This window comes from Lepisosteus oculatus, chromosome 27 (assembly GCF_040954835.1).
Source record: "Lepisosteus oculatus isolate fLepOcu1 chromosome 27, fLepOcu1.hap2, whole genome shotgun sequence".
Lineage (NCBI taxonomy): Eukaryota > Metazoa > Chordata > Actinopteri > Semionotiformes > Lepisosteidae > Lepisosteus > Lepisosteus oculatus.
In genome coordinates, this window is record NC_090722.1 from 9,371,380 (window position 1) to 9,577,880 (window position 206,501).

The 206,501-nt window shown below is 47.1% G+C and overlaps 12 protein-coding genes across 36 annotated transcripts; 5 read left to right on the forward strand and 7 right to left on the reverse strand.

Annotated features, from left to right (window-relative positions):
* The first annotated feature begins 3,540 nt into the window (after window positions 1-3,540).
* On the forward strand, window positions 3,541-10,173 carry LOC102686449 (sodium channel subunit beta-1-like). Its single transcript, XM_015336547.2, has 6 exons — window positions 3,541-3,974; window positions 5,069-5,235; window positions 6,271-6,508; window positions 7,516-7,657; window positions 8,077-8,155; window positions 8,766-10,173. Exons 1-5 carry the CDS (start codon window positions 3,926-3,928, stop codon window positions 8,123-8,125), a joined length of 645 nt encoding a protein of 214 aa, XP_015192033.2. The 5' UTR covers window positions 3,541-3,925; the 3' UTR covers window positions 8,126-8,155; window positions 8,766-10,173.
* Window positions 10,174-10,432: 259 nt separating this feature from the next.
* Window positions 10,433-14,912, reverse strand: LOC102686244 (apoptosis-associated speck-like protein containing a CARD). The gene is made up of 3 exons (XM_006641638.3): window positions 14,557-14,912; window positions 12,097-12,198; window positions 10,433-11,661 (listed from the first exon to the last, which is right to left on the reverse strand). The coding sequence occupies exons 1-3, from the start codon at window positions 14,822-14,824 to the stop codon at window positions 11,399-11,401; spliced, it is 633 nt and encodes a 210-aa protein (XP_006641701.2). The 5' UTR covers window positions 14,825-14,912; the 3' UTR covers window positions 10,433-11,398.
* A 746-nt stretch (window positions 14,913-15,658) lies between these two features.
* LOC107075437 (apoptosis-associated speck-like protein containing a CARD) lies at window positions 15,659-21,979 on the reverse strand. Its single transcript, XM_069185529.1, has 4 exons — window positions 21,618-21,979; window positions 18,321-18,588; window positions 16,659-16,727; window positions 15,659-16,176 (listed from the first exon to the last, which is right to left on the reverse strand). The coding sequence occupies exons 1-4, from the start codon at window positions 21,876-21,878 to the stop codon at window positions 15,914-15,916; spliced, it is 861 nt and encodes a 286-aa protein (XP_069041630.1). The 5' UTR covers window positions 21,879-21,979; the 3' UTR covers window positions 15,659-15,913.
* A 1,297-nt stretch (window positions 21,980-23,276) lies between these two features.
* On the reverse strand, window positions 23,277-29,705 carry etsrp (ETS1-related protein). The gene is made up of 8 exons (XM_015368782.2): window positions 29,587-29,705; window positions 28,872-28,963; window positions 27,593-27,706; window positions 27,278-27,352; window positions 26,285-26,494; window positions 25,679-25,924; window positions 24,697-24,815; window positions 23,277-24,210 (listed from the first exon to the last, which is right to left on the reverse strand). The coding sequence occupies exons 2-8, from the start codon at window positions 28,951-28,953 to the stop codon at window positions 23,956-23,958; spliced, it is 1,101 nt and encodes a 366-aa protein (XP_015224268.2). The 5' UTR covers window positions 28,954-28,963; window positions 29,587-29,705; the 3' UTR covers window positions 23,277-23,955.
* An 8,980-nt stretch (window positions 29,706-38,685) lies between these two features.
* On the forward strand, window positions 38,686-74,006 carry fli1rs (Fli-1 proto-oncogene, ETS transcription factor-related sequence). Of its 6 annotated transcripts, none has more exons than XM_015336586.2 (10): window positions 38,686-38,847; window positions 58,721-58,917; window positions 59,498-59,664; window positions 63,906-64,109; window positions 65,945-66,016; window positions 67,098-67,160; window positions 67,458-67,520; window positions 68,500-68,547; window positions 69,155-69,238; window positions 71,137-74,006. In XM_015336586.2, exons 1-10 carry the CDS (start codon window positions 38,830-38,832, stop codon window positions 71,664-71,666), a joined length of 1,446 nt encoding a protein of 481 aa, XP_015192072.2. In that variant the 5' UTR covers window positions 38,686-38,829; the 3' UTR covers window positions 71,667-74,006. The 6 variants fall into 6 exon arrangements, with proteins under 6 accessions (XP_015192072.2, XP_015192070.2, XP_015192074.2 ...); XM_015336584.2 differs by lacking the exon at window positions 38,686-38,847 and adding an exon at window positions 38,959-39,283 and having other exon boundaries at window positions 59,501-59,664; XM_015336583.2 differs by lacking the exon at window positions 38,686-38,847 and adding an exon at window positions 38,960-39,283.
* A 726-nt stretch (window positions 74,007-74,732) lies between these two features.
* LOC107080077 (uncharacterized) lies at window positions 74,733-84,236 on the reverse strand. Of its 2 annotated transcripts, XM_015368727.2 has the most exons (7): window positions 83,649-84,236; window positions 82,788-82,853; window positions 82,409-82,586; window positions 81,954-82,011; window positions 81,515-81,868; window positions 77,737-78,009; window positions 74,733-76,958 (listed from the first exon to the last, which is right to left on the reverse strand). In XM_015368727.2, exons 4-7 carry the CDS (start codon window positions 81,994-81,996, stop codon window positions 76,852-76,854), a joined length of 777 nt encoding a protein of 258 aa, XP_015224213.2. In that variant the 5' UTR covers window positions 81,997-82,011; window positions 82,409-82,586; window positions 82,788-82,853; window positions 83,649-84,236; the 3' UTR covers window positions 74,733-76,851. The 2 variants fall into 2 exon arrangements, with proteins under 2 accessions (XP_015224213.2, XP_015224212.2); XM_015368726.2 differs by lacking the exon at window positions 82,788-82,853.
* Window positions 84,237-85,391: 1,155 nt separating this feature from the next.
* LOC107075433 (BTB/POZ domain-containing protein 17-like) lies at window positions 85,392-93,231 on the reverse strand. Of its 2 annotated transcripts, none has more exons than XM_015336509.2 (3): window positions 93,146-93,231; window positions 87,985-88,069; window positions 85,392-87,198 (listed from the first exon to the last, which is right to left on the reverse strand). In XM_015336509.2, exons 2-3 carry the CDS (start codon window positions 88,033-88,035, stop codon window positions 85,927-85,929), a joined length of 1,323 nt encoding a protein of 440 aa, XP_015191995.2. In that variant the 5' UTR covers window positions 88,036-88,069; window positions 93,146-93,231; the 3' UTR covers window positions 85,392-85,926. The 2 variants fall into 2 exon arrangements, with proteins under 2 accessions (XP_015191995.2, XP_015191994.2); XM_015336508.2 differs by lacking the exon at window positions 93,146-93,231 and adding an exon at window positions 90,541-90,626.
* On the reverse strand, window positions 89,779-96,810 carry LOC102685421 (interferon-inducible GTPase 5-like). 5 transcript variants are annotated; one of them, XR_001476968.2, is made up of 3 exons: window positions 96,048-96,810; window positions 91,112-93,248; window positions 89,779-90,598 (listed from the first exon to the last, which is right to left on the reverse strand). XR_001476968.2 is itself a non-coding variant. In XM_015336511.2 (3 exons), exon 2 carries the CDS (start codon window positions 93,239-93,241, stop codon window positions 92,117-92,119), a length of 1,125 nt encoding a protein of 374 aa, XP_015191997.2. In that variant the 5' UTR covers window positions 93,242-93,248; window positions 96,048-96,810; the 3' UTR covers window positions 89,779-91,218; window positions 92,105-92,116. The 5 variants fall into 5 exon arrangements, 4 of the variants coding, with proteins under 4 accessions (XP_015191997.2, XP_015191998.2, XP_015191996.2 ...); XM_015336511.2 differs by having other exon boundaries at window positions 89,779-91,218; window positions 92,105-93,248; XM_015336512.2 differs by having other exon boundaries at window positions 89,779-93,248; window positions 96,060-96,810.
* Window positions 96,386-159,592, forward strand: arhgap33 (Rho GTPase activating protein 33). 12 transcript variants are annotated; one of them, XM_069185098.1, is made up of 25 exons: window positions 98,478-98,698; window positions 119,533-119,601; window positions 123,008-123,042; window positions 127,680-127,771; window positions 128,951-129,035; window positions 130,306-130,392; window positions 130,991-131,128; window positions 131,854-131,946; window positions 132,793-132,915; window positions 133,946-134,023; window positions 134,218-134,299; window positions 135,140-135,205; window positions 139,405-139,554; window positions 140,035-140,137; window positions 140,255-140,399; window positions 141,407-141,489; window positions 142,158-142,265; window positions 143,095-143,240; window positions 148,406-148,607; window positions 149,192-149,328; window positions 150,384-150,458; window positions 151,644-152,254; window positions 152,907-153,087; window positions 153,635-153,987; window positions 154,316-159,592. In XM_069185098.1, the coding sequence occupies exons 1-25, from the start codon at window positions 98,680-98,682 to the stop codon at window positions 156,524-156,526; spliced, it is 5,472 nt and encodes a 1,823-aa protein (XP_069041199.1). In that variant the 5' UTR covers window positions 98,478-98,679; the 3' UTR covers window positions 156,527-159,592. The 12 variants fall into 12 exon arrangements, with proteins under 12 accessions (XP_069041211.1, XP_069041199.1, XP_069041204.1 ...); XM_069185100.1 differs by lacking the exon at window positions 98,478-98,698 and adding an exon at window positions 100,801-100,998; XM_069185101.1 differs by lacking the exon at window positions 98,478-98,698 and adding an exon at window positions 106,070-107,360.
* Window positions 159,593-162,111: 2,519 nt separating this feature from the next.
* Window positions 162,112-171,102, reverse strand: upk1a (uroplakin 1a). 3 transcript variants are annotated; one of them, XM_006641534.3, is made up of 8 exons: window positions 171,038-171,102; window positions 169,117-169,213; window positions 168,097-168,297; window positions 167,368-167,442; window positions 166,932-167,039; window positions 165,897-166,076; window positions 164,968-165,051; window positions 162,112-163,719 (listed from the first exon to the last, which is right to left on the reverse strand). In XM_006641534.3, exons 2-8 carry the CDS (start codon window positions 169,180-169,182, stop codon window positions 163,675-163,677), a joined length of 759 nt encoding a protein of 252 aa, XP_006641597.1. In that variant the 5' UTR covers window positions 169,183-169,213; window positions 171,038-171,102; the 3' UTR covers window positions 162,112-163,674. The 3 variants fall into 3 exon arrangements, with proteins under 3 accessions (XP_006641597.1, XP_015224196.1, XP_015224198.1); XM_015368710.2 differs by having other exon boundaries at window positions 170,981-171,059; XM_015368712.2 differs by lacking the exon at window positions 171,038-171,102 and adding an exon at window positions 169,456-169,574.
* Window positions 171,103-176,840: 5,738 nt separating this feature from the next.
* Window positions 176,841-181,027, forward strand: LOC102685021 (immunity-related GTPase family M protein 3). The gene is made up of 3 exons (XM_006641632.3): window positions 176,841-177,016; window positions 178,209-178,937; window positions 179,788-181,027. The coding sequence occupies exons 2-3, from the start codon at window positions 178,216-178,218 to the stop codon at window positions 180,569-180,571; spliced, it is 1,506 nt and encodes a 501-aa protein (XP_006641695.3). The 5' UTR covers window positions 176,841-177,016; window positions 178,209-178,215; the 3' UTR covers window positions 180,572-181,027.
* A 2,211-nt stretch (window positions 181,028-183,238) lies between these two features.
* On the forward strand, window positions 183,239-196,359 carry ppox (protoporphyrinogen oxidase). The gene is made up of 13 exons (XM_069185029.1): window positions 183,239-183,335; window positions 186,096-186,205; window positions 186,977-187,111; window positions 187,765-187,880; window positions 188,607-188,739; window positions 189,251-189,395; window positions 190,136-190,332; window positions 190,705-190,765; window positions 191,203-191,321; window positions 191,410-191,523; window positions 193,581-193,730; window positions 194,554-194,596; window positions 195,345-196,359. Exons 2-13 carry the CDS (start codon window positions 186,119-186,121, stop codon window positions 195,470-195,472), a joined length of 1,428 nt encoding a protein of 475 aa, XP_069041130.1. The 5' UTR covers window positions 183,239-183,335; window positions 186,096-186,118; the 3' UTR covers window positions 195,473-196,359.
* The last annotated feature ends 10,142 nt before the right edge of the window (window positions 196,360-206,501 follow it).

Sequence of the window (206,501 nt, forward strand, 5' to 3'; positions counted from 1 at the left end):
TACTATCTGCATGGAGTCTGCATGTTCTCCTATGTTAGCATAAGTTTCTTCCAGGTCCTCTGGTTTCCTCCCACAGTCCAAAGACATACTGCTGGTTAATGGGCTTCTGGGAAAGTTGGCTCTGGTTATGGGTTAATGAGTGTGCGAGTCTGTGTGTGTCCTGCAATGGCCTGACCTCTCGTCCAGGGTGTATCCTGCTTTGCGCCAATTGCTTCCCTGCAACCCTGAGTTGGATAAAGCAGTTAGGGAATGGATGGATGAGTGGAAGTTCTTCGTACTGGATGAACTACAGCACTGTATAGTAAGAGAAAGCTGCTTTGTAGAACGGACTTCATCTTTGAATTTCAAAGCTATAACTTTGAATTCAAACTTCGTTATAACAGGGGAAACATTTTAGGTAATCTGAAGAGTTAAATAAAAGATCGAATTGAGAGATGGCGCTTTGGTCCATCTTGTTAGAATGTAACGCTGGCGTGTGCAGGCACCCCTTTTCTGTGAATCGAGACAGTGCTGCAAACTGTGAGCTCCTCTTAGCCTGTCCTCTGCCCCACATGGAAAAAACAAAAAAACGCTTGGAAAGGCTCTGCTAGTTTCTGAGGATTTCCGGACACAGTGATCTCCCAGCTTACACAATTCTTGGTGTGTGAATGGCTCAAGTTAGATGGGAAGCAGCATCCTACGTTCCGAAAAGACCTGCCTTTAAAATAGATCAGCAGTGCTGTGACCTCCTTAGCCCCTATTCCTCAAAAAGAGCATTTGACCTTCTCCTCCACAGACTGGCGCAACAGCTGTAGCAGAATTCGCAGCGAGCTGCTGTCTGGTGCCAGTGTTGAACAGCATCAAAGAGCTCTATATGTGGGTCAAAAATCAGGAATTACGCCAGTGCGATCATTACCCATCTTCCCCCAACAGTGGCCTGACAGCACTTTAATACTCAGTCAGTGATGATGGAAGATCAGAATGATATGAATACCGAGTTATGGCTGAATTTAAAATCAAGTTTTATGGAATTTCATTAGCTGGTATATTCTATGAACAACATTACTGCATCTTGCCTATAGGGTTTGCAGACGCAAGTGGCTTGCGTTTCAGGAATGTTCAAGAGTAAAATCCATGGTAGATGAGTTTCATTATCCAGCGACTGGCAAGGTTATGACAGCGTTGTGATACGTCTCACTTTGTCTTTGATACAGGCCACATGATACAGGCCATAGGATGATCCTACCTGGAGGTCTGTGAAGGAGGTGCTGTCCTGATCAATAGATCAAGATTCCTCCAGAGGCCTGTTAATGCCAATGGTGATATTTCCTGGGAAATGATTCCTACAGCTGACTTATCCTATTTAATGTTACTTACTAACAGGTATGGACAGGTATCTTGTAGACGGTGTTGCTTCATTCATTGTTCAAAAATTATATTGGGGAACAGTATCAATAAATACATAAATAAATAATACAGTGCATTAGGTTGCTTAAATCTTTACTTTTCTCTTTTTTTCTTGCAAATCCTTCTACTCCTGCTGTCTCTTTAAAATTTCCATAAGGACATCTTAGAATAGAAAGCAGTCTGTCACCATGTGCTGTCACTAAAGTTAATGACAATAACTGTTCAGCGGCCCAGTTAATTACACCATGGGGACGGAGATTATTGTAATTAAGTATGAAGACTCTCTCTCCCATTTTCCTGTGTGCCGGTTCTCAAGTGGCATCCATAAGAAGAGCAAAAAACACTAGTGTGATCTATGAATTTCCAAAGACTTTTTCTGTCCCTAATGAATTTCTGTTCCTGCTTAGGAGTTCACGGGGACAAAATTAAAAAAAAACATCCGACCTGCTCGGTCTCACTGAATGTGTCGTCTCCACACTGCTCCCATAATAAGAAGAAAGCAACTGTGCATTCATAAAAATCAGTGTGTGTACTTGCAAGTACCCCGATCTTACTCGCCCAGTGACACATTTATCCTTCCTCACACTGGGCTGCTCTTACATGGTACCTAAAACAACATCTTCATCAGTATCTGTGGTGTACCTTTTTATTTAAACTTATCATACACATCAGGAAAAAGGGACACATGGACCACCATTCCCACCCCTTCCCTCACCACCCAAGTTCACAAGAGTTCATGAGAAGGGACCGATTTGGCCCAACGTGTCCTTTTAAATATATAATACAGTAGCTAATTGACCCCAGCATGTTTCTTGAAAGAAGTCAGGTTATCAGCTTCAACAGCATGGCTGAAAAGACACATTCCACACTCCCACCACTCTTTGTGTAAAGTCCCGTCCTGCTTGGAGGATGTCATCCACCTGTTTCTTGAAAGAAGTCAGGGATCGGCCTCCCCAGCATGGCTGGGCAGCTTGTTCCAGATCAGCACAGTCCCTAAGGGCAAAAGTCAAAGGACCTTTTAAATACAACACAAGCAGTAGAAGCAGCTTCTAACAAGGATTGAGTGGCTCGGCAGACGCACTCCAAACCTCTGCTGCCCTCTTCAGGCACCGTGGATCCATGCAGTAAAGAGTTCCAAATATATTATCAAGGCAGACAAGGAGTCAGCGATCCCAAGGGATATGTCTGTAGTGTATTACGTGTCAAGGGATGCAGTTAATGAAAACAGAGATTACTGTGAAGAAGACTATTGGGATCTCTGTGCAGGATATATCCGAATGTTATTGCATGTCTAGCAGTGTAGGTAATAGTAAGCAGGTACCTGTAATACTCTTGTTATATTCAGACTTTCACCGTGTGCACTCACATGGATGGAAGAGATTACACAGGATACAGTTCCTGAGGCAGAAAACATTTTGCGTGCTTAAAACTGGTGTCGGAACAAAAGATATTGCAAAGGAGGGGATGCGAATACAAAGAGGGAATTGCGCACTCCACGATTCAGAGATAATTAAAAAAAATGTTTGTTCTTAATAATTGCACACTACCTGACAATTGCTATAACAATTGCTCGTTCCAGTTGATTTGAGGTAGGGAAGTTAAGGATTACATCACGGTTGGTCGTGTGGAGCGACGCCTGTGACTTTGCAATACTATACAAAGGGCTTGTTCGTCGATCACGCAGCGGCAAACCACAGGTATTGCTGGGGCAAAGAAAATGAACACGTCTAATACTGTCGGACAGGTCTGATGAAAGGAGGAATTCTGGCGTGTGTTTGACCTGCGTCCCAGCCAGCTGCGTCATCATTCCACCCTTTCCTTCGGTACAAATTGAAAAGACGAGAGACCTCAGAGAGGTACCTGGAACTCCTTTGAAGAGGTTAGACGTCCTCCCTGTGGCAGTGCTCGGTATTACAAGGTAGGTGCGCCCAAAATAATTCACATGAGTTTCAGGCGCTAACCGGATAAATGAATATTAACTAGATCGGTTTCCAGTACACCACAAACCAGAAACGTCTCAGGGGATTAAGGTTTAGAAACCAAGTTTGCCGAGGTTTATTTTTAACACACGGTTTCGGATTTTAGCACTCCATCAACATTTGGGGTTATTTTACATTACTGCTGTACGGATTTAAATATTGACGCGTTCTGGGCTGCCTGAAATAAAAAAAAACACTGTAGCATAATACTTCTGGGACAGAGGACGTGCTTGAGTGAAGCATTCATCAGCAAGCGTTCCAAGGAGCCCTCTTGACATGTAGGATATTAAGTTGGGCTAAAAATACTACTCCCTGACTCGCAGGCAGGAATATCAGATTAAAACGGGTGTACGACTTGAATTGCTTCTGCTAGGCTTCGACCGACAGAACGGGTCAGGTTTAACGGTCCTCCAGTTCCGCGTTTTCCCGATCAGTTGAAGTCAAGACCTCACCGTCGGCGGCCTCTTGTCCAAATTTAGAGACCGGAAAAACGTGCTAAGAAAAAAAAAGGACGTTTTGTACAAACTCAGCGACTAGCCCCAGCGAGAAAGTCACCGGAGATGTTACGGGGCCCTCGCCTTTCTGTTTTGATGTGTCTCGCACTGTACGGTGAGCGACAACCTACTCTCGTCCGTCCGTCGCTTGCTTGTGTCTTTCTGACGTTCTGGACCAGTACAAATTATTAATATTACACTACGCTTGACGCAGTACTTTTACCAAAAAAGTTTTTTTTTTAATTTCACCTCGGATTCTGGACTCGGTGCTCGACTCAAGCACGTTTGGACTTCCCGCCTGCGGAGCGTGTTGCGGTTTCCCCTCGTTGTCTTTCTGTTCCTTCTTGTACCTTTGTTCGCTCTCTCTCTCTCTCTTTCCACTTTTCCCACTCCTCCCTTCTCCTGCTGTCTCCGTTCGGCCTTGGCTACCCTCTCCTTTCGCTTTCTTCCTCTCCTTCCCTTCGTCTCTTCGTCTTCCTCATCTCCCTCTCCCTCGGTCCTCGCCCTCGCTCACATTCCCATTCAGATTGAAGTGATAGTCTTCCTCATTGGCACAGCCGGTGAATTACAGTTGCCAAAGCAGAAACGATTCATTCAGCGTTTACAGACATTTACCGTACAAACACGTTATCATGTTTACAGACATCACATAAAAGATAAAATAATTTTGAGAGACTGGCTCACTGTTCCTCAGACTGTGACAGAAGATCACATACTGGGCACTGGGCTGCAGCTCTGTTGAGTTTCCTTCTGCTTCCCTCGGTAGGATTGGAATGCCAGGATTAGATTTGTTATTTTAGGGAAGAAAGTTTGTCAAATCCCAGAGAATTGCTCACTGTGCTGAGAATAGTCTGTCTCTACCTCTTCTTGCAGGTAGTATGAGCACAGCCTGTCCTCTCTGGGCAGCCAGGTCTGCCTGTGTCCAGTGTTTATAGTCAGGCTGTGGTCACTGAGCCTGTCCTCTCTGGATAGCCCGGCCTGCCTGTGTCCAGTTTCTATGGCCAGGCTGTGGTCACTGAGCCTGTCCTCTCTGGGACACACCGGCCTGCCTGTGTCCAGTTTCTAGGGCCAGGCTGTGGTCACTGTGGTCACTGAGCCAGTACTTTGTCGGAATCTGTTTCTCTTCGCCGTCTCTGATCCGGGCGAGGTACAGTACGCAGCTCTCTGACCTGGGTAAGACTCGGCTTTCTCTCCTTCCCTCCTCCTCAGTGAGTCAGGGCTGGTGTGGCTGTGTGGAGGTAGATTCGAGGACCGAGGCAGTGACTGGCCACGGCTTCAAACTGGGCTGCATCTCCTGCAAGAGGCGAGGAGAGGTGGCGGCGTCTGCGTATGTGGAGTGGTACTTCCAGGCGAAAGGAGAGTCCGACTTTGTCCAGGTGAGCAGCACCTACCCTAAGCAGGAGGGTTTTTAGCACAAATCCAAGACTTAGTCCCATCAAAGTCGGTTTGTTGCCCCCCTAGCGGGTAGAAGCTGAAATTAAGAAACCCTCAAATTAAGATAAAATAAGATATGATAAGATCACTTTATTGGCCACATACAATTTCTTGTATCAGGAATTTGTCTTTTCGCATACCCCAGCTTGCTCTCCATGAGACACAGACAGGGAGAGAAGCTTGGGGTCAGAGCACAGGGTCAGCCATTGTACAGCGCCCCTGGAGCAGTTGGGGTGAAGGGCCTTCCTCAGGGGCCCAACGGAGTAGGATTCCATTACCGGCTGTGGGATTTGAACTGGCAACCTTCCAGCCACAGGCTCAGATCCTGAGCCACAGAGCCAGCGCTCCCCCCCTCACAAATTAGCAAGCATTGCTCATAAAATGGTATTCTTTCCCCACTGAACTTTTTTCTAACTTGTCTTCCAAACATTTCCACTATATACTGTCACCACATGATCGCATTAATTAGTATGGCTGCTGATTCATTCTGCAGAACTTTACTGCAAAAACTGCATTGTGGAGAGAACAGATGTGGTGCAAATAAAAATGTTTACAGCAGTGGTTGACAGTCCTGGTTCTGGAGGGCCCGTGTGTCTGTATGTCTGTTCAGGATTCCCCGTCTGTATGGAGATTCACCCCTGCTGTTTTCAAGAAATGCCCTGGGATTTTTAATAAGTCAGGACCTGGGTTTTGTCTCTTCCACTGATACCTCTCCCAGTAGCAACCTCAGCTTTCCCAGGAGTACTGGCTCACACCTTTTGAGCTCCAGTGGGCTGCCAGCTGTGAGTTACAGGGTGATACACTGTAGTTGCTGGCTATAATAAATGTTACAGTGGTATTTTGTGTGTGGCATATTCTCCTCCACCTTGCATAAACTGTTTCCCGGCGGGAATCGCGTCCTTCCGTTCGGAAGCATCCTCACCTGCAGCGATGCAGCTGGTGCCCCTGTGTCTCTCTGCTTCCTGGCTCCCGCCCAGATCTACGAGTACAGAGACCAGACCCCGGCCATCCTGCACGAGCAGTTCCTGGAGCGGCTCGCCTGGAACGGCAGCAAGAGGACGGACGACCTCCAGGACGGGTCCCTGTACATCCTCAACGTCACCCTGAACGACACGGGCACCTACCGCTGCCACTTCTACCGCACCCTCTTCCTGCACATCCAGGAGCACCACACCAACGCCACCAAGCTGGTCCAGCTCTCTGTGGTGGAGGAAGGTCTGGACGCCGTTCCTGGGCTCGGCCGTCACCTCCGTGTCCTGCCTTGTGCCCGTTGCTAGCTGGGATAGGCTCCGGCTCACCTGCAGCCCTGTAGTGGATAAAGAGCTTAGAAAATGGATGGATGGTTGTTGACTATACAGTGCTGGCCTTGCTGGTTTCATCCATCCACCCAGTTTCTATCCTCTTCTTCCAGCTGCTTACAGGGGAAGCAGCTGCCGATCCTGGCAAGCAATGGGCCCCAAGGTGGGTACACCCTGGACGAGACATCAGGCCATCGCGGGGCGGACAGACACAAACACAGAGACACACGCCCACACCAGGGCCAATTTTCCCAGAAGCCAATTAATCTCCCAGCATTTCTTTGGACCATAGGGAGAAACCTTTGTGAACACGGTGAGGACATGCAAACTCCACACATATGCACCTCAGCTCCAAGGGCTGCAAGATAGCAGAGATAAATACTTTGCCACCATGCCTTCCCTGATATTTTCAGTATATTTTAAAGTGCTGTGAAACCCTCACAGGTTTCGCATAAATACCATGGTAAAGTGTGCACTTCCTATGGTCAATTCAGGAACGTAAGAATACTTTCGAATGATAGAAAGCCTGTCAGCCCAGCGAGTCCATGTGGTAGTTAGCTAGGTAGTAGTAGTTAGGGTGTCGGCTTCAACAGCTTGTTCCACACTCCCACAGCTGTTTGTGTAAAGAAGGGCCTCCTGTTCTCCGTTTTAAATCCACTCCCACGTAGTTTCCATTTGTGCTTCAGTGTTATTCTGGAGAAACCCACTAGGTTGACTTTGTTAGGGCCTCCGAGGATTTCAGATGTTTGTATCGGGTGCCCTCTGTTCACGACCATGGGTCTCGAACAAGCCAGTTCCCTCTTCCTGTCTACACGGACGCTGAAGTGTGCACCCCAACACTCTCTAATGCAGGAGCAACGTGAGGGTAGGGAATGAGCCGCTTGGACTCTGAAACCTGCGGCGAATGTTTCTCTCCCTGCCCAGCTAACCGGGAGCTGACGTCGATCATCTCTGAGGTCTTCATGTACCTGTGCATCGTGGGTTTCCAGGTCGGCATTGTCCTGGTGCTGGTTCTCTGCTATAAGAAGACCGCCGCGGCCGCAAGAGAGAGCGAGAGAGAGAAGGAGTGAGTTCTCTGCACCCCACATCCGACACATACGGAGGTCGCCTTCACAATCGCCCCCTTGACAAGCTAGACAGAGTGAGTCCTGCGCCCAGTCCTTTGGAATGAAGGAACGCTTCTTCATTTCTTGTGGGGAGGCTCACTGTGTGAAGACACACTCTTTCGAAACCGTTTGAGACCATGTCTCTGCTCTTTATCACTCTAATTCTTTGCAATATCAAAAACGTCATTTCCACTCACACAAAGAGGCTTCTTTTGAGCTTCGCTGGTTTACTTCTTGTGCACACAGGGTGGAAAGGTGGGGTTTTGTTGGATTGCACCTTCAGCATTTTAGTCTCTGTAAAAGACCTTTGAGCCTTTGAACACGCAGACCTTTGAACCTTCAAAAATGAAGGAATCAGCATTTTAGTCTCTCTTTGCAGACCCTTGGACAGCAAAGACAACTGTGCTGGGATCCAGGTGGATGAATAGGCCAGAAAGAACTGACTATTGAAGATCGAGGTAAGAGCTCTCATTTAGCGACAGTCAGGACCATCTGCCATGTCTGCTCCCTAATTCCCAATCCAATAGCTCACAGACAACCAGTGTAAAGAATGGCCAGACTTTGTCTCTGCAATATTGTTATCATAGGGCATCCTATCATTCCTGGGGACCCACACCACCTACTGGTTTTCATTGCAGCTAAGCCCGTTATTAAAATGCATCCTTATTTGAAAACAACATGTTGCTGGGATGTCACTTTGCAAGCTTTTTTCCTACTCAAAGGTTGGTTGGTTCTTACGAAACATGGCAGTTAAAAGGCAGCCTCCTACATAAATGTCTATGGACTGAAAGCAATGTGGTGAAATGAAAGCTATTAATAGGTTAATTGATTTGACTGAGTGCTCAGGTGAACAAATGCAAGCAGATGTGGGGGTCCCCAGGAAACGAATTGGGACCCTCTGGGCTTGTACACTTCAGTAGGTTAGTAGCTACCTATTGGCACAATGCACTAGGATTATTAATCATTATTATGGAATCAGTTCTCCTGTCTCTGCCCAGAACCCTGCAGAATATAAGGTTTTTGTCCCACAATATGGCTGATATTATTTTATTTGCTTTTTTATCACAGGCACAAGAAGCTACCATAAGCCATCCTTGTTGTTTTTTTTTAATCTGCATGAAATACAGTATGTGATTATCGTCCTGGAAAACTGTGGTTGGTGGGATAGTTTCTGTTTTTAAGGTAGACTTTGCATTGATCCAACCTCAGCAAGAGGTCGGTGCTGCACAGATGTTTCATAAAGAATAACACACACAAGCTTACCGTTATTACCGTTTTATTATAGTCACTTATGGCTCCAAGTGAGCATGCTATGCTTCCCCTGAAAAACAAAACAAATTTGTAAATGCCATTTTTATAGGGCTTTATGGTGACATAGTGGTCAGCATTCCTGCTTCACAGCCCTGGGGCCTGGGTTGACATTCCAGACCCGGTCTGCTGTCTGTGTGGAGTCTGCATGTTCTCACCGGTTTCACATGGGTTTTCTCCAGCTGCTCTGGTTTCCTTCCACAGTCCAAAGACATGCTGGTGGGTTAATAGGTTTCTCGGAATGTTGGCCCTGGCCTGTGTGTGCCCTGTGATGGACTGGTGTCCTGTCCAGGGTGTACCCAGCCTTGTGTCCATTGCTTGCTGGGATGGGCTCTGGCTTCTGCAACCCTGAATTGGATGAAGCATTGGATGACCTTGTCCTGTCAAGTGGGTTTTCCTGCAGACTAAGTCATAAGGTCTTTTTTTTCTCCCTTGTCATGAGTTAGATAGGAGAGTGAGTGAAAAGAAGCATTTTGTACCAACATCGTAAACAGTATTATCCGTCTAGATCAATCACATTCAGACCTGTTTCTGCTGGGTCTTCACAGGTCCATTCCACCCTGGATTCTTAATGACTTGATCTGAAGCAGTCATTCAAGTAATTGGTCTGTAGCTCTTCACTCATCGAGGATTATAAGTGACCTATAAAACCTAGTGAACTTCTGCTTTCAGAAGCAGGAGAGAATCTAGAACCAAAATGTTCCATACTTACATCCTCATGACATAAAGCTAGAAATAAAGACTCTTTTAAACACGTCATTAGTTCCCACTGTCTTTGTTTTCCTCCAGAGAATTCTTTCTAATTAGATGCTGCAGCACTTGACCATGTAGGCCCTTATAATCAATCTTGTGTGCGCCCTCTTTAGACTGGGAAGGCCTGATCTCGTTTTGCTATCATTACCTAAATTAAATTCTGAAACCTCAGGTGGTTGATAGAATAAGGTTGCCTGTTTTAAATTACCCAGTTAATGTTTAGCAGTGCTTTTACCTTGGGTGTCGATTATATAGTTCTGCTAGAAAAGCCTTTCACACATGAAATTAAATGCATGTTTGGGTTGCAGGCTTATGCTGGTGTTTAATCACTTCAACGGTTTAAATTTGGCACCTTTTTGCTGATGTGATCCATCTCTTTGTACAATCTGAGAACTAATAAACCACCTTCATAACAGTTTCTTTTTCTCACTGACTTTTTCCCATAATCTCTGATTATTCTGTTGCTTTTGTACTGAAACTGGGCTCATGTGGAGGGGTATGTAGTTCTTTATCGCACGGTACAGTAGTAATATTTGCAAATGTACGCTGCAAGCGCATTTTATGAGCCGATTTAATAGATACTGATTAATTAAAGTTCGATTTTTTTTTCTGGAGGGGGCAATGAGAGTGTCATGTTGAACAACAGCACCAAAAATTGAAGAAGCGCAGAAGAGTGGAGCTTTTCGCATTTATTGCATGAAAATATCCCCCATTTCATTTGCAAAAAAAATGTAAAACATCACGTTAAAAAAATTCCAATTCTTTGGATTTCACAGTGAGTCTCACAAGGTCCGCCACTCTTTTGAATTCCAGACTTACAAAAAAGCGTGATCCTTGCTTGTCAGTTCTGGGAGTGAAATATCAGATATACTCACAATACTGGCCCATGTACACTGTACATTTCCTGACCAAAACAAAACCTAATGTCCTCATATGTCTAAACAAACGCAGACGATCACAAAGCTGATTGTACTTAAGACCTGACATACTCTGGAATGATTAGGAATGCACAACACAGGGTACTGTAATATAACTGGCCTACAGGGGATGGGTCTCCCAGTCCTAGTGCTCAGGACATTGTGACTCTAGTTCTGGTTGCAGCTGAAATATTTATTCCTCAAGCTTGTTTGTCATGTTGATGTGGGCTGAACTCTGATCAGTCTGTTCTCAGCTTTCTGAAACTGCCCTCTTTAGAGCTCTTAATAGGTTACTAATCAATCTTGTGCAGACGCACGTGGGCAATGTCTTGATGAAAACCACGCTGGATCTGCATGGGGCCCAATCGGTCACGTTCCTCCACTAAGGAGACTAAGGCCCTCTCAGATTCGGCACAAGGATACCAAACACCTAGCTAACATTTGAAAAAACGCGGCTCGGGTCAGCTTGAAAGCAAACCAGATACTACAGATCAGCACAATGCCCAGCACTGTTGTGCCAGGGGAGGCCACACCTGGCTCTTAAGGGGCAGAATTCTGCAGCATTCAGTAATATTGTATTAGTGAGGTGTAACGGAAAGCCATTCTCTTAATGAAGACATTGATTCTGAACCTGAGAATAGGATATACTCTGACCCTAAAGGGCGGGGTGTGGTCAGCCCTGGTCTGCGACTGGGAAGGGGGAGTTGGTGTCTAAGACTGGATTCACTGTCCCATGAGGTCAGCGATCAGAAAGGGCTGCTGCTCAAGCAGTATCTGGTAGAGTATGCGCTTGCCTCTGGCCCCAGCAGACAGTATGGGCCCTTGAAACAGCCTCCTCATTTTCTCCTGGTGGGTGGGGGCTGCCAGGATGCTGCTGTACATCTCCGGGTTGAGGATTCCCCTCACCAGCAGTTCATCCAGGAGGGGCTCCACCTGCGTCACCCTCTGTATGAAGTCATTCCGATGTTTCTCCACGAAATTCACTTCTGTCCCAAAAGAGATGGGGGGAGAAGAGAATATCAGGTGTGTTTGGTCAGGCCGGCACAGAAAAGGGTTGTAGGCCCATATTATTCCTTTCCGAATGTTCCTTTTGGATTTATTGCACCCGAATGCTTGGGATATGGTGAACATTTCGGGGGAAAAAAACTGAGAAATTTGGAAATAGCGATCTCGTGATTGAGCATTGGTTAGGAACGTCAGTACAATTCGCTCCAATATAATATTTCTTAATAAAAAAGTTACAATTTTAAGACTCTGGGTGGAGAAGACGATTTCTTATGCAAATAAAGTAGTATCCTGCTGGCTCATCATAACTGAGAAAGAGTATCATTTAGCTACAGAATCCCTGTCCACATAGCCTGGGGGGGGGTTGAGATTTTAGGTAGGAATAAGTCTAGGGGTGGCTGGTTCTCTGTTCTCACCATCCATATTGATGGGGATGGCTGGTGCACTTGATGGTGCAGCTGGTTCTTGGCAGGTGCCTCCTCCTGTAGCGGATCCACTGGGGCTGATGTCTCCCACCACTACAATCACAGAAAGCACAGTGAGGCATTCATGCTTACTGTCCAGCACCTGCCTCTAGTTATAACACAGCTGGAATACACGGCTCATGTCTCACTAGAACGGCATAGTCTCGGGTCCACGTGACCTCTGGAGCAGTCCTGCTGCATCTCACTGCAAACGGAGTTCTGACAGGAGCGGGACCTGCTCGCATTCACGGATTGCCAGTAAGCCCTGCGGTAACATGATACAAATCTGGTTGCTCTGCACGTCAACATCGCTCTTACCCGCAGGCTTGGATTCGATATTTTAAAGAGATTTTCCTTGCTTTATGGGATGCAGTTTAAAGAATCATCTTGTAAATAAAAACAGGAAGACTACTTTTATGTTTTGAAAAAAAACTTTCGATTCACCAAACATGGTTACACTCACCTTTAAACACGTTTCTCCAATGTAACCATCTGACGTTTTACTGGAGGCAGATAAACGTAAGGTGATTTGGATCCGTTCAGTTTATTTGTAAGCAGGTTATTAAGTTACAAACAGACAGGTTCTAGACGGCCATTTTAAGATATTCAATATACTGTAGCATGTTAGGTCCGCATACAGGCTGAGTTACGTACTGTATTGACCTGTCGGCTGGCGATGCGGCTTAGTTCGTGGTCATTAGTTGTTGCTGCTATCTGGAGAGCAAGGCTTTGTGCTAAACGTGCTCACTTTGGGCGACCAGTAAGTAATGTCTCTTTCGGGAGCCGCGAAATGCACAAAAAATAAGAAAAAGGAAGAGGAATGTGGAAAATGTGGAGAAGCGATCATTATCTAAAGCGTTATGTGATCGCTGAAAATAACTTTACAGCGTCTTTGGATTTTGCTGAAGTTATAAAAGTGTTCGTCAGGGGAAAATCAAGAAGAAATCTGTTTAATAATCGTTGTCGTATAATTTAATATATGTTATTCAATGTAATTTCCCACTAACACACTATTTCCCACAAATAAATTCAGTTCCTCAAACTGTAATGTTCGGATACAGACGGAGGGCTGAAGTAAACAGCTCGAAAGCTGTTGTAGCATGACAATCATCTTACAATAATATTATAATAATATTCCACCATCCGTGTTTAATATCTGAAAAGTTAGAATTAAACGAAGGAATTTTATTTAGAACATAGATGCGCGCTTGTTGGCCAGGCTCGTCTCCAACACATTAACGAAGCCCCGCTTTGTCCCTCGCAGGCGATTACAGAATCGAGAATGTTAGATTGTGGGAGAAAAGAAAAACGTTCCTACACTGTAATTCCATCCAACCCTTTGCTTTCTGGACTCTTGTGAGGTTGGAATGCTTACTTGAAAAGAAACAGGACGCTAGAGTACAGTTCCAGCCTGTGAGGACAGAGTGCAATCGCGTCTCGGAGAGGCACATCGTCGAGGCCATCGCTGTGACGTCACGAAGCAGGGCAGCCCCGAGTCAGAACTATGAGGTTCCGCGTCACGGAGACACGAGTAGATATATATAAACGGCTATTAGGTCAATTGTTGTGAAAGACAGGGTAGAAATTCTGAATGAATGAAGAAGAAGAAGTTGCTACTCTATTGTAAAATGTAAAATCCATTCACGTTTCACATTCTGCCCTGTAGTTCCTTTTTTAAAAACAAATGGACAGAAGATTAAACAACAAGCCGGAACAGACCGGAACCGAAATGTACATAACACTTTTGCGTTGTTTTTCGAACCCGGAAAAGTGAAATGCACTTTAGAGGATCCATTTGCGACGGAGGGAATGTGCTTTCCTTAACCCATTCGGTGCAGAACAGCATTTTTTTGTTGTTGTTGTTTTCAACTGAAACGGAACCGGCAAGCACGCTTCCGAGGGTGCAAACTTCATGACTTTGATGTGCTGTATATACCGTAGTACGGATTCGCTGGATAAACACGGCGCGAAAGAAATAACTCACCGGCAAGACCTTTAGATCTGCATCCAGGGCTAAATCGCTTCCAAATAATTGCTCACTAAATGTCTCCCTGTCGTCCCTTTGAGTTCTCGGTTACGCGTGCTGTGCGCGGTACTTTGCCGCTGTCGATATGCAAACCTTCAGATGTGATAGTTTCTCTTCCTGTTTAGTGACACCATGCCCTGGACACCGAGCTTTTTCATTTACCAACCTCACAAATTATCGACCTTAAGCCTGGTGCACTTCAGATCCTTGTGTGTGTGTGTTTCGGGTTTTGCAAATTATTTTTTTAGGCCATAAAGAACTCGACGACGAACTAAATCGAAAGTAAGCACGTTTCCTACTCGATAACACGTTGAAGAGAAGAAACAAATTGTATAACCTTTCCCGGGGTTTCTTTTCCCCCGCGGGGTCGCAGCCCGCCTACTTACGCGATTTAGTTTTGTCGCTGAGTGTGGTGGCCAGGTGGTTCTCGCAGATGTCCCTCAGAACTTCTACCGTGACCCGGACAGCCCCGTCCACTCTGAACGTGCTGACCAGCCTGTTAGCAAGATCCAAGGCGTCGGCATCCTGGATCTGCCCTTTCCGGATTTTTGGCTCCCCTGGGCGATCGCACAGTTTGGTCCGAAATTTCTTCAGCCCCTTGTCATCCAGTTCCTCCAAGGTGTCGATGATGTGGTCCTTCAGGGATTTGGCCATCCTTCCTGAAGCTCCGTGCGCGGGCGAGTGTGTTCTGTGCAGAAACAGAACTGCCTGCTCCACCCTTCTCCTTCCTCTCTCGCAGGTCTGCGTTTCTGACTTGAAGGGGCCTGGCTTTGTGAAAATAAAATGTATCTAATACTCCACTGCAATGAAACACCATCCGAGGTGAAGATAAACGGAAAACACCGCAGTTTTATTCAAAAGTTGTTGGTTTCTCGGGCGCTACAGTCTGGCTACATTTAGTTACATTTTACCACACTTTTATAGGAAAACCTTTTATTAATCCTGCTCTTCTGCTGAAGACAGTTCATGAAATCACAACCAATTGAAAGCGACGTGCACCTAATTTTTTTTAGGAAGGAGCACGCATGTTTAACGGTTTTAAGAGTTTGTCCATGAACGAAATAACAGTGAAACCGCCTGTAAGTAACTACTGTCGTGATTCGGTGTTGGTAGACAGATTCACCCAGCAGGGTGTAGCTGATGTGCAGTCACTTTTACAGCGGAATACCCCCGTCTTTATTAATGGATGCATGAGGCCTAGCGTTTCTTACAAATCTCAAATTCTGAGCATGTTCTCAAGTTTAGGAAAAAAAAATACTGTATGTGATGAAACTGAAAGCAAAGGGAACTCTCATTCGATTCAGGGTTTTAAGCCCTGTTTAAACTAACCCACTGAGAAAGCAGTGTTTTGTTTTGTTTTGTTTTGTTTTGATCTGGACGTATCACACACTGGTGTCCTTCAGGATGGGATTCACCAGCTCGTGAGGACCGATAAAGACATTGACATTATCATTATTATTATTATTTGTTTTTAATAAAAAGCCATTTTTCGAAGTACGCGTACACACACACATTAGTCTGAGCAGGGTCATTACCGTCTGTGTAGAAGACTACAGATCATTTCCCTTGGGTTTGAACTGCTTTCATAATGCCCTGGCAGCTACTGTATGTGCCAACGCCCATTCTGTTTCAGCAGTTCAATCATTCATCAGGTTTCTGATTTATACTTTCAGACCGGGACAATCGAACGAGACGATAGCAGTGGCCCCGAGTCCGCGGGTGATCCAGGCCGACGATTCGGCATTACTGTCCCATCAGGTCCTCCATTAGAATGGGCTGCTCCTGCTCCAAAATCCTACAGAGCTCATCTTGCCCCCTTTTACCGCAGGTCACCATGGGGCCGGTGAGGAGCGCCCTCATGCGGCTGACGGGGGTGCGTTCTTCCAGGATTAAGCTGTACTCTTCCTGACTGACGTATTTCTTGGTCAGGAGGGCGTCCAGGATCGGCTCCACCATGGTGACCCGCTGGATGAGGGCGGACCGGTGTCTGTCCACAAAATGGACTCCTGTTGACGCAAAAAAGAAACGTGTTTTTTTTTTAAAAAAAACAACAACAAATACTTCATGACGGCCGTATTTTAGCTCGCGTGTCTTGGTGCCTAAATATGTGGTTAAAAATAATTTCAAAATAGGCCTTAGGTCAGCTGCGAACTTAGGAAGGAATAGCGACCTCTGCAATATCAGAAAAAGATATTCGATAGTTTTACTGGGCCTCCCAGTGGAAGTAACACCTAGTAAACTTGTAGTAGTAGTAGTAGTAGTAATAATAATAATAATAATAATAATAATAATAATAATAATAATAATAATAATAAAACTATGAATACAAAATATCGTGTTTGTGGAGAGGTATTTGTATGTTTAGTTCACTCGTTGTTTTTAGGTTTTTTAGCAGTCTTAGCTTTTAACACCGCTGTCTCCGTGTGTCCTGGGGTGATAGGGTATGAATCTCGCACCCCTCTCCGCCTTCCTGGGGTTCAGATCTCACCGTTCTTCACGTAGCGGTCTTCTGCCGCTGCCCCTGCGGGTGGCCTCCCGGTAGACGCCCCTCCCATCACTGAAAAATGGCGAGGACACGGCGGTGAGACGGAGCTATCTAGCTAGCGGGCCAGACCAGTGTCCTGTCCGTCCTGCTGCGGGTGTGTAACAGGCTCAATTCACGCAATTTCTAACCGCGGGTCGCGTCCCGGCGAGCACTGTGGAGCAAGGCTTGATACAGCCCGGGCAGGACGCTAGCGAATCGCAGGACGTACAGATGCAGACGCACACCCACACCAGGGCCAGTTTTCCCGGAAGTCAGTTAGCCCCGCAGAAAGCACATTTGATCTTAGCCAAAGGGCCAAGAAGCGGTCTAACCTTCAACCAAGTCTTGGACTGAGGGAGAAAACCTCCGCCATCATCCAAATTCCGCGCAGGTAGGACACCAGGAAGCAGCAAAGCTAACCCCTGCGTCACCGTGCCCCACCGACTCGTTATTTTGATTAATATATTCTATAATATTATAATATTATTCTAAGTTGCCCTGCGATGGACTGGCGTCTCGCCCAGGGTGTACCTTGCCTTGCGCTCGTTGCTTGCCGGGTATAGACTCCGGCTTCCCGCGACACCGTATGGTTTAAAGCGGTTTGGCAAATGACACGTGACACCGCATGACGTTATGTACAGCCGCCAAAGCCCACCGCGGTGAACTTTTTTAAAAAAAGTTCATTATCCAACAGCAGTGGGGCGAGAAGGATGAAAAACAGAGCGAAAATAAAACACGTCCTGCTCAGACATGAAAGACAGTCAGCCATCCAGCGGTTTTCAGGAATGTTTAGCGACAGAACAAGTGGAACATGTCGCCGAGACTGTCAGATATCAGATCCGCCCTGACAGCCAAGCAAAACACAATTTATTCCCTCTCGCTCAGGTGAAAAAAAAAAGTGTTAATGACAAACTACAGTAGTTCTTCAAATTAGTGGAATGTATTTTACCATAACGATAGCATAGTAGTTGGGAAATAACAGAATAGTGACTGGGTGACTCGTGTCTTTGTTATGTACCGGTGACCGCACTACATAAACACAACACTAAATTGAAGATGTGGGATATGATTGTGTTACCAGTTAACTTCGGGAAACGACGACATTTTTTCCCGCCAGTTCCTTCTCAAAATCCCAAAGTAAATCCATTGTAAATTTGCCCTTAGTAACGCATGACGCACACGGGTAGATTAAAATATGTCAAAACAACAAGGGCAAAAACGCCATTGTTAGCACTTAATGTATATGATATAATCTATTATCTAACGGGGGTTATCATTTCATTGTTTCCGCTTTTTATCGCATCCAGCAACTTGAAAAAACTCAACTCTTCCATTCTCACCGGGAAATCTATATTACGAAAGCAAGAAAAGTAAATCTTGAACTTAATGAACCCTAACCCTTGTTTAAAGTTAAGAAAAACTTCAATACGGCGTATCTGTTTTCCTATTCGTAGTTAAATTTCCGTTACAAATCTTATAGTTGTAATGTATTTAGGCTGTTGAGCTGGCGACCAGACTTGACTTACTACCCTACAGTTATTAATTACTTTATATTTAATCATATGAAATATATATGATACAGGAACGTATGGCTTTAAGACGTCTCCCGTGGGTCTCTAGACTCACATTCCTTCGTGCTGTCCTGCAGATCTTCGGCCGCCTGGTTCTCGTCAATGGCGCGCAGGAGATCGATCGTGATTTTCACCGCCATCTTCTCCGTGTACGTGCTGATCAGTTTCTCAGCCAGATCAATCTGGTCGCCGTTTTCAATCGCTCCTCGGCGTATTCTGCGGTCCTGGCCGTCGCACAGTTTAGCCTTAAATCTCTTCAGTTCGAAATCCCCGATGTCTTCCAGGGCGGCTATGATGTGGTCTTTGATGGTTTTGGGCATTTTGTGTCAATCGTTGGGCGCAAATGTACGGACAATTCTCGTTGGCAGTCTTCACTTACAGCAGAGGCGTTAATGTGGAGCGGTTTCAAACTACAGATGTCTCTCTCTCTCTCCTCTCGCTCTGATTATTTCTTTCGTTTTCGGTCTCTCGTGGGGCGTGAGGTTCTCTCAAAAAAAAACACACACATGCAAATTAATAGGCTGTTACTAATCAACTCAAACCGTCAGTGGCAAGGTCCTTGCGGATACAGTCCGCAGCTTCACTCCGTGTGGACGGATTGTGTTATGAAAACACATCGAGCTGAGCCGTCTGCTTGTGTTCATCTTCCGTCCTTTTTAAAAGCAGAACGCTCGTCTGAACACGGTTTAGCCTTTCAGAAAATAAGTGAGGGCATTGAGAATCGGGTTTACATGACTGCGCCAAGGCCTGGGGGAGAGAGAGAGACTTGGATATGATGAGCAAGGCAAAGAGCCCGGGTTCAGCTACGAGCTAAGGCGAGGCAATTCAATTCGATTCAATTTATTTCTATATAGCGCCTTTCACAACAAAGTTGCCCCAAGGCGCTTAACAAGGCAAGTGACCACGCATGTTGTGAAGCAGACAGCTAAAGTACCACAGTTCAGTTCGCTCTGAGTGTAAAGTATTTTCTTTTGTGATGCGATGTTGCGTTCCTAGACTGAATCATCCTGTCTTATTTTATTAGTAAAGACGCTTCAATCTTTCGGGTTCGTGCAGGTGGACAAGATATAGGCGCTCCTGTAGCTTTTCTTTGACCATGTGCATATGATTGCACCTCACCGACATTCCTCTTCCATTTTCTTCTCTGACGGAGCTTGGAATGCGGTAGGCTTGACAGTTCCGTTCAGGAAGGACGGAGACAAGCTGAAATGGGTGTAGGGAAGAAAACAACACCACTTTATTTCGCAGTAGTACTTGGCAGTTTCCCGAATAAACAGGCTCAGCCTACATCCGCATCAGATTGGCGCCGTGATTTGGAGCCTTAAGTATCTTTGAGCCTGATTCAGTGGAAGCAGAGAGCAGAAAGGAGTTTTTCTCTGATTGAGTCTCTCGATGATACTTGTTTTTTTCTTATCCGCCCTTGCACCGAATCACGGGTAACAGAAACGGTGAAATCGAGAAGAAGTTCGTGTTAAAGTAGGTGTTTCCCCCCCGGCAGACATGCCGTTGCTTGGACTCGCAGTACTATAAAAATGTTATACGGTGTGCTAGTGCAACCTCACTAGGAATAACAACACCCAGAGCGAAGCGCATTCAAAAGGTTTATTGAGCCAGGACACTGACAGGGCACAATTTTCGCGCTGATGACAAACATATCGGGTTGATTCATTCACAGTACATGTCGAGGAGGGAGGATGCAAGGGACAGAGGGGGATTATGTATCGTATTTATAACTTTTATAGGAAAAATGACAGTCAAAGGGAAATGACGTCAGGAATGATTACAGATTACAGACAGGCTGTTCTCATCTCTCCTTGAAATGCAAAACAAATATTGCTTATAGCTGATTTTCATTGCACGTATTCGGGGAGGGATTTCCCCTTGAGTTGTCCGTTTCCACCCTGATACACATCCCTCCTTTGACGGGTTTTTTTTTTCTCCCGTTTCTTCTATACCGTTGGGGATATTGCTGTAGAGAACAGTGAAGCGATATTGAATGTTGACCTTGAGTGACTTTATTATAAACTTTATTCAAACCGCTTCGAGCTGTGTTCTCACGCCGACATGAGAAAAATCAGCTGTCCGTCATACACCATGTCCATGCTCCGTGTTTTCTTTTTAGGAAAATGAATGCCCAAGTGTTTTCTTCCGGAAGTCGCGGAGTGTGCGAAGTTGGTTAGCGAAGACGGATCCGGAGCAGCTCCACCTGAAAATGCAAGAAATCGAAGTGAGAAACAACTCTCACGCTACCGTCGATTTTGAAAGTTAGCCTCATCTTTCACCCAATAAGCCTTTGGCATTGCGTATTAATGACCCGCCGAATAATGAACATGCCAGTTGACAGGGACCTATACGAGTTAAACAAACATAGTTAAGCAAATTCGATGTCAGACATTTGATTCTGAAAGGAGAGCAATAGGCAAATACAAGCTAATTGTAGTAAATCACAGCGCCTAGGGTTCGTTTGAAAAGGTAATGTCGCTGGGACTACGACTGTTTTCCAGATCATTTTGTTCAAATAATTTGGTCCTCCTCGGATCAGGATTGACAGCCACTTCAGTAGAGGGTTAATTATTCTCCCAATATATTAAAGACGAGCGAGTGCACTCGTCGAGGCTGTGAGGTTCTCAATAAACCGGCCGGACGGTACAAGCCACAGAAGAGGGGTTCTCCACCCTATTATACAGTATTTAGCCTGCACAGACTGTGAAGAGGAAGCGTTGTTAAAAAAAATGAGATAACTATTTACATTTTCGGTGCATGTGTCGTCTAAAGCAAGTGGGTGAGGACGTCAAGATCAGAGCTGGAACACAGTTTGGAAAACGGAATCCTGCTTTGAAAGTTTTACTTTAAAACAAATCGTTTAATTCGCGTTATTTCCGCTTTCTAGTCCCTGTCTTGGTCGTGTAATTTTATTCGGTGAAATTACTGAATGCCCCCCCCCAAAAAAGTGATATGAAGATCTCCAGATGAGCCAAAACCACCAACTACACCAATACCATTGCGAAAACTCGCATTAATCGTTTTTATCCGGCTAAACCGCCGTATTAACTGTTGCAATTTACTGCCATTTCCTCTTCACGAAAACAGCAAAGGCGACGTCAGGATAAACGTGATCGATTTGAGACGGGACCCCGAAGCATCGAAGGCACAATCACCGCAGCTCTCTCTTCTGCCCTTGAATGTCATCATTTTGCCAATCGAATTATTATTATTTTTTAATTATTTTGGAAAGCGGAGAGAACGAAAGTGAAACAGCAACAAAACAGAAGTCAAGTTCAGGAAACCAAGGCGCCAAATTCACACGGGAAATTCACATTCCCCAGATTCATACCTTTACCTCACCTCCTTAAAATTTTGCTTTCAGTTCGTCTGCTTCTTGGTTGAGGTTAATTGCGCGCAACACCTCGATCGCTACTTCTGCAGCCCCGCGCTCCGTGAAGTAGCTGACCAGCAAGTTCACCAGGTCGATAGCGTCTGCCTTCTGGACGCGACCTCGGGGAACCTTCGGCTCCCCTTCACGGTCACACAGCTTGTTTTTAAATTTCTTCAGGTCCTTCTCCTCCAGGTCTTCCAGCGTTTCCAGAATGTGGTCTTTAACGGATTTGGCCATTTTCTGGTTCTTTAAAAAAAAATGTGCAAGCTTCGCAGATTTCCGCGCGCTGTCAGTTGTGAATTGTTTTAAAAAGAAAAAAAACAGGTTCTGCGCCTGCGCCTATTTAAAACCGAAACTTTACACCACGAGTCACAGTAGAAAAAAGCATAACTTATAACACCTTCCAGTGTGTGGGACAGGGACAATCTAGACGCTTCATAGTTAAGTGAGATTTGAAAATACTTCATACGCTAACGTAGAGTCTATTGCAAATTAAGTTAGAGAAATACATTCATAGAGGGGAGGTTCTTAATTAATATTCGTTCATTACACACAAAGCATGTAATGCTTGATGGTTTTAACATTACAATCTTCTACACGAGTCGAAAGGACACAGACAGCCGAAGAGGAGCCTGTGCTCTTAATTCGGTGACTTTCATTTCCCTGTTTACAAACACATCGCATTCTGGGTTTTATTTCCGAAGTTCACTTTTCCCAAGCCAGGACACACTCTGCAAGTTTCGCTTCTCCCTTTTTGAAACGCCGGAGGAAGTCTGAGGTCTACTGCATGTCCGCCAACACGTGAGCCGGGGCTCAGCTCGGATATTCTCTGCACGTGTCACCCCTGACGGGTGTTGTGTGGGTTTCATTGCAATCAATCTTTCATTCACCCGCCATTATCTTTCCTCTTATTTGTTCTGTTTAACTGTTGCAATTTTACTTTGCATGTTTTTTTTCCCAGTTGTCACTTAGCCCATTTCATTTGGAACAAATACTAATGAGACTACTTGAGTACCGCTGGAGAAGAATTATCACGAATATCCTGCAACCATTTTCCTAACCACTAGAGAGCAAGAGCCCTTGAAAGACAGACCTGTTGAGCTCAATAAAACTGAACCTGCACAGGACTGTCCAGCTCCTCTGATGAAGAATTTCCCACAACAGTGGGGCCAGCAGAGGGCGCTCACCCTGCGGTCTGTGTGGGTCCTAATACCCCAGGATAGTGACGGGGACACTGTACTGTAGAAAGGAGCCGTCCTTCGGATAAGATTTAAAACCGAGGTTCTGACTCTCTGTGGGATTAAAAATCCCCTGGCCTTTACCAGTCATGGCCTCCTAATAATGCCCCTCTCTGAACTGGCTTCATCACTCTGCTCTCCTCCCCACTGAGAGCTGGTGTGTGGGGAGCGGACTGGCGCATCATCCAGGTGGGGGGACACACTGGTGGGGGTGGAGGGGATCCCCATTACCTGTAAAGTGCTTTGAGTGGAGTGTCCAGAAAGGCGCTACGTACGTGTAATTATTATTATTATTATTATTAATAATAATAATAATAATAATAATAATAATAATAATAACTGTGACCGACCCCATCCATTCCCTCACACTCATTTCACATGAAAACCACAGCCGGGATATATATAAAAAAACTCAATTTATTTACAACCATACTTCATGTACAAAGTCCTTCCGCTTTGTTACAGAGTGTTTCAGCCCTGTAAATGAGAGAGAGAGAAAAAAAACCCGGACCTGTCCATTGTGCATTCCAGCTTCACGATCAACCATCCCAGCGCACGATCGCTGTACTCGAAATCCCCGGATCACGTGCTCCAGAACGTTTATTATACTCAAGACCTTTTCAGGGGGCTACAGTAAGATCATTGCACACCAGGACGTGCCGGAACTCGTTGTGCTGCTGGGTACAGATGATCAGACAATCGCTTATGACCGCCCTGAGCTCCGACATGTCTTTCCTCCTCTCGCGACACCATCAGTTCTTTGCTGCCTGTCCCGGGTGCGTCATGTGTAGTCTGGATCAGAGGATTCCCAATTCCAGAGCCCGACTCGTCCCCAAACGACACAGACCCTTCGGGTGACAGTCTCAGCGCGAAAAGGAGCATGCCTCGTTGAAAGACCGAGTCAAAGCGTTTCCAAAAGCCCGATGCCAGATTCCGAGAAGGAGGAGACGGACCGTGGGTGAATGTCCGCACTGCGGTGCCGTCCCGGAGGTAGCTTCAGAACCGGCGCGGGCGAATGGTGGAGGTTCGGGGACGCGAGGGCGTTAAAAACAAACAAACAAAAAAAAAACCCTTCATCAGTTTCCAAAGGGAGGCAGCTCTTCGTACATCGGCAGGGCCGGAGCCGCCTTGGGCGCCACGTTGAGGCTGGCGTGCAGCTCCTCCGCCGTCCTGCCCAGCATGCCCTGCACGTCGCAGACGAAGCGGTACACGTAGCGCTTGCCGCCGGTCTTGTGGATGATGTTCTTGTGGTAGTAGTACCGCAGGCCCCGGCTCAGCTTCTCGTAGTTCATCTTGGGCTTGTTCTTGCACCGACCCCAGCGTCTGGCAACCTGGCACGGAGGAGGGACGGAGTACGTTAGCTATGGCGAGCATGGCGTCGCACAACAACAATAATAATCATAATAATAATAATAATAATAATAATACTTCCAGTGAGGTAAAGCAAGCTCTTGCTAACGCCTGTGATGAGGCCAGGGGTATGCAACAACATGGCGACTCTACAATACTTTCACAATGTTCACGATTTGGTGCTTAATTTGGAACTTTGTTAAGTTTTTGCTATACCGTCTATTAATTTGTTACCGAGATTTAATAACAGGTCTGAGAAACTGGGTCTGCAGTTCCCCTCTAAAACGGTCATGATATATCAAGCATGCTGTCTGTGTGGAGTTTGCGTGTTCACATTGTGTTTCCGTTTAGGTTCTCCAGTTTCCCCCCATAGTGCGAAGACACGCTGGTAGGTGAATTGGCTTCTGTGTGTGTGTGTCTCTGGCTGCCCTGAGATGCAAACAGGCGTGTTCACCCAGCTGTCTCACCTCTGTAGGGTCGGAGAGCTTGAACTCCCAGCCGTCTCCTGTCCAGCTGATGAAACTCTGACACGACTCGTCCAGGAGAAGTTCCAGCAGGAACTGCCAGAGCTGCATGGGCCCGGAGCCTGCGATGTGACAAGCAGCTTTCATGAGACCGCATGTTAGCTTCCAGAGTTACATGTAAAGGCTTAGAAAAGTACAATATTGTGAGATAGAAAAAAAAATTATCTTTGCTGTTGAAAGGCAAGTTCCAGCAGTGTCTCCCATAATTGTCTGTGGAAGATGGGATGTGAGAGTGGTTTATTTTTAATAATATATGGCTTTAAATAATATGCAAATATATCCTCACACTAAAGCTTTTGGTATGTAATTTAGATCAGCGTGTAGGGGCTTGGAAACAACAATGTTACACCATATCCTGCAAGTGAGACTCTTGTGTACAAATTGAGGGCTTTGCTATTGCATCTATTGCATACTGCACTCTGACTGTCAGTGGTGAGGGTTTTCAACAGGCCCCTGAACTACATTAACACATGCATCTGAATTGACATTATTGCTTAATGTTGCTGCTTGACTCTTTTTTTACAAAAAGCGCAGCTCTAGAAAAGCTCCCTGATTTCAAGGTACTTGGATATTGTTTCAAGCAACCAGGTTTCTCCAACTGCTTAAGAACTGGTCACGTTATGGAAAGGTCAAAGTGACCAGAACAGGGTTCAATTCAAAATGTAATTAATATAGAATGTACCCGTCCAAATCTGCTAATAATGAATCACTAATAACTTGATTCATTGGGACTCATTTTATTAAGCCCTTAAAGTGAAAGATTAACTGAAGAAAGAATATAAAAAGTGCATTTCTTAGCATGATTACTCTGATCACTAAACTCTTAGAAAAAGAGTTTAATTAAGTCTCACACCTGACAGGTGGACTAGGGAGATTTCTCATCTAGTACAGCTGGGCTGTCCGCTAGTTTCGGAGCGACGCTCACCGGTATAAGCTACGATTCCCGCTGCCTGGCGAGTTTCGGTCCCAGCCCTCTGAGAGGCTTGTCTTGGCGTTCTGTGTTTGGCCACACGGTGGCAGCAGCGCTCCGCGGGGAGGGCGGGGGGCGAGGCGTACTCCCTGGGGGGCCGGCCGCTGCTGGGAGGGATAAAATCGCTCCAATGCCGAGGGGGTTCCTGGGGTTCGGATTTGAAAACCAGGCCGCCGTGCGCGTAGCTTGGATCCGGACAACCTGCGGATGTCGAGAGAGGGGACCGTTCGTGAAACGCTGCAAAAGCTAGATCTGGATTTTATTTTTTGTTTCCTGAAGAGTGTTTTTGGGGAGAAAAAAAATGCTTAGTGGGTACAGGCATTTCCGGGCCGTAAGCTGCGGGGGTGCGGGTCTGATTCCCGAAAACGACGGCGCCTTCAGGCTTTGTGAGCAAAGTGTCTTAATTTAACACGGAAGACAGGCTTTTGAAAAAACAACAACAACAACGCTATTTAAGATGTCAAATCTCTCGCCGTTGCAAGAGAACTGCAAATGAAGTTGCTCAACAACAGCACGTTCTCACGGCACTCCTGTGGATGAGCGAACGGCGGATTCTCTTACCGAGGTGCTCCAAGCTGACAGCGCTGCCCCCTGCCGGCTGGGGCTCTTGCGTCAGAGGCAGATAGTGATTCTGGCCGTCGACGGCGGAAGCGCTGTTCTCGTCCCTCGGAGCCAGGTGCCCTACCGGGAGCAGAGTCTGATAGCTCTGTCCCGAGTGACTGGGCTCCTGGTACACCCCCTGGGCAGGGTCTACTGCAGTCCCGCTGCCTCCTGAAATGGAAACGGTCAGGTTGGTCGCCATGGCGGTAAGAAGGTGAGTCTACACAAGTGGCCTTCATCTTGGTGTTGCTTTGTCTATCCCTAACCCCCCCCCCCACACACACACACACACACTATCAAAGCACTGTTTGAAAAGGTGTTGAATACAGTCTGATGCAGGAAGTATTACTGTGACTGCATATAGTTCTAATTGACAGTAGTTGTACTGTGCCATGGACTTCTCCCCTGTATTTCTCCCCTGCACTGGCTTGGCCTTTCCTGGGTGTGTGTCCTACAGTATGCTACCGTGCTGTTTCCCCATGAATTCACTATGATGGGCCGCTGCACAATCACAATTTGGGCTTTCACAATCAGCCCCGAGTTCACTACACAGAACCCCTACTGGACTGCGCTCTGGATACCTAGAGAGCCATCACTGTCTGTCTTCTTCCATATTCCCCACTATGGCCACCAATAGGCGGAGGACGTTGCTCTCTTTCCTCTTTAAGCCATCCCTCCATTATCGCACCCCTTCTTGCAAACCGTGGGCACAAGGCAGGGTGCCCCCTGGACTGGGTACCAGTCACACACACAGTCGCACCTGGGGACAATTTCCCCAGAAGCCAGTTGTCGTACAGGCACACTGCTGTAAAACCAGTATGTCCTTGGGAGTGTGGGAGGAAACCCATATGACCACAGGGAGAACATGCAAACTCCACACAGACAGCAATCCCAGAGCTGCGAGGCAGTGGTGCTGACCAACCACTGAAGTGGGTTTTTGTGTTCCTAACTCACCATTTGTGTGCGCTGTCCAGTACTGCTGGTCGGAGTAGCAGTCCAGATCGAACAGTCCGGAGTCGCTGTAGCCCGCTGAAGAAAAAGAGAGGTTCCATCTGATTTTTGCACACACGCAAAACAATTGGGAATCTGACGTTTCAGAGGAAGATTAACTGCGGCCTGCAAAATGCTGAATGAGAAATTACTGCATAGGTTTTGAATGATTACAGCGGTTGCTCTAAGGACTTGAACCCATTCGCCGTTCGTATTAAAATCGGGGTACACGTACCGAGAAACCCACAGTATGCTTTGGGCACGGACGGGTTAAGTTACCTTTGGAGCTGTAGAGCCCGAACTCCTTCGGCAGGTCGTCGTACACCTCGGGAAAGCTCTGGTGTCCCGTCACGGTGCTGTCCACCATGAAAGACAGATCGTCTCCGCTGGCATCTGGGAACACGCATACACGTTTGTTAGAGCCGGCCCTGCGCCCGCAAATCGCCCGCGTCCCCCTCTGCCAAAATCAGGACACTTTTTCTTTTGCACACCACACGAGTTATCTTCCTGACCCCACGTCTAACCTCCAGAAATTCAGTTCGCTTGCTCTCGATCTGATTTGAAAATGTATTTTTCACATCCCTGCGTAGCGTCACTACAATAAATATTTCAAGCTATGATCGAGGTAATAAAGATAGCGTGCTGTTGTCTCTAGGAAGTGTTCCGTGGAGAATATAGGTGTACCCATTATCCTAATGTTATCCTAATTAATCGAAGGAGATCAGCAGGGCTACTGCAATTGTATTATTGTATTTTTACAATAATAATACAATTACAAAGCAGCTCGGCCCGTTACTGCAAAACATCTGACTCTCCGCACTGACAGCGGAGAGGGCAGGATTTGAAGTTCCCAGGATAGGAAGTCCTATTATCGCCGGACCCTGTGAGGAAACGGCCGGTCCAGGAATAAATGGCATAGGACAGGGACAGGAGGAGAAATGACCGTCCGCCTGCGCGTGTCGGAAATCTGCAGGACAGGATTAGGAAGGGGGGGCTCATCTTCGGCCGAGATCCCCTTTTAGCTAAAACGTCAAACAAAAGACCACCATTTCCGGACGCAGCCCATCCAAACTAAATGACCCGATCTCTCAAGGTCTCCACTGCCCGGAAGCGCGATTAGCGGTGCCTGTTTCAGGAAAGTCAACTTTTGGGAAATTTTGCGCGTTACCCAAACAAGCCCCTGAAAACTGACTGCTGCCCAGCCGCAGAGGCTAATGGGTAATACGGGGGACGGGCAATTTGTGACATTAACTAGGATGTCACAAATTCTAGGAAAGACACTAGAACTAGAAATAACTTTTTTTTTAATGAAACAGTTTTGACTCTCCCGTTTATTGACGCCAACTTAAAGTGACTGGACCTGTGTCCAATTATTTTTGTTTAAGGTGAACGTTTGTATAATTATTCTGAATAAGTTAGTCAACAGCCACAGATACAAAGGAAGCAGAAAAAAATGCTCGAATTGTAAATAATGGAAACGGGAGCTGTAGCAGCAGAAGTGCAAATTAGGTGTTTGCTGTGGTCACAGAAAAATAATCGATTCGATAGATTGTCACACCATAAGATCCGCAGTCGAACCCGGATGGGACTTCTTGCGATCTGAAGTCTTCGTAGTAATATCCAGCCTGATACATCTCCATCGCGGCGAGTCTGCAAATGAGGGAGACGCGCACATAAGCTGGAGCCGAAAGTAATTAAAGATCTTTCACAACCCGACAGTTTTTTTTTTATCTTCGAAAAGACAGGTATCCCTCACAGCTTTAAAAAAAAAAGTCGCGCCCTTTTTCCCTTTAGTTAATGAAGCCGTTCAGTCCAACCAGGAGCAAACGTGGGTTATTCAAAGTGTCAAGATAACATTTGAGTGTGCTGAATGAAGGCATATCTCCCGGAATAACTTATAGACAACTCGGTTAATAAACCTTTAATCAAAGAGGAAAGGCAACATGCTCTAGTCTCCTTGTGCAAGTTATCAACAGAAATCGCAATGCAATAACGTTTTTTTGATCGTCAGTCTTTTCGTGTGACAACACAATATTTACTTGTCGATTACGTCTACACTTATAGAATGTAAGGCTCGTTTTGTAGTTGAATTTCATAATATGCGCCTCTATTATAGGCACAACTGCCTATTTTATGCCGAAAGGCCTCCAAAGTAACTTATGTTCTGGACAAACTAACTCTTCATAATCCAGTCACAGTCATAGACTGGTTTGTATACCTTTGAAGCAGTTTAATAGCAGCAGCGCGAAGATTTGCCAGAAAATGATTCTTACCTTTTAGCCTTGTTTGGGGAAAAGAAATCCGTTAGTTTCCAAATTCCAGCGCCGCGTTGGGTCAGAGGTTTGTAAACTCCTGTGGTGGTCAGCTAGCTGCCTGTCCGGCTCTGGACAGTTATAAGCGCAGCCGCTGGGGAAGGGCGGGGCTGCAGGTCGGCTGCTTCGTGACTCGCGTCTCAGACCCTCTTAGTGACGTCAGCCAGGAGTCACGAACACCGATTTGATACAGAGGAGCTTGTCCAAGCAGATTTATGATTTATCTATATCTGTAATTCCACTCCGTTAAAAAAAAAAGGAGAAAACCTCTGGAACTTCACTCGCAAACTTCAAGTTGCGAAAAAAAAGATTGAAAATGTATTTCCTGTTTCCTCAACAACCTATAAGGAATTCACAGACTGTTCTAATGACCCACGGCAATAGATTATTTTTAATCCGGCTGTAATTTAAAGTCTCGGTACTTTTCAGATATAATAACCGAATTGGAGAATTTTAGGTGTTTTCCAGCCTACCGGCAGTCAAGTTCTAACTTCTGCAAACATTTTTGGGTTGTATCTGTGTGAGATGGGTGTAATGATGTTTTTTGTAATGGAAAAGATTACAACACCGTTTTTAAAACGTTTTAAAAAGAAATCCAAAATCTTTCAGTTGAGCTTTGCACAGTGCATTTAAGGAACCCCGTTTTGTGCTTGAAAAGAGGGAGCCTTTTTTCCGCTATTGAACAGCAACGGGACTTTTGTGTGAAGGAAATGCAGTAAATTTTCTCAAAGACATTTGGATATTTCCTTGAGGGGAAGCCGATTCGGTGCCAAGTCTCTCTTGTCCGAGCCGTTTAAATCACAGGGGGCACGCGGCGCGTTATTGATTAGCGCCGTTTTCCAGTTCTTATCTGATCTGATCGAAGTGGCCCGGTCTCTCACATTAATGGGTTTTCACGTTTTCGCGAAAAGCGAGCCTGCCGTCATGTCGGGGAGGAATGATAAAAAAAATGCACAAAAACGACGGGGAGAACCTTGTTTTATTTGCTAAATTGAATTGATAAACAAAAACACTCTTACAGAAATAGAAATCAGAAGCGGCACGTGTCTGGAAATAAAGAGACTATAAATTAAGCAGGACAAACGGATACCCCTAATTTAATCCTATTTAGAAATAACCACTAGCCAGTGGTATTTGATTTGCATTGCATGCATTTATAATAGTATTACTTAGTGGTGGAAAACATATGTCATGTAATTTGAACAGACGGCCTGTTCTCAGTAAACCACGTAGCTGGCACTGGAAAAGCGTATGAAACTGTCTTTCCACGACTCCATATATATATATATTAATACCTCCCATTCAAGGCTAGAGGAAGCCAGCGGCAGAAAGCCAACTTCGTGGCTTCAAAGCAAGGGAAGTTCGGATGAGTGTTTGTCCCACTGCGGTGTGTCCATGAAGCCCGAGTCGACATCTGGCGGGAGGCGCAGGGCGCACAGGCGGCAGGTTCCCTACTAATCGAGCGAAGGCGCTGCTAAGCGAGGCGCGGGCCAGGGAGATAACAAAGCAAATAGACTGTTTCACCTAAATTAAATTCTTATTTTTATTCATCACTACACAGGCACGCACGCACGCACGCATACGCAAACAGCCGATCAGCTGGGTTCACGGCTTGACCACTAATAAGGACATTAACGCCTCGTGACCTTATCTTTCGCGGCTTTTTGGGGTTTTTGTGGCTTCGAAGCGCATTGTGGGAGAAGCGTATCTGTAGCAGCTCGACTTCTCCTGAGGACGGCACGACCGTCCTGTGTCGTATCGTCACCTACGCAACTGTAGGTTTTTGTGCTCGGGGGACAGGACACCATGCACTCATGGTCTGGGCTCTTCGCTGGCATACTTTGTCCACAACCGCAAAAGCCGAGATTTTCGTCAGCTCTAATTTTATAATTCCACCAGTGTTACGCAGAGTTGAAGAGTAATTACTGCTACCGATACTAATCACCAATCCAATAGTATTATTATTATTATTATTATTATTATTATTATTATTATTATTATTATTATTATTTATTAATAATAATTTATATCCTATATAATGCTTTGCGTTTCTCGTTGTAGTACTTTCGATAGGAAGTCAATTTCTCCTGCTCGCGTTTTCCAACCCGTCCCTTCGCGTTCGTGATCTTCTGTAAAGGAAGGTCAAGCCAGTCCTGTTCGTACAAATAGCGCTCAGTCAGCACTCGGGGAACTCGAGCAGTTTGCGAGATTTTTTTTTCACCCCTGCGTGGTCCCCAAACAGACTGATATAAAGACGCCAGAATTAAACGCTTTTATTATTAGAATCAACAAGCAGTATATACGTCGCTTAAAGGCAGACAGTTCAGCCACGTAATCTATAATTCACTGTTGATGAATGTGCGCAGTATCGTATATACTGAAAGTTTAAAATTAGTGCTGTTTATTATGCATTAATGTCTCTTTGAGAGGTGTACAGTACTAATTGAATGGACATTTCGTACAGATATACACCAATGTGAATAATAAATTATTATTATGTTTTATGATACATTTCATTTAATATAAAGTGGTTACACAATATCCTATAATTGCCTATAGAAACTGCGAATTGTTTCAAATTAGTTAAAATCCAGACGGAAATCAATAATACGTGCACTCGGAACTGCGGGTTTACTGCCAAAACTTTTCGGATTTAATTCCTGGGGCATCCGGTAAATAGTTATTAGTAAAATAATGTTATACGGTAGATCTAACGTGAAAGTTGTTTGCCAAAACACAGATTAAACAGTACCAGACTTTTTTTGTGCCTTTTGAAAAACATTGAGTTTATTTTGGGCCTTTTTTAAAAGAAACTGGCGTCGATGTTGTTTTTTTCAAATCGTGCTTTCAGATTGAACAACAAAGACTCCCGAAACGTACGCCGTGTGGAACTCGCCTTAATTAGACCGCACTGTTTGTGTTTTCGTGGGTTTGTCTGCGCAACGAGAGCGGCCCAAGAGGGTCATTCTCAGACAATGGGCTGTTAAAAAGTCCGAAATCACAGCGTGAGTGGCGAGCGCAGATAAGGGCGATGGCAAGCCCTTTTATAAACAAACAGCTTGTTTCTCCTCCGCGGAAAATCACATCTGGCAAAGCCGAGCGGCCGGCTCGAGTCGTGATTGAGACCCGACAGACACTTCGAGAGTCAAGTTACAGCCCAGTGATTTATTCCTCAGGCTTCCTAGTCCTCGTCTTCGTGACCTCGGCGTCTTCTGCCTCTCCAGGCCGGCCGGACTTTCAGTCACATTCTGTATCTGCGCCCCCGATTGATCGGTTGTGATTAAAGAGCTGTGTTAATTTGTTGGTTTTCTCCAACTCGATGAACTCTACTAAAACCACACGCCTCCGCCTCGTCATCACTGTTACTTATCATTATTAATAATGTCTTCGTTCCACCCCTGTTTGGCGCTTGGAGTCAGATCTTCGACTTTAACGTGTGGTACGGTTTCACAAGTGCACCTGAGTTCCAGAGTCCCAAGTCTTTTTACACCTCGTTAAGAAAGTGAAACTGCTTAAATTCAAACTTCCGACTTAAAACAGATAACGAAGGAACTGCGGCTTACGAATTGGGCCAACAGAGGCTTCGGTCTTTACAGTAGAGCGTCCTTGATCTTAAATTACTGGAGTGGTCTACACAGGGAGCACGTTTATTTTTCGAGTCTGGACACAGTCTGTCCAGGGTCTTGTTCTGCCCTAGCTACTCTCCAGCTCACCAGAGCCACGATTGTCGCTGTGCTGCTCGGGCACAGGAGTCCACAGCAGAAGAATGCGCGTTTAAATCACGCGTGGGATGTTTCTGTTCTAAACGTATCTCGAGGTCTGCTACAGTAAAACAAGTATAAAAGGGTTTCCAGATCATCACTGTAAATACGAATGTGTTCCCATTTAACTATGGACGCAAGAAAATTGAATATCTCCCTGCTCAATACGAAGGTCACTTTGAATCTAAATTTACAACTAGGCCGTTATCTGCCTCTTCATTCCTCTGCTTCGATTCTTGCGTTTAAAACCGAAGCTTCGAAGATGCAATTCAATTAAGAAATTCCCCGGCTCTGAGTTGTACAACGGTGAAAATCGTTTGAAACACAGACAATACATTTTATTTTATTGTGGCTCTCTGATGCTCATCCAGACGAGATGAGACTTCACGGAATTTTAAAGGTTAATTTAAAGGGAGTGACTATAACCTTTTTTTTTCAATCGAACATTCTTCCTTTGATGGGATAAATATTGGTGCCGAAAGACCAGGCATTCGACTCCGCATGCGCCTGCGGATCAATGTGTTAGCCCTGCTAGCCATCACACGCATCAATACCTATCAATGTTATTCGCTGGCATCCTGTCGAAGACGATTTTAAACAAACTTTCATCTTCTCATATCAGTAAGTGCGAGAAATACCACAAGTTCAGCTTCGTCCCTTCATAGGGCTAAATTTAACTCTCCAACCTGACTGACGACCGTCCGGTAGACAAGCGTATTACGTGATCTTTGTAAACTGGTACTCAAATCAACGATCACAAAGCTGTATTTCATAGGGTAAGCCTGGTCAATTGCTGGACTAAACACGAAAATGCGCTATCCCTGCTTCGAAACGCGTTAAGTGAAGGAAATAAACCACGGCGGAATAAATAGGAATGAAAACTCAAGAATAAACGAACACGCAATCTTTGTATTGGTGGGATAAAACCAGATGTTCTTCTTGCTCTGAAAGCCTAGGAAAGTGAAGCACGTTGAGGTTTAAATATTTCTGTTGTTTAAAAAGGCCGCTAACGTTTTTTTTTGCTAGATGGTGTATATGGCCGATTCATCGCCCCTCTGTAGTGTGCCGAGGTCAAGCAGGGCGGCAGATAATATAACACAACATGCAGGAAGTTTTGAAAGAGTCTCAAAGTGTTTTCAGGCAGGGTGCAGTATGTAATTCTATTTGTACAACTGAAGTGTCTAATAAGGTAGCGAGCAATATGGAGCTAATGCTCATACAAAACAGAAATCATGTTCATGTCTTTCTACTTTGAACAATGTCGGTTAATAAGTCACATATTTCGTTGCAAAGCCTGCAATTGTAAAAGAAAACTCAGACCAATACATGGAGAATGAGTATGAGATTGCTTGATAAATGTGACTCCTTACGGTTGCGGTTTATAAAAAAAAAAAACGTTTATCTGATTCGAGTAGGTCAGTAAAGTGTTCTGAATGCAGAAGACCTGGCAAGTCGAATTTCTAATCGAATAATTGCAGATTTTTTTTTTTACACAAAATGACAGCGCTGTAGCTATTTTCTTCGAATCTCAAATTGTTTGTCTCTCTGTGACCCACTTTCCCCTTTAACATAAATCTTATGTGATGTTGTCTTTGCTTTCTGTATCATTTCATACAATTCATGTCAAGCTAGGGAGCGCACAGTAATACACATCCTCAAGCATTGAAATTCATTTTTGCATTAGTTTAGGATTATCCAACAACAACTTTGTTGCCTGCTACTACAATGAAATCTGTAATTTCTTGAGGTTTTAAAGCTGACAACCAAGCTTTTTTCACCCGTTATTACAGATGATGTCAAGTTCGGAAACTTTTAGTGAAGTCGCTTCCAGTTAAAGAGAATAACAAGTCCGAGTTGGTCAAATCGTCCATACCGGATGACAGTACTAAGAAACTACACAACAGGTGAGACCCCCTTTCCTCACGAACAGACAGAAGAGCACAAAGAATCGGACAGAGAAAAAGAAACGCCAACTGACGGGCAAACCTCGAGCAAATTTGAAAGCGATCTGTTTCTGTGAAGCGTCTTTCTCCCCACGATGACTTTGAAATTGCACCTCCAGGGGGCAGCGTAACTGAAGGAGCTCGGTACAAGTTCGGTACCTGTAACGGACTGCGTGAACGGAGACCAGTTTAACTCGGGTCGGGCTGTTCCGTGTGCGTCCCTGCTAAAAACGCAACCGACGGTCAGAGGAGTCTCGGAGGTTGAAATCATATTTAACGGGAAGAAAGTCGAGAATCTCGATAGGGTCCAGTCGATTCGCCTGTGAGAAATATTTCCGGGGAGTCACGCTGACAATGGATTAATCACCCTTGCGCTAGAGGCTGTGCAATCGTTCTGCTCACACCCCTTTCCACGGCCACTGATGCTTAATAATATAACTGGTCATATGCAGATTAACAGTGTCAACACGGAGAAGACAGTAAAAACACAGAAATGCGCGATAAATTGTATTTTCTTTTAAATAATAGGAGCAGCACAGATGTAATGGATATGTTGTGGCTGCCTGCAACAAAGGCTAAATTGAGCGTGTAACGATGACGCGCTTTGTTCATTAAGCTTTGCACAAAGTTTTGTTGCCTTCCGTATTGCAATATATATTTTTGTTGCAGCAGAATTGCGTTGTATACGACCTCATGAGCTCACAGACCCTTGTGAAAGCGACAGCTTGAGACATTTGTCTGCTCATTGAATTACGACCAAGAAGTATTCCGGTGTGGCGTACCGGTCACACGGCACTGGAAGCGTTTTCTTAAGGCAGGATTACACTGCGTATGCCAACTCTTTATCGTTGAACTCCTCTATTTCCAGGCGTTCCCAAAGCGCGCTGTGCTCGGGGGCGGTGTTGTGATGCCACGGAGGTCAGTGCTCTCCTGCTCTCGGGTGGTGTTTTGGATTCCTGGAGGATGGGAGCACTGCTGTCTCCGGGGTGCTCCGGCTTTCTCTCACCTTCCTAGGAGAAGCACGGCTTGACTGGTAACAATACTACACACACCCCTCCCTACACACAGGCGTTTGACCCTGATACTGTATTAATAACACCAATAACAATAATACTTGCTTACACTATATAGCTCTTTTCTGGACACTCCACTCAAAGCTCTTTACAGGTCATGGGGATCCCCTCCACCACCACCAGTGTGTACCCCCACCTGGATGATGCGCCAGTCCGCTCCCCACACACCAGCTCTCGGAGTGATGAAGCAGTTCAGAGACGGGGGTTATTAGGAGGCCATAACTGGTAAAGGCCTAGGGGGGAGGGGGGATTTAACCAGGACACTTGGGTAACAGCCCTACTCATGTCGAGAAATGCCCTGGGATACAGACAGTCAGGACCCCGGTTTTATGTCTTATGCAAAGGACCGGGCCTTTTTTACAGTGTCTCTATGACTATACTGGGGGCTTAGGACCCACACAGGCCGCAGGTTGAGAGCCCCCTACTGGTCCCTCTAACACCTCTCCCAGTCGCAGAGTGATACAGCTGCTGTTCTGGAATGCAGGTCGCGCGTGGCGCAAAGTGCAGAAGAGCGCACTAGTGACAAGAGTCCCCAAGAGTAAATGACCGACGCCGGTGTACAGTAGGCGCCGGGACAGCACTGCCTCCTTCACTTCCGTCGGTTAGAGCTCTGTAAAGCGAAGGACTTTATTGGAATTAAGGTTTTAGCTTCGCGTGAAAGGCCGACAGACTCAGAAAATGTCGACAACGGGACAATTCGCGCAGAAACGCGGACAGCGCAGTTTCAATCCAAGCCGACCGCGAATAACAAAGCTTCAGTGACGCGGGTTCAGCTTTCCGCGATGTAGAGTTTCAGGATCGCATCGAGTTGTTCTTTCCTGCGACTTCTCTCAGTTTTTTGGGGGGGTTTTAGTACAGATAAAAACAGGATTGTAAAGATGTAAAATGAAACCAACATTCTTTTTTGAACAGCGGTTTAAAACCGAACTGGGCCTTCGGCTTGAACCTTTGGAAAAACCCCGCTGTATATCCATCACTTTTGGGTCAATTCTTCACGCTTACACAGTCGTCAACAGGTACGAGTTGGACGTTAAATCATTAAACCAATCAAAATTGGTACCATTAAACAGACAGGGTTGTTCACTTAGTCAAGTCTAGAACTCATTTGGAACAAATATCAAAAGATCTTTCGCCCCCTCGACGACCAGAGTTAAGTTAATCGAACGAATTGCCTTTCTTCAATAACGTATTCGTCCATAATCCGAAAAATGTTGATCTGGGGCGATGTACAGGTCGAGCCGGGCTGAGGCTCCCAATGGATAAAGTAGATATCCGCGTGTATAATTTTCTCCCGTGTTTTTTGTTTAGATTTGAGCATCTTTACTGTGATTTGCTGTCATTTTGGTTTTTCACTCCCCTTAACGCAAGGTCCTGTTTTTTTTTTGAAAGGACGTTGGTATTCGATGGCAATATTGATCTTTCCCGCCTCCGTGGCGGAACAACAATGTGTTTTCTCTGCTCCTGGCCGTCAACGCAACAACCGCAAAGGGTGTTTCTGCTTCTTGGCCTCGCGCGTGTGCTGGACTGGTCAAAAGTGTTTTTTTTTCTGACAACAAAGAAAGGACCACCGTATACCACGAAGGGCATTAGGTGCAGCTCCTGTCCACGGATATAAACCTGCCTCCTCTTTGGCGCTGGGTGGATAGTTGCCGTTTAGCCATTGAGCGCGTGGAAGTCAATTGCATGGACTGATAATGGTCGATTGGTCGATTGCACCTGTGACGGAGAGTTTTAACGCCCTGGCCTTGTCTGCCCTCTTGAAGAATGCGTTGACTTTTGTTGCCAGTGAAGGGCAGAGAGGAACCTGCAAGATGCGCTTACAGTAGCCCCACTTTCTGGGACCTGACATTAAACAAAAAAAAATTAAAGTTTGCTGAACCAGAATACAAAGTCGACTTCTTCATCAAAGATGTCGAGATTCGTCAGCCTTTAAAAGTTGCCATCGCTCGAAGCATCAGGGATATTCGTTTATTAAGACATCTGTACCAGATATTAATCAATTCACCGTTTTATTTCAGATTTCAGCAAAAGGACCTACCAAAAGTCACGATAGATGTCAAGTTCAATGCTTGGTTTATTTTATTTTTTTTAATCTGTGGATTTTCGTTTACGCAACGCAACGGGCAGGTTTAACTTTTGCTCAGAGGAGAAGAAAAAAAAAGGCATCAACGCCTGCTAGTTTCAGAAATTAAAAATGGCTTATTTTCACCAATAGGAAACTAGCTTTGATGGTTTTGTGTGACTTCACTTCCCAATTTTAGAAAAAAAAAATTGTACTCATCCGGTATGGTCTCAGCGAATTTGTTGCAATGGTTTGTACCTAACCTTAAAGGGCGCTCGCTTGAAGCCGATGCAACTCAAGCAAAAAGTATTTATTTTTATCAAGCAAAACCCAATTCATGAAATCTAAACACCAGGGCATTTCCAATGGACTGCACAATTAAGGTAGGCGGATATCTCCTCTTCTCTACCTGTTTGCGTTGAGAGTTTCTTAAAATGAATAGAAAACCACCCACTGACTGGCTCGGTTCACACAGATCTTGCAGCGACGAGGCGGCAATGCGAGGTCCCCACTCTTTCCTTCTCGTACAAAATTTCCTCTTCCTTCCCGTTAGTGGTTGTATGTCGGCTCTTTAATAACACAAGAAACCGCCGCTTTAGAGTCAGATAAAAACCCGATGGTCTCCAGACGTGTCGAGGGAAGGAGCCCTGCCTCGTGTGTGTTTTCTCCCGGCGCGCTCGAATCTGCGCGAGGATGGTGAAACCTCGGAGGGTGCGAGGGCGCGCTCCGGGCAGGTGGCTGGGGCGGCAGGCGACGTCGGGACCGGCCTCGCGAGGAGCTTTCCCCCACGTTTTCAGCGGATCGGGGGTCTTCCAGACGGTGGGGGTCCGGCGCGGACTAGGTTTGATCTGAACTTGAATTGTCCCAAACCCCCCCGCCGCCCCCCCCTGTCCCCGAGCGAGAGAGAAAAGTAATAAAACGGTTAGTTCGGACGGCTTAATTTTGATTGATTTTTTTATTTATTTTTACTCATTATTTTGGGCGCCGGCCTCGCTGGCGTGGGCTTTGGTATTTCTGCTGTGACATACTTTTCAGACGAAAAACAAAACATCTCAAGAGACGCCAAAAAGCTGGCAATACGTTTAAGGTTGAATAATACTTTTGGTCATTACTAAACCAAATATCGAATGAATTTCAACTGCCTTATCTCTTTGTTTAAAAGACGACACCCACTAACTTACCCAGATCCTGCTAAATTCATTCGTTTTACTACCTCAAAAGAAATGCAGCTGACAAATAGCGCAACACTCCTGATTCGGCTTTTCTTGCAATGTGCAAAAGAAATGTGCACAGTCTTTTTCCGCAACGACGGATTTGAAATTTAATTTTGGACTGTCCTTTTTTGCGGCGCACAAAGCGGCCGTTGAATAAACTCGGGAGTTGAATAAAAGCGCATCGCTAGAACAGCGATAAACCGTGTACTTGCAGAGTAATTATAGGTCGCTGTGTGGTCGGGTGCAGGCTTTTAAACGAATAATTGTTGAATGCAGTATTTCTAAGAAGCGTCAGACCGACAGACGTGTTCATGGAAAACAAATGCGATTTGCCTAACACCAGCAAAACGAAATCAATAACATCTCTACATTTAAAGTATATATTTTCAGATTTTCTAGGACCTATTAAATACGTAACAGAGGAACGAATGTGCAATAATTCAGATGCAGTACGTACATTTTGTTGGGTTCCTTATTATTTACGCCATTTATTGGTTTTCGTTTGCGTGAAGGTGCATTAGTGAATTGTTCCATCATACGACAAATTGGTCACAATTGCTACGTATAGGTCTGTAGCTTTAAATCTCGTTAACTGATTATGCCCATCTTGAATTCACGTCGATATTTTTAACGTGGTGCTGCCCGTTCAGCCGTGATACCCATATCGCTGTGATTCACTTCTAATATCTTTAACCGTATGCAGACTCCAATGTGTTAAACACAATCTGGCGTTTAACCAGTATTCATTAACACAAGTTAAAATCAAGGATTATCTCTGCTTAGATACATTGTTTTTAACACATTAGGTTAGTGCTACCGTCCTAAACGATATTACGTTGCAAACAGTAGAAGATAAATATATAATGCTATAACTTGAGAGACAGAATCATTCTCTTTACAGTCGCACAATATAAATTCTTCATTACAAAGGTCACCCTGTAAGTCTTTTTGTTTCCTTAAATATAATTCTATTCAATTCTGCTACTGGAATGTTTTCTAACTGTTGTACGTTCGATTTGTTGTCATGAAAATCCATTGTCCTGCCACGGTATTTATTTTTTGCCACACTGTGTTTTACGACCGCTTCGTTTTTAACGAGTCATTTACCCTGCAAAATCTAACCAAATGCATTTCTCAGAAAGAGCAGCTCTCCTAGAGACCATAACAGGTCTGCAACTTTTACAGAAGGAACAACCAACAACTTGAAACAACTTGAGCCGGCCTGTATTTTGAATGTAGCTCGCCTGACACGGCCAGAGTCATTGCTTTTATTTAAAACCGCCACAGAACAAAAGACGTCAAACTGCTCGCGAACACAGTCTGACTTGTGTAATGTGGGTGAGGTTCTGTGAAGTTCTACAATTGCCCTTAAACGAAACGCAGTTTTTGTCCTACAGAAAGAGCGGGCTTGCTTGTCGCAATACATTTGTTTTTTGGTTTATACCGTTGCTGCCCATTTGATATCGCTATGATTCACCACTAAGATCTTAAACCGTCAGATTTTACTTGTACTTCTGTACTAAGCTTTTGCACCAGGCGAACATGCAACCACACCCTCCCCCCACCACAAGACGGACAGAGAGACGGAGTACTCGCACAAAAAAACTAAGGCCTGAACGAGGTGGGGGACGAGGGAGGAGGGGGGTGTTGGAATTTTATCGGGAGAGCAATGATCAGCACATTTTCTTTTTGTTTCTTTTCCAAGGATGGAAGAGTTATTTAAAGAATAATTGATAGTAACTGGGAGCAAATGCTCTCGTCAGGTGTCTTTATCAAGAGCTCTGCAGGCTTCCTGTCAAAGCCTCAGACTTCCTGACCGAACTTCCGCAACCTCGCGACACCAAAAGCAAACAGCCCCCCCCGAGGCGAAAAAAAAAGAGAGAGAGAGATAGAATCGTTTCCAAACGAAATGTTCAACATAACCGTGTTTTTTTTAAAGCTTGTTGCTTAATTTCTATTTAATTATGTTCCAAAAGTGAGATGCCCGAAAGACTCGAAGAATCCCGCTTTCTATCAAACGCCTTCAGACTCCGAAACCCCCCGTCATTTTTTTAACGGCAGAAAAGAGAGAGCAACGAGCTTCGAGCGCTATTGCTGCAAATAAAATGTTGTGAAAACCGCAAATTTTGCAGCGAGGCGCAGCTGACAGTACCTCTCCTCTCTGCACTTGCAGAATCAGCTCAGCTTTAACCAGAACTTCTGCTTTTTTTTCCTTTCTTTTTTTTTTCAACAACCAACAACTTTGCAGAGGCACACACAAAAAAACTTAACGAGATTTTGCACTCCGATAAGTAGGGCAAGTGCAAAGACACATAGGCCTACTCAAGCAATACTAATGAAAAACATTAAGTATTGATAAATGTTTTTTTTTACTGTTTATCCCTTAATCTATGCGTACAAATCAGTCTAAAAATATACACATGCAACTTATTTTTTCTCAAGCCTGTGTTTCCACAGCCCTTAAGAAGAATGATGCAAATAAGCTACTAAAACAATATGTTGTTTTATGCAGCCAGTGGATGATATTAATGTTTATTCAGCTCAGTTGAATACTTACATGTTGTACAGTATTACTACAGATTATTGCATTGCAAAAACATATTTTTGTATATATATCGTTATCCCTTAAACATGAAATGCATTGATAAGCATGGGATAATAACTCTTCAATATCTTTTGGTATCGTTTGTTTTGTGAAGTAGTATTTTGGGTCCTGATCTTACATCCAGAATGTAGTGGCTTCAAGCCTGCAATGTCCAGATTGCTTCAGTCTGCCCCACTTGAATCCCAATCTTTTTGAGCTGTGCAATGTCCGGAGAGCAGACTTGGTTAATACACTGGAATAGTCCAGCAGGGTCTAAGTGCTGGCTGGCATTGTGTATGTGTGCTGTGGATTGTCATATTGCAGATGCTAGTGTGCATATTAATACTTCTGAGCAACTCTCCAGAGTCTACAGAGTGAGTTATGAGTGGTTTAGCAGAGAAGCATCTTATTCTGATCAGGAACATCCACTTCAAATGTAGCGCCTACATTTGGAAATGCTTTCCTTCCACTAAATGCAGAAAACAGATTCAAACAAATGTGCCCATCAATTCGCTCCATACAGAATATCACTGGATGGTTATGGATTCAGGATTTTGATTTGAGTTTATGCTGGGATCTGTATGCCAGGAATATAGGTGTGTGAGCTGAGAGGAGTAGGTGGTAATCTTTCTCATCTTGTACCTTCTCTCTTAATAATCCACAAACCTCCATAACGACGCCAATTGGCAACTGGGCTTGCTGTCCTCAGCTTATGAAGTTTCTTGCAATGAAAATGCACTGAAGGTGCTCTTTAGTTCTATTCTCTGTGCAAAACGAAGTGTCTCTTCATTTGAGAGTCCATCGTAATTAGCCGCAGCATTTCATAAACCCAGCATTTTCTTTCGAGCATTTCAGCATTGGATTTCGATCTAGGTTTTAATCACTTCGTTTGGATTATCTAATTAAACAGGATTGCAAATAATGCCTTGCATTGTATTTGATTCCATCATAATGACCTGTAATGTACTGTATCAGGTGTTTAGATTTAGCCTGGCACTTGGTCCACAAGGAATGGCTTCTATTGATTAAAGGTTGGAAGGATTGAATCTTTTGTTATTGCTTCTATTTCTAGTGTAAAAAAGGATGTTATGTGAGTATGTAAAATCCTAAAAGGTATTAGGGGGAAAAGTCACCTGTTTGTATTTTATTGAAAGAAGAGCACAGGGACATGAGCAGACAGGAGAGCTTTTTTAGGTTTGAAAATGGATCTTAAGGTTCCTTACATCAAGGGGCAGTGGTGTCTGAAATGATCGGCCAAAGCTGTCAAAAACTATCCCTGAGGATCGTTCAAGACAGGATTGGATGTGTGCTTTGGATCAATACATGACTAACAACCTGACAAACCAGAATGGCCAAACAGCTTTCCCTCATCTCCTCAACACATTCCTTGTGTACTTCTGTTGTTCAGCATGTGGTTGTTAACACTCCAGAAGCACACTGTCTTGTGCATTGTCTCATTCAGTTTTGGTAAAACAGGAGAAAGCTAGTATTGAAGGTTCCTAAACTCCATAGTCCATACAGTAGAAGGAACAGGGCACCTATTTCTTGATTTTTCTTGAAAAATGAAAAGCTAGTGCAGAAATAAGCAACCCTGGTCCTCTTGTGCCATTTTCCTGCAGATATTAGAAAGCCCTGATTAAAACCTGAAAATGCCGCTCCACTGGTTTGACTTGCAAGTTCTGACGTGGGCAGGGAGTCCTGCAGGCCTGGAGCAACAGAACTGAAAGCCCGGTGTGCCTGGGTTCTGATCCTCGCACTAGGAACTGAAAGAAGGCCAGAGACCAGAGAGCACAAAGAGAAAGAGCACAGAGTGGGTGTGTAGGGTGTTGTTAGTTCACCCATGTAGTCAGGAGCCAAGCCATTGACCTCAATGGTGAAAAGCAGTACTTGGGATCTTATCCTACAATAAAATCCACAGGGCGGCTCAGCACTTAACATTGCTGTCCCGCAGGGCTGGGGCAATGCCGGACCTGGGGTACTATCTGTGTGGAGTTGGCATGTTCTCCTCAGGCTTGCATGGGTTTCCTCAGGGTGCTTTCCTCCCACAGTCCAAAGACATGCTGGTGGTTAATTGGATTCTGGGAATTGTCCCTGGTGTGTGTGTGTATGTGTGTGATGGACTTGCGCCCCCTCTAGGATGTACCCTGCTTTGCACCCGTTGCTTGCTGGGACAGGCTCCAGCTCTCCCATGTCCCAGTATTGGATGAATGGATGAAATTCACACGGAGCCAATGCAAGGAATCTGGGTGATGTGCAATAAGGCGTCTTAGGTTTGGTTAAAGTCATGATTATATATGGATACTTTGCTAGCACTGCATTGCAATAATCAAGCCTGAAACAAAGACAAGTATGCATGATCAATTTCTAGCGTTAGCCTGGGAGGGTTGTGTATGAACACCCCCAGTGATATGAGGAAAATAAGATAGAGTTACACACTCTGATCCCTGACTTTTTGAGATATTATTCCATCATGACCGCTTTGTAACCAACGTCTATATTTATTCTATTACCTATTTCCCATTTTGGTTGTGGGGTTTCCAGCACACCCCCACTGTGTGACCATATCAGATCGCGAATAACTTCTTTAACCATCACAATCCTTTGCCCGCATAGCTCAAGTGCTAAAGAAAGCTGGGATATGCAAAAGGGTGGTGAAAGCGACAATTAAAAAAAAATCAGGAACCTAAATCTTCAGTATGACTACATTGCCCTAGAGACAGGAACTCCTCCTCGCACAACAAACCTCAGAATTTTATAACCTGCTCTCTCACTAGCAGTGTTTCAGTTCCAAAGGATAGTGCTTCAAATGGTTTGACCTAGAGTAAGATAAACCCAGTAGATATCCATTTTAACAATTCATGCATGCCGGTATGTGGTGTTTCTTATCTAGTGTATTCATGCCTTGCTTGACATGTAATCATAATGGACAGCACACACATCGCTCTCCTGGAAAATCTGTTACACAGCCTTAAATCTGGTATAAGAGTTTTGATGTGGTTGAGTTATTAAACTATTACCTGCATTAATCCTTGAAAGAAATGACCTATTCAGTTCAGATGGGTGAATAATTTGTTCAATAGCTGAAATAAGGGCTGATGCTATACAAAAACTTAATCAGGACATAAGGATAAGGTCTAGCAAGTGAAGTTAATTGTACTTGTGCAGTGTACTCTACGCCGTTTGATCACAGAATTGAATTACCATCTATCATTTCATCAAACACGAATTGCAGTGGGAATGCAATGAACAATATTCTAATTCACTAACACTGGTCCTGGTCCCAGTAATCTTTATATGCAGTTTTTCAATTCGGTTTCATTTAAATACTCACAATTTCTTGTTTAAATTCCTGGCGTTTTGGAATGTCTGCCCAGTGCTTCCAGTAAGAGTTAGGATGAATTGCAGCCCATGTGCTGAAGGGATGCAAGTGTATCTGGAGTCCTAATTTCTTGTTTTTGTAAGATGTGCTAGAAAAAAAAAACTGATTGGAAAGTGAAAAGGGCTATCGAACATTTGTGACCAGAATGAAACATCCCCAGCTCTTCTACATCAACCCTGGCTGTTCTTCCGTGAAATAAAAGGAAAGCGAGCAGGTTTGCAGGACAGGTCAGTTGAAGCTGATGCAAATGCGAGTGTCACGTCCACCAGCAACTGTGTTCTGTCCCGCAAATGACCTCTCGCTAATCAGGCCACAGAGAGGGGTAATTCCAGTCAGCGCCAGCGTGCTGATCAATGATCCGACCACACTAATGACCTCGTCCTTCTTGACTGAGGTATCCTTGTCTTGACTGAACCCCTGGCCTTCGTCCTTTGACTCCGACTTCAGCCCAGCGCCTTGGATAAGTAGCCATCGAATTCCTTTCCGTTCTCCTCCTTTTCTCCAACCCTCGGAAACTCTCAGAACAACGAGCAGGGTCCTTCCTCTCTCTCTCTCTCTCTCGCGGACACGTCATTCATAACAGTAAGCCCCTGGGTGACCCGTGTGGTCTGGCCCTTGATCCCTCTCAGGCCTGAGCCCTGGAGCAGCTCCTCCAGCTGTGATGAACTCCTGCTGCATCATTTCAACAGGCTCCCCGAATGAACCAGTCCAGCAGGGCGTCAGGTGCCGAGCTGCTCTTTAGAAAGAGCTGATTCTGTGCTACAGTGTACTTTCTCCACTGATGGAGAAATTATCACAGGGGCCTGACACACACTGCTTAGCCATGCTGTGGGAAATAAACTCCTGTGTGCCCTCCAGGAACTCTGTGAAGATCATCCGCTGCTCGTAACTAAACGTCTAAGATGGGTTGAACAGTCTCCACTTTCTTCTGTTCTACGGATTTTTCATGTTTTACATTCAATAGGGCGGTTTGCTTTTGCAAAAAAACCCTAAGTTGTATGTAACGTCATGAATGGAAGAGCTCTGGTTTGTGTTGTGCTTTTATTCATCTAGTACAAATTCCGCTTCACTGGTTTCTTTGGTGCCACTCCTGGGTAAATTCCATGACTTGCAAAGCTGGCTTTAGCTCCTGAGATTGTGCGCGTGCCGTTGATTGAGGGCTTTCATAGAACAAATCAGCTGGGATAATTGAAATGTTTTTGAATGACCGCGGGGAGTGGGGAGATAATGTCTTTAATTGCGGCATGAAAGAGGCAGGATTGTTATTTCTATTATTGGGACATTAGGATGTTAGACCTGTTACAAACCAGAGGGGACCGTTCTGCTCCTCTATCCTATTTGATGATGGAGCCTAACTGGTAATTAATAATCATTAATAATTGGCAGCGAATTGAGCCGAGTATTTAATTTGGCCGGTTTCTGAAAGATACAAGGGTATCAGCTTCAATAACATGGCTGGGTCATGTTCATTTCTTGATCATACTGCCACAGTGTCCACTTTTGCCCTCTGCTTCATTCTGATTGTCACTGGACTTGATGGACTTGAGTCCCCTCAGTGTCTGTTGCCCTCAGCCAACGGGATGCACAAGGAGTCCAACAGTGATGAAGGAGATGGGTTGTGCAATATGAGGAAGAAAATAATTTAAGTCACTATATAAGTCACATTACACGCCCAACAGAAGCATGCAGAACAAAACTGGGATTACAGAAGAGAGTGAGGCAGAAATGCTCAGAACAGACAGGAGAATAAGTTTCTATTGAGAGTCACACAATGTTAGACTCACAAAATATTAATGGTCTTTATATTTTGGTGGTTTTAATCATCTCCTTGCATTTACCAACTGCTTCATCCAATGCAGAGCAACAGGCACAAGGCAGGGTACACCCTGGATGGGACTCCAGTCCATCACAGGGCAGACAGATACACAGACACACCCACTCACATCAGGGCCAGTTTTTCCAGAAGTCAGTTCACCTACTATTAGGTCTTTGGACTGCTAGAGCAAATGAAGAAGACAACTGCTCCCAGGAACATGCTTGGTGGAGACCTGCACCTAGTGGCCAAGCCCACCCCACCTTCCAGGCAGAATGGGCATGCTTCTTCCCTTTTCCCTCCTAAGCAGAAAGGACACACCTCCTAAGCACAATGGCCACGCCTATCCCCCTTCCCTCCCAAGCAGAATGGCCCAACCTTCCCCTGATCCCCCAAACAGAAAGGACACGCCACCCCAGCAGAATGGCCACATATCTCTCATATCTGTTATGTCTGTGCCAGGGCCCATGGAAAGACAGCACCGGCTCTGTACACGTGGAATGAGTTCTAGGAAATGTAGAGAATTCCTTTCGAGAAGCTGGCTATTGCAATGCAGTCAATGCTCATTAAAGCCTAACTCCTTAAAGCTAAACTTTGACCCCAAAATTCAACAATTAATTTAATTTTCAGCGTATGAAATGTTCAATTATAGCCTCTGAAGGAATGGCAGAACAAATTTCACCTGGTGCCCTGTGCACTGAATTTAAAAAGTCCAAGCATGTGATGTGGTGTTTGTGAACTTTCTGTATAGTACAGTATGTAGGACAGTGCAGTCTGCATCGATAGAGGCTGCAGGTTTTTTTAAATTGCTAACCAGATTCCACACAGAATACTTGTGCGAAAGAACTGCGTGCCTTGGCTTGAGTTGTGTTGGAACAGAATAGTTAGCCGCCCACAAATTGTAGCATTCCTTTTATCACAAAATATTGCAAATATGATGGTTTTTTTTCGCCAGGACGCAACAGCTCGCTGAGATATCCGCATTGATGGCAGATGGTTGAATTATTTTCGTATGGTGTTCTGCAAAACAAAGCTTCTGCATAGTGCCTCGTAACTTTTTTTCTGACTGTGCAGTGTAGTTTGCCCTCTGATCTGGGATCCATCGCCTGATTTACTCTAGATCCAGCCAGGTTCTGAATCGCTGTGCTTGATGTGAGATCCTTTTGCATCATTTGAATTGTCTTGCTCTTAGTGCAATGCTGATACTGAAGTACTCTTACATCTTCTTTCCTAAACTGAACACATAAACATGAACTGATTGTATCTTATTACTTGTATTTTTGCCAAGAATACTCAGCAAAAACACCACTATGTTCAATCCAGGCTCAATGCACTGAAGTGAATTTACGGTCCCCTATAACTGTATAAGCAAATCTTCTGGTTTCTGGTAATTAATTTGTAAACACACTGTAACTGTCAAGTATCAAAGATCCCTATAGAGACTGTTTTAGTTTGTCTTGGCAGTGGAAGAGTAGACGCACATGAACTCTTCAAGAGTCCAAAACCGTTCTGAAAGATCTTATCAAACAAAGAGTTCTATGAAAAGAGTTTATTTATTACAGACAGAAGATACACCAGGAGCAGGGGTTTTGCTACAGCACATTGGCATTAAAACGTTTCCTTTTTCAATTCTTCACTGTTGTAGATCTTATGCGTTTGCCCACAGGACCTTCCAAAAGCAGGAGGCAGCAAGTGATGGTGTTGAAGAAGTAGACATGCTTGCTGTCCAGTAATGTGATTGCACGTACTGTGGCAATGGTTCCCAATCCTGGTCTAGGTTTTTGTTGCAGCCAAGCCCATCTGAGATGTTAAACACATCTGAGCTTCCATCGCTGTATTTTGTAGGGGAAATCAAATCCCAATCTTGTGTCCCATCCCAGCTATTTCAATAAAGCGACTTTTTAGATCAATTAAGGCTTCAATTATCTATTTAAGGTGGGATGGGATGAGAACCAGGATTGGACAGCGCTTAGCCAAATATAGCAGAGAGGTTTTGAGGACATCCATTCATGTTTGAACAAGCACAACACAAACTGCTGCTCTCAGCCTCCTCCTAGTCCCTAACTCTAGAGCTTTTTTTTTCAAAAAGCAACCTGAGGATGTGACGTCCAATACTTAGAAACATCTCCCCTTGCTTAACTGACTTATGTTTTCTATGAAGGGACAGGTGAAGGCTCCATACACCACTTTAGGTATTAAATGTGCATGTGTGGTCAAGACTTAGATGTGTTTTGTCAAGACTTAGACTTTAGGACAACAAGGTTAAAACACAGTGCAAATTTAAAGTTAAGATGTCCTACAGTCAAAACATTTTGAAATTTAAACCTTCCATTGGTTTCTACACAAATTTAACCCTAAGTGTTTTGAGCCCAAGGTGTTTGGTGCAACTGGAGCTGGAAACGTGTTCTAATACCAATAAAACACCCGGCATGTTTGTGATCAGACCATGGACTGGGGGAGGGTACCTGCTGAGCCATTTAATCTCCTCGGAGGTACAACTGCTACCAACCTCCAAATTCCAAATGGCTGACCTTGCACTGATAACAGCCCATCCGATGGTCTGACTGATAGCTACACAGCTGAACAAAAAGTCCTAAATACATGCAAAACCATTCTGATCGTTGCTCTTGTTTTTTAAGTCGTGTGCACAAATAAAAGCACAGAAAAAACAAACTGCCTACACACAGAGATGGGTGTTCTGATATTGCTGTGGAGAGCCTTTATCAAGGACAGAATGGAATCAAAATAGTGTCCTGCAAGTACTGAAACTCTTCAGATCAGGAAGTGATTGTGGTGTCAGCGGTCAGGTTAGTGTGTTTGCAAGCTTGTTTGTGAAGGTAGTGGAGGGTCATATGTAAATTATTTTAAAGACATTTGTTTTGTCTGGTTTATGCATCTTCTTTCTAAAAGCTTTATCTGTATAGTACTTGGAGAGTGATGGACATAGTGTATCAAGTCCAGGCCATGCTACTGTTGATTCTGGGTTATTTGCATGGTTATGCTGGCCTTAATGAGATCCTTTGCTTTGTATTGAATCACTTTCCAAAGGTTTATCCAAGACCAAGTTGCACCAAAATGAACCATAACAAGTGCACAGAAGGGCAAAGCAGAAAGTCATCCATTCTATTATCATATTGCACAGTGGTTTTTATCTGATTTCCAAAATGTCTAAGTTAGATTTACCAGGATAGGACTTTATCATTATTAATCACTTTAACAAGCTGATGCTTTTATCCAAAGTGACTGAAATTTGTAACCCTGGGGCATTATCCAAAAGTTCAACTGGGTGAAGTATCTCTCTCCAGGAAACAACGGTAAAGCCCTGTCCAAGATTTGAGCTCACATTACTGCAATGTTGAGACCAACGCCCTAACCTTTACTCCATAATTTCTTTTTATCATAGTCCAACACGTTCATCGCAATTAGTACAAAACACACAAGGAAGAAATATGGCCAAAGTGCAAGATCACCGTATATCGAAGGTGCCTTATTTTGCTTTTAAAGTCTGTCACTTGCCCTCTCATTTCTGAAGCATGAATCAGCCCTTGGCTGGGCAGGATTTCTGCAGTGTCTTGCCCTGACCTTCCTGTGTTGTATGTGGTTGGAAGTCACTCTCTGCTGTTTCACTTCTTGGTTGAGAGTGGTGCACAGCAATTATTGCTGAGCGGGACAGGGTTTCTAAAGCGCTGGAAGAAGTGTCCAGATGAGCACGCGTGTGCGGGCACATACAAGTGCATACACAGAGGCTCCGCTCATGATTCGATCTAAATCGTGCTAAAACGTAGGCAGGAAATGTCTTCCTCCAGAGTGGCACTGATCTTCTTTGGGTCTACATGCACAACAAGTCTTGATCACCCCCCCCAGTCCCCTTAAACAGTTTCGCTTTGCTTTTGCAAAATGTAGGGAAATGAGCACTCGTTAGCTGCAGATACAGCTCACTAGTCCTGTCTATTCAGAAAGAGAAGTGCAGTGATTCTTATTGATGGGGCCTGGAGGTCCTGCATTAAGCAATTGCAGTGATCCAGTGGTTATGGAAATGGGCTTTATGCTGGACTGCCTGGTTCCAGAACTCTCTCTGTCACAAATGAGAGTTTATAATGAAAGTTCAGGAGGAATAACAGCAGTCAAGCTCAATCACCCTCTGCTGTCTAATTTGAAATTGAACCTTATGTCATTTTCTCACTTAAACACTATAAACATCCCCTCCTTCCCCTCACATACATATTTTGCCTCCCTCCTCCACCCCACTGGCGAGGAGGTTAACTCTCAGCCAAATGAGTTGAGCCAAATTACTGTGGCTCATTAGATCTTCCAATATGCCAAATTCTTGGCTGTTGTGCACGGCTGTGAATATGCTTTTGGCAAGTAACTGTAGCTTGTGCTTTTCCACAATAGATTTTGATGCATTGTCCACCATGATTATATGCGATACTTTAAATAAAAGCATCTGGAAACAGTTATTCTTATTTCCTAACTCTTAATAATTGAATCACTAACTGCTTTCAACTGGCATAGCAGACCACTAGTTTCAGTGAGTAAGCTTATGGACTTCCAATTATCTGCTGGGCTGTGGCTCTCCAGGACCAGATGAAATGATCACTTCTCTGTGGACCTAAAATATTCCGATCCAAGAACCAGGCAGGCAGCCCCAAAAATCCCACACCTGCTCCTTGTGACGGCCACCTCCACTATGTCCTAGCCAGGGAAAGGATGGATGAACAGTGAACGATGAGAAGAAACAGACAGTCGATGCTTTGGCACATCAGTTGCATTCGGAACCAGATGAGCTATAAAAATGAAGTTTGGTTTGACATCAGCCTGCATGTTGAACTGTAAGGAATAAGCCTTTCCCTAAGAAAAGAAACCACATGAAACAGCACAGCATGGTTCTCGGCCAGAGAGAAAAGTGTGAAATATGACTGTGTTCCATGATACCAGTGTACCCCTCAAACCCTAACATTCGACCCCTACTGGATATAGATAAACTCAGAAACTAACGCTGCCGGCTCATATATCAGGAAATGTTAGAATGCCCCTCTCTACAGATTATTATATCAAAACAGTTATGAGCGAGTTGGGCCCCATATAAACTTTACAAAAAGAGTATTGTGAAAACTGTGGTGCCCAGTGAAGTATTGCACAAGTAAATGCCGTGCAACCGAGTATGTTTCTTGCTGGGCTTAATCTTCCTTAGTTAGTAGTTTATTCAGTTGCAACCTTTCTAGAAAAGTGACTTCTAATTGCACCAATTTATACAGGAACAATTCAGGTGAAGTACTTTGTTAAGGATACAATAGCGCCGTCTCGCCTGGTTTGTGAGCCCACAACAATCCAGGAATAGGAGCCTAACTAGTCTTCCACATTGTTGCCCTTACCCTAATCTACCCAGAGTGTGGTGTTACTGTCCTTATTCATCCAACTGAAGGATTGGCTGGGTGTGTGGAGACATATTGATCTCTTTATTTCCCCGTATGTTTCAGAGTGAAAGCTGGGTATTCTAAAGACGTAGTTTTGCAAATTATTGTGAGCTTGTTTGGATGAGATTCATGTGGTTAACTTGATTAAATCTCTGGAGGAAAGGAGTCACACCCCACACAGGCTCTTTCTCACACTTTACAAGTTTCTACCATGAAGTAGCATGAAGAGTGTAAAACAAAATTTCCTGAGATTTCAGAGGCTGCTGATTTCTCTGTGTGATTGAAGCAAAGCTGGGTGTTTCATTCAAGGCACTCCCTCTCCTGAACGCCGGAAACGTCAATCGGAAGAAAGCGTGCTCCTTGGAACTGTTCTATACTTAAGGAATTGTTTGGGGAAAACTATAGGATCACCCACAGCAGAAGGATAAAATTCAATGCCTCTCACCCTGTAAAAAACAGCACTTTTTTATTTTGTCATTACAGTAGATATGAATATAAAATATGCAGACTGTGCAAAACTGTTACATTTCTGGTATGACTGTGTTAGGGGAATAACATCAATTCCCATAAACCATAAGTTTACTATGGTTAAAAATCTTGTCGGAGGAGATAACAGAAAATGTCCTGCTGTCCTCTGTGGTGTTTGCTAACCTGCCACAGATCAGAAACACAAACATCCAGTGCCACTGCTCTTAGGTGGCAGATGATGGCCATAGACGTTTGTTTTACACGGCACAAAAGAAACATGGCCGATATCAAAAAGGGTGTCTTCTCCTCTTTTGCCAGGTAGTCATGTAGGCAAAGCAACTTTCACCTGAGTCACACATAAACTCTTCATAATTCAAAATCTACGTTAGAACAATTATTCTAGTGGATATCACTAAACAGAACACCAGGTTTAAATAAAAAATGGGAAAGAATTCCCCCAACACGCTTATCTAGATGTTTGATCAATGTGAAAGCTTTAAATGCTTGGACTGAGCATATAACTAAGCAACTGGTGCAAACACAGAAAAAAAGTACTATAAAAATGCATACAGCTCAGTCGGGCATGATCCAAAAAAAGGCTCACTGTGAAGAGCTTTTTATTTCAGTCATAGTCCAGCTGCACAATAGACACTGAAATGATTTGTCAATGAGGGCGTGCATACGTGCATTTTCAGTGTCTAACATGCAGTCGTACTATCACTGACTTGAAAAACTCTCCATAATGAACTTGTTTTTGGATCATGTTCCAGTGAGCTGTGTGCATTTATGCTGACTTTCATTTCTCTCCATTGGTATGTGCGCCAGCTGCCTAGTTATATTCTCAATCCAGGTATTCTGCGTTTGGCTTATTTTAAGATTTAATATTCATCAAACATTTGATGTTCAGGGATTTTTTTCCTATTTTTCATTTAAAGCTGGTTTTCTATGTAGCACTTTCCAATAGAAACATTGACTTCTCATTTTAATTGACATAGCTTCTATGAGAGTAATTTAGGGGGTTCAATATGGTCAGGGGCAGTGCATTTCTGCTTTGCAGTGCTGAGACCCTGGGTTCAATTCCTTGGGTGCTGTCTGGGTGGAGTTTGCATGTTCTCCCCACCTTCATGTGGGTTTCCTCCAGGTGCTCCAGCTTCTTCCCACTGTCCAAAGCCATGGTGGTAGGTGAATTGTCTTCTGGGAAGGTTTGCTCTGATGTGACTGTGTGTGCGCCTGTGCCTGTCCGCCCTGTGATGGACTGGACTCCCACCCAGGGTGTGTCCTGCCTTGCGCCCCTTGCTTGTTGGGGTGGACTCTGGCTCCCCCACAACCCTGTACTGGATAAAGTGGTTCGAAAATGAAGGGATGGGGATATGGTCAGTGTATTATAAATAACCAATACGGTAGAAATTACACGAACGACACTCTGCTATTGATAAGGTTTGAACAGGAGAGAGGTGAAGATGCTATAAAGGGGATTCTTGCATTTTATCAGTAGGAAGCGATCTAACCGCCTGTCAGTCAGATTAAAAGAGGTGTTGGGTGTTTTTTTTTGTACCTACCAGGCTTGAGCATCAGGATGGAGTCAGATGTAAGGGGAAAACCAGTGACTTCAAAAATAGACGTTGAACTGCAAAAAACATAAGTTTGTGCAACTGGAGAGACATCTCACTGGACGGTGACAGTATTCAAGAAGTATGGCCTTTCCGGTTTAAAGCCATAATCTTTGTTCAGATAACGAAAATATCAAGCTATGGGCTTGTGTCAGCCTGTGAATCAAAAGCGGTTTTCTCTTCAGTCCAACCAATTGACGTGGTCAGGGGTTTCAGTCCAGACTTCACTGGAAGGAGGAATCTTTTGGCTCTCCTTTAGACTGAATTCAGAAAAAAAATGCAACACTCGCCAATTGCATTGCAGTCGCAGATTCCTAAAACCATTGCAGGTTCAGGTTTGAAGTTCAGAAGCTGATCAAGGTTTTAGATTTTATTTAGGCTGACCCTCAGTCCAGGAGTCGCTTAAGAAAGTGGTTCTGATTGCAACGAAAAGGGAAATTTTGAGCTTTTTTTCCCATTTTGTGGTGAAGGCTGACTAAGCGGTGTATCCTGATCACAGTGGAGTAAAAAAAAAGTCTAAATCATTATGCACATTTTCGATGGATGTGACTGTGACCACAGCTACATTTAACATAAACATCGCTTGCCCACACAATCCAACGCCCTTTATTAAATTCTGCTCAATTCGTAAACTAATTAAAGCATTTGACAGAAGTCCAATTATAGAACCCCATGATGTATGAAAAACACAAATTGCATTTACACTTTATGCAATAGTTTTCTATCCACATGATCTCCTTATGGTTGCTATCCTTGCTGAGGGAACAAAGCCCAGATGTTCGTATGAAAAGGAAGAAACTCACATCATGTGCAATACAAATTATACATCACGTTGCACTGTGACCACATGTGGAGTTAGATTTGTACATGCTTTTTACAAAACACTTCATGCTTTTATTTCTAAGCAAATTCATTTGGTGTTGGGCCTACCTCCAGAAGGAGGATTAGTAACTGGACCTCTTGGGCACTGTAAAGGCTGGTTGTGAAGGGAATAAAATCTAGATCAGAGGTTCATTTATGAGTTTAAATCCAGAATGTTTCTCCGACTGTTGCACATAGCCAGACCTGATGAATATGCACCCCACACAACATCATGCAGGTAGTGAAGAACTGAAGTCATTATGAGAAAGATAAAGACATTCTTGACTTCTAACAGGCTGATAGCCATGAGGACAGAATGACATACCTAAGCTGTTTCTGCAGAGCAAGATCTCAAGGTTGGCTTAACTGAGTGTTGAAGGCCTTTGAAGGCACAGAGCAGGTTAATTCCAGGTGATATGAAGACTATACAATGGAAAATGTGTTGAAAGCAGATTTAGAATCGATACTGGTCCAGGGCTCTGAGAGAGAAAGGCCTAGAGTTTAGAGGTGGCCTCAGGTGAACCAGGGTCTCCCAGAAAGAAAATGTACCCTGTCCTTAGCCTCAAAGGTCATGCCTCGATTTTTGTTTTTTATTTTGGTCTCGGTCCCCGTCAGTAGTTTCCTTCTCTCCCAGCCTGAGGTTGAAAACAGCCCATCTGCGCAGTGATTTCTTTTTTGCAGGATCCTGTGTTTTGGATGACGTGGGCTTGATTCTGTACCCTCAGCTGCATCTGGTGGGCACCGAAAAAACAATAGAGCTCCAGCCCCCAACCCCCCCCACACACAAACACAATTACCCTCTTTCTTGGGGCTCCAGACAGGCCCGTTTCCTACTAAAGATTATCCTGCCCCCCCAATTGTTTACTTCAGAGCTTGTGTCTCACTTCCCTCTGAGCCTGCCCTCCCTGCTTGCCTGTGCCGGAAGGTTAGGCCACAAACCGGCCTGTGGCTTCCTTCCTGCCCTCGTACTGATGTAGGAACCCGAGAGGCACCCCTCTCTGCCTTCGACACCACCGCTCATCCAGCACAGCGACGCTTTATCGCGATTTTGGCGGATTTTGGAGGGGGGGGGGCTTTGTGCAATCTTCTCATTCTACAGAAGCGACTGATTCACCCTCGCTATCTCACTGCAGATAAAATTCTAATAAAACTGGTCTCGTAGAAAAGCGTTTCCTCATTTCCTGGAAGTACGGGCGTCCGGTTTTTTTCTTTTGAAACGCGCATTTTTTTTTCCTCAATCGGCTTCTCTCTCGTTCAACGAGCGAGACGCGTTATACAGTTGCCGGCGTTGCGGCCATAGTTTTTTTTTTCCCCCAGACTTTTACTGAGCGTCAAATAAAAACAAACAAAGAAGACGTTGCGGTCGTCTCCATCTCCACGCCTTTCGTGAAGACGACGTCACAAATAATTTTCTAGTGGTAAAAAGCGGTACTGCTTTAAGCCAAAGCTACAGGACCATGGTAAAATAACGGAGAAATGTAGAGAAAGCAATGAATCAGAAAGGAGGGTCACATATTGTTGTATCCCAAAGCAGACAGACTGACATAACAAACTAAACTATCCTCTCGCCAAAACCTACCATGGTACCACAGTGTTTGTTTCATCACTGGGAATTGTACGGGGAGACACCAGTTTCCTGCTGAAATATATAAGCTACCGATTTTCTCTTTAGCAACATTTCCTTTGAAACAAAAAGCTGTGAATAGTACCCAATCAATGTCATACAAAGAACAAAACTAGTGACTAAGCAGAATAACCCATATATTTCAGCGTCATCCCTCAGTCGTGCAGCTAACGGATTTCCACAGCACTTTTGTAAAATGGTGTTTCCGAATCACCTTCTTTTATTTCCACATGAATGAACGTGGCAACCAAACTGCTTGTAGAGGAAGTACAGGTTAATGGAGCACTGTTGGGGTTTTAGAAAGAAAATGACGCCTACAGTCCACGATTGCCTTTAAGATAAGACTCAACCAGACCGTTCGGCAGTAGTTAATTGATTCAAGAAACTCATCCAGTCAGTTCTCCAAAGAAAGCCAGCTATCAGCTTCAACAACATCCCTGGGTGGCTTGTTCCATGCTCCCACAAGTCTTTGGGTAGAGAAGTGTCTCCTTTTTTCAGTTGTAATTGCACTTCCAAGTAGTTTCCTGTGCCCCTTTGGGTCATGTTTCAGTGTTTTTTCACAGGAAATCTGTTGGGTTGACTTTATCGGGGCCTCTGATGATTTTAACTGCTTGGATCAGGCCTCTTTGTAGTCTGTCCCGTTCAACACTAAAAAGATTCAGTCCTTTCAGGACTGCATGCAAAACACAGTTATATCTCTGCCTAAACACAGACCGAAAGTGTACCAGCTAGTGCATTATACATCGAACATATATATTATATATAATTATATATAGCTGTGTCAGCATGCGTAGGCTGCAAAGGAACAAGTAAAGGTTTACAGTATTCCAGGCTGAAAAGTGAAGAAAAGAAACACAACGTTTCGGCTGTGTGGAGCCTTCTCCACCTTCTCTGACACCCGAGGAAGGCTCCACAGCTGAAATGTTGTGTTTCTTTTCTTCTCTTTTCAGCCTGGAATAAACCTTTACTTGTTCCTATATTATATACAGTGTAGACGTCGAACATCCTCCAATTTAAGTTGTAACGAGAAAGCCACAATTTTTACAATTGGTCTTGTAAAAAGGGTGTTGATCTGCATTTTCGTTATATGAGATTGAGGCTCCAGTGTGACCCCTGCTTAACAAGACCCATGCGCTAAGTGAGCTATGAAGCCTTACCCAGGCGGGCGTGCTCAAGAAGCACGAGGCGATGCTTAGTTTTAGTCGAACAGACGCGCTCTGCCATTGCAGGGTGGTGGCACGCTCTGGCTCCTCCTCCTTACCCGGTTTGACTGCTCTGTGCTGTAGGAAGCCCTCTCGGTGGTGAGCGAGGACCAGTCCGTTTTCGACACCACCTACCCCTCTCACATGATGAAGGCGGAGATGACCTCGCCAGGGGGCTTCAGCCAGGGGTCCAAAGAGAGCCCCGAGTCTGTGGAGCCGGAGTGGATCAGCCAGGGAGGCCGGTTGGTGAAGAGAGAGGGGGAGCAGGTCAACGGCTCCAGGTGAGAGACCAGGCCCAGAATGCTTTGTGGCCCCCGGCGCCGTTCTGCGGTCTGATCACCTCAGGCCTGCCTCGGGGGGCTGGAGCTGTGAGCTCCAAGTGGAGGCCAAAACATGAACCCATCTGCTCCATGGAGAACTTCCTGCAGGCCTCAGGAAAGTGACTGGGCTGCCGCATGCTAAACATACACCTTCCATAGCTATCCTACTGATAGTCAGTGATCTCCTTCGTAATAATGTATGATAACACTGGATTTAGAGGAGTAATCAGGCTTGTAAAATAGCCATCCTGATGTCCTTCCTGTGAATTCTGCAGAATTCTTCCCTTTTATATGTGATCAGATTATTACTATAGACTTGAGGTGACCGCTCTACTGAAAAAAGACGGATGGTTAGCACAGTGCGGATTCGTCAGATTCCCTTTTGGGGTTTTTAAATGCCATTTTGGTTTTGCGCCCGGCCCCCAGTTTGAAAGAAAAAAAGGGTAACGAAATCGACCTTTCCCGAATGGATGGCCACGAGCAGGGGGGGGATTCAGGATTAAAATCTTGTTCTTTTTTTTTTTTCCTGCGTGCCTTGAAGCAGGGAATCCCCCGTTGACTGCAGCGTCACCAAAAGGACCCGGATCGCCAACAGCACAGATGGGAACCATCTCATTTACCAGAACTCTTACCCAGAGCAGAGGTCCAGCCCGCAGAACACGGCGGTCAGCAGTAACAACGACGAGAAGAGAGTCATCGTCCCAGCAGGTACTGTGTCTCTCCTCTTCCCTTCATCTCATCTCACTGCTGTTCTCGAAATCTGCACCTGTTGGACTACTGGGGTTCCAGTCAGGTGTCCGCAGTGGTCCACCGAGGGACCAGTAACAACTCTTGACTTCCCTGGGATCCCTGGGTTTGAGGGTAAAGCACGACGCAGATCAATGCTTTAAAATCAGTCCTCTAATTAACGGAAGAAAGAACAGAATCATTAGGGTTTTCAACATTTTTCATGAGGCCAATTATTTCCTCATCTGGTGCAAGATGTGTTACGATTGTTTGAGACTCTTTATCACACCTGCGGGATTGTGGGCGGTCATGTCGAATGACCCAGGATGCCATCAGCCACATTAGGGAATCCCCAAAAGCTGTCCCCATCCATAAACCATGCAGTTTAGTTCCTGGGGGGGGGTTGTATGCAAAGTGATGTGATCATGGCTTATGTAGACTGTGCTGGTACATAGTCACACTGTGATTTTGCATTGGAAAACACAAATGGTAATTTTAATACTTCACCACATATCTAACTGTCTGTCAGTGTGCTGTCGGTCTGTTTGTCTGCCCTTGAGTGTTAAAAAGGTGAGCTCAGTTGGTGGTTATTAGCTATTTTTTTAAAACAATATCTTTATTGTTTTTTCCCTATTAAATATTAAATGAGAAAATATGAACTATGTACAAACAACAACAACAAAAAAAAGAAGAAAACAACTAGCTAATAAATTTATCCCAGAATCTCACCCAACTGCTTCTTGAAAAAGAAAACAGGGTATCAGCTTCAGCAACATGGCTGGGCAGCTTGTTCCACACTCCCACAGCCCTTTGGGTAAAGTGCGTCCTGTTCTCACTTTGAAGTGCCCCAGTTTTGAATGTCACTTTTATGGGTATTTATGTGAATAGACAGACGCATAAGCGTATTACGTTTTGTGTTGCTTTGGAGGCAACCCAACATTCACCTTTGCAGATGAATCTTTCCAGATGGGGGGCTGGAGGTGGCATTAGGGACTGGAAATGTGACCAAAGCAAGAAAAACAACAGCTTGTGCCATGATATCAGGAGATCTCGCTGACTGGCGGTGTTGCACAACCTTACTTGTTGCAAAATGAGCCGACAGTATATTTAGCAAGAGCCGGGTGGGGGGGTTTGGTGATACTGGTGGCACGGACCTGACACTTGGAGATATCTTCCCTTTATCTAGTGCCTTGTGCTGTTACAAGACGACATGTGCCATAGGATAGCTCTGAGATTCCCCGTGTTTATTTATTTGTATTTTGCCATTTATCAGTCGCCCAGGACAACCCTGGTGATACAAAGCACTGTTGTTTGTACTTGAGATCCAGGAAGCAACAGACACGCAGAAACATTGACACTCTTCGCATACAGAAGCCTACAATTATGCAGCCACAAGTGGTTTAATAGTGACTTCCTGTCTGCTTTTATTAACCTGTCTTCTGAGGGTTGATCTGAGCTTCAAATATAGAGATACAGCATGTCATGTAAAGGAGGGTAGAGGTAGTAGCAGTAACAACACCAATAATAACAAACTACTTCGTACAGAGCCTTTAAAAGTATCGCACAGTGTGTTGTAATAGTTTCAATTCAAAATTGCAAACCTGTATTTGAAGGCCTAACAAACAACTGACCAAAAAAAGCCTGTCTAAAAGCAAAATATGAGTAGCTTTTCCGGCTAGATTTGAAAGAAAATCTCAGTATGACGAGTTCTGGATTCCTTTTGGGGTAGTGTTCCAAAGCTTTGGAGAATCAGAAACAAATATCCCCCCACCCACAGAGAAGTGAGTAACTGCTTCATGAATTGAGGGAACTTTATGAAGGCCTGTTCAAGCCCAGAGTGCGCTTTAGCCAGGACATTGGCCTAACATTCCTGCTCATTTGAACACTGCCCAGGGATCTTTAATGACCAAGTATTCGAAACCTCAGTTTAATGTCTTGTCCAAAGCACAGCACCTCCTCCAACACCATGTCCCTGTTCATCACAGTGGGGCACTGGTTTCAAAAGCCTGGCCCAGAGAGAAAAGCGCCACCTATCCCTTTCTCTTGAGGTATCCCATCCCAGCACAGGCCAGGTCCCAACATGCCTAACCTCTGTGATCAGGTAATGCTTCTGCACATAAGATAAAAACCTGATGGGAAGCCAGTGCAGGGACTCTAGGACAGGAGTAATGTTGTGATGTGCTCACTTGCATGTGTCCTAATGAGGATTCAAGCCCGGTGTAGCCCGGTCAGGCACAGTTTTGCAGATTTCTGCACCTTGCGTATAACAGCACTCTTTCCTTTAAAAAGCTGCCAACTGCGAATTATTGATTTAAGGTTATTAGTTAAGAATCCAAGAGTGTCTGAGTACCAGGACTGGATTGGTGAGATCATTCTGGGGGCGTGGTCAACCTGCTAGGTCACATGACCGGTGTTGTGACTCAGCACATGTGGAGGCCTGTGTGTCACTGGTGTGGTCCTGGGCGACTAGGACATGCCTGAATTCCCATCCGGGGGGACACACTGCTGCAGCTGTGACGAACACTGATGACTGAGTCACCAGCGCCTAGAGACTGATGATCTGCTGCCAGTGGAGTTTTGGAGGAGGAATTTCACCAGGGTGACCGGTACAGGGCTCATTCGGTTACAGCGATTATAACCCTCTGGCGCTAAAAAAACGAGTGTTGCTAACGTGACAGAATCCATCTGGCTGGAGAGGCAGCAGTTGACAGCTCCTTCCTAACTTAAAGGAAAAGATAAAAATGCAGGCATCTTTCCTTAAGACAATTGACATCAGTGTTTTAATCTTTTTTTTTGCTTCACTCTCTAATAGTAGATTTCTCTCCATATTTTACTGAGATGATTCAATATTTTTAGTTTTTCCCCCCCCCCCATTTCCTGTCGTCGCAAACTGGCGTTCGAGATCCCACGACTTGCGCCGTGAAGCAGCCCTTCCTGCTCACTAGTCTAATATCATGAGATCAACAGAAATGTTCAGAGATGTATTTAAAATATAATAAGGCCTCTTTACATCACCAGATGTTTTGTTGCCTCATTCTGAATTGCACAACATGGTACTGCCCAGACCATGAAATTAAGTTTATTTTGTGATGTCAGTTGAAGGTTTTACCAGTTACTGTGTCCATTTGATTTTTGTAGCAGTTTGAAATGCTGATTTTTTTTCTCATCCTGCAATATAAAAATACTGTTGCAGCTCCCCTTTAAGAATGTAAAACAGGTGGCAAATGAGAGATGGCTCTTCAGCCACCACCTGGCCAGTTTGGTAGATCTGATCAAACCTTATTCCTGGAAACAGCCAGGGTACTGGGTTCCAAACATGGCTGTCTATTTAGATTTATTGTATCAGGTTCAATGTGGCTATTTATATGACTTCTCTAGCCCCCGGGACTACGGGAGATGGCTGGTCATTACCTGGTCTGCCGTTATGAGCTGCATCCAGAACCTGACGTTGCTTAAGTGCAGTGCTTTCCATCCTCGACGTCTTGGAAGAACTGTAGTTCAGTGGACCAGGATATCCTGCCTCCGGAAACCAAATTGCCCGATTCCCCAAACCGCCTCTCTCAGCGCATCACGTCTGGGAAGCTCAGGCTTGATGGCGTAGAGGTGGTGATTAGTCATCCCGCTAAAGCTTTGTCTGGTTTGCTGAAGTTTTAGCGCCGTCATATGCAAACGCCATTCCCAGAGAAACACGGTCCACTCCCCTGCCCAAACGTGAAAGAAGTCCCTGAGGGGTGGGTGGTACCAGCTCATTGTTCTTTTTACGAATCATTGTTTTTTGTTTTAAGCGCACGAAACAGAATTCCGAGGCTCAGCCTAAGCTCAGCTCGTAGAGACACTTGGCCTCAGTGCTTGGGCTCTGTGATCACGGGTTCGAGCCTGGGATAGAGTGTGACAGGGATTCCCCCAGGCCACAGCGCACAATTGGCCAAGCGCCGCCATGAACTGGGTAGGATGAGTTGGCCTGGGCTTTCTTGGCTCTTCCAGCAGCAATCTTAGTTTTTCCCAGGAGGTCTCCCATCCAGGTACTGGCCTGGCTCACACCTGCTGAGCTCCAGTGGGCTGCTGGGAGCTGCTGGCTATAACTTGCATTTTGGCAGTATAACAAAGATGCCGCCTCCACATTAAATCTACAGAGAGCGAGCTTGAGTTTTACCAGAATGGAACCTCAGAGCAATCGAACCTGGAGTAAAGTTGAAACCCTTCCCTGTCCTTCCCTGCTGCAGATCCGGAAGTGTGGACGCAGGACCACGTCAGGCAGTGGGTGGAGTGGGCCATCAAGGAATACAGCCTGGTGGAGGTGGAGGTGTCCTTGTTCCAGTCCATCGACGGCAAGGCGCTCTGCAAGATGACCAAGGAGGACATGATGCGCCTGACGTCGGCCTACAACACAGACGTGCTGCTCTCGCACCTGAATTACCTCCGGCAGAGTAAGGAAGGCTCAGGGCCCGCACTTCAAAATGCGTTGCGATTGATGTCAACGGGTATTTTATGGATCGTTTAGATAAGATCACTTTATTGGCCATATACAATTTCTTGCATTAGGAATTCATCTTTTTGCATACCCCAACTTGTTCTCCATGAGACGCACAGACAGGGAGAGAAGCTTGGGGTCAGAGCGCAGGGTCAGCCATTGTACAGCACCCCTGGAGCAGTTGGGTTAAGAGCCTTGCTCGGGGGCCCAATGGAGTAGGATTCCTCTGCCGTTCATGGGATTTGAACTGGCAAACTCCTTAGCCACAGAGCCGTGATCTCACTTGTGGGCAAAGCTAACATAAACGATGGGTATAGCTCCCCCTGCCCCAAGATGGTCAGGGTTGCTTGTGGGCTCCCAGCATGCACTGTGCCACCCCCTAGACAGCAGACAACTCAGCCCTCCTGAAAGACCAGCTCTCACGTGGGCTGGATTTCAGAGGGCGGGGTGTCACTTCTGTACCTCGCTCAATGCACTGAGCCCTGCTGCAGGTTTCGTTTTTAACTGCATAATTAAAAACTCCATCGTCATTATTCCTAGTTCCAATTGGAATTCTAGTAAATCTGACATTTGTTTCTGATGTGCCTTTTCCACACTAAATAGAACAGTATCAGAGGACAGGCTAACATTGCACAACCTATATTTTGTGAAATACTGTAAAACTCGATTTGGAGAAACTTATAACTCCTGTACCATGATAGTGATATTTATTATCACGGTAGGTACACTTCCATCAGGTACTTTCTAGTAGCAGGGGATATTACTCACGAGACTCTTGTGCTGTTGTACCTTGCTCAAGGGTAATTCACTTGCTGCACTAAAGAACCCAGCAGTTGAAATGGGTGCCAATGTAAATCACTTTGGGGAAAAAGACTGAATTAATATCTTTACAGCTTTAGTAAGTACACCATACAGCATATGAAATGTTGTGGCTACACGCTGTGGGTGTAGTGGTAACAGTTATTTATAATCTTTGGTTGAAACTGTTGCAGTCAGTAGCTCTGACAGAGCATATCTCTGAGCAAATGTTTCAGCACCTCGGTCAACTCCAGCCTCACGGATCTCTGTAGTAATGTTGGGAAGAGTTATGGACTGTTGCTGGTACATCTAGATCCTTGTGCAATTGAATTGACTATAAGCCCAACAATTAAAAAGCTGTCTATACTAATCCCCTTCCTCCTACACTGGCGCAGTTGTGGGGCTTTCAGAAAAGTCTGAGTACTTAAGGAAATGACTCAGCAGCAGTTTTGTGTCACTAAACCCTGGATAATATGAACTACATAGCCAAGATAGACTCCTATTGTTTGGAATGACTCTTAAGTTTTTGTTTTTTATTTTCTTGTGTCTGAATGAATTAAAGGGTCTGGTATTTGATTGCTCACAGGAATAGATTCCTAACTCAAGCCTTCCCGGACTGTCGTTCAGAGTTGTTTTTTTTTTAATAGAGTAAAACTCTGGGTCACAGTCAACAGGCCTAGTTGAGAGAAGATATAGACCATTCGGAGCTCAAGAAAAATGAAAATGTGAAAATAATGACAGTTCTGTATTACACCTTGGACTATCAACCCAAATCTGATTTGTTTTCACTCCACTAGTGCAGGATGTTAAGAGAAATCCATATAGATAATACTTTATGACGTATTGGCCTCTGCTCTGCTGCAGCACCAGATGAGCCGTGGTGACAGCTGATGAACACTGAGAGTCCCTTGGCTTCTCAGTTTGGCTCCGGCCTTCGTACAGCAAGTGTTTTTTTTCCCCCGCTCGTGTTGAGTCTCTCATCTTCTCTTCCAGGTAGCCCCACGTTCTCATACTCCACAACCACAGCCAACACACAGCCACAGCCACGGCTTCAGGTTAAAGCAGGTAAGAAAAGAAAATCTCCTAATATAGAAAATACTTCTGTGTACCCACACACACACAGACATGCTTATATAAGAGGCAATATTGATTAGCTCTGGCCATTTCACAGCTCTAGGAAGCAGAACCATCTAAATGGAGCCACCAGCCTGATATGGATAACATCACATTTAGCAGCCACAGAGAGGCATTTCAATCAGCAATGTCATAGCTAATTTTCACAATTTATCAGTACCTATGCACCATGCCTCTGGAAGGTGAGCAGAATCTGGAGCACTTGGCAAAACCCATCTGAATTGGGTGGGGGAGCGAGATGGAAAAAGCAGAGAAATGCCAGTGAGTGCACAGCGAAGTACCATATAAGATGGAAGAGATAGAGTTGGAATCCTTGTAATGTGGAGGTGGCAAATATTTGAATTGTCTTTTTCAAGATTTCAGCTTCCCCCCATGCGTGCTGGCACTATCAGTTCGTGAAAAGCTGTTAAGGTCCTGTGACCTGCAGCTGTGAAGGTACATTCCTGCAAACATGACCACTGTGTTGCTTGTAACGATGCAGAACCCCAAAAATACGTAGCAAAAAAACCCATCTAGGAACAAGTTACAATTTGAAGTGGCTGTGGTAAGCAAGATAAGACAGGATGACATGAGCTACACTGAGAGAACACAGAGGAGAGAGGGAGGAGGATTCATTGTTAGGACTGCAGTAGGAGGCAACCAAGATTAACTATTTCCCTGCCTCGACTTTTCAAAGACGGACTTAAAATTTAAAGCTATGTCTGTCTGAATTATTTTTATTTTGACCCAACACTGCAGAGTGGAAGAATTATAATTTTTTCTACCGCCAAAATCTGAGCAACATGTTTGAATTTCTTTAACCCCTCTGCCGGGACAGAGCTCTATGAGTTAAACAAAACTGGCAAAAAAGATTGCCTCTGGAACTCCAGACAGGAAACAGCTGCCAAGCAACAGGAAGTCAAGGGCAGGACTTCAGTGTGAGGACACAATGCAAATCTTGTGATAATAGGCCTGGGAAAACAAAGGGAATTTCTGAGTCACTTATTAAACATTCTTCCATTCTTTCTTTCAGAAAATACCTTTGAGGAGATCAGGAGAAACAACTGGCAATCTCCAATAACTGCAGTGCAGAAAGGTAACTTCTTCCCTGCTGTGCTTGAGGGATTTCAGGTACACATCCAATCAGCTCTAGTTTAATGGGGCTGGTCTGCTCATGACCAATTTTTCACTAGCCTGGACACCATGCAGTCTTGATAAAAAAAAAAATCCATTGATGCTTGCTCAACAGGTAAAAGTTCAACACTTCTACCCATGCCTGAAGTTCTTTAGGAATTATGTAGTCCGAGAAACAAGATCTGGTTGAATATGGATCCTGAGAAACTGTAAAGAAATGCCTCATGTTCTCATGTTTTCCTTTTTTTCTTTACTCCAGGCTCTCCCACACAGATCCAGCCCAACACCCGAGTAACAGAACCCTCTCCACGCCATGTTCCAGGTAAGGACTCGGGTCCAGTCTCTTCAAGTGTCATCTGGCAGCGTTACCTGCTGCTCTTGAAAGGCCACTAAGCATGCCATCGAGCCATGATTTTACTTGCTATAGTAACACTTTGCCAAAGACTGCTTTACACGTTCCTATTGCTATTAACAATATAATTGTTGAGAGCATCCTGGCATTTAACATGACATGAATTATTTTTCCTGCCATTTTCACAATCCTGGACAGCTTGTTTGGTTTTGCTTTTCAACCCCAGGTTTCCATACCAGACTGTCCAGGATTGTGAAAATGGCAGGAAAAATAATTGAGAAACAGCAGCCCCAGCTCTGCAATTTATATCATAATACAGTTCTCAGAATGGCAAGGAACATCACAGCTGATTCCACATTCCCACTACATTCTCAATTCATAACGCTCCCATCAGGGAGACGGTACAGGGACCAAATTCAAGTAAAAACAATTATAGGAAATCCTTTGTCCCCTCTGCAATAAAACTACTCATTGAAAGTATGTAAATGTATTCCCCCCTCTACCTATTTATTTATCCTATCTATTTATTTATCACAAAACGTTGTTGTGATCTTATGTTTTGCTTGTGTGTTCTGTACTTCTGTGGGAGTAGCCGAAGACAAATTTCCACAGCAGTGGACAATAAAGTATCTATTATATGTAACAACAATAGACCACGTGGGCATGGAAGAGGGGAAAACCCCCTGTTGGAGAGGAGAAACCTCTGGGGGTCCCAAACCCAAGGCTTAACTCCACCACCTCCAGGCAACGGGTTTGTGGGGCTTTAATTAGTGTGATAATAAACCCAGAGCAACCTTCCTGACCTCCTGGGTATGTTGTTGTGGTTATCCGAGAGACGCAGCTCATGTGTATTTCCTGGGCCTGCCATCTTGGATCTGCCATCCGGTGTCTTCTGTCTTCAATCACTTCTGGCCAAGTCTTCTAAATCCGCTCCATCCTGTCTCTGCAGATCCTTACCAAGTCCTGGGACCCACAAGTAGCCGACTGGCCAACCCAGGTAATCCAGGCTTTCTCTTTCCAACTCCAACACCAGAGCTCCGATACGGGCCTCCTCTGCCGACGCAAAGCCTTCAGTGGGAATCGAACGCGGGCTAGACACCCTATTTGTTTTGCATGGTCTTGAAATAACGGGGACTGGCCCTCGATTATCCCGACTGGGATTGATTCGGGATTTTACTTTCAGGGACAGCCCTGCTGGGCACAACTGGGTCGATTTTCAGGACTCGTGACTGTTTTCCTCCACCCATTGGGTTCGCTTTGGTCCGGGCTGTGATCACTTCACAAACGATACGGGTACGGCTGATGACGATAAATCAGCACAAACATGGCCACAAGTATCAGGCTGATTTCCGCTCTGGTTTTGAAGTGACACCTCCTGCTTTGGCAAACGAACACTAAATCCTTATTCTCCCCCCCCTCCCCGAAACATGCTCTGTCATCTCCTGTGTGAAGCACTTGGACCGCGATCAGATTTGTTACGTCAATACTTCCTCAAAACAGCGGAACAAGCTGTCAGATTTTGTCCCACTTTGCCTCGAAAACAAAGAGCCTGGCGCTTCCCCAGAGCGAGACAGAAATGAATGCTTTTTGCCATGTCTCAACAGAGAGTGCACTGCCACACCACAAGACAAGAACAGGCAAACACGAAACGTACAAGCTCGTTGACTCCAGCACTCACAGGATTGTGGGTAGGTTAAGAGCAGACTCATATCTGTGAATCTCTGACTGAAACTAACAGCAACTGCTCGGAATTGCATTGCAAATTTGGGGCTTAACTGACAGTTTGAGAAGTTTAGGGGTGTTTTTTTGCCAAAGCCGGACTTTTTATTTCTTTTTTTTTTACCACCACCTGTGGAGAGCAAATAGCCATGGGCAATCCTAACTGCCCCAGCTGAAATCATTGAAGTCAAAGTGTGCATGAGACACCTTGCCACAAGAAAGGATCTTGTTACAAAAACGTAAGATGTTCCAAGGGAGTCTTTGTCAGCATTCACTGGCTGTAAGAGAACAAGTAGAGGTTAAATTCCACACTGAACACCCAGCATTTCAGCTGTTGAGCTTTCTGTGGGGTATGAAGAAAATGGCTCAACAGACAAAAACGTTTCTCCTTTTCAGTGTGGAAGTAACCTTTGTCATTGTTTCTGTATAAATAAGATGGTCTTCAGCCATCACATCGCACTACGTGAAAAAATGTAAGCAACTCTTTCTCTTTGAGAACACACCACTCTCCTCTTCTAGGTTAGCAGGTTATTTCTATACCATTGTACTTCCTGTGACCTGGAAGTCCAGTGCCAGCCATCCCAGAGATGGGAAACTGCAGGGTTACCTCTCTTGAGTTTGCCATGTTTTTCTGAACGGAATATCTTCGATTTGTATAGCGCAGTACTGGAGGCAGACCACAATGCTGGACACAATTATAGCACCATATTTATTGTTGCATGAAGTACTAACAGTAGGCATCTGCCCTCCTGGACATGGTAGATCCTGACAGTTCGAGTTCTTTTCGGGATTTGGTGGATTAATCCATCCGACATTTCTTGTTTTTGGTGAGGGGTGTATTTTGTGGCGGGTGTAGGCACTCTAAGACGCTTCTGTAAGTGGTCTTGTGCGTCTGGTCATTAGTTTCATCATTGTTAATCCTGCTCATCTCAACCCTGTCTGATATAAACAAGGGAGATGACACCTGGGTGGTGGTGTCAATGCATCCCTACAAAGGGCAAACACAGAAGCTAGCACGCGTTTCATTATTGCAGTTTCACTGCCATCTGCTGGCTGAAACCAGACATTGCAGGAGCCTGTTGTAACCGATCACAGAACTCTCTTCCGGAGTTTGCTCTCTCAGTGAAATGAGTTTTCCCGTAACCATTGTTTAGATTTTTTTTAAGTAGAACTCGATTTTGTTTTACGTGATGGGTGATGTGTTTTCACATCTCCAGAACTGATTTTTAGGACTGAATTTAGTACTTATTAGGAACTTTGATTTAAAAACGATTATTGATTTAAAAGTTTTATGTTGTGCCGACACCATGAAAGACCATTACTGCATTCAAGGAAAGTAGTTTCAGACTTCAAATTCTATTGTTTCTCTAGTTTTCTTTAATGAATCATGAAAAGTGCAAATTGAGATAAAGCTCTTAATCTTTTATCTTTATCAATTGACCAATTGAATTTTCCTTAAACTGGAATATATATATATATTAATCTAAATGCATCTATAGTACATTTGTCATTCCCAGAAAGCAAACCAAACGCTTTTTACATAATCCCACTTGATCAGATTCTGTTGTATATTAGACTCCCACATAAGAAATTACTGGACAAGAAGTACTGTAGTCGGACTGCTTTTGAACCATCATTGCATTGGCAAAATATGTCCACTAGATGGCGACAAAACACCATTATGAATGCATTTACAGCGATTGCTTGCCGGCAGCTTCAGTGGAGTTGCATGCTTTCATCTGAAGTCCTAGGCACATTTCAGAACGGAAAGCATCGACTCATTTCCTCATTAGTGGAACTGCTTTGCCTGAGCTTACCTGCCCCGCCCCGAATTATTTCATTTCAATATTCCCGTCCCCCCCTGCAGGTTCTGGGCAGATCCAGCTGTGGCAGTTCCTGCTGGAGCTCCTGTCCGACAGCAACAACTCGGCCTGCATCACCTGGGAGGGCACCAACGGGGAGTTCAAGATGACCGACCCGGACGAGGTGGCCCGGCGCTGGGGGGAGAGGAAGAGCAAGCCCAACATGAACTACGACAAGTTGAGCCGGGCGCTGCGCTACTACTACGACAAGAACATCATGACCAAGGTGCACGGCAAGCGCTACGCCTACAAGTTCGACTTCCAGGGCATCTCGCAGGCCCACCAGAACCACGGCAACGATTCCGGGGTGTTCAAGTACCCCGCCGAGGTCCCCTACGTCCAGACGTACCACAGCCACCAGCCGAAAGTGAACTACATTGGGACGCACAGCTCCCCCATGCCTGTCACCTCTGGGAGTTTCTTCGGACCTCCGTCGCCTTACTGGAACTCCGCGACCGGCACCATCTACCAGAGTCCGGCCGTTCCCAGGCTGCCCGGCACCCACGTCTCCTCGCATCTCGGCACCTACTACTGAGCCGCGGAGACGCAGTTTGTTTGCGTCCCCAGCCGAACGGACGAGCTCCTCTCTGACTGCGCTCTTTCCCGCCAGACCGGATCGCGAGATGTCTTTGCCCCGGGGGGGGGGGGGAGATGAGCTCCGGCCCGCCCACCCGCCAAGGGGGCGTGTCTCTCCCCCGCGCGCCCGGATTGGCGGGAGTCACATCAAGGAAACGGCCGTAGCAAAATGGCAGCAGCAACAAACACACCAACGAAAAAAAGGCCACACTGAATGTGTTGCAGCACAAGTGAACCCCGGAAAAGTTTCCTGAAATTAGGTTTATGCCAGGACTGTGTCACAAATACATAAACATGGCCTTATATACTGCATACTACTCAGAAAAACGTCCATGTTATTTCTCTATGTCTTAGTATTATTTTTATCTCAATTATATACTGTATATAGGTGTATTTTTGACCACTGAAAGCTTCTTTTTTTTAAAATGTTTATCAACACGTCCTTTGTTATGTAGAAAGAAAACCCCTCTTGCTCTTCCTCGATAGCGGTGGCGCTTTACAAAAAACACTGTCAATGGGATGGCACTCGTTTTTCAACCTCCGCCCTGAAAAACTGAAACAAAAAAAAAACAGAACAAATTAAGAAAGGTTGTAAAATTTTTTAAAAAAATTTAAAACTAAGCCATCAATTAGTAAAAGGGAATATTTACACTGACTCATCCATTATACTTCCTGCAAGGATGACATCTCCATTAGCTCTGAAAGATGTTTTTGTATTGTGTTTAAAAGAGACTATGTGTGGACTCATTTCCACTGCTGTGCCATGATGAGAATCCTGGCTGTTAAACGTTTCAATGTTCATTCAAGGGAAGACACATGGTTTGCACCTGAAGCTCTAAAAGTCCTCCTATATATTTGTTATCAGAACAGAGCACTGTTTGTTTCTTGCACCACAACCCAGACATTCGTCTTATTCTCTGACGTTCTTGATAACTTTGATGAAAACGTCCTTATGACAAAGAGGAAGTTACACAGCCAGAGCTCCAGTGGGTCTGCAGATACTGTACGTCTTGCATGAGATAGTCTGTTTAGGTCTCTTAAACATTGCAATGTCTTCAGGTTTGGACCCATTATTAATGTAAATATATTTCAGGTGACCTGAAGCAGATTTAATCCAGATCTTTTCCTGCTGCTTAATTGGTGGATGGAAACAGCATTTTGTTTCCTACAGAGTTCTCTTTTTGTATTCTTCTGAATAAGTATGTTACCTTTGTATGTTAATGCCACAGTTTGGAACGATACATTAACCATCCGCAATGGACCGATCCTGGGAATCCACAATAACACGCACGCACACGCACACAAATATTCCTCTTCCACATTCTCAGCCCCGTTCCACAGCGCTTGCCAGAAACAGAAGCAAACTAGCAAGACTGTCTCTGCATTAACATTCGCCAAATGTTTCTGAAGTCCCTGATCTGCACTGAACGTGATTTGCAGCCGAGATTGAAACTGGACAGGTTCGGATTCACGACGAATTACGATTGGACCAGAGAAGCGAGGTTAAACTAAGCAATATTTCGATTGGGTTTCACAAGTCCAGTGATCTTTGCTCTGAAGCATGAGTGTGATAATGTGGAGGGGGGTCTATGAGTGTTAGTGATAGGCATGCTCTTACACTTCCAGATCTGTAGTAATCTAGCTCAAGAAAGGTTTAGGATTTCCCTGGTTCCACAGGAAATGTGATCCCTGACAGAAACTCAGAGACAGATCTGAAAGCAATCCTCAAGATGTCCTCAAGAATAAGACTTGCCAAGAACTCAGAGCAGACTGTCAGACTGTCTCTCAGACAGCAAGTGTTTCTGTAACCGAAGGAGGTTTGATATTTGTGTTCGCTTGTTGAAGGGGTCAGGCTTGTCCAGTCTGCCCAAGAGCTCTCAAGCCCTATTACTTTAGGAGCCAGATCTGCTTGCTTATACTCAGGTGAGATGATTAAACTATTTAGCCGTGCTGTAAGTTGAAGCACAGAACCAGATGAGATGTTGTTGTGTCCAATGCGTTTCTCTCTTGGTGGGTCAGAATCAACTTGCTTATAGCATGCTATCCAGCTTGGCATGTTCCAAAGCCTCTGTTCTACTACTCCTTTGGTTTTAGCAGGCATGTATATTTTGATGAGCGATAGTTTTAGCCACTTGTCCTAAGACAGTATTTAAATGGCCCATATGAGTGAAATCACTGTTTTGTTTTCTTCTTATTTAATTTCCGTCCTCCTCCCCGAGCAGGTTTTCATGTAGCTCCAACATCACGTCTTCATCCATTCTCATGTAGCAGAATTCTGAAATAAACATGTGCCAATCTGTGTGTTGTATGTTTCCTTTTCTGCGTGCCATGAGATTGCAGCCAAACACACCTGTTGCTCCACAGGTAAAACAAATGTGCAGTACAAAAGAAACAGCTGTTTAGCTTTTAGAGGGTCGCAAAATATCAACCCCCATGTTTCTGTCTGTTTCTATATAGAGAGCAACACGAAGCCCCTGTCCACACTCTACATTCAAAATAGTGACTCTGTGACTCTTCTGGTATACCTTTTGGAAAGTGGTTTTCCAGACCACTTTTTGCTCCTATTTCAATGATATTTTGAGTACTGCTGTAGGACTGACCCTAATATATTTGAGTGGTGGGCTGCCCATTCTTACCCTACTCTATACTCTGTCTTCTTTAAATTCTCATCACCTTTCTCTCTCACACACACCTGAAGAAGGCTCTACAGCCACATATCTGTTTCTCCTTTCTATTTTTTTCAGCAAGGAATTAACCTTTATTTGTACCTCTGTGACCCCTTCTGTGTCACATTCAGCACCTGCGGTTTTTCTGACTGGGGTTTTGTGTTGTGTGTAGATGTGGGAGGGTTAGATGTACAGATGCCTATAGTGTATAGGGTGTCCCTTCATTTATTATTAAATGGGGTTAAATGGGGTTTCTGCTGCCTGAACTCACTAAAATGGCCACTCTGCTTTATCCCTGAACGGAGCAAAAAAGTAAAACCCGAGGAAGCAGTTGTGAGTTCACAGTTAGCTATAATATGTACAGACATAAAATCTCACTTTTTATGTTTATTTTTCTCTCTAATTCACAGAGGACAGGAGGTGTGGCTAGCTTTGGTTGTACAGGACAATAGCAAATAGTTTTTATAAATTACAGATTGACAAGAGAAATGTGTATAATTGTAAAAATGTTCCAGTTCAAACACAATACAATATGGAAGATACTCTCTACATAGTTTTAGGAGCAAGTACACATACTTTCAAATTTTGCTGATTTGTAATTAAGGTCAACTCAGTACAGTGTCCCTCACAAAATGCAGAAGCCAGGTCTGGTGTGGTCTGGTGTTTCAATGTAGGACATTGCTCATTCTAAACCTTGAAAATGGAATTGCTTCCTAAAGTTACCTCCTTAAGGCTAAAACGGCAACTCCTGTGGTTACTTTAAGATATTTAAGATATTGGAGACTGGATTTATTTTACTATTCACACCAATGCGCCCAAAATGTACAAATAAGCGACACTCCACGCCTGGAAAGACCGAGAAACCAATTTGCAAGTGTTGACATCAGTTAAAACACAATTCTCTTTCAATATCAATTCTTCGAAGTTGTGCGGAGCAAATATATTCAAGTGCACTGATACCAAGCTCCGTCGTATTCAGTGATCAAGTACATTAGCTGTTCTGCGTCTATCACTTAATGCAGAGCTGAAGTGTGCGCGATGTCTCCTAGTCCTCGACTTCTGTTTCGTAGAAAAGGTCATTATATCAGGTCACGTGGTTTCCCCGATAAGGAATGTGCCGGATATCGAAGCGAAATTACTTCAGATACGACTTTCAACTCTCATCTTTTTTGTCCTCCTGTGCCGTTGTTGGGGAGCTGAGTGAGGACACACACCTTCGCTATATCTTGGGAACGAATGCGGTTCGGACGCTGCTTTTCAACTGCACACACCGGCTCTAACGAATTCGGTGAGTTTCAATGTTTGAGCTGTTTGTAACTGGGAGGGTTTCGCGATGCTGTCACCTGAATGTATCCTATGCATGCTCTGCCAGTGGGTCTCAACCTGCGGCCCGCAACGTCCGACCCCTTTCAAAATAAATTACATTTGTTTGCAGTCGATTCCTTCGATAAAAAAAATTAAAACATAGATAGAACTCGCAGCCTCACTAAGAGTGTGTTCTAGTCACGTAAAACCGTTTCTGAATAGATTCGCTAGTGTCTCCCTCCAGCCCTAGGTCACTGGCGGCCTTCTTTATGTATGATCTATGATGACTGGTGACTGAACAATTTAGTCATTGCAGTTTGCTTACGCATGGTACAGTATAGCTCAACACTTTCTGGTGTCTGTTTTTTTTCTGGTGTGACAAACAGAGTCCCAGTGAGTCTCGCAGAACTGATTTTTGTCTCTAGTACAGAGATTTGAATTTGTGTCTTGCAAAAATTTGTTGGACATGTACATTTTTTGTGAAAGCAATCAAACGATGAACTGTTCTGCAAGGCAGTACTTGTAGAAACTCTTTTGTGTGATAATAGATCATTTCTGGTATCAAGTATGATCAGTCTGTTGATCAAACTCATATTTCTATTCTTGCTTGTATGTAAGTACACAAAGCGAGCACACTCTTCACAATAATACATTCAGTGAAAATAGTGGATTAAATAAACCATTAGTAGGCTCTGCAAAATTAGCCATTCAAGCAAAGTATAAACCAACCGATTTAAAAGATGATTAACTGCTATTTTAAAAACTTGAGGATGTAAAACATGAGAATAATATTGTACCAACCAGAAAAAGTCATCTCTTCACGCAAAGGTCAGTCTCATACAGCTGAACTCCATCCAGTCTGTAACCTCTTCCCTTAACAGAAGGGGACATAATTCTAATGGCATGAATTAGAAGATCATAGGAGACATATTCAACAGTGTAGGTGATAAAGTAGCTGTATAGAAAATGTATAGGGAATAGAATTGTGTGAGCATGAAGGAAACGCTGTGAGCAGACAGAGCAGACTGGAAATCACAGGGCAGTGGCGTGTGAAGGGCAGGCAGTCACGGTCTCTGAAATCCACCCAAACTGCAGCTTTTTTGGTTCTGGCCGCTCGCCAGGCAAGAAGAGGTTTCGAGTTCGTTCTGTGCGTCACGCTTCTGGGGTCAGAGGTCAGGCACACACCCTCCGGAACAGGAGCACGCCGGCCACGGCCAGCAGGGTGAGCAGGGAGATGATCAGGCTGGCGATGTACAGCAGGACCGGCGGCTTCATGGAGCCTGGAGAGGAGGAGACAGAGCGCTGCAGTCGCCGACACAAGACCCGAGCGAGGCATTTCAGCATGATCTGTTTGGAGCGACGGAGGATCGTTGTTGAAAGGGGTTTAGATTTGATTTAGATTTGTGGATTTCTGCTTCTAACTGTAGGGCAGCGTGGTGGCGCAGTGATTAGCAGTGGTCCCTGACAGCACTAGAGCCCCTACGATCAATTCCGGACCTGGGGTGCTGTCAGGGGGGAGTTTGCACGTTCTCCTTGTATACATGTGGATTTCTAGCGGGTGCTCCGGTTTCCTCCCACAGTCCAAAGACACTATGGTGGGTTAATTGGCTTCTGAGAAAATATTTCCCAGTGTGATTGTGTCTCTGTCTGTGTCTGTGTGTGCCCTGTAATGGACTGGCATCCCATCCATGGTGTACCCCACCCTGCTCCCATTGCTTGCTGTAAGGCTCCCCACGACACTGCATTGGATAAAGTGGTTAGAAAATAGAAGGATGAATAAATGGACTAATATCCTACATATAAAGATTGTGTCAATGGTTATCACCCTTTATCTGCAATAAAAGCCAAATATGTCCTTTATAAGACCCATAATTTAAAACAAACTATTGTTTTTTTTATTAAAAGCTACCATTTGCCTTAAAAAATAAAGCATTACAGGTTTATCTGGAGAATTAAGCACAATTATTTTTTTATTCATGACCCTAGTGACCCACATCAGAACAGCATAGCATTCTCATCTCGAAGCAGAACGAGTTTGATTTTAGTCTAGCTCCTTACTGATTGAGATGCTTTCTCCTGGGAGGCGGAGGTGGGAGTCGTACATCAGAAGACAGGTGTAGGTCTCTACCTCCTCAGAACTGGAGATTGTCAGCTGGCTCTTTATGACCACCATTCCACTGTCCGGCACATATTGCACAAAACTCCTTGCCGTCAGTGAGGTATTGACTTTTCTCCAGACCAGCTGCACTTTATCAGGCCTGGCAACCACAACACGACACGAGAGGGTAATATTCTTCCCCAAGCAAGGAGACTGAGACATCTGGATGGGCTCTGTTAGAGAGGAAACAATTGTGAATGTAATCCTACTGTAAAAAGGCAGTAGGTTCAGACAAGATGGAGATTCTTATCTGAACTATATTCCCCAGAATGCTGTGGGGAATGAGCTGCTGCCCTCGGTCACCTGACCAGTCGCTAGGAAACAAGTGGTCAGGTGATAGTTCAGAAACCAGGAAGTAAAGGCTTTTAGTAATGGTCTGATCAGCTGTTTGTGAATAGAACATAGATCTTTTCTGTGTGATGTCACCAGATGGAAGAAAGAAGTGATCAGCTGAACTGGAACTTGTGTGGATCTGTGAGTTTTTAGGAGTATTTTTTATGAGTCTGGGAAAGAGACTTTTTGAAACTGTATTTAGGAAGCTGGTAATGTTGTGAGCTGGCCAGCAGTATCACTAGAGAGGGGACAAAAGAAGTGATTTTGATTGTTTGCTTGTATTTGTGGTTTGCTAATTTTTCACTAAATGAAAATATAACTCTGGCTTCTACCGGCTTTTGTGTCCATTTTTCTGGACCCCAATATTTGTAAAGACCCTGTTACAGCAACCCAACCCCTGGGAGTGTCACACTAGGAATGGGTTTGGTACGTGTGCCCAGCTGTCTGAAGCATTGCCACAACACATACTGTAGGGAGTGAGAGCTGGCTTATTAGATTATTACAATGCATTTGACCTCCATGTATATTCTTGGAAACCTGTTAGAGGTGCACCTTTTCCATTGATTTGTAAAACAAAATAACAATAAACTCACAGTCAATTTTACTGTATGGCTGTCGTAAAATGAATCAATTATTTTTTCTGCAAACCCCCTTTCTCTCCCAGACAAACTGCAACATAAGAAGGGTTACCAATGAGAGGAGGCTATTTGTCCCATTTGAGCTGGATTCAAGGATCTCCGCTAGCTCTTTCCTGCAAGATGCCCGGGTACAGGCTTTGGCAGTATACTTGTGTAGCTTCTCCCACACTCCCCTGTGTAAAGGGCTTCCTGTTCTCAGTTAAAAATACACATCTGCACAGTTTCCGTTTGTGCCCTCCAGTCTGTTTGGCCCTCTGCCTTTGATGATTTTTAATACAGGTCCCCCCAGTCTTCTCTGTTCAAGACTGGAAAGCCTCATTTTGATTGTAACTAGATTCACATGGAAGGGAATGTGGCCAATGGGCAGGCTCATCACCTTAGAGAGCTCCTAAGCTCTTGGCTGCTACTAGTGTAATTGATGGGACTTTTAATTATAAGATCACTTTATTGGCCATATACAGTTTCTTGCATTAGGAATTTGTCTTTTTGCAGACCCCAGCTTGCTTTCCATGAGTCACACAGACAGGGAGAGAAGCTTGGGGTCAGAGCGCAGGGTCAGCCATTGTACAGCGCCCCTGGAGCAGTTGGGTTAAGATGGAACTTCAAAAGGCTATAGGAAATAAATTGTATTATAATAACAGAGTAGGATTCCTCAGTCAGCCGCGGGATACGAACCGGCAACCTTCCAGCCACAGGCACAGATCCTGAGCCACAGAGCCACCGCTCTGCCCCTAAGTTGAGAGAGTTTGCAGTCTAACATAATAGGACTGTAGAGGATCAGCCTTATGGCGCCCCCTTGGGGAGAGGTTAATTAAAACAATTAGAATCTTATTATAATACAATTTATTTCCTATAGCCTTTTGAAGTTCCATCTCAAAGTGCTTTACAGTACGTGTAAAATAAGTTCAAACACAGGAAAATGGTTATAAGGATAACGAATTGCACAATAAGCACACATAAGAGAGATCTCTATTTTCAGCTTGCAAGGAAATGAGTCTCCCTTTTGAGTGGGCTGAAGCTTTGCTAACGAGATTTCTCCCCAAGGCCCTCTCTGTTGGTAAAAAGGTGGCTACGATGCTAATTGGTTTCACAACAGAGTCTCCCTCTGAGACTCTTCTCTAAACTTTCCCAACAATTAAGTCTCTGTCTGAGATGTGCATGTCCGGAGCTCACAAGAGCCCCAGCATAAGACAAAACCGGGTCAAGAAGAGAAGGCAGACAGGCTACATGAATTACTTCCAGCTTTTCCAAACCTTGCCCATATCCCTGATTGTAACCTCCTCTAAATCATCTATGTTAAAATGTAAAGCCATTAGTACCATGAAGCCTGACAGCTGTTGCTCTCAGGGCTCGATACTGGGCCCCTTGCTCTTCAGCATTTACATGTTTCCACTTGGTCAGCTTTTTAAATCACATGGCCCCAACTATCACTTCTATGCTGACGCAACTCAAATCTACATCCATACCAAACCTGACACTGATGTGGCTGTCTCTATTCTAATTGCATCTCTGACATAAACACTTGGATGACTCAACATTTCCTTCATCTAAACTGTGACAATACTGAAGTCATGCTTATTGGCACCACCCATCAACTTCATAAAAAACAATCCTGTACCCCTATCTGTAGATGGTTCTGTACTGGAGCTTCAGTCTAAATCGAAAAACGTGGGCATTATTTTTGATCCAGGCTTGACATTTGACCCACATGTGCAATATATTGTCAAAAAATCATTCTTTCCCCTCAGAAATATCGCCAGACTATGTCCTGTGTTATCACTAACTGTTGCTGAAAGGTTGATCAAAACATTTGTCTTCTCCCGAATTGAAATCCACATTGAACAAACTGCAGTATGTCCAAAATTCAGCAGCCAGAATCCTGACCAGGTCCAGTGCAAGTGATCACATTACTCCTATCCTGGAGTCCTTGCAAAGGCTTCCTGTCAGGTTTCGTGACTTCAAAATCCTCCTGCTCACCTTTAAGGCTCTGCCTGGCCTGGCGCCTTTGGCACCTTTGCTCCTACTTTAGTCAGTACCCCCATTTACTCTCTCCTCTCATTGTGTCTCCTTTCCATTGTGCAAATCTTGTGTGCTTTGAGAAGCCACCTTTAAAGGCGCTATATAAAATAAGGTTTATTATTATTATTGTCAGAACTAAAACATATTGCTCCTTTTTACAAGCCATGATTAAAACAACAATAATAAACATCACCTCGTCGTTTTTATCTCACGTTTTCCATGTTTTCGGTAACGGTTTTATATTTGACTTCGGGTCTTGATCTTGTGCGCCCCCGAGTGGCTGTTTTGAACCCTACACCACAGCTCGGAGCCTTCACTCTTTTGAGGGGACCTGCACTCCCCCAAAAAAAAGGCACTACAGGGGTTCATCTGCTCTTTACGCAAAAAAAACGGCTCTTGTATTGTAGATTCATTTGTGTCTAGGTGAAAGCCACATCTCTATGAATTGGCTACATCACTCTGCTCTCCTCCCCACTGAGAGCTGGTGTGTGGTGAGCGTTCTGGCGCGCTATGGCTGCCGTCTCATCATCCAGGTGGGGCTGCACACTGGTGGTGGTGGAGGGGAGTCCCCATTACCTGTAAAGCGCTTTGAGTGGAGTGTCCAGAAAAGCGCTATATAAGTGTAAGCAATTATTATTATTATATTTCAGGCTAACAGATAAGACTCCAGGTCTCGGCCTCTCGTTACCGTGCACGAAGAGCAGCGTGCCGTTCCCCGTCAGCCGGTAGTAGGTCTGGTTGAGGAGGCAGGAGAGCGCGCAGTAGTAGGTGTTGTGGTCTCCGGGGCGCACGCCGCGGATCTCCAGGGACAGGCTGTCGTCTCCCCGGGGGTTCATCACGACGCGGCCCCTGTGCTCAGCGGAAGAGAGCTCGTTCTCGGGATAGACGTTGGCCGTCTTGTTGGCCCGCTGACCGTAGTACCACTGCGGAATCCTGCGCTCAACGGCCGCGCTTCCGGGAGAAATGGAGCAGGGCAGAACAGCTGTCTCCCCGCGCAGGGCGAAAGCCACAGCGGGCTGGAGCACTTCCAGAGCCGGGGCCACTGCAACCCACAAACAGACTCATCACCTGCAGCTGTCGCCAACGACACCGTCGCGCTAACGATGCAGTTAACGACACGTTATTACCTCTGCAGCACACCACGGCGGCGAGACACACAGCCTTCCACATGGTTCTGAAAACCCGCTACGGAAAGAAGAAAGATCAATGTTAATTTGGGGGGTTTCCAGATCCCGAGGGGGGGGAGTTGTCCTTAGTGGAAACGCATCTAAAAACAGATTCGTGAGAAAAATTGGACCCCGGATGTTTAACCGCTGTCGTTAAGAATCGCCTTGTTGTTCACAGGACAACAAAAAAACGAGTCTGAGAGGCTGTTCGTGGTTTGAGTGCCCACTTTCCAGATGGGCAGCCCTGAGTCCCCGCTGGCAGGTTCCCATCATTCACAAGACTGTCCCTGCTTTGGATTCGCTTGGCTCTGTGAGAACAAATGACCAGTTTAAAACCCCACAGAGCCACAGAGAGCATGTCCATCTTTCCCCCTGACTCGCCGATAGCTATCCCTTAACAATCCGATCACACTTACCAGGGCGAAAACAAGAGCCGAGCAGAAGATGGCAGGCGGCTCTTTGAAAAACAAGACGGGACGAGGCCGATGGGTAAGGTGGGGGTGGTCTTTTCCAGCGTTTCTGTTGGCGAGTTGTAGCTTCAAAGCGTCTGTAGGTGTTAACCTTTATAGGTCTGAGTCACCCCTGGATGTGTACCTAAGACAATGCAATGGCAGTTAGGGGTAGCTGAGTGGAGATCAATCAAAGCTGTGCCCGTTTAGCAAAACATTGCAAAAAAAAAACACACAACACGTCGCAGCGCTGGTGGAGTCTTTCCTGTGCACATTGCTGAGCCCTTTGATATCCGAGGTTTCATCTGAAAGGCCTCTAGCATCTCCTACCCTCGGGGTGACTCACCCTGTTTCTGGGGATCCCCCAGTCCAGCAGGTTCTATGGATCACCACTTCACAATGATCGCTTTCTCTTTGGGGCAAAAGGATGGTCTGGTCAATTTCGTGGTCCAGAGATCAGGAGAAATGAAAACAAGCACGCTCCGCAGCCCTGATTGGCCTCTACACAGCTGACGAACGTGATTAAACCAATTAGGCGAGTTTGATCAATTTTCCTGAGTCAAACTGATCATTGGAAAATGACCCAAGACCTGCCAAACGAGCAAAACCAAGAGACTTGTGCCTGGCGGGGGAAAGGCACAGAAAAGGCAAAGAAAGTGTCAGTCCTTTGTTCTTTTCTTAAGTACAGAACAGAATGAATATGGCTGTTTTGTTCCAGTTACGGATAGCTTGTCACGATCAAAGTAACGGCTCTGTATGACAGCTATAACACGAATAATCTCTACATTACGGCCTTGTGGATTACCAAACATTGGCTACCTATCTTCTATTTTTTCACAGTATGAGACATTCTATACACTTGCAAAATACACTTTATTTTGCAGGAAATAAAAAAAAAACCAAAACATTTTTTAAAAACAAATCTTATATCAGGGACCATATTAAAGCCCTGAGTTCTATTTTAATCTGAAATTCCCAAACTTCAAACAAGCAGCTGTCCGAGCAGTAGTAGAGTAGATTTGTATGGCTGTATTGTTTTCTAAACACTTCACAGGAAGTTCTGCTATGCTGGTCAGAGACTTTTCGTCCGAAAGAAACAAACAATGGCGATCTGAGTTTAGGCACCACTTATATGATCAAATAGCCCGTCTTCAACTTTCTATTTCATTTTGTCTGAAACAGAACAACACATCTTTTAAGCACTTACCTCAGGTTATGAGTCAAGACTTGAGCAGTTGACGAGGTTTGTTTCTTTATCAGTGCTGTGTGGGTTTAGCATCCTGCCCTCACTGGCCTCGAAGATATTTCTTCAAACTGAAAACAAGCCACAGTTTCTTCTCCTCCTCTTTGTCCGTTCTCTCTGAATCGTTTTGATCGCTTCTCCCTCCTCCTCCCCGACTACCACACACACACACACGACACACATTTGCAAGAAAATGTTGTACAGGATGCTGATAAACAAAACGTCCTGCAGGAATGCTCACTTCAGATAGAATTGACACCTTGCCCCATAGACTCTGGGCACTGAGACTGGAGACTTGTTAGAAATTAGGTAATACTTTGTCTAAGTAGACACTAGAGAGAGAGAGAAGCTTCTACCCATAAACAGCTCGTTGCAATGCCTTAGAACTCAATGCACCTCTGCACTATAAACTGTTGACTTGATCTACCATGTGTTTGTTGTTCTCTCTCACATATTTAGTCTTTCTGTTGTTTGTTGACTGTACGTACTATCGATTGTTATGTACTGTTCTGTAATGTACTGTCTACATTGTGTGGTGCTGTCTGCGGTATTGTGCATGTCCTGGCGCAACCAAGAATTCCAATGGGATTGTGAAATACGAAGTGTACCAAAGGCAGTGCATAGTTGTTAGGGGCTAGCTGAGTGGATATCACAGCTGTGCATGCTTAGCAAAATATTGCAGGGCTGCTGGAGTCTTTCCTGTGCACATTGCTGAGCCCTTTGATATCTGAGTTTCACCTTAAAGGCTTGGGGTGAATCACCCTGTTTCTGGGGATCCTCCATTCAAGCAGGTCCTATGGATCACTACTTCAATTATCGCTTTCTCTCTGGGGCAAAACAATGGTTTGGTCAATTTAGTGGTTTTTAGATCATTGGAAACAAACTCAAAAGCAAACATGTGGCAATAAGCTCCTCTATTCTCTACTACCATATCCTATTAACATTGTCATGATATACTATGTGCAATCTTCCTGCTTGCTCTCCTTACATACTGGTCTTGTGAGATCTTGGAAACTAAGAGGGGCTGGGTCTGATCAGTACGGGGAGAGGAGACCTCCGGGGAAAAGCAGGTTAAAGCTGGTTGAAGTGGTGCTGGAAGACCGCCCCCTGCTGGTCATCCCTCCTGGACCACAATTTCTAAATGGGACGGGGAAACACAGTGCTATAGGAGGAGCTGTCTCTTCAATGAAACTTTAAACTGAGACCCCGACTACTTATGATCATTAACGAGTCATCAGGAATACGTTTTGTAAGAGTGGTGTGTAAACCCTGGAGCCACCTTCCGCCCCCAAGATGGGTGCTGTTCTTCAGTGGTGGGTGAAGCAGTCCTTTGTGCAGAGCACTGCTATCTGCTGGGATGAAAAGTCTTACAAATATGAGCCCTAGGAATTCCCTACATTGGACTGGGCAGATCTTGAAAATGGATGGATTGCCTAATACAGTTCCATCTGCCACCACTACACTACCACTGTTTCCTAACTGATATTGGGGAACACCCTCATATAAAGGCTGGCAAAGTAACTCCTTCCTCACCTCCCTTTCTCAGTACTAATAAATACGACACCCTTCGTATTTCACAAATCTTATGCTAAGTCATATGCTACAACACAAAATGTTGCCATTTGGAATTAAAATAGTAATATTGGCCTTTCTGGTTTCTTCTATTCTTCTATGCCTTTCAGGAATAAAAACAAACTGTGACTACTGTACAGTATATCATAACTTTAATGGTGATAACAATGACAATGATAATAACTGTTCATTTATATATTTTTTTTTCATTATATCATTTTTACTTGGTCCAGGCTCTAGGCTCATCCACATTCCCAGGATTTTCACACTGTATGCCAGGCTTTTTCAGCAGCAGCCCTTCCTCTTTGGACCCTGGTGTTCCTGACCTTACTAAAAATACAGCTTCTATTCATGTTTTTAAATCTTGCCTCAAAGCTGACTGTTCAATGGCCATCCGTTTTTAATTTCCTTCTTATAATTTCACATTTATACTATATACTATATAAACGTCTACTGTATTTCTTGTTTACTGTAGTTTTTTATGTATATAATTGATTTCAAGTGCCATGAATATTCTGGATTAAAAGGTGCTAAATAAGAATAATATTGACTGACCATGGTCAGTGGACTCTAGTACTTCAATGGAATGGGGGTGAAAGATTTCAGGCAAAACAATCAATCAGGCATTGCTAGCTGATACAGCCATGAGCCTTTTGGCCTCCTCCTCCTCCTAAGGCCTCTTCCAAAGTGTTTTCCCAATGAAATGGGCGAAAATTGTGTTTTTGTACATGCACTGCTCTCTTTCAGACTTGCTGACCAGGTTCCCCAGCCCCACGTCTTGTCCGTGAGGAATGTCGTACGTTTTGTAGTGGCACACAAGCCACTTCTCATCAATGTTTTTGTACAGCAGCAGGCACAGCTTATGGTCATGGTTCTCCCCGCTGAGGTTGCACTCTTTCACTCGGCACGTCCAGGACGGGCACGCACTGCTGGTGCACGGGTTTCCACGGTAACGGTCTTGACAGCTTCCCTGAGTTGTGATGCTCCAGGAGGTCCTCAACTGAAACAGCCGCGTAGAGAACTCAATGGAGACGCTGGACGAGCAGCTAAAGTTATTCATCTTGCGGGAGCAGCCGAAATTTGGAGAGGTGTAGAGCCGCATGGAGAATGGAGGCGACAGCACATCATGAAACAAGCTGATGGTCTCGATGGGGAGGGAGTTGACCTGGTAGACCAGCACGCTCTGGGAGGAGAATGTCTCCTTCACTTTCTCGGGTAGCGTATCCAGGAAGCCGGGGTCGTACACGTCCTCGGGCGCCATTAAGGGAAAGCGGACGTGCTTCAGAATCTCGTCGGCGTGGCCCTTGTTCTGCGACAACCACCTCTTTACGGCTCGGAACAGCTCGAACTCGCTCTCCACCACCAGATCGGGCCGGCTCAGCAGGGAATCGAGATATTCCGGCTCTAGAGAGAGCCACTCTGGGGACTTGGCAACAGCCATCATGTTCAAGGCGATGAATTTGTTGCATGCTTCCTCTAGCTCCTTAAAGTTCATGTATGCTGCCTGCTGGCACCAGGCAATGGCTTGGCTGATGGGACCATTGGTGACGTTCTTCAGGGCAAATTTCTCACAGCCCTGCTTCACAGCCAGGACGCCGTACTTATCCGAGAGCATGTAAATGGGGAAGAGGTTCTCCGCATTGACTGTGATGCAGCCAGTGTAGAAGTAGCGCAGGAAGTCCTGGAAGTAGTCCACGCAGTTGTCCTGCTCTTTCAGCTGGATCACGTTCTGCTTGCTCTCCTGCCAGGAGTCGTTGGAGAACATGTTGCGGAAGAAGTCGCTGCCGATAGCCAGGATGACTCGATGGGCCTTCAGGAAGACCTTCTCATTGATGACCAGCTGGACGTCGCAGAAATCCTCACTGTTAAAGAGCTGGCAGAGCTCCTCCATGATCTCTTGGTGGTTGTCTAGGGTCTCGGAGGGCATCTTTGTATCCATTTCCTGCACCAGGAAAACCAGTAAAAGCCATGTTAATACATTGCAGTTTCCCACTGAATAATGGAATCAATCCACCCAAGTCTAAATTAACCCAGTTGAATGCAGTAGATGTTTTAATTGTGGAACTGATAATGCTGACCTTCATATAAAGGAATAAATAAATACTTTTTAGGAAGTGAAACAGATTACTCATGGCAAGTTCACTGTGCTTTGTGGCTAATCTGTCTCCTTTGTATCAGACTGTGGCTATGCAGATGTAAAGGATGTTCTCTATAGATTGTAAGGCTTAAAGTAACAGGTTTGCATTACAGTATAAACCTGAACTATGACCAAAATTCCAATAAAGCTAAATGTAAGGTTCTTATTGCATCTCTTTGGAAACATCTTAGGTAGAAATGAACAGATCAGTCTGTTGCACTGCCTGGTTCAGTTCCAATTCCTTTTTTCTTGTTCTAGGGTTTCTTTTTGGCAGTCAACAGGCCCAAGGCCATCACAGGGTACTGTAGTCCCTGCTGCTCTCCTCAGGCTCACAGCTGGTGCTTTCAAGAGTGCAGTGTGAACCAGCAGGCCGCCTCCCGTACTCCAGCTTTTCCAAAAACAACAGCAGCACTAAAGGCAACTTAACTTGGCTTCCGATCCGTTTGAAGGGGATCTTGTCCATTCAAACCTGTACGCAACATCCCTGGCGCGGGCATGCGTCTTCCCCAGCGCGTGCAAGGAGACAGTTCTTGCGCCTTTAGAAGCCCCGCGCGTCGAGAGACGCTTGCTTGTAAGACTCCGTGTGCTTACCAATTCAGGTCTCTCCTCCACGGGTTCCACTGCTTTCCTGTGTTTCTTCATACGGCTCTCCAGTCTAGAGCCTGAGAATGTGTGCCTGGAGAAGGAAAAGAGTGCGGGAGAAATGTTTAAGTTTTAAATTTGAGGTTTTAGAGAATATCCTATGAATATGCTAAGGGAGAACCTGACTGTGACGAACAGTTCTTTCCGGACCCTATGCGGACGACACAATCCGACGGAGTGGGGAAACACTGGGGAAACGTCATGCAGGAATACGGGGCTGAAGACAGGGGGGCGTGTCCAAGGTGCGCTGGTGCACGGGGGAGGTGTGGCCGAGGCGAACAATCCAAAAGAGTAGTCCTTAGAGAGTATCCAAACAAATGGGTAAGTCCAAAACCAGGAGATCCATCAGAACAAGGAATTAAAACACGAAGGCCGGGTCGGAATCGGCAGACAGGGAACAGGAACGGGAACCGAGATTAAAACCTTAACGGGACCAGGCGCTTCCAGGTCCCGGACTCGCACGGTACGGAAACCAGATGCAGAGCCCGGATAAGCGTCAGCGCCTGGCTTTTAAGGTGGGCTGGGAATATGAAACAGGTGCACAGAATAAAGTCTCACGTGAAAGGGCTGGAGCACCCTTAAGGAGGGGGGACTATAATCGTGACACTGACCAGGTGAAGACTATTTTCTGCTGGGAGACGAATGTGCATGCCAGGTTCCAGTTTCTGTAGCCAATAATCTGATTTGCTTTCCGACGCCCCGGAATAAAAATGGCATTTTAGGAGTTTTAAAATAGTGGGAGAGGTGTGCTTACATCCCACATGGATTCACCACCACTGGAGTCTGCATGTCAATGTGTCACAGGGGGAGCTGCAAAGCCAACCCCCTCTGCTGTCCCAGAGACAAGCAGGGGCTCCATGATCTACTTAATCAGAGTGGAGGAAGAGCCCTTTGAGTGACACGAGCCTTGCAGACAGATGGCATTGGGAAGGCCGTGTACGGAGTGCCAACGGGAATTGTTTCGCTAGAGCTGAATAAATGCAAGTGTCACGTACTCCAAGGGGAAAAAAAGGTAGGAAAAGACCCTGTTGCGGAGAGTGAGAGAGAAAGCTGAATTCCTAGGCGAACGTTATCCAAGTCGTGAGGCTAGAGCGAGGTTTGGAGATCAGAGGCGGCGGGTCAGAAATCCAGGGGGTCACAAGAACAAACGAGGAGGCGGGGACAATCGCTAACTAGATACACAGCTCAGGCTGAGGAAACCCAATAGTGAGCGAGGACAGGTTGCAGAGCGCGAGTTTAAATAGACAAAGTGCGTGAGGTTAGTTCGTGGGTGCTCGTGGGAACGCAAGGGTATCTGCATGCAGTTTGTGACAGCAAGTTAAACAATTCCTTCCCGGCGGTGGAATATTCTATTTTCATGACATATGAAACTTTGGTATCCGTGAGCGGTGTAGTTCCAAGACTGCAGGCTCTCAAGCATATTCAAATAGTCACAACGCAACCAAAGGAGAGGGTTTTCTGTACGTGTTGTCCACGAGATCTTCTCCAGCTCAAATGTGCTGTTTCACTTCCCTGTTCAAACCACACGGGGCATTTCATAATGTCTTTATTATTGATATTCAGGGCCAGGATGTTGTGCATTGTGTGCAATTCTCTCATCTCCTAATTCCTTTACTGGGGGAAGACATTAAAAGGAGATCTCGCCAGATTTGCTCACTGTTGTTTTGCTTACTGCCTACACACCCTTTCTAACGTATCACACTCTGTGGCCTAACAGCATGAAATCAAGACACATTAAAATCGAAATGTATTTGACCTTTTATTTACACACCGTGACACACAACCTCCAGGGGAAAAACACATGCTCCAGCATTCGGGAAAATAATTACAACTGAAAATCGAGAGCGTTGTGTTGGATACATGTACACCCCCCTGAGTTGGTGCGTGCAGAGGTACTTTGTAGAAGAACGTTTTGCTGGAATGACAGCCAGAATTCAGTTTGGATTGGTCTGTACCAATTCAGCACTCAAAGATTTGGCCATGTTTGTCCACCCCTCCTCACAGAACTGTTCAAGCGCAGTTCAATTGTGAGGGGGGCGGTTGATGGACTGCAATCTTCAAGTCATTTTAAAGGACTTTTTAAAGACACTGTACTGTATGTTGTGGCACACTGTCTAAAACAAGGAAACCTGTTTTTTTTTCTAGTTTATGTAGTAGTTTTTCAATGTGTAGCAGATGAAACACTTGCTTATCATTGCCAGTGAGAGCTGCTGTAAACGATCTAACGGAAGACACCAGGTTACAAGATTTACATTTACAGCTGTACGCCTGCGGTTCAAACTCCTGGCAGGAGAGCACTTTTTTCAGTTTTTTTTTCGAACCTAGTTGGTTAAGAATAAAGTTTCTCTTTTTAAATAACGTCTACAGGGTTCAACATCAGTCAAATTCTGAGCAATATTCATGAATCATCTTGCAGGTAACGTCGAGCTGACAATTCGCGCTGGCCCGCGGTGTGAGACCTGGATGGCGAGACGCTTTTTTTTTCCTGACGGAAGCTCTGCTTACCAGTTTACTCCTGCGAAAAGTCCCCCAGCTTGCTAGCAGTGATTTCTGTTGCTTCGAGCTTTGAAAGGGGGGCAGGAATGGCGGAGTTTAGTTATGAGAAAAAAACACTTTCAATGATTTATGTCGTGCGGAGTACAATGTATCCTTGACTGTTGTCCCCGAGTCAGACAGTCAGCTGACCAAAACCAAAAGGCGGGTTTTACACCTTCACTTTCGATATGACTGTTCCTCACAAAGTCAAGTCAGGAAATACAAAAACTGTCCGTTCGTGAGACGACAGACCAAGCAAGGTGATGTTTAACCTTACAGATGTTCACAGTCTGGGTTTTATCTGGATTTCTTTGTGGAATGAAACATGAGCATGAAGGGGAGAATGTTCCTTTTGTTATGCCTTCTTCTGTTTTTCTCTCTCCGTCCTTTCCTGCCCTGCTGCTTTATTACAGACATCCAGAGTTGACACTGAACATGGAACATGAACGTTCACTGGAATGCAAATTCTTACCCAAGATTCAGATTAATACCATAACCTTTAACCCTCATCAATCTCATCCCATAAAGAGCTCTACAGTACCTAGCAGACCTGTCTCTTCACGTGTCTCAGGAGTCCATTGTCAAAAGCCAGTTGAGGACACCTTCTCACCGATGCCTTCGACTGGACAGACTAGGCCAGCAGGTTAGCTTGTGTTAATATCAAGCAGACCACAGAAAATGCAAGTGATCAAAGAGTGTGCTGAAAATCGTGCTCTATAAAAAGACTTGTCCTTGTATTATTTTGCATAAGCATTTCTTCTCTGCCTCCTAATGAGCTATCAATTTTAGGAATGCTTTATCTACTGTATGTTAGTTTTAAAAGTGCAAAATAAAGAGCCCCTTGAGCAAAACAAGGTAACAGATTTTGTAATAATAAGTTTGCAATTCTAAGAGCCCAAAGATAGGCAAGGAACAAGCTTACATGAATACAGTAAACCTGTGGTTTAACGTACTTCTCTTTAACAGACTTCTTATTTAACGGACAAAATCTGCTAAAGGGTTTTTTTTTTCCATTAAATTCAGAAACGCTGACTTCCCCACAATAACTGAAAAATGCACAAATAATAAAACAACGTAAAAATAAACACTGCATAGGTTTAAAATTCAGGCATATCACTTGTGTAGGTCAATTGCCTACAAAGGCTGTTCTGTATGCTTAAGCAAATTTTATACAGTCTATTTACAACACATTAAATAAATAGCTTGCATATTTACGTCCAAAATAGGCACAGGAACAATTTTCACTGACTGCGGTCGTTGCAATTGTGAGCATAGATCAAAAGATCCAAAAAGCATATATAGTAAATAAACATTTCTCATATTTTGGCTGAGAAAATGCCATTTGTGATTTACCAAACACCACCCCCCGCCCCCCATATTAGCCTTTTAAACAAAGGGTTTACTGTGCTATATAACTGCCTCAGGAGCTTTCACCACTGAACACCCGAAGGAGACAAGTGTCAGTCAACTTCTTCACATTCATCTTGGCTGTGGAAGAGAGAGCTGAACCCACTCCTGTTATTCTAGACTTTACCACTCATATGTTCTAATCTTTTCCACCCCAGGCTTTTTCCAGGACAGCCTCCGCATCCTTCTCCAGCTCATCCATAGCGGACTTCAGCATCCTGTACTTGGCCGAGAACCGTTTGTTCACTTTCTTCCCCCCTGCGGGGGAGGAGTCCAGCACCCTGGCCGCCGCCGAGTCCTGGCTCTTCACCTGGGCCAGCAGCTTCTTCACCAGGCTCCTGCTGACCTCCGAGGAGATCTCAGACGACAGCGCCGCCCTGAGCTGCTCCACGGGCTGGTCCACCTGCTTGGCCAACCTCTCCAGGGAGGCGCGGTCCAGGCCGAAGGACTCCCGGATCCTGGTGAGCAGCGTCTCCAGGCCCCTGAGGTCCGGCTTGGAGCCCACGCCAAGGAAGGGCACAGCGGGCATCCCGCCGGAGGTGTGGGCCTCCCTCATGATGTCGTTCCTGAAGGCCTTGCTCTTCATCCTCAGCACCGGGGCCGCAAAGGCGGGGAGGGAGATCAGGAGCTTGTTCATCTTCATCTCCGAAAGGTCCGTCTGCAGGGCTTGCAGGAGGTCCACGAACTCCAGACGTCTCAGGGCCCAGGAGGAGACCAGGAACAGCCTGGGCGCCTCCATCCCCCTCGTCTTGAAGCCCTCCACGCTGCGCCTCTTCCTCTCCTGCAGGCACTCTGGAGATTCCCCCGGAGAGGCCAGAATGATGAAGTACAGGGGTTTGTTGGTTGCCATGACAGCCGCGGAGAGCGTGTAGTAGCTGTGATCGATGGTCTCCGAAGCAGCGATGATGAAGGAACAGTAGCGACCCAGCCTCATGTCTTCCAGATACTCCTCCGGGTCGAAGTCCGGCGCTGGGGGTGCTGGCAGGTCCCAGATTCGGACGTCTGGATACTTAGGGTTGGGGTACTTGGTGGGCTCGGCGGCGGGTTCCTCTTGACCGCCGGGGGCCGCTCCTTCTTCGTCGTCCCTCAGGCCCCTGACGACATTGATGAAGGACGACTTGGCCCGGCCCCGCTCCCCCGCCACGGCGATGTTGGTGGTGTTGCTCACCAGGTCCGCGATCACCTCCTTGGCGTCGAGCTGGCTCTTGTCCAAGGCCTCCGTCGCGTTCTTCAGCTTCTTCTTCTTCTTCGACGTCTCCGTCATGGCGCAGCTAAAGACAAAACGAAAACGTCTTGCATCAGGTGAGCTCTTAGACTCTGCGATCCGTTTGATCTCCTAAAACAAGTAAACGCAGTCTGACATTTGGGCCTTCATGCTCTTGAAATGAAACGTGAGAACTGTGGCACGCTCAATTTGGGCCCTGGATTTTAAACACCTGGGCAGAGACGTCAACCTACGTTTTACCCTCTAACACCCATTAGATCCCACTCTCGGTCTGTCAGGGTGACGTCAGAAATTGATGGGCATCAGACTCACTGGCCCGATCAACAGCACCGTAAAATCGTCGGCAACTGGAGCCCTAATGCGATGCTGAAAATGAAACGAAGGGTGGGACCCCGTGAATTTAGTATTTATACTGTTTCTGAACGGTTATCTCTACATCCTATATCCCAGGCGCTCTCCATGTCTAGTTTTTCCAAATCAATTCCTAATGACTTTGGTTAAACTGAATCCTTTGACTGAACTCTTTATCCGGTTTTTAAAACGTTTAACCACTTCTCCTCGTCCTTAAATACCGACACCTCACACGCTGTGCCGCTCCCGTTAGGTAAATCCCCAGGTCGAGCAATAGATTCGATCCGTGTCTCACGCGTGACGCAGGGCTCGGCTGCTCCTCACTCAGCCGGGCGTCGACCTGCGCGAGCGACCGGGAGCGGCTTCCGCCAATGAGAAAGCGCCTCGAGTGTGACGTCACCCCGAGTCCTTCCACCCCGCCGGTCCCTTGAGCAGTCAGGACGTCATCCCTAGAGACCTCCTCCCACCCCAGCCGGTTGTAAAAAGTCAAACGATTAGAAGGCAATGTGTCTCGACGGGTGTATTTCAGATCTGCCTGATAAGGCTGTTGAATGTGTAGCGGACAGAAGATTCCGTGTCCTTGGAGCGAAACATTCTTCCCCGCTACACGTTCACAGAGCTCACAGACACTCCTTCTCCTTTCTTCCTGGGAATGCAGGTGTCCAGCGACTTCGAAATTATTATTTTTATTCACTGTATTTGTACAATACAAAAAGCACGGACGTCTTCTAGGAATATTGCTGGGAAAGACAAAAAAAACACCGTTTCCTCGTTTCTGTCATTTCTCATGTGGAATGAGACAGACTTCGAAAAAAACATGGAAGCAGAAACCTTTTTTTTTATGTGTTAAATCTGACGACTACAGGCGAAAGAAGCGAGGTTATAAGTGTGTTTTAATACACCCTGAATTTCCGTATTGCAATTTGCTGTGGTCCGGGAGTAAACTACTTCATTTCCACAGAAGTACGGTTCGGGTTTGAATTAGGGACGCTGTTAGACTTCATCCGAACGAAAATGCATACCGGACCTCTTCTGTTTTTGTTTTCGTGTTAGGTGGAAAGAAAAAAGCCCTTTCCTATCTCACGAAGCCCGTCTGTGTAATTGCTTTTTTCGTTTTAACGACGGAACAGGAAATAATTCTGTTATTGCGCATGTTTTTGTATTCCGCACAGCAGGGACGCAATATCTTTTTAATATCTCCGAGGGTCTCCAAATAAATGCCCCTGGGCTGTGCTTATGTTCCTGCTTGCTGCCTGTGTGCAGAAAAAAAACAAAATCTTCGACAGATGTTTGTGCCGAATCCGCAAACTCTTGAGAACCAACATATTTTTTTCCGGGACACTTGCACCGGCTTTGAAATAAAAGACGCGTGAAGAGCGATCTTCATTAATGCCTCGAACGACTCCCGACATTTACAGCCACCGTACGCCTCTGTAGTCATCTCAAGTGCGGGGCGACCCGCCACAAAGCCGCCGCTTTGGATATCGCTGTCACCGTTTCGCGTCGCCGCTCTCCGTTCGCCGACCCGGACCCTTTCCAACCGGGTTTCATTCCGTTGCAATGGGCAAGTTTAAAAACAAAAATCGACGTTGGTAGACGGGCAGAAATACTCATCGTAGCAAACATTTTTTTAAAAAAAAAATACATACTTCTCTTTCCGCCTCCTGTTTGTATCGGTACAGTCTTTCTGAGCGTAAAACCATGAAAGAATAAAGTTCGTTTCTGAAGAGCTGGTGGCTCAATCGCTTTAGGTTTTGCCACACCCACAGAGTTCCTTCTTAGAAACCGAGCTTTCGAATTACTCGAAAGAGTCGTATTTGACATTCTTAATATCCTCACTTCACACTGATATTAATCTTAACGCTGAATATTAAATACACAGGAGCACATTTGTAGCGTCCATTTTTACTCGCTTTATATGCTGTGTAGTTACTCTGTGCGGTTGTGGGTTGCTGGCTCGTTCTTTCGCTCCAGAAACGGAGGGTTCCCAAGCGAGAAAATGCCTTTTGGCTTTTCTAACCCGTTCGGAAGGTTCGCAGCCAATCGATCCGAGAATCCCATTTAGCCGTCGCCTGAACAAAACCAGGTTATCAGCTTCAACAGCCTGGTTGGCTAGCTTGTTCATAATCCCCCAACTCTTTGTGTAAAAAAAGCCCCCACCCCACTTCAGCTCTCTTCTCAGATATACATGCTCATCCGTGTCATTTCCACTCGTGTCCACCGCTGATTCTGAAGAGGTCGGCTTGGCTTTGTCGCTGCTCTCGAGGATTTTGAATACCTGAACCAGGTACTCCCGTCGTCTCCTCCGTTCAAGACTAAAGCAGTTCAGTTCCTTCAGTCTGTCAGCGCAGGACATACCTTTCATCCCCGCATTATATCCGACTGTCATTCCAGAGCAGCAATATCGATTCGACACCGTAGTGACCAGAATCGTACATAATACTATCAGCGATGCCCTTCTAAGGATCCTTAACCTCTTGTAAAGTACACTCACCTGTATCATTACCTTGAACTCACGTAGAACCGGGTGTTCCTCTCTCACATACAATATAAAAAGGTGCACACAAATAGTGAACACCGATGCCGACACGTTATTCTTCCGTTTTAGTGCTCTTTCGCGTTGCCGCACGAATCTGCCATCCGCGACCTGTTCAATTTCGCAATGCTGGTTTAATCAAGCAGATTAACATGACTATGCCTATTACATGACTATAAAATCCGGTCCTAGTCGCTGACGTCACAGTTTGCGTGTTTCGTCTTGCTCTGTGCGCTCGGTAACAGCTAACAACTAACAGCAAAAAATAAAACCAACAGCTGCAACATGAATTTCGCACGCTTTTCCCTGCAGTCCAAGAAGACCGCGGTTTCACAGGAATCCGGATTTCTTCTTACTTGGTATCCAGCTCCTATGAGTAATCTGGTACGGAAGCGCTTTGCTGCCAACAAGGGAAGCAGAAAAAAACAGCCCCCCTTATCTCGTGATGACGACATGCTTTTCGAATTATCTTAGTGGAAATGCTCAAAGCGATGCTCACTTCAGTGCATGTGCAACCTGTTTACGTTGTGCACTGCGCGCATCTAGAAGCTACCGTGAGCTTGGCTGGCACTCGGGTGTAATGATCGCTGTACAGCGCTGCAGAATTTGTACGGATGTCCGTTCGACGGGGACGGCGATATGATCACTCGTCACCGTGAAATCGGGCCATTTGGTAGCACACGCGAACAGAATCCTTACAAGCACGAGGACCAGTTTTGTGGGCTGTAGTTTTGTGGGCAGTGATGGTCCCGTGGTGAACAGTTATACTGTACGTGCAGTCGGTCCCACCGCCTCAAACTGCACGGCGCTATCGCGTGGTCACGCTGGGCACGCGAGAGGTACTATGTCGTCATTGGGATATCAGGGCGTGAGATACTAGGAGATGAGGGCGAGGAGTGGTTTTGTTCCTTGGAGGCAGCAAAGATATTTTCCCAGGAAAAGTGGGTGACACGGACGGGAGTTGTTAGACCTTCACATCATTGTATCTATTGAAGTAGGTGAATGTAGAAGGATGAGTACAACAATAATTGTTTACACTTATATAGCGCTTTTCTGGACACTCCACTCAAAGCACTTCACAGGTTATGGGGATCCACCACCACCAGTGTGCAGCCCCACCTGGATGATGTCCCCCTACTCTTTTCGAGAAACGCCCTGGGATTTTTAATGACCGCAGAGAGTCAGGACCTCGGTTTTACATCTCATCCGAAGGACGGAGCCTGTTTACAGTATAGTGTCCCCGTCACTATACTGGGGCATTAGGACCCACATGGACCGCAGGGTGAGCGCCCCCTGCTGGCCCCACTAACACCTCTTCCAGCAGCAGCCTTAGTTTTTCCCAGGAGTCTCCCATCCAGATACTGACCAGGCTCAAACCTGCTTATCTTCAGTGGGCTGCCAGGTGTGAGTTGCAGGGTGATATGGCTGCTGGCAAGAACAGAGAGAGATTTATTTTTAATCCTTGCGACGGCTAATACATTTTATAATAATAAAATCCGAAATGTTAAAACAGCTTTTCATATTTGAGCCGGAGAGGTGGAATGATCTTTTGTGACCAGGATCTTTATACATTCTTCGGGTCTTTTAATCCTTCTGGTTAAACAAATGCTCGCCACGAGGTGGCAATATAGGGCCGCTGGAGAATCCCGAGTCATCGCTCGGCGATGGACACAGCGGAAATCCCCGAGTCCACCCGAAGCAGCTCGGGGTAGTTCGGCGGGCAGGACTGCCGCCTCGGACAGGACTCCAGTCCACCACAGCGCTGATACACAGGGACACCAGGTCACCTAACCAGCACGTATAAAGGTCATGGAAGAATACGCCAGCCCTGAAGTAAGGTCAACATGTTATGCGGACGGTTTTCAACTCGCTTTTAATTAAGGTGGAAGCAAAACACGTAATCTGACTTTTGATCTCCGTTTTACCAGTCTAATTAAGTAATTAAGGTGGTACCCGAATGATCTCGCGATATCAGACACTGCGTTTGCGGCGGTTAAAAAAACCGGCGGGCTCTTGTGCATTGTCCTTATTTTGGACTTGTCGCAACTTCGCAGTTTTCGGAGTCACCCCTAAATCCTCGATTTCTGACCCCCCCCAAACCCGGATCAATGTCGTTTTCGGCCACAGGAGCAGCTGACGCGCTCCACGCCGTCTTCAGGATCGGCTTGCCTCTGGAAGTGAACCCTTAACTGATGAAGCAGGGGACGGCCTCTCCGGGCCAGGAGTGCCAGGCTGGCCTGGGAGCCAACTGATTAATCGGATTCAGTCATTCGGGAGTCCTACAGGAAAGGAAACCATCGCACACGCTGACTCTCTAGAGCAGCGGAGTGGCGCTGTTATTCACTGTTTCAAATCGCTGTCTCTATCGCGAAAACGCCCGTCTGCCGCTTTAAGGGCCCAGCGCCTGCGGTTCACCCGTGGGTCTAGCGTTTCCTCTTCTGTGGCAAGAATAAACCCAGCAGCCAATCGTAAGTCTAGCTGGCTCCTCTTTTCAAGAGAGAGAGAAGCAGCGTCCCTCCACTCGTTGTTGGGAGGGGGAAACAAAAGTAGTCGTGCAGATGACCAGCGCACACTCCCACTTACTCAAGCCATGCAGCGACGCGGAACAGGTAGGCGTCTGGTTTCTGATCGCTTGGGATGCTTTTGCGTGCGCGAACACCGGCTCTTTCGCGTCCCTGCCCTGCCCTGCCCTGCCCTGCCCGGCGGCGGCACGACGGCCGCTGGGTGTGAGCGCGCTTCTCGCTACCCGACAGCCGGGCTTTGCGGATCACCCATCCGCTGGTCAAAGTTGGCGGCGTTCAGAGCGCCGCGCTGGTCCAGATTCAAACGCGGGGCTCGCTTGAATCGTCGAGCGGCCCCAGGTCTGCAGGAAAAGTCGCGAAGGCAAGTGGGAGGGAGGGAGGGGATTGTCACTGACTTCAGCGGTCCGTGTCGTCCCACGGCTAAAACGTGGCCTCCATCCCTTCCACCTACCAACTTCTATCAGCCCCGGACTCAAAGCCACGCTAGCCTCCTCCTGCGGTCTGTCGGGCTGGGTTCATGTTCAACTGGCTTGCTCCCTTATTGGGGGACATTCCTGCTGGTACAACGCCTCGACTCCGTGCGCCATTCAACCGCTGTCTTTACAATCCAGAGCTGCGACGTTTCAAACTCTGCCCGCTGTAACCGCGGTAGCCGACGCTTCCCAAGCAGGGTGATCTCTCGCCCTGGCTTGGCTTGTGGGAGCTCCGCGTCGAGGTTCGGCAGATCCGTCGTTTAGTTCGGAATGCTGACACCTCCTGACCCAGCCGGATCCCCTCGGCCAATGTGCTTCGGATTTCCTGGGTGATCCCTTCAGTCTAACTGCAATTGAAAATAAACGAGTCACTCTCCTTGACAAGTGTAGATTTGCCCAAGCAAAGAAAACTAAAGAATGGCGTGGCAGTTCACAATTGAAGGTAAACATACTTACTGTGGTGAGTTTGAATGGAATTCCCGTTTGAATATGAACTGGTTTAATAGTTCTCATGGACATATCAAAGAAACAAGGTTATTTTTTTTCCCATATTGTGTCTATTTCCTACTTCATGGGTCTTCAGATCTGGTCCTGGAGAGCTCCAGTGTGGCAGGTTCTGTATAGAAATCTGATAGATAGTACTGTATACAGTCAGCCTTTAAATAATCAAGTTGAACACTTTACCCATGATCAAATAAATAATACATAAAATAATAAGTCATCTACATTTGGAAGACATATCAGTAGGATTGTGAAATAGAATGTGACAAACACAATGTTAAAAACAAAGAGCACTTTACAAGAGCAACAGCTTCTGCTACAACAGCAAAAGAACCATTAAGGATGATGGACATGATACTCTCTACAACAGTGGGAATCGTTTAGTTAAAAAGAAAGAGGAATAGCTGGTTTAAAATTTAAAAGTGCTGGATTCAAAGCAAGGAATGTTGTGTTAAAATTGTGTAATGCATTGCAACATTCTGGGGTTTAAGGGAGTGTCCCACACCGACAGGCTGGAGGAACTGAGTCTCTTTAGTCTGAAGGGAGAGTCCCACACTGACAGGCAGGAGGAACTGAGTCTCTTTAGTCTGAAGGGAGAGTCCCACACTGACAGGCAGGAGGAACTGAGTCTCTTTAGTCTGAAGGGAGTGTCCCACACTGACAGACTGGAGTCTCTTTAGTCTTGAGGAACAGAGGGGTTTGCAAGGGGACCTCACACAAGTATTCAGAATCCTCAAAGGCCTTGACAAAGTCAATCCAGGAGGTATCTCCACATTAAAGAGTGAAACAGAATATTTGATTTTTAATTTATGATTTTGAAGTCTGTTTAAACCTTATACAGGTTATAGGAAGAAAAACACCACTAATCATGGCCTCCTAATAATCCCCATCTATGAATTGGCTTCATTACTCTCTGCTCTCCTCCCCACTGATAGCTGATGTGTGGGGAGCGTTCTGGCGCACTATGGCTGCCGTCGCATCATCCAGGTGGGGCTGCACACTGGTGGTGGTGGAGGGGATCCCCATTACCTGTAAAGCGCTTTGAGTGGAGTGTCCAGAAAAGCGCTATATAAGTGTAAGCTATTATTATTATTATTATTATTATTATTATTAATTTGGAGATGCAGCAAGATTTCATAACTCCCACCGTGAAACACACACTCTGTTCTGAAAACGCGCACATACTGTACCGCGTTCGGTGTCTGTTAACTGATCTTGCTACATGAGGAAATGAGACTTCACTCAAGTTCCTTAAACACTCTCGGTTCTGACAAAAAAATCCCCGCGATAGAAAAAAGGGCTTAGTTCCCTTTTACTCGGTAATGGAAAAGCCAGAAGTCAAACAGAGCGAATCTGGGAAAACTGGATCGGGGTTTCTGAACAAACATCCAAAAAGCGGATCCGAATAAGCAGGTGAGAGTTGTTGTTTAATATGATTTTGTGATGTTGGAAACGAAAATGAAAAAAACTTCCCGACTTTGTGCAGTAGGTACTGTTGGCATTTCTCCATTTGGCATAAGTGTAGTCACCCGAAGCGCATATTTGTAAATAACAATTTTCTTCTTAGCTGTCTGGTAGAATCTACCCATATGGGCATGTGTTAAGATGTTAACGGATCACAATGTGCTCATACGTTTACCGTTATATTACTGTAGAATTTCACATTCTTTCTTAAAGCGTTTGTCGTCTGTCTGCTTTGCTACTCTGGTTCTTGAAACCGGTATGTTGTGGGTTCATATCTCAAGTGAGACACCGCTGTTATAACTTATAGCGAAGTAGCGAGTGGCTTCAGTAAAACACCCTTATAAATGGGTGTAAGTGTATTTTTGTTTGCATGCGTTTGTCGTCCAAGGAATCAATGTACAAGGACAGTAGAATAGATTCGTATATTTCATGATATCCTCTTGTGCAATGATGGTATTTAATTCTATTACAGAACGATGAAGCTGAAGTGCGATAATACTGTTTTCATACAGAAGTGATTTTGCACAAGCGTGTATTTATTGATCAACAGTCTGTACCACCCGTTTCACACGTTAGTATCTTAACGCTCTTTTGGCACGGTTCCGATGCTTGTGTATCTTCGTGCGCTTCCATTTGCAGATGTTTATTACATTCCTCTGCCGTGAAAAAAAAAAACACCTTTTAAAGAGCTGGAATGAAAGACGCGACGAGATAATGACGGCGCAGTGACGGGGCCCTCTCTCGAACTGAAACCATGACCAAAATTAATGAACAGAACACCGTCGTTTCACAGTGAACCCATCTTGAGCTGCACATGGCGCCAATTAGAGTCACCCTAGACCTCACCAGGCAAGAACAGGGGGTAAAAAATAGACTCGGAGCTTTAGAGGAAACCGCAAGCAAAGCTACAAGTCTAAGCGCTGGCTCTTACTGCGTCTGTAGGCAAACTTCCGTCTCAGGTATGACATCAGTCCGACTTAAATAGACACTTCGTAAGAGTGCGAGGCTCAACTCAACCGCTCTTCACACGCATGACCACACGTGCACACATTAAACTATACGTTTAAACGTATACTATATATATATACTGTATGTGCACTCAAAAACTGTTTATAAAAATACAAAATCTTACCCAAAAGGGAAGAACGCCTTTCTATTAACATTTTAGAAAAACCAAAACAAAGCAACAGGTATATGTTAGCAGGCTTTCGTTAAATTCATTTTTAATGGTGGTTAGTAGCTTCCCCAAGCTGTTTGGATTACATTTATTCTTTTTTTTTTCATTCTAAGGACATGCAGACTTGATTAGTAACTTAAAAGATATTCAAGTCCTCAAAAATGAATGATTTAGAAAGATCTATACAATGTACTGAATTATTAAGGCATTCAACAACAAGAGTCCTGCTTTAGACTGTTCTACTAACGGTTTTAAAAATCTCTTAGAATCAAAATACAGAGCAAAATATATTCAGACAGCCTTCCGAACCTTTCCTAAAAAGCATCAAAGCTTTTTTATTCATTTATGTTGGAATTCAAGGCTCCCCGGTAAACACTGGAGAAAAACCTCAGAGGGTTAAGATGAAATTGTTTGACAGAAAATGATCACGAGGAATCACAATCTAGCTAAGGCCCTAGATTGATTTGATCGGTTACAGTGGTTCCAGAAATGAAAATTGTCCCAACCAGTATGGGCAGAAGAACCAGAGAAACAGAAGTAAGCCATTTCAGCATTGTGGGAAGAGACATCTGCTACTAAACCTGTATCCCACCTCCAATCTAACTGTACAGAAGACTCACAGCTCACAGGAGTTGGGAAAAATGCAGAGGAGAGAATTTTCCAGAGAATTTTAAACCATCAGTTTATAAAGTCACTGTGTGATTTAAGTCCACTTTTTAACTACACATTTTAATCACCCTTCGCAATGACAATCTGAACAGTGTGTTCGCCCTACATCCACTCAGGCCGGAAGAGCCGTACTCTCCCAATTTACATTAATAAATTACGCGAAACATACTTGAGTTTATGTGTCTTTATAAACTGACGATTATCGCTCAGGTTAAAAGCGATAAATTCTGACTGAGCAATGTTGTTAAATGTTATTGTGTATCATGGTATTGAAGTGTTGATGGATGATATTATTGCTGTGTATGTTATACGCTTATGAGCTCTTGATCATTTGTCTTGATGCGCAAGACGAGGTTCCCACAGGGGCAATAGAGGGGCAATTAAATTACCCCAGGCAAGGCCTTGCAATTCTCTGCCTCCTGCAAGTGTGCAATACCAAGCATGGCCAGTAGGTGGCGGGATTGTATTCTGGGAAACAATCTGTGCGTCATCTCTGGCGGTGGTTTGCAGTTCCAGTGAGGTGGGATTCAGATTTAATAATTAATAATAATAATAGCTTACACTTATATAGCGCTTTTCTGGACACTCCACTCAAAGCGCTTTACAGGTAATGGGGACTCCCCTCCACCACCACCAATGTGTAGCATCCACCTGGATGATGCGACGGCAGCCATAGTGCGCCAGAACGCTCACCACACATCAGCTATCAGTGGGGAGGAGAGCAGAGTAATAAAGCCAATTCATAGAGGGGGATTATTAGGAGGCCATGATGGGGTAAAGGCCAGGGGGGAAATTTGGCCAGGACACCGGGGTTACATCCCTACTCTTTTCGAGAAGCGCCCTGGGATTTTTAATGACCACAGAGAGTCAGGACCTCGGTTTTACATCTCATCCGAAGGACGGTGCCTGTTTACAGTATAGTGTCCCCGTCACTACACTGGGGCATTAGGACCCACATGGACCGCAGGGTGAGCGCCCCCTGCTGGCCCCACTAACACCTCTTCCAGCAGCAACCTAGTTTTTCCCAGGAGTCTCCCATCCAGGTACTGACCAGGCTCACACCTGCTTAGCTTCAGTGGGTTGCCAGTTGTGAGTTGCAGGGTGATATGGCTTTCACATCCCGAATTGCACAGCACGTAACTAATCTGATCATTTCACTCGAGTTTATTTAGTACCAGCTCATCCTGGGTTGCCTGGTGAGAGCACTGGCTGTGTAAACTTCAGGAAATCCCATTTAATCCCTGGATATTGGTAATGAAGCAAGATTACTTGAAAGCTTAGATCACACGGAGCAGACTGACTGCCATTCTGCATCTTTAAATCCTTACGAGCTAAAAACCTCGAGTCATGTGGGTTACAGTCATCGCTGATTCAAATTAGTTTGGCAACCCAAAGTTAAAATAATGACTCAAGAGCGGTGTGGTAATTAGGAACTGCCATTTCCGCCAATTAATATGTACTTTACTTATGGCAAGTCTAGGCTATAGGGCCCATTCTCTGACACATTATGAACAATGGGTATCTGAGCACTGTGCAGCTTCATTTAGTGTCCCCTGTGTACTTCCTGTCCGTGAGTTTTGAAAATTATTTTTTTCGGCAGCTTTTAATTTTCCTTCCAAGACTGGGTTAGAGCCAACTGGGCATAAAAGAGTGAGGAGAGACACGACCAAGAAGGTTCTGCAAAAACCATGAGTCACGAAACGTGGTCAGAAATTGAATTTATTTAGGAGAATGGAGAAGCGGTCCCCAAACCTCAGCTGAACACTGATTTCCTGTTATCGCCCACAGCAATGACAACGTGAACTTTCGTTTTGAATTACACTGTGTGTAGCGTGAGGTTTTAGTGTAAGGCTTATTTTAGTCCCGTTTCTACAAATGGGAAATCCTGAAAAATTCAACAAAAACAAACAACCTGTTATAACCTTCTCTGTGTCACCGAGTTTGGGTACCACTTCTCCAGTGGGGTGACCACCTGTGTGGACATAGAACGAGCCTTAAAGTCACTTAAAGTAGGCCAAAAAAAAGACGTATTTCAGAACGGATCCAGATGGGCTATAACCCAACATCGCAGTGCATCCTCAGCAAACCTTTCTTTACCATCAAAATGATGAGATGGAGCTGCAGTTAAATGGATACCATTAAACAGAGATAAACTGTACTTAATGTTTATTTCCACGTAGTCTGTCTGCTGTAGGGATGAGCAGGGAGTTCTCAGTTTCAGGGTCATTGTGTGGCAGATAGCTCCGAGTTTTGGAACTGCTTTTCGCGGTCGATTTTAGATCCCCGAGTCTTTTGAGTTGAGACTTTTGGAGGCCGCAAGTGTCCATGTGCTTTAAGCCAGCGCTCACCCTGATGGAAGAGGCGCTGGGACCAGTCGACTGTAGCAGAGAAAGTATCACTCCTCTCCCCGCAGTGAGCTCCTTCCATTGAGGCCTTCCTGCCTCACATTCACTTAAAGTAGGATAAAAAAAAACTATTTCAGGACAGTTCAGAAACCTCTGGGTCTTCTTTTACACAAAGCTCTGTGAGGGAGGACTCAGGGACAGGCTGCCCAGCGGTGCTGCTGAAAAGAAACGGCCCGTGTTCCTTCGGGGAAAGGCCGAACGGGGTCCTTACATCAACAGGAATACTAGCAACCACCCGGCCAGAATGGGCAGAATTGCCACAAGGGGGCAAAAGCGCCATTTTCACCCCGGGCTTCCCTTCAGCAAAGACCTCTCAAACTAAGGGGGAGTCTGACAGTTTCTGGCTCTCGCAAGAGATGTCGATCCTCGGCCTCGTTTTGATCACCTAAAGCTCGCAGACTCCCAAAATCAAATAGTACCGACAGTACGCGGTAACCATCAGCTGATTGAAGACGTATGATTTCTCCATATCTTTGTGTTTTTTGTTGTGTTTTCTAAGTAATGGAGAGAATAACGGCCCAAACTATGTTAAAGGTGGATGCTGCACATTGGTGGTGGTGGAGGGGAGTCCCCATTACCTGTAAAGCGCTTTGAGTGGAGTGTCCAGAAAAGCGCTATATAAGTGTAAGCAATTATAATTATTATTATTATAATTAAAACGTAACGTAAATAAGGACAACCTACCCTCTGTTTTAATGAAAAGATAATCCGCAGACGTGTACTAAAAAAAAAAATCTGAAGCAATAGGCTTATTAAATGAAACCGGTACAGATACACTACAGGAAGTTCGAGTGACCCGCGGCAGCGCTTTTTCGCGTTTATTTTTACTTCTCCGAGTGAAATGCATCTCCCCTTGTTCCCGTGCTTGTAATGCGCCGCTCAGGCAACAACAAAGACGAGCTCTCGTTTTAATATTTCACGGCAATGTGAGAGATTCAAAACACGAATCGGCCTCAAATTCCAGTGAGAGAGAGAGAGAGGGAAAAAAAAGATAAAAACAATTCCTGCGTCCTGAAGAGGGGGTGGAGTGGAGTCGACCATACGACCCCCCCTTACAAAACGGGAGGTCGATTTCCCACCGAAGAAACCGCACTGATATAATATAACACAAAGACCCTTCCTGCACCCGGAGGAGGGGGCGAGGGATTCTTCACATGCGTGACGGGAATCGATCATCGTTTGTTTTTTTTAGGTTGCACGGGGCGTGCAACAGGAACGCACTCGTCCCCCCCTGAACCCAGAGGCAGTCGTTTCGTGTTTGTGTTTTTGTAACTGGCGGGCCAGTCGCCGGAGTATCCGTCCGCCCGCAGCTGGTCTCCCGGCTTCCCGGCGCGCAACACCTTTTGTCCGCAGGCACCTCCACGGAGCGCCCCATCTCAGAACGAGAGAGGAGGGGGCGACGCCAGGGAGGTGGGGGCAGCTGCTGAACCAGACCGCGGCCGGACCCGGGCTGTGGAGTCCGGGGGAGGGAGGGGTCTCCTGCTCGCTGCACCCCCGCCCCCGTGTTTCGCTTTCAAGTCGTCTGTGTCGGCGCGTAAGCTGAAACGCTCACAGACGCCCGCTGGGGGCCTCGGCGGACCTCCCCCCTGTCGCCTCGGTTTTGGTTGCGGCGAAGAGATCCCGGAGACGCTCATCAGGGTTTGCTTGATGCGAGCGGAGACACAGTGTCGGGAGGCGCGTCTATAGGCTCGGGACCCCGGGACGCTGAGAAGAGGAAGAGGAGGAGGAGGAGGAAGGGGGCTGCTTTATCCCGAAACTTAAATACGCGATTCTAAATGTGACTGAAAACGCGTGCCAGTAGCATCTGAGCGGGACGCCAGCTGCCTCTTCAGCTCCTCAGGGCTGCGGGACGCGCCCCGTTTTTTGGAGGAATATGGGGGGTCTGACTTGAGACGCGCACGGACGGGGGGGGCAGGGGGAGGCGGCGTTCCGAGACCATGAGAAAATCATCCTAAAGGAAAGAGAAAGAGGGAAAAAAAAAGACCCCCGATCAGAACAGTAAGGGGGAGAGCGACCGTGTGTGAATGTGAACATCGCCCAGCTCGGAGTCCGGAATGGTGGTGAGTTTCTGGCCATCGGGTTCATGCTGTTGCTGTTGTTGAAGATGATGATGGTGATGATGATGTATTTCTTTCTGTTGCTGCTGCCCGTTTTGCCCGGGGGGGCCGTGCCGTTCAGATCGCGGTTAACTCTTTGTGTCCCGCAGGAGCGTCACAGGGGTGGTGAGTGAGTGAGGGGGGGGAGGAGGAGGAGGAGGGCGAGACTGAGCTGCTGTTGCTATTAGTTACACGCCGCTTGATCCTGCTCTGGGCGAGGGGGGCCGTGCCTTCGGGAGCTCACCCGCGCACCAGTCTGGCGGGGGTTAGCGGTGTTTTGAACGCGCGTGTGCTTGTGTGGCCGTCACCCATCCGGTCCGCGGGACTCGCCTCGCGCCCCCCCTCCAACCCCCCATGCAGCTGCTCCGGGGCGAAGCACGCGGGGGGCCCGTGGAGGAGGCGTCGCGTGCGCCGGTACGTATTGTCTCGTTTCTTTTTTTCTTTTTCCTTCTCGTGGCTCTCCCGGCCGTCGGCACGCGCGCTTCCCGACTGCCGGCGCGGGGCTGCGCGCGTCAGAGAGGAGGGGGGGGGGGGGTTGAAGTGCGTGGCGTTGTGAAACGCGATGAAGGCGTGTTGTATTGTTGTTGTAATGACTCGACCCCCCCGAGTCGGACTGGGACGCGGTGGAGGTGCTGGTGGCGGTGGGCGTTCCCGGTGGGCCGCCCCACCCCTGTCTGTCTCGGGCTGAGAGCAGGTGCGGGTCGATCGGTCATCGCGATGGGGTTTTGCTAACACGCTGCAATGCAACGGCCTCTTGGCGGTATGCCACTATTATTTATTTGTACGCTGATATGTGGCTGGGGCGACCATGTGCCCGTCTCCCTGCGTGCTGCTGGAAAGGAATAGTCCCCGCAGACGGATCCGTCACTGTCAGGGTGGCCGAGAAGCGAAGGTTTGTTTAAACAAAACAAAAACACCCTCCCGTTTCTCTCTCTTTCGAGGTGGGCTGTTGACTGTTACTGTAACACTTTTGGTACACGAAACGTTGTTGTTGTTGTTGTTGTTGTTGTTTTTGGAAGGGGGGCGGCTGTCACCCCTTGAAGAAGTTGTTTCAGTCCGGAAAGAGGTGGGGTCCCGTTCAGACACGTGAACTGCAGAGCCAGGAGACGCGCGTCTGCTTGTCTCGCCTGCTCTCCGTATCCCCAACCCAGGCCGCAGCGTCACCCCACCTCTTGATCGCCGAAGGGCGGCTAAGCTCTGTGAACGGCAAGACTGCCTCTCCAGGGGACTGGTGCTCGGCATGCCGGGTCTTCCTCACCCTCGCCTTCACAAATGGCCGTGACACATCCCGGGCTGCGCTGCACTGATCTGCTCATGGGTGCTGATCGCTGGGCGGGACAGATTTCCCGACCTTTTACCTTGTCTGACTGGCTGATGAATGACACAAATGCAATACCGCTGTCTGATCACCCATCTCTCTGTCCTGTCGCTTACCTGGCACGCAGGTAAAAGTACAGCCCCCCCCATTGCCGCTGCCGTTGTTAATTAAATAAGTCAGAAATGGTCTCGCGTCACCGAAGGAGGCTCCTAAAGCGACGCCCCGTGTTCAAAGGCGTGTGCAGTGCATTTGTGCCGTTAAACAACGCCATTCTTGTTTGTGTAGCTGCAGAAGCCGGGACGTGATTAATCACCATAGTTACAGAGTTTGTCTTCAACAGTTGCACGGCCCCGCTGTAGCTGCGTTAGCATCTCTGGGGGCCGGTATTGTTTTCTCCCTCTTCTCTCTCCGTCTCCGTTCCGGGGGCACTGGAAGAGGAAATGTGATTAATGGTCGTTTTATGCGGCTTCCATGGCTGTCAGCGTGTTGGTATTGTTGGCGGGTGAAGTCCGCCCCCAGCCGCATCTCCCCATTTCCCAGTGTGTGCGTGTGTGGGTGCAGATCTAACTTTCGATTGGTCAAGGAGAAAACTCAAATCCCGATGTGTGTGATGTTGCCCGGGCCGCTCATGTTCACAGAACCGGTGCTGAAGCAGGAGTGGTCGGTACCCGTACTGCCAGCCGGTATCTTTAACCCTACAGTACCTGACGGTACCACAGCGCCGTTTCTCTTATCCAGACCATCTTGCGGGCCGGGTTTAAAAGCAGAAGCAGCTGCCTAACGGCCTTTGCATAGAACCGGTAGGGCAAACTCGACTTCCTCCCGAAATCGCCCTCGGCATGAAAGGGAGCGGTCATCATTTAAATGCGCTGCTGGAGTTCCTGAATGGGTTTTGCATGTGAAAAAATAAAATATTCAAATTCTGCGTGGGAGCGATGAGCACCTTTGATGCAGGAGGCACTTATTCTTAGTGATCTCTCATCTGGCACTAGGTACTGGATACATTTGGGTTAAAAGACTGTTCACCTGATTTGCATAACTTGTATTGTATCATGTTATATTTTGCATGGTCTTAATTTAAACAGCACGGGGGATGACATGCTGGGCTGCTGGTTCTACTGAGATTCCTCCCCTCCCCCAGTAGGGTCCGTAGCAGTTCTCTAGCATCGGATTATTTTTTTTGTTTGTTCGGAGGGAGATCGTCTCTCTCCTCCCTCATCCTTTCTTGCAGTGTAGCAGAACGTGCATCCAGGTCTCTGCTCCCGCGGGGCATTTGTTGTTGTTTGTAATTGAGTCTGGCAAAGCCGGCCACCAGCAGCAGGAATACAGCGTGCTTGCCCGCCAGGCGTCGTGGGGTTCTGTGCTGCTCGGCCTGGGAATCTGACGGGGAGCCCGAGACTGTCTGGATGGTGAAGGCAGCCAGCAGAGTCATCGGTGCAGGAGAGCTACAGCTGGCCGACATCTGGGCCAAACACATAGTGTGGACGGCAAATAGAAATCTCATCACTCATCACCCCCTGCACAGTGAATCGGAGAGCTCCTTCTGTCAGGCTTCAGTTCAGACTGCCTAGAGTGAGAGCCATAGAATAAAGAGATCTTTCACTCCCACAGCTAACGACCTGCTCAGTTTAGACAGGCGGTTGTACACTTTGTTTTTGCGTCATGCACGTATCTAACGTATCTATCTCACCCAGTTTCTTGTTTTATTTTTCGAAGTTGTAAAGATGAAGCTGCAAACTTCTTCTTTTTTTTTTCACAGCTTATGCACGCGTGTTTCTGATTCAGGAACGGGTTCATTAAAATAGCTGTGTTCTTTGTTCTTTGGATCGTGCTGTCCTGTACCTGAACGGGAGGAGGCCAGTTTCCTACCTGGGACAATAAAGGAGTGGCGTCATCCTACCTAGGCAGTAAATGTTTTCTTCCTGTTTGAATCTGAAGCTGCAAGTGGAGGTGTTTCAATTATTAACAGGGTTCTAAAGAAAGCAGTGTGCGTCTTCAGATGTGTGCAGGAGATAGCCAGTGTACTATGTAGCCTAATCCGGTGTCTCATACTGTGGACACCTGGGGCTGAGTGCATTATTTACTACAGTGATCAGTTTGCATGTTTGTTTTCTTAGAGAACGTCTCAGAAATGCCACCGAGAATTACAAAGGCAACTCATATTTGCGTCACAGAGTAATTAAGGGATGGTAAACATTAACTATTAAAATCGAAGTACTGTTTAAAATCCTTCAGCAGTGATCCTTACATCTGGTCTTGGGGATGGACAAGGGCCTCGGGTTTTTATTCCACCCTTGAGCTCCTGGTGACTAAATTGAGTTCACGAGCGGCTCGATTGATCTCGACTACGGCTGTGTCCCAGATCCCTCCCCGTCGTGGAGCTTGGAGTTCTCTGTGAACCCTGGAAGGCTGAGGACTTTAGGACGCGGTGTGGGAATCGGCGCTGTGGCGTGTCGGTGACATTCCCCTCGAAGATTGCAGTGGGGGTGTTGTGAAACCATCGCCGAGCCACGTGAGTTGCAATACTGCCTGTGAGGTCACACAGCGCTTTCCAGTAGAGGCTCCCAGTTTATCCACAATCTCCATCTCTCCTCCTGTCATGCCCCTGTCCAGCAAGTTTTCTAAGTAGCCAATAAATCACTCATTTATAAAGACCTGGATCAATTAACTGTCCCAGGCTTAACAGTCCCAGACATTTAATTTTGCTGAAGGTGATCAGTTAAACAGGTGACTTGTTTTTAATTTAGGGATCATTTGAAACCAAAAACTGGAGACCATTGAGTTGCCAAGGCCAAATGCTTGATTGATCTCTACTGAGGGTGACCTAGGAAACAAAGTGGATTTGGGGCTCTTGGGGATCAGGACTGGAGCTCCCTGCCTCATCTCCCGCTCCTCTGAATTTTTTAATTTAAAATTAAACCGAAGCGAAATATTTTGAATCCAGGAAAGTAAAGGGTAGAAAAAATGCTGGCATTTTTATTCCAACTTGGCTGTGATGCTCGGGGGGGGGGGGCTCTGGCTTAAACTGCTGGTCCTAACGTTCGTCCACCAGCTGGAGGTCATGGGCGGACCTGGCTTCGGTCCGAGCAGGGGATCGGGCTCCCGATTGCCGAGCGCTTTAATCGACTCCGGGCCTCCGCGTGATCTCCATTGATCTTAATTAGATGTGTCCCAGAAGACGCTTGAGTTCCCTGTCACTCCTGCCGTCCCAGAAAGCCTTGCTCCCTGGTGACTCGTCTCCGTCAGAGCAAGTGTGGGGCCGTGGGAACATTTTTTTCACTTTGTAGAAACCTTGGCCAGGGTTCGAGACTCTGCTTCCCCCTCCCATAATTATCAAGGCCCTCTCCCATCCTTTTAATTGGACTTCAATATGTGTCACTGTTCTTAAGGAGGTTCAGTGCTAGAGCTGAGATGCTCATTGATCCAGATGCACCATTGCTCCAGAGCTACGCTTTTCAAGAAGAAATCTCACAGCGCAAGTCTTGATTCTTGCAAATTTGTTTCTGTAAAATGCTGTATCTTGACTTTATACAGACCCTGTCTGCAGAGCTAATTAGGGACCAAAAGTGTTGATTGCACCGTGCTAATTAAAAACTCTTCGGTGCCTTCTGCACAGTGAGCAAGGGCAGTAATGAGAGAGAGACAGTTATTCTTTTTTTTTTTAAGTCTGCTTTCCCTAATGCACTTTAAAATGTCGTGTCAGAATCTGGCTATTTGTGGCTGCAGTGGTTCTGCTTCATCATGCATGACCCCCATGAGTGACAGGAGATAAATCTGTCAGGAGCTGCGATTTCTATCAGGATGATCACAAACCTCAAGTAGACTAAGACACTCACTGGTCAACTGGTTCTGCACTGAGCTAAAGGCTAAGGAGAAAGCTAAAGGAGAAGAGATTTCTCAATTGGGTTAGCTCGAACCCGTTGCTCTGATTAGATGAGTCTTCATGACTAAACCATGGTTTCCTGATGTTTCTATTGCACGGTTCTCGATGGCGTGCGTTTGGAAGGCGACTGCTCGCTGTCTTCCCAGATCCCTGCTTTTTCGACGCCTTTCAGCAGCAGAGCAAGCAGTGGGAGAGCATGCATCTGTGGCTGCCAGATGGGTTATACAGCGCCTCTGTATGTCTGTGTTACAGAAACATAAAAAAGAGCTGCAGTTGGCCTCTGGTCACGGGCCCACTGTGAACTCCTCTGCACTTCCTGCTTGCGTCAGGCAGTCCTTCAGGGGCTCCCTGCTGTCAGCTCCCTGGGGGTCCTTTTCCAAGACCCCGGCACTCTCACGACTTTCAGTGCTGGGGTCATATTAAGATTCCTGATGCTTTTGCGGTTTTGCTGCGAAGCCGAAAGGCAAGTATGTGCCGGGTTCCCAGTGCTGTCTTCACGTGTCGTGAGTCGAGAAGGGGTGAACTCCAGGCCCTGCGAGCACTGCCAAGACCTGAAATGGTCTGATACCCCAACATTATGGGAGATTTTATTCCCTCCCCAGCATTTGTAGGTTTTGCGTCGTTTTCATTCCTGAGAAGCTGGGCTCATGCGAGCTGCCTGGTATCCGATCCGCGATGAGCACTTCTCTGCTGTTAATTGTTAATCTCTGCTCTGACAGCACACCGGAGTGGCTGCAGGCCAGCGTAGTCTTGGTGGGGAACAGTCTGCATGCTCTCTTGTGTTTTCAGAGGGCTTTGCAATTGCCAATTGGCCAATTTTTGCCTTTGATGAGTTTTTGAAGAACAGCCCCAAGCTGAATTGAAATATGTCTACCGTGACCAAGTGTGTCCCTTACGTTTGTCTGTGTTTGCTTGTCTGCTCAGCAGTTTTTAGTTACAGTTCTGTGGTAGCAGATGCCAGTACTAAACTGCGATTCAGGTTGACATGCTTTTGAAGTCCCCGTTGTTGTCCGTTTTCTGCCTTCCTCATCCTCCTTTTCGGCTCCTTCCTCCATTAACACGACAGGCAGGAAAACTGGCCTGCCCAGTATTTGAGGAGAACACTGTGTTCAGTTTACACTGGCTGGCTCCACGAAGGAGGGATTCACTGGTAAGAGGAGCCCAGTGGAGATGAAATGAGGCATTAAGTGAGTTTAAGCACCGCAAGGCGGTTGTCAAGGGCGACGGGCTCCTCATTGCGCAAACCTATTTACTTCCTGCGGGAACACCGACCTGCTGCGTGTTGGTTCCACTCGGCTGTTGAAGCTTTTCCACAGCATTGTGGGTTTTTTACAGATCCTGCCGTGTTCCGCTTCTTAAACACGCCTAGCAGCATTTCTGGGTCTCAGTCTTGTATTACGTCATATCCGTGACGTCTAACTGCACATCTGCCACGTTGGGTTCATGGCCATTAGCATCTTGAGCACCTCCACAGAGGTGATGAGGAATCGTTATTCCGACAGTACCTTCACTGGAGTGCCCTAAACCCAGAAGAGCAGTAGAATATGTTTTCTGTTGCTTTCCAGTTCCCATGATTCCAGAACACTAGAGGCACGTGCCTTAGTGCCCTCTGCTACAACGAGCTCGGCTGCCCCCCTCCCAGAGGCTACGCGATCTGTGATTAAAACCAGCGCGCCCAGGGGAATTTTCCTTCCAAAGCGGCACGTGTTTTTGGAGTGAATTCAAGTCGTCCGCTTTCGACTGTTATGAGAAAGCAGATTGGAGGTGAAGGCACAGGCGGCTTTTAAGTCTCTCCGCAGCGTTCTGAGATCTGACGCCAAGCAGGAGGTGAGGTCGGGATCTTCAGCTGTGTACAAAGTGGGAGAGGGCTGCATATCCCGAGGCGATGGGATAGTTTTCCACAGGATCCTGTCAGGTTACCTCAGCCCTCTTGGTCACCTGTTTGCCTATTTAACAGCGGTTCATCGCCGGCAGCACTAGACGCTGAGGCTGTGATGTCCCGTGTGGACCCTGTGTAGTGTTCTGATGTACAGTTGGATGTTGTTGAGTTGATCCGTTGGTACGTGGTCTCAATGCTAAGACAGCGCTGGTAAGAATAGGGTTTTTTGTTATTGCTGAGACTGCAACAACAAGTGAAGTGCTGATTTATTTTAGGAGCACAGTATAAGAGCTGGAAGGAAAACTATAGCTACCAGTTCCCTTTTTGTTGGCCTGGTGAAATTCATTAGAACAAGCCCTATATGCCGAAATAAATCTTACCCCCCACTCAAAAAAGTACTGAAATCACTACACTGAAATGGTCCATTCAGTAAATAAGCACATCCCAGGGTGTTTCTCTAGAAGAGTAAGGGTATTATCCTGGTGTCCTGGCCAGTATTCCCCCTAGCCTTTACCAGTCATGGCCTCCCTAATAACCAACCCCCCTCTCTGAACTGGTTCCATCACTCTGCTCTCCTCCCCACTGAGAGCTGGTGTGTGGGGAGCGGACTGGTGCATCATCCAGGTGGGGGGACACACTGGTGGGGGTGGAGGGGATCCCCATGACCTGTAAAGCTCTTTGAGTGGAGTGTCCAGGAAAGCGCTATAGAAGTGTAAAGAATTATGACTGAAATGTCTGTCTCCAGCTTCACACACACACTGGCTGGCAGGACAGAGGACTGTTCACTCCAGTGCAACGTTTTCATCATTTGTGCAGCCTGCAAACTGCGTTCAGCGCAGATCTCTGCACCTTCTTTTCAAGAAACCAAACGGCTCCGTATACCGCTACTTCTCATTGTCTGCCTCTCTTCAGACTTGAAACCCGTGCCGTGTGTTTCTGAAACCTCTACTCCGGGCCAGGGCAGGAGAAAGCTTTAGAAACTGTGCAGACGGGGGGGCTGTGAGATGTTTTCTTTCTTCATTCCACTCACCTTCATTCATCTCCTGTTCTGTATTTGTTTTTTTACTGAAGAACTCACTGGACTGAACTCACTGCAACTGTGTGGAAGGTGTCGTCAGGGTCTGTAGCAGCAGCTGGCACCCCTGGGTGTTTAGTATGCAGCCTGTGGCCCCTTCGCTAACAAGTCGCGGAAAAGGAACTTGGGATTGTATAGGGAGGTGGTTTCCAAGAGATGGTCCCGGAATGCGGAGATAAAATTGACCTTGCTGTATACGACGTGCCCCTGACGGAGTCTTCCCATAGTACAGCTGAATGAGCAGGACTGAGGTGTGTGTGTGTGTGTGCACTGGGCTTGCATTTTAAAGCCTTGCGGAGCAAGAAGTGGCGTTTGTGAATGGGCTGTTCTGGGGGGTTGGGGTTCGGGGAGGACATTAAAGAGGCCCTGTTTTCTGCCTGTTGCGATTGTCTGTGTTCTCAGACAGGGGAGCTCTTTCCAGCTCTTTGCTGTTTCTCTCAGTGGCGTAGACTAGGAGACATTTTAGGATTCTGTAAGGATCAGTTATTCTGTAACAAGGGCATCATGTCTGGTTTTAAAGCTTTTCATAGTTTCAGTTTAGACAGAGCTTGGCTGGCTGTGTCATTCTCCTCTGCCCTGTATGAGGCCAGCACGAAGCCTGGCCATTCTAGCTGTAGTGTGTTCGAACTCGTTTAGCCTAGGAAAGGATGGAGTAGGCGTTTTGAGTGCTTGTCTGCCAAAAGGCAAGAGGCAATCTGATTTCAAAAACAGCTATAGTGATTTTTTTTTAGATTTAGCATTGAAAGGGGATCTTTAGAGAGCCAGAATTATACCAGCCCCAAGCACACATTAGGTGGCGTACCAGGGTTAATGCCCTTTTTATTAAATGTTAAACTGAGGGTCCTGACTCTCTGTGGTCATTACAAATCCCAGGGTGTTTCTCGAGAAGAGTAGGGGTGTCACCCCAGTGTCCTAGCCAGTATTCCCCCCTGGCCTTTACCAGTCATGGCCTCCTAATAATCGCCGTCTCTGAACTGGCTTCATCACTCTGCTCTCCTCCCCACATCCAAGTGGGGGTACGCACTGGTGGGGGTGGGGATCCCCGTTACCTGTAAAGCCCTTTGAGTGGAGTGTCCAGAAAGGCACTATATAGGGGTAAGTAATTATTATTATTATTAAGAAGAATGAACAGGAGGCCAGCCTTGCACAATAAAACGGTATAAGATATAACGGTTACAAATGAGAGTAGGCAGTTCAGCCCAGCTGGAGTTAGTAATTGATCCAAGGATCTCATCTGGACATTTCTTGAAGGGAAACCAGGGTGTTGGCCTTAATGGCCTAACTGTTCCACACTCCTCCAACCCTTTGTGTAAAGTAGCGCCTCCTGCTCCAAGAGCACTTCTATGTAGTTCTCCATTTGTCACCTCTAGTTCACATTTCACTTTGAGAGTTATGGACGCTTGGATCAGGTCCCCTCAGGGCCTTTTTTGTTTGAAACGGAGAAGGTTGGGCTCTTTTATCCTGAGCGTGGAGGATGATCGGAATCCGCCGGTGTTTCTGGAGTGGGATTTGAACCCACGCTGCCGTAACAGAGTGTAAACTGAATGGGGCATCTTAAGACTGCCTGGCCGCACGAAGACCAGTGTCAATCATTGCAACGTTGATTTTTCTCACCTACTTTACCGAACAGGGTCGCGCTCCCGATCAGAGTATCACTTTCTGAACTGCCCCCATTCAAATGAATGTGCGACACAAGAAGCAGCTGAAAGAGTTACAGCCAGCGTGTCTGAATGTGCAACTGGGTCCGTTTGCACGGAAAATATGTTGTTTTGTCTAATGAAGCTTTTCTTTTTTTTCAACAATGTCGCCGTTTTTCCCCCGAGAGAGCAGGCGCGCCTGTACAAGGGTGTGCAGTGTATTCAGTACAACAGGGAGCAGAGAGGGGCATGAATGTCACAGGGGTGGGTTTCCAGAATCTGCAGTGCCTCGCTTGTCCCCCCCAGACGGCGGACTCACAGTGGCGATTGACCCCTTTCTCTTCGGCCGCTGGAGGGCTGATTTATCTCCTGACGGCGCGACAAACGGCGCCAGCTCGGTTTGTTTCGACTCGTACCAGCCCGTGGCGGGCGCGGAGGCTTCGGACGAGCAGGAGAACAGAACCCGCTTTCCTTGGGAGGGGCGGGGGGAAAAACCATCGTAGGAATGCCTCGGTTCGGACCCCCACACCCCCCACCCCCATTACGCTGGCAGTCGCCACGGAGACGCACCCCAGGCGTCTGGGGACACCTGCAGCGCACCAGTGCGCTGGATTCTAGAGCTGGGCCTACTGGGAAGGGAGTATCGTGGTGGTGGTGGGGGGGAGGCCACGTAGACCGGGCAGGATCTCGGAGGTGCCGTTGCTGTGGCGACCGGCCTTGAACTGCAGGGCCGCGCAGATCTGCCGAACGGCAGCAGGAGGAAGCTGCTGGCAACACAGTGACCTACTTCTCCCTGGACACGTGACGCAGAATTCCTCCTCAAGGCGCCGGACCCCTCTGTACCACACACAGACCCCACCCCGGCGCATCACACCGACTGACAGAAGCAGGCCTGGCGATTCTCACGAGAGACCGAGAGGGCAGTTCAGGCCGTGAAAGGTCAAGGGTCGAGAGTTGGTGTGTGTACAGCACTCCCTGTCCAGCAGGTGTGAAGAGTGTGTTCCGTATCTGACGTTGCCTTGGGAAGAGCTCTGCACACGTGTGAAATGTAGCAGCCTAAGCCAGGGATTTGTTGGCAATCTGCAGTCAGGCTTAAGAAAACTTACGTGCCCGTTCAGGAAGGGCTGGCGCAGGTGTTTAATGTTTAATTGACAGCGCAAATGGAAAAACTGTCCAGGATTCCAGGTTAAAGTAGTTGTTGATTGCTGTGTCCGTGTGTAGCTCGGTTGATGATTTCATTGTGCTGGAAACGCGCTTTTAATGCTGTCAGCTCGTACAGCAGTGCTTTCCTCAGACCTCCAGGGCCTTGTCTTGGAACTAGTTCGCACTAGTTCACAGCCCCTCAGTGACTTTGCTGCTTAGGCTCACATGAAGAAACAGACGAGTGATTTCCTAGACTGTTCTGGGAATGATTGGAAAGCCTACATGAGCACATGGCATTATTCAGAGCTGATGCCTTCATGGCCCTAATGTGTGTGTTTTCATATTTTTTTAATTTTTGAATCGGAGGCAAACGGTCAATCGTGCCGTTTGCGTGCAGCAAGCTGTTCTGGAGCCAGCTGGTTATATGCGGTATGACGTCATGGACATGTGGTACATGAAGACTTTTGCAATCTGAAATTGGCTGTTCTGGACTGTAATGTCCTCCCATTGAGGTCTTTGTCAAATGTTACATGTCCTACAAGATGAAGTTGCTGGATTACAGCTGCTGCTGCAGTATATGCCTCAGATTCCACCTGCCATCCGGCCATCCATTTTCTAAGCACTTCATCCAGTTCAGGGTTACTCTGGAACCGGGGGTACTGGTGGGGGGATGCCTAATACACCATGCGAATGAACTTCAACACAGCAAACAACAGCAGAACAGGGCAGGCTGTAAAGTACAGCGCTTCCCAGTTGCCTGTTTCAAAAGGGATCATTCTGAAAATGAACCTTCTGGAGCGCCGTGATCTGTAAGAAGATGTGATGGGTAATGGGGAGCATGAGAAATTTGAATGGAGCCTCAGAGGCCCGGCCCGAGAAGCTCCGAGGCTCTGAGAATGTTCTAGAAGCCCCCAGGCCCAGGATGTTCTAGAAGCCTCGAGCCTCTGAGAATGTTCCGGAGGCTTTGGGCCTCCTAGAATGTTCCGGAAGCCTTGAGGCTCCTAGAATGTTCCTGAGGTGACTGGGCCGCCCAGGATGTTCCGGAAGGACTGAGCCCCCAGGAATGTTCCGGAAGCTCGGAGGCCGTGAGCGCGTTCTGGCAGCTGCCACCGTGAGGACGCAAGACCGTGGTTTGGTCGGGGGCCAGCTGGTTCGAGGGGTGTACTAAGTGTCGGTTTTGTTTCCCTTCCATGGCCCCAAGTGTCAGGACCCAAGGGGTTCCGAAAGATTGCCATGTTAATGCGGGCAATGAGTCTCACCGATGTCGGAGGTAAGTCGCACTCTCGCCCACCCCACCCCGCGTCCGTGTCGAGGGACCCCAGCACCGATGTAGCTTTGTAGTTGCTTCGTTGTTAGGAGGCCTTTCACCGCGAGAGCGATTCAGGCAATTGGGCTTAAGAACAGACTCCCATTGGGGTCCTCGGGGGTTTGCAGTTTGGAGACACTTTAGTTGTCAGAGTTGCTGATTTTTTTATGTTTTAAGGGTAAAAGCCTTGCTGTTAGGAGACTTGAGTTTCTGCATTTTGGGTTTTTATTAGCTGCCTTTCAAGCTCTAAACAGCTCTGTTCAGAGTAATCTTCTGTATCATGGCAGCTGTTCATTATGACAGAAGATCATAAAGTATTCTCGCATGTCCTGACCTAATCCAGTCCCGGTTTTCAAGACCCCAGTGTCTGCCGGTTCTCCAGTCAGCTGTCCACAGTTTATACAAGCACAGTTTCTTTCCCATTGATAAAGAACCTCTTTTCCCAAAGGATACAAAAACAAATGAATAAAGATTTGGGGACTCAAATAATGAGTACTGTATTAGTGATGTTTTCATGGTTTGATCAGATCGTAACTCGTTATATGTCTTCCAAAACAAGTTTGTCAGACTATAGGAAAAGAGAGCAATCAAAATTGAATATTCATAAGTGGTGGTTTCCCTCACAGTCATGCATATGATATCATGTTGTGCTATTGTTGGTGTTTTTGTCTTCAGTTTTAGCTTTTGTGGGTCAACTTCACTCAGCTACCACTGGTATCAGAAAATTGTACATTAGCAGGACTTCCGTGGATTAATACCATTTCCTAAATCAAGGGCTGTGGGATCTTGAGAAACTTTATAGTTGGTCTACCAGATCGATATGTACAGTACCTGGGAAGCCTAGGAAATTGCAGTGTGACCCGATGACTTGATTATTATTGATTGACTTGATTATGATTATTGACACAACCTGATGAGTGACTGCATGACTTTCTCTTCAGTATCTTAAGAGATAGTTTTGCTGTAGTGTTGAGCAAGATTTTAACTCTTCTTTAAACAGCTCAATGTCCACTAGACGTTCTGTCATGCTTGCCCACAGCTAAAGTTGAACCCAGGTTGCGGGAGGACGTAACGTTTGGCACAGGTTCACGTGCAGCAGAGCGCTTGTCCTCTCGTGAAAAATTCAGAAGCAATCGGAGGAGCAGCTTTTGTTCCGTGCTGTTATCGGAGAGAGCGGACGACAGCGCTGAGAGAGGAGAGACAGTAGACTGGGATACAGGGCATGGCGAGTGACAGGCTGTGGGAGAGCAGTATGGTAGATGAGGCTTTTGGAGATCCAGCACAGATCCCATTACTGCTGTCTTTGTCAAGCTCCTGGCGGTTATTTGACCCTGGAGACAGCACAGGTATAGAGTTACGGACTTGAACGTTGGTATAGGGTGCACATATTCTTTAATTGCTCTTTGATTCCCGTAAAAGGCTTCGAATGTTGCTCAAGGTAAATATTGACTTGATCACAATAGGTTTTCCCCCATGTGCATCTCTGTGTTGAGCTTTTTACTGTATTGCAAGCAAACTCTCACTTTCTGTCAAGCCCTGAATCCACACCATTCGCTTGGAGAAACGTTTTCAAGCACAGTTACTTAACAGTTTCCGAATGAATTTGTATGAATAAGTAAGGTATCTGAGCTGTTTATGTAAAGCAATAACTCACAGCTGTGACAATGGTATTTGCTCCAGAGGCTTATAGAGAGCACCTCTTTAGCAATAGATCAGAGCACGCAACAGCTCAACATGTATGGGTATAGTAACACTCTGGATCCAAAATTGGAGCTGTGAATCTGTTTGTAATAATAACCAACACATGTCTTTAGATTAACACCATGTTCTTTGGGGTGAGGGCTGTATTTAGGCCTCAAGGTCAGGTCATTTGTGGCTGTCTAGATACAACCAGGACTTGCAGGTGAAGTGCATTTCCAGCCGTGAGACTAATTAAGAAAGACTTTGCAACTACTATGGAGAGAACAGGGAGAAATGTGTCATCTGTCATATGGGATGGCATGGCTGGGTTTTGATTTAAGCAGTGGGAGGTTGGACAACAAGTCGGGGCTGATCAGATGCTATTTCAGGCTTGCTTTACGAAGGCAGCATGAGGGAGGCTTGTGATGCCTCCGACAGGAAGGTGTCATGCCTGTTGGTATATTGTGTCCCTGCAGGATGACACCTCGAAATTCGTCCAGGAAAAACAGTATCATTAATGGGAATGATTGGAAGGTGAACTCAAACCACAGGAGTTTTAGATTTTAAAACTTGTGCTCCCTTGAGACACCATCTCTGACTTCTGCTACTTTATCGAACTAATTTGAAACTAGCGGGTGGATTCAAAGTCATTAAGGGCCTTGTAAAAAAAAAAAAAAGCTGTGAGAATTTGTCACCCATTGCCAGGTTTAAGCTGTTTACAATTGTGAGAGGATTGATCAAAGCTACAGGGTTTTGTTTTTCATAACGTGTTGTTCTGGAGTAATAATTATCTGAAGAGATTAAGAAAATTGAACGGTGTGAATTGACCAGACTGGAGCCCTTGTTTTCCTCTAGTTTAGCCCAGTTTGGGGTCTATTTAGAGTTGGGGAAAAATACTCCTGTAGCTTCCTGGTTCAAGTGGGCAAGAGAGCAGCACATTACTATCGCGAGGGAGGCCTAGCTTGTAGTGGGCATTGCGAGTGTCTTGGAGCAGTTGTCTTCCCAAGGTTTGGTCAACTCTGAATCGAGGTGTGTAATGACAGGACCTTGTATCTTGTCATGCATTTAAGAATGGGCTGTCAAGGTTGGTATATGTCAATCGTATTGTTAGGGTGTGTGCCATAATTGTCATAATCATGGGAATGTCGCTTCAGGTACTCTTCATAATAATTGTACCGTTGATTGTGCTGCAGTCACGCACAGGCTGAATTAAAGAGCCCAAGTCCAGGAACAGAAATCTGGCACTTTTGATTTTTTTCAACACTTTGAGATGTGATGTCAGAAGGACATTTATTAATGTAGCACATTAATCTCCGAGTTCACAGGGCATCTCCTCCATGGGCTTGTGCAACAGAAACATGTTTCCTCCACTCACTTCCTGGAAATCAGCTTGCGGAAGTCTTTCCAGACGACCTTTTGTTTGGGTTGTTAAAACCCTAAAGGCAACTTTTGCAAATAATAAGTCTGGGGTATTTCGCAGGTAGAATGGATGTTTCATATTTATCTTTTGTATCAAGGCAGATTTCTATGATTCAGGGGTATGATTTGTTAAAGCCCCTGCCGTCTGTAAGTCCTGAAATGGATCTCCCTGCTATTCAGCAGGGGTGTATTGGTTCTGGCTGACGTGAACAGAAACAAAACGCCGATTACAGTATATTTTTCAATGGTGCTATTTTGACAATTTTTAAAGGGACCTTCGGATGCCCATTACATTTGCAAATACAGGTAAGAGTTTTTTTTTTCCACGCAAGTCTCTCCATGTCTGTGCCGTACCAATCTATTTTAATCTGCCACCGAAATAAATGTTGCACCAAAGTGTTGGATCAAGTACGATACACAGGGATCTCCTATGACACTGACTGTACAGTGAAGCACTGTGGACAGGGATTGGCCCTTAATGGAATTTCATTCCAACACCTTAATTACCATTGGACCAGTTATTTCAACTAAATAGGGATGTTCAGTATTTCACTCTTTTCTGATTGCTCTCCTTGTCTTGCGTTTCAAATTAGTGTTGGCTTATTGCAGTAGTTAATGAGTCCCTTGTGTGGGATGCTGCTGTCAAAAACATATTATTTGATACATGTATGCCTTAACTGCTTGCATTTGCAGGATAGAGAGGTACCACCTCCATCCTTCGCGGGCTGCTAATAAGACTGAACCCCAGATCATTCTCACAACACCTGATCCAGCCCCTCATCGTCACCGCGTGTCGCTTATAAATTGTTAATTTACTAAGTACAGTGTCTGGTCAGACACGCAGCCCTGCAAAAAAAAAAACAGATTAAAGCTTAATAACTAAACACACTGCCTTCACTTGTGCCCGGGGTTAACCATATGGGCAAGAGGGTGGAGCAGTGGTAAGGGTTGATGAGCATAACCAATAAATGTTTTTGGGGAAAAAAAACACAGAAGGGCCACTTTCTATCCCCAGCTCCCACTGTGTGTGAGCAGGTCGGCGGAGATCCCTTGCTGCATTGTGTGGAATTGTGTACACAGGGTTGGCACAGAGTTGTGTCCTGGATACTTGGTGTCTATTGAAAGAATACCTTTTGCTGGAGGGACATCATGCTGAAACTTGTACAGCTTTCTGACAGAAAACGCACGTCCCACATTTTGCCCAGAATGAGTCCAGGAAGCTTTCTGCACAGATGATTGACCTGCAATCCCAAATTTGGACTGAGTTTTTTTTTTTTTCTGGGGGCCAAATTTAGGAGTAGATCCTGTTCCATTCCAGCTCGGAGACCAGGACTGCCGTGTCTCATGGCGAGGAATAAGTGACGATGTGAGAGGCCTAAGCGACATTTTCAAAAATGAATGTTAATTTAGCTGCCACTAGAATAAAAGAAGGAGACTTTTAACCGCAAGCCATCTCGAACTGAAAAACAACCATAGGGCAGCACTGCCATGGAGAGAATTATGAACGAACGGAAATGAGCTGAATAATTCATCCTTCCTGCATCCTAACTGCTTCATCCAGCTCAGGGTCGCGGTCGAGCCAGAGCCTATCCCAGCAGGGCGCACCCTGGACAGGACACCAGTCTGTCGCAGAGCAGACAACAGGCACTCACGCCAGGGTCAGTTTACCCAGCAGCCAGTTAACCCACCAGCGTGGTTTTTATTTGGAGTGTGGGAGACAGTGCAAACACAGAGAATATACAACGTCCTGGAATTTAACCCAGGGCCCCGTGCTGCAAGCCAGCAGTGCTTACCGCTATGGAATTCAATATAGCAAAATAACACAAGGCAGGGATAAAGTTCACACGACCCAAGACACGTTTCCTGTATGCCTCTGTATGCAGGAGCCTGTGCAGAATGGCTTACAGCCGGAGTCCGATGGCATCACTGATGCCGGCCTCTGGCCTTTGTGTGACACGAAACCTTCCTCCTTAGACATCAGACCTTTGTTTCTGCACACACAGTAGTTCTCTGCATCTCCTTCGTTTTCGGAACGGCACTGAACTTTCAGTGAATCAGTTACAGTCGCAAGTCCTGGTCTCCGTATTGCATTAATCCGGTTCTTAAAGTATACAGCCCCGTGAAGGAATCTCAGACCATAGCTGTGTCTCCCTGAGGCCTTCTTCCAAAAAGCTGTACTGTTGAGCAGGAATGGGCTGTTTTAATTCGAACCTTCAGTTCTGTCATGGCTCTAGATGTTCCCCTTAAATCTGGATCTGGAAGGTCTCTGATCCTCTTAGCAAAGAACTGTCTGAGTACTGGATACCAGTTCAGAGTTGACAGGATATCATTTGCCAACCTTTTGTATGCAGTTATCAAGAAACCGCAACAACAGTCGTTTTTTTTTGTTTTTCTTGTCGTCGTGGCCTTCTTGTGGATCAGTTTGAATATTCCCGCTCTGTGGTTCCCGTCAGCTCTGTAACCCTGGCTGCTTCTCGCCCATTTCTGTCTGCTGTCGTCCTCCGCGGGGCCGGTTGAATGGGCGCGATTGTTCCCAGAGCGCTGTGGGCTCTGGAAGGGATCCAGGTTTCACAGCTGCACGGGACAGAAGAATATAGGTTATCAATCCCTGCCCTGTCCCGGCGCCCATCTCCGTGGAGATGGGTTTTGTAATGGAGAATGAAAAGCTTGTCAGGTTGTTTCACCCTCCTCCCCCTCCCAAGCAGTGAGGAAGAGAAGGAGATTCTCACTCTCCGTGACTTCACAAGGCACTGAAAGAGCACGCTAGCGAGTTGGTTCTTTTATTGCATCACGGGGTGTTGGAGATGACATGCCTGTAACTTTTCTCTTCATCGTTTGCGTCTTGTTGATTTTTCTGTTGTTCCGCCGGAGTTCGGCATGTCTTCCAAGCTCTTAGTCTGCTGTGCAGGGAGAGAGATGGAGGCGATGTGAAACGTATGCAGTGCCCCCCTTCAATTTCATCACGCTGGGAGGGTACAGCACCTGCCGGCGAGCTGTAGTAACAGTGGGAGAGTCTGATGAAGCTGGCGCTGAACGTGCAAAACGCATAGGGGCCTGGCACGGACCACAGGGGGACGCTGTTGTGTCGCAAGCCCCCGCGGGCTTCACACCAAGTCAAAACCTGCAGCACAGCACGGCCAGCGGTGCACTTTCGCTTGGGGAATCCCAGACGCAGCTGGCTGAGACCGTTTCCAAATGTGGACCAGCTCGGGTCTGGGCTTCTCATCAGACACTGCTGCAGGAGGAGCCCCATCTGAACCCCGTTTCTGATTGCACCTTAATCGGGTCCGCGCTGTTTTGGCCCTGGGGCGTCGGCTCACAGCTGCTGAGGAAACGCCAAGTGCACATGGCTCCGTCTCGAGCGTTTTAGCAGGAGGGCAGCTCTGTACAACTGCAAGTAACGGCAGGCAGATGGCAGCCCCAAACGCACTCAGCCGCGGCACGGATACGCGCTGGCATCTTCAGGGCAGGGGCAGCGGACCAGTGAGCTTCCAAGACATGTGAGCAATGAAGAGAAATGACAGGCATGTGACTGGAACAGCTGGGGCAGCACATGGCGAAGCCCGATGCTTTTGAAACCTCACTGCTCAGCCTTGAACGTCTCGTCCCCTTTACCAAAAAGGACTTGCATAACGGGTCACTCACCCAGTGCGGGCTCTTGAAAGCTTGCAGGCTAAATGGTCCCACTCCTGCAAAAATGCATTGCTAGTTCTTAGCTTGCAATGCCCCAGAGCTCCTGACCGAGAGAGTGGTAGAGCGCAGCACTCCAAGCAGACACTCTTATGTACTATTATACGCATTTTTCTTCCCTTTGTGGTCCAATCCAGAGGAAATGGCCACTCTCATGGCTCCAGACATTGATACCAGCTGGCAGTGTTGGGTGTCCTGGAAACTTTGCCTCATTTAAATTTACACACCAGCTTCGTCAGTCGAGATTTCCAAGCCTCCTTACCTTACTCTGAGATCAGTGCCCCCTGCGTCCCAGTACTTGGGAAAGTGCTGTAGTGTCTTCTAGCTCATAGTTTCTCAGCTCTGAAGCGGTTTCTTGTCTAACAGCCGTGTGATTGATTAAATCGCTGTTTCTTTGATTTGCTCTCTGATTACTGGATCGTCGGAATTCGCTAACCTTGCTGTTCTGTTGTGCTTAATATCCCTCGTTAGTGTGCATAGGTCTGTTTGCTACTTCTGTGTTCAAATCCTTATTGGGCTGCTTGCCCTGATGCCCACCGGGAGAAATAAACCACATTGTCCAGGACAGCTTGCAGTGGGGGGCTGGCAGCTGGGAGCAATCTGAATGCAGCCTCCCGAACGCCCTGCAGACTTCATTCAGGGTGGTCCAGTTCTGGTCTGGGAGGGGCCAGTGTGTGGAAGTTCTTTAGGCCATTTTAAGGCAGCAGCATATGAAGAGGAAGGAGAGGATTTAAATTTGGCTAAAGGGCAGTTATGTGTAGATGTAGGTCATGAGGATCTGAGGTGGAATGGAAAGCCACAGGCACACTCACCTCCCATGAGTTGGACCCAGCCTGTCTAAATTAATTGGCCATCAGATTCGGGTGGAGCTGCAGTCTGTAGACATCCAGGGTTGCACAAGATCCTGTCATTTGGATCCAGTCGGCTGTAAGAATCACAGTGTGTTATGGGAGTTGTAGTTCTAAATCTAACGACTTTGCTTGTTCCAAGAACGTGATTTGTTTTTGCTGTTTGGGCAACCTTTAGCCCAACAGAGTGCCTTCATGTTTCAGCCTCTCATTCCACTGCTTTGAGTGGTCTTCCGCAGCTGGAGGGTCATTTCGTTAACGAAAGCAAGTTTGCAGTGGAACGGTGTTCAAACGTCACACCCCTGGCTGGGTAGGGAAGGCCCCGAGGGAGCGTGTCCCTGGGTGATTAGCTGAAGGTTGTGCCCTGCGGTGCTGTAACACTCCCTCTCTCCGCTGTGGTTCCAGGCAAGGAGCACGGATAACCTGGACAGCTCAGGGGAGCCGGGCTCTCGCTCCGCGGGAAGCAACGCCGCTGGGAAGGGGAAAATGAGCAAAAGGTGAGGACCTGTTTTTTTTTTTTATCGGCTGCAGATTGTTTTTCCCCTCTCAAAATTAACTTTATTTCACACACAGAAAAAGACATTTCACAGTAAGTACACACTCTCACAGATTATCAATCCCCTGTTAAAGAAAACCTTTCGAAATCAGGCGATTGTCCGTTATTGACCAGTGCAAGTGTGTGACGGGGCCGGATCTGCCCAATGAGAGAGTCCCTCCAAGCCCTGCCCCTTGCTGTCATCCAGGCCGTTTCCCTGTCCCGGCTCTGAAACGCCGGTCGTCCGGTCCTCCGCAGGAGAACAGGGAACAGGGATTCCCTCCACAGTCCCTTCCAGCGCTTCCTCGCCGTGGAGAATCTCCAGTTGGCGACGTTGCCCTCCCTCCTCCCTCTGAGCTCCACAGGGATCCTCTCCTCCTGCTCCCTCACTCCCCACTCCGGGAGTGTCCCTCGCCTTCCACAGCCCCGGTTCCGTGAGGGACACCAGTAGCCAGCGCAGGTGCCGTGTCCCCTTGTCCGGGCGGGCCGGTGGTCCGGCTGGGGTGTGGAGGAGCGGTTAGGACTGGAAGGTCGCGGGTTCAGATCCCGGACAGGGCGGTGCTCTCGAACCCCTCGCCAAGCCTCTCCGCCCGTACTGCTCCGCTGGCTGTGTGAGGATGAGCGCTGGAGGAAGTGGCTTTCAGTAACAGTGTCTGTCGAATCGGTTAATAATGGCTCCGATTTCCACAGAGGGTCCGGCGTGATCTCGGATGGAAATCTGGGAACGGGGCTCTTCGTGTTGGAAAATGGTTGGGGAAAGGACGTGAAGTTTTTTATTGTGAAGTGTTGTGCTATGTTAGCCTCTGCTTGAAGAGGACTAACTGCCACCATCTCGCGGCCTGCTGTCCAGAGCAAGCAAAATGTCCCTTCTGCACCAAGGAATGGACAAAAGGGGGAAGGCTCCTATTTCCCACTGTTAACAGTTTTGTTTTTTATTTTATAACAAAAGCACAGCTGGCTGTGGTTGTGTTATCGCCGGGTGGTTTTTACCAGTTTGTTTCACGTTTTGTTTTTTAAATCCTGTCGACCTGCATTTCCAGGTTGGTTTCTCGGCCCTCTGAGAGTTTCTCATTCCGTCCAGTTTGCTCGGACACTCGTCCTTGCTTTATCTGACGCTGGCCGGCGCCCTTGTGTTTTGCAGGCTGTCCATTGTGAAAGGTCACTTCCCAAAGCTGGTGGACTGTGCCCACTTCCACTACGAGAATGTGGATTTCGGAACGATCCAGGTAACCTTTGTTCGAGCCCTGAAAGGAAACTAAGATATGAGAACTGTAAAAGATGGCAACTACTGTTCCAGTTTCTCAGACTGGTTATTACATCTCAGTAGCACAATAAATTCATTGGCAGTATTTTTTAGAAAAAATGAATCGGCACAACATCGTGAACTTTTTATTTTTGCTATGTTTTCCTTGCTTGGTAAGGCGTTATCTGTCAGTTCGGGCAAAATAAAAACGATCTTTCGAGAGCGAGTGTAGGAGCAGAGTAGTAACTGGCCCCAGACAGGGAAAAGAAGGCCGTTCACGTTGTGTTTTCGACAGTTTTGTACTCGAAATCCAAACACATCCCTGGCGCAGCCTGCAGTGTGTGGGCTTATATAAGAGCCTGAGGTGGATGCAAATTGAAACGGATCAAACGGCTTATGTCATGAGTTCCTCGTCTTTCTCCTTCCACTGAAATATCACCCTGTATCGCATACTAAAAGATCTGAACATTCCTCATTAATCTGAACATGAATCATTTTTTAAATGATGTGTTTAGTCTGGTGTGTGTGTGTGTTTGTGTGTGTGTGGGGGGGGGTGGTCTTTTAAGCCATTGGCAGGACTGAAGCCAATCTTTTTTCTGTCTGATGACCTTCAAAAAAATCCAAGTCACCCCCCCCCACCTCCTTCTTTCCCCTGTCTTGAGAGTGTTATTGTTTGCTGGAGCAGAAGAGAGAAATGTGTGAATCACTCTGGCAGTCAGTCCAGGGTCGGTCAGGGTCCTGGTACCTCCTGCAGTGAGGCTCTTCATCAGCAGAGTCAGTGCGCACGGACAGGCCGAAGGAACTGCCTCTTCTCAGTCTTGGCTAAATCTCACCCTCTGAAGCCTGAAAGTCTCACGCATCTACATTTCAAGTCTAGGCTGAGTAAAAATGAAGCAATAAAAGTAAAACTATGGTTAGAGAAACCCGTGATTTTGTTCATTAACCCATGCCTTTTTTGAAAAGAAACCATCAGTACAGATAGTTTGCAGTCACAATTTTCAATACAAAGCCTCACGCATTAGGGGTTTGGACTCTTGAGAGCTGTGGTAGTATGATGTAGAAAAAAAAAAAACCTCAGGTTTTTCTTCTTCCTGTGTGAAAGCCTGGTGTTTAGATTTTTGCAGTGAGCTGCTGTAGGGTCCTGTCCAGGTGGGCTATAGTTCTCTCAGGGCGATGAATGATACCGCCTCCCTGACGCGCATCTGCCTGGATCGGCTTGTGAAAGACTCTAACCTCTGTGTCTGTTCTCTCAGCTGCAGTTCGCCAGTGAGCAGAACAGTGCCAACTGGGCATCTGTTACAGGCAAGGACCTGGTCTTCCTGGTACAGGTGTCATGCCAGGTGAGCATAGCCAGCCTTTCCTGATGAGACGCGCCTCTGCCCATTGAGTATTTTGATTCAGTGTGTGTTGTGGTTGGTTTCTTTTTTTTTTTCTAAACATGCAATATACAATTCATTGATAGAGCCAAAACATGCCTCACAAGCAACAACTTTTTTTTTTTAAACAAACACTTATTATTAATACAACGCGCACAGTAAGCAACGCACAACATAAACATACAACATACAAGTTTTGGTTGGTTTCTGAATTGACTTCACCAGCCAGGAGCATGTAAGTAATTAAGTGTTGGAAGATCATTTAGACTGCAGAGGAATGGAAAATACAGGATTCTAGGCATTTCATTTAGGGTTTCGTGATCTGCCACAGAAGACTAAACGGGGTTTGCTTTATCAATCCCAACACGCAGTCCCATTCTCATATCGCACCTTTCAACACAGAGATTTCTCAAGGCACTGGACAGAAATTGTACAAAAAACCGTGCTGTATATGGAGTATGTGATGAAACCAGCTGTCAGTGCCGGAAGGGCGAACACGAGCCGAAGGAAACGGATTAAGGGTGTGACGAGCTCAGCGGTGTGTGCGTGTCTTTGCGCTCAGGGGAAGACCTGGCTGGTCCGCAGGACCTACGAGGAGTTCCGGACGCTGGACAGTCACCTGCACCAGTGCATATACGATCGCCGCTACTCCCAGCTGGTGGAGCTGCCACCCATCGAGGAATTCAGCGAGAGGCTGGAGGTAGGGGGCGTCTCTGGTCCGGCCGTGCACGTCCGTCTTTCGTTCGAGCCGAAAAGGGGCTGGAGCGAAATTCCCCAGGAGTTGTGTCGAAGCCGACTTCCTGGAATCCAGGAAGAGGTCCGCTGATCGACGCACCACGGCGCCTCTCATTTTAAGAGCTGTGGTGTGCGCCTGAGGCAAGGATGGCGGGAGGAAGTAATTCTGAAAGGGCTGGGGAATGATCCTCAAAATTGCTTCGGCAGCATTTCGCAGAAGCAGCGGTCCTCCTGGCGGCTGACCTCAGTGAGATGCAGCAGGCGGTTTGGGTTCCGATCAGCATCGGCGCAGATCATGGTGTCTGTTCAAGCTTGGGTTATGACAGCAGTGGCGTTTGGGCTTGGTCAGAGAGAACTCTCAGGGCTCAAGGGGCGACAGTGACCCCCCCATGACTTCCCGGACCCCTGCACGTTTTCTTGACGTCCACGAGACGCACCCCCTATCCCGATCAGCGCTGATGCCCCTGTAGAGTCAATGCAGTGAATGGGAAGGTGGCCTGACTGCCCCTCCTCATCCTCCCCTCACACGTGGGTACAGCAGTCCAGAGATTCAAAAAGAAACCACAGGGTCAGTTCAAACTGGGTGCTAATCTAACACAAACTAATTGAGGATTCTTAGACCGTCTTAAAAACAAGGTTTCCTGCAGCGGGCCGTGTAAAGCCTCTGCCTCGCTCTGCCTCTGTTCACAGCTCTTCACCCCTCTGCTGTCCGAATACCTGAACCGGCTCTCCATGATCGTGGACAACAAGCTGAACTGCGGGCCTGTCCTCACCTGGATGGAGGTAAGGCGCCAGCGCAGCCTGCTGGGACATTTCCTGGACTCGCAGCTCGCAGTGGTTCAAACCAGCCGCCGAGTCCCGATGGCTTTCCCAGAAGTCTGCTGGAAAGCCCTAATACAGGAGAAGCTGGGCAGGAAGGGGCGGGTCAAGCTGTCAGGACCAGCAGGGTCCTCCGGTTCTTCTTTATTCTACCTCTGATCTTACCTACGTCAATGAGGCGATTGTGGGCATCAGTCGAATCATTAGGGTTCTTTAGGTCTTAATCGGTTGTGAGTTAAAGAGCACCTGTAAAATCTATCCAGTGTCTATCCAAGGCCTTCTGTCTGGCTCACTGGGCTGATTAAGAATGTAGACAAGCCTGCAGCTATTGTGCATATTAGTGTTTATTTATATGCATAAGGAAACATCATGAATGATTTTCACAGACACAACCTGCTGCTTATATGTATATTTGTTGATCACATGGTGGAGCAGTGGTTAGCATTGGTGTCTCACAGCACTAGGGCCCTGGGTTCAATTCCCACGCAGATAGCACCCCAGGAATTGTTTGGATCTTCTCCCTGGGTTTCCTCCAGGTGCTCCGATTTCCTCGCACAGTCCTTACTCGAGTACGTGGGTTAATCGGCGTCTTGGAAAATTGCGCTTGGTGCGAGTGTGTGCATCTGTGTCTGCCCCGGTGCTTGCTGGGACGGGCTCCGGCTCCCCACGGCCCTCCAATGCATAGGGTGCTTCCAAGATGGATGGTTCTCTCATCTAAACACGTGTTAACAGATTTCGTCAGCTTGGTCTCCTGGACCCGTCTTTGACTGCCCTTCCTGGTGGGTTTTTCCGTTTCTCTCCCGCGGGCAGATCGATAACCGAGGAAACCGGTTCCTGCTGAAGGAGGAGGCGTCCCTCAACATTCCAGCCATCGCGGCCGCCCACGTCATCAAGCGCTACACGGCGCAGGCCAGCGACGAGATCTCCATCGAGGTGCGTCTCGATTGGCCGAGCCTGCCAGCTGATTGGCCGAGCCTGCCAGCTGATTGGCCGAACCTGCCAGCTGATTGGTTGGCTTAAACTGTAACCTGTACTAATGGAGAAGGAAGATGTTAAATACCAAAATTCTGCAATTATTTATGGAGCATAATCGTAATAATCAGCATAATTGTGTGCTTGGGCTACTAGATGCATGGTGCACAGGGAGATTCCACTATAAACATGACTCTTGGTCAGTGGTTTATGGTAAAGAGAAAGGAGTGAACTTGTAAGGAATAAAAGAGTCCATTCTGTCCGACTTTATCTCTCCACTCTCTCCTCCACACACCTTGTCCTGTTTCATCCTCCTCAAAATTATTTCCAGCTCTGTCCCTGAGGCGCCCTGATTGCCTATTTCTGGGTATCTGTGCCAGGGATATGGGTGACCCGTGCCGTTAAAGGTCTCTTTTGGGACTTCTCAAGTGCAAATGAGACAGGAAATTCGGAAACCATTCTTTTCTTTTCTGGGTCAGACGCCAGCTGTGGGGGGGGGGGTGGGGGACGAGATCTCGGCTGCAGTGGGTTGCTTTTTGTCTGATGCAGCTTTAAAACAATGGGGTTCAGCTCCTGAGTGCCTCTGCTTACTCTGCCTTCAGATTGCAGGATGAGGGCTGTGGGCCGGAGGCCAAGTGTGAGACCAGGGCTCACCCAAGCGATAGAGCACAGCAGGCTACCGGCCATTGCAATCTGGTGGGATTGTAGTGGGTTAGGGTATGCTCAGTTTTATGCACCATACCAATCCCTGTAACTTGCAGGTCATTTTGTCATGTTATCAGCAAGAGCTCCGTCATTCCAGAGGGTAGAAGTAGTTAGAGATAGTGCAGTGGAGAAAGACGCTACACTTTATGCTGATTGCACCTGGCACTTGAACACTGGTATTATATGATTAGTATTATTTTCCGTCCGGCTCGGGTATTCCCTGGCTCTGAAACGACACCAGCTGTTTGTTACCCTGGCCCTCCGGGACACGTTTTCCTTTCCGCAGGTTGGCGATATCCTCTCGGTGATCGACATGCCCCCCAAGGAGGAGACGAGCTGGTGGAGAGGCAAGCATGGCTTCCAGGTACAGATCCGTCTTTCTGAGAAAAGCCCGGTTTTACAGCAGGGCCGCACAGGGGTCAGCACAGCCCAGTGCTGAGCGGATTCTGAAAAGGATGTAGTGGCCCTGTGAGCAGGGCTGCACTGCTCGTTCTGCACCTCGTGCTCGCTGCAGTCTCAGTGTCCCGTCTTGACCCGGTGCCTGTCGATCTGCCGCAGGTCGGCTTCTTCCCCAGCGAGTGCGTGGAGCTGATCAACGAGAGGAGAGCCCAGCCCTCCTGCGCGCCGGCGGCCAAACTAGGTGAGTGTACCACTCGCCTTGGGGTGTGGGAGTGGGAGTGGGAGTGGGGGGGGCTCTGGGCTGGTCGCTGAAAGGATGGGGGTTCGAATCCCAGGTGGAGCACTGCTCTCGTGCCTTTGATTGAGGCCCCTCACTCCGATTTCTCCCATAAAGCGATGGATAAGTCAACAGAAGCTGTCTTCACTGTAAATGGGAATTTGTGCTCAGTTGACTTCATTCCAGCATCCATTCCGTTATCATTAGAGGCCCAATATATATATATATAGCAGAGATCTCTGGACAGTGGCCCTGGACAATGACACAGTGAGCAGTTCCAGGTGTAGGACTGAGAATGAGCAGCTCGAGTCCAGATGTACTGGCTGGTCAGAGTGGGTTTTGGCTTCGTCGGTGGCTCTTTGACGAGCCGGTCAGATGAGGTTGTTGGATTAGCGTTCGAGGAACGGGCTGGATGAGCAGGCCCGGGGTATCCTCCTTTCCAAACCCTTTCTGTCCACGGGCAGTATCCGTAAGAGACTGCATGTGGAGAGGCAGAGCTGTGACATCACCGATTCAGCGCCTTCAAAATGATTCAAAGTGGTTGGGGTGCCTGCAGGTTTGGCAGATTTCGGGGTGTCATAGTAGTTGGCAAGGCAGAGGGGAGTGGTTCTGAGGGTGAATGGAATTTGGGGGAATAGCAGTCTGGCGAATAGAGTAGAAACGGACCGCCTGGGCAATGGGGGTTTTTCTGAAGTGAAACTGGGACGAGGCTCAGAGTGGAAACTCAGGGAAGCCCACAGTGCAGTGTGCGTTCAGCCCAGCCATTGACACCCCCCTCCCAACTGCATGTCCTTGTGCTTTCAGATGTTGACGGCAGTAACGCCAAGGCTGGGATAGTTGGTGTCCAGCGCCCTCCTTCTCCGACATCAGGTAAAAATGACAATTATTACTAAAGACATTGAGGACCCGGGTCTTCAGCTCCCTCTGTGATGGGGCACCTTCTTGGATCTTACAAGAAGAAGCTCTTTTGCACTGGCTGGAGTACAGATCACACAAGATGAAAGGTTAAGCCAGCCGATCGGCAGGGCAACACGTAAACAGGCTGAAAGCAGAGGCAAGATGAAGAATTTAGCAAGAGCAGAGGCTTTGGCCACCTGAATCCTTAGAGCAGGGCTGTGGAATCTTCCGTGACCACAGGGAGTCGATATCTTTTATCCGTTCAACATCCAGTCTAAAAACAAATGCCATCCTTTCACCACGCAGCGTCTCACTCTCTGTCACTCCAGTAGGGCCATTTGGACAAGTTTGTTCTGGTGGAATGAGTGCAATCTACTGGACCATAGGCCTAACAAAAAAGACTGCCTGTTTGGAGTGCAGCAACACCAAAAAGCATGCCTATTGAGGATGGAGAACCGAAGCTCCTTGTTTACCTGGTACAGATGACCCGATGGGGGTGAAATCTGCCCCCCGGAATAAGTCAGGAAGCATCTGGCTGATATTCTGAGACCCATAACCAAACAAGGGTGGCAGGCTGAAGGGAGCTCCCCTCCTTTGCTCACAAGTTCTCATTGTGCTGATAGAACGCATATCAGTGGCTCCTCAACATAGGAAGAACGTGCATTTGGAGCACATTCTGTGAATTCTCCATGTACTCTGAGTTGCTTCTTTATGTTATCAGATTGTCATTTTGTCTTGGTGTTTGTTGTGTTTTTGTCGTCTTTCTCTCTCTTTCTCTTAGTTCTGCATCCTTGGTTCCTAAGACTTGCTGGTAACTGTTTATTACAAAGTATTTTTCCCCCCTAATTTACTGACATATAGACAAAGCCATTCACAGTCATTCACGCAATGAGCCACTGTGGTAATCTCACGCCATTTTGGCCATGAAAGGGTACAGACCTTTTCCACAGTTTCAGGATGAATAGCTTTCAGGGTTCACAGCTTTCTCCTCTCACTGGAAATCAATTCTAGGTGGTTGTCCCAATTTTAAGAGGGGAAAAACAAGGAAAAGGGGGCAGGTTTCTGTGGTGTGGACAAGCCATTCCTTTTCAGCAGCCTTCAGTGGGTCAGTTTTAGTTCAAATTACAGGCTGTGTGATAATGAAGAATACACAGACACTACCTCGCACTCTCTGTAATATCGCAGTGGTTAGGGTTACAGCCTTGCAGCCCTGAAGCCCTGGGGGGGCTGTCTGTGGGGAGTTTGCACGTTCTCCCCTGTTTGTGTGGCTTTCCCCCTGGAGCTCCAGTTCCCTCCCACAGTCCAAAAACATGCTGGTGGGTTAACTGCCTTCTGGGGAAATTGGGCCTGGTGCGCGTGAGTGTGTGTCTGCTCCCCCACAACCCTGTGTTAGATAAAGAGGTAAGAAGAGGGATAGAAGTTGTTTTTTTTTTCCTGGAAGTTTTTATAAAAGCTAGGAGAGCCTAATGCATGTTGTGTTAATGCAAGGACACTCTCAGAGGTAGTGTCTCCTTCCGTTTTAGGCTAAAAAAAAAATCTGTGTCCTCAGTACCCCTCTGCCGCAGGCCCACGGATCTCTTTTCGAAATAGAAGTTGAAGTCTGAAGGGAGAGGGCTGAATTAGTTGCATTAAGACTTAGGTGGACTAATTAAACAAACCTCAGCTGGGGGTTTGAAGAGACCCAGAAATGGGACTGGGAGCCAGGACTGGGGATCCCTGCTGTTAGATCCTGCTTGTAGCCTTCGGCTGTTGTCCCCATATGTCCATGTTCCTAGAGCCCAGTTACACTGCAGTGCACTCTAGACCTGGGCTTGTCCTTCTGCAGCCTTTCCAGTCCTCTCTGCTGCTGTACACCACACAGCAGCGCTGCAGCGTGGGGGCGTGAGGTGGGGCGGTGGCTCTGTGGCTGAGGATCTGCGCCTGTGGCCGGAAGGTTGCCGGTTCGAATCCCGTGGCTGGCAGAGGAATCCTACTCCGTTGGGCGGCGTATAAATGGCCGACCCTGCGCTCTGACCCCAAGCTTCTCTCCCTGTCTGTGTGTCTCATGGAGAGCAAGTTAGGATAAGACAAACCCCCTAACACAAGACATTGTATAAGACCAATAAAGTGATCTTATCTATTTTCTGAGCGCCGTAAAATTACTGGCTGTGAGTGATTAAAACAAAATGAGGCTTGTTGTGTAAATGAATTACGTGCTGTGTCTCTGAAATAGAAGGTCTTCTGTTTTTTCGTCCTTTTGTGTTGCGAAACCTCTGTGAGTCATGCCACAGCAGTGTCCCAGCTTCCCAAAGTGTACAGCTTGCTTTGCAGTTCATCCAGGGTTGTCCAAACGCCACACACGACACGAGTGTCACAACAGCACCTGCCTTTTCAGCTGTGGCGTGCTCGTTAAGGTGCATGTGTGGACTGTCCGACGCAGCTGGTGAAGCAGCAATTGTCAACTCGTTACACTCCCTGAAAACAAGCAGAGCCATTATCTGAGAAGTCAGGTGCCCTGCCACAGAGCAAATCGCTCCAAAGGAGCACCTTTTTGCATTAATTTTCCCCCTCTTTAAGAATTCAGTGGATTATATTGTGTTTTTTAGAATCAGACCTCATTTGCCAACTAAAGAAATGCAGTACGAGGGGAAAGCTGTGAATCTGTGACCCAAACAGAGGGACTTCAGAAGGCGATCGCTGTCCTTCATAGGAGAGCCAGTATATAATTCTGAAGGAAACACTAAAACGCTATTAACCAATCTGTGTTTTACCTAGTATGTGATACTCACCTTGGCCAAAATATACATAGTGCTGCCACCCTGCGAGCTTTGACGGATTAAAATTTAATTTCAGCATTTTTAATGTGTCCAGAATCTCTAATCCAGGAGTCCCAAATTCAGATTTGTTAAACAAGCAAGTTAATTGTGTCAAACCATTGTGATCAAGTGCAGGTAGGTCTCGATTTAGGTGGCAGATAGCTCCCTCAAAAATGCTGCTTAATTCCAAAATGTGTACATTAAGAGCTAATCTCCCCCAAAAAAATTGGATATAAATGGGGGGGGCGGGGGGTTGGTAGGTGTCTCCTATTTAGTCCCAACAAGAAGGTAGAAAATACCGATAAAAAGAAACACTGTGCGCTGACTGTTTGATCAGGAGTCTTCTGCCAACAGACACAGCCGGCCTGTGGGACTGGTGGTTTTCCTCTTGCTGAGCTGATTAATGCCAAGTATTCTGAGGTCTTCTGAGTAACGTTACAAACCGATTCATCCTCATTTGAGTTTTAGCTGATTATTAATAGTATACTGTTTCATTAATTGAATTTTAAGATTATAGGATAGTTTTGGTGGGGGAAAAAATGCATCACAATTACCCATTTTTATTTCCACATACTGTGGATTTGAAGATTTTTGTTCACACTATAACCTACTTCTTTATAGTTTTATTTTTGGGTTTATACCCTATAAACAAAAGGCACAGAGTAAGACAGACATGTAGTTAGTAAGCACTTGATGCTGAGAGATCAACAGACTGATACCAAGACTGCCTGTGTGTGACCACAGCGACTCTCTTGCCCTGGGTGCACAGCTGAGTAAACCGAGTACCCTCAGGCCAGGCGTGTTCAAGTGGGAGCTAAATTCAGAGGTGGGATATATTGGTATACGTTAAACCAGAAAAGTGCAAAAAAGAGATGGTAAATTGAGGACTGCCTCTATGCGTTTCAGTTCATCAACAAAAAAATGCTTTGTAGTTGAGCAGTTAACTCAATTCAGTTAAGACACCAAGCTCCTAAATTCAAACAAAAGACTGGTGTTTGGGACCCCTGTTCTAACCCTTTGGCTAATACCATTGCATTAATTCAACACTCCTGATGCCTCATGGTTGCCAGTACCCGAAAGTGATACAGCAGTGACTGGTCTCACACTCCTGTGAAGGCGTAGCCCAGCCATTTTCTGCTGTTCAGATCCGGAAATTTCGTCCGGAAACGGTGTGTAACGTCAGTTACCCCTGGATCGCGCTGGTTCACTTTGCATTCACCCATCTGTCCAGACACGGGCCAACCCCTCGGGTGCTTCTCCCCAGTTTCCTCCTCCTCCTCCCCCTCCTTCGTCCCCGAGTTTGGCCCCGTTGCGTCCTGCTCTTGGCCCCTTGCCATTCCTGCTCTCAAGTTCTCCGTCTCCATCTCCCGGCCCCAGTGTCCAGGAAGCACGGCAAGCTGATGGGCTTCCTGAGGACCTTCATGAAGTCCCGGCCCAGCAAGCAGAAGCTGAAGCAGAGGGGCATCCTGAAGGAGAGGGTGTTCGGCTGCGACCTCGGGGAGCACCTGCTCAATTCGGGCAGCGAAGGTAACCCCAGATTTCAATCCAGGAGCGGGCGAAGTACGGGCTTCTTTCAGGTCCTTCAAAGGGCAGCTGAGGTCCCACTTTCTCAGACCGGCTAGTACATCTCGGCAACAGAATAAATTCACTGATTTTATGGGGGGGAAAAAGTCACAAATTTCCAATCGAGCACACAATCGAGAACTTATCGTGAAAGTACGGTAACTCACCATGTAGTCGCAAACTCGCATTCGAGCTCCCGAGAACTGTGACATGAAACATGCCCTTCCTGCTCCCTAGTCACTGTAATGGCTACTGTAATGCGATGTGCAGTGAATAAGCAGAGGTTGTGCAGCTGACATTTCACCGCAGAAATGTTCCAACATGATCTGCGTGCAGAGTTAACAAATCAGTAGTGTTCATCGGCCGGAGCTCCAGGGTCCCTCTTGAGTTCCCTGCTCGGGGCAGGAAAGGTTTCAGCTGCCTGATCCAGTGTGCCCACCTCAGTCCCTCAGGTGCTCAGGAGCTGTTCGGAGTTCATCGAGAAGCACGGCGTCGTGGACGGGATCTACAGGCACTCTGGGGTGTCCTCCAACATACAGAAACTGCGGTGAGAAATCCACACTGCTTGCCTGGGTTGCGTTTCTCCAGACTGTTGGGTCTTGGTCGCCCCCTTGTGGCGAGTCTGTAAAAGGATCTCCCCCCCCCTTCTCTCTCGCTCTCCCAGGCACGAGTTTGACAGCGAGAACGTCCCCGACCTGACGCGCGACATCTACATGCAGGACATCCACTGCGTGGGCTCCCTGTGCAAGCTCTACTTCCGCGAGCTGCCCAACCCCCTGCTCACCTACCAGCTCTACGACAAGTTTGCAGTGAGTGTGGCGCAGCGGGAAGGACCGTAGTGCATCGCACTGGTTGGAACTGAACTGACAGGAAGACGCTGGATCTTTGCTGGTCCCTTGAGGCGCCCAGGCTGTGCTGCAGCGAAGGCTGACCTTGATCCTTGAGGGCCCCTCGGCTGCCTCGCTGTTATACCAGCCTGAGCTCCTGACAGAATGCAGGCTCTTCCCCTGTTGTCTTCAGTGACCCTCTCGCATGGCTCTGTTCTGTTTGCTGAAAATCTTCGGCAGTCTTCATTTGAACTTTGAATTGGTTTAAGCTGATCCCGACAGATCTAGAAAAACGAACCTTTAATCTTTGTGGACATGTAGAGGGGAGCTCTTGATGTTAATAATGAGGAACTGTCATGATGAGGAAGATCTGATTGGTAAATGTGATGGATTAGAGGCTACAGCACTTCATCTTGACAGCAGGTGTTCAGTAAACCTTGAGCTGCTGTGATCACGTTTTTGAAGATCAGTGTGAATGAGAGACTGCTGAATGAGAAGCTTGGTTCATTCTCACCCAAATTAAGTTGCATCATTGACAGCCAGAGGCTTTGTGAAAGTGGGAGACACTAGTGGAGGCTCCTAGTAAATTGTTGATGCACGTAATGCAACTCCTGATTGTGGATAAGGCATTTGGTCAGTCGGATCATTCATTTTAAACCTCGTTTTTCCAGATGTGCACCCTACAGTAGACTGGTGTCCCGGGGTGTAGTCCCAGCTTGAGAGCTGTGCCTGTCAAGATGAAGGCTCGGGATTGTTGCAGGCAACCTTACCAGGGATACAAGGCTTTCTAATAATAGATGGAGGAATTTTAAGCTGCTGATGTGATCTGCATACTAGAATCAGGTGTAGCAATGTCCGTCGAGCAGAGCTAGTATGTGGGCCAGTGTCTTGTGCATCATTAAGAAAGTGTCTGACTCTCTCTTGACAGAAGCCCTAATCTATTTTCAGGAAGGGCCTAGGCTCCTGATCCCTCTCTCTCTCGCCCTCAGGAATGCATGGCCTCGACGCCTGAAGACGATCGAATGGTGAAGGTGCACGATGTCATCCAGCAGCTGCCTCCCCCCCATTACAGGTAGGAGCCAGCGGGGCGTGGGCGTGGCCTTGTGTCAGTCCCCCAATCGCCTGCTGTGGGCGTGGCCTGTGGGCGTGGCAGCGGTGATGTCACTTGCCCTGTGCTGCAGGGCAGTGTGAGATGGAAGCCCCTGGGGGTTTCAGACTTATCCGCCCCTGAGCTTCACAGGGCTGCTAATCAGCTCAGCAAGCAGAGATACAAGCGGATCTTAGTGGCCCAGGTGTCTTGAGTGTGCCCCTTGCTTGCCGCGGTTTTGGGGTTCCCAAAGTGGTGCCACCCAGGGTTCAAACGGGGCAGGGCTGGGGATGAGTCAAGCAAGAGGGTCTTGGCTCCCGGCACAGCTGGCATTCTGAGTGATCAGTTGGCACTCTTGCTCTCCCGTTCAGTGCAGCAAAGTCTGCCAGCCTGCAGCTGATAATAAACCATGTCTTAAACAGTTGCCCATTGCAAACTGGATGATAGTAGAATTAAAAAAAAAACTCTGAACTTCAGAATGTGGAAAGTGCACAAACGACATATACTTAGGAGTTCTGGGGCGAGATGGCCATTAGGCTTTTCCTCACACATGGTTAGATCAGGATGATTGGGTGTCATGGGAATCTGCCAACATCCCTTAAACCAAAAGCCTTTTGATTTTTTTTTTCCTGTCCTAAACTGGACCCGACCAGGACCCTGGAGTACCTGATGAGACACCTGTCTAGACTGGCGACCTGCAGCAGAGAGACCAACATGAACATCAAGAACCTGGCGATCGTCTGGGCTCCCAACCTGCTCAGGTGAAGGCGACTGGGCTCCTCCTTCTCTGTCCGCAGGCCTTCTTGTAGTGGTATCCTGATCCAGTCTCTCCTGTGCTGCTGAGGAGCCAGTCATATATTCATTCCTTACGCTGTTCTGGACACTCCACTCGAAGAGCTGTACAGATCGTGGGGATCCCCTCCACCCCTGCCTGAATGATGTAATGGCAGCCAGCATCACACAGCAGCTCTCAGTGGGGAGGAGAGCAGAGTGATGAAGCCAGTTCAGAGATGGGGATTATTAGGAGGCCATGATGGGTAAAGGCCATTGAAAACCACTAAGAACAGGCCAGTGGTTCCTTTTTAAGTCTTGTGAGATTCTCTGAGCAGTTCAATCACAGTGGAAAAGGGCACTGCAACCCGCTCGCCTGCCTTCTAAATAAACGATTATCACGAACATCAGCATTCTCCTCCTGCCAGAGTTCTGCATGCAGAAAGAAAGAAATTTTAATTTACCCCCAAAGGGGCGGTGCGCTGGCTCTGTGGCTCAGGATCTGCGCCTGTGGCCGGAAGGTTGCCGGTTCAAATCCTGCGGCCGGCAGAGGAATCCTACTCCGTTGGGCCCCTGAGCAAGGCCCTTCACCCCAACTGCCCCAGGGGCGCTGTATCAATGGCTGACCCTGCGCTCTGACCCCCAGCTTCTCTCCCCGTCTGTGTGTCTCCTGGAGAGCAAGCTGGGGTCTGCGAAAAAGATGAATTCCTAGTGCAAGAAATTGTATATGGCCAATAAAGTGATCTTATCTCTTATCTTAAGTCCCTTTTGATCTCAGCTTAAGACCCCCCCCCTTCTCCCCCCATTGTGTCTCGACAGGTCCAAGGAGATCGAGGCTGTGGGGCTGGGCAGCGCTGAGGCCTTCAAGGAGGTCCGAGTGCAGTCGGTGGTGGTGGAGTTTCTGCTCAGCCACGTGGAGCTGCTGTTCAGCGACTCTTTCACATCCGTGGGCAAGTTCAACACAGGTAGGAGCCAAAACCACCTGGACCTGAACCAGATCGATACTGTATTGATCCCGTGAGGGAAATTGCAGTGCAACAGCAGGTGTTGGCGAAGTGGCTGGGTAGATTGTAACATGCTCCTGCCACCCTTTGTGTAAAGAAGTGTTAGGACACAGCCACTGTTTTGAACGAGGGTCCCCTCTCCCTGTAATTTCTCCTTCAGACCCTATGCGTGGCTTGTCAGCGCTGGCCATCAGTTCGCTGATGTGCACGGCCACTGTCAGTTTGGTTGTGTAGGTCACGGTGATACTTTTCACGGGGAAAGCTTTGAAATTGGGAGGCACTGAGGCCAGTCGGTCGCTTGGAAGAGGTGCTTGTGGGGAAGTCCAGGAGGCTCTCTAGACAGGTTTGCACCCTTCGGGGCGTGTGGTGTATTGCAGAGTTGGGACCCATCGGCAGCAGCCCGAGGGTCGTTCTGCGTCCGCTCGTCTTCGGGTTGTATTCCGGTCCTCCCTCCCCCCACCGTGGCGGCACACTCAGCACGCTGTCTGTTTCTCTAGCAGTGGACCGGGCCTTTCGAAAGATCCCGGGCCAGTCCCAGAAACGCAGGCTGCTGAGCCTGAGCGAGGCCCGAGATCAGACCCGGCTGCCCAGGGACACGGGGGGCTTCTCCAGATCGCGATTCACATCCCAGACCAGCATTACAGAGGCAGAGGACTGACACCAGGGGGAGGGGGGGTGTCTGTGTGTGTGTGATTGCTCACATTTGTGAGCAGGGGTCGGCCGATGTGATTCTTTTTTAATCTAATTGTTTAATTGAATCCTTGATGCAGTTTTCAGCACTCTTCCTTTGCAGCTGTACAGACATGGAGTGCTCTTTTTTTTTTCTTGCATGCAGTAGAATGTACCCAGCTGGATCTGGACAATTGCAGTTGTGAAGGTTTTTTAGTTTTCTTTAACACTTCAGTTAGTTCAGATCTGGGAGAGGAGGAGGAGGTGGCATGGACAGTCAATTGAATAATTAGGAGAGAAGGTAACAGCACACATGGAATGAAAGCCAGGAACCTCTCTGAGAGTCTCAGCCAATCAGGAGACAGGAATGATGCCCTCGCACTGATTGGTCAGGGCAGTAGTACCAGGCTCCGCCCCTCAAGACCAATCCCTCTAGGTCTCTGGCAGCTGCAGTGTTAAAGAGATGTAGAAAACCTACTGGGCTGACCATCTCATTGGCCGTTGTTGCTGCAGACTCTAGGAGGACTGCTGAGGAGATGGTCCTATTTTGCCATCTCAAAACCAGGCTCTTTCAGGCTAAGCCTCAAGACTTAAGAATTATTTTGCTTAAAGCCAAATTTATTCTTGCCAGTGCCTGGCATTTGTAACACCAGATCATTGTAACAGTAGTATAGGTAAAAATGCTGCCTGCAGATCCTTATTAATTCTTGTGAATGATGAGTAAGATTTAATAACTTTGGGGAATTAGCCTTGGAGAGTTTGATTTTAAGGAGGCTAAATGATTAGCAGCACATTTATGACTTTTTTTTTTTGTCGACAAACCTTTTTTGTGTGTTTGTGTTTCACTTACACTTCTCTCATCTGTTGACGTTGTCGGAGGGGATTTTCAAACCCTCGACTTCCAGGTAGCCCATATCTGGTGTCTTGCTCTGCAGTTTCCAGATTTGGCTTCAGATTGAAATGTCAACGCTTGCTCCCAAAATAAATTGGCAGGGACCTAGATTTAATGTGGCATTTAAGACAGCTTTCTGGATACTCCACTCAGAGCTCTTTACAGGTCATGGGGATCCCCTCCACCCCCACCAGTGTGCAGCCCCACCTGGATGATGCACCAGTCGGCTCCCCACACACCAGGTCTCAGTGGGGAGGAGAGCAGAGTGATGGAGCCAGTTCAGAGATTATTAGGAGGCCATGACTGGTGAAGGCCAGCAGGAAATTTGGCCAGGACACTGGGGTAACACCCCTACTCTTTTTAAGAAACGCCCTGGGATTGTTAATGACCACAGGGAGTCAGGACCTCAGTTTTAAGTCTCATCCGAAGGACGGCGCCTTTTTTACAGTATAGTGTCCCCGTAACTATACTGGGGCGTTAGGACCCACATAGATCCACATGTTTGTATGGACGTCAATTTTAAATACCTCCGTTTTTATTTTATATAATAGATTTGTCCAAATACTTACAGGTCAGGTTTCTGCCAACTTATCTTGGGAACGTAAGCAACTTTTTTTTTGTTTGCACATTCAGTGAGCGCGATTTTCACATTGGTGTGACTCCCCACCTGTTTACTCGGGCCCTAAAGCGCTTATTAAAGACTAGAACCTGCACAAGGAATCAAACGGACCGATTGCTGGAGGGATCTGTCAGCCATTCTGCGGCGTTTGTAATGTGCTTGCTGTAGCTGAGGAAGAACTCTGAACTCTGAATCGGATGTGGGAGTCAGACCCTGTATTTGCAAACTTGTTATAAAAGTGTGAGTGACCGTAAGCCACTTTTATTTCCTGAGACCATGCTTTTTAAATCCTGTTCTGTATTAAATCTGTCATTTAAGACACTGTGGATTGTAGGGCCCAGCAAACACCCTACAGTCACAGTACAGTATGCTGTTTGTAAGTATGAGCTTCCCAGCATTTTCAAAATGACTGTTTTACCTGCTAGGGGAAATCTGGTCACCAGGAAATAGCAGGTTCTTAAGGAACATGCATTAGCTCTTAATCATACTGTAGATTATATATATATATTGTTCCTTGATTTGATTATGGTATGGATGGCTTGGGAGTTACTATGTTCATAAGCAATTTGCTACAGCATATCTGATCATGCCTTTGTTGTCTGAAGGGTAAAGCAGACATTAGGGAATAATGTTCGACGAGCTGAACAAGCTACCGTCTTGGTTCACTGATGCAGGAAACATGATGGAATCCTTAATTCTTGAAGATGGGGAATAAGAGTGCAAGTGTTTTTTCTTGTTTCGGAAGTGTTACAAGGTAGACACAGAAGGAATTTTGCATTTTACTTTTTTCCTTAAGAGAATCGCAATGAAATTAAGAAAAAAGACTTTAAAAAAAAACATGTATAGAGACAACTACATCAGAGTCTACCATTACAAAATGTAGCTTTAGCCTGGCAGTTTTGAAGAGGGCTAGGAATCCCAGCTTGTGATGAGCTGGTTCCAGGTTTAAGCCCCTACTCTGTTAGCAGTTTGTTTGTCAGTGACCTTGCAGTAGGAGCTGTGATTGACTCCCCTGGATCTCTCTTTCCCAGTTCTGGGTAAAAGTCTTTGCTGGATGCCTGTTATGTCTTTTTCAAGCGTCATTGACTGTAAGTCCAGAATGCAACAGACCATTTTAATAGAGCTGACATGAAAGAATACACGTGTGTACAGTCTTTGTAGGAAAATGAAATTTACCCAGCTAATAGAAAGTAGATTATTTTTTGTAATAAATATCCACATTTCAAATAAAGGTGGTTGATTGATTTTGCTGCTTGTGACGATTGAATTTTACTGTCATTTTGTGCAAGGCTGGAAAAATAAACTTTACTTTCCCCAACTATGCTGTAGAATTCAGGTCTAGATTATTGGAAATCGTGTTTTTGTAAGTCTTCATTTTCTTTTTTAGCTGTGTTATGGTTGCATATTTGTATGCAGCTTGACTGCCATTGATGTTGCTGTTGGAAATGCATGCGCTTTGTGTAGCTAGCTGTGTTAGAGATGGCCTCACTTCATGTTACTTCAGCGAATGCTGTCTTAACGTATTGCTCCATTTTCAGAGTTAGCTTGTTATCTACGAAAAAGGCTGTGACACAGACGTCGTGGTTTGTGGGTTTTTGAGGCAGTTTACAGAATATACTTCTGCAGAATGTAGTCTTTTCTCCCCTTGATGTCTGTGATATGGTTAGTGAGTGCACCTGAACGACACCTTCTCCAAGACATCTTGCAGGTAATACCTCTGGCCTCCGTGTGGCTCATTTCCTTGCTTGTCCAGCCCATATAATAATGCACTGTGGAACCCCCCAAAATCCCACTGAGTTATACAGTGCCCTGCTGCATAAGAATGGCCACCCTTGCCTTTTAGACTGGAAGTCCGCCACCGGCACAAAACCGAGCACACTCAAACACAGCAGTATCTGATGGCTCGGTCTTCTGCAAACCGCAGGGACTGAAGCATACGCTCATGCAGACGGTTGCCCTTTCATGCTTTAGCCTACAGAGCTATGGCCCAAACAGGAAGATGTTCATTTTTAATGCAGCGGGGCTCCAGTTCGTTGTGTATTTGCAGGACGCTTCCTGGTGCAATCCCACATTGCATTCTCATATGGGCTGGGGCTTAAGCAGCAGCCTCTGGCAGATGATGCACCATCTTGCCTGTCCTCTTCTTTGGCTTTTGCTGCTGCCCGCTTAGCAGTCTCAGGAGCGCCAGACCAGATCAAGAGCCTAACATTGTTTTAACACGTCCGTGATGGCCTCTGTCTCCCAGTGATTCTGCGAATTGCAGCTGTTGATCGTGGTCAGAGTTGACCCTGGCTTCCCAGAGCAATACCCGACACATCGTGAAGTTAAAGCTCAGCTGTTGGCACCCCAAGGTTAGCTGTGTGGTGCAACGGGAAGCTGATGAGTTTGATGCAGCTCTCCTGGCGGAGGGTTAAAATTGGACAGTACATTCAGACAGGCAAGGGCAGAGACGAGACACCAGGCAGCGCCCATTTCTGTTTTCGTCCGCTCGCTTCTCGTTCTAGAATTGCCTACATCCACGGTTTCGGATACGGTGCCAGAATCCTCTTCGAAGCTCTCCGATGGCGGCGGAATCTGCTGCTCTAGGGCAGTCTCTTGGCGCCAGCAAAGACGTGGTCAGAAGTGGGCCTATCCCAGCAAACGCTTCTCGAGATGCTCCCGTTTCCCGGGGGGTGTGTGCCCTCTCTGCCACTGGCTGGGCATCCTAGCGCTTGGCAAGCCTGGCACATTAAGTTGTCCTTTGCGCTGCGCCTGCTAGCGTCTCGACCCGCAGTGCCAGGCCGGCCACCTTGATGCAAGGCAGGCCTGGGTCTCTCCGGTGTTTACCCTCCAGCTTTCCTGCAGGATGTAACAAAACTGCGCTGTTGCCTCTTTAACTGTGTTCTAATGATGGCTGTTGTTGTTGTTGTTGTTTCTCTTGTGTCTTTGTTTTGTTGCGGTTCTCAGGGCGGTGCTCCCTCAGCCGGCCCAAGTCCTTCGTCATCTCGTCCCTGTCCACGAGGCTCCTGTCCCTGGAGGAGGCCCAGGCGAGGACCCAGGCCTCGGCCCACCTGCAGTGCTTGCAGCAGGCCCGGCTCCTGGCTCTCCAGGGCCCGAGAGAGGACTTCCAGGGCCGGTTCCACACCGTCCTGGATTTGCCTGCCGATAGGTAGAGTCTCCGCGGTGATGGTTTTGTCTGGTTTTGTTTGTCAGCAGCAGGGGGCGACACCTTATTGCCATATCCCAGTGGTTCCCACTCCTGGGGAAAATTGCCCCTGGTGTGAGTGTGTCAGTTTATGTCCAAATTCCCCCCTGGCCTTTACCAGTCATGGTAATAATAATCCCCCTCTCTGAACCGGCTTCATCGCTCTGCTCCAGCTAATCTGCTAACATGTTTTAGGACTGTGGGAGGAAACTAGAGAAAACCCACACCAACCCGGGGAGAACATGCAAACTCCACACGGACAGCCCCCCCCCAGGTCTGGAATTGAACTCGGGGCCCCAGCGTTGCAAGGTGGCCACTGCGCCACCACGTCACCCCTAGGGAGGATCGGTCTATCTTTTAGTTTTGCTCCTTTACTCAAGTGTGGAAGCAGTGTCCACTCCATTTCAGTTCCCACATCACGTCGACTTGCTCCGCTGTGACCTTCGTGACCAACCTTCTGATCACAGTAGAAAGGATGGCGCGGGTCGCGGGGGGAACACCGAGCCGCGCAGAAGGAATCTCAGTCTGATCTCCCCCCCCCCCTGCAGGCGGAAGACTGGGATGAAGGTGCGGAAGTCGGCGGGGGGGAGCTGGAAGACTTTCTTTGCCATCGGGAAGCAGGCATCCGGCCGCCGGAAGCACACCAGGATCGGCTCCCTGTTCCAGCCAGCGACGTCGCAGGCCGGTAAGGTCATGAGCCACCTGTGGCGTACAGCTCCTCCACCCCAGGCAGAGCTGTGACAGGGGCTCCCTTTCTGATATAATCTCACAGTTTACTAGACTAGATCAGGTTCTGCTCCATTTCACTTGGTCTCCAACCACGTGTCTTGATGAGCAATCGCCACTGGCATAAAAACTATATTTAACGAAGATAAGATCACTTTATGAGCCATATACAATTTCTTGCATACCCTAGCTTGCTCTCCATGAGACACACAGGAACACAGACAGGGAGAGAAGCTTGGGGTCAGAGCACAGGGTCAGCCATTTATACGGCGCCCCTGGAGCAGTTGGGGTGAAGGGCCTTGCTCAGGGGCCCAGCGGAGTAGGATTCCTCTGCCGGCCGCGGGATTAGAACCGGCAACTTCCAGCTACATTACTGTAGTGAACTGCTGGAAAACCAGGGGTTAATAGAGCTTGAGGTGAAAAGTGTTTTATTTCAGCCACTTGTCTTCTCTGCCTTTCTTAGCTTGCTGGTGATATACCCCCTCTAGTGGTGAAATAGGCAGCAAACAAAATTACTTGTCCTTTCCACAGAAATTCTTCATATGGCCACCTTTGGCACTAGACCAATTTGTCTAGTGCCGCCTATAAACACAGTTTTGTGTTTTAAAGTGTGTAAGTGGAAGAATTTGGGAGAAAAAAGTCCCAAATAAAATCAAAAGTTGTTATATTAACTTCTGAATGCAGACTCTCAACTTGACTTCACCTGCCAAAGGAACAAGTAAAGGTTTATTCCAGGTGTGAATACTGGAATATATTAGCATGGAATAAACCTTTACTTGTTCCTTTGTGGGCTACAAATGCCGACGCAACTCCCTACTTGACTTGACCTGTACCACCTGGATTTCTGTTCCTGTTTGACTCGTATTCCTTCCAAACTATTTACCAGTGTAATAGGAAAAGTCATTAACCAAGGAAAGCCCAGGCTCGCAGTGACAAAGGGCACCTGTTTTTGTCACTGCTTGAGGACGTCGAGAGCAGCTGTCGCCATGTTGCTTTTTATTTCATTCTTCTCAGGCACACGAATGGACACAGTGACCCTGCGTTCAGCCAAGAGTGAGGAATCCCTCTGCTCTCAGCACAGCGGGGCAGGTGAGACTATCGCAAACCGTCTCCTCTGATAACGGCTGCAAATACCAGCCACACAGCAGAGCAGACCAGTAGTGTGTCCTCCGCACTCCGGGCAGCCCCGAAGATTTACATCGATCTCGGTGTCTGCAGGGCCTAAATTAAGCCACTGAAGTCAGAAAATTGATTCAGTTACCTCATTAAGAGCTCGGGTGCTGGAAGAACTGAAATATGCTGAAAATCTGAAGGTCGGCAAAAGTGATCACTATTGTAGGCTACGTCTCTGTGGACCACAGAGTCCAGCCCCAGGGAAAATGAGCTGTCTTGATGTTGAGACAAAACAAACACAGCACAGAGGTGAACTGTTAAAACACTGTGGTATCTCCGCCCTCATGAAAATAAAGACACGTGATTTTCCTCTAGTACAGGAGTGCATTGCTCCAATTGTAGGGCCCTGAGAGCTGTACATGCAGTATCAGTTATCTTCATGAGTGTCTGCATCAGGCCCTGCGCTGGGTACAAGGAGCTCCTGACTGATGCGCTTTTCGTGTTCGGGTTTTGGTGCTCTTGTGCATGTTAAGACTGCTCATTCGATTGTGGAAGGATACACAATCTGCCTTTTTGTGTGAACGGCAGAAAACCATTACCTGGCCCCGACAGTACTAACCTGTGGCTCAGCCTGTCATTTAATATGCCTGACCTGCTCCATTCTTCAGAGGCCTGTTAGCACCACGGGGAAAACAAATATTGCGTTTAAACAAGAGAACATTGCCCTTAACTGCATTGATTACTTCATAAACAATATTGCCTCATGTATCAATATATTGCAATCTGTATGCAATAATATTGTAACATGCAAAGAATATTATCACACTACTGTTTGATTTACACAGCAAAGAGCAGGAAACGTGTTAAGTGAAGGGACAAGAAGCTGACTGTATTTCTGTGTCGGTTTGCACAGACATGAATTGAATAAAATACTGTATGGGAATGCCGCCCTCAAAATCCCAAAACAGTTCCAGGATTCCTCACGAGTTGCTTCCGGAGTGAACAGGGTGTTTATGAAGAGAGTCTCGTTGGTGCCGATGTGTCAATAACAGTATCTCGTGGTGACTCAATACTGTGTGTTCTCCCTGGCGCCCCCTGTGGGCGGTGTCCGGTCTGGACTCCGTTCGTGACGCGTGCCGCTTGTGTCGCCCTGGGCTCCAGGCCTGTCCAGGCTCCAGCGCCTGCGCCGCCCCCGCTCCAGCAGCGACGCGCTCTCGGTCGCCATGGAGGCCGAGCTCCTGCCCGAGCTCAAGCCCAGCCGCTCCTACGACAGCCTGCAGGCCGAGGAGGACCCCGAGGGCGTCTACATGCTGCCCGACTTCTCCCAGGAGCCCGCCCTGTGGCTGGCCGAGGACGAGATGGACTTCAGCCCCACCTTCCTCGAGGAGGGCGGCGGAGGGAGAGGAGGAGGAGGAGGAGGAGGAGGAGGCCCCGAGCTGGAGCCGCTGTCGCCGCCGCCGCCGCCGCCCCCCGCGTTCCGCTGCGGCCCCCACCACCTCCAGCAGCCGCTCACGGAGGACCCCGACTCCCTGCTCAACCAGTCGGAGGCGGCGGCCCGGAAGAGCCTGGTTCTGGCCGCCGCGGCCGCGCCCCCGCTGCGGTCCCTGTCCTGCTGCCAGCACCGGGCCCAGGCCCAGGCCGGGGAGCTGAGCAGCCCCCCTCCCGAGAGGAGGTCCTTCACTCGCAAGGTGGCCCATGCCCTCTCCCCGAAGGGCTCCAGATCGCCCCCTCTGGACATTTCCGACCCCATCGCCATCAGCGTCCCGGCCAAGGTGAGCTCTCATCCCGGCCCGCGTCCGGAAGTCTGCGTGTGGAAACTTCCCGTCCGTACGATACCTGCATGACTGCGCGTTGCCCTACACAGCTGGTTAAGTCTCTGGTTTTTTAAAGTGCTGCGTCAGAAATATGTTTTCATTTATGAGACGTTAAAACCGAGGCCCTGACTCTCTGTGGTCATTAAAAATCCCAAGGTGTTTCTCGAAAAGAGTAGGGTGTAACCCCGGTGTCCTGGCCAAATTTCCCATTGGCCCTTACCAATCATGGCCTCCTAATAACCCCCCTCTCTGAACTGGCTTCATCACTCTGCTCTCCTCCCCACTGAGAGCTGGTGTGTGGGGAGCGGACTGGCGCATCATCCAGGTGGGGCTGCACACTGGTGGTGGTGGAGGGGATCCCCATGACCTGTAAAGCTCTTTGAGCGCAGTGTCCAGAAAAAGCGCAATATAAGTGTAAGCAATTATTATTATTGATTAATTAGAAGCCGATTGGCATTGATTTCCACTAGGGAATGTCTAGTGTTCAAAATGTAATATACAAACATGAATGGGTAGAACTGTGAAGTCGCTTCATGTCATGAAAACACAAGTACCTCATTCATAACGAAGGCACGTTGGGGGGAAATAAAAGTGTCTGGCTTTTCACAAGGTGCTGGAGATGATCGGCGGGCGAGCTGGCGAATTGCCGACCGGCCCTCAGGGCTCGGGCCCCACCCAACCCCCCCAGATGATCTCCATGCTGCTGAGGTCGTGCGACATCCAGCTGACCGAGAGCTGCCAGGAGGAGATCCGCAGCAAGCTGACCCAGGGCGGCGAGCTCAAGGTCAAAGGTTAGTCGGGGGTCAAAGGTCAGAAGTTGAAATTGGGTCTCTGACCGACCATGCCTGTCTCCTAGATCATCCTCGGTCACAAGCGGGTGAGCCCGACAGGTCCTTCTCAATGGGTAATACCAGATAATTATAGTAACAATATAACACGTTCTCATACATTGAAGCTGCTAAAATAACAGCTCTTAACCAGGCCATTAACCAAGCAACCACCTTAAACATCAAATCTCGATTTTAAAGGAAAACTAACAAAGGGAGGTTTCCAATCTCAGCTTGACCAAAGGAAGAGTACGAACATCTCGGATACAATGCAAAGAGAATTCCGGAGAGGTGGAGGAACACAGCTAAAAATTCTCTAATGCTAAACGTTGGACTGGTGTGAAAACTGAGTAGTGCCAAGCGGCTGAGGTATGAAAGGAGTGCTTTGGGTCGTTTCTGTTCTGCTTTACCTGTTCATTCAGGCGAAGAGAAAGAGAAATGAAGCAGAAAGGGACAGAAAGGCACACAGGCAAAAGATGACACCTATTTTTTTTATCCTGTGATTCTGCAGGTCTGCCGATACCCTCCTCACAGATACCCCCGCCCCCTCCCCCGAAGAACCCTGCCCGTCTGATGGCGCTGGCCCTGGCGGAGAGTGCCAACAAGGCCCTCCAGCAGGCCTCCGGCCAGCCCGCCGCCACTACCGCCACCGCCGGGTCCCAGCGCCACCCCCGGCCTCAGGGCAAGGCCGGGGAGAGTTTGGAGGCGCGTTTCATGAGGTCCCTCTCCGTGGACTCCAGCGAGGTCCTCTCCTCGGTCTCCAACCCCCTGTACTCCACAGTGCGCCCTCTGTCGGTGTGGAGGTCCGAGGTGGAGGCCGAGGACAAAGCAGAAGGGGAGCAGAAAGACCGGAGTCAGCCACAGGTAAGAGGATGCTGCTGTTCCTGTAGCCTGTTGACGGGGATTCCTGGGTAATATTCCTCAAGACGTGTCTTCCACTCGTGGAATGAGTTAGTGCACTTTTCCTGAAAGGATGCACTTCCACATCTTGGATGACTTGCGTGACGCTTCAAAGCTGCAGCTACTGGGGCAGAATCACGCTGTTATTCCTTTGTTGCTGGCATGTGTTGATGAATTTGAGAGTCCTACACCGTCTACAGGGGTTCATCGTTATCAGCGCTGACCACCCTTGCCCTGTTCAGTTCCAGATTCGAAAATGAACATCCCTTCTTTGTCGCTCTCCCTCCCACAGGACACCGGCACCCTCTCCTCTCAGACCTCGCTGTCCGAGTCCGGAGCTTCTATCTCGGAGGTGTCTGCCAGCAGCTCTTCTGGGGAAACGGACTCTGGGCCGACCTACAAGAATCAGCTGTCCAAGACCCCTTCGATCATGTCCAGCGCTGCCTGTCAGCCCACGGACCAGCCCCCAGACCGTTCCAGTCTGAGCCCCACCGAGGACCAGGGCGGCTCGGAGAGCCAGTCCCAAGTGCGGAAGCCCCCCGCCTACTCCAGGCAGTTCTCCGCCCCTCATCTGCAGCAGAAGGTCCCCACGTCTGGCCCCAATCCTGCCTCCAACCCCCGTCTGCACCATTCGAAATCCGAGTGCTCTCCCATGGCTCAACTCCGCGCCTTCCAGCCCACCCGACCTAAGGTCCCGCCCAAACCTCCTGAGCTGGGGTCTCATCCTCCCCCGGCCCGCAGCGAGAACTTCTCCCGGCGCTCCCTGGAACCCATGAGGGTGAGGCGGATGCTGGCGTCGCAGTCCACTCCGCCCCTTTCCCGCGCGGGCTCGGAGAGGATCCACCGCGCGGAGCCGTCCAGGGAGCTGCCGCCGCCGCGGCACAGCCGGGCGGCCAGCAGCCCCTTCCAGAGCCGCGCGGAGGAGCACTTCGCTTTCCAGAGCCGCGCGGAGGAGCACTCCAAGGGCGAGAACCTCTATTACGAGATCGCCCCCGAGCCTCACCTGCTGCCCTCCCCGGCGCGGTACGGCTACCCGAGCGTGGGACTGCGTTTCGATGGGCCACCCTACCGTCCCACCCGACTGGACCTTGATCCCGCGGACAGGGCCCTGAGGGTCCACGGCATGGCGGTCCGGCCTCACCACTGGACCGCAGACCCCCGAACGTGGGCGCTGCAGGCCGTGGGTCACTCTCTTGTGCCCTTCTCTCAAATCCCCCTGGACACCCCGCCTCAGCCCTCTCAGTCTTCCATCGTCCGGATGGTTCCCGTCTCCCGGACTGAAGTCCACCCAAGCCAGGGGGTAGCTGCCTACCAGAGGAACCCCTACAGGTCCCAGCGATCCCCCTCGGGGGACCTCACTGCTTCTCAGCTGCACCCTTATTTTGAAAATGGCAAGGTCTGCTACCGCTACTTTGAGGCGAACCCAGATGGATTTCCACAGGATTCCCAGCACCAGCCCCCTACCCACAAACCCTCTAGGCAGGAGCAGAAGGAGCCCATATACGTCAACTTCCCCTTCAACCCTGGCAAGACCTGGACTACCACCGACCTGGATGGAGAGACTCGGCAAGCCCCGGAATCTCCCCCCATGGAAGAGCCCAGAGAATCCGTCACGAAGGAGGAGCCCGCTCCTGGCATCAAGGAGAGCCCGCAGCCCAAAAGGGCCGTCTCCCAGTATGACAATATGACCGCCTCCTTGGATGAAGACTCAGGTGGCTCAGAAGCAGCGGTGCACTTCCGGAGTCACTCGGATCCCCAGGAAAAGACTTCCGAAGGCCCGGGAGAAAATCAGCCGCCCTCAGGGAAAGAACCGTCGGCCGGACTGTGCGAGGAATCGCCAAGAAGAGACGTGGCTAATGAGAGCTCGTGCGTTGGAACTTCCTCGGATCGTCCCTTACCCCACGATCGGCAGACGTACAGCCCCGGACCTTCCCGGCCCCCTTTCGAGGGGCAAGCGGCACCCAGAGGTGCCCCTTTCCTCCGGCAGGATGCCCTACGGAGGTCTACTTCGGGCGGGCACTACCGCCAAGCATTCGACGTCATGCCCTCCGGTGACCAGGTGCTGAAATTCTACCGGGCGGCGCAAGACTTCATGAGCCACTCGCCCCACCCCCCCGCCTGTGACTCCCTCCCGCCTCCTCACCACTCTTACGAGGACCCTTACCCAGGCCGCCAGGTGGAAGCCCACCCCCATTACCCCAGTCAAGATCCCCCAATTCCGGCTCCTTTCTCCAGCCTGGCCCACATGTCCATGTCCACGCTGGGCACAGCCAGAGGCCATAGTCCCTCTGGGTTCCGCACCATGGCCAGCCAGTACAACGCGTACCAGTTCCAGTCGGTGCCCATGCTCACCCAGTATGGCAACGTGCCCCGGAGGGATACAGTTCTTGACCCTTCCCTTCGCCCGGGTCTTCGGCACCAGAGTGGCATGGCCAGACAGGGTAGCCTACCCGGGCCGAACTGGACCGTTCACACGGAGGGACAGACGCGCAGCTACTGCTGAAAGCCGTCCCACTCCTCCTTTTTTAGGGATTCGCGTTGACCTTCCTTGACCCTGGTTCTAGGGGGGTTATTTTAAAATTCAGACTTTTTTCCCCCATTCTCCCCCCCTCTAAATCAAATTTTTTATTTTTGGTCAACGTTGCCTGAACGATGCCGAATACGCGAAGGGGCAACGAAAGGTTCTTCACCAAGGGGTGGCCTCCGTTGGAAACATTCCAGTCTTTTGCAGGTCCTGCTGTCCAAAACGTCTTGTCCCTTTAAGAAGTGTTTCTGGCGTTGAGCACAATGTTTTGTGCGCGTGTTCCGTTCGTTTCCGTTTTGTACCTTTGTACAGATATTGCTCGACCAAGCGAAATGGATTCTCGGTACAGTGAAGAGCAAAGTTCCTCGGATTCCTTTCTGAAGACTTTCAAAGCTGCTGACTTGTAAAGGACTGACTTTTATTTTTTCCAGAGAAGAATGCATAAACAACGAGTGATGGTTCTTCTCCTAACATTTTATTTATTTTAATTTTTTTTTTAAGAATAGAGTTTCTTGGAACCTGGCTATTGCAATGTATCTAACGACTTTCTTATCTAAACAGTTACAAAGTGAGAAGCACAGTTCGTGACGGTGAAAACTGCCATTTGATGAAAGGGAGTCTATTTCTGTGTCACTTGTCATTTTAAATTTGTGGTGCACTCTTCTTTCAGCCTTGGGAATATCAATATAGGGAGTGTATCTGTTGTTGTTTACAGATTTCAAGTGTGTGTGTGTTTTTGTGTGTGCGTGTGGAGGAGAGTTTTGTATTTGGATACTTTAGGCTGTATCTCAAGTCGATCATGGGCCACACTGCTCTAGTGATCTGATATCTGTAATAAAGTTTAGCAATAATTCTCATCCCCAACATGTGACTCTTCTCCACAGAATTATCCTCCAGCATAATGATGGCGTTCAGACACTATAGTGAGCTGATCTGAAACTTGTGGTCCTACTCTTGCAAAACTATATGCAGGGAATTAGAGATAGGGTTCGACTTGAGATACAACCTTTGGGACTCTCATTTTAAAGGCTTACCATATCTTCATAAGGCAGCACTGGAATTATGGGAAATGTAGTTTATATGAACCTCAGACGAGCCCACAAGTTGCTTACTTCAAGAAAAACCTTTGACAGCCCAGTGTCTGTTAAAGCACACACTACACCAATCTGAAATGAATCAAGTTTGTCTTTAGCATTATTTCAACAGCCAAATATTGTATAATTGGCAGAAGCCATCTTCCTGCCTGCCCTCACCCCTACCCCCATAACGTAACATCAGCACCTTCAGTTTTCATAGTATGTTGCATAGTAAACTCACCATTTCCTTACACAAATCAAAGTTTTCAACCAAAGGTCTCCAAACATTTTTTGAGCCTTCAGGGGGAGATATTCAGGACTATTGAAACATGACTGGCTAATTTTTAGTGATTATGACCATTGTAAATCATTCCGATCAATTCTGGGACCTTCAGTGTTCGCCTTTGATGCTGTTGGAAATACTGAAAGTATGGAAATACAGAATTCTGTACTGCTGTAGTTCTTCCCCATTTGTATGAAGCACACTCCAATACATTTTTAAAACTGATGATTAATATTTTAATGGCACTGAAGACCCCCTGAATGGGGCAATTTTATCTTGGGTCCAGATGGTGTGTCTTTTAGAAATGTGAAATTGCTTGAACTGCCATTCAACGCTGGCTTCAGAGAAACCCTGAGCTGTGCAGGGGACATTTCAGTGGGTGCTGTAAGAGAGCTGGGAAATTCTCAGAGAATTTCCTTGCCAGCATAATTCATGAAGGGCTGGAGGAGAACAGAGGTTTAGAAGGATAAGGTAGCGTTGTGCTCTTTTGGAATCAAGTTGTGCAGAATGGAAGTGTTTTGGGGAAATTGTGCAGCCTGACCAGTTTTATATTTTTTCCACTGGTTCTATGATGTTTGAAGAGGGGTGGAATTCCTGTCAGTGACAGGGTGGTGAAACGGTGCTGTATGGTATTGAAGGAGCAGAGGAATCTCACCTCAGTGACTGAATGTAGTGGAGAAGGACAGGGTGGAGGCATGATGGGACATCTCACTGAACTGTTCTCTGTATCTTTCTTGCAATGACAGTTTTCTGGTAAACGAGTCACTGGTTTAACAAAAAGCACTCCTAAAAAGAAGGCCCCGAGCTTGACAGGCCCTCACTGTCTGCCACCCGGATCTGAGTTACCGAAACTAAGCTCTCTCTGTTCTGTCTTTGGGAATAGATGCCCCCTCATCAGCTGGAGTTCTGTTGTTTGTCATTCTGCAGAAAAAGCTGTTGATGGTACAGGGCAGGAATGAGTCATTCCCATGCTTGGAGGACTGAGTTCTGCAGGTATTTTCCACAGTCCAAAAACACACTTCGCTACCATGTAAAACTGGGTTCTTAGTTTGAAGACAGAGCACAGAGATGTTCAGTAACTTTTCACCCATAGGGAGGCTGGGCAGAAATGTGGACCTTGCTGTTATGACCAGATCTTTTTTTTTTTTATTCTAAGTGCTAGGCCATTCCATCCTACAACTCTGATTCCTAAATTTGGGAAAGTGTCCCAAACCTGTGACACCTGCTCAGATCTTGGAATGCAGTTGTCTTACTGCTGTGTTCATGAACTTCCTTGTTCCCAGAAGTCACATAACTGCCACTGAAGGACTTGCATTGAATTCATCGATACCCAGTGATGTGCAGCACAAGTATGCATTTGATGCAGATGAGAGGAACTTCCTCCCTGTTGAAAAATGAAGGAACGATCACTTTTGTGTCAAGTGTTGAACTCGGGCAGGGTGGGGTCAGCCCAGCTGCTCTTTCGGGTTTCCTATTGGCGCAAACTTTAATTTTTTGCAATGTTGTCCCCACCTTCTGAAAGTGTGTTTTCTGATATTTTTGTAACCAAGCAACAAGCGAGAAAAAAACAACAGATCTGCATGAAGCCATTTTGTGAAGTATGTGACAACTGCAAAAAAAAAAAATCTGTTTGGAAGATCGAATTTAGAATATTAACACCAATAAATCAGATTTGTTCAACTGTGAGAGGGAGGGTTGCATTCGTGTGTCTGTGTGCGCCTGCTGAAATGACCTTTGAAGAATTGTGCGACTAGGTCAAGGCTGTAGCCAGACCAAGGCGGAGTTATAAAAACTGTTTTAGGTTTTTAACGTGCTCCTTTCCTGGAAAAAGAGCAGAACAAGCACAACATAGAAACGAGGAATGTAAGCGCGCTTGGTTAATATAGGGCGCGTTAGGCGAGAGAAAACCGAAGTTAAAACACGAAAAGGCTGTTCAAAGACTACTGAAAGAAAAGAACGACTCGGTTCCCAAAGGTAACGGAGAGCGAGGGCGGAGCCGCTCACAGATAAAGGAATGTGGGTGAGCAAGTCGCTCCTACAAGCCGGGATCGCGGCCAGGTTTAGGGAACGTGGCGTTTAAGGAAAGCCCATCTCCACCTTGCAGAGCAAGATCGGTCGACTCACCCAGTGGGCGTAACGAAGACTATTATTCGATTGTTGTATATAATGCACAATAATGTCAGGAATGTATCAATTATATATAATCTTGTGAAGTACAGATCAGGTACCTGTTACAACAAACGCAGTCCAGGACTTTTTTTTTCCCCACGCGTTCTTGAACGCTAAAATTCTTTACAGATCCAGCCCTTGTGACAGTATGACCTAGTACAGTACCGCACGGTACCGACCACGCCTTTACATTGCTCATTAGTAAATTGAATTAGGACCGGCCCGACTTGTGGTGTGGCCCGGATCGTGTAGACTCAGAATATTGAACAACGCGAACTCGCGGAATTTCCACTCCTTACCTCGTACTATTACATCTACCCCAACTCCATCTTGACAAAAAAAATCCCTCTCTTTCATATTAATTTCCCATTTTTGTAACCGTGTATCAGACGCGTTAGGGTAATGTCTATATATTCTGCCACTGTCCTGCTGAATGTAGTTAGGGGAAACTGATCACCACTTTCTAAATTGCGGTTCTGCAACACGTTAAGAGAAATTGGAACGTGAAAAAGGTCAAACCTGTTTCTTACACGTGCGGTAAAAACAATCTTATTCCTAAAACCCCTCGGCCTTACTCGTTTCGTTGACTAGACTGGATGTCCGCGTATTCGTGCGTTTTTTTATGTGCCTTTTTTGGAGCAAGCCGCATCCTGAGACACGTTATAGAAAAGAGGGCCCTGTTCGTGAAGGAAGATCTGAAGGGTAAGAGGCTTGAAATATCGAAGAACACCTGACGGCGGGCGGGAGAGCAGTTCAGGAGAGATCGGGTCAGCCTGCAAGGGGAAAAATCGACTTGAGTTTAATAACGGGAGGTGGAGCACCAATTAAAGGCGGACCTTTGACGTCGTTACCAATGCTGAGCGAGACTATCCAGTCACTAGTCCTACCTCACACCATTGCTGTGTGCCAGCTAACTAATCCATTTCAGGGGCAGGGCTGGGCACTCCTCTCGACACCAGGAGGCGCGGACACCGTGAATGTCACTTAATTGTAAGGGATTAGTTCTCTCATTCACAGGTTCGCTTCCAGTGCTTTCACTGGGGTGTAGTTTGCCAAAGGCGGGGTTTTCCAGTTGTTGACGTCGGCTCTTTCTAATAGCAAAAGGAACAAGTAACAGGTTTATTCCATGCTGAAAAGAGAAGAAAGAAAACAACGTTTCGGCCGTGGAGCCTTCTTCAGCTGTGAACCTCTTTCCGATAGCTCCTTTCGAGGAGCAGTGGAGTTCGTAACTGACACTGTCGCACTGCGCCTGTGGCGGCTGGGTGACATTTTAAATCGGCGTGTATTAGGTGGTATCAAGCGCCAGTGATAAGGCGTTACCCTGCCGTTGTAGCCTTTTTTTAACAAAAAAAAAAATCAGACCTTAACGGTCCAAACTTGTTGTGACAGGCCGGATGTATGGAGCGGGGTGTGTGTTTGAATACTGACCGAACCGGTTTAACTGGAGCTGAGCAACTAGACAGCAACCAGACCAGGACAACTCTTCTTTCAATATTCTCTCTTCCACGCCTTCTACACCAGTGGTAAAGAAAATGAGAAACCTACGGATAAGATTTCGTTGGTAGATCTGGGATAATGTGATTTTACGAAGGGACAGATTACCCGAAGTAATCAAAATCTTTTGGCCTTTAAGGATACGTGATGTATAAATAAGGGTTTCATATTCCATCAATAAGCAGGTTACAGGTTTCAACACTGAATTCGGTTTCTGAAGTCTGGCCGAGCCCGTTTTTCAGGCGTGGTTTAACGCTACCAGAGGCACACTGTGCAGGAAAATTAAAGACGATTACCAACGTCGAACGTGAAATTTACGTCGTGCTCGAAAACAATTATTTAAAAGTTAATATCTTGGGACCTCAGTTGCGTAACAGACTAAATAGGACAAAAATATGAAAGGCCATTGTTTTCCTGTTAAAAGACTTGTTTACACAGGCGGGTCCCATAGAGGGGACAACTCCTATCATCCTGCAGTATTGAAAAGCTTTGCTTTATAGTTACTGAACGCCGGGAAGACAAACAGATCCTACAGAGCGCAGTCATGTAATTGTGCCTTTATTTTCAAATAAAACATAAAATACACTGATTATAAAAATATAACCAACAAGACATACATTTTGATTTAACTACAGCACGGGATTTCACAAAGTTTAAGCTCTCCATTCCCATACTGCTTAGCTAACGAGAAACAGACTAACTATATATAGCCGATAGGAAAGTGTATTGACAATTGCACATCAAAGGGTGCACATCAAATTCCACTGGATTTCATTATATACAGTAAGCGATTTAAGAGATCTGAATTGCACAGAATGTTTTGTTTGAAAGTGGGGGACTGTCTTGCCAAAGTATTACATTTTAAAATTACTTTTGCATTGCTGAATTCTACAGCAATATCAAAAGTGTTGAAACAGTGCACCCACTGTTCCTATAAGAAGTCCTTTGCAAAGCGAAAGAGAGGAGAAATGAGTGAATTCATTCATTACTTAAGAAACACAAGACACCAAACAACAGGATCAAGTTTAGTCAAACTCAGCTTACAAACTGTATCTGCTTCCCTGTTACAAATCTCACAGCCCCTCCCCAGTGTCACTGCTGTGCTTCTGTACATCTGACCAGTTGGCTCCAGAATCTAGTAGGATTTCCAGGAATTTAATTTGAAGCCTTTACTGACAGTCTTGTTAAAAAAAAACCTCAGGAGAAGATCTGGGTGACCGCACGTGCAAACATTTTGGTTGGGCCAACATCCACCGCAACTCAAGAATTAAAAGTGCGACGGTATCAAACAGCATCTGTGGACCAGTCTCCTCTCCAAGACTTTCCATCCAACTCATTAAAAAAACAAACAAACTCACCCACCTCCCCTCGAACCCGGATGCAGAAGAAGAGTTCAAGCAGACATGCAGGCTGACAAGACTATCGATAGAGAAGCACCCAGATCTAGACCCCACCAAGCACCCTGGGGATACAAGGCGTCACTCCCAGTGCCTGCTCCCACTAGGACCACCAACAGTTATTGACAGCTCCCAGCTCTTCTATATACAGCAATTGAACAGTTTTAAGGCTGAACTGAGAATAAGGCCAATGGTCACCATCTTTTGTTCTGGTACTTGGGAGTTGAAGAAACAACCCCTCTCAAGTATATAAATATTAATTCCAGCTTCCACAATATAGTAAAGTGCTACTCAGGGGTCCTAAAGTCAAGGGACAGGTATATGGGTTTCCTTAAGGCACAAGGCACAGACATATACTGTATACCATCTGGAAACCACCCCAACCCACAGTGCTCTGTTCATCTTGTTCATGAGTGCAGAGGAAGAAGCTGCATCCATCTTAAAAAAATAATAATAATTCAGTCCAGGCCATGACTTTCAATCCAGAATCCCCCCCTATCAGGGTGGGGGGTATTTTGGGAGATAAAAACAGAAGTGACCTTTTCAGCAAACCTGACATACAGTAGCTTGCGGTCTTCAATGAGCTCCTGACACCAGGGTGACAGCTGTCCTGTTTTTTCCGTCTCGGTTGGGGATTCTTTGTGGGCTTCGGCTTTAAAAAAAAACAAACAAACTGACGCAGCTTAATCCAGAGTAGATGGAAGATCTTCAGAGCTTCAAGTAGTATACCATCGCCAGAAGCATCAGAGGCAGCTGGAACAGAGAGAGAAGAGGAGGTAAAACCTCAAACCCCTTTCCCCCCCCTAGAAGATCAATTCCAGCTTTCCCCCAGGACATAGAGATAGGCATCTTTTCTCGTCCGGGCTTTGGGATTGATCAATCTTCGCCAGAATCTGCAATTCACATCCATCTGAGATGTTAACAGAGCCGGTCATTAAAAAGCACTGGCCATCCTAAACTTCTAAAAAACTGTGAAAGCACTGCTGCTGCCCATGGACCACATTTGTTAAATCAATACATGTCCCTTTAGGAAAAAAAGGAGAACAACTCCTAATGTGAACTTGAATTGTTTTTCCCCCCCTCTTCTAGTAACTCATGAATTGGCCTTCTGAAAGATTAATGGTGGCAGTCTTCAAATCTCTAGTCAAATATAAGTACTTATTAAGCAAGAGCAAAATTTTCAAGAGCAATATCACTTTCTCTTCAGTTTCTATAGGCTACAACAGACACTAAGGCCCAGAAGAGGAATGCAGGAGTGATTTTGGCTGTAAAATTTGATTTCCAGGGAGCGATGCACAAACTCTACAATACTGGTTCCTGAAGTGGAGATATTTTATTAAATCTGCACGCACCTTATAGCAAGTCTGCAAAAGCACACTGTGCAGACCTACAGTAGTCTTTAACTTGTGCTGAATAATGCCTTCGACAGATTTTACTGAAGGCATCTGGTTAAGAGTTTGAAACCCGCTGCATAAAGGACAAATGTATACAGAAAGGTCATTTCTCAACTTAAAATTACCCAAAGCTGTTAAACCATACAAATCCAATGTATGAAGCTCGAAATCTCAGGGATTTTCAGGGCACTTCAAGAAGTTTCAAAGAGTTAAAATTTGCACTGGAATTTCAGAAACAAGGAAAGCCGAGAAGTTTGTAGCAGGGATCTCAATCCCGGAGGTCTACAGATTTGATTATTTGACCAGGTGGGAAGGTAATGACCTGAATCCACATTATTTTAACTGAACCGGTTTCACAGCGTCTCCCAGCTCTTCAGATGCTGCTGTGGTTTCTTTCTAGACAGCAGATACACTGAAGCTCCAGGACTAAAATCAGAGACCCCTGGCTTGCAGCTTCAAATTCAACATCCAAGAGCATGTTGTGTTTAAGGTGGGCCGTCATAATCTTATTCAAGACAGCCACAGAACGGCAATTTTATTCTAAATCCCCAGGAAACACTGGCTCATGCAGTTACCCGCTGGACAAGAGAGACCTTGGAGTACTCACCACAAACATCAGGACAGCAAAGCCATACCAACAGATGGCCCAGGCATACTGATTGAAGACGAACTCAATGTGGTCAAAGCAGCCCTGTGGGGATAGGGAATAATCAGCAATACATGTATTGAACCCTCAACTGCAGCTCAGATACAGACTGCTCACAGCACAGTTTCAACAAAGAACAAAACAGAACAGAATTGCACCCCTTTCAAAACAAGGTCCCATGACCGGGACAGAACATTTGTTTCAGACGTTATCTTACGATTATGAACTCGGTTGGAACGGAAACAAAAAGCTTTTCTCCTGTCCCTAATCTGTTACGTCTCCAAAAAGGTTTCACTGGGCCGCCTGTACTCCTATCTAACGTTTTTCAGGTCCCCGTTAGGTGTGGGCTAACTCTGCCAGAGGCACTCTGCCATAAAGATTCAAGACGAATACCCACGTTGTACCCTGCGACACTGTGAAGCAACACACTGTTTCAGTCTGGGTGGGGAAGATGAACCGACTCCTTCCATTCCTATCTCTTCACTTAGTCCAGAGGTTCCCAATCCTGGTGCTGGCGACTCGCTCACCTGTTGATTTTGGTTGCAGCTGAGCCCTCAGTTCCACCATCAAACCCTTCATTGATTTCACACTTCAAGATTCATTTGAACCGTTTGATCCCAGCCCTTAAACACATCAAAGCTTTTAACCCTTGTATTTTGTAAGTGGGGGGAAAAAAAACTCAAACTTGGGACCAGAAGCAAAATGCAAATATCCCAGTGAAGCGACTTCTTGGATCAGTTCAGGCTTCAATGATCTCATGAAGGTGGGATGGGCTGAACAGCAGCAGGTTTGTGGGTCACCCGCACCAGCATTGGGAGCCACAGACTTAGACCTTCAGCCTCCTTCATTCCAGGACCCTGTCGTGCAAAACAACCAAACGTTGCCCCTACCTTGTAGTTCATGTAGTTCCAGTCCCCGATGCGGCAGGCATCCAGGTTGAGCACCTCGAAGTTGTCCTTCCTCTTGCAGCAGTTGAGCGGCCAGGGATACTCCTGAGTGGGAAACTTGGACCTGAAGGTGGAGTTGTAGCTGATCCAGTCCAGAGGGCCGTCGGTCCCACAGCAGTTCACCTGACGAGAGACACCAGGAGAAAACCACCGGCATCATCAGAGTAACGATAAACGTCGTCATCTCCAGACAACTGCCACCCTTCCAAAACCAGTCCTGCCACACCAGCAGGAGGAGTGGAACATGTCCCAGCCTGCGAGGGCAAGAACATGTGGTGACTCATGTCAATAGATCTTGGTACAGACGAGCGCACACACCCATGACCACACATTGAAACGAGAAACACCTGCGACTGTTTCTGGGGCAAATGCAAAGCATCACCTTTGTGACAACAAAGCAACAATGCAATCGTAAAAGCGAGTGTTTGTGGTTGCATGTAAAAACGCATTACAAGTATTTTTTAGCCTGTAACCTAATTAAAACTCTAAGGGAATCACATTTACACTTTCAGTTGGGTGGCAGTGAAGAACTGAGGAAACTCACATGCATGTCCTATTTAAACCCAAACCTTCTCACTTGGATGTTTCCAAGATCTTTCAATCATGATTCCAGGTTTAATTGGCAATGCTTTCCCCTGCAGTATAAGCTTGGGATTGGCCTCAATATCATTAACAACATGCCTGGGATTCCCCCCCCAACAGCAGGGCCCAGACAGGGCAAGCGTCACTGCAGTGGGCTGACTTGCTGCCCATCATTGCTCCCAGGAGTTTGTCCTTGTGCAGTACTCCCTCCCTGCAAAGCTAGCCCTGGGATCAAACAGTCGGGCTTGCCAGGAGAATGAAAGAAGATGGGTGGCACATTTCCAAGCACAGCATACATAGATCGGACAAGCATTATTATGCCTTTGTTACAGTACAGTGTCCCCATCTCTATACAGGGGCATTGGGACCTGCACAGTACTTCCAACAGCCACTTACTTCCAACATGACGCGATTCCATGTGGTTGTCACCTGTCTCCCCGGGTCGCTGTCATCCGCATAGTACGTCAGCATCTGTTTCTTGATCAGATTGCTGTTGCCAACCAGCTGGAAGCCAAAACAGGGTTATTGAGTTCTGCTCAATCTTCACAAGAAGAGCTCTGGGCAATAACTCCTTATCCACTCAATCTGCACAGCTCTCCAATTGGCAGCACTTCCAATGGGGATTAAGACCTAACAGGATCATCCCTCACACCAAGGACAACATCCCAACCAAGGAAATCAAATACAGAAGCGTCCGCTGATCTTGCCACAGCTGCACAAAGAAAGAACACAACCACCCCTCTTCACACCACTGACTCGGATCACAGCCTGCTGTGAAATAAACTCAAGATCCCTAGGAACCCTCAAACCCTGCGGTGCAGGAGATACTTACATAGTCTCGGTGGGTGGCAGCCGTGATTGCAGAAGCAGCTTCAAAAATGTAGATGACCAGCATTAAGACCAGGTACTGCAGGCACAGGAAGAGAGAGATAAACAGCAGACCCCCAAGCTGTTTTCAAAAGTTCACCTACTGCCGAGGCCCACATTCGGGCTTGGTTCTGCTGGGCCCAAGGTCTAAGGGTTTTCAATCCAGAAGTACTTCCAGATAATTAAATCAGTTGGTTAATTAGGCCTTTCAAGCCGGTTTTCTATATCTCTCAGTAGAACCACAAATCTAGACCTTCTAAGAAAGGGTTAATTATGACTAACGAAGTTCTTTGATATCAAGAGATTTATGACAAAGACATGGAAGACCTAGAGAACTGCACCTCAATCGGGAATTATAAGGGCTCAAGCATATCTCTTGCATAGAGAAGGTTACAAAGAGCATTCACAATCTGAAGGCCAAAGTCAACCCAGTGGCCTAGAATCAGAAGTGTTACGTGAACCAGAGGACACTGGTGCATTTCACACTAACAGGAGGCATATTTACACACAGAGTGGTGGGAGTATGGAACAAGCCAACCAGTCACGCTGCTGAGGCCGACGTCCAGGTGGACTGAGTGGCCCGCTCTCCGGCACAACCCCCTCATCTACAGAAATGCCCCTTTCCAGAGGGGGTCCAGGCGAGTGCAACAGCACAGCCTGGCCTGCCCAGATGTTGGGCCACCCAGGGACTGACCAGCAGCATCATGGCCCGGCTCTCCCGGAGGGCGGCGAACACGCCGTAGACGGCGGCGCAGAAGAAGGCGAAGCCGGTGAAGATGGCGATCCAGGAGCCGGCGAAGATGTCGTCCTTGCCCGACACGGCCGAGAGGGGGTACAGCCTGTACCCGTCCGTGGCCACCCAGATCGCCACGGCGTAGAGGGCCAGGCCACACAACTGTGGGACAGGAGGACAGGGAGAAGGGCGTCAAGCACCGGCCCAATTAAACCGCCTGAAGATATCCGCTCCGGCACGTTTCAGACAGAGCGCCTTCACGAGCCACACCTCCAGCTGTCGGGCTGCGGGCGATTTTCAACCAGATACCAGGGATCAACAACGGGAAAGCCATCAGGTCCCATCAGGGAATCACCACCCCAGGCAGATTGAAGACCCATAAACAGTAGAGTCCGATAGGAACCGGACTGGCCCAACCCCGGACGTGGGGCAAGAATAGATCTCGGAACAAGAGAGACGTCGAAACCCCCACACTTCAGTTTCGTCTTCGTTAAAAGAAAAAAATAAAATTGCATCAAGGCTTTGCCAAGCAGCCCTTTATTTCCTAGAAAAAGAGACCACAAAATGTGCCTCACTGTAGCCTTCAGAACAAGAGTTGTCCACACTGGGATTATATATATATATATGTTTCAGGATCAATAACATTTTACAGCCTGGACAGAAGTATTGCTTTTGTCCAGGACAATTATAGGGCCAAGCTTCCTAAACCCTGTCCTCAGGTTTTTCTTCCAAGGAAGGTAAAGGTTAAAGTAAACAAGATAATTAGAGCTCCATCATCACTTTCAGCTCTGGAATATTGTGAGGACCATCTGCTGTGGTGAGATGTCTGCCATCTTTTCCTTCACTCGTCTCTCACCACATCTTGCTTGCCAAGTGTGGCTTTTGTGAATGAAAGTCTGAACTCTCTACGCACAGAGCCGAGAGCCAGGAGTCACTTCCGAATTACAGAGACGGGACAGGCGGCGAGACGGACAGACTTACCGCCAGGAACAGGTTCCCTGCGACCAGCAGAGCCATCATGAGCGTGGATCCTCTCCCCTCTGACATGGCGGCTTGGAGGACAGCGTCTTCGTAGGTCCTGCAGGTGGAACATACAAAATAAAAAATAAAAAAAGACGGCAATGTGTCAGGTGTGAGAAACGGAGAAATCTGCTGACCGCAAGCACTGCCTTATGTTAAGCGGAAAAGAAAACAAACGGTTTCCCCACAACGTCAAAGCAAATGCGTCCTGCATTTCTGGAAAAAAACAACAATAACAACTATTGTACATTTCTGAAGGACAAGATTCCGGATCCTTAAGGTTGTTCAAAACCAGCTTACGGATGTTAACGTGCTGAACGTCGACGTTTCTTTCTGAAATATGTTCTTGGCAATGCATTAGTCAAGAAAGCACACTGCTAACAAAACAGTCGAGACGTAGGTACTGCAGAGGCCTATTTCGAGTCGTTTCGTGTAACGGGAGATGGGCAACAGAGGAATTGGGCCAGGTTTTGCTTCCTAAAGACAGTAAATGCCAAAGAGATCAAATTAATACGGAGGAGGGATATGCGTGGGTCTTGTTTACACAGAAGTGTGCTGTAGACCGCGCTTAAGCTGCTAGACCGGTTCTGTACAGTGATCCCGTAGGATGGCTCGTGGAGAAACGCGATTCGACAAAGCCGACTTGCTGCGGTGCTGTACAATGCACATTTAACGAACAGACGTGGGTCACGGCGCAGTGCCCGTTTATAGCTCTTTTTGTGTCAGGATCGATTTATCCCGGGGGCCTGCGAGTGTTGAAGCGCAATCTGTTTTCCTTCCCGTTAGCCAGCACTACAGTATGTGGGTCAGCGGAGAACGATTTGGAAATGTGACCAGGAAGACTGCACTACGATATTTAAATAAATATATATAGAACAAACAGAGCGCTTCAGATGAGGCGATGGAGTCAAACTGGGAAGTGAATTATCTCGGATTGTCGTGCAGTACCCCCGGCACCAGTTCTCAAATTAACTGGCTTTCCGTTTGACGGCGTTTCGCAGCAGCGAGCGAAGACTGGTTCTGATCGGGCTCACTCCAGACGAAAAGGTCTCAGAACCCCCCTCGGGTCACCACAGTTCAGGTGCAGAAAAAGGCGTCTTGAAGCAGCTGAAAGCAGCTCAGAGGATATCGGCGTCGCGCTGCAGACCGTGACCTTGAAGGGTTCAATAGCGCTTCAAGATGAAATCCCTAGTATCGGGGCAGCCTGTTAATCAGACTTGATCAGTATTGATCAGTATAGGATCGGGTTGATTAGACAGAACAACAGGTGGGCGAGAGTAAAACTTTAGACCGCCGGGGGTCACACAAATTTCCAACCGTCCGGCCGAGAATTTCAGGTCCTTTATATCCATGAAGACGTTCTACCAGCTAACAGAAACAGTCATGATGAAAGTCAATGCGTTGTCCAACATAAAAGAGCGATACAGGTACGAACACAAGTCAGAACTCCCCCCCCCCACAATAAAGCATTTTTGTAAAATCTCCACAAGGTCTTAACCAACCCCGATTAACAGTCGGGTCTCCTTTTCTGCCTTGTCCTACAGCAGGATTGCTTTGGCCGGAGTCCCGCACTCCCACCTGTTATATACAAGCCGGGGTCTGACTGCACCCGACACACTCGAGAAGTTACAGAAGCGAGGGAGAAAAATACCGTTTACTAACGTGTTAGACAACGAATAAATGGCAAGTTTTTCATCGCGAGACTGAAATACCGACACAGACCGAAAACGACAATAACACTACTCTCCAGCCCTCGACAGCTGTTCACAGTACACAGGGCTAAATTTCCATCTGTGAAATAAAATACTGCAATCCTTACACATACCTTCAACAGCTAAGCCTAGCTCAAACTAGCTGACAACGTAGCTCCCCAACCACTCACCCTATAACACCGCAACAGTCCCAACCAGCTTCTACCTAATTTCACCTGCTGAAGGTGTAATTAAACCCGAACACCCGTGATGTCACCGGGTCAGATTCAAAACCTTGAAGTGGATTCTCAAAGCGGAACGGAATTCCCGAAAACACAAAATCTTGCATCCTCCCTCACCCTTGTTTAATTGGCAATAATTCAATTTAGCATCACGGTTGCAATAGGCAATAAACAACAATTATACTTTATTTAGCAATTGCGCATGGACCTTGTCTATTGATTATTTCATGATAAATGAAACCCTCAGACTTCAATTATTCTATTTGTTACTGACGGTCCCATCGATGTTCATTTCCGAACAAGTGTGTTTGAAGATTAAAATCTGAAATTCTCTGCGAGCAACTTTAAGCCTCTTAAACCGAATGCCTAATAGATACTTTCTGATAGATCGTCTTGTGAAGTTCGACTTGTATTCAATGCAATTCTGTAGAGTGTGATTTATTATGACTAGTGTACAGATCTGTTTCAATCTATTAAACAAACATCCATGATGAACGTATGCAGGAAAATACAATTTACCGCATATCTACCTATAGCTGTATGAATATGGGATAAATATGACTTAATTTCTAACCGATGCCAGTAAGTTATGGTACTATGTTAATGACTCCAAAGGATTGACAAACATTAAACGCTGCTATTATTTGCAATTTGTTTATTCATAGGTGTAGGACCCCTTTGGGTGGGTTTATGACCTTTATGACACTAAAATGAATGCTAATTTTCTTCAGTGCAAGATTAAAATCAAAGTACGCAATAGATGCCAAATAATGATTGCGATTTCGGGTGTTCTGCTCATAAGAAAATAAAACTTCTGTGGGCTGGTGCATTTCCTTAACAGCCCAGATCATTGTATTTTTGTATTTTGAATAGCTAGGTGGTTATCACAGTTTCTCTAGGTGTTGTTGTTAAGTAGTAATTAAAACTCGGGCTAAGTTAGTTTTGTTGTTGTTCGGTTAACGCCCTGGAACAATAACGTCAATAACGTCATTTTAGTTATTTTAAAGTTCACAGTCACTCTTACAAACCTTAAAAACACTCCTCCTTTTCTTCAACACACCCTCGGTCATCCACATTATCCACCCAAATCATTCTGATTTCCACTGCGATTCTCTGTAAGGTGATCGTTCTTTCTCCAAGATCACTGAGAAATTGGAACAGTTTATACAGGTGAACTGTCGGCTTTTTTTTTTACGGATGAAGCGTTTTACACCGCCTGCTTTATTCGCGTTTATTTAAAAAAAAACTTAGGAAAACTCCCGGCATTCAACAGAATAAGAGTGCAACGTCCGGAGTCAATAATGAATAATTATGATATTACATCATGATTTACAGAAATATATTTAAAGCCGTACGCTGTGTGTCTGTTTCAGTGTAAAAAGAAATGACCAGTTAGCTCAGTCATCTGAACCGCCTTTTTATTATTTAATTGTACTTCTTTATTTGTGTTTTAAGTGCTTGGAAATGTGTATGTAATGAAAGAGTACTGAAGGTCATAGGCCTTGAGCAAGGACTAAGACAGTCCTGTCTGGTGGCGAAAACATTAACATTTACGAAGTGCCGCTGCCGTGTTTGCCTGTTAGAATGACACTGGACCTGTTAGGGTGACGTCACTCCTCCGCACACGCACCTGTTCCCCGGGCGCAGCGGATACTCGGCGGCCGTGGTCGCATCCTGCCGAGAGGCGACCGGCCCTCGTCACACTGCCGCCTGGTGGCACGTCTACGCAGCATACCTGCTTCTCGGAGCTGGTTTCTTTATAAAATGGGTTATTTTTACGTGTTTTCAGGGTTCTGACGTTCCGCATTTTTTTCCAAACGTGTTGTGGTCAAATGCGGACGACAGATAAACAAGCCAATTGTAGTACAGTTGAACTGCACTTAAATATTGTCCTTTTACTACTCAGCGATATCCCCCAAGGAGTCAGCAATACAATCTTCATGATTATGAAAATGTATGATTTATACATTGATACATTTTCAGTCCTCTTGCACAGGTATTGGTCATGAAAGGCACTGATAGTGTTCTTGGGTTTTACGGTTCAGGTGCGTTTTAGACAGCAGATGCAGATGCTATCTAGAGCCATGAAAGCTACCCGGAACAACACTAACGATGACTCGAAAGTGTCTTCTTTTTCATATTGTCGTTCTTCAAAACCGACTGTGACCACGTACACACGCTTCCGGGCGGTGTGTGTGTGACTGATCACGTCTTTCTTCCACACTGTAGCGGTGTAAAATCCACAGGACGTGTATTAGTTTTTCCCATCCAAGCGCAACGCGTTTAAACACGGATAATCTGAACGGGGTTACTGGGAGGAAAGCTCAGAACGCATTGAGTTTCCCTGCAAGTCTTGCGAAGTCTTGCCTTTTTAAACCTCACTGATGAGGAGCGATAACTGACCACCAGATCTCCTGAAGTCAGCGCACTGCAGGCTCGGTGTGCGTTTGACCGATGCGAGTGCCCTCTCATGCGCACGCTGTTGGCCCCGTCCTTTCAGAGCGGGAAAAAAAGCATGGCGATCTCTGTTCACCTATCGAGGATGACCGTGTAAAAACATCGTCTTTAATCATCTCATGGTGTGTTAAACGTGTGCCGTTAATAGACTACTGCAGCAATGTAACCAGTCCGCCGTCCTGCGTTAGAGCCGGCGATGAAGTCAGTGTGCTGACCTCTGCTGGACATGAAGGGACGAGCAGCCACTGGCGCACAAGGTACTTCTGTGTTTGCCCCCTTCAAAATGACTTGAATGAGCTTATTTGTCGTGCCGGGAGCCATTGCTAAGTTTGTCCGTGCTGCTAACGGACACACAGTCAGTATTTCACCTGAAATATTTGGCGCTACAAAGACTCACATTTCCGGACGAATGGAGTTTCCCATTTGTAACTTTCCTTTCTTGCGCTCTGACTTTATCAGCTGTGCATGGGACTCGAGCAATCAATCAAGGTATTCGATTTAGGCACAGGCTTAAAGCTTTTTGTGTTTTATGCTTTTATACAGAAGGACTGTAAACCAACAGTAGGTATACGTACTGTTAACTCGTCGTAAACGTATTCTGTTCACTGTTTAAAGATCAGGCAGCCTATCTAGATTTTTCACATCAGTAAAATATACGTTAGTGAAGTCGTGTCTTTTCTGTTATTTACAAAAATGGTGAAAATAGCATGCGTTTATCTCAGGAATGCTCAATAGCAGGGTGTTATTCTTCCCGTAAATAAAAGACATCACACGTGATCCATCACACCAATTAATTTGCGCCACAGAGGAGTGTGACGATATTTTTTTTGTTAATGAAAATCGAACTTTGCATAGGACAATATTATTGCATATATATTACATTATATTAATATATTGGCGCAATATACTGTACTATATATACATTCTTAAAGCAATGTAATCTTGCTTAAACGCAATATTTTTTCTCCGTGCGCTAATAGGCTACTGCACACCTTTATTTCTTAAATATCAGAAAGTTCACAAGATGGTGTCACTTAAACTATCTGAAAATCAATCTCTCTTCCCAATCTTATTTAGGACTCACAAACACATGCCTCAGCAGGATGCAACTACCCGTTTTTACTAAGTTTTATTTCTCTGTATATCTCGCGTTCTTCATCCAGTCTACACAGAAACTATCAGGGCATCAATGTGCACATTTTTTCAAAGAAAAAACATATATTCAGACGAGCTCTAAAACACTTGGGATACATTTGTGCAATATGACCTACCACACATAGTAAGGGGAGCAGCTTCTGTGTCTTTCTTTAAGTGTGAACAAACCACACACAATATTCTAAAAAGAGCTACAGTTCCTGGTGTGACTGTCTCCCCCAAGGCATGCAAATGAAAGTGACAAGGATAGCTATCATATCTTTCCCTGGCAGTAGTTTGCATTTTCAATAATCCTTATCTCTTCCACAGTACCTCAGAAACTGCACTTGCAAAGGAAACAGAGTTGTTAATGAGAAGCCTGTACTGAGCCACCTTATTTGAGGGCATTGATGCCCCAGCTTTGTCAGCTGCGTTTCCTCTGAAGGGGAGGCTCAACAGTCTTCAGGACTGTTGTGTTCCCTAAGCGGAAAATATTTTCTCATGCCCCAGCAGCACTGGGTGCATCAGAGCATTTAACTTTCAGAGAGGCAAATGTGCTTCAGAAATGACCACCACTGTTTTTTTTTATTATTTTACCAGTCATATCAATTCCGAATAATCCTCATCTGTTGGAGACCTGTTCGTATGGCAGGATATCTCCAGGGGGGTGGCATGGTGATGCAGTTGTCAGCATTGCTGTCTCACATTGCTGGGTCCCTGGGTTCAGTTCCTGGGGTGCTGTCTGTGTGGAGTTTGCATGTTCCCCCGATATGTTCATATGGGTTTCCTCCAGGTGCTCTGGTTTCCTCCCACAGTCCAAAGACATGCTGGTGGGTTAAATGGCTTCTGGGGAAATTGGCCCTGGGCCCTGAGTGAGTGTGTGTCTTTGTCTGCGTGTGATGTCCATCTGCAGTGGACTGGCGCCCCGTTTAGGGTGCACCCTGTCTTGCGATGAGTAAGAGAGGCAGGAAAGTGGCAGAGCTCCAGCAGGTAAAGATGTGCTGGTGCCTGTGTTCTGTGCTGCTTCGGACAGAGAGACAGCTGTGTTGGCTCAATTTATTTCTTTAATCAGATCAGCCCCACTCATGACTCATTAAATAAACAGACTATAAACCCTACGTGTGAACACAGGCAAAACAGAGGGTTTGCAGAAGGCAAATGTTTGGAGTTCAAACAAAAGGCTATTTAATGGATGGAGGTCATTCCTATTTAAGTATGAACAGAAGGCAGATAAATACAGGTAAGAAGCTTAGAGGAAGAATGCTAACATTCCCATTTTGCTCTGTGGAGCTTACGTTGCTGAAAAGTAAGAACAATTCCAAACATGAAGAAAAAGTAGCCATGTGTCTCTCAGTGAGGGCTGTTGGCTGAAAAGCCCACCTGCAGTCTTCTGCTGTGAGAGCTCTGTGGAAGGCAGCCTAACCTCTTCTGAAATGGGACAAGTTAAACACAGTGCAATGTTCATCTCATGCTACAATTCACCTTCCTAAAAGACAAGCATGGTACAATCTGTAAAGCACAGTGACATGAGGGTAAATGCAGTGTGACATGTTTTAAAGTGCAGTGAAATCAATGGAGAAAGCAAACTGTAATATATGACGTGTAAAACATAGTAAAAGCAGAGTAAAGTGTAGTCAAGTATGGAACAACACAATCAAAGCAAGGTACAGTGTAGTAGAGTGAAGAGCAAAATCATGGTAAAAGTACAGTAAATACGCGAGACATCATGGCAGTTCAGTGAAGTAGAACAGCACATTGACACTAACGAAAATAAAGTGAACTAAATCATGGTAAAAACATGGAGAGGCAAAGACGATATAACAAGTTTGAAAAGTTTGGCATAAAGACGGTATAACCCTCAGAAAATTGCAAACCCCTACAAGTTTACTGCGATAATCTTTCACTAGTGAAGCTGTGACGAAATATGTTGTCCACAGTGCGCCAAGACAGATTTGGCTGGTAGATTCAGAATGCCTTGTGCAACGCCCCATGAACCTTAATCTATTGGGATCTGCATGACTGGGGATCTGCAGCATGGTCAGCCATTTTCCACTGATGATCATCGGTGGCTTGTGGTCTTGTTTTCATACTAACACACTGCACTTGTTCTTATCTCTTCCAACCTGCAGCTCTCTGCTGCAGTCAGGATAGACCTGCGACCTGTTGAGGTTTCTGGTACTGCCCCCTTGACAGCACAGCAGCCAACACCCATCTGTTTGGAGCTCCGCTGTGCCAGCACGCAACTCTCACTGTGCGGCTGGCGGAGCCTGCGGAAACAACAGCTCCTGCTTCAGAGCAGCCCGTCCTTTCGCCCTACAGGAGACCCCTCCGGAGCAGGTAAGGAGCAATCAGACCTCCCGTCTCTTCTTCTGCATTATTTAATCGGCACCAGGCAGGGAACAAATGTGGAAAATCTCTCTTCTGCCGCACGAAATGCATAAAATGGATGGCCTTTCCCGAAGTCGTTTTTGCAACATGTTTGTGCACATGCTTGTGCACAAAAAAAACAAGAATAGGAAAAGTGAAAAATGGATTGTAAGACAAAAGAGCATCTGACCTTGTCAGGGCAGGTTCTGTACCAGCAAAACCTAAATTCTTTGCACAAGAACAATTTATAAGGATTATTTAAACCAAAGCACAATCCAAGGGCTACCTTACATTCCAACCAACCTTACAAAATTGTTTTACCTGAAATCACATGCATCAGCAATCTCCATTGTGGCTGGAGGATTAAAATCACTTTAATTCTGACAGAAGATTAATGGTCGTTACAGATCTGAAGTGAATTCCGTCAGTGTCGTGTGTAACAGAAATATGGAAGCTGCGTGCGTACGTTTCTGCTTGCAAATAAGCGAGGAACAGATACACAGAGGCTTCAGTAAATATTGGTGTTACAGGTGTGCAGATGTTCTGAGTCAAAACAAATATTTATAGTAGCTGGATGACAGCACAATGTGCACAGCCTTTCGCATCCCGGAGTAATAGCATATCCTTTTCTTTTTTTTCTTTGAACTTTTCTCTGAGATCTCTCTGTCTCTGAGCCTTGGTGGAAGGGTTTTCCACAAAGGCAGTTCGTCTGTGCTGTTGATCAGAGCCTTAAAAGTGCAATATGATCCCTCAGTCCAAGGCGCCATCTGTGGTTTGCCAGGAGAGTCCGCTGTGTCGTTATCACACACATTGGAGAGAACTAGAAGGCTGGTTCAAGTAGGGAGCTGCGTCAGCATGCGTGGCTGCAAAGAGACAAGTAAAGGTTTATTCCAGGCTGAAAAGAGAAGAAAGAAAACAGAACTTTTTGGCTGTGGAGCCTTCTTTGGTGTCTGACACCTGAAGAAGGCTCCACAGCCGAAACGTTGTGTTTCTTTTCTTCTCTTCTCAACCTGGGATAAACCTTTACTTGCTCCTTAGAAGGTTGGTTCTGCTGTCGAGAGACCCACGCAGATCTGGCAACATTTGTGAAGGGTTTCAGCTGAAGGTGTTTAACTTTTCACCAGTTAACTAAGGGCCTTCCTCTTTCCAATGTGCCCTCCAGGCGTGCGATGGCCGGCAAGATACGAGACGAAGACCTGGAAAGGGTGACGGCCGTCTTCAAGTCCGTCAAGCTGGTGGACGGAGAAGCCAAGCTGCAGGCAGTTCTGGACCTGTACGATCGCTTCAAGCTGGACGTCGCGGTGACCGGGGGGTCGCGCGCCAGCAACATGAGGTTGATCAACGTCATCCGGGGGCTGGGGGGCCACGGCGACGGGGCGGGCCCGGCTGGGGAGGCCGAGGGCGCCGCCGAGCCCGCCATGTTCCCCCACCCCGCGCATCCCGACGTGCGGATCTGGAATCTGCCGGGGCTGACCACCCCTTCCTTCAGCTCCCAGGACGGCGCCCAGAAGCTGAACGTCGACTTGCACGACGTCCTCGTCGTGATCACGTCCGAGCGCTGCCAGGACGACAACGCCCTCCTGGCCGCCGAGATCCAGAAAAGGCAGAAGTTCGTCTACTTTGTCCGCCCGGAAAAGGAGGAGGACCTGCTTCCCATCAGCAGGAATCGCGACGTCTGCAAAACCTGTGCTTGGGAGAGAATGAGGGAGCAGCAGATCGCTTCTCTGGGAAGGGAATCCGTCCTGCCGGATTTGGAACTCGACATTGTCGGCTTTGCCGATCTGGAGAAGATCTTGACCGAAGCCTTTCCAGAACTGAAGAAGAAGGCGTTCAGCCTGTTCATGGTCAACGTCACCAGGGAAATTCGGGGCCCCAAGTTCATGACCAAGACGTAAGTGTGGGGATCAGCGATGGCCAATCTTGGCTCTACTGCAGTGGTCCCCAGCTTTTTTTCCCAACCAAGTTTTGGGTTTTCCCCCGAGCCCGAGGTCTTAATCACAGACTCGTTGGTGTCAGATTTCTGTTTGGGGTGCAGGAAACAAAAATTGTTTCTTTCTGATTTAAAAAAAGTCAGATGGGATTTGTGATTAGTATCAGCCAAGGACTGAAATTTCTGAGTTTCAGAACTGCCCTCATTCAGGTGTGAAGCCTTAAATATTAACCCGGTGGACCTCGGCAGGAGGGAAAAAACACCAGTTGTGGGCGTCTCTGATATAGTACCACACCCATTGTGGGTGTGTCTTATATTTACCCCACCCACTGTCAGGGGGTGTGTCTTCAATGTCATTTGCACTATGGGTGCATTTGACACCATGTCTGTTCTTGAAGAACGCCTCTGTTCTTAAACAATTGAACGACAATTGTTCTGCAGCATCTTTTTGCACCTTTCTATTTTACATTAGAGACTATGGACCTTGAAATTTCCTCCACGGTCCAAAGACATGCTCGTAGGTTCACTGGCTTCTGGGGGAAATCGGCCCTGGTGCGAGTGAAGTAGTTTGAGTAGTTCGAGCTGCCAAAAAACACGTCCAGGTTAATTCCCTGCTGAATAGAGAAGAAAATAAAACGTTTCGGCTGCAGGGCCTTCTTCAAGTGTGAGGGAGCGAGGGTGTGAGTATGTGCTTGTCTGGGTGTGTCCTGTGACTGACGGGTATCCCACACAGGGACGCCCCACTCCGTGCTCGTTGCTTGTGCTGTGATTTAGCGACACGAAGGTCATCTCTGTGCTCTCTCCTCGTTAGGAGCGCCTTGCCGGAAGTCGTTAAGATGGAGAAAATGAGCAGCGAGGACCTGGAAACGATCCGGGCCGTGTTTCAGTCCGACGACCTGACCGACGAGGCGTCCAAACTCCACGCCATACTGAGCGCGCTGGATCACTTCCAGCTGGACATCGGGGTGGTCGGAGAAGCAGGATGCGGGGCGTCCACCTTTGTCAATGCCCTCCGCGGGCTGAAGGATGGTGATGAAGGCGCCGCCCCCACTGGGGTAACCGATACCACCACAGAACCTGCGGCGTACCCCCTCCCCACTCACCCCGATGTCAGACTGTGGGATCTCCCTGGAATGGGCCGCCTGACGGACACAGACCCGCCCCCCGCAGACGGTGCCCCCCAGATCGGGCCCCCGCCTTGCGATTTCTACATCATTCTGTCCTCGGAGCGCCTGAGACTCAGCCCCGTCCTCCTCGCCCGCAAGCTGGCCGGCTCGAGAAAGGGCTTCTGCTTCGTGCTCTCCAGGGTGGACCTGGCGAGAGAGCCGCAGCGGGCAGGGGAGCCTGGGGAGGGCGAGGACGCCGCCCTGCTGGCGGTCAGGCAGACCTGCGCCGAAGGACTGCAGCGGGCCAAGCTCTCCGACAGCTCCGTGTTCCTGGTCTCCGGGTTGCAGGCGGAGAAGTTCGACTTCCCCAGCCTCAGGAAAACTCTGCAGGAGGACATTCCCGAGCTCAGAAGGCGCTCCTTCGTCCTTTATATGGCCGAGCTGGCCAAGCAGATCTGGGAGAAAAACGACCCTTGTGTGCTGATGTGATGTTATAGCCTTCTGAGCTACGGGCTCTACACTATATTTCTGCAGCTTTTCTTCTCTTTTCTTATTTAACACCTCAGAAATAGAAAAAAAATGAAAATTGTAATTTTTGATTGCTATCAGCGAGAGGGATTTAGCTATTAAATAGACATGAATTGATGTTTTTTTGTTTTACAAAGCAAAGAGAGAGGTGATCTCCAGGTGAATATAATAACAAACTGAATGTGTTCCCTATTTATGGTGGATAATGATTCATGTCCAGTGTCTTTTATGGAGAATTCAAGTTAATGGATTATGTTTATTATCAGAAATAAACATGATGAAGAACATAGACACAAATCAGCTTATTAAAAGATAAATCTAAGCATTAGGTGCTGCATTGTATAAAATTATGTAGTTTTCATAGGGGTGGAAATTTATGTAAAGTGTCAACTTGATGAACTATAAGTTAAATAAAGATACTCCTTTCCATTCATGAAATAATTTTGTGGGTTATTTTGCCAATTTTTAAAATCTTATTAAACACTTAACAGAAGGCCCTACAGAATTTACAGATGCATGAGAGTATGTCTTATTTATTTCCTTCTACAGCTATGGGCCAAAATCATTTCAAACTCTTCTTTTTTAATGAACAGGACTTGACAAGCCAGTAATTGCAAAATTAATACATGCCTGTCTGCCACTGCAGCTGGAAGGAAGGTACAGGAATGAAACTGATAATAAAAGTAATAATTTTCAAGTTTATTCATTTTTGACCTATTTAGTGGGAAAAAGTTATAGCCTCAGGGTGGGCAGTAAATCCCAGTTTAAGTAGATCCTGTTAATCAGAAAACATTTTAAGATGTCATAGCACTAACAATATAAATAAGCATGAACATGTTTTGGAAGCAAAGTACATCTTAGTCTCTAAATGATTCGACTGCTCATTTATAGAGGCTCTACAAAATAAATAACGCCTAAATTTCAGGTATTTTATTTCATAATGAGCCTTAATGACTGACATGCAGCAGCAGCAACAAAATGGTACATATATATATAAGAAATAATCAACTCTTATGCCATCCATCTTCGTCACGGCCTCCCTGACCCCAAAGGGCACGGATGACGGTGGTCTTGTCCGTGTTGGCATCTCCGACAACCGCCAGGTCCGGCTTGAATTGGTCAGACATCTTCAGAATGGCTTCCAGCTGGAGCTCGGCGTCCGCTTCCCAGACAGATTTGTACGCGTTGGAGATTTCCTGCGAGTCATCTTTGGCGATCTTGGGAGGCACCGGTAATCTACGAAAAGAAAATTTGGGACTTTAGGAACTTGCCTTGTGTTTTGTTTAGCATTGTCGTTTTCTGCCATGTTGCAGAAGTACGTTTAACAAGAGATGCAAGACAGGAAAACTGAAAGTACCAATCAGCGGGTTGGCCCTGTCATCGCGCCCTTTTGAACTGCGTGGTTAAACGTGCGTCGCTGTGTGTTTCTGTCCGTCATCGGGGAGGCAGGAGCGGGGACGTCGTCCTTCATGGACGCGCTGAGGGGGGTGAAGAATGAGAGCCCACGGGCGATAGAGAGACCACAACGACGCCCACCGCCTCCACTCACCCCTCCTACCCGGGCGTTAGATTCTGGGACCTGCCGGGAATAGGGGGTTTGGCTCAATGGACAGAGAGAACCCTCCAAGTGGACAACGTCTTCGTCTCCCTGAAAGCCACGGACGATGTGTATCTCATCGTGGTTTCGGAGCGCCTGAGACTCTGTCACATTCGGCCTGGCCGGCGCCCCCGTGTTTCTCGTGTCCAGCTTCCAGGCCTTGAGCGGGGCCTGCGGGAGGACAGAAGAAAAAGGTTTGAGTTTGCTGAATATGGCACACGGGGCATTTCTTCCTTTTAAACCGCATTTCGAACATCGAATACTTTAGGAAATAGCCTCGACTATCCGGTAGATGTCAGCAAAGGACCATGTTAGCCACCCCTGATACCCGACAGCCGGCTTTGGCATCATCATAATTTCTTAGACTTATATTGCGCATTTCTGGACACTCCACTCAGAGCTCTTTAGAGGTCACGGGGATCCCCTCCACCCCCACCAGTGTGTCCCCCCACCTGGATGACGCTCTACTAAGTCTTCAGTGGACTGGAGTTTAGAATGATGCCTCTCCGTTGGAGAGAGACAAGAATTGCGCCTTATACTGGAAGGTACACGGGCGTAGTAAACTCACTTGTCTCGAATAACGACTGCTGGTTATTTCTTATTCTTCATTTTTAGCCGTGTTAAGCTCGGCGCGCCTGCTTGGAAAATCTGGCACTGGATTGACGAGAAAGAAAAACAATTTAATATATATATAATATATCCCAACGGGGCCTAGGGAATAAAAGTGTATCGAGTTCTGCTTGTATCCCAAATACATTCTTTCAGAAAACCTTTCTTTTTTCCTGTGAAGTCCTACAAAACTCCCGATGTCCCACGTAACCATGCAGGTGCATGTAACAATTTCACCAACGCGTTATTTGTTATTGGCAGTAAGAACACAGGTATATTTGATTATGCTCTTAAGTCTATTAATGATTTTAACTTTACAGAGAGAGGAGGAGGTCGCTCCTTTGTGGGAGGGCTTAAAGGCCTACCGTCTCCTCTCATTGGTCAGGTCCTGTAACGCGTTCCGCCTCGTGATTGGAGGAATAAGCCCACACGTTCCATGACCGGAAGCGTCGCGCTTGGGACGTGACAGTGTGTCAGTGTCTCAAAAGAGGGGAGTTGTGCGGTTGTTTTAAAATACAGGTAAAGCAAACGCTTACAATTTTTAATTCCTCCATGAGTTAGCGATCACAGGCGAGGCAAGTCGATGCTGAGGTCCAACGTGGTGACAGATCTGTAATTGCAGTGCGAATCTGTTCTTGCAGAACTGCAGGCATGTGTGCTGCAGGTACAGTAGTCAGGTACAGGACTCTGGTAGGTCAGTCAGGTTTACCGAAACCAGTTTATGTCTGCAAGCATTCTGTGTTCTATTATTTTCTCGATCAGTAAGCAAGCTAGGTGGCTAGATAGCACGTCTTGACGTGTTGTTGCACGCGGTCGCGGAGGTGTATTTTGGGAAGGTCTGGAGTTGTTCTGGGACATCAAGTGATTTCGTTTTATTTTTGCTTCATGTAGACAGTAAAGTGTGAAAAGATACTTGCTTGGGACTCTGACGAGATACGTAACCTGGTCAGAAGAACCAGGATCCAGGGCCAGTATGTGTATTTGTTCAGAGGAAGACAATGCCTGGTATTTTATTTAAAGTAAAACATTTGTCCAATAAAGACGGGTGAAATACTTGCAGTTCTGTCAGTTATTAATCGACGAGGTCCGCTTTCAGCTTCTTTCTTCAGATCTGATTCCTAGTCTTGGAGTACGCCAGTCCTCTGCTTTTAGTTATTTTTTAAATTATGTAAGTCATTTATTTATTTATTTCCATTATTCTACACTGTATCATTCCCACCTGGATCTGTACATTACTAATGCGTAGGCAGTTAGGGGTTGTTTGAAAATTGTGGGCGAAAGTCTATTTAAAAAGTAGAAGTGAGTTTCATTACTTTAAATTACTCAGCTAGAAACTAGACGTAACTGCGCGACTGTGCAACACTGTTCGTAATTACTGTAATGTCTGACTCTTTTAAGAAAGTATGTCTCGCAACACATTGAATTCGCTCTGTAACATGATGTGACTTGGAATGCAACGGATGCGCAAAAAAAATAATTTCCAGTCTTCTTAGATGTAATCACGAGGGTGATGGCCCTCTTGTCGAAAGTTATGAAACGCAGGTAACGTGTTCAGTTCGTCATCAGTGGTTTCGCGGCTGAACCGACTACAACCAATCCGTGAAATAGCCGATACTGATTACTGTTGACTATTCGACTGATCGTAATGAAATGTTCTATGATGACTTTAGTTGGTTGCGCCGAGCCTGTCAATAGCTCTGGGAACGCTCTGTATTTCGAGGTATGTACAAGGTATGTGTAAAAGTTTTGTTTAAAAGCAGTATTATACGTACAGAGAGAGCCTGTAAAACACAGCAAATGACTCTCGTAATCGAATAGTAACGTTGTGTAATCAATGATTCCCGCTGTTAGTTTTGGAATGCTGATAAAAGGTCACTGTTTGCCTAGACTAGATTTCAGCCTCTTTGTAAACCGGGTCACTTCGGAGAAGGAACTGGGCAAGAAGAACGGTTTATCTGATGCAATAAAGCCCCAGACAGTTCAAGGTAATTAGCATGCGCTGTAGTTAACTGAAAGTGTGACATAGGCGTCAATAGGGGGCTGCTCAAAGTAAGCAGGATTTCCTGATGCCACAGTGGATCAGCTGGGGCTGCAGAGTTCTCAGGTTTCATGCATGTGGTCTGAAATTCCCCTGATAGCCAGCTTGCTGGGGGGAAGGTGCTAACGACTTGTTTTGAAGATTCCCCTTGTATTTCCAGAGGCTGCAAAACTATAGCACCAGCCCGTGCCATAGTAAAATGGTAATACATTTTTTAATGCATTTAAAAAGTCAACATTGCAATCCTTGACCGCTACCGTATCAAGAAGGAGGTAACGGGAAGTTGTGATCATCCGCCCCCAGACCTGTGGAGTTTGCTCATGTCGGGCTCCAGGCAGAAGGATAGAGAGGAACTCAAGCAACTGTGGAGCTGCGTTAAGGACATGCTGGGCTTTCCTTAGACGTCAGTAGTGCTCCTCGTAGAAATGTAGTGTCTGCAGAGCCTATTGCATCAGAGGTGCTTCTCCTTTATTTCACTTTCTCGTACTCGTCAGGCGGCCAGGCGGGGCTGCTCTCCGAGAGTGAAGGCGGCCGTCGCTGGGTGCTGTCTGGCGATAAAAGGCCCGGCGGCTTTTATCACAGCTCATGCGCTTGTCCCACCCCGGTATCTCCTCCCGCCGTCTCTTCCTGCCTTCCGCCGTGGCCTGTGTGGGCTCCTGGTGTCCCGGCCTTCTCCGGCTGCTATCTCTCCAGGACACCCGGGCAGAGAGTGGTGTGCACATGGCACCTCCTGGGTCACTGTGCAAGAGCAGCTGTAGCTGATCAAGGGCCCTGGGGAGAGGGGAGAGGGGAGAGGGGAGAGGAGAGAGGGGAGGGCGGATAGAGGAGAGGGGGGAGGGCGGATAGAGGAGAGAGAGAGGAGAGAGAGGAGGAAGGAGAGAAGGGAGTGGATCATGCCATTGCTGAAATGTGATTCACGTTGGCATCCTCTACAGTTCCCATGCCTTTGTCTCACAGTGCACCTTTTATAGTGGGCTGAGCCAAGCCCAGATTCCACAGAGACACGGACGGTCTTGCCAGGCTCAGGTTCCCCGAACCGCAGCTGACAGCGTCGGCCTTCCAGCTGTGGAGGCAGGAGCCAGTCCCGGGCCAGCAGGAAGCCTGAAGAGTAGTATTGAAAACCCTGAAGAGACGATCTCCGCCTGTTCCCCGGCGCTGGCGGACACAAGAGCCAGAGGGAGGGATTGGGCTGCTGTGCAGAGGGAGCCTCAGCGGTGTCTGTGCTTTGTGTGTCTACACAGGGAGGGCTGGCCAGGACGTCTGAATGCAGAGGGCGGTGGCAGTCATCGGAGGGGGCATGAGTGGGCTCTCCGCTTGCTATCACCTGAGCAGAAGCCCCCGAATATCCCAGGTACCGCGCCTTCTGCTCTGTGTGACGCTCGGGTTGGGGTCGGGGGTCAAAGCCAATGCGTCGCACCTGCCTGCAGGCATGGAAACCAGCATGAAATAAGATCCTGTGATAGTCTAGATGGCAGAAAAAGCACAAAAAAAAGCCTTTTGCATGATATTTGCTCTTCAAAGTGAGGTCAGAGGCTTAAAATGTATAAAAGTAATAATACCTTTCCTTATCCTCAGTCATTCCCTACAGTTTTAGAGCTCTTTACTGGACACTACACTCAAAGCTCTTTACAGGTGATGGGGATCCCCTCCACCACCACCAGTGTGCAGCCCCACTTGCAACAGCAGGCAAAGTGTGCCATTCTGCTCCCCAAATACCAGGGGAGCAGAGTGGTGAAGCCAGTCGTTAAAAATCCCAGGGTGTTTCTTGAAAAGAGTCGGGGTGTTACCCCAGTGCACCCCATTGTCCTTTACCAGTCATGGCCTCCTAATAATCCCCCTCTCTGAACTGGCTTCATCACTCGGAGAGCTGGTGTGTGGGGAGCGGACTGGCGCATCATCCAGGTGGGGGGACACACTGGTGGGGGTGGAGGGGATCCCCATGACCTGTAAAGAGCTCTGAGTGGAGTGTCCAGAAAAGCGCTGTGGAAGTATGAGAATTATTCTTATTCTACGTCACCACAAGGCTCCAGCCCAGCCTGCGGTGATCCAGCCCCCGAGGAGGGGAGCTGGATCGGTCTGGGGGGCCGCTCCTCACTGCGGCCTGTCCCCCGTGTGTCCGCAGGTGGCGCTGCTGGAGGCCAGCGGGCGGCTGGGCGGCTGGCTGCGCTCCACGCGGAGGGAGGACGGGGCGATCTTCGAGCACGGGCCCAGGGGCGTGCGTCCAGCCGGGGCGGTGGGCAGGAGCACCCTGGACATGGTACCCTCGCCGGAGGCCTCGAACCCGGGCGATAACCCCACGACTCACTGCAGCCGCCCTCTGGGACATTCCCAGGGGGAACGGCACTCCCGATTTAGATAAAACCTCGGTAACGAAATCAATTCGCTGACGGGACGGCAGCATTTTTTCCAGTTCCGGCTCACGGGTCACTGCCATGACTAATGTAGTGCGATGTGGTACAGCAGACGTTCCACCATTGAAATCTTCCAGAAAGAAAATACCCCTGACTGGAATTTCACCATCGCATAGAGCCACACGCACTGGTGGCACAGGCTTCCTAGTAATTTGGCTGAGGGCCATGTGGGGCCTCTATAGGATGCAAGAGCATGCTCCTCAGCACGGGGTGTGTTCCACAGGCACAGTACAGGCACTTTGTAATCATCGTCATCATCGTCGTGATCCGCTGGAGAGACGACTCCATCACCCGTCTAGTTCAAAGGATCCAGTTCCGGTGAAGACTTTTGATCGTCTAGCAGAGCTCTCGGAGAGAAATGGCAGATGCCACGTGGGCTTGCGAGCGAGATGCCGCCGAGAGAAAAGCGATTGTAGTGCCAGGGCCGAAGTGATCACAGATGGAAGATACTTTCTAAGCTGATCTGAATACAAAGGGCTTCCTCCCTGCTCTACGCTAGGTCTCGGAGCTGGGCCTGGAGGGCGAGGTGCTGCCCGTGCTGGCCAGTCACGAGGCCTCCAAAAACCGCTTCCTGTACGTCGGCGGCCAGCTACACAGGATGCCCTCCGGAGTGGGGTGAGTCTGCTACCCGAGGTAGAGGGGGCTTCGTGATTGAAGTAGTTGTGGGGCAGTTCGTCGACAGAGGAGCAGGATACAGCCCTGTCTGAGCCCAGTGCACACCCCAGCACAGTGGACTTCTGAAGGTCTCTACTCCTTTTTGTGCTGTTCAGCCTCCTGTGTCAGACTGGTCTGCTTCAGGCTGGGGCTGTCTGCGTGCTGTTGTTCCAGATCGATTGCTCCTTCTCTTAATGACCTCGTTAGGGGCCAACCAATCACTGCCGTTTAATCAGTCAGGGGCTGTAACAGACCTTGGAGCAGTTTTCAGGCTGGTGCAGAGCTGCGTAGAGAACACATTCCAATAATTCTTCCACACATTACACAGCATGATGAAGCACTACCGCTACAACCTTGAAAAGGTGCCGAATTTTTTTTCCCCCCAATTCAAGGTTGTAACATATGCCTCATAAATTTATGGTCCTTTTCCAGCTGCCAGTTTCCCTGTTTTTTCTGCCTTCAGCCTGATTCTTGATCATTATGTTGCCAAGTGAGTGCACTAGAAGTGGAAGTATACACTATCCCAGAATCCCCTCCAGTGATGCAGAGAGAATTCTGGGCTAGCTTACATTTCCGCCATTGACCTGGATGAGACAGCTGGACCGGGGTGCCCTGATCGTGCCCAGCGTAACCATCTCCTCTCCCCTCCCCTGCTGTGGTGTTGCTGCTGCCCCCCGGTGGTGACAGTGGGCTGGTGCGGACAGTGCCTCCTTTCTCCCGCCCGCTGGCGGTGAGCGTCCTGAAGGAGCTGCTGACTCGCAGGGGGGACCAGGAGGATGAATCCATCCACGGGTTCGTAGAGCGTCGCCTGGGGAAAGAGGTGAGACTCTGTGGCTCTTCGGGAGGGGGAACGCGCGCTTGTGCACGGGACCGTGGACCGTCGGGTCCGGTCTTGCTCGTTTAATTGAAACCCAGAATCCTAACCTGCTCCTTCTTGAATCACTCTCCCTAATCCTATTCCCAAAGATCAAAGAGTTCCAGACTCCCTCTGCCATTGGTGTGAAGTAGGATCTCTAAAGGGCTGGCACATGCTCCTGATTTCCATCCCGCGGGTCCCGGAGCGATATTTGGATACCTGATGTAAACCGGCATCCATTCATTTTTTTCTGACTGCTTCTTCCAAGTCAGGGTCTCATGAATCAGTTAGTGCACGTGCCTGCATTCGGGACAGAGAACGGGAGGCTGGTGTTTACACAAAGAGGTAGCAGGAGTGTGGAGCAGCTGGCCCTCCCCTGTCGCGAGTGTCCCCCAGAGGAGGCGTCGTGGAGCGGGGCAGCTGGCGAACGCGTGTCTGCGTGTGCAGGGGGCTCAGCCGCGTGCTCTCTCCCCAGCTCGCGGACATCGTGATGGACTGCCTGTGCCGGGGGGTGTTCGCCGGGGACTGCCGCAAGCTGAGCCTGCGCTCCTGCTTCCCGCCGCTCTTCCGCGCCGAGCGGGACTGGGGCTCCGTCGTGCTGGGACTGATCCGCGGGGGAGGTGATGCGCGGCTCCCCGTTCGCCGCCGTCTCGCACGCGGGCCTCCTGGATGATCACGGAGGCGCAGAGGGTCACATGTCGGAATGATACTCCCTCCCATGATTTAAACTGTCATATAGAGCCACACCCACACCTGTGTCATGGGGTTCCTAATAATTTGGCCCAGTACCATGTGGCGTCTGTCTGACGCGAGAGTAGTCTTATCAGCCCGGCATGCATTTCCAGTTTCGCTGTGGCTACAGTTTTGCAGTCTAGCCCATCGCCCTGCTCGGATTCTGCCCTGGTAGTTAATAATAATTGCTTACACTTCTATAGCGCTTTTCTGGACACTCCACTCAAAGCACTTTACAAGTCATGCACTTTGCACACCAGCTCTCGGTGGGGAGGAGGGCAGAGTGGTGAAACCAGTTTAGAGATGGGGGTTATTAGGAGGCCATGACTGGTAAAAGGCCAGGGGGGAAATTTGGCCAGGACGCAGGAGTTACACCCTGTTTTTTTAATGACCACAGAGAGTCAGGACCTCGGCTTTTACAGTATAGTGTCCCCGTCACTATCCTGGGGCATTAGGACCCACACAGACCGCAGGGTGAGCGCCCCCTGCTGGCCCCACTAACACCTCTTCCAGCAGCAGCCTCAGCTTCCCCAGGAGCCTCCCCTCCAGGTACTGGCCTGCTGGGCTCCAGTGGGCGGCCAGCTGGGAGCTGCTGGCTGACGGTGTTCGATGGTGTCTGGATCCGCAGAGCGGGACAGGAAGCCATGCAGCGGGCTGGCCCGGCGGGCGCAGGCGGAGCGCTGGACGCAGTGGTCCCTGAGGAGGGGCATGCAGGCCCTGCCCGAGGCGCTGGAGGACAGGCTGAAGGCGGACCGGCGAGTGACCATCCACACACAGGCTCTCGTGCAGGGCCTGAGCCGGCCAGCAGGGGGCAGTGGCTGGCTGGTGAGTTGGAGGGGTCTGGGGTTGGGTTGCACTCCTGCAATTAATTAAAAATGAAACCTGCTCACTGCAGGCTTCTTTTCGATCTTTGTAATGCTTGTTGAGATTTGTGTTTTTACTAATTGCGCACAGATCAGTTTTTGTTCGCTCTGCATAGATTAATTAAATCTTCTACCTGAAGGTCTGTAATGTAGCAGGCTGCTCATGTACTGTGTCTTTTGTCATTAAGAAATCGGGCCTCTTAATTAGATTATGAGTTAGCATCACTGAAGATCTCCTTCGTGTTCTTTCTGCACTGGGGACTGTTGATTCAGAATAGGAATAGGGAACTGTACAGACAATTCTCCTCAGGGTCCCTGTTGTTCTGTGCTGTAGATCAAGCTGCAGGACGGCACTATCAAGGCTGATCACATCATATCTGCAGTGCCAGCGAAAGGTAAGGTCTGTGCTGTGTTTGTACATTGAGCAAACCTGCACCCAGCTGGGCGAACACGCTGAGCAGTCAGACTGGAAATCCGTACCACCGTCGGGACCCCAGTTCTATCAGATCGCTGCGCAAGTGCACTCAAAAGATAGGAGTTTGTTGGCGCTTCCCAGTTGGTTGGCCGGAAAGTAAAAATTGTAATAAAACATTATGGAAAGGACAATGTGTGATCGATTGCTTGTTTGGACTGACACTGTGCTTGCTGTGTGAAAAGTAAGTTGATTCTACAAACTGGTGAATGGAAATACAAAGTTTTTATCGAAACTTGTTCCGATAATTGTTCTGGTATTAGTTGTTAAAATTCTCATTCTTGCGCGACCGTTATGTCACTCTAGTGCTTATTTTATTTTTGCGTCTGTAACCGCGGTTTCCCCGTGTGCGAACTGCAGTTCTGGCCTCGGTGCTGCCCCCTGCTGACAGCGCCCTCTCGGAGGAGCTCCGGGGCATCCAGTCCGTCACAGTGGCCGTGGTCAACCTGGAGTACGAGGGGTCCGTCCTGCCCTTCACGGTGAGCAGCCCGCCGCCCGGGGGGGGTCCCCCTGACCCGTCCACGGTCATTCCACAGAGCCTGATTCCCTCGGCTCTCTCTCCTGCAGGGGTTCGGTCACCTGGTGCCTTCCTTCGAGAACAGGGCTCTTCTGGGGATCGTCTACGACTCGGTCGCCTTCCCCCAGCACAACCGGCGGGGGGACCCCAGCACCAGGCTGACGGTGAGGCCGAGTGGCCTGGGGTTGATTTCCCAAAGTGCCGCCTGCTTGCGATCCCTGTCCGTGTTCATATCTTCCACCCTACTGCCCTGCAAATAATTAACATCTGGCTGCAGTGCCTCAGACTCGGTACACATCTGCACTTTTTGCATGGTCTGCATTTTATTTTCTGACTTCTACATATTTATTTTCCCGGAACAGATGTATTGTTCCTGTCGTTATCCTTTATGATGCTTGTAATATCCCGTCTACCTCGTGTGCTGTAGTCTCTGCACTGTGCATGTCCCGAGAGATCAGAGCGATTAAGAATTCCAGTGTTCATGCGTACAGGGCAATAAACTCCTCTACTCTGTATCTCGAACGCTGTCCAGGAGGGCGATCTTTAAATAGGGTGGAATATGCACTCCTAAGCACTCTTCCTCTTAATTTGCACTCATCTCCAAAATCCTATTTTCATCTCTGGTCATAGAGCATTACTTGAGATGCCGTTGTCACTAACTTGGAGGCTTCCAGATTATTTCATCAAATCCCTTTCTGGCCTCTTTCGTGTCTCACCTAGTTAATGAAATACAGATCTGAAACAGAGAAATAAACTGAGTTTATTTATTTGACCCTTATCCAGAGCAACTTGCATTTGCATCAGTTTACACAGGAAGTATTCAGGTAAAGTACTTTCCTGAGAGGTACAACAGCTGTGTCTGGGATGTGAACTTGCAACCTACCTGTCCAGAACCCATAACGATCTTAGCTACTGGGTGATTAGCGCTCCTGCCTCTCCGCTCTTGGGTCCTGGGTTCGATTCTGGACTGTGTGGAGTCTGCATGCGTGTGTCTGTGCGCGGATGTGCGGGAGCCCTGCAGTGGACTGGCGTCTCAGCGAGGGGGTCGCCCTGCCTTGCCCCCTGGCCTTTCTGCGTTCATCTCTGGATAGATCTTAACTGCTGGCCTCCAGAGTGCAAGCTCATGGAGCGAAGGCTGGGGCGATATCATGAATAAAGAGGTGTAGCTGAACAAATAATATCCATCTCGCTCCGCACCGTTTGTCATCTTGTTTCCACCACAGTGCTAAGACGTACGCCTGCGGCCATGTAGCCAGACGATATTATCTGTATCCGCAGTGGTGCTGTGACACAAAGCGCTGATAATGGGAGAGCTTTCGGTCTTTTTTCTTTGTAGTTGCCTCGGTAAGAGAACTCCCCGTTTATCACGAGCTGCTGCAGTCTGCCGGAGTTATCGCTGCAGCCCAGCCAGGAGAAATTTGCTCTGCTGTTTGTTTGTTTGTTTGTTTTTTTCCCTTTCCACCTGCCTGCACTGTGGACATTATTATTATATTATTATCATTCAGATGTGGATTCGCGAGCAAAAAAAAAAATCGTATTTGTTTAAAGCCATTATCCGCCTCTGCAGAGAAGCGTGGAAGCTGGTGGTCTGTGCAGGCAGGGCCCGGGCTGCAGGAGGAAATTGGGTTACGGTGCTCCCAGCCGTAGGAAAATTGCTGCCGTTCTGTTCAATTCCTGCCGATGTCCCCTGCTGTCGGCTGTAGCTCCATCTCGAGCCGAGACGAGACGTGGAACAAATCGATGTCCTGTGAGAATGTCCTTAGATGAGGGTCTCTGAGAGATCCATTTATCCGAGCAGGTGGCAGAAACCCTTTCATTGAGAAAAATAGCCCCTCTTTATCTTGGAGAAGACAGGCCGTTCTAACTGTACTGGCGTGTTTTAAACTGCAGGTGTCGTCTCTAGTGTGCCCGTCTCCCCTTGTCGATTTAAGAGGCTTTTCCTTGTCTAAATCCCCCCCCTCATCCAGCGTTCAGCAAGAGCAGCTTCTGTGAAATGGGTTAAAGCACGAGCTCATTGACTCTGAGCCGGACCCCAGCTTTCTGACTCTCAGGGGGTGGGTTTCTGATACCATTCCCCCCCCCACCCCACCCCACACTCCCCTTTCCAGTGGGCCGCAGGACATGCAGAGATGTAATGCAGGAAGGAGCAGGACCCCTAGGGATGCGATAGAGCCGTGACTGTGAAAACCAAGAGCCAACTGGGGCAGTGCTGCTTTTGCAGGTCATGATGGGAGGGGCGTGGTTCTCCGAAGCCTTTGGCAGCCCTGAGGAAGTGACTGACCAGCAGCTGCTACAGATGGCAACCCAGGCAGTGAAAGGGCACTTGGGGGTCTCCGCAGAGCCGGTGTGGAGCTACGTGGCCTTGCAAAAGGTAAGCAGCTCTTCATCATATAAGGGAGGGAGTGGGTCTATAATACAATTTCTGCCTGTGTTTTGGAATAAGATTGTAATTCAGAACCATCAAGCAAGCAGGGTGACATTAGTCTTGGCTTTCAAATTCAGATCCCCCCCTCCCCGTCATAGTGATCTGTAGGCAAAACAAACAAGCCCGTCTGGTGATAAATATCTGGGCAGAAGGGTGATTTGTTTGCACCAGCGGAAGACTCAAAGAACAGAGTCCCAGCTCAATTCCTCAAGCCCATGGGCACCGCTGTAGTAATCTTTCATTGGCGATAAGGACGAGCCACTTCAGATCTCAGAACTCTTTTGGTTTAAGCCGATTTAGAGGAGCGAATTCCTTTTTTGAAGAAGCTGGTTCTTAGAAGTTTTTTTTTTTTTGGCCTTCGCCTGTTGAAAATTGCAAGGCTCCTGAACAAGGCAGTTCTAAAGCCAATAATCCCACCGACCCCTGTGGAAACAGCCCTGGGCTCGTCGGCGCTTGAGGTGGGTTCTGAGCGGCTCTAGATGTCGAATGGGACGGCCTCTTCTCGCTGTCCCCACAGTGATTCTGCCCTGTCGAACCGCCTTGATCATCCCGCTCCCTCAGGCTTGGAGCTCTGGACCTGTGGGAAATTGGAATCTCTGGAAATAGGAAAAGCGTTCTTTGCCATGACTGGGATTTTGTTTTTCACCTTCTTTCCTTCTTGAGGTTGGGAATGGAGGGGGTGAGGCGATGGGGGAAGTAGAGTTGGACATAGGCGAACATCCCTGAACAAAATGTTCAAAAGAAATCACTGTGCTTTTTTTCGTTTTAGGACTGCATACCCCAGTATACTCTAGGACACTGGAAACGGCTGGGTAAGGGCCAGATTTTGCTTGATTCTGTAGGATTCTTGTCTTCCTGTTGCTGAGCATAGTTTGAAGCTTAGTCCTATCATTTTACCAACACTCAAAGCCAAATGAAATAAGCCACTGCTTTTAGATTCTATGGCCTGGATTGACTCTCAGCTTCAGCTGAATGTATGACTGCAAATCAGACCCTATATTTCTAATGGCAGCTTTTCAAAAGCTTCCTCCTTCCCAATGCAGACCAGGCCTGCTTTTTTGTCTTCCATGAGGATTGTGAAGGGCCATCCGATGCAGGATTTGCCAAAGCACAGCTTTTCAAGCATTGTGTTGTCTGTGCCAGCACGGAAATGCAGACTTTGACATGTAATTTTGTGATTCACTGTTCACCGGGTATATTGTACACTACAGTTACAATAAAAAATAACATCAGGATGGAAGATGATTCATTGTGAACGGCAGATTATTTTATCAAGAATATGGTGATATTGCAGCAAGTATCAGGTTGAATATAGAAGAACATGTGTATGATGTTCATGCTGCCAGTACTGCAGTACTTCCTAACAGGCTTGTTTGAAACCAGCAAGATGCCAGTTCCATCTATCAAAGCCTTGAGATAGTATTTCAATCCTAATATTTTTTCACTTTAGTCCAAATGCTCTCTTTAGAAACTATTGCTTACTTTCATTTTTATTTGGGATATATATATATTTTTTTGTTTATCAAACCATCAGCCATCTTGTCCCCCTTCTGTTAACAGAAAAAATCAGGCACTACATCAGCCACCACAGCCTGCCACTCAGCCTGGTGGGGGCCTCCTTCGAGGGAGTCTCTGTGAATGATGTCATCCGCAGTGGACAGATGGCAGCAGAGAGAATTGTGGGATAGGCAAGGGAAAGACTGGGTGCCCTTGAGAGACATGAAAGAGACTAATCTACTACTGGACATTAATCTGTGAACTGTGAAGCTGCTACAGTACATTCAGTCATGCGTAACTCAGTTAGTTGACATTAGGGGAGTAAATATTTGCAGATTTCCCAAATCAGACATGTCAGTACCCTATACAGCAGTTAAGCTGCCTTTTGTTTGAATTTAAACTTTGTTTTGCTGGTAGTGGTTATCTTCCAGTCTTCATTGGATTTCTGCATGGCAGAGGTTACCATGATGTAACCTGAATTTAATGAGCATTCAAGTCAAATACGCTTTGGATGTTGTTTACTAGTGAGTATGTACTGCATCTGGTTTAATCAAGCCCTTTAGACACGTTACGACTGAGGCTGAGGGTTGGCTACTTACTCAAAGGATTGCAGGAATCTGGAAGGAGCTCCTCAGCTCCATCAGCAATGAACAGCCAACGACACACAATGCTCTAGCTAGCCTGCAATTATGTGTCCCATCTTGCATGCATGCCCTGCCATGATTTCTCAGTGCAGTGCTTTTATCATGGTAGACCACTGTACGCAGTTTCTCTTAAGAGTTGTTCACAGGCAGCAAATAACACCTTATTTCTACAAGACTGACAGCGTCTTGCAGCCTTTGCCTTCCTGACACAGTGTTGCACCGATACCAGTGAGGCCTTGTCTGGGTTCCACTGTGTGGAAATAATACAGATGTTTTTACTTGTAGGATTTCGCTTGGTGTTCATGAAATACAAATTGATCGTACCGTTAACACTGAAGACGTGCATTTGCACACGAGCCTCCAGCGGTGACTGATTATTTTTATGGTAAATGTTAACATTTTTTCTAGATTAATAAAAGTGACTCGTTTTACAATCCTGCTGTATTTTGTTGTTGTTGTTGTTGTTGTTGTCTGTCGATCGACTTACTGTCATCTTCAGACTTGCTCCATCGCTGTCTCAGTGTGCGTCCCGCTCGACGCAACTACCCCTTAGTGTCCACAGGGGGCATCACGCTCCGGTCAAAGTGCTTTCGATAAAATGATGTAATAATCAGACGCTTTTGATCAAACGTGTTCTAAGTGGGAGTGGAGTGAGGGAAGTATTTACATACATTAAGATATCGGATTTCTTCTGTTTTCGTGTGGGTTGGGGGGGAGAATTTGCTGCACGCGATACAAAGATACATAATGGTTGTTGAATTGAATGTATGATGTAGAATATACAATGGATACATGTCCATTTTCCGTCAGACCTCGCTGGTCGTCAACTGACAGTTCTTGATTATACTCGATGCGGTTCCTATTTGAACACCAGCAGCTAACCTGGTATGGCGCTGCTGTCAGAGTAGGTCTTTTGTGCCGGCTCCCGTCGTGGCGTCTGTCTGGAGAGGAAGTGACTGCAATAAACCGAGACTCGGTTTCTGGGTGAGCTACTGTCTCCCGTCACCTCCGGATGGCGCCCGAGGTCTGTTCGCGAACCGTGACCGCCCGTCAGAGACTGACGTCGGCGCGCAAGGCCGAGCCCGGCTTCCTCACCAGCAACACAAGGCCCTTTTAAAAACGCTATAGCACCTCCACGCCGCGCTGTTCGTGGGATGGTTGAAAAATACTGTAGCGCATGAATGGATGTGCACTTTCCTCTTCGCGTACAACGTGTTTCCTGCAGCACGATGGTAGACCGACAGGCAGCGACAGCCGCCCCGATTTTCCAAGTTAAAAAGGCTACCGGCATGTTGCTTCAGAGAAAAGGGTTTGTAAAAATAAAGGCTGGTGCTAAATGGCATTCTGCCGTAAAAACGGGATTTTTCGAGCCCGGGGGGTTGTCAAGATAGAACTGTCTACAATGATTATTGAGAGCCAACCCTAATGGCATTCTGTCAAACTCAATTACTGCCCGGTCAGTGCTGTAAGCAGTCTAGAGTCTACTCCCTTCGAAAGTCACTTCGGTTGTTTTAGAAAGCAGCCACCATGAGCGAATCGGCTCCTTTATTCCAATTTAAATTCTCCATCCACACCCACACAATTCGTGCCGCGCAGAGCGAGCCTCCATTATGTGCAGAATAATTCTTCTCCAGCTCCGCGTATTAGTTCTTCCCACAGTACATGCCATTGATAATCTGACGCGTACGAGCAGGGCTCAGCCGCTGCCCTAAACACTATAAAATGCGAAGGAGCTTGAAGGATGTCAGCAGGCAGGGATCGTAGACCGTACTGTTTGTGTGTGTTTATCTTGGTGGGGAGGGGTTATGGTTCTCGGGGACGTAGGGGGGTACAGTATACCTCGCTCAAATACCGTCGCAGTTTTTTCGGAGGTTACAGGCTCATTGGCTGATAGCTCAGAGGCGCACATTCCACCCAGTTGTGTTCAGATTTGGGGCCTGAAAGTGTGGGGCAAAGTGGGAAAACGTCCCTACAGGGGCGTACTCCCGAAAAGGGCCTGTGGAAGCGGGGTAGGAGACCTCGAATCACCGGAAGTAATAGCAGCCGTCACTAGCTGAGCCTGGCGGAGCCGGAGAGGCGACAGGAGAGGGACAAGTAATGAGTTTATTCCATGCTGAAAAAAAGAAGAGAGTCAACACAACGTTTCGGCTCTGAAGCCTTCTTCAGGTGTGTGAAGGGGGTATCATTCAGAAGGGTAAAGGCCTCGGACTTGTCCTCGGATATTTATAACATAAAGAATTGCTCTGCAACTATGCCGTTGAAAATGCATGGAGATACTGCTGTAGGACCACCCTTCCCGAGAACAGCCTGCAGGTGTCTATAGAAATGTCCCGTTTCCCTACAGAAGCCTACCCGTCGTTTGTAACTGGCCTTCCTGGGGAAAACATTCAGGAAGGAAAAAAATAAAAATTTCAGGAAGCTTTCCGCTGCTATCGGCTGTTGAGACAATTTCCAGTCAGCGTTTTCACAGTGGGAGAAAATGAGCTCAAATTCGGATTGGTTTTCTATTTCCGTCCCCCTACCGGCTACTAGAGGCTCCGGCATTTCAAAGCCAGCGATTAGACTTGATGTTTTTTTTTTAATATTTCAGACGAAAACCGCCAACCGTCTGGAAAAGAGCTATCTGGGGTGTCGGTGCTTATGTTACTCATCATCTGATTTCATTTTTGCATTAACTAGGAGCAGTTCAATTAAATTGAATATGGTAATTCGGCTTACTTTTACTTAAATGAAGGTCTCACTTCAGGTAACAGATAACACAGGCGCTAAACTCGGCTTGTTTTCATCAACCAATGTGGGCTTTCACAGTAACGTGCAGTGCTTTTTTCAATTAACCCACAGTAAACCTTACCCCTCTTCACGGCTCTACAACAAACCTATTAATTACACTTATATGCCTCAAATATTCCCAAGTAACATCTTCTAAAAGCTTTTCGACGCGACCAAACTGCACACTTGTGTTGTAAAATCCTTGCTAGAAAGTGTTATTCTGACATTCCAAGAATGTTTGCGGATGCGGTACAAATCACACAACAAACAACCCAGCATATATATATAATTCATCTTCTGCAATTGTAGGTAAAAAAATATGCCAACATTGAATGTGTATTAGGCTTCGAAACGGTAACAAGACTGCTTTCCCCTGGTTAAGACAAAACAAGTCATTATTTCAAAAAGAGTGGGCAACATCTTACATGTTTAAGTGCTCTGAACCCTTTTTAATAGTCTGCTAGCTAAGCACTGGAAAGCATGACAATACGTTCTTTACCCTGACGTTTTGAGGCTTTTCAAAACCCAATCTCCTCTCTGTCAGCTGGGATTCAACAGGAACAAAAAAAAAGATAATTGAAAAGATTTTCGCCCCAGTCTTAATTAGTTTTTGCCATTTTTTTTAATTCAGAAGCCTGAAATGGACTTAATAGAACGTCATTTTCTCCCATCCTCCTTAACAAAGCGCGTTTCACACTCGCCCCTGAAACCCCGGCAGGACTCTCGACAAAGGGAACATTCTCACGTCATTCATTGTGCGATCGGTGCTTGTGCCGTTGACAGCCTGCAGAGGCCAGCTTATGGATGAGCTCTTAAAAGCCCGTCGTGGTCTGTTTCTCTTCAGAACACGTCCGAGTCATTTTTCATTCGTGTATCCTCGCGCTCTCGAGTCGCACGCGTCAAAATATCAGATGGATGGTTTGTCGGCGCGGTAGGGCCGGACCGCGCTGGAAATAATAAAAAAAAAAACCCGGCGATACAGTAGATTCTCTCTCCATGACTCGGGAAAAGTCTTTTTCTGAAGTGGCGCCAGAAAAACTCGGCAACTAGGAGAGCTATACGCTGTTCAAAAATTAATGGTGGCATTCCGAGCATCTATTAAGACTGTTCTATTAAGATCTGCTTTAGACGGTCCGTCCTGGTGTCAGAAAATACTGCAGACCATCCTGGGGGCATCTAAGTCATTAGTGGAGCACTCCTAACCGGAACCCTGTGCCTCTCCGACCTCAGTCTCATCTGAATCCCAGGAGCTCCAATCCTAAATCTAGCCCCGAACCCAAATCTGCCCTCAGACCCAAGAGTTAATATGAATACGAGGTATATATATATAAAACGTCTTTGCGGTGCTGCACACAGCAGCTCTGCAGGGAGCTGGGTCATATTCTTCTAAAACCGCCTCCGCAGCTCACTGCATTTAGTTCACCTATGTTTTTCACCTGTGGTAATTCATTTACACTCTGTGAGGCAGCTGTGACGCGCAGACGGCTCGCTCGACGGTGCTCAGGAACCCAGAAATCATCGGACTGTCGCACGCATGTGGGCTCTTTAAAGGAACGCCGCGTTTCGTAACGCCAAAGAATCAGGGACGTTCATTTAATATCGGCTTCAAAAGACAGTACTGCCCGTGGCGCCGTGCCCACTGTTGCCATTCCTGGGCTTGGGCCTGGGACTGGCTGGTCTTGGAGGAGAAAAGAGCGCCACCTACTGGCCTGCCAGCTTTGCCCACAAGGTTTGTTTCGTCCTAAGGCGTCACCCGCTCGAGTGCTGGCACGTGTAACAGTTCTGGGCATTTCGGCTCTTGCCACTCCTGCCCTGCCAGTTCGTCCCTCCCTGCCTGGGCGCGAACCCGGGTCCCCGGCGTCACGCAACGGGGGTCTCGCCGGCTGAGCTTAAGGAGACCTCCCCCAGCCCGGCCGGCGGAGATCCCTGTTATACGCAGGGGCGTACTCGTTACACATGCGCTCCGACGGGATTCCAAGAAGACCAGGCTTCCAGCTAGTATAACGAGCATATCCTGAATAGACACAGGAGTGCAGACAGGCCACCTCTTTACAAGCACTGCTGCGATGTGCTTTCATCTGGAGAACAGACAGCAACTCTCACAGCACTGTACATGACACACAATCAAAGCACAGGCTTCTCCTTACCTTAGCCCAGCTCTCTTGTGCCCAGAACAGTAAATCCGATTTTATCTGGCAGGTTTGCTCTTCCCCATTTTCTCATGTTGTCCCCGTGGGAACGCCTTTTATTTTTAGAGGAAGTGGAGTCTGATCCATGGACTCGATTATTTATGGGCTGGGGTGGGGATAGGAGCTTCAAGTGAACAGGTCCTTCTTCAGCGGGGCTGGATGGTTAGCTCTCCTGCTCTGTGAGAGTGCCAGCGAGGACGGCGAAGTTTGAGAAGGGCTGGCGAAAGTCAGGCAAACTTTTGAGGTTCCCCGTTCTCCCCTTCACCAGGAGCAGGCTGGGAGTTAAAATGGGAAAAAGAGGATGGCAGTGGAGAGATTGTGTTGATGGGTGGCCAGCCATAGCCGTCATTAAAGCTACCTGGAAAGTGTATGCGGAAGTATTTTCTCTGCACCACACCCTCCATGCAAGGAGTAAACAGCCTGTCACTGCTCTCAATGAGAATGCCTTCCTTGATCGTCAGGCAAGTATAATTGATCCACGATATGCTGAATCTTGGCATTTGAATCTTTGAGTTACTGAGCTGCTCTGATCTCTCAGGCATGGCAAGTTGCTGCATGACTTTACGCTACCAGCAGGGTTCTGTCATGGAACAGGTTGTCAGTGTCAGAAATGCGCCTTGTACTCTGACATTCTCAAACGTCTGAACACCTTCCCTCTGAGAGCTATTCTACTCTAAAATGCACAAAACATGCCTTTACCTAAAATGACTAACACTACTGTATAGAGACGAGAGGGTGATTCACATGAGTCAGAAACTACCGATGAGACGACATGGACAGCAGGACCTCTTAATTGCATTGCAGAGCACAAAGCACCTCGTTAACTTCCATGCCTCTTTTATTGATGTAATGAGCCTTTGATCGCTTAATTACCTCTTCTGATGAAGATCGCTGACAGAATTAAAGGACTGGTTGGAAAGAATGATAATGTCTCTGCGGAAATGTTAAAATCCTATTCTGACACGGTCAGCGGTCCACTTGTTTCAAATTTTGGTTCATCGCTAATATTTCCTCTTGCTTTTCTTTGTTTTATTTTGTTGGTGCTGTTGGCATTCACGACTCCTTTCTTAGGTCTTTGGCGGAATATTGGACTCATTTTTGAGTCGAGCTCCTTGTCTTGGTGGTCCGGTGGCATAGCCCGGATTTGAACCCGGTGATCTCTAGGCTGAGGGGACCAAAAACCTAAAAGAAAGGGTCGTGCCCCTGGCCAGTTTTGCTAGCTTGGAGTGACACGCGTTTGGGCTTAGTTCCCTCGCTTAAATGGGTATTTCCCTGCCTTCTGTTGCAATCGATCATTCATTCTTTTTTTCCAGAAGAGCATCTTTTCTTCCATTCTCAGTAATCCCTGTAGAGCATTTTGCAGGCCTAGGCTGCTGGCATCTCCTGGTTTTTGTGTTGCTTTTTTTCTTTCAGTTCCAGGATGCTCCTCAAGGATTCACAGCCTGGCTTTACAGCCTTTTCAAACGATCCCGCAAAGCTCCTTACACCACCATCTAATGCAGACTTTATCCCTCGGTTCGACAGCTTTAATAAAGTATCAACGTCCTCTCTGGCGCCGCAGTGAGAGGAAACAATGGCTCTCGTCTTTTTACGACGCAGCCGTTGTGGGCCACGCTTGGCCAGAGCTGGAACTGTAACTAGAGAATGAGATTAAAGCACGTATTGCCTTTGTCCAAAATAAATTCCCTGGGCACAGCAGACAGAACCATTTCAGGTGTTAACAAGCTGCATGAAGCAGAAATGCACAGAAAGGCATAAACAGAGAACAAAGCAGTTTAGAGCCATCACATGATTTATTTGTTCATATCTGTCAAAAGGCAAGAATCAGTCATGCTGTGAGCAGTTATTGCTATTTTTATTTCTAAGCATCACGTGCTTCTAATGTCTAAGCAAAAGTTATTGTTGTGGATCAGGAATTCAGGATACCAAATGTACTGTTTCCGACTCTGTCTCATCCAGCCTGGAAGGTTGCTGGTTCGTATCCCGCGGCCGGCAGAGGAATCCTACTCTGTTGGGCCCCTGAGCAAGGCCCTTCACCCCAGCTGCTCCAGGGGCGCTGTATAAATGGCTGACCCTGCGCTCTGACCCCAAGCTTCTCTCCCAGTCTGTGTGTCTCATGGAGAGCGAGCTGGAGTCTGTGAAAAGACAAATTCCTCATACAAGAAATTCTATATGGCCAGTAAAGTGATGCAAATGTCTGTGTGTGTGTGTGTGTGTGTGTGTGTGTGTGTGTGTGTGTGTGTGTGTGTGTGTGTGTGTGAGTCCTGGAATTGATTCCTGACCTGCACAGAAGGTTACTTCTCATCTGCATGTATTGAGTCATTGGGTACCATTACGCCCCCTGATTTGAGGTCGTTGCTTTGGATGAGATGTAAAAACAAACAAAAGAGGGAAAAAATCAAAAGAGCATCTTCCGTTTGGAGCTGGAACCTGTGCAGGGAAGAGTGCCGGTGGTGCGGCCGTCAGCAGGGCTCGTGTTTGGCTGAGTGTGTGTTGACAGAATAGGGAATGTCCCCTGATGCTTCATTAGTTCCACACGAGGAGAACCTTGCTGCAGTTTGGCAGTTGAATACACTTCTCCGAATTAATAAAAAAAAACAAGAGCAAAGAAAAAGATAACTCCCTTCATCCTGCTATCTGCGGGAGAGCTGGCTGAGTAATTAAGACCAGACAAAGCCAGAACTCCGTTTGCAGTGTGCCCCTGCTTTCAAATCATCAGAAGAGACCCACTGAAAATGCAGGAGGCCTGTATGATGTGCTCTTTAATTTTTGCAGCGTCGTGTGAAACTGTTTTGCATTACAAAAAGACGGAGTTCCTCCTGTGAGCAAGAAATACTCACCGGACACTCATTAGGCAGCCAGAGCGTGGGGCTGAGAGCTGGGGGGAAGGGGGTGGGAGATTGTCGGTGTCCACCCAACGTGTCTGCGACCAGACCATGGACCGGGGCGGGGCAGGACCTGGAGAGCCATCCGGCCTCCTGAGAGGTACAGTTGCTACCACCTTCCCTGTTCCCATCGGCTGACCTCGCGCTGATCACAGCCCATCCGCTGGCCTGCCTGCAGTCTGTTCATCTCGCTGGCACGCTACTGGCACGGGTGAATTTTTCCCAGATAAACATCAGTCTTCTCCACGGGCGTCTGCGTCAGGCCCTACATGGTGCCCGTGTAACGATACAACCACAACGGTACAACCACAGTGTCGTGGGTGCACCGCGGGTTTGCAGTAGCAGCCAGCAGTCAGCGAATGTAGCCAACAAAAGAACCCATACCCCCCCACGTGGGAGGAGGAGGAGGAGGGTGCTGCAATGCCGAGGAAGAGCAAGCTGATCCAGGCTGAGAGCCTGACAGCACAGCCAACTAAAAACGGGATAGACGCAGCAGAGACCTCCTAAATAAAACCCTTCTTTCCTTGCTTTCCATCTGCAGAGACAGGAGCAGTTGATGTGATGAGGGGGAGGGAACGTGCACCAGTCGTCACCCCCCCAGTCTCCCTCTGAGAAAGCCGCCGGGAGGTAAATCCTTAAAAACCACAACAGAGGGCCCCCGACCCCGCTGACGTACAACATCTGTTCTTGTAAAGATGGGGACAGGGGTCAAGGGACCCCTTCCACAAGCCTGATCTCAGCAGTAGCCGAGGTGGACCAGTAGGAGGTGCTCACCCCTCATCCCTGGGCCCAGAAGCTCAAGAAGCCACGTCTGACTTTGGCTGCAGCCCTATGGCTCCTTAAAATGAGGTTCTGACTGCCTTTTGCAGACTATAGCGAGCTGGCCAGTCTTGAAACCAATAGGAGAGGACATCCCACTGGGAATATTCTGGGAACAGCCTTCCCTTCCCACCCCCCACCCCCCTCCCTGTTCCTTAATTGGCTCAGTAATTCTTTAGTTTCTCTCCCGTATCTGTAGGCCTCTGAGCTGCTGCCCTCGCTGGTTCTGTTAATTGCGTTTTCCCAGCTCTTATGCAAGGGCAGCTGTCGTGTGTCCTTGGGTTCACCCTGCTCTTCCTTCTGACAGGCCCTTCAAGAGCCGAAAGAAAGGACGGAGAAGGGGAATTGAATTCTCTTTCGTCCAGCAGCGCTCTTTAATGGGATTATTTCCACTCAACCCTCCCGTGTTTCCTGCCAGAGACAGTTAAGCCCTTCCAAAACCCTTTTGTGTCCAGAGAATCTAACGGCCTCTGACAACAGGAACTCAGACTGCTCAAGACTCTGGTAAGTAATCGAACCCTTAGCACAATGAAGTCAGTGCTTGATGCTTAATATTCTTTCTGCCCTCTACTGTAGGTGGCAGTGCACTTTGAGCCACTGTGTATGACTGTGGGGGCTTCTAATTTGCTTTTTACCCTGAGCGATTGCATAATCTCCTGTTCGCGGGAGAAGCTTGAAGGTCTGCCTTATCTTTTCATGCTCTTCTCTATACTGGCAGCTGGCAGGGGTTCGAAGGTCACTGAGCAGGAGGCTCCTGTTTTTGGGGGTTTTCTCCTGGCGCTCCTGTTTCCTCCCACAGTTCAAAGACATGCTGGTAGGTCAACTGGCTTCTGGGAAAATGGGCCCTCCTTTACACAAAGGGTGGTGGGAGTATGGAGCGATGCCAACACCATGGCCTCTTTCAAGAAACAGCTGGCTCTTTGGATCAGCCAGCAACTAACTACACAACCAAGGCGCTGGATAGGCCACATGCGCATTTCACAAATTTTGCAAACGTTCTGTTCTTGCATTCTGTACGAGGGACAAGTTCAAAGAGAGCTGGATCTCACCCAGGTGCTATTAGATTCTTTTACTCCATCCTGTATATGTCCAGCTGCTCTTTGGTAGTTCAACAGGTGATCTGGGAGAACATTAGACTTATAGCCAGAGCCTTCCAGAGAGGAGAACAGAAACGACCGTTATCTACAACCAGACTCTATATAAACAAGAGGTTTACGATGGCCAGTGCTGGGTGCAGAATTGGTGAATGTGCTGCTGGCAGGGATATAAATGATGACTTCAGTTGCGGTGCTGGATTTTCTGCTTTGGACTGCTCGCTTCTCTGAGTGCTTTTCCAGCTCAACAGAAGCCAATCGGGGCATAATAAGGATTCCCAAAGCTAACAGATGAGACGCTGTTGCTGGGAAAACACATCGGGAAGCCAAAATCCAAATGCAGCCAAACGCAGAAGAGGCCACTCGGATCTGCCAGCTACAGAACATCAAAAGTTAGTGGATGCAGTGACTCAGGAACATGTCCTCCCAGGGTCTCGTGTTATTTTGTGTTTGCAATCGCCAGTTTTATCTCTGTGCCTCAGCTCAGAGTCCCAAGGGGAGACTTGTCAGGACAGAGGGGATCCCCCCAAAAAAAGCCGGATCAGCTCCGGATCAGTGGAGTCAGCTCCACTTTGAGCTGAGCTGGGTACTGGGGGTGCAGCTCCTCTATAGGGGCGTCCTGGGACAAGGCAAGAGCCAGGAGAGCCCGACCTGAGCGATCCCAGCCCATCCCAGACCCATCCCGGTCTCCGTCCCGGCTGGGAGTGGCGTCGTCGTTCCTGCAGGTCTGACGTGGTGACATGTGGCCCGAGGGCTGTGAATTCTGGGCGCTGGCGGTCCGCAGCACGATCGCAGGTCTGGGGACTGGGAGATCTCGCCT

Excerpts from the sequence above, each read along its gene's own strand:
- LOC102686449 (XM_015336547.2), top strand. The coding sequence starts at position 3,926 with ATGTTACGGGGCCCTCGCCTTTCTGTTTTGATGTGTCTCGCACTGTAC. Across the intron at positions 3,975-5,068 it reads GATGTGTCTCGCACTGTACG|TGAGTCAGGGCTGGTGTGGC; the intron begins GTGAGCGACAAC and ends CCTCCTCCTCAG. Across the intron at positions 6,509-7,515 it reads GCTCTCTGTGGTGGAGGAAG|CTAACCGGGAGCTGACGTCG; the intron begins GTCTGGACGCCG and ends CTCCCTGCCCAG.
- LOC102685021 (XM_006641632.3), top strand. The coding sequence starts at position 178,216 with ATGGCCGGCAAGATACGAGACGAAGACCTGGAAAGGGTGACGGCCGTC. Across the intron at positions 178,938-179,787 it reads CCCAAGTTCATGACCAAGAC|GAGCGCCTTGCCGGAAGTCG; the intron begins GTAAGTGTGGGG and ends TCTCCTCGTTAG.
- LOC107080077 (XM_015368726.2), bottom strand. The coding sequence starts at position 81,996 with ATGTGGAAGGCTGTGTGTCTCGCCGCCGTGGTGTGCTGCAGAG. Across the intron at positions 81,869-81,953 it reads CGCCGTGGTGTGCTGCAGAG|TGGCCCCGGCTCTGGAAGTG; the intron begins GTAATAACGTGT and ends TGTGGGTTGCAG. Across the intron at positions 76,959-77,736 it reads AGGAGAAAGCATCTCAATCA|GCTCCATGAAGCCGCCGGTC; the intron begins GTAAGGAGCTAG and ends CCTCCTCTCCAG.
- fli1rs (XM_015336583.2), top strand. The coding sequence starts at position 39,158 with ATGGTGAAACCTCGGAGGGTGCGAGGGCGCGCTCCGGGCAGGTGGCTG. Across the intron at positions 64,110-65,944 it reads CCTGAATTACCTCCGGCAGA|GTAGCCCCACGTTCTCATAC; the intron begins GTAAGGAAGGCT and ends CTTCTCTTCCAG. Across the intron at positions 67,161-67,457 it reads AATAACTGCAGTGCAGAAAG|GCTCTCCCACACAGATCCAG; the intron begins GTAACTTCTTCC and ends TCTTTACTCCAG.
- etsrp (XM_015368782.2), bottom strand. The coding sequence starts at position 28,953 with ATGGAGATGTATCAGGCTGGATATTACTACGAAGACTTCAGATCGCAA. Across the intron at positions 27,707-28,871 it reads GTTCGACTGCGGATCTTATG|ATGCCAGCGGAGACGATCTG; the intron begins GTGTGACAATCT and ends GCGTGTTCCCAG. Across the intron at positions 24,211-24,696 it reads AGCTCTCCGACCCTACAGAG|GTTGCCAGACGCTGGGGTCG; the intron begins GTGAGACAGCTG and ends CCTCCGTGCCAG.
- LOC102685421 (XM_015336512.2), bottom strand. The coding sequence starts at position 93,241 with ATGACGGAGACGTCGAAGAAGAAGAAGAAGCTGAAGAACGCGACGGAG.
- ppox (XM_069185029.1), top strand. The coding sequence starts at position 186,119 with ATGCAGAGGGCGGTGGCAGTCATCGGAGGGGGCATGAGTGGGCTCTCC. Across the intron at positions 186,206-186,976 it reads GAAGCCCCCGAATATCCCAG|GTGGCGCTGCTGGAGGCCAG; the intron begins GTACCGCGCCTT and ends GTGTGTCCGCAG. Across the intron at positions 187,112-187,764 it reads GCAGGAGCACCCTGGACATG|GTCTCGGAGCTGGGCCTGGA; the intron begins GTACCCTCGCCG and ends GCTCTACGCTAG.
- LOC102686244 (XM_006641638.3), bottom strand. The coding sequence starts at position 14,824 with ATGGCCAAATCCCTGAAGGACCACATCATCGACACCTTGGAGGAACTG. Across the intron at positions 12,199-14,556 it reads CAGCGACAAAACTAAATCGC|TGGTGGGAGACATCAGCCCC; the intron begins GTAAGTAGGCGG and ends CTGTGATTGTAG. Across the intron at positions 11,662-12,096 it reads CATCCCCATCAATATGGATG|AAGTGAATTTCGTGGAGAAA; the intron begins GTGAGAACAGAG and ends CTTTTGGGACAG.
- upk1a (XM_006641534.3), bottom strand. The coding sequence starts at position 169,182 with ATGTCAGAGGGGAGAGGATCCACGCTCATGATGGCTCTGCTGGTCGCA. Across the intron at positions 167,040-167,367 it reads CTGCCACCCACCGAGACTAT|CTGGTTGGCAACAGCAATCT; the intron begins GTAAGTATCTCC and ends TTTGGCTTCCAG. Across the intron at positions 163,720-164,967 it reads TTGCTGTCCTGATGTTTGTG|CTGCCTCTGATGCTTCTGGC; the intron begins GTGAGTACTCCA and ends TCTCTGTTCCAG.
- LOC107075433 (XM_015336509.2), bottom strand. The coding sequence starts at position 88,035 with ATGAAGAAACACAGGAAAGCAGTGGAACCCGTGGAGGAGAGACCTGAA. Across the intron at positions 87,199-87,984 it reads TGGAGGAGAGACCTGAATTG|GAAATGGATACAAAGATGCC; the intron begins GTAAGCACACGG and ends TTCCTGGTGCAG.
- arhgap33 (XM_069185098.1), top strand. Across the intron at positions 129,036-130,305 it reads TGGATTTCGGAACGATCCAG|CTGCAGTTCGCCAGTGAGCA; the intron begins GTAACCTTTGTT and ends CTGTTCTCTCAG. Across the intron at positions 134,300-135,139 it reads CGCGCCGGCGGCCAAACTAG|ATGTTGACGGCAGTAACGCC; the intron begins GTGAGTGTACCA and ends TTGTGCTTTCAG.
- LOC107075437 (XM_069185529.1), bottom strand. The coding sequence starts at position 21,878 with ATGGCCAAATCCGTTAAAGACCACATTCTGGAAACGCTGGAAGACCTG. Across the intron at positions 18,589-21,617 it reads ACGAACTGAAAGCAAAATTT|AAAATGCCCAAAACCATCAA; the intron begins TAAGGAGGTGAG and ends AACGATTGACAC. Across the intron at positions 16,177-16,658 it reads AGACCGCTACGTGAAGAACG|GAGTCCATTTTGTGGACAGA; the intron begins GTGAGATCTGAA and ends TTGCGTCAACAG.